Source organism: Sarcophilus harrisii, chromosome 4 (assembly GCF_902635505.1).
Source record: "Sarcophilus harrisii chromosome 4, mSarHar1.11, whole genome shotgun sequence".
NCBI classification, from domain to species: domain Eukaryota; kingdom Metazoa; phylum Chordata; class Mammalia; order Dasyuromorphia; family Dasyuridae; genus Sarcophilus; species Sarcophilus harrisii.
This window is the reverse complement of record NC_045429.1, coordinates 410404554-410692911: the sequence shown is the minus strand read 5'-3', so window position 1 is coordinate 410692911 and position 288358 is coordinate 410404554. Positions and strand designations below refer to the sequence as shown.

Below are 288358 nucleotides of genomic sequence, written 5' to 3'. Positions count from 1 at the left end.
ACAGGTATCATCCTTTATTTTGCATATGAAGAAACTAGAACACCAAAAAATTAGAATGGTTTACCAGGATCATATAACTAAGTGTCAGAGGCAGAATTCAAACTGAGGATTTTCTTACTCTTGGTTCAGTACTATGCATTCTATCACAATAAGTCCTGTTAATATTATATTTAATGTTATACATTACAATATATATACATTACCTCAGAGATTTAGGATATCTTCAGTGTAGTTATTCACTTGGCTGATTTAGATCATAAACCATCAACATACTAATGTGGCTTTCATTGACTATAGTTAAAAAAAAATCATCATAGGATAACTCACCAGATGATGGGGCTTTTGTGAATTAATGAGGCTCAATCTCCAGTAACAGGTTTACTGTCCATCATCAGGCTGATATTTAAAACCCAACTTTCTAGTAGTATTACCTTCAACTAAACAGTATCACTTCCACACTTGGATAGGACAGCAGAATGTAGGATTTCTATATAGAATTGTGTTTATAATTGCATTGTATTTTGAAAATTGTTTATCTATTGAGAATTGAGACATATGGTAAATCACTATTAATCAGAATATCCCATTTCTTATCCATGCCCAATTATTGAATACTGAATTTTATCTGTGTTGGAGGAGGTTTTATTCTTCACTCACCTGTTATATGACCTTCTTTTATACACAGGTCATATTTTAGCACTTTATACCTGGAGTGGATGGATGATTGCATCTGGTTCCCAAGATAAGACTGTGAGATTCTGGGACCTGCGGGTACCAAGCTGTGTTCGAGTTGTGGGCACAACATTCCATGGAACTGGTAGGTTTTTCTTTAACCTAACTAAATAATTATATATGATATCAGAATTTAAAAATTTTCTCTGAATTTTTTTATCCCTATTTTTAATGATTGGAAATATACAATTAATATTTTATGTTCCCATAGAACTTTAATTTTTTTCTAAATGGTTTCACATTTTTTGAGGGTCCCTTCCAGCTCTCAATGATTTCTTCCCTGACTCTGACATTTGTCTTCATGATAATTCTTTGAAATAAGTGAGTCTAGAAGTCCTACAGGAAGTCTTTCACAGAGCCAGCATTAACATAGATCTCTTGGTCCTTGCATTAATGTTTTTCTGCTGCCATCTCCTTTATATCTGAACAGATAGATCATTTACTGCATACTCGGGAGTCCCAGTTGTGCTTGAAGATTCAATTCTTGGGGAATCATCCCACTGTCCCCTCAAGACTCTATTTCTACCATCAACACTCAGCAAATTCTCCTTCATTCTCATCCATTCCAGTGTCTAATGGCTACTAACTACCCAGGTCCAAGGTCATTCTTCCTCCTTTTTCAAATGCCTGACATATAATTTTCCTCTCTAACACAATTCCCACTCTTATATGAGGATACTTCAACATATGTTGATATTCCCTTAAACCTTATAACCTTGAGTTCCTTTGTCTTCTTAACTCCATGACTTATTTTTCTATTCCAACTCAATTACATTCAGGAAATGATTGTAGCCTTGATTTTTCTATCACTAAAAAATGTTTCACTTCCATGATGAACTCTGAAACTCCTTGATCCAAACATATTGCTCCATTTTAAAAATAATCATATTCTCATTCTCTGTCTCTCTATTTCTCTCTGCCCTCTTTCCCTCTTTTTCTCTCTCATTCTTTCCTTCCTGAAACAATGAACATTACCTAACACTCCCTTATCCTGAGGAGAACCTTTACTAGACACTATCATTTTATATCTTGCTTCCATTTCTTACTCGAACTCCTTAAAATAGCTGTTTAGCTTGTTGCCTTCACTTCCTTTCTTCTCCCTCTCTCTGAAATCAACTAAACCTATTTTTAATCCTCACCATATCGCTTAATACATCTACTAGTTGGTACTTTACCCAACCATCTGCTCTGGCTTCACTTCTTTTTTTTTTTTAATTCCATTGACAGTTGGCAGGAGAATAATTAGATTTTTTTCTTTTTTTTGTCTCATTTTTTTTATTATAACTTTTTATTGACAGAACATATGCATGGGTAATTTTTTACAACATTATCCCTGGCACTCACTTCTGTTCTGACTTTTCCCTTCCTTCACTCCACCCCCTTCTCTAGATGGCAAGCAGTCTTATACATGTTAAATATGTTACAATATATCCTAGATACAATATATGTGTGCAAAACTGAACAATTCTCTTATTGCACAAGAAGAATTGGATTCAGAAGGTAAAAATAACCTGGAAAGAAAAAACAAAAATGCAAGTAGTCCACATTCATTTGCCAGTGTTCCTTCTCTCGGTGTAGCTGATTCTGTCCATCGTTGATCAATTGGAACTGAATTAGATCGTCTCTTTGTCGAAGAAATCCACTTCCATCAGAATACATCCTCATACAGTATTGTTAAACGTTTAAGTGTATAATGATCTCCTGGTTCTGCTCATTTCACTTAGTATCAGTTCATGTAAGTCTCTCCAAGCCTCTCTGTATTCATCCTGCTGATCATTTCTTACAGAACAATAATATTCCATAACATTCATATACCACAATTTACCCAACCATTCTCCAATTGATGGGCATCCATTCATTTTCCAGTTTTTAGCTACTACAAACAGAGCTGCCACAAACACTTTTGCACATACAGGTCCTTTTCTTTTCTTTAGTATCTCTTTGGGGTATAAGCCCAGTAGTAACACTGCTGAATCAAAGAGTATGCACAGTTTGATAACTTTTTGGGCATAATTCCAGATTGCTCTCCAGAATGATTGGATTCATTCACAGCTCCACCAACAATGCATCAGTGTCCCAGTTATCCCGCATCCCCTCCAACATTCATCATTATTTTTTCCTGTCATCTTTCTGGCTTCACTTCTTTATCTTCCCAATCTCCACCCTTTAGTTAACCAGTTCAACTCTGTTCTATTGGCTACTCTTAAATTCCTTGTTCCCCTTCTTACTACTTTCTGTAACCTGTGAAATCCCAACAGTGGATTACCCTAACCATTTGCCTCCTTTGTTCTGATTCATGTAGCTGAACAAAACTGATAGACGTCATATAACCATACTAATTGGGTATACTACAAATACATGTCATGTAGTTTCCACTGAGTGTCTCACCAGAGTAAGGCTGTTGCATTCACAGGTTGTTCAGGTGAGAGCTGATGGTGGCCTGACTAGGTTAGTGGATGTGTAAGAAGGGATTGATTTGAGGGATGCTATAGAAGTAGAAATGATAAGATTGGCAGACAATTGGATATATAAGGTGAAAGAGAGTAAGGAGTCAAAGGTGGCATAGCAAGGTTGTTAACCAGAGTGACTAGAAGGATGCTGATAATGTTGGCAAATAGAAGAGGTATAGATGACAATAGTGCTCAAATAGTAATGTTCTTTTGAATATGTTAATTTCGACATCTATATAGATCACTGATTCCAAAATGTTCAATAGGAACAGATATGAGATTAGAGTTCAGGAGAGAGACTGGAAATGGATATATAGATCTTGAAATAGTTTTAATAGAGATGATAATTAAATCCTTGGAAATTGATGTCACCAAGTCATTGTGTAGAGGGAGAAAAAGTGGTATGATGAGCCTTGGGGTACACCCACAGTTGGAAGGTAGGATATGGATAATGATATCAAGAAAGACAAACTGAGACAGGAGGAGAAGCAAGAGCAGCATCACATGGTACAATCAGGAGAGAGTATCCAGAAGCAAAAGGATAATCATTAATGTCAAAAGATAGAGGGGCCAAAAAAAAGATGAGGAATAAAAAATGGCCATTGTATTTCACAAATAAGAGATCACTCAGTCTCTCTCTCCAAAGTAACTAATGGTCTCTCTTTAATATTTTTTATTATTAATTAATTAATTTAAAAATTTAAATGATTTTTACATTTGTTTTTAAAACTTTGAGTTCCAGATTCTCTGCTTTCTTTCTCATCTCCTCCTCCAATGAGCAGACACATATGAAATTATGCAAAAAGTTTCCATAAAAGTCATATTGAGAAAGAAAACCTAGATCTATCCCCCCCTCTTTACAAACCCTCAAGAAAAATAAAGTTTTTTTAAAAAGTATATTTCAATTTGTATTCAGACACAATCAGGTCTTTTTTCTAGCTATCAGTTCTTCAGGATGCTCTTGAATCACTGTATTGCTGAGAATAGCAAAGTCATTTACAGCTGATCATCTCACAACATTGTTGTTACTTTATACATAGTACATTTCACTTTGCTTGAGTTCATGAGAACTTTTCCAGGTTTTTCTGAGAACATCCTGCTCATCATTTCTTACAGAAAAATAATGTTTCATCATAATCACATATCACAATTTATTCAGCCATTCCCCTATTGATGAGCATCCCCTCAATTTCCAGTTCTTTGCCCTGAGAAAAGAGCTGCTATAAATATTTTTGCATGTAATATTATGTACATTTTCCTGGTACTGGTATATTGTTAGATTAAATTATATGCATGGCTTTATCGCCCTTTGGGCATATTTTATATCTTTTGATCATTTATCAATTGGGGAATGGCTCTTTATTTTTTATAAACTTGACTCAATTCCCTATATATTTGAGAAGTGAGGCCTTCTTGTAATGGCAAGAAACTGGAAACTGAGGGCTGCCCATGAGTTGAAGAATGGCTGAATAAGTTATGGTATATAATGTTATTGTTCTATAAGAAACAATTAGCAGGATGATTTCAGAGATGCATGGAGAGACTTACGTGAACGGATACTGAGTGAAGTGAGTAGAACCAGGAGAACATTGTACATGGCAACAAGATTATATAATAATCAATTCTGACAGATGTGGCTCTTTTCAGCTATGAGGTCTTTTCAGGCTAATTCCAATGGTCTTGTGATGTAGAGAGCCATTTGCACTCAGAGAGAAGAGTGGGAACTGAGTGTGGATCACAGCATAGTATTTTCACTTTTTTTTTTTTGTTGTTGTTGTTTGTTTTTTGTTTTTCCTCATTTTCCCCCTTTTTGATCTCATTTTTCTTGTGCAGCATGATAATTGTGGAAATATATATAGAATAATTGCACATGTTTAACATATATTAAATTACTTGCTGTCTAGGGAAGGAAAGGGAAACGATTTGGAACACAAGGTTTTGTAAAGGTGTGAATGTTGAAATTATTTATGCATGTATTTTGAAAATAGCTTTAATAAAAAAATTTCAGACTGAGGAAAAAAAAAACAATTTGAGAAGGAAAAAAGAGAAATGAGGCTTTCGTCAGAGAAGCTTCCTACAAAATTCTTTTCATAGTTATTATTGCTAACTGCATTTTCCCCCTTTTTATTCGAATGAGCTCTTAATTGCATACTTTTTAAACTCTCTTTGGTGGTATCATTTTTATTGAAATGAATCTCACCAGAAGTTGGATAGTTGACATCCTGTTTGGTAAGTGTTAGGAGGTTCTCTCTTATATCTTAGACATGTCTTAGAAAGATAACAAACTTCTTTGTTATCAAAAGGTCGTTAAGTGTTGCTTCAGTACCATTACTACATGGCTTCACTAGTTCTGCTTTATGCCCCCTTGAAAGATAACTAACTTCTCATGTAGAACAGTTTCAAATATGTACTTTATAAAAAATTTTATATATATTTGGGCAGCTAGGTGGCACAGTGAATAGAGCACCAACCCTGAAGTCAGGAAGACCTGAGTTCAAATGTGGTCTCAGCTACTTAAGATTTCCTAGCTGTGTGAGCCTGGGCAAGTCACTTAATCCCAATTGCCTCAGCAAAATAAATAAATAAATACATGCATACATATATACATGCATACAGGTTTTTTTTTCTTTTTTTTTTTTCTGACTCAATGTCATAATCTTTTACACTTCAACTCCCTGACAAAGGTCAGGTTTGCCTTCTGTCTCTTCAGAGCCTTTTTTTTTTTTTTAATTCCCTCCCTCATTAAAGCCTGACTTCCAGGCTTAAAAGAAGAATATGTAATTGTACTTCATATTTTGGAGTATAAAGAAATCTTCCTTAACTTCCTTTATCTTATCATCTTGAAGATCACACTATCTCTGAAGAAATTGCCCTTTATTGTAATTTTTAGTCTTATGCTTAATAATTTATTGAGTTTATTGAGTTTATTCTCAAGAGAATTGAGTTTATTGAGCAAACAAAAAAAATCAGATCAAAAGGAATTTTAAAAATGAGAAAGGAATAAAAAAAAGTAACAACAACAAAGGAGAAAATACCATGTTTTGATCCTTTAGTTTTCATAGTTCTCTCTCTGGGTGTAGATGGCACTTTCCATCACAAATCTCTTGGAATTCCTTTAAATCACCTCATTGTTGAAAAGAGCCAAGTCCATCACAACTGATCATTACATAATTTTGTGCTTGCTGTGTATAATATTTTCTTGGTTCTGCTCACTTCACTCATATGCATCAGTTCATATAAATCCAGGCTTTTCTGAAAATCAGTCTGCTCATCATTTCTTATAGAACAATAGTATTCCATTACACTTATGTAACATAACTTATGCCGATCTAATAATTTTCTGATTCTTTGTCATTATAAAAAAAAAAAAACACTTCAGACATTTTTGCACATGTGCGTCCTATTTCCTCTTTTATGATTCTTTGGGATACAAACTCAATAGTGACACTTGAGCAGTTTTCTTTAAATATGATGTCCAACTTTTTGTTTTTGAATTTGATCATGATTTACGAGTCCAGTAATTAAATTACTTCTTCTTCACTGGTTTTCTGTGTCAATTTTTTTTTATATGTAGGATAATAAAGTTCTGTTTTAACCAGACTCTGTCCTTGACAATTCATCTGCAATCAGTTTTTGTATGTAGAGGGTTCAGAGTTCCCTTTACCAGTCAGAAAACCCTTTTCCTTTTAAGCAGTTAACAACCTATAACTTATAATAATTTGTGGAAAAAAATGAAATTTCACAATAAATTAAAACAGAAGAGTCATAATTAAGTTTAAGATTTTTGATTGATCAAACAGAACAATAATAATGTTAATGTTATTACGCTTTGGGAGAAAATATCTTTCTGATAGAGATCACTCCATCTTTAGCTGTTTTCCTTTAAATTTGGTCAGTAGTGAACAATGAAATATTTTTGTTAATTGGATTAAAAAATATTTCCACTCTTCATTTGGTTACTATAAGCAAAATTATATCTCATGGTTTCAAAGAATACCTCCTTAAAATTGATTATCTTTCTTGAAAGAAAAGAAAATCTTTGAATCAAGTGAGAACAAGAACTTCAGATTAGGACACTGTGAGAATATCATTTTTAAATATCTTAGTACACAATGACTTAGTGTTATATGTTTCCATAGACAGTAGATTTCTTTCTTATATATACTTGTAATTTTCAAGTCTTTTGACTTTTATAATATTTCTTATCATCTCATAGAATTATGGAGTTCGATTTGCTTCATTCTTTTTTTTTTTCCCCCCGAAGGAGCCTTGAGTAAAGTTTTTCACTTTCTGTCTGAGCTCTTTATTATCATTCCAATTTTTCCTCAGGAACTCTAATTTTATCTTTTATTTCTTCATTTCTTTCAGTTACTCTTGGAGTCCTTGTGGCCAAGCCATTCTTTTCTTTGAGGCTTTACTGTACTTAGAGACATGCTTATTGTCTTCTGCATTAACCTCTTGATGTGTTTTTAATGTGTAGTATTTCTTAATTTTATTCAGTGTTTTTTCTGTTTGCTAAACATCTTCAGTCTCAATTTCTGGATTGGGTCTAGAGCCAGGTTCTTCCTGCTGCTATAATCTTGAATGGATTGCACAGGTTTTGCTGCATTCTGTTCCTTCTCCTCTATATAGTGTGCAGTTCTTGGTGGGTTAGCTAACACTATATGTCCTTTCTAGTGCCAAAATCCATGGCTTCTAGTATAGTCTCTTAGTGGCCCTATTTGGATGCTAGCCTTTGACCTTTTTTGGTTTCTTTTTACTTGCATAATCCCCATAGGAGGGATTGATTTTATTTCTATCTGGGCCCCTAACGGGCTTCAGTTGGATGTTGGAAACTATGTTGATCTCAGACTTCTGTCCCAATATTGTTACCCAATGAATTTGCCTTGACTCAGGCTGTGGTTCACTTGCTGTGTTATATCGGAGAATGACTTTGTCCCCTACTCCTGCTCCAACAGGCTCGGGGGCCAAGATTCTGTTGTCTTCAGACTGTAGATCTGTAGTTTGATCTTGCTTCTGGTTCACTTCATAACTCAGTTATAAAAGGTTGTGCTGACTTTCCATCCCAGTGAAGCATCTCTGATCAGAGAACCTGCAGGCTTCAGGCTGTTTTCCCCAAGTTCACTCTGATTTCTGCCTCCCCTGGCATTACTCTTCTCTTGAGTGCCTATGGGTAACTTCAACTATTTGTCATATTGGGTAGGTCTGGACCAGTTGAAAGAGCTTATTGCTATTTCTCTTTAGAGTTCTTGATTATTTTTCCTTCTGGCACCTTTTCCATATTTGCAGTGTAGGCATTACCTTTCATGTTACCCTCTTAACCAAAAATCTTTCTTGTAATTGAACTTCATGTTCCCTGTGTATTCTACATTAGGGTTCTTAGACAACTTTTCCTTTTCTACTCCATTGTATTTGTTCCTTTTGTAAATTCAGAATGTCATGCTTGAGAACATCTCATCTCTCCTATGATGATATAGTAGTTGTGCTAAGTTTCTTAATATATTTGAGGCTCAGTTTTCTCATTTATACATGAGTATAACAATACTCTAGTGTTTAGTTTATTTTGTTGTAAGCGTTGAATTAAATAATATGGGTTAACATTTTTCATACTTGTGTACTCAAAGTTAAGAAAGTGATCAGAAACCTGGACTTGGAATCAGAAGTATCTGAATTTAAATTCAGCTTTAATCACTTACTAGCCATATAATCCTGGGCAAGTTACTTAACTTCTCTTTACCTCAGTTCCCTCATCTGTAAAATAATTGATTGGACACAATGATGTCTATGGTCTTTAATAGAAAATCTATGATCCTATAATTTTACTTTATAGACTTTTAAGTGCTTTATTAATATTGTGATAATTCAGTCATTCCGGTAATGTCCAACTCTGATTCCATTTGGGATTTTCTATGCAAAGATACTGAAGTGGTTTACCATTTCCTTCTCCAGCTCATTTTACAGTTGAGGAAACCGAGGAAAACAAAAAAGTATTAAGTGACTTGCCCAGGGTCACAAAACTATAAGTGTCTGAGGCCAGATTAAAACTGAGGAAGATATTTCTTATCCATTCACTGTGCTACCTAGATGTGATAATTATTATTTTTGCTTACTTCCCTGGATTGTGGTATGGAGAGTTTTGTAAATTTTAAAGTACTCTTTAAAAAGTATTTGTTATTTTTACAGTGAATTTGAGTTGGGTTTTAAAAAATGAAATAAATTTCTAATTTAAAAAAACTTACTTTATTTAGGCAGTGCAGTGGCATCAGTAGCTGTTGATCCTAGTGGTCGTCTCTTAGCTACTGGTCAGGAAGATTCTAGCTGTATGTTGTACGACATCAGAGGAGGACGAATGGTACAGAGTTATCATCCTCATTCCAGTGATGTTCGCTCTGTTAGATTCTCTCCTGGGGCTCACTATTTACTTACAGGATCTTATGATATGAAAATAAAAGTGACAGACTTACAAGGTAATTTATCTTAATCCTTCTGACTAGATTTATATATATGTTCTCTTTTGTATCTTTTAGATTGTCTTTTTACAGTTTTCTCCTCATAAATCTAGTATCCACGTTTTTCTAAAATATTTTAAAATTTGACTTATAACATATTAGCATATTATCAAAATTGTTTCAGTAAATTAGCCTAATAAACAATATTCTAACCTTTAATAATTGGAATGGTTGTTCCAATTTTTAATACAGAATTATTTGTTTAGTTAAATAGTTGAATTGGCCTTCACTTCAATGTTTTATTTCATTATGAGCTGAAGGATGCTAGAAGATTAAGAATATATTAATTCATCCTTTGCATTCTAATTTATTTCTATGTTGTTATATGCTTTGCACATAAGTACTTAATAAATGGTTTTGAATAAATTAGTTTTCTGTGATAGATCTACAATGAACAGTTTCTTTAATCCAATTGCATTGAATAATGCAAACATTATTGCACTATTGAACCATGTTGAACTGTTAAGCAATTTAACTCTGTTAATATTATTTAATTACAGTAACATAGGGTGGTATGTATTTTTATAGTGAATGAAAATATGTTAACGTTGCATTTATGTGGAGTTTGAATTAGTAAATAAGGAAATCTTATTCAGAAGTCTATAAAATTTATTCAGCTCATTTTAATACTTGTCGCTATTTTTTTTAGGGGACCTCACCAAGCAGCTTCCAATTATGGTGGTAGGGGAGCACAAGGACAAAGTGATTCAGTGCAGGTGGCACACAAAGGATCTTTCCTTTTTGTCATCATCAGCTGACAGAACTGTAACGCTTTGGACTTACAGTGGTTAGAATACACCTGTAGGAAACCTATGCAGATAAAGCACAGAGATTTAAGATGGCTGAAGTGGTTTTTTTTGTGTGTGGGGTTTTTTTTTTTGTTTGTTTGTTTGGTTTTTTTTTGTTGTTGTAGTTGTTGTTCTTAATTCAAACAAGCAGCGTCTGGATGGGAGAGGGATTTAGCAAGAGGAGCACTTATCACAGTTTATCTCATTGCTTAGGAGAGATGGGTGTTTAGTATTATTTTGTAGTGCTTTCAGGTCTTCCATGTGAACTTATGCTGCTGTGATCTATTGTAGTCTTGTTGCCAAAGTATGTTGGAAAAGCCCGTAAGTTGTCACTGTGCACTCAAAATTAAGGTTGATAATGTGTTTACATTTTAGTATTAAATGCATTCCTTGTTCTTTGCATAAATGACAGTTTTCTATATAAATTTAAATTGAACTATACTTTAATAAAATTCATATATGTACTTAGTTCCAGACAGATTAAACATAAACAGAAATGACTTTTGCCATTCTCACAGTTCCATTGTGTGCATCACTTATTTAGGGGTAAGATTTTTGTATGCCTCTCTAACGTTTCATGGTTGTTTTTAATATATAAGTATCACTATGGGACTAAAAGATGAATATACAACTGCTTCTTGGTTTGATTCATAATGAGATATAAGCCTTTTCTTTTAAACCAGGGAGATGATGATTATTTTGTTTTCTAATCTTTTTCAGAGTAAAAGGCAAAATACATTTGCTTCAAACATTTAATTTCTTTGTTTTTTTGAATGCAACTGTATACCTCCACTCTAAAATGTACTGTAGAAGAAGCAGATTATCAGCATTTATCTTATGCAGCAGTTGATGGTACAATCTACTGGCGAGCATTTTTCTCCTCTTCAATAAAACCATTAAAAACTTAACTATGGACTATAGCATGGCTTGAAATGCTATGTCTGCATGATAATTTAAAAATGGAAAATAATGATTTTGGTCCAAGAGCTTATTGGAGTTTTTTTTTTTCTTTGCAAGGTTTATGTAAAGCAGAATTACAGTTTTATTTCTAAAGAATTGTAGATCCTAATGTTATGTATTGTTATATTTTCATATTGTACAGTTATTTTCCGTTAAATTATGATAGGTTATTATTTATTTAAGATGCAGTTGAGCTTTGGTTCTGATAATTGCTAAACTGTCTGTGCACTGTAGCAAACATTTTTAACTATTGTATACAAGTGGAAAAGGGTATTAGAAGTGTAACTGTGCTATAATCTCAATAAAGACCTCTTGACACCTTAAAGAAGTCTGACTCACAATTATTATATTTTTCAGTTTTGTAATGTTTTTGTTTCTTAAATTGACTTGGAAGCAATATCATTTAATGGAGAATTCTGTTTTGTTAATTAGACAAAATTTCTAATTCTTCTGTTTTGTTTTTGTGGATGATATGAACCTGGGAGGTATAAATGCTATATTGGATGACAGGATTGGATTCCTAAAGAATCTCAATAATCTGAAATATTGAGCCAAATTGGGAATAAAGATGAAGTCCTGCTTTTAAATTTAAAAATAACTGTACAAAAACAATATTAGGGAAAAGTATTTATATAGTAGTTCATATGTGGAGATTTTAGCAGATGTGAAGGAGAACACTTAGTCCATCACACATATGCCACATGCCCTCAATTCCATATTCTTTCCAAAATTGTCAGTAATCATTAATTATCTGTTATCTGTTAGCTGCTGTTTTGGGGGTACAGAGAAAGGCAAAAACAGTTTTTCTTTCAAGGAGTTCACATTCTAATGGGGGAAAGGACATGCAAACAATTATGTCAAAACACATGAATATTATATATTATATATGATAAATTAGATGTTATCTTAAATGGGAAGGCACTTAGAATTAAGAGAATCAAGAAAGGCTTCTTGTAGAAGATGGCATTTTGTTGTTGTTTGTCCTTCATTCTCAAAGAGGATTATGACATCAGGGAGATGATGACATGCAAGTGAATTGGATTTAAGTGAGAGCTGTGCAAGGTCACCTGCCTCACTTTCTCCTCCAGAGCTATCTGGGCCCAGTGGCCAGAGAGAGATCAAAACAACTAGAGGTGGCCCTGGATGCTTTGGGAAAACTTGGCCATTTTAAACTAAGGTCTTTAACATTCTCAGTTTGACTAAGGCAATGTCCAACTAATGATTGAGGGTGGGTAAAAAATGAGTCTGAGAATAGCCTCTTTTACCTGGTCAAAAAAAAAAAAAAAAATCAGTCTGTATGGGTTTCTGACCAAAACAGGAACAAATGCTATTTACATTCACTCTTAGCCAATCAGAGCCCTAGCAATAACCAGGTGAGGCCTGGGACCTATTGACCAATCAGTGAAAAAAAGAAAAAGGAGAGCTGCACCTCTTGCCAAGAACTCTACAGACCCCTCTGTTGAAGCCAGAAAAAGATTTTTTGTTTGATATCTTGCAAGATTGTGTATCCAGAAACAGGCACACACGACGCACAAAACCACAACCTTTTATTTCCTGTCCCTAAAAGAATTTTCCTCCTTTGATTCTCCATTGATTGGGTACTGCAGATTACAGCCTATCAGGAACACCTAATTCCCCGCAACTGATTCCCCATACCGATTACACCTGATAGGGTGTTTCTTATTCTCATTTATGGTTTCCCTTTACAAATTTTGTTTCCTTTGATTCACTCCTAACCTTTAGGTTTCAGTTTCATTTCCCTAAGTTTCATAACTCTGTGGAAACTAAACCCTCATCCAAGGGAGGAAAGAGAAAGGGAGGGAGAGAGGGAGGGAAAGAGGGGAAGAAGGGAGAGAAGAGAAGAGACAGAGAAGGTCTTGGGTGGCGTTGGTAGAGGGCCTGAAGTACAGATTAAATTATTCTCTGTGGCAAACAGATAGGGTTTCAGTTCAACTCTATAATCCCACCTTCCATGGAGGTCTTGAGTAGCCCCACCTTGTGTCCAGACAGAAATCCAAATTATGTCAAACCCCTGAAGTTGAATTTCCCCCATAAATCTATCTATGACTGTCATCTTTGCTGAATCTTTGTTGGGGTGAGCCTGCCAAGGCACTCTGCCTTTTGTTGTCCTCTCTCACCCTCCCCTTGCCTCATGGTGTATCTCTCCTTTTTATAGCTAATTCCTTCTAAGGATTTAGTCAGTCAATGGAGTACTCCTACCTCATGACATATTCCTTTAATGGATTCTTCCAAATTCCTTTCATTGACAACTATCTCATTTACCATTCCTAGTGTCTATTGTAGCTCTTCATTTTTTCTGTAACCTAAATAAATCTACCTTTTGCCAAAGATAATGGCCGTTGTGAATCTATCACATAAATGAAGCCCAACATTGGTGGCTACATCAATTTCATTTGGTGCTGTAACTCAAATTCATGAGAGACGAGAATGGGGAAGGACAGAGAGGAAGAGAGGGAAAGAGGAAAAAAGGGAGGGAGAAAGGGAAGGAAGAAGGAAGAAAACTGAGGGATAAGGGAGGGCTGTACAAAATTACTACTCTCATTTTCTCCTGAACCATCTGGATCCTGTGGCAAGTTTTATAAATCAAGAGACTGGAAATGGAATTTTAGCTGAGACTTGAAAAAAGCCAAGGATGCCAGGAGTTGATGAGGAAGGGGGGGAATATTCTAGACATGGGAGTTGTGAGAGAATGGGGAAGACAGCCAGTGAAAATGTACAGAGTTAAGACATGGAGTATTTCACACCTTAGCTAATTTTTTTTAAAAGCTCATCACCCTGTCTAACTTCAGGATAATGATTTTTTTTTCCTCTCAAACTTATTTTTGCCATCCACTTCCTTGTAATATGGACATGGAAATGAAGCCATGCATCCTTGAAATAAATTAGAAAGAATGTAAGCTCATAGATGGAGGAGAGGGAGAAAATCTGGTGGGTGGGTGGGTGCAAAGAGAACTAGTTTGAGAATCAAGACTCAGAAAATTGGGATTTAAGTCCTATATCTAGCAATTATAACTATATATTATGATCTCAGGAAGTCACTTCACAGATCTTAAGAATTCCTGAGACAGCCTCTGTCAATAAATCTGCTTCAGGGGTAGATTCTGTAGTGGATGGAGTACTGGACTGGGAAACATAAACATCTAAATTCACAACTCACTTCTAAGATCCACTAGCAGTGGGACCCTGGACAAGTCATCTCAACCTCAGTTTCTTCCCATATAAAGTGAGGATAATTCCTATAAAATCTACCTCATCAGAGGTAGTGTAAGACTCAAATAAGAAAACATTAAGTACGTAAGACATTCTCTGTTCTCACTAGGCTTATATTTAATGGGGGAAAACAATACACAGAAAGGAAGTAGAGTAGGAAGGGGATAGTGTTGTGACAGACAAGAAATGGTTGAGACCCCTGGTTTTGGATAAGAGAAAAGTGTTGTTCAGTCATGTCCTATTCTTCATGACATCACTTGGGGGTTTTCTTGACAGAGATATTGTCATGATTTCTTATTCTCCAGCTCATTTTATAGATGAGAAAATTAAGCAACAGGATTAAATTAAGTGCTTTGTCCCAGGTTACCCAGCTAATAAGTGTCTGGGGCCAGAATGGAATTTAGGAAGATGAATGTTCCTGACTCCATGAAATATCTAGCTGCCTGAGAGAAGGTGAAACTTCACCTATTAGAATTTAGCATCTCAGGGGTAGAATTCGAGATTAGAGGGAAGGAAAAGGGAGAGAGGAGTGATAGATAGATTTGAAGATGGATGGATGGATGAAAGTGTGTGCATTCTGATCAAGAAAAGCCAGAAACTCGCATTCCATGAGCAAAGTATAAAATTCTACTAGGGAGGAAAATGGAAAGACCTAAGAAAAGTTGCTTTGCAAATTCTAAATTGCATAAAAGTCTGCAAACTTCGGTCTGTGCACTTCATGGAAAAACATTTTGATATGTTTCTGTTTCTAATCCTATGTATTTTATTTTATACATTTAAAAGTATTATTCTGAGAAGGGATCCATAGTTTCTCCATACTGATATCAGGAGTCAGGACACACAAAAAGTTGGATATGTTTGTCTAACCACCAAGTCACTTAGTCTCATTGGGACTCACTCCCAATGAGATGATTTGGGCCCTATGACTTTTAAAAGTTTCCTTTCAGCTGAACATTCTGGTTCTGACACGCTCTTTCAGCTTCCTCCAATGTCTGTCTTCCTATGTAAGGTAAAGAAACCAGATTGTTAGCTCATTCTACTCTGCATGTGCTGCTCTACCTGGTTTCTATGTACCCTCTGGCATCCCATTAATGCCCCTCTTTCCATCCATCTCTTGTGGGTGGTTCCTCTCCCTTCATTCCTTCCCCCATTTAATTTACATTAAATTTAAAGCTCCTTGGGAGCACAGGGCTGTCTTTTAAAAAATTTATTTGTTTATTTATTTAAAAATGTAAAAAAAATTTAAAAATTAGTTAAAAATTAACTAATTAATTATCGATTGCATTATAAAAACTTCCAAAGCCTTAGAAACTGATTAACACATGACTTTAATTCTACAGAATTAAGAATAAAAAGCGTCTAATCAAAAGACTCAGTATGCAGAATGGCATGATTTTGGACAGGATCGGTAAGTATGAGAAAGCGTTTTGATTATGCATATTTGTTAGTTAAGTAGGTGCTTAATAAATGTTTGGATGTTTTTCCGCTTGAGGGTGATGTGAGAGGAAGAGAAAAAATTCTTATTAAAATAATTTTTACTATTTTTATTTTATTATTATATCATTATTTTTATTTTAAATATTATTATTTTAATTATTAAATTTTTAAAAAGTATTTTATTATTAAAATAATTTTTACTAAAAAAAAAAAGGTTTTATAATAGATACTGGGCGCGCTCCTGTCAAATCGCAACAGGAAGGGATGCTTCTGACAGCAACAAGGAGTCTGAGGCGGGAGGGGAAGGTCGAACGCATCGATGCGACGGACCGCGCCCGCGCAGTGGGCGGACGGCTCCGCGCTCCTTTACGTCCTAGGTCTTGACGGCGCGTGGGACAAGGGCTCCGCCCCCTCCTAACCGTCAGTTTCCTGCGGTGACGCGGGCTGAGCTGGCTTTTGCTCCCGCGGTGTCTGGTTGGTTTTATTTGTGTCTCCCGCCTGGGCAGGTGTCGAGGAGGGGGGAGGGTGTCTGCGGGTGCTGCATGTTTTTGAGACGCAGGGGAGAAAGTGGCCGCGAGTCTGGGACACCTGGCGGGCATCCGCGCCCGGGCCCTCGGGGAACACCCAGTGGGGGAGAGGGAGATGTCTCTCCTCGGCGTCTCGTCCAGTGTGAGAGGGTCGGCGGGTTCCTCTCTGCGGTGAACTTGGTTCTTACGGAGCCCTCGCAGCCCCTCCCCTCCCCTTCGGCCTCAGTCCCGAGTCCGGCCGAGCCCCGAGCCTTGGACCCCCATCGCTCAGTCCTGGCCCTGCGGGGTCCCAGGCCGTAATTAAGAGAGCAGACGGAGAACAGCTCTCGAATCCGCGGCTCTCGGGGGCTCATTAAGGCGAGGAGGGACGAGAGAGCTTGGCTTGGCTGGACTGGGCCCGCACGGGGATCCCGGGGCATGGGGTTTGTTGTGACTCTGGGAGTAATTTGGGGCCGGAGAGCTGGAGGGAGAGGCCGGGCTCCCTTCCTTCCCCCCATCTCTTTCCTCATCGCTCTGAGATTCTTATGACCTAGCCGCCTAATTTTTTTGATCTTGATACACCTTATCCATGATTCATAAAACAACCCCCCCCCCAACAAATCCCTCTCAGATTCAGTAACATTGGTTTCTCGTCCTAGGAACTGGATGGCTACTTCACCTTTTGGTTTTCAGCATTTTCTTTGGTTATTTCCTCGTACCTGTAACACTCACCCTCCTCTGCCCAAACACATTGACCTCCCTGTCTTCCTTTTAAGTCCCAACCAAGACCCTCCCTCCCCCCCCTCCCTCCACGGAAAGCTTCCCCAGCTCCTCTTAATTATTTCCTATATATCTTGTAGCTTGCTTTGTGGTTACGCGTTTGCACTTGTCTTCCCCACAAGATTATAAGCGTCTTGAGGGCAGGGATTTGTTTTTGTTTTTTGCTTCCTATTTTGTATCTCCTGTACTTAGCGCAGTGCTAGATACATTGTAGCCAAGTGGTGTGCATTCTAACTGAGCTCCAGTTCATCTGTACTTATAAATGGGAAAAAGCCATTTCAATTGCTGGGTCTCAGCTTTCTTCTTCTTCAAAATAACATGCTTGGGTTAGATGACTTCCGAGATTTCATCTCTAAATTTATGAGCCTCGCGAGGTTATCTAATTCTCTCCACTTTTTATTTTTTTATATAAACCTTTCTATATTTTTTGTGCCTAATGTTTGTCATTTTTAATGACATATTGATTCAGAACAATTTGTTTAACTATTCCCTAGTCTTTAGATTTATAATTTTTTTAAAAAAAGAATACAAATAAAGTATCTGCGACTAGCATTGTATAGATATTGTTCTCCCCTTTTAATTAGGATATAGTCCTATATAATCATATAGGAGTTCTTTTTTTTTAAACTTGGACATTTAATTTATTTTTAATACATATTGTTTTATGAATCATGTTGGGAGAGAAAAATCAGAACAAAAGGGAAAAGCCATTGGAAAGAGGGGGAAAAAAAACAGAAAAAAAGAACACAGCATGTGTTGATTTACATTCAATCTCCATAGTGGATTTTTTTTTTCTGGATGCAGATGGCATTTTCTGTCCCATTTGGGATTGCTTTGGTCACTGAACCATTGAGAAGAACCAAGTCTTTTATAGTTGATCATAATATAGGAATTTCTTAAGCATGGACTATTTCTCAGAATAATGTTTTTAAATGTATAAAGTAAAATGTATAGGATAACTGAAGAAGCTAATTATGTTGAAATATCATTTATCAAAAAAAAAAATTAAAGAGCTCGGATTAAGAAACCATGCTGTCAGAGGATCATTGAATCAAAAAGTATAATTTTGGTTATGTTTTATTTATAGTAATTTTTTTTTTTACTTGGTGTAGTAGAAAAATCACTACCTTTCGAGCCAAAAGAGTATATGAATCCTAGCTCCATCTGACCACATCCTAGCTTTGGGTAAGTCATCAATCAGTTCCTCTGAACCTTCATGTTTTCTGTTCACATGAGGATAACTATACTGTCTTTTAAGTGGTTTATAAACCTCAAATACAGTGATGTAGCAAAATGTTCTCTAAGACCAGCATCAGTTTGGTGAGTTTCTGGGACTGGATGGCCATCAGGCTGTTCAAGGAGAGACTGACTGATAGTTATGTTAAATGGAGCTGGCAATAATTATATTGACTAGAAGTAGGATGGGGCCCTGTGAATTGGCTTCTGCTTTTCCATGAGAGAGTAAGGACTCTCTCAATAAATAAATGAAACGATGTATATTCATACATTAAATAAATAAGCCAGCCAGTTATGTGTAAGTTAAGATTTTAAAATTTTTGTTTTCTTGATCATTTTTAATGATTTAAAAATGTATATAGGACATTGATCCTACTGGAATTTATTATATGAAAGTATAAACTGTTAATCTAAATTTAGATTTCACCATGCTCCTATCCAACATTCCTTGTGTAATTTTTATTGAGTGATTTTTCTCCCTAATGTTTTATAATCTTGGTTTGATCAGCCATTAATATCTTATTTTCATTTGGTTATATTTCTGGTTTCTCTGGTTTCCTTGATCACTTTTATTTAATGCCAAATGTTTCAGGTAATTAATTTTTAATAGCTGTAGGGAAGGAAGGGAATTTGCATTTTTATATCACCCTGTGTTCTAGTCACTAGAGCTAAGTGCTTTTTACAGATAACCTCATTAATCCCCTTCTACAATTGAAGCAAACAAAGGTTAAATGACTTCCTCAGGGTAACACAGCTACTAAGCTACTAAGATGCTGGATTTGAGCTCAGGTCTTCTTAACTATTATTGCTCCATTTCTCTGCCCATTGTCATCTAGTTTGTCAGCAGTAAAGCTAATATCTACAAACAAAATTCTGATACTTAATTCTATTTAATCTATAAGGCTCTTTAAAAATCAGTTCTTCTGTTCTCAAAAATAGGAATTTTACCTTGGGATTACCATCACTCCTTTTCCCTTTCCTCTTTTCCTATCTTTATTTTCTACATTTTAAATTTTTTGCTTTTCCATTCATCTTTTATTCCTTTTAATCCCCCCATTGTTAATTAATTTTGTCATAGTTCTCTATTTTTAAGTGATGGTGAAGGCTTTTAAGTTGAGGGGGGAAATAACTAGTTATCTATTATAACAGGCAGTTAATCTCAAATCTCTAGTTTAGCTTCAATGATCTTTTGATTTATGTATTGTTATCCATAATTTCTTTGAGATCCTTTTTGCTTTTTAAATATTTTACTTTCCAATAGAAAGTTAAATTTTACTGTGAAACTTGGAATTAAAGCCACGTATGTTTTGAAATTTTAAAGTTTAACTTCTTTGGTTATTTGATATCTTTTATAGAAAAATCTGGTGATATTCTGATTGATGATTTTTGATACATGATTGCTATCTTTCTGGAAGTTTAAAGGATTATTTTCCTTCATCTGTTGTTTTTACATTTGATGAGGACATACCTAGGTGAGTTGTGTTTTAAGTTTCTTCTGGGAGAAATTTTGTAGAACATTTCTTAATTATATTTATATGCCATTTTGTTTATTATCAGTAGTTCTGAAAATTTTTTCCTTTTGATGTGAGGAACTTCATAATTCTGTGATTGCATTCGTTTAGTTTTGGGCCACCTGGAATTTTCTGAGCTGGCTTTTTTATTTGTTCTTTTGAGTTGGAAAAAGTAGGGTTCCCTTTTGTTTGCTTAATTTCTTTAAAAGTGTTATCCAATGAGGGTGTGTCTCACATATTTTTGTTGTTTCTTTTGCAAAATTTATTCATTTCCGTTCTAACCTTAACTGTTTCATGTGATCCTTTATGTAAATATACATACATATTTATATATGTGTGTGTATTCTTATAATATCTTTGGTACTCATTTTCTATCTTAGTTGCTTTTTATTTTTTTTTTTGCATGGTTTTAAAGATATTTTCCTTTTTGGAACTTTCTGTTGCTCTTTTTTGAGGAGTATTTGGTTTTTTAGGAATTTTTTAGGAAGCTTTTTGCTAAAATCTCACTCTTCTATTTTGATTTTTTTTCTTCCTTTAATTCTTCAGATTCTGTTAGATAACTTTATTCAGCTGTTAATTACTTGATTACTTTTGCAGTTCATTTGAATTTTAATGCTCTTATCAGAATTTCTTGCATCGTTTCTGATGCATCTCTGGATAATAGTAGTCACTTCATTTTCCCTAGCTTTGTATTCTCTGTAATTTTTTTAAATACTAGAATACATTGTCTTTTGGGTGAGCTTTGATTTTCACTAAAATTTTCTATCCGTTTTATTTCTTTTTGGTGATCTTGTTGCTACTTAAAAATTATTCATTTATATAAATATTATGTCTTCTTTCTATGGGGTCTCCTTCATTTTAAAAAAATGTCACAAATCTACACAGTCTACCAAGAAAAACAAATTCCCATGTCAGATAAAATAGGTGCACAGTGGATAAAGTACCAGACTTGGAGTCAGAAAATCCTCAGTTTAGATCTAGTCTCAGATACCTCAATTATTTCTTCATAAATTGGGAATAATAATAGCATCTAACCTCAAGTGTTATTGTAAGTATCAAATGAGATTATGTAAAAATGCTTTGCAATCTTTGATACATACTATATATTTTAAATATTATTATTGCTATTAATAATAAAAATATTTTTATGTCCAAAGATGCATGTCTCATTCTGGACTCCCAAGTCTGTCACCTCCCTAGGAGGAAGTGTGGCATGATTCATATTCATTCTTATGGACTTGCTTATCTTTGCATTACTCAGCCTTCTAACAGTTGCTTTTCTCTATAATGTTATTAGCATGGCGTATTAACTCTGCATGTATTCATAGACAGCTTCCCTGTTTGAAGCTGTGAGTTCTGTTATTTCCTACAGTATAATATTCCATTATATCTGCCATAACCTGTTTAGTCATTCTTCAGTAGGTGAGAACATCTTAGTTCTGTTTGGAGCAACTATAAAACAGCTGCTATAAATTTGTTTGTCTTTATAGGTTCCTTTCCTTTCTTTCTTTGATCTCTCTTAGGCATGGACCTCATTATATTTTTGGATTGAAGTATACATGTACAACTTAGCACTATAGAAAAGCTATTTCTTTAGGGAACTTTGTTTCCTTGTGACTACTTATTACATACTCTTCCCAGAAATACTCTTAACTTTGTAGATCTTAAGAAACTTACCACTTTTTCAACACCCTATTACTTGGGCGGCCTAGTATAAAACTTACAGGCAGGGAGGCTGGGTTCAAATTCTGCCATTTATATTTAGAAGATGCCCTGAGCAAATCACCATCCTGACCCTCAATTTCACCATTTGTATGTAACTCCTGGTCCTAAATTCCCACTTTGATTTCCTGTAGACTATCCTCGAGGCTACCCACCAATGCTTTTTGTCTTAGTATGCTCCTATTCAGAATTTATTCTGGGAAATCTCCAGATGTGATCAATGTATATTGTCTTGGTTTTCACAAATGTAGATCATAGCATGATCTCTGGCCATTTTAGTTTGAAAAGCACTGAAAGTAATAAATATATATCAATATGATAAAAAGAAACTCGAAAAATAGCACCCATAAACAAATCAAAAAACAAAAATTCATAGCCCATAAGCAACTATTTCTGAGTTCTACTTTTCCACAGGGTCCTAGAATTCTCCAGGTTTTTTATACACCAGTCTGTTGTTTGAAGCCCCTTTCTCTTTTCCTCTTTTCTAGAAGGATGAATTATTATGGAAACTTAACAAATAGATGCATTTCTGAAAGGAAGATATTGTTGATTTTATAATTTATAGTATGTTTATGAATTGTTTTGAAAGTAACTTAAGTGATTATTGTTTTGCTCTTTGTTACATTTAATTTATTTTGGTAATACATATACATTCATTTTTTTATATATTATGAATCATTTGGGGAGAGAAAAATCAGAACAAAAGGGAAAAAAACATGGGAAGAAAAAAAAAAGTGAACAAAGCATGTGTTGATTTACATTCAATATCCATAATTCTTTGTCTGGATGCAGATGGCATTTTCCATCCAAAGTTTATTGGGTACTATGTGATGACCAGTTCTGATGGACCTGGCCATCCTCAGCAAGGAGATCAACCAAATCATTTCCAATGGAGCAGTAATGAACTGAACCAGCTATGCCCAGAGAAAGAACTCTGGGTGATGACTAAAAACCATTACATTGAATTCCCAATCCCTATATTTATGCCCACCTGCATTTTTGATTTCCTTCACAAGCTAATTGTACAATATTTCAGAGTCTGATTCTTTTTGTACAGCAAAATAACGGTTTGGTCATGTATACTTATTGTGTATCTAATTTATATTTTAATATATTTAACATCTACTGGTCATCCTGCCATCTGGGGGAGGGGGTGGGGGAGTAAGAGGTGAAAAATTGGAACAAGAGGTTTGGCAATTGTTAATGCTGTAAAGTTACCCATACATATAACCTGTAAATAAAAGGCTATTAAACAAAATAAAATTAAAAAAAAAAAAGTTTATTGGGATTGCCTTGGATCACTGAACTACTGAGAAAGTACCAAGTCTGTCATAGTTGATCAGCACACAATCCTCCTATTAACTGTGTACAAAGTATTCCTGGTTCTGCTTGTTTCACTCAGCATCTGTTCATGTAAATCTTCTAGGCCTTTCTAAAATCAGTTTGTTCATCATTTTTTATAGAACGATAATATTCCATTATTTTCATATAAAATAACTTATTTAGCTATTCTCCAGTTAATGGGCATCTATTCATTTTCCAATTTCTTGCCACCACATAAAGAGTTGCTACAAACATTTTTGCATGTGTGGCTCCTTTCCTCTCCTTTATGATTTCTTTGGGCAACCGACTCAGTAATGACACTGCTGGATCAAAGGATATGCACAGTTTTCTAGCCCTTTGGGCATAGTTCCAAATTGCTCTCAAAGATGGAGCCAGAATCATTTCACAACCCTCAGTCTGTTAAATTTTAAGTTCTACTCTTAGGTTTTCTAAATTTTTTCACTTTTCCATTTAGAAGGGCTCTCAACATCGTTCTCTAATGAATTCTTGGGTCAATTTTTTTTTTTTACCAGTTAATTTTTAAAAAATCTATATCTATATTAATCTAACATTGGATATGCCTTTTCCATGTTCTTTAGTGAAATGAAATTTAAAAAAAGGTTTGAATCAGAAAGAATGAAACCATATTTTCTTTAATAAAATGATCTTTTTAAGTAATGCACGTGGATGTCTTAATTTTATCTAGGTTTTTCGTGATGCTGAATTCTTTGCTCTTATGTATGTTTCTGTTAATGGTTCCTGGTTATTATGCTCAAGATGATGAATGGATTGATCCCACAGATATGCTTAATTATGATGCTGCTTCTGGAACAATGAGGAAAGCTCCTCAGGTATGTTTTCATCTGTGTGTGTGTGTGTGTGAGAGTGTGTGAAAAAGAGGTTTTACATTATAAATATTCTGTATAGTAATTGATTATAAGAACACTGAATTGAGTATTATCTTTGTCTAGTAGGAGTTAGTTTTCTTTTTTGTTTTTGTATCCCTTGCATTTGTCAAAGATGCCTTATACAGATTAGATACTGAATAAAAGTTTATTGAATTGAATTAAGTTTTCAGTCATTAGTTTGCTCTTAATTAAAACTGAAGTAGTTATTTCTGGTCTTGAATGTAAAAATAAGCTCCCTTTTCAAAAATTATTTAATATTTCTTTCCCCCAATTACATGTTAAAATGATTTTTAACATTAATTTTTAAAGATTTTTGAGTTCCAAATTCTCTTTCCTCCACTTTTTTTTCTTCCCTTCTCACTGAGAAAGTAAGCTGTTTGATCTAGGTTATGTGTGTACAGTTATGCAAAATATGAAAATAAGTTTCTTAAACAGTAGACAGTAACATGATGTCAGCTTTGGGATATTTTATTATTCTTAACTTAATATTTGGGAGTAGAGATTATAAAATCCACTTATAAAATCATGTAGTTTAAACTTTGGACTTCATTAATTGAAAGCTTCTCAACATCCAAAGTTAGGAGCCATCTCAAAATGAAAAGGGATGCCTTATTAACAGTAGCTGATGTTTATTTTAATACTGTAAGGTTTACAAGGCACTTTGCTCACATCCCATCTGAACTTCTCACCAATGCTGTGAGGTATGTAGAAAATTGCTCTTGTTATGTAGTGAGTACCTCATCACTAGAAGTATTCCAAATAGAGACCAGATGTAATTTCTACCATAATTAAGAAGTTTGGACTAGAAGGTCCAACTCTGAGACACTGTGATTCTATTTTTTTTTTAAATTTATTTTTTATTATTATAGCTTTTTATTTACAAGATATATGCATGGGTAATTTTTCAGTATTGACAATTGCAAAATCTTTTGTTACAGTTTTTCCTCTCCTTCCCCCCACTTCCTCCCCCAGATGTCAGGTTGACCAATACATGTTAAATATGTCAAAGTGTATGTTAAATACAATATATGTATACATGTCCATACACTTATTTTGTTTATAAAAAGAATCGGACTTTGAAATAGTGTACAATTAGCCTGTGAAGGAAATCAAACATGGCAGGCGGACAAAAATAGAGGGATTGGGAATTCAATGTAGTGGTTCATACTCATTTCCCAGAGTTCTTTCTGGGTATAGCTGGTGTTCAGTTCATTATTGGTCTATTGGAACTGATTTGGTTCATCACATAGTTGAAGAGGGCCACATCCGTCAGAGTTGAATCATCATATGGTATTATTGTTGAAGTATACAATGATCTCCTGGTCCTGCTCATTACACTCAGCATCAGTTCGTGTAAGTTTCTCCAGGCTTTTCTGAAATTATCCTGTTGGTCATTTCTTACAGAACAATAATATTCCATAATATATTCATATACCACAATTTATTCAGCCATTCTCTAATTGATGGGCATCCACTCATTTTCCAGTTTCTGGCCACTACAAACAGGGCTGCCACAAACATTCTTGTGCATACAGGTCCCTTTCTCTTCTTTAAGAACTCTTTGGGATATAAGCCCAGTAGTTGCACTGCTGGATTAAAAGGTATGCATAGTTTGATAACTTTTTGAGCATAGTTCCAAATCGCTCTCCAGAATGGTTGGATGTATTCATAATTCCACCAACAACGTATCAACGTCCCAGTTTTCCCACATCCCCTCCAACATTCCGCATTATTTTTCCATCATTCTAGCCAATCTGACAGGTGTGTGACACTGTGATTCTAAAAAACTGAAATTTTTGTTTTGTTATAGGTGAACTATGGAAAACCAGAGGAAAAGGAAATAAGTCTTACGGATTCCAACTTGTCATGTGCTGATGAAATGTCAGAATGTTATAATAGACTTGATTCTTTAACTCATAAGGTTAGTCTTTCATTTAGAACTTCTTGTTAATGTGAAAGATTCCCTTTGTTTTCAGCATCTTATTTCTTCATCATTAATTAGGATGGGCATATTACTAGTTTTTATGAATGGATAATTCATCTTTGTTCTGAAACAAATGATGCAATTGAATTTGTCTTAGCTGACATTTAGTTGGTATTATGATCTTGTTATTTTTAAATCTCTTTATAAATTCACTAACCTTCATATGAGAATGTTAATGTTTAACTTATTTGATAATTTGAAAATTACCCTAAAATTTTGTTATATTAGTATCTTGAGTAAGAGGATATGTAGCAAATGGCTACATATTAATATATAACGTAATAACAACAAAAAAAGTATAACGGTCAGACCTGTAATTTCACTGCTGTAATGAAACTCTTTTCTCAGTTCATATTACTAATATGCACCATCACTTCTACTTAAGAGCCTTGGAGAATTACATATTGCATTGAAAGGTTACACGACTAGTTCTTAGGACATGCTGCCTTGATTCAAAGCCAAAAATTTAGAATTAAGGAAAAGGAAGGGAAAAAGGGACAATTGTAAAAAAAAAAACTTTTTAGGTTTAGATTTTATAGCTTTGAATCAAAAACTTTACAAAGAAAACTGATAAATACATTCAACCTAAAAACACCCACAATTTTCAGCTAGTGAGTTGGAAGCCAGGATGGAAATGGACTACCATTCCAGGAAATCTCTGGTCATGTATTTCAGTATTCATCTCTATGAGAGAGAGGTGTAAGAAATAGAGGCAGCTTGTGAGTCATTTGTTGAAAAATAGTCCTACTATATGTCAAATGTATGTTGCTCCTGCTCTTACTCTAGTAAGAAAAGCATTTCCAAAAGTTATGTTACATTACATAGATGATAGATTGGGGTGTGTACCTGAGGAGCAAATGTTAGGAACATGTCTACAAAAGACCATAGAAACACTAAGGAACTACAAATTGCATATAGCTCCAGAAAAAATTCAAAGGCATGCTCCTTTTTAATATTTAGGATATGAAATATATCCTAAAGTGATTATAGTACAAAATCTTTAAGAACAGAGAAGTTGAACACCTTAAATGACTTTTTTGTGACTATTTTTTAAACAATGGAGCCCTTACATTTCAGGGTGTTTGGAGTCCTCCAGAGTCTGACTTCAAACACTGAATAGCATTGTGAACTTGGGCAAGTTCCTTAACTTTGTTCAACTTCCTTTTCTTCTTTAAAATGGGGCTAAAATTATAACAACTCCTTCAAAAGAGTTGCACATGAGATAATGTATATAAAGTAAACAATATATACATATTAGCTATTATTGTTGTTAAAATTATTACATCTGCTGGATGCTTTTCATAATCTGCCCGAACTTTTAAAATAGATTCTGGTTGTTTAATCAGAAGCTGCCAGAAAGGAAATAAGCCAAAAAACCCCAGCCTCAAACCTGTCACTGCTGAGTTTGCTTTCTGTACTTTGATTTAATTTTTCCCTTTATATAAAAAAAAATCCTGACATTTATGGGATGGTATAGTTCATAAATATAAGCATGACAAATTATTTATCTTTACCTTTTATTTAACTTTACTTTTATTGGTTTGCTTGGTTAGAAACTTCATTATTTGTTACTATATTTTATTGACAAAAACTAATCTAAAGTTTATGTATCATTACAGATTAATGAGTGTGAAAAGAAAAAGAAGAAAGATTATGAAAGTCAGAGTAATCATGTTTTTAGGAGATATTTAAATAAGATTTTAATTGAAGCTGGAAAACTTGGACTTGTGAGTATTTGGTAATTGTTGCATTAGTCAATGTAAATTTTATTCTTGGTAAATTATAATGATATTAAAAAGATTACTTTCCTTGTAGTAAGGAAAGTCTGAAGAAGCAGAGACTGTCACATCTTTTCAATCTGTTGTGGATGAAAATTTTTCTTTTGTTTTTACTATTTAATCAATAAATCTAGGCATTCATTTTCCCCCTTATTTCATGTGGTTTTGTGCATTTTTGTCTTTTCGTGTATAAGAGAATAAATAGCTTGTTTGATAAAGTTAGGGTAGTATTTTGGATTGTTTTGATTTCAGATGACTACTGTTTTGATTTCAGATGACTTTTCTAAATAGATTTCAGTGGGATTCTAGTCTTCTTAATTTTACTTTTTCAACATTTTCTTGGTCATATTTAGTAAGTAATGTAATTATGTAGTTTTCAAAAAAGGAAAAAATCAGTTCTTTAAATAATATTTTCTTCCTGTTGCTTAATATGTTAGATAGATATTGCTGTTTAGAATCACTAATACAAATTAACAAGATATTAAAACCAAGCTATTGTGTAACATTAGCTTTTCTAAAATTTTTCATGTTAGGGGATCAAAAATCAAGATATTTAATACTATTGAGTATTATTTTAAATTGAATTTTTCATTAGAAGTTGACAAATGAATAAAGATAACAAGTTTTACACTGGCCAGCATTAGACATCAGTAATAATCATGGTGCTAAATTCAAAATTGAAAGGATCTTCTGATTAATGATAGTTATTACAAAAAAATTTTTATGAACTTAAATATTCCAAAAAAGGCATTTCTATTTACACGAACACCAGAAAATAATTCTATATTTTAAAACTGTTAAGTTTGTGCTTCCTTCCGAACTTCTCTTATTTTCTTGAATGCATTTTAAAAATTTAGTTTCCTGATTTTTTTTTGTTGTTGTCGGTATCACTATTGCTAATTCTCTTCCCTCTCTCACCAAAAGAGTAAGAAAGGGGAAAAAACAACTTTGTAGCAAATAAATGTAGTCTAGCAAACAAATACATACAATGTCTGTGTCCCAAATTCTGTCTCTGATAGATTTAAAACAAGCTTCATCCTAGGTCCTCTGAAAATAAGGGTTGGTACATGCTTTGATAAAGTTGTTTGTGTGTGTGTGTGTGTGTGTGTGTGTGTGTGTTTGTTTTGTGTTTTGTTTTGTTTTAACAGTGCTATCCTTGTACTAATTATTCTCCAGGTTCTCACTTTACTTTGTCACTCACTCTGCTTCCAGTTTGCAATAATCTCTCCTGTCATTATTGTGGTGCAGTAACATTCCATTCCATCATGATTTATTCAGCCGTTTCTTTCTTTTTTTTTTTCCTAAGAGGCAATTTGAGGCACCTTTTTAGAGGTTTGTCTTCTCTCCCTTCTTTTAATTGTTTGCTTGTGACATTCTGTTTTATTCTCCTCCCCCTTAACTTCTGAGTCTACCTTCCATCTACTCTGTATTTTTCTCATGTACCACTTTATGTTGTGTAAATTGTCTGCCCCACTGGAATATTAACTATTTGAGGGCAGACATTTTTGCTGCTTTTTATTTGTACTCCTGGTGTTTTAGCATAGTGCCTTTAGTAAACATTAATAAAATATTTATTGAGCTGTATGTCTCTGTATGCATATGTGTACATTTATACGCACACATAAATAAATATCCAGAGTATTTGGGGGGGGGGGCAATTCACTAGCAAGTGATCCAGAGATATGTGTGAGAAAATATTTGGTGTAGGAGGTAGCATTTGAGCTGAACTTTGATGGGAACTAAAAGACCTAAAAGTGAAAGGCAAAGGAGTACATTCTGAGCATAATAGCACAGTCTATGCTGTAATAGCACAACAAAGCCAGATTATAGAGGACAATATAGATAAGATGGGTACAAAAGTAATCAGTGAATATAGACCACTTTTTCTAAAAATTTGGCAGAAGAATTGAAGTGACAATATAAAATATGGAGGTCTTAAACTTGAACATAAAATATATAGAAATACCATAGGAAAATATTACCTCTAAATTTGCTTTGTTGTAAAATAAAACCTGTAAATATGCTAGAATTAATTTATAAGAGATTCTAAACATGACATATCTTCCAAATGTTTGTTATTAATATTTTAAATATAAAACTGTTGACAAAATTGCCCAATCCATTTTTGTGTTTTTGTGTTTTTTTGTTTTTGCTTCAGCCCAGTGAGGATAAAGGGGATGTGCGTTATGATGCTGAGATTATCCTTACAAAAGAGACATTATTAGAAATCCAGAAGTTTCTGAGTGGAGAAGACTGGAAATCAGGAGCCTTAGATGATGCTCTAAGTAATATCCTAATTAATTTTAAATTTCATAATTTCAAGACCTGGAAATGGAGTTTTGAGACAACCTTTGGTGTGGATCCATATGACGTATTCATGGTAAGATGAGTAAGGAATTTATTTCTTTACTTTTTATGATAAAAAACCAATTATCAACAAAATATTCAAATATATAAAAACAAAGATTCCAAACAGTTTTGTAACTATTATTGCATAATGCCATATTGCTTTCCAAAAAGACTACACCAATTCACAGCTATTATCCTGATGGACTTAGTATTGGTCTTGGAGTTGGGAAGACCTGAATTCAAATTTGGTCTCAGGCACTTAGCAGTTATGTGACCTTAGTTAGACAAGTCACTTAACTTCTTTTTGTCTCAGCTATAGGATGGGGATTATAATAATCCTCTTCCAGGATTATTGTAAGGATCAAATGAAATAATAATTGTTGATTGCTTAGCACAGTAACTGGCACACAGTATAAACACCACATAAATGCTAGGTACATAGTGACACTATATAAATGCTAACTGCTATCATCGTCATCATTACTTTGAAAAAGCTAGATGTTCTGTGAATTAGCAATTTACAGAAATCATATTCCAAAACTTGGAAATGGCTTTTGTGGGAAGGCTTAGAAGCTGAAGGTGGAATGTAAAGGGATTGGGGAAAATGGTGATGCCCTCAACAAAAATAGGCAAATAAGGATCAGAGGTTTGCTTATGGAGGAAGGTAATGAATTAAGTTTTGAATATAGCTGAGAAAATTGAGAATCAAAATTTTCCCATTCTCTTTGTTTCTGGCCTCTCTAGCCTTTCTCCTTGGCAAAGCCAGTTCCTCTGTCTGTGTACTTAATCTCATCTCCAGTATTCTCTAGCAGTTTACAACCTCAGGCTTTTCTTCCTACTATTTATTATATTTTCAATCCTTCTCTGACTGTTGGTTACTTTCTGACTGTCTTCATACATGCCCAAGTCTCTCCCCTCTTTAAAAAACTTGCAATAAATCTTACTATAGCTTGAAACTATCATCTTACTTATATCTCTTCTCTCACTTCCTTCTCAAAATTTTGTAGTCCAGTTTCTGATTTCACCTTTAAAGCTGCTTTCTCCAATTATCTTGTCAAATCTGACAGTCTTTCTCAACCCTTATCTTTCTTGGTCTCTCTGTTGCATTTGACACTGTTGACTCTACTCCCCTCATAGACACTTTGTCCTCTCTGTGTCTTCATAACATCATTCTCTTGGTTCTCCTTCTACCTGCCTCCTGACCATTCTGTCTTCCTTGCAAATGTTCCTCAGGGTTCTCTTTCTTCCATCTGTAGTCTCTCTTTCTGTAACATCATCAGCCACTATGGCTTCATCATCAGCCACTGTGGATTTAAATATTTCTCTGCCAGTGCCTAACAAATTGAGATATCCAGCCTCAAAGTCCTCTCTGAGTTTTAGCCCCATATTACCTTGTTTATTGGACACTATTATCTACAGGATATTTTAAACTGAATGACCCAGAAACATCTTAAACTCTGTGTGTCCCAAACCTAATTCATTCCATTCCACTCCCCCATCTTTTTTAGACTTCTTTTTTTCTATCAAAGGCACCATCCTTTTCTTTTCTCAGGTTCTTAATTTTAGCATTATCCCAAAGTATTCACTTTGCCTTACCTTATATATCCATTCTGTTGCCAAATTTTGCTATTTCTATTTTGACCTCATCTCTCCTGATCACTCCTCTTATGTAGCTGCCATCTTAGTTCAGGTCTTTATCTCTTTTTTCCTAGATTATCTCAACATCCTCCTAATTGGTCTTCCTTCCCCAATTCTCTTGCCTGTACAGTTCATCCTACACCCTGATGTCAAAGTAATAATCTTCGTTAAGTGAGAACTGCTTGTGTTTCTCTCCTACTCGTAAATTCCAATGACTATTGTTTCTAAGATAAAAATTTAAACTCTCTATTTAGTTTATAAATCCTTTTACAGTTTAGCTCAACCTTTCATTCCAACCTCATTGGACATTATTACCTACCCTGTATCCTGCAATCCAATTGTATTGTCCTTCTCATTCTTCTTCATACACTACATTTCCCATTTCTGTGTCTTTGTATTGATTGCCTTCCCTGCTTGGAATGTGCTTCATTTTCACTTATTAACCTCCAAGTCCTTTACTTCTCATCATAGCTCAAACTTGACTTTGAACTTTGAAGCCTTTCCTGCCTCGCCCAGCTGTTGAATCCCTCCCTTCCAAACTTCATTGAATTTAACTACTTTGTATTTGTTAACATTTGTTCACTTTAATATGTATATAAATCTATATATATACATATATATATATATATATATATATACACATATGTATATATGTGTATGCTTACTTAATCTTTCCTATTAGTAACCTCTTTGAGAATAGGGATTATTGTATTTTCTGCATTTGTATTCTTATTGCCTAGCATAGTTCTTGCTCATAGTAGGTACTTAATAATAAATGTGTGTTCATTGATTAACATATGTTGAGTTGAATGTTTGGGGGACAATGTCCAGGTGTGTATTTCAAGTAGGCAAGCAGTTTTTTTCATTTTGTAAACTATAAGATATTGGGCCTAGAGGAATCTTTCAATAATAGTGACTTCAATTTTCATTTCCTTTTTGTCTAGGTACTTCTGTGTTTGTTGTGCATTGTTATGTTAATAGCTACTGAATTATGGACATATATTCGTTGGTATACTCAGTTAAAACGTGTTTTATTCATCAGTTTTCTTATCAGTTTTGGATGGAATTGGATCTATTTATATAAGGTAATGTAGAATAATCATTTATTAAATGTTATTGACCTAATTTATTTTTTTTGTTTTGTTTTGTTTTTTGATTTTAACTGAGGCAATTGGGGTTAATTGCCCAAGGTCACATAGCTAGGAAGCCTGACGGCACATTTAAACTCAGGTCCTCCTGACTTTGAACTCAGGTCCTCCTGACTTCAGGGCTGGTGCTCTATCCTGCTGCCCTGACCTAATTGATTTTTTTCAGTTAATGTTTGAAACTTTCTCCTAATAAATGTGGTTCTCCCCCTTCTTCCCTTCCACCCCCCTCTTCTCCCCCCCTCCCTTGGCTTTGGTCTTTATCAAATGGATAACACTAGAAAAAGTCACATAGTGACCACAGTAATCACTGATCTTAAATCATAACTAAATTCAATTGAATAAAGTGAATTAAGTGAATTTTAAAAATAAATCAAGTGAAAAAAGAACAAATATTTCTGGTTTTGCTTTAGAAGTAATAGATCTCTTTTTCTTTAAATTTCTTTTGAAACATACTTTGGATTTATAATGATGGAATGAGTGTTTGAAATAAAATTGATTGCAACATGTTTGGAAGTTCACTTAATGGTGTCTTTATAATTAATAGTTAAAAACTTTCCTATCTATCTTTATTAGTTAGCCTTTGCAAAACATCAGGCTGAAGTTGCCAAATTGGAACCTTTAAACAATATTTGTGCTGAGAAGATGGACTGGGTTGGAGGCCTATTTGGTGAGACTCTCTTTCTCTTGAGTTTTTTAGAGATAAATGAATCATGGTCATTTTGTTGGAATTACTAAAAGTTAAAATCAGCTTTTTAAGTTTGTAATTTCTTTTGAGATTTAGAAGTGGCAATTCTCTAGAATTTTTCTTTGTTTCATGGGTTAATGAAAGAGATCCACCTTTCACAGTCCAAGCTGAAAATTGTTTCTCTGTGGATAGTGAAACCTTCCTGATATTCCTGTTTTAAATGATATTGTGCTGGTTCTAAGCCTTGAAACATTGCAGAGTCTTCTCTTTAACACTCAAAAGAGTTTGACTTGATTGTCCATGTAGGAAAAACCAGGAGGATGAGGAATGTCTTTTCAGATTATGCCATATATTTAGATGGAGAACATAGAGCTTGTTGATGGGTTTGTGTGTTTATTTGGTACAAGTAGATAATGAGTTGGGCCTGGAATTGAAAAGGGTGAGGGATAATAGATAGAGAGCTAGGATGCTCCCCTGATACTTTTGTGAAGTCAGGAGGGCAAGAAATGTTTCCAGTATATTTGGTGAACCTCATGTGTAGAACATATAGGAAGCATGAAAGAAGAGTTACCTATGCATAGGCAAGCATAGATAGACTGCATTTTTCATCATTGAAAATTCCCAAATGAGTGAGATCATGTACCTATTTGAGTATTTTAAACTGTCTATTTGTTATTTGAAATATCCTTCCTTACGCAAATATTTCTCACAGATATACATTTCCTTGCAATTACTTAATAGTTCCCACTAGTTCATCTCCTTTTTCTTATAGAACAACCAAATTGTACATTCTTATTTTTTTACTAAAGGGTAAGAAATTTCAATCTAAGTTCTTTGTAAGACTCAGTGAAAAGATGCGATTCTGGAGATAGTTTTCCTTAGCAAGTATTGATTTTATAATCATTGTAAAGCAAAGAAGCATACTCATGTAAGATATTTGTCAGTATCCTACAAGGTGCAAAGCCCAACACAAAAAGATTACCTTTTGATGTAAGGTTCTCCAAATGCTTCTGTTCATGAAAATGTATTCAAGCTAGAGCTGGTTCAAGTCCCCTCATTTTATAGATGAGCAGCCTGAGCATTACAGAGGCAAAATGATTTTTGCCAAGATTTCTTTGCTGGTAAGTGGGAAAGCCCAGTCAAATGCTGTTTCTACTCTGTCTCATTGGCAAGTAAAACAAGTGGCAGCAAATAGAAGCTGTCATCAATGTCGTTATTATATTGTACTCATTTCATCACATTGAGACCCATTAAGGTGTCATGGTAAAATCTATAGAAATGTGAAAGAGATAATTTTAACTGTTTAGTTTGAAAAAAAATCAAATTAGTGAAAAATAATTTACTCAAACTCTGACATATAGCTTGATAGGTGACGCATTAAGTTTGTCTATTAATATGTGTGTCTTAGTCCAGAATTGAATAAGAGGAGGACACTGAATTCAGTTGGAATACTTTAAGTGGTGGCGGGCTCTACCACACAAGCCAGTGTTTCTAGCATCATCTAGCATCAGCATTCTCCTGGTTATACACTTAGGCTGAAAATCATGGAACAACACTGCAAAGAATTCAGAATTTATGAATAAGCCAGATGGTAAAGGAAAGATTAATAATTAGTGTAAATAGGGTGCAACATATTGCTAACAGTGACTTGTCATTCACAAAATTGCATAGAAGAGTTAATCGTGGATATATTGATGGGAAGAGGAAGTGTCCAGTTGTGATGAACATGAGAAGCAACAGATAGAAATTCTGAGTGCTAGTTATATCAGTGCTCCTGAAATAATAATAAAAAAAAAAAAATCTAGAGAAAGGACTTCATTACGTTGAATATACCCTCACGTTGGATACCTTTGTATTGTCAGGAGAAAAGAAGGAAAGAGACTGTGGTCATTATCAGTGGAGAAGGAATGATCATAGAGGTGCTGTACCAAAGTATACAACATGTAAAATTGTGATGTGAAAAAGATTATACTATGAAAAAACATTCTTATAAATATACTATTTGTGTTGAAAGATTGATTAAAAATAGGAACGATTTAACTTTTGGGACTTTGTTAAAGGCAAATTAAAAATTTAATAGATGTTTCATGTTAAGGTATCCAAAGCTACTGTACTAGAAAAGTCTTGAAAAAGTAAATTTAATACAGCTCTTACTTCTATACAGAATGAATACAAAATTGTTTTCTTTTAAGGGAACTGCTATTTTTACTAGGTGGAACAGTAGATAAAAGTGCTGGACCTGAATCAGGAAGACTCATCTTCCTGAGTAAAAATGTAGCTGTGTGAACCTGGGCAAGTCATTTAACCCTGTTTGTCTTTGGTTCCTTCTCTATAAAATGAGTTAGAGAAGAAAATGGCTAATCACTCCAATGTCTTTGCCTGGAAAACCTCAAATAGGGTCACAAAGGGTTGTACATGACTGAAACAACATTCTTGTCTAAAATGAGCTATTTAGAAAAGTTAGTATGTGTTAATACCATGTATTCTTCATTTAGAATTCTATACATCCAATTTGATGGGGAAAAAAAAGCTTTTTTGCAAGTCCATTATTATTGCTAAAGCAGGACTTGTAGCTAGCATTCCATTGCCATAAAAGAAACTTGGTGCAGAGAGGTTGTGTGAAACCAGCCATTTTTGTCTCCTCCTACTCACCATGCTTTCTATAGTGTGTGCTTCCTGTACAGAAGGCTCTGGACTTTTCCTATGAAATTTGTGTCCCCTTCCTAACTAGTCTTTTGGATGAATTCTGGTTTGATCTAGCACACCTCTTGTTTATTGTCATTGCTGCTATTTGAAACATGCCCCTTTTCTCTTAAAAGTGTTCTTCCTTTTGTCTTAGTGATTACGTGTGTGCATTGTTCTTATTATTCCCTAGCCCTGGGGATTTATCATTGAGACTTCTGGATCATTTTTGGCTTAAGGAGTACCAAATCTTAGAACCCACTAAGTAAACAGGAAGAAACTAAGAAAAAAATTAGAAATATTGGGAAATTTGTTGAAAAATTATATACAGCTGAAGATGAGGGGAGAATAAAACAAAATGGAATAATTGAATATTGTGAAACTTGTTATTTTATTAAATTGAGTTTCTTTTTTCTCTTTTCTTTCTCTTAAATAGAATGGTTTAGAAGTTCATGGACGTTTCGAGATGATTCTTGCCAAAAGTACTATGAACTACTATTAGTTAACCCTATTTGGTTGGTTCCACCAACAAAGGTATAGAATATACTTTGTAAAAATTACTTTTTCAGGGCAGATCAAGCAAGAGTCCTTATATAGTCATCAAAGGTGTATTAAGTGTTTTAAAATCTTTTTCCCCCAAAAAGTTTTGACCTGCCTAAAGGCTACTCTAATTGCAAGTAACAAAATCATTTCATTTTGATGCTGGTTTGCATTGACAGTGATAGCAAAGGTCCCCTGAAGTGAGTACAAGAACACAGTGACTCTGGCTTATTCTGCTTACATTTGTCATTTGTCATCGGTAAGGAACGTAATATTTGTTGCTAATGAACATCTGTTGTTATAGGCATTGGCAGTTACTTTTACCAACTTTGTAACTGAGCCATTGAAGCATATTGGACAAGGAACTGGTGAATTTTTGAGAGCACTTATGAAGGAAATACCGCTATTACTTCATATTCCGGTGCTGGTCATCATGGCTCTGGCTGTATTGGTTAGTATATAACATTGTTGCTTTTTAACTTTTTTAAGCGTAAAAGCAATGCTAAAAATTTGTACTTGTCTTGTTTCCATAACAATATAATTTGATAAGTAATATCTAAGTAACTATTTGCATTTACATTTAAATTTTTTGTCTTAAAGGCAAGTAATTTTGTAGTTTGCTTTTTGAAGTTAGATATGAGTCCTGAAAACTTGGCAAACATACCATTTGAACTTGATAAATTAGTACAGATGAAATCATTGAACCAGTCAACAAGCATTTTTATGTTGCTGTGTGTCAGTTGCTGTGCTGGGTGCTTAGAGATAAGACGACAAAAATAAAGTTTTCTGTTCCTAGGAGTTTACAGTCTAGTTAAGGAAGTTAGTGTTGTGAATATGTACCCATATGTGTAGACAAAATAGACACAAGGTAATTTGATGGGGAAGATACTTGGAACTGAAGGGCAAGAGAGGCTTTGTGTAAAAAGTACTTGAACTAAGCCTTAAAATAAACTAGGGATCATGGGATGGTTGTTAAGAGGAAGAGCATTCCAGGAAGAAGGTAGAGCGAGTGCAAAGACAAGGAAAGGAGATGGAATCATGTGGGGGAAAGTAAAAAAGCCCATTTGACTGTGGGGTAGAGTAAAAGGAGGAAAGTGATGTTTAACAGGAGTAGGAAGTCAGGTTGGAGTCAGGTTGTGATGGATTTTAAATCCCAGAGAGTAGTTTTATTGGCTTCTTGAGGAAATAAGAATTTGAGTAAAAGAAGGATGCTTTAAGAAGATTCCTTTTAGCAGCTGCATGGAGGCTGAATTGTACTGGGCAATAGCTGGAGACTCAGAAACTGTTGCAATGATCTAAATGAGAAACAACGAGGATTTGACCTAGGATGGTGGCTGTGGGACTGGAAGGGGGTGGAAGAGAGAGGCAGGAGGAGCTATAGGACTTAGCAGCTCTGGTGAGAGATAGGAAAGAATAAAAGTGACACTGAGTTTGTGAACTCGGGATTAGGAGAATGTGGAGAAATCTGGCAGTTGGAAGAAGAAAGGACTGCTATTTGGACTATGTTGACTGAGATGCCTATGGGACATCCAAATGGGAATTAGGATCTTTTTCCTGTTGGTGGGCAGGGAGGAAGGACAAGGCCTTGTTTTATATACTGGGCTTTTTCCAGTCATGAAGTGCTTTCTGCATATTATATTTGCATATTATATTTGTCACATATGAAAGAATCAGCATCGTATATAGCTTTTTAGAGTTAGAAGGGTTAATCTATTAAAAGGTTAACACTGCAGTGAAACAGCATTTAAGACTTTTGGGACAGCCAACATATGGTATGTTTTCATAGAAGCCTCAGGTTCATTTTACACCTGCCTGGAGATATCTAGTCATGAGTTATGTATACATTTTGATATTCTCAAATTACACCTTGGGTGAGGACATGAGCTAAAAAGAGACATTTGTAAGGTCTTGAAAAAAGCCCCAGAATGTAGGGTTCTGGGCCACAGTTTATATCTCTATGTAATTAAAAAAAAATAATCTTAAATAGAAGTCAACCATAAATAAAACAGAAACGATTCATAAAACTTTTAACAAAATTTAAATTTCTAGCTTTCATTTTAAGTGCTAGAAGCTAGGTGGCACAGTGCTGGGCATGGAGTCAGCAAGATCTGAGGTCAAATGTTTCTTTAGACAAGTCCTAGCTCTGAGACCCCATGCAAGTTACTTGACATCAACTCTGTTTGCCTCAGTTTCCTCATCTTTACAATGGAGATAATATCCTTTCCTCATTAGGATGTTATGAGCATCAATGAGATGATAATTTTAAAGTGTATGGCACATAGTAAGACCTATATAAATTCTAGTTATCAACATTATTGTTTTCTAGTTCATTAAAACATTCTCTTAACGATAGAGTGATTTCATAGATTAAATCAATACCTCCCTTTTACTCCAAAGAATATAATTCTCAAAAATAAACTGCCATTTTAAGATGTTTATATCTATGCTTATCAAATTACTAAAAGTGCATGTGAATTTTATTGGCATCTTAAATCATACTTTAAATTTAATAATACTTAAATAATACTACTACATTTAAAATGAGAGGGTTTAGGCTGTATGTGTATGTGTTTATATGTATATACATATGTGTATGTGTATAAATATGTGATACAGATACATACATAATTTTGTAGTTGTAATTTATATTATTTATTTTGCTTATTAGGGTTTCTGCTATGGTGCAGGAAAATCAGTTGGTGGATTGCGGCATTTAAGAGACTCTGAAAGAGAACCTCGCCAGGCCCTACATCAAGGCAAAGGAAGAGCACAGGAAGGAATTGATTATAGGCAACATGGTGGAGCAGGTGATGCAGATCTCTGTTATCGGAGCCATGTTTGTCAGAAAGATCCAGGCCCTTATTACAAAACAGATGAGTGTAGAGGAGAGTTTTTGAGAGAGAGAGATGTTGGTTTAACTGGCAACAGGAGCCCTGAAGTACTACGGGCATTTGAAATACCAGATGGAAAGGCAGAAGAGCATCCCAAGGTGGTACCCTCTGTAAGTCAGCAACTAATTTTTTTTTTTTTTTGTATTGATTTATATTAGGTCTAAATCCTTCTAATAGAGCATTTGTGCATCTTTATAGTCAGCAGTAAAGTGATACCTTTTGTGCACTTTCTCCTCTTAATTTAAAAAGTCAGGCTAGTCTTCCAGAAAAGAGTACAAAGGTTGATAGTTGATATTGTTGAATATTGTATCAAGGTAAGTATTAGAGACTATATTTTTTTTTATAGTAACTTTTTATTGACAGAGACTATAATTAATGTGAAAATTCATTGAAATCTTAAAATTCTATTGAAAGCAAGCATTCTATTGAAAAGCAAGCAATTGAAAGTCATTAATATAAGCTCCACAAGTCCCAGGGAGTGTGTGTGGGTGGGTGTGTAGCAGGCTCAGGAGACTATTTGGAGAAAGGGCATGAGATGAAGGCAAAAAAGTCTTCTGGTTTTATATTAGTTTGACTGGAATATTACTCATTAACTATGGGGGGGAAATAAGATTAAAAATTTTTTATGAATCTCTTAGTGGCAGTTTGGAGGGGACAATTTACTTTTTTGGGGGATGGCTCTTTTTTTTTTTAACCTTTGTAAAATCTAAAATTTTTGGAACTTAAGGATAAGGGTTGGGGCGTTTGTGAAATATTTTTCCTTGGAGATCTTTAAAGTAGAAGTGCTTATTTGTTGATAAAAGGTAGCATATTTCAATTACATCTCAAATTTTTTCAACTATGACATTTTCTAATCCTCATACTAATAACTTAGAAATTAGTCACTAATATTGATAGTTTAATATGAAATTGTTAATTCCACTTAATAGTGACTTTATTTGGGAGAATTCTGCAACTATCAAGGTTTAATCTAGAGAATAGAGGCATTTGTTTTGACTAAACAGTATTAATTAGAATCTTATTTTTGACACAGAAGTGTATTCTGTAGCTCCAGTTCTATAACTATTAATCCTCCAAATTAAATTAATTTTAAAAACATTTAAGTGTGCATTTTACATTTCACAGCAGAAATCACTCATTTCGGATAAGAATCCAGAAGAGATTTGTGAAATCCCAGAAAACAGCAATGTGAAAGAAGGTAACAGTAAAACAAGCCATTCAGCAAAGCCATCCTGTGAGCAACAGACACCAGGGAGTCAGGAAGGCAAGCTTCCAGCAGATGAGGGTATGTTGAGAAACGAAGTCAGAAGCAGCCTCCCACAAGATGGGGCCCACAACCCATCCACTGTCATAGCTGGAAGTTGGGAAAAGAATCAAGAAGACAGCCAACCTAACTAAAAGGAAGAGGCAGCCATGGACAAATGTGAAATTGTGAGGTCTAGCATTATGTTTTCCCCTAGTATTTTTCTTAAGTATTATATATAATCTATTACTATTTGGGTATTTTTTGCAGAATTGCCAACAAGAGTGAAGTGAAGTTACTAGATCTAATAGTAAATAAGTTTGTAAAAGTGGGTTCTAAGTGGATGTAATGATTACATTTAGTTTCATTTTCTTCCCTTTAATATTCTGGCATTTTCATAATTACTCATTTTGGAGAAGGATCTCACCTCCCATTCTAAAATGGATGTTTAATTGATGTTTATTAACTAACCAGAACTAATGATGGTTTATTTAAAAACATCGCTAGTTCCGATTAGTTAATGAAAATAATAATTAGAGAATATTTTTAAAGAAATACTTTTATTAGTTTTCAGGAATATATAGGGAACAAAAAACTAATGGGTAATAGTATTGCCAAATAGATGCCCTCCTACTATATTGGCTTTAATGAACAACTGACAATACATTATATGCAAGTGGTTCTGTTAAAGTGGTCAAATGCTTGAACTGAGGAGTTTAATTTCTTAAATAGGACAAGCATTTTCAGATTAAAGTTTACTCTTAAATGCAGCTAAACTTATTTTCATCTTAGCTCTTGGAAGCATTATTTTCCAAGGCTATTCCACACTTTTTCAAATAAGCAGGCAAGTGGGACTTGAAGATCTAAGAGCTATTTGGCCACTCACTCTCCCAGACCAATAAGTTTATTATATTCTAGTTGTTCCTCTCCATTTGTTCCTTTACAATCAGGTCATCTTCTGATATGTTGTGAGAGCATAGTAAAATTGCCAGTGGAAAACCGAATAAACAAACTTGTCTATCATTGTAATTACTAGAGATTCAGGAGATGCTGGCCTAGAAATAATCTGAAATACAGTGTGTGAACTTTGGCAGAACTAATGATCTAAGTGTTGTCTTTTTTTGTTTACTACTTGTAAACTCTTGTGTTGAATGTTACTGAAGTGTGATCCAGATAAATGGGGACTTAACTGTATCATCTCTAATTTGCTTCACCAATTTTATTTTCATAGATGATACACCTTGTAGTCACAGTCTCACTTTACTAATTAGCGGAGTCTAAATTACTGGTACTGCAGGATACAAATGCACAAAAAAGTCTTTGACTCTGTCCTAAATTAATTTTAATTTTGTGCTTGGTTAAGATTTTTTTTTTAATACTAGTAGTGATTTCTCTTAAGCACATTTGTTTAGTATTTTCCAAATTTAAATATTCTCTTATTTAGGAAAACTTGGCATGCATTTAGTTGTCTCTGAGAGACATCGTGGAGTAGTGGAGAAAGAGCTGGTCCGAGCCAAGAAGACTTGAATTCAAAATCCGTTCTTGGCACACATGTGTGATCTAACAAGTTATCTAACTTTTCAGTGCTCTGGGTATCTTTCAAACACTAATTATAGAGAAGGCTTGGATCTTCATTGATAGAGAGGAGTTTCCTCTCTGGATTCCCTATACCTCCCTGGGTTTATCCCTTAGTTACCTTCTTTTTAAAGCATATTTATATGTTTGGGTTTGTATGTCTTTTTTTTCCCCACATAGATATTGTTAATATTTTATTTTATTCATGCTTTCCTTTAAATATTTGATCAAAGAAAAAAATCAAAACCCTAAGTTTGATTTTATTGTGTCTTGATTACAAACATAGGAACATATTCTTTATTTTTGTATAATGCCTAGTTAATGACATCTGATACATATTGATTTAAAATTTTTCACAACTTTTCAGGAAGACATCTAGGGGAAAAATATTGAGATGTACTTTGTTATAGACTTGTATCTGTGGAAGAGTTGAAAGGAGCAGGTAGTTCAATGATAGTTTCCTTATAAGCTTGGATTTTAGCTGATTGCACTATATTACTAAACCATTTAAAAAATGTTCCCCCTTATTTTTAGAGACTCATATCTCTGGGTATTATAAAGAGACAATTGTTGTTGCTGAATCTATGCATCCATGCAAGATTGATTTTGTAAAAAGAAGTTGAATATATCATTTCACTGTATAATTAGTTGGCAGGGAGAATTGAGGCTTGTGTCTTTTTGGCCACTATTTGTTTGCCATTATGTCTTCCTTTGTGGTTAAGTTATCTTGTGACAATTATGCTTCAGAAAAATCAGTGTGTGGGAGTAGGTTGAAGCTTTTTGAAACATTTTTAAGGAAGTACAGTTGATTTTACCATTTGTGAGAGTTATGTTCTCTAAAGTCCCCACAAATACTAAGTAAGCCATTGCTTGTAGGGGAAATTCAGGGATAGGTTCCCATGAACCTTTGGGTAGCATTTTTTAGCATTTTCTTTTGGATGTACTATAATGTTGATTCATTAACATTAAACTCACAGACAGCAGCACTATTTCATTGGTGCCTGAACAGACCTTATCTAAGACATGTACTCTCTCCAAAAGGCACTTCGCAGCCATCTTGCACCCTAAGAACATAAGGCAGCACTTCAGCACAATTTTGAGGACCATTTTAAACAGCAAATCATTAGCAAAAAACACAAAAAGGTGAAAAAAGTGATACTAAATAGACCAAGAAAAGAGTCTTGATTACAGTAGTATGAGACTGAAAGAAAATGGCCAAGAGTTGGCCTTGTTTAACTTTAGCTGAGGACATGGACATGTACAATGGGCAACTCCGATGCTTTATCACTTTGTGTATGACTGAAAACACCATGAATATTGATTTTAAGGTCAAGAGTTAATTTTATTGAGTAGATACATTTGTGAATATAGAATTAAGAATAATGAGGATCAGTGTAATGTTTATACATAAATATTATTATACATAATGTCTTTTAAAGAACCAAAATGTATGTATAATAAATTTTTATTTTTATATAAAGACTGAGGTGAAAAGTTTTGATTTATCACTTTTTTCCAAATTATACTCTATGTGAATTTTCATAAATTAGCAAATAAGACAGAAAACAAGATTTGGAGGAAGCATATACTTATGTAGCTGTGTGTCTCTGGGTTCATGTCACAATCTCTCTGTGCCTCAGTAAAAAAGGGAGCTGTGTTCCATAGTTCCTGTTGGATTATGTTGATAACAAAGAAATGTGGGTGATTTATGTGGGGTTATTTTATATCCTGCAACTTTGTTGAATTGTCTTGATAAGTATCTGTAGTTGACTCTAGAAATTCTAAATATTAAATCATACCATCTGCAAAAGGTGCTTATTTTGTTTCCTCTTTCCCTAGGCTTTCAGTTTCTCCCATTATTCCTATAGCTATCAGTCCTAGTATAATAGTGGATAATTGTATTGATAATTGACATTTTAATCTTCATTCCTAATCTTATTGGGAAGACTTCTTCTAGATTATTCCTATTACAAATAATGCTTGCTCTTACTTTTAGACAGCTCTTACTTATTTTAAGAAAAGCTCCAGGGGCAGCTAGTTGGTGTAATGGATAGAGCACCAGCCCTAAAGTCAGGAGGATCTGAGTTCAAATGTGATCATTTACTACTTCTTGGCTGTGTGACCTGAGACAAGTCACTGAACCCCAATTGCCTCAGCAAAAAAAAGAAAGAAAAAGCTCCATTTACTTCTGGGCTTTATAGTTTTTGTTTTGTTTTGTTTTTACCAGGAATGAATGTCATCTTTTGTTTTAAAAAACAAACAAAAAAACAAACTTTTTAAACCTATTAAATATTTTTAATGGATTTGTTATTAATCTGGTCAGTCATGCTTATGGTTTTCCTAATTTTAACCGGTCTTGTATTTCTGGTATAAATCCAGCTTGGCTATAGTTCATGATCTTTGCTATGATATATTGCTATAGTCTCTTTGCTAATATTTAAAACATTTGCATCAATATTCATTAGGGAAATTGGTCCATGGTTTTATTTTGACACTCTTCCTTTGATTTAGCTATTAAAACCATATTTGTATCATAATAACAGGAATTTTGTGGGTTCCCTCTTTTACCTAGTTTTTCCAAATCAATTATGTAGTATTAGAATTAATTGTTCTTTAAATATTAAATATTTACTTTTAGATCTGATTTTGGGGGGAGTTCATTTATGGATTTATTCAATTTCTTTTTCTAAGGTAGGGTTATTTAAGTATTCTATTTTCTGTTCTGTTCATTTGGACAATTGTAAATAATCACATTTTATTTGTCCATTTTACTGGCTTATATAGTTTGAAGAGTTCCTTAATTGCTTTTATTGTGAATTCACATTTTTAATTTTTTTGTACTGGTATTTGATTTTATTTTTCTTACTGAAATTAGCTAATGGCTTATCTGTTTTATTCTTTTCTACCTCAAGGGAAAAAAAAAGAACTTAGTAAATTTTTTTTAAACTTCCAATTTTGTTAATCTTCAATTTCAGGATTTCTTATTTTGGTGTTTTTAATTTGTTGAGATTGGGATTGAATTTGACGTTTTTAATTTGTTGGTTTTTTAGTTTTTATTAGTTTTGTGCTCATTTTATTGATTTGCTCTTTTCTGTTAATGAAAGAAATTAGAGATACACAGTGTCCCCCAGTTAACTCTTTTGGTGTATTGGTATTGCACAAATTTTGGTATGATATCTTGTCATTTTCTTTAATGTAATTGATTCCCTAATTGTTGGACCTACCCATTCTTTCAGGTTTAATTATTTAGATTCCACTTAATTTTTAATCTTTACCTTCAGTGCCCTATGTTGAATATAATTTTTATTGCATTATGGTTTGTTAGAATATATGGGAACCACCTGACAGTGGCTGCTGAAGATCCAATCCAGACCTGCAGAATGGATCTCCTTGTGTGAGAGGATGATACAAGGAGACTGAAAGGCAATTGCTGTTCTGTGGCCTCTCTCCTCTTCCCTCTGCCTCCAATTTATCTCATTCCCAGTCTGCAACACCTGTGTCAGCAAAGGCTGCACTGCAACTCCTTCAGATGTTATGATCCACAGCTATGGAGGATCAGAGAATTGACTTGCCTTTTAACAATGGTTTGGGGAAAAGATGCATTTTTCTACTTTTTTACATTTGTTTGTGAGGTTTTATGATCAGTTTTTATGCATGCCCCATATATACCTGAGAAAGATATGTATATTCTTTACTGTTCCCATTCATTATTCTCCAAATGTCCTAGCATGGCTGACTTTTCTAAAATTCTATTCAGGCCTTTCTTTTTTCTTTGGTTCAATTTATCTGGGTCTAAGGGCAGTTAGGTAGCATAGTGGCCTGGGCCTAGAGTCAGAAATAGCTGAGTTCAAATCTAGCCTCAGATATTTACTGGCTATGTTACCCTGGATAAGTCACTTTATCCTGTTTGCTTCAGTCTCCTAAACTGTAAAATTAAAATGAGCTGAGCTGGAGAAAGAAATGGCAAACACTTAAGTGTTTGCCAGAAAACCCCAAATAGAGATAGAATTGAATATGACCTAAACAATAAGTTGAAGTCTCTCACTATTATACTTTTACCTTTTCTTTCTTCTTATAATTTATTTGTTTTAACTTTTCTTTTCTGAGAATATGGATGTTATTCCATTTGGTGCATGGTTAATTAGGATTGATATTAATTCATATTTATGGTACTTTTGAGAACTCATTTAGGTCTGTTTTTTGCTTTTCCTAGGATCATGATTGCTATTGCTGCCACAGTGTGTATGTCACATATGACATTCTAGTGCCATGTGTTCCTTCCCAATGGCCCCTTCATATTACACAAACTCTTTGGTGTACCTCATTTATGAGTAATTTCCCCTTTCTTCCCCCCCCTCTGAATTCCTTCTCCCTTATTCCATTCTTAGAGATCATCCAGATTTAACAGGCCTTCTAATGAGATTTCTTCTAAGACTCCTGATAACCCATGGTTTTCTTATATTAAATTGTAACTTCAAGGAATGAGACTGTATATTTCCCCCCATGTCTAGAATGTTCTCCTTCCTTCCTTTTACCTCTCAGCTCATGTAGTGTTCTACAAATTTCAGCTGAAATCTTATCTTTTGCAAGAAGCATTTTTCTGTCTCCTTTAATCTTAGTGCCTTCCCTCTGATACTGTTCTCCATTTATCTTGTATGCAGCATGTTTATAGACCTGTTTCCTCTTCCACTATAATAGTGTGAGGTCCTTGAAAGCATTTTTTGTCTTTGTATCCCCCCCCCCCCCCCCATGCTTAACACAGTGCCTGATACATAGTAAGTCCTTAATAGACACTGGTTGATTAAATTAGGGTATGGTGATGGTGGAAGTGGAGAGAAAACAATATATGAGAGAAATGTTTTGAAGGTAGAAATCTTAAGACTTGGTAATAGATTGAATGTATGTGGTGACAGTTTGTGAACCTGAGTGACTGAAAGGATGGTAATCCATGTGCTTAGTAGTTCAAAAATAGTAAGGTTTTGGGGGGAAGGGAAAGATAATGATTCTATTTTGTGCCTGTTGAATTTGAGGTGTCTAACCTGGACATCTGGGATTCACGTATATAAGAGGAGCAGGTTAGATAACGGAGAAGGAAAAGAGTCCAGGACAGATATTTTTTGGGAACTCTCCTAGTTAGTGGGCATTCCAGATATGAAGATCTATCAGAGAGGATGGAGAAGTAGGAAGGAGAGAACACAAGGGAAAGGAGTATTAGAATGAACTATAATTAATTAAAAGGAGTACTAGAATATAGAAAAGAGACAGTGAAGACTACAAGTATAGTGCTTTCTCAATGTGCTTAGCCAAGAAAGGAGAGAATACCAGATTGATAGCTAGGTGACAATTGAATCAAATGAGGTTATACATATGTCTAGGTAGGAGACAAGGAACTAGTAGATAGGGAAAGAATGAATAGTGAAGAGATTGAAGTGGTTGATAGTGAGACATATGAGATCAAGGATGCATGTAAAGGCTACTTTTTCAATGAAGACCAAAATAAAGGAGATGGATGTGAGATGTATGAGTAGCATGAGATAAGCTTAGATAATTCTTGGCAGGGGATGAGGCTCTACATAGAGCAAGAAGAGACTACTGAATTTGACAACCTAAAAACCTCAGGTGATGAGACATGGTGTAATGGGTAAAAAAAAATGTCCTGGATTGATAAAAAGGGATAACTAACTATACTACCCAATAGGATTTTTGTAAACCTTAAAAGACCATATACATATCATCTACATAGCTCTGTAAGTTCTTTCCTGCAATTAAAACCTACTGATTCTAGTTCTCACCTTTGGAGCCAAGAAAAACTTAGTATTTCTTCCATAATAAAATAGTCCTTTTAGGATCTGAAGACTGAACATGAGCATACACAATCTTCGAAAATGGCGCTTAGATAATACACAGGAGTTTTCAGTAAAATCTGAATTTCATCAGAGGAGGTAAGTTGCAGTAATGTCAACAAATATGGAAAAAATGTCCCAAAACTTGATACGAGAGGAAAGTTTGTTTATTCCTTCAGCATTTTTCCTTTGTACCAGCTTTAAGACAAGTAAAGAAAATGGGGCAAACTAAAAGGAAAAAAAAAAATTCAAGATCTGTACAAAACATGTTTTTTTTTTTTTTTTTTTTACAAATGATCTTTTTACATCAAGTACCCTATCCTCCAATACAATCAAGTATAAAAAAGTACCATTGCTAATCATTAACATAAAAAAACCCATAAGAAGATAAATTCTTAATCTATAGCTTCCTATTTTACAAAAATACAGAGAAATTTCAGCAAATCCAAAAAAAAAAAAGTAAAGAAAACCTAAGCAGTGATCACATGCTTGATACTGCACCTTACAAATATACTAAAAGCACTATGTTCAAACATAATCAAGAGAAATGTTAATTCTTTATCACTGTACCATTAAAAATTATTTACATAATTCTAAAAAACCTCTTCAAGCTATATCTACCACAGTGATACAAATTTTCCCTTTAAGGTAAAGACAAATTTATTTTCCCGGCAGTAATTTCAGTAATATAGCATTAGTGGTTTCCTGATTTTCCTTCTGAATTTTCAAATTCCAACAAGGCACTGTTTTGCAAAAGGTTTTTCAGAACAAATTTGGTGTCTCTGCTCTGGTCTTGCTGTAGAAGAACTCTCTGTTCATCCATTCTTTTTGCCTGAGACCGTAAAATAAGGCTAAAAAAGTCCTCATCTGGTACCGTTGGTCCCTTGGTAGCAGCAGGTGGTGGAGCACATCTCTGATCATCTAATCTGGAGCCCTAAAGAAAAAGGAAAAGGGGATTAAAATGTTACCATTGTAAAGGAAAACCACAGTATACAAGCTATTAGATCACTGATAATTTAAGTTTTCCATATTTGGAAAAAATATTAAATATTTCCAAATATATTTGGAATCAGAAAAAATGAAAATATATGAATGTGGGAATAACTTGATCTCAATTCAGTCTATCAAATGCATGTGATTAATCATACCTGGGTACATAAAACAATCAGAATAAGAAAAGTTACATTGTCAATTCACTGTTGGTGAGAATGGGCTGCTGTTTTTTTCATACTAATAATGGAGGGTTTCTATTCATACTAACATTGTTATGATTGCCCCATAGCTTTTTTTTTGGATGGGTATGATGAACCACATAATCCTGCTAAAGATCAGTCTTAGTTTATAATTTTGTTTAGTCCCTGTTAACCAGCTCAGGAGCAAATAACTATTATGTTAAATCCTTCCGAACAAGCCCCCAAAGCTGTGAACTGAAGGGATCTGAATTAGCAGGCAGGCCTATGTTACTGTTAGGTCAGATCATTTTGAAAAGGGTTGAGCTGGGAACTGACATCTGAACATGCTACTAGTTCTCCAATATTTTAAAAGCAATTTAGACATAATAACTTGGATTTTAAATCCCTGGTGCTAATATTGTATAAAATTTATGTTAAAAATATTCACATAGGATAGCTTCATAATTTTCCGTTTTAAGTCTTACGTCACGACGTTGGCAAAAAACAAAAGATAGTGACAGCAGACGCGATATCTGAATGAGGAAGCAATACAGGAAAAGAGCAAGCAAAAGGCCAAGCTTCAAATCTGAATCTCTGCAACTTTTTTCTCATTTGTAAAATAAGTGATTTGGATCAGATTATCCTGAGGTTCCTTCTGGCTCTGAACCCATGATTCTACAATCTAACTTCTAACATTCAATGGGGTAGTCTAATGCAGTAACCTATAACTAAAACAATGCTCAAATCAAACCAGTTCTTTCTGATAATTAAACTGCAATATTTCTAGCATCAAGGGCTATGTGTATTGGGGGAAAAAAAAATTGACGTACTTGGCATTTTACAAGGATATCAAAGAAATCATCATCTGGCTCTTTGTTATCACTGGCGATCAAATGTCCAAGTACTGACTGATTTTTATTATTGTGAGTTAGGCGGAGCCCTGGCAGATTGCTAAAACTTGCCCGCTGGTCATCTAGACGACGGCTCTGTGAGCTAGCAAGCAGGTCCAAAAATTCATCCGTATGTGGGGAGACAACAGAAACAGACAGAGCTAGAAAGAAAAAGGACATGCAAACTGTTATCAGCATGAGAGGGTCAAAGATAACGTTCACTTCCCTCAAGAACATAATCCTCTCAAAATATTACTGGAGCCAAACCTGTTATCCCAGAGAACATCAGATGGAGGAAAAGGTGGGGCTAATTGGCCTAAATGTTGCATCACATTTGGCTTTGGAATGTAATAAAATATGCCAGCCACAGCACGGATTTCTTATTATGGGGAATGGACAAAAATAACACTCTACACCCACTGCAGAAGAAAGAAGGCCTGTGTGCAAACAACATTCCAAAATCTCTTCTGTCTTACTGTCTTTAACTGCCTTTTATGAAATCTTTAAGATCCAGCCAAACCAGCCTTACCATTCATTTACCACAAAACTTATGGTCTAGGTCTACCTTTATTCTATTTGTTTTCCCTCTCACCACTACTGTTGCCTTTTCCCTCTAATAAAATGTACACTGAAGGCAGGAGCCATTTCACTTTTGCCTTTGTATCCTTGGTACTTGTGCACAGTATGTGTGGTGGCAAAGGCTTTTGTAAGTGATTGTCCAGGAAAAGGTGAATTTAAGTTCTTTGGGATCTGTGCTGTGGAAGTGAAAGGCTAGAGGTATTAGATTCTAGTCTGTCTCAGACATAAAATTCTAGCAGAGAGATGCTGTTTCATGCTTATTGTAGTCCCAAGATCATTCTTCCCTGAAATGTAGCTTTAAAACCCTTTTATTGTCCTTGGTCTACTCCAAACACTGCAATAGTAAGACTGTGCTGTGCTCCTGGAGTCATCCTGCTCTTTGGTACTGTCTTAAATTTTAATTTTAGTTCTTGTTCTTGTGCATTGAGGGTCTCCTAAAACTGTTGCTGTTCCTTCTCATCAAACCTGCTGTTCTTTGTGTCTTCAGGACTTCTAAAATCTCAGTGCTCTTCCTACTTTTGCTAACCTCTAAAAACCACATTCCTTTTTTTTTTTTTACCACAATCAGATTCTAAAAACCACATTTCTCTTTTGTGGTGGAAATCAGAACAGCAGTTTGCATCACCATTTCCTTCGCCACCTTGGGTATCATTAAGACAAGTCAAAAAATTGTCAGGTGCTGTTTTGGTCGGAGAGGAAGCTTCAGCTTTGTCTACACCAGAGGTGTCACATACAGATCACAGAACCAAATGTTTAACAAGAAATAAAATATTGATAATGTCTTAATATGTAGCCTATACTGTCTCTATTTAAATCTGATATCACTGAACTCCCCAATACTACTAAATCGAGCATCTTAACCAGGCTAGTGAGCCATTTCTCAAATTCTTCATCTATTTCTTTTTTTTTTGTACATACGTCACTGACCTTAACAACTATTTCCACTCTTTATCTTCAAAACACAGTATCCTTTGGTGGATTCTGTTCTTTTAAAGAAGACATTCCCTTCTAGAACCACCAATCATGGAATTCCATCAGTTCTCAGAGATCTGATTGTGTCAGCCCATGGTTTCACTGCTGACCTTTCAAGAATTTTTGTTCCTTCTAAATAAGAATCCTTATCCCCAAGTGTCTAACCTTTTTATTGGTCTCCTTTCCTAAACCCAGTGGCACTGATGTGAGTGGAAACAGCTTAAATTACTTACATTTTCTCTTTGTTTTGGGGGGAGTGGAAGAAGTTGTGGTTGAAGTCGTATGGCAGTTCTTGTCCTTTAAGCAGCATCTCTGATCATCCATCCTGTTACTTTGAAATCGGCTCAGTAAGTCAAAGAATCCTTCATCTCCAATTGTATCAGCACTGATTTTCTGAAACATTAAGGGAAAAGCAAATTAACTTGAGAATTCAGTATTTTTAAAATGGGAACCCCAAGTCTCAAGACACCAAAGTGCAAAAGGTACCAAAAAATGTACCTTTACATTGCTGGGAGAACAAATCAAGTTGATACTATCAGTAGTAATAAAATAAAACATGTCATTTGTATTTCCACATCTTTTATAACAACATTCTATGTGAGAAATACCAACACTCAATTTGAACTATATAAATGCTAGCATAAAGGTCTACATCTCTAATTCAAAATCAGTTTTAAAATTAAGAACTGAATAGAATATAACTACTAAATTATTTTCAGAAAATTCTAGTCATTTAAGAACAAACTTTGCTATCCAGCTTATTTCCAACTCCTTATATGCACTAGAAGTGACAATGAAAATTCACGTTTTGAAGGTTTGTAAAACAGTTTACTTAGTTTATTTTTACTTAATTTCCATAAGAATAACTGTGGGTAGACGTTATTTTTACTCTCATTTTATAGGTGAGGAAATTGAAGATCAAATATTTAACTTACAAATTTTTTTATCCCTTTTCTGTATTTTTCTGATTACTGTTAGTGATGAAGAAAATGTTGATGATGTGATTATGTACAGACTGCAACCTAGCTTTTAACATACTCGTTGACTTATTCTGAAGTATTAGAGTATCTTCATTGACTCTGAAATATTAAATTATTACTTCATCAGTATGGTTTCTGGATAATAGATCTCCATTCCTTCTAGCAAATGGCATGCATGAGCAGCTATGCCCAAAAAAGTAAACTTAGCTAGGCTAGTTATGTCTTTATCACTGAGTAGGTGCTTAAAAACTTTATAGCCTTATAACTAGCCACAGCTAGTACTCTCCTGATGGCCTTGCGATTGAGGTGCAGGTGCAGAAGGCCAGACTTGGCTTTAGGAAGTCCTGGCCTTAGATCTTGTTCCTGACACTTGTAGTTGAATAACCAACTATTTACCAGCAAGTCACTCTCATCTTTAAAATAGAGATACTTGCAGAACCTACTTCACAGGGCAGTTGTAAAGCACTTTAAAGCCTTTATATAAATGTTGTAATTCAGTCACCTCCATACTACAAAATGAGAGCTGTGTAATAGGTAAAATTATTATACAAGTTCATAATAAAAAACTAGATTTAAAGTCAGATGATAAAATCTCATCATGTGACCAGAGTTTTTTCCCCTGATCTTGTTCTCAGTTCTGATCTGTAAAATGAGGGACTTAGAATAAAGGTTGTAAATCTATGATACTACTATGGTCTGTAAACCATTCACTTAAGGTAAGTAAAATGGCACAAGTCTCAAAAACAAAAGTTTCTAATCTCTGGACGGTAGGAAGATGGAATCACTGAACACTTCTCTATCCTGACTCTGGTAATTTATCTTCATGCCCTGGTCTCCTTCAAGTTACAATTCAAACCCCTCCTCCAGGAAGCCTTTCCCAATCCCTCTTAAGAATTCGAGTGACTTCTCACTACTAATTATTCATCCTGTATCTGTCTTTTTTGTTCTCAGTCATAAGTATGTTGTCTCACTCATTAGACTAAGCTGGATAAGAGAGTGTTTTCATATCTCTTGCACTTGGCATAGTGTCTGGCATACTACAGGTTCTTAATAAATGTGAGTTCTACCAGAACCCTTTAAGAAGCAGAATACCAAGAATAAAATAGTAATGATGAACTCTGTAATAGAACTCAATTGGAAGACTAGTAATGTTTTGAGAATTTGCTAAAAACTAAAAGCTTTTTCTCAAATAGCTATTACACAGCACCAGATTCCTGTGCACAGAGAGAATTCAATGTTTTCAGGATTAAACAGTAATCTGTCAAGATATTAATACTATGTTAATAGAGTACCCACTGCACCAAGAATTGGTAGGTAGGGACTCCTGCCAGAGCTGCTACAAGAGGCTGCATAGAAAATGCCTCCATAAGGATGACCAGGCAGGAAGGATAGGACTCGACAATGGGCGTGACTGAAAGGTCAGGTATTGCTAGCAGTGAAAGGACAGTGGGACCATGACCAGATCAAGGGCTAGAGGGACAGACTGAATCATGTGAATGATACTAAAGGAACAAATCGTAGTGAGCAGAAAAAAGAGCGAAGCTGGCCCCTAACAGCTGCTTTGGGGAGTGCCCTGCAGAGAAAGCAGTGGAAAGGGAGGAGGGAATTATAGGACCGTATGTTATAAGGATGAGAAAAATCAAAGGGCTGAAATGCTACAGAAAGGCCAAGGAAAAGCTCCTTGGAGATCACTACACCATGCTTTGCAAACTGTATAAGCTTTGACCAAAATTGTAGCCAGTGTTCTGGTGAGGAGCCAGACCGGTCCTCAGATAACAAATACCATGTCTTGGTAGAGACTTAAGTCTTTTTAAAAACAGACCCAGCATCAGCAACATGGGTATTAACAATGCATGTAATATAACACGCATGTAATAAAAGTGTTCCATACTTTTCTCTTATACTTTGTTAAAGCGGATCTTGCGGTGAGGAAGAACTGGGACATTGACACCTGTTAGGAATGTGACCAAAGGCAATTAATTATACCAAGTAACTTTCTAGGCCCTGCAGATCTGTACTGGTAGAGGAACTTTTCTCTGAGAACTAGACCAGTGAAATCACAGGTCCAGAATAAGGCCAAACCAAAAAAGATAGAAGTGAAGCTGACACACATTTTCATCCCTGCCCATAGGAAAAGTAATTATAAACATACCCTCTGAGAATTTGGAAGTCGGTGATCAATAGAATTACTAGCATCTTGCAGAACTTTAGTGGAAGAATTATTTTTGTACTTTTTCCCCTTTAGTCGGTTTACAAAAAGCAGCTTTGCAGATGGTTTGGCGATAAGAGGTTTCTGCTTAGCAAGAAGTTCACTATTCCAGTTCTGAACCTACAAAATTAAACACAGGTCAGAAGAAATGACAATCTTATAATTATGTTGAATCAAATCAATTTAGTTGACTGATTTTTAAGACAGTAGCCTAAAATGTGTGTTTAACCCTGGACTATATTAAATATATTATTAAATATAAACAGAGGTGACATAGTTTTGTATCTTCAAATTGTCTATCTCAAGAGGTTTTTGAACTACAATCAGGATTTAAAAAAAAAAAAAATCCTGACAGGATAGAATCTTGAATCTAGTATTCTGAAATGTAAGAGGGATAAATAACAGTGTAACAGTATAGCAGCCATGAGAGCCAAGGCAAATTTGGGATGAACAGCACCCATATCTCTGCCCTAATCTGAGGGCATCAGGAGCCCAGCCTCCAGTGTGGGGATGGAGAGCATTCAGAAAACAGTAATCAGGAAGATGAAGGGCCTTGAGTTTATGTCATAGGAGGATCAGTTGCTTAGCTTGGAGAAAAAACAAAGACATGAAAATATTTTCTAGTATATTTTAAGGTTTGTAATGTAGAAGATGGATTAGATTTGTGAGGATCAAATAATTGTAAAACACTTAGCACAGTGCCTGGCATACAATAAGTACTATAATAAATATTATTAGATTTATAAATTATAAATAAATTGATTTTATTATCAATAACAATCATCCTTTTTGATCTGCTGTATTTGACATTCAAATCAACACTTATTAACTAAGGCACTGTGCTAAGTGCTGGGACCACAAAGGCAAAAAGCCTCTGCTCTCACAAGAAGCTTCCAGTTTGATGGAAGGGACAACACACAATCTATGTGCAAATAAGACCAAGACAAACTTGGAGGAAACTTAAGTCAAAAAAATTTTTTTGATTGAGATTCCTCTCATCTAGTTCATTTCCTACCTGTCTCTGTGCTTTTTCAGTCTCTCTTCATATCATATTCCCTCCATATCACATCCACTAGAGTTGTTCTCCAAGGCTCTGTCCTGGGGGGCATCTTCTCTCCTTCTAGGCTTGCTTTCTTGGAAACTTCCTAAGCATTTAAGGGTTAAACCCTCCTCTCTATGTAGATGTCTCTCCCTTGCACTTCAATGCCACAGCACAAATCATCTACTGGGTACTACTGGATGTCCTGGAGATAATCTTGACCTCAGCAGCTCTAGAACTGAACTGGCTATCCTGCTAAATCCGCCCCCTTCCAACAATTCTCCTAGGATCTCAGGCTCAAAATCTGGGCATTTTCCTTACCTCTTCACTTTCCCTCACCCCATCTAATCAGTTGCCAAATTTTGCCACTTCTGCTTGCACGATCTCTTAAATCTCCCCCTTCTCTCTACCCATGCAACTACTATCTGGCTTGCTCACCTCTCCCCAAAATAGGCCAAGTTAACTTTCCTTACGTGCCGATCTGATGATACGATCCACCTATTACATGGATAATGGTCAACCAACCAAATAAGATTTGATTGAAATAATCTTCCTTGCCCCCACTTTTAAATTATTTTTTGATTATGAGCTGGCTAACTGGATAGGGATAGGAGAGGGATGTATTTGGAACAACCCTTTATAGTTCAGACATTTTTCCCACAATTATTTAACAACCTCTCCTAAGGTAAAAATACTCTTGTCAAAGTAAATGTAACTTAGGAAAGTTATAGGAAACTGTCTCTTTAAGATATACTATGAAAAGCCAAAAATTGTTACATTCCAAAAATGTAATTGTCTTTTGCTTATTATATAATCAGATGCTATTTGAATTTGACAATTCTTGAAGTCTTGGCAGCTATATCACTTAAGTTTTTTAGTTGACCAACTCCTTTATGAGAACAAACTACAAATTTACACAAGATAATTTTTTTTTGTCAATCCACTGAAATTACTCAAACTGAGAATTTACTTTATTAAGCACTGTCATTAACCAAAATTCTCAAAATTAAAAAAGATAAAAAATTTGCCAACCTTCTCTGGTGTTAACTTCATAAGTTCCATATTTTCCATACTGTGTCGGCGCCCTACCTTAGGACGTGTATCTTTGGAAGAAAAAATGTAAAATAAAAATAAACCAACCTGATTCCAGTAAAGTATTTCAAATTATAAATTCAGCACACCAGTTCTACTCACCTTCCAAAAATGATTTAGGTTCCAGAATGTCAGAAAGGAAATGTGTATGAAATAAAAACAGGCTAAACTCTTTATTCAATTGACAGGGGTTAGGAAGAATCATTTCCTATTCCAACTACCTACCTGCAAATAGACTGTTCACTTCCTCTAAAATGCTTTGATCTAGAGCGTTTATATTATGACTTGAAACTCCACTCTCTCAAATTTACTCTCTCATTTAGAAGGGCATCTTACAATAACTTAGTTTTTACATTATACAGAGTGTTTCTTAAAATGAGTTAGTGGTTTTAGTTTAGTTTTAATAACTAAGAAAAGCAAAAGAAATAAAATAAAGCCTTACTAAGTCAGGACTCCTTTTTGTGCTATTTTAATAAGATCTCACATTATGACAGTTGACTACCAGAAAACAAGCTAAAATGTTCAGACACTAGGGTCTCTATAATAACCTCTACTTCTCTCATTAATTTCTAAAGCCTTCTGCAGTCTTGCTTCTGACCTAATCATTCCACGAAACTATGAACGATCTCTTAGTTGTCTGATGACTTCTCAATTCTTATCCTTCCTGATCTTTCTGAAACAGATAACAAGGACATCAACTGTCCTTCCCAGGATTATCTTTCTTCAGGTTTTTGTGAAAGTATACTCTTGCTTCTTTTTCCGCCCATCTATCTGCTGCTTCATCCAACCATGAGTGCCTCCAAAGACTGTCCTGGGCTCTTTCCTCTTTTTCCTCTTTCACCTGAAAATTCCATTAGTTCTCAAGGGGTTAATGTCATCTCTATGCAGATGATTCCCAGATAGCTATGTCCAGTTCATAGTCTCTTCCCTGACCTCTAGTCACAAATAATCAGCTACATTTGGACGTGTTGTATCGAGATCTCCTGTTGGCTTTTCAAACTCAGTATGTCCAAAACAGAACTCTTACTTTTCCACCTAAATCCTTTCTTCCCAATTTTCCTATTACTGTTAATGGAAAGAGAAACACATTCTACATAATAGTAAAACTGGTTTACAGAAAATATGCACTTACCACAGAAGTTGTCAATTTCATTGTTTTCAGACAGCATTGAATTATTTGTGCTATAGCTGAGACCAAGCACCATTTGAAGATCCGAAAGATTCAGTCTGGCTGTTAACTCGCCACTTTTGTCCCCAATCTACAATCAACAAGTACTTCCAATTTTAGAATCATTACTGAAAGACTAGGAGTGTTAAAAGATTTAAGAATATTTTTTTGACTATGACAGATGAATAATTTGACAGAATTTCATCAGTAATCAAAATATACTTTCCACACTTATCTAAAAATATTATAATCATCTGAAGAATTATTAAAAAAGGAACAAAACTCTAGATAAGAAAATAAGTCCACTTCATAGCCCTGGATGAGGGGGATAAACATCCTCAGCTGCTGCATCTGGCCCGCGGGCTATGAAGTTTATTTAAAGGCCCACAAAACAAAAGTTTTTGTTTTTACTATAGTCTGGCCCTCCAACAGTCTGAGGGACAGTGAACTGGCCCCCTATTTAAAAAGTTTGAGGGCCCCTGCCTTAGAGGGTTAGAACCAGCCCATTCTGATGTCCCCTCAACCCATCTTCCCAAATAACAGTAACTTCATGATATTCATGGTCCAGAATTCTGAAACTCCTCTCTGACCACAACTTGCTCTATTGTTTCTCCAAAAACTAATCTTCAGTCTCATTGAGATTTTTCATCAATTCTGGTCTGTCACCTCTGCTCTGAGCTCACTTCTCTCTTGAAAAAACTTGACCCTATAGTTAATCAGATCCCCTCCTCCTGAATCCCTTGTCCTGTTGACACTAATGGTGTGCACTCCCAACCCTGACTCAACCTGCACTATGCCGCCCTTTTTCTGTATGAGGTTGCAGCAAGTCAAAGTCTAACTGGGTTAGTTTAGGGCTATCAAAACTTCATGTTCCCTAATCTCTCTCTTTTTTTTAAAATAACTTTTTATTGCCAGAACCCATGCCAGGGTAATTTTTACAACATTATCCCTTGCACTCACTTCTGTTCCAATTTTTCCCCTCCCTTCCTCCACCCCCTCCCCCAGATGGCAAGCAGTCCTATACATGTTAAATAGGTTACAGTAGATCTTAGATACAATATATGTGTGCACATCCGAACAGTTCTCTTGTTGCTCAGGGAGAATTGGATTTAAAAGGCATAAATAACCCAGGAAGGAGAACAAAAATGCAAGCAGTTTACATTCATTTCCTAGTGTTCTTTCTTTGGGTGTAGCTGCTTCTATCCAAACTTGATCAACTGAAACTGAGCTAGATCTTCTCTTTGTCGAAGGAATCCACTTCCATCAGAATACATCCTCATACAGTATCGTTGTTGAGGTATATAATGATCTCCTGGTTCTGCTCATTTCACTCAGCATCAGTTCATGTAAGTCTCACCAATCCTCTCTATTCATCCTGCTGGTCATTTCTTACAGAACAATAATATTCCATACATGTTCCCTAATCTCAACCAGGCCTTTGCTGGTGCATGACAATCTCTTCATCATTCCTAACTGGTGCCAGTTCCAAACATTGTTTTCAGACTACTTATATTACTTGGCAGATCTAAGTCCCACCTGGGCCATCACTCATTGCCTCAGTGCCCCAAAATTTGAATCCAGGTATTCCTGAGTTCAAGCCCAGATTCACACCATGATGCCTCTCAATTTTATCTATCTGTACATTTATATCCACAGATATAGATAGAAATACATTTCTATAGAATGTCTGAGTACAAGCTGCACATTGGCTAAATTTTTCTCTCCAATACAGTACAGATTCCTTTAGGGCAGGATTTTATTTTTGTTTCACCTATCTGAATTCTTGCATACCACAGCACTGAATAAAACATCCTTTGGATCACAGTGGATAAAGATATTGAGCCTAGCGAGGCTAAATGGTAAGAGGGCTAAGCCTGCAATCAGGAAGACTTATTAGTTCAAATCTAGCCTCAGATTCTGACTAGCTCCGTGATCCTGGGCAAGTCACTTCACCCTGTTGGCCTGATTTCCTCCTCTGTAAAAGAGCTGGAGAAGATCCTGACTAACCACGCCAGTCTCTTTACCAAGAAAATCCCCCACGGGGGTCACACAGTCAAACACAACCAAATGACTAAACAAAAAGACCCCAAGACTTGCTAGCAAGTGGAAGAGCCTGCCATCGTGTTCTTCCTACCATGCTGTTTTCTCTTCAGTGTTAACTTTAGCAGAGTGTAACATTCCAGGAATTAAGAATGCTTTAGGATTGGGCTAGATGAGAGAACAGCAGGTAAAACAATGCTTTTTTATATTTAAGGAATGGTATTCTTCATGTTATCTAAAAAAGTATTCAAAGCCTTCAAAAGTCTCAAATAAGTATTATATAATTAACAAAATGATCGGCAGTGCTGAAGAAATTTGGATAAGAGAATGAGGAAGAAATGTGTTCCTCTTCCCCATCCCAGCCTATTCCCCGGAGTCAATCAAAATAGCAGTTTCATAGGGAAGTTTCAGTTTCTTACTTCTCTTGAAATTTCCAAGTGCTTCTCAGCAAAATGCATGGCTTGATCATGATTTCCTAAGGCTGTGTAGGCATTTCCTAAACTCCAGCATGCTCTTCCTTCTCCAATTCTGCAACATAAGCCAAGCAAACATTTATGGTTCCAAAATGAAGTTTTCTAATATATGAGGTCAGGATTATCTGGCAGTACATAAAGAATTTTTTTGTTTTATTCTTTCAAGGAACACACTATAATCACATTTTACTAAAGTGTCAATAAACAAAGGAAACTGGAGCTCAAAGCTACATTTATTATAGAAGCAAATTTAAAATGAGCAATGATTCTAAAAATCATTAAAATAGAGACTTCTTAGCTAATTATATTTTACCAGAACTATAGCAAACAAGTTGATAATTTTTACCTATCATTCAGTTCTTGGGCTATAGTAAAGTGTTTCAGATGATAATCAATGGCCTTTTCATAGTCTTGAAGTAAAGTATAAGTGTTCCCAAGGCTATAACAAGATTGTGCTTCTACAGCTCTATCTTTCAGCTGCCGGGCCAATTGTAGTGTTTTCCTGAAATCAAGGAAAGTTAGTTATAAAATAATCATAATTCATTATACATCACAATAAAACTATAACTAAAAAATTCTGTGCTGCTAAAGATTTTTTTTTTAAATATACACAATAAAGATCATTAAATGAAGAGGTTAAGCAGAAAACCATAAAATAAACTAAAATGCTAAACTGAGACTACTGAATAACTATGAAAGCAATATTTTATGGCTGTCCCACAAAAATATGAAAAGTGTACTGATGTAAAAGATTGAGAAATTGCCAACAATTAATATATTTTTCAGTATTTACGTGGGGTTTTTTTGCCTTTACTTTGGTGACTTTTAGGAAGTTGTTGCTAGTTCATCTAGTTCAACTTGATTTTTGCCAAGATTAAAATGCTTAGCTAATTAAGACTAATATTTAAATTCATAATTTCTAATATGTGATAACACAAGCATATTTACACAAAAATATGGCCAAATTTCACAAGTCAAATGTGCCACCATCATTAGTATTCATGATGTTAGATTTAATCTTTAAAAAGTTCTTTGTTATAAAGTAAGTTTATTTCTCACTTATCAAAAATAATTATGAAATGTGACTGACTACATGATCCAAAGGAGATTTAAAAAAATAAGATCTCCTTCAAAAGAATCACCATTCAAAATAACAATCTAAGACACTTTTGGAATTCAAATTTTTCTTTTAAGTGGGCTGGAATCACCCAGAAAGGCCACTGGATTAGGAATAGATTTTAGTTACTAGTGGGCAGTAAGAGTGGAATAAAGAGAAGAAGAAATACTTTCATTGGAGGAAAAAGTGATAGGAAATTAGGGATGGCTGATTGATAGTACTTTTTATTCCTAACACTTCAAGAACTGAAAATAACTGCCCTATTTTGGACATGATCAAACTTGGAAGAAAAACTACATGTATACACATACATATAAATATTCTTCTATGAGTTGGTTCTGACATGAGGAAAGGAAGACACAGAAATTTAGGTAATGTAAAAATGAAAAAAAATGTAAAAACATTTAGATAATGTAAAAAAACCACATTTATTTGAAGAATACACGTACACACATGCGCGCGCATGCATGCCTGAGCCTCTTACTTCAGCATTTAAGTACCCTCTGTGAAATAGACATTTTGAAAGACATCATGGTCAATGATGAACATTGATATCTGAATAAACATAAAAGTCTATTCTTTATCTTAGAAAAATTTTAAAATTGAAAAATTAATAAGCTCTCAAACTATTCATTTGGTATTTGTACTAACTTGTAGTAATCTGCAGCAGTTTCAAATTCACTGAGGAATATATATGCATTTCCAAGGTTGCTATATGCTCTTCTTTCAGCAGCTTTATCTCCAAACTCTTTTGCAATCAAAAGGCGCTAAAACAGAAAATTCTAATTAGACATAAATGGTTTAGCCACCTTAAAACCCACAGTTATAAAATAGGAATAAACAGTTTGATTACAACTCAGGTGAGGGATATGTTTCAGGACCTTTCACCATCATACCTGCTCATGAGATACAACAGCATCTCTAAAGTTGCCAAGAAGATAATGAGTATTTCCAAGATTACCAAAGGCACGCCCTTGGGCTGCTCTGTCCCCTAAAGCAGTCACTATTGATAGATTTTCCCTAAAGGATAATAAAAATTATGAAGAAATACAATTGTAAATATTTGGTTTTGCTTTGAATTAAAATTTTAATTCTAATAAAAGTAATATATTAAAAGTAATCCACATTTTAAAAAAGCTAAGTACAAAAGAATGCTGCCTTATTTCTTTAGCTTTCTTTTCTGGCTAAAGAATTCTATAAAATTATGATTTACTTCACGTCTACAGATATGTAAATATATATGTGTGTATATATGTGTTAATGTATTCATTTAAGTATATTTGTGTGTGTGCATATAGATATATGTATATGTGATACATACACATGCTTAACTGTAGCTTGCTTGAGGGAGGTAGGGGAAGGAATGAAAGGGAAAAAAGAACAAAATAAAAAACATACAGGAAAGAACAAAAGAATAACCTAAAATATACAACAAAGCAAAGATGAACAATCATGAATACAGTATCTTTTATTTTTATCTATGCTTTCTTGAAATGGAAATTTATTGTTGCATATTTTGAATCTTCCTGATGTTTTGACAATGTTAATTTTCTAAAATTTTCCTTTTTGTCTTTTTCTATTTTGTTTTTTCTTATTTTGTATTTATTTTAAATAAATATCTTTTTAAAGACTATGATCTAATAACAAAAGTGTTAAAGATATAGAATATCCATAATTACATTAGGAATCTGACTTTTCAACAATGAAATAAAAGAAATAAGGGGAAATGTGAAAAATTACTACTACCACTACTATTATTTTTGTCAAAACTCCCTCCTTCCCCTTCCCCCCATTTCTTATAGCATGACATGCCTATCACCTTTAGCAAAAGTCTATTTTTCTGTGTGCTCAGATGGGGCTACTTTATATTAAAACCCAAGGCATTTTGAATATTTGCCAATAGATGGCACTGGTCTACTTTAAAGTTTCAGAGGAGGAAAAAAAAAACAGGGCATAGGACTTTTCTCATAATCTTTTCTGCCTGTTTAGTAGTTCTGCTCTTAAAGTTTTCGCCTATCTTCCAGAATCACCCAGGTCAATACCTACATATGATTCAGGGCTTAAGGAAGGTGACATGTGAGTAGTGATGAAGAAAAAAAAGAAAAAAGAAGAGGAGGAGGATACCATGGCTACTTACTCATAATAATCTGCTGCTTTCTGCAAAGCGGTTTTCACCTCTTCTGGAAATTCTCCTGGGTCATGAGAGCCAGGGTAGCTAAAACTTTTCCCTTTAGAGTGGTATACATTACCAAGATTATAAAGCGCTCTTGCTTCCCCAACCTAAATTGGGATGCCAACAAATTGATTACATTTAAAAATAATGAGCAGCTATTAAATTAAATATAATATATAAATATTCTTAACTTGTAAGTCATAAAAGAGTAAAACAAGTATTTATTTTCTCTTCCTCCTATTCCTTGAGAGAGAAAAAAATTTGTAACAAATATGCATAGTCAAGTAAAACAAATTTCCAAAATGGCCATGTTTAAGAGATGGGTAGTATGCATCAGGACCATGGAATCAGGATTAGTGATTGACTTGATTAAGTCTTTCAAAATACTTTTACTTCATAAAGTTATTACTATATAAATTGTACCCTTGATTGTGCTAACTTGACTGCATCAGTTCATATAAATCTTGCTAAGTGTCTCTAAAGTTAATCCTTGCATCGTTTTACAGCCCGATAGTATTCTATCATATTTATACACCTCAATTTGTTTAACTATTTCTCAAATGAAGGGCTCCTTGTTAGTTTTCAGGTTTTTTCCCTACAACAAAAGTTTCTGAAATATTTTTGTACATATGTATCTTTCCTCTCTTTTTTCAGCTCTTTGGGATAAGTTAAAGTCTAGTAACAGTTTTTCTAAAACAAAGTACATTGCAGAGTTTAGTGACTTTGGGGCCCTAATCCCAAAATGACCACCAATTCATAGATCCAGCAGTATATTAATGTACCTGTTTTCCTGAACCCCCTTCATCATTTGTTATTTTCCGGTTTTTGGTTAACTTTGCCGGTCTGATGAATGTGAATGAGGTACTCAGAGTTGTTTCAATTTGCATCTCTCTAACTATTAGTAATTTATTACGTTTTTTTAATATGGCACTTGTTAACTTGGATTTCTTTCTCAAAAAACTGCATGTTTGACTTATCAATTAGGGAATGAGCTAATTTTTCATAAATCTGTTAAAAATAGCTAAGGAAATTAATATTTTTAGCACTCATGGATCCTTTCAAATATTTTCTTTGCTATTAAATCAGCAATTTTTAGAACGTTAATCTTATCTGTCATCACACCCTATTTTCTTTACAGAGAAAGAAACTGGGGCTCAGATTAAATGTCTCATTCAAGGTCCTAGAGGTAATAAATGATAGCCAGGATTCAAAGCCAGAAAACGCTTACTGTACTGCAACCAATAATATTTCAATTTTACCTTATCCTCAAGTTCTCTGGAGATATCTAGGTGTCTCTGACAGCAAACAATAGCTTCATCAAAATTGCCAAGAACTTTTAAGGTGTTTCCCAGGTTACCACTGGCTTTAGCTTCACCTAACTGGTCTCCAATTGTCCTGAAATTATTGAAAAGTGTATCAAACTATTTCAAAAACAGTGCTTTCATTTATAAAATCTGTTTCTTTGAAATAAGAATAGAATCAAAGAATTTAGAGCAAAGTATTTTGCTTTTCAGAGGATAAGTATTCATACAATAAAAAAAAGTCAACATTTATTAAGTGCCTACTATGTGCAAGATATTGTGCTAAGCACTGGGGACATAAATGGGAGCAAAAGACAATTCTTGCCTTCAAGGAGCCTACAATATAATAGAGGAGACAGCATGCAAACAAGTATTTACAAAGCAAGCTATATATAAGCTAAATAGAAAATAATTAACAGAGGGAAAGTACTAGAATTAAGAAGGCTTAAGGAAGGCCTAGTAGAGGAGCTCCTGGAAAGGAAGGAGGGAGGAAACTCCTTCAACTAATGCAGGACTGCACCTTTTCTGAAATCTTTAGTCTTAGTTGCTCAGAGCACTTAGAGATTACAAAGATAACCTGTGTCACAGCACAGCCTTGAACCCAAGTCTTCCTGATCCCAAGGTCAGTTCTCTATTCCTTTTGGCATGCTGCCTCTATGTTTTTTAGTTAAATTTAATGTAAACCCATTTTTATAGAACTCAAGCAAAATAATGTTTTTGCTATAAAATGAAGCCTTAGATCTAGAACTCAATTCAACCCAACAAACATCATCAAGTATCTACTTGGTAGGCACTGGGAAAACAAAAGCAAAATAGATCTTGGTACCAATTGTGGACTATGACCACATCCTCCCAATTGGTTCCTCTGCCTCATACTCGGTATCCTTTCTAGTTCATTGTCCACACAGCTACCACAGGAAATTTAAGTGCAGGTTCTGACTTTATCATTCCCCTATCTCAAACGCTCGTCCCTAGGAAAAAAAATCCTTTGCCTTCTAAAGCCCTCACAATCTGACTCTAACTTCCTAATAATATATTACCATACTCCTCACACCAGTCTAGTTAAAGTATTCTTGTTATTCCTTACCCATGATACACTGCTTGCCATCTCTTGTACCCACCGTTCCTAACACCTGGAATTCCCTTCTTCCTTGCCTCTGTCTAGCAGAATCCATGACTTCTTTCATGATTCAGATTAAGCTCCACAATCTACATAAAACCTTTTCTGATCCCAAATTCTAGTGTTCTGCCTAAATGACCTTTATTTAGTTTGTATTTATTCCATATGTTATTTCTCTCTATATATTGTAAAGCTCCTTGAAGACAGAGATGGTTCCATTTTGACTCTATTCCCCTGTACCTAGAAGAGTGTCTGGCACCTATGTACTTGTACAAAGAAATAATTGCTGAAAGATTGTGTAGGAGACAAAACAGCAGGTACACCAGTAAGAAAATGCTGTTGTTTATTCTTTGTTTTCAAAGAGGATCAATGACATTGAGGGATGATATCTTATTTGTAAATTGGATTTATGGGAGATAGAGTTGACAAAGTCGTCAGCCTCACTTCCACAGTCACGGAAGTCCAGTGAAAAGACAAAGTCACCTGGTAAAGCCTGTGATGTGGCAGATGTCTTCAATATCTGACCAAGCTCTTAAATGCTCCATAGTGCCTGCCGAAGCCACCTTCATGGACTTTTGAAACAATCTGTTCTCACCTGCCATTCTTCTGGGGGACGTCTTTACATACTTGCAGGAGACACCCCTTAATTCACTGACAGTTATCCTCAATCTGGGTTAGCCTGTCTGGAAGATGGCTTTACCAAAATGTGGCTGCTGTACATACTAAGGCTTCTTGGAGCCACAAGTGGACACCAAAGATGGATGAGCAGCCTTGAAAAGGATTCAGCAAGACCTCACACCAGAAATGCTGGTCCTCACTGAGCACCCCATACACCCATAAAATTTAAACCATAAATATGAACTATATACAAAGTAATTTCAAGAGGGACAAAGGCTAATAACTTGGAGGACTAGGAAAGTTCTGTATGGAAAGTGATGCATTAACTAGATTCCGAAGGAGTCAAGGAAGATTCTGTTATCATCAGGATAAAGGCACAAAAATAAGAGTTGAAACACTTAAGTTGAGAAGAGAGTTAGCAGATCTATTTGAATGGAATGTCAAAGAGTGTGAAGGATAGAAATAATATTGAAAAGGTAGGAGGAAGCCAGACTGCAAAGGGTTAAATGTCAGGCAGAGAAAAACAATGTGAACTAAAATTAACTGTAGATACATTTTTAAAATGTTGGCAATGTTTTCTCAATCAAAGGCAACACAAGAAGAGCATATAAAAGTCTAAAGATATTACCTGGCCAGAGTTAAATCATGATGATGATACTCTAAAGCTTTGGCATAGTCATGCAAGTAGAAGTAGGCATTGCCCAGCTGACTATAAATAGCACTTAGTGTTTTTAAGTCTTCAGTTCCAACTTGAACTGCAGCTTCAAAAAATGACACTCCAGCACGGCAGTCTCCTGCTTTACAAAGTCGTTCTCCTTCCAAGGCCAGTTCCAGGCAAGAAGCTTCCATTCTATCAAAACAGAACAGACATTCACAAGATTACATTAGAAATGGAACAGTATTTTATTGAAAGTTAAAATGATGGAGTCAGACTTAGATAATCTTTACGGGGTTCCCTTTAGCTCTAAATTTTAGAATTTAGACTGTTAGAATTCTAACAATCTAAATGTAGAATACATGGTAGTGTTACAAAATCCCTCCCTGCTGTTACATATTTACACATTAGCATGACTTTCAAAAGCTTTTTATTTCTTCAATATGGTTACCCACCATAACTTGATCTTCAAACTCTAGGAAATGAAGTGAGCAAATACAAGATAATGACATACCAGGAAAATTTTTAGCAATGCAACTAAACATTAAGATAAAGTATTGAGAAAAAAAATAGTCAAGAGTTTTAGAAATATACTTATAACTCTTATTTCACTGAAACAAGGGTACAATGGGAGTTAAAAGAAGTTTTCTGATGACATAAATCAAGAGTCCAAATGATAGCAAAGAAAAAATTTAAAAGACAGACTTCAGTGCCTAAAGACTTCTCTACTTAGCTGGCTAAGTGTTGCTGGCTGGGATATGAAATCAGCAAAGAGCTAAACTGGCCCTTTAAAACTCTGATTTAAAGGGTCTGAACACTTTTCCTGCTATAGGTACATTTTATTAGAACCATCTAGCAGAAAAAACAGATGATCAGACAACCTTAGCTCAACAGAAAGAAACAGATTATCTCAAAGGCCAATCAATTACCAAAGGACATCCATAGTTGAACAATTGGTAGCAAGTAAAAATATTAGAGGTATCTCTAAACATACAGCTCTCCAGAATTTATGTAGATTAAGGTAGGTAGGTAGCTATCATAATGTATAGAGTGGCTTGAGTGACAGACCTAGAGAGAGGAAAACATTTGAAATGCATCCTTAGATACTTCCTAGCTCTGTGACCACAGACAAGTCACTTAATCACTGTCTATCTACCTCAGTTTTCTCAACAGTAAAATGAGGATAATAGCATCCACCTCACAGAATTTTCAGGATCAAATGAGATATTTCTAAAGTGCTTAGCGTAATGCCTGGCACATAGTATATATTTAATAAATGTTCATTCCTTTCTGTTCCTTGTTGCTTTCCTTCTCTTCAACCAAGACAAATCTTTCAAAATAGTTGTTGATATTCATAAATCAATAAAATTTCAAGCTTGGTCAGAAAAAAAATACATGGATTTGGATGAAGTTTCCAAGTAGTGTTCTGTTTTTTATTATAAATTTAAATTTATTGTGTGTAACTTTAAGATGAGTTAATAGGTCTTTTATGATAGATTAATTTCTCACAAATTGAAAACCAAAATCAATCCTTAACTCCTTACCTTAGGCTAATTTTTGTAATAACTAAACATTTCAATTTTAAATTTTTATGTATAAAATGATGGGTTTAAAAATGTTTTACACTATCAACAAAAGTTTTTCAGTAACTTCAGTATACACATACCTTAGGCAAGGTCTAAGTGTTACTTTATATGGAATTCTTCTCCACAATAAACAGTTACATTACAGTTGTGTTACAACTTACTCTCACTGTAGCTTCAATACTACAGTCAAGCTTAAACTACCAGAGTACAATAGGTAGTTGAAATGATCAATTTATGAATTTTTAATGCCGTTAAATATGTACACAATAAGTTATTTCATAGTTCCTCTGTTTCTGGAGAATTGTATTACTTCACTTGAAGATCAAGTACAAAGCAAAGTATATAATATAGCTGATGGTATAAAATTGGATAAGTTTTCTTTTATTTATCATAATTACTACTAAGAGTAATACAATTAACTTGTGTAGATCAAAGAAAGTAATTTTCTAAACATTCTAAATATAATGCTACTTGTCTTGACAGAAATGTTTCCCTTTTTTACATATGAGCCTATTAGTAATCTGTAATGAGTAATTTCAATCTTTGATTCATATTTTAAATCATATATTTAGTGTATGGAGATATACTAGTGTACTGAGATTTTATTCAAGAATCCTTTTTTTCTTTCCATGATTTTTATTGATATATTATTTTTGCAAATATACAATTGACCAAATACAAAAAAAAATCCACCAAAGAAAACAACAGCTTGAAATGCAGGAATAATCAAAAGAAAAAAAAAGGTAACTAAAGAAAATTATACATTAAAAATGGAACTGGGCAAATGGAAGCTAATGACTCAGACATCCAGAATCAATCAAACTAAAAATATGAAAAAATAAAAGAAATGTAAAATACCTCATTGGAGAAACAGCAGATCCAGGAAAGACAATTTAAAAATTATTGTTTACCTGAAAGCCACAACCAAAAAAAAGAACCTAGATAACATTCTTTAAGAGATCATCAAAGAAAACTGCCCTAATATACTAGAATCAGAAAGCAAAATAATCATTGTAAGAATCCATCTGGATCCACACAAGGAAAAACCCAAGAAACATTTGTTGCAAAACTCCAGAAAGACATAATGTTTTTGCATTACTTTCAATTTCAAATATATCCTTCTCAATAATCCCTTCTAAAACAACAACAAAAAATTAAGGTAAAAAATTTAGCAAAACTAAACAGAACACTAAGTAGAATTTGATGGTGTATATAGGTAAAGAAGGAAAAGATGACTTTTTTCAGTTCTTAAAAACTAGCTTCATTATTATAAATAATGTTCAATTTTTATTTTTTCTTTCCACTTATAATGTTTTTGTGATTACATATATTATTTTCCTGTTTCTATTTTATCTTGGCTCATATAAATTGGCATGCTTCAGCTTCAAACTAATATTCCATTGTATTTATGTGCCACACACATGTCTAAATCACCTATCAATGAATATTTGCTTTCTTTCTAGTTCTTTGCACTACAAAAAGTATTGTTAGAAATATTCTGGTGTTTATAAAACCCCTTTCTATTTTTTACTTCCTTGAGGCAAATGTCTAGCAGTAGGATCTCTGGCTTAAAGGATCTGGACATTTTAGTCATTTTCTTGGAATAATTCCATTGTTTTTTCAGAATGGCAGCCCCAATTCATAGTTCTACCAACAATGCATTATTGTGCCTGTCTGTCTTTCCATAACTCTGCCAAGATTATTTGGTCCTCTTTTAATATCAACTTTTACCCCTCTCTCCATATAGTCTTTGCCAGATTTTCATCCCTCTTGCCCTCTCTCCAGCATCTGACTCTCTTCCCTAGATATTAATAATAATGTTAATATCATTTATATAGTCCCAACTGCACAGTACTTACATTTGATCCTCATAACATTCCTGGGAGGTAGATGCTATTTTTATCCCCATTTTTGAGTTGAGGAAACTGGGACAAACACAATTCAAAGTGACTTTCCTAGACTCATATAAGTAGTAATTATGTGAGGCTGGATTTCAACTTGGATGTTCTCTATTCCAGATCCAGTGCACTAACTACTGGACCACTTCACTGCCTAGCCCTTTCCATAATACTGCTCCTTATCATGGTTTTGCTGTAGTTCTTTTCCCTCCCAGTCAGATCTTTGCAGTCTCCCAGGCAGGGTCAACATCCTTTTTGACTCCTTAACTTTCCCCCTTGGTATGAATATACTAAGGCTCTCTCCTGAGCTCTCTCTTCTATTTGTATATTCAGTGATCTTATTAGTTCCTATCCATTCAACTATCACCTCTAAATAGAACAAATTTATTCTTTGTCTCCCAAATCTTACAGATTCCACCTCTTTAATTATTTCTTGCATCTGTCTCATCTACTCATACTACCATATCTCTATTCCAGGCCCTCATCACTTCTTAGCTAAGCTATTTTCATGCCTTTACCTACTATACATGCCATATTCTCCCTCAAAACCTCCCCTAGCTCTCTATTACTTGAAGGACACAGATTAAATCTTTTATATCATAGACATCAAAATAATATTTTAAAGTTGTAAAACAAAATACAAAAGAAACCAAAGATTAGTGATAAACACACACACACTCACACTCCTTGGAATCTGACCAGAGATCCCCAGTTAATAACCCTACTGTTTGGCACTTTAACTATCTGGTTCAATTCGATTTTTCCAGGAAGATTACATATGACTTCATCTTTTCCTACTTGTTCTTCCACTTTTTTGCACAGATTGTTTCCAATATTTCCTCTTTCTTACTCTGAAGCTCAAAGATCACTTCTTTCAAGAGGCATTTCCTACTTTCCATAGTTCCATAGCTTAGGAAGGCAACCACAAATTCTTTGTTTATTAACTTTGTATCTACTTGTCTTTACTTATCAATGAATACATTCTATCCCTCAAACTAAATGTAAGCTCCCTGAGGGAGCGGTAACTAGTCAATCACATTTGTATCCCCTGCATCTGCCATGGTGTCTGGTACAAAACTGCTTAAAATACCTGAGTGATATCACGATTTTATTTTTTTTCTTAAAAGAATTGCAATGGGAATCAGATGGCCTAGATGTAAGCATTAGTATGTGCAACTATCTCTTTCTTTTGGTTTTAATTGCTCCATTTACAAAAGGAGGGAACTAAACTAAATAATCTAAGGAACCTTCTAGTTATGAATTCTCTAAGTAGACAAGGTAATGTGGTAGAACACATTAGATTTGGAGTCAGAACACCTAGGTTCAAATTCTAATGATGTTATTTCCTGCATGACTCAGACCAACCATAACTGCTCTCTGGTTCTCAATTTCTTTGTTTATGGAATGACAGGTTTGGACTATCCTATGAAAATAGACACTATGTTCTACAGGCAAGAAAACTTTCCACATAGAAAAACACATAAAGAATCCACATGCAGAATTTTATAGTTTCAAATAACTCAACTAATTTAAATGGTCTAATTTTTAGAATTTAGACTACGAGTTTTATATCACTAACATTGAAAACTGTGCAAAATGGCATATGAGCATTTCTGAAAGAAAAAGAAATCATCTTGGAAAGCATATTATACTATAAGAACTTAAAAGTACACTTTTACTGAATTCATATGACATATGAGTAAGAAATTTATAAGTCTTTTCTTTCTGATGTCATTTTTTCTTCCTTCCAAATAGGTACAAAATTTAATATTTTATAAATGTTTTCAAGTCCTTCATGTTACCTAATGGTCAAATAAGTAATTAAAATTTAAAATTATATGCTCAATGAATCAGAGAAATCACTCTAAAAAGGAAATGAGGAAATCAACCACAGGATCAGAATTAAGAGAAACTGAGAAAGGCTTTTGAGTACAAATCATAAAACATTTTATTTTTATTTAAGAGAATGACAATGATAAAACAATATACTAAAATTCATGGGATGCAAACAAAGCAGTATTTAGGGGAAATTTTACTTTATCTAAATGCTTGCACAAATAAAACAGAAAAAGAAATGAATTGAGTGAACAGCTAAAAAAAAAAAAAACTAATAAAAGAACAAATTAGAAACCCCCAATTCAACACCAAAATGAAAATCCTGAAAATCAAAAGAGACAGTAAGAAAATCACTGAACTACTTAAATAAAATTATGGGAGGGAAGAAAGAGGAACCATTGGTTAATTTGATTTTTAAAAAAGAAATCAAATTATCAATATCAAAAATGAAAATGGTGAATGTATCATCAATGAAGACGAAATTAAAGCAATTATTAGTTTTTTTGTTTAATTACATGCCAATAAATCTGACAATCTAAGCAAAATGGATGAATATTTACAAAACTATAAATTGCCCAGATTTACAGAAGAGGAAATAGAATACTTAAATAATCCCATTTTAGGGGGGAAAATGGAACAATATATTCATGAATCCCCTAAAAATAATCCCTAGGCCTACATGGATTTACAAATGAATTCTACCAAACTTTTATAGAACAATTAATCCCAATATTACACAAAACTATATGGAAAAACAAAAGAGACCTAACAAATTTCTTTTATGAGGTTAATACCTAAATCAGAAAGAGCAAAAACTGGGAAAGAAAACTATAAACCAATTTCCCTAATAAATATTGATGTAAAAATTTAAGTAAAATACTAGCAAAAAGACTTATCATAAATTAATGATTGACTAATAATTCCTATTTTTATTTTTGCTTTCTGAGTATGTATCTATTTCGTTTCTGGGGAGCTAAGTTTCATAGTGGCTAGAGTGCCAGGTTGGTGGTCAGAAAGACTCATATTACTAAGTTCAAATCTGACCTGAGACAATTATTAGCTGTGTGACCCTGTGCAAAATCAATTAACTTTGTTTTCCTCAATTTCCTCATCTGTAAAATTAACTAGAGAAGAAAATGTTAAGCCACTCAAGGAACTTTGCCAAGGAAAACCTCATATGGGGTCTTGAAGAATCAAACACAACTGAAATGACTCAACAATAACATTTTATTCTAAATTGTTTCTATTCCTTAAACTAAGAAATATGAACTATCTGTTATATTTAGTTATATTAATATTATTATACTAATGTAATAATATTATACTAATATTAAATAAAGACATTATTCTTTTGGGGGAAAAACACAAAAACAAACAAACTGACACCTTCCCTATGCTCACTTAGCACCTCTTTCCCTTAGCACTGCTCACCATGGGCTTGCCACAAAACCCTTAACCCTTTTCTCCCTTCTTTCTTCTCAGTGCTTTTCTTCTATATTTTGTTTTTAATATTTCTTGTTATCTAATGTAATCCCTGGCTTTATTTGATTCACTCCAATTTTCATTCTAATGTTGCCTGGATAAGGTTTTGTAACTCTTGTGCCAAGTAGTTAGCTGGGTTTCCAATTCTTTCTCTCATAGCTCCCATATCTTTTCTAATTTTTTCCTCAAGCTCTTTCATTTCATTTATATAAACATTCTTAAAACTTTTAAAAACTTTTGTTTCCTCTTATTATTGAAATACATGCCTTCAAATTAATGACTTACTGTGACTTTTCTAGAAACTCTAGTTAATTTTTGCCTATGCTTTGTTTTATCTGATGTTCTGCTTGTAGGTATTTTGGAGTTATTTTCTTCTTTTGGCTTGTTACCATAACAACTCTTTATGAAGGGACTCTTTATTTCTGTTCATTATTCCAGCTGACTTCCTGATTTTTATACTTGATGTTAGAGCTGGGGTCTGCAGCACTTTAGGAAAGAAGATCTAGACAGGTCCTAATACTGGTTTCTTGGGGTACTGATATGTTATTTCAGAATCTCAGGGGCAGATTAGGAACCTGCAAGCTTTCAATGCTCCTGAAGCCTGAAACAGAGCCAAGTCTTGCTGCACCCCCTGGTCTGAGCTCTACAAGTTCCTGACCTGTGTTTGGCTCTGAGCAACAAAAGACTTCTGTGAGACTCAGTTACTATCAGGCAGCTGGAGAGATCTGTTGGTACAGCGTGGCAGAAGTGTATGCTCCCTTTTGCTCTGGGATTTGCCATCAGAATGACATGCTGGGATTAAACCTTCTTTCCCCTTGGAGTCTGAGCCAAACAGCTGCTGCTTACTTCTGAACTTCTTTCTTTTTGGTACATGACCCAGAGACTCCCTAACCCTTTCAAGAATCAAAGATGAACAATAACAATAACAACAACAACCTGGGAATACCACCATCTACACAGATGCCTTCTCATTCTACACCATGTCTGTGACCTAGAACTCAGTAGTGGAAAACAAAGCTGCCATTCTGCAACTGTGCCCATCCCAGTATGACCAATATGAGCTTGTGGCTTCCTCTTGCCTTGATGCATGACCTTTCCCTGGGCACTTAATTGCTCCTCTTGTGGTAGTCTCCTAGCCCAACATTGTCCCTATTGTCCCTAAATCTCTCATCTATCTCCCTGAGTCAGTGTGCTAGAAAAATGATTTACTGTGACTTTTCTGGATTTCTCCAAAATTATTTAGTCTGGTGCATTTTCTTTTTCTGTTTGGAAGAGCTTTCTGGAAAGGTTCTCAGTTCTTCCTACATAATCCTTACATATTAGCTTTACCTCTCAAAGTAGCTTTTCAACTAATTATTGCCTACATGATCTCTCTCTTTCCTCAAAATTTCTTAAAGTACATTAATCTGATCTCAATGTTTACATTTCTGGAAAAGAATAGCTCCCGTCCCATTAGACTACAAATCACTATGAGCAAAGACTGGTTTTGTTTTGTCCGATTTTTTCAAATTTGCATCAGTGATACCTAGGAGAATGGGTTACACATAGTAAGTGCTTAGTAAAATGTCTGCTGAACTAGAAATTTCATGTATTATTAGATGCTCTACCAGATTAGCAAGGTGGCTGAGTGGACAGAATGCTGAACATGAGGTCAGTTAGATTTATCTTCATGAGTTCAAGTCAGGTTCAGTCAATTGTATGATCCTGGACAAGTCACATAACTTTGTTTGCCTCAGTTTCCTCACCTTTAAAATGATCTGGAGAAAAGAACAGCAAACCACTGCAGCATTCTTCCCAAGAAAACCCCAAATGGGGAGACAAAGAGTCAGACATAACTGAAACAACTGAACAACAACAACAAGATGCTCTAATAATGGATTGTACATGACTGTATTTGTATTAATAAAGGCTACCCCAGATTACAGGCCATACATTCAACATGCAATCTCTTTGAAAAGAGAAATATTTTATACATATATGTGTATATATATGGATATGTATATAGATGTATATTGATATGCTGAAATTAACATCAATTATCAAATATTTTCAGCTTTCATACAAGTGAAATTTGGAGATGAGAACAGGCTATGTCTATACCAAAGCAAAGCACAAGAGCAAGAAATTTTTTAAAAAAATCTACTGTTGGAAAACAAAGGAAATTTGTGATTATGTACAAATTTCTAATACCATAATCAAATGATATGCATATTTTACAAACAGAAAAGGCACTGAAACTGTAAACTACCTCAAAATGTGACTAGAATATATCAATGCCATCACAAATTATACTGTACTAATTTACGGATATTAAAAAAAATCTTTAAATATCCTTTCAGCAAATTTGCAAGTCTTTAATAGCTTCTTAATCTGAACAAGCTTCTCTTGGATTTCTCTTACTTGATTCAATTCCCTGGCCTTGGAATGTAGGTTTTGACTGATGTACAACAAATTGAACAAGGGTTGATGCCATATGTGTCCACAAGGTGCTTAGAAAATTTACTGAAATTTACTGGCATTTGCAGAAATCCTATTTCATAAGGATCTGGGTGGAGATGTAGGATTATGCATAATCATGGCAGCAGTCAGAGAACTACTTCCCCAGGTAATCACAATAGTGGGGTCTCTTAATGTATTTCTGTTCTATTGGTGTTCCATGATCAGCTCAGGAAAAGTTTTGGGTGGAGACCAATGAAATGCAATTCTATAGAAATTGCTTTTTTTGAAGATTAATTTTTCAGTTAAACATACAAAAAGAAATTATTTATTTTTAAAAATTAGGTTAGCCTTCTATTAAAGACTAGTTCTACCACAAAGTATCATTGATTAATGCATTACTATTTTAGATCACATGATTAAAAAGAAAAACACTAGCAATTAAAGTTGCCTAATGCTATTAGGATAGCTTTCTAATTGGAATTCTGCTTCAAATGTTAAGTCTTAAGAAGAATAAAACAGACTTGAAACCACTTAGTCAAATCACACATAAGATGCACATTCCCCCCCCTTCTGGGAAAAAGTCTTTGAAGAAATTCTATTTCATAGCTAGAAACATGGAAGTTATAAAACACCTTAAAAAGTCTTCTTTATAACTTTTTCATAGAACTAAACGATTTTAATACCCAAATTTATAATTAGCTTCTACTGATACATACTTATAAAAAAGCTATGATAAGCTGCAATAGCTTATTAAAGTTATTATTAATAAATCCATGATTTAACATTAGATACTAGTTATAAGTTAGATTACTTTTAAGTTTAAATTTGAAGGAATCTATTGTTTCAATAGTAAGATTTTGACTTACCTGTAACGAACATGAAAAGAATGATCTTCTCTCATGCTTATCAAAACACCACTTTCCTCCATTGGGTCACATTATCAGTAGAGAAAAATAAGAAATAAATTTGTGGTGTCCAGGTCAAGTCCTTTAATATGTAGATTTGTTTTCAGAACGTGGTCCGGTTAGTATATTAATGAGTTGGTGTTAATACATCCTAAGCTCCTGCTGTAATATTCTTCTTTATTAATAATGAAAGAAGGTCAATGTCAGAGACAGTTTAATGGTTCAGAAATGGATCCCCAATTCTTGCATCTGTGGCCCTTTCAGCTCCACTTCAGCTGCATTTCTGCAAAAGGAATACAAGATGCTTGGCTTGATGTCCCATTGTTAAACAACAACCTATAGTAAGCCTTAGCTGTGCATAAATATAGCTAGTTCTGAAGACTAGTGTCTCGTGAATCACTTAAGAGATCAGAATAAAAGGATTTAGCTGTAACCATGGGACTCTCTAAGTAGCCATCTGAGTGACAAATGTTTGTCTGAGAATAGTACTCTCACATAAGTAAATTTTGTCTGAATTGCAAGTATTTTATTCTTAGTCAGAAATAATTATATGTGGCTATGCTCCCAAGTGCATTAGAATGGTAGTTAAGAATCTAACACTTTTATACTAGATATTTTATATGATTATAAAAACAATGATGATTTAATAACTACTATAACATATTATTCTAAACCACTAAACTCTGCTATTATTATTTTACTTCATCATTGGAATTTTCCAACCTGTTAATGGTTTAGCATCCAAATATTTTCATTGCATTTTTGTTCATATAAAGGCAGAATGAAAATGGATCTCTGATCTGACTGATATGGCAAGTTGGCCACAGGGTGTCCCACCCAACTTGATGGTGACTTGTCTTGCTTTCTCATGACATCCTGAAGATACTGGTGGTATTCAAGAATGTCCAGTTTTCATATTTTAATCTCATCACATGAAAAGTCTACTTTTATTTGTTAGAACTTGTACAAAATGGCTGCTGCTCTTTTCTCTATCTTATCCTAGGATTAAAGAACTATATTCCACTCCAATTAAAGTACTTGATGTTGCTCTCAACCTCTAAGAAAGAAAAATGGGGTGGGGGAAAGGGTGTGTGGAGGGAATCTTTTGGTTTAAACAAATATAAGAAAAAGTTATGAAAAACAAAACCAGGTTAAGGGAACTTATCCCAGGAGATAACTAAAAGTTAGATAACTAAAAGTAAGGATGGTCAAACTGCATGTAATGACCTATCCAGCCCCTACAAAATCTCAGTTGTAAATGACTTCAGAGATCATCCAATTCACTCTATACTTGGAGGAAGAATCAACTCTATAGCATAGTTAACAAAGTCATCCAATTTTTTGCTAAATATCTTTAGTGATGGGAACTGCTACCTCCCAAAACATACTGGTTCCAAATCTTTACTCACTGTTTAATTCTTTTTTATTTTAAAAATGTTTTAAATTGATAATTCAAAGTTTAAAATTGATTCCTTAAATCGAACCTAAATTTGATTCTTTGACCCTTTCACTTATTAGCTGAGTCCTCATATAAAAAAGAACAGATCTATTTCCCCTTCCATATCAAATACTTAAAGACAACTATCATATGCTAGGAATCTTTTTTCTTGGTTAAACATTTCCATTTCCTTCAGCTCACAGTATGTGAATTCAAGTCCTTCACCAATATAAAAGGCAGTATGGATACAGTGGAAAAAGTTCAGAATCTGAAGTGAAAAGACCTGGGTTCAAAACCCAACAATGCTACTATATGATTTTGGGTAAGTCATTTAAGTTCACTAGATTCTCTCATTTATTTCATTTAAATTGCCTGAACATCTAACTAAATATATAGGAAATAGTAGCGCTTGATAAAGCTACAGAAAAGAGAAACTAATAATAGGGTGACATGATATGGTAGGAAAGCTAGATTTGGAGGGACCTGTGAGACTCTTGACAAGTGACCATTTTAAAGCTTCAGTTTTCTCATCCAAAAAATGAAAAGACTGGACTAGACTTCCATGGTTCTTTCTTACTTTTAAATAAATCTATGATTCTATAATACTAATACCAGCAAAGAATGCATCTGATGCTTGTCTAAATATCCTTTAAAAATTGGTTTCTGTATAGCAAAACATGTAATTAAAAGAAAAACCAGATTTGGAAAACATGACAAATAGGTATAAAAACTTGAAAACTAAAATATGTTCAGGAGTTATATGAAAAGTCATAGTGGTAATTCCCAGTCTACAATGGATAAATGGTCAAACATTAAAAATAAGGCAATTTTCAAGAGAAAACAAATTATTACTAATCTTTTTAAAAAAATGATTTACATCCCTAATAATCAGAGACACAAACTGAAATAACTTTCCAGTACCATCTTGTAACAAATAAGAATTAGAAACTCATATACTCTGGGGCAATAAAAAAATGAGACAGTGGTATTAGAGACCTTTAAGGTCCCTACCAGCTCTAAATCTATGATCCCATGATCCTGACTGCTCTCCTCCTTTGGAGATTTTCTAGCTTATCAACGTCCTTCTCCTCTCAACCAACGCTAAAAAATGAAAACGATGTCCCTGACAAGTCCTAAGTATTATATTAACACTTTGTTCTGGAAGCACTAGGGAGTCTAAGTTACTAAGTATCTTATTTTTAAAAATGTTTTACTGATGAATTTTTCTTTATCTTCTAGCTTCTTAATGATCATACCCTTTTTCATTGAAAATAGTACCCTCTCTTACAACAAAATAAGCAAATAAATCAACTCACTGGTTAGAAATGTTATAAAGGTAGAATCCACAGATCTGCCAACAGATGAGATGAGGAATAAAGAATGAAGGACGATACATAAAGTGTGAGACTAGGAGTACCATGGTGCTCTCAACATTAATAGAGAAATTCAGAACAGCATAAATTTTGGGAGGGAAAGATAATGATTTCCATTTTGAATATGTTGAGTTTAAGATGTTTTCAAAACATCTGGTTTTAGATGTTCAATAACATGAATTGAACATGAGAATCTAAAAGTTAAAAGTTGGATAAACAGATTTGAGAATTATCTGCAGAAAAATGATAACTGAAACCCTAAAATATAAAGGGCTGAAACTCTAAATATGCGCACTGGAATCAGACAACTAAGCACTTAAGGCAGACTGGACAATACTCTATTAGCATATGCTTGGAAAATGGCCTTTCCCACTATTCTGTGCTAGCTTGATCTTTTGATGTATACGGAGAATTGTAGGAGGGATTGGGGGTGGAGTAAGACAAGCCAGAGTCACTTTGGCTGCGGATGAGAAGGGAGGTTGTGGAGAGCTTGTTTCCATCCCCTTCACTTCTACCCCTAAAGACCAAGAATAAAGACCAAGGACTTTTGCTTATCCTGACTCCAGCTTATTCTAAGGCATCCAGGGTGATAACCCAGACTTCACAGTAAGAACTGATGAGATCACTATATGTAATAATACAGAGGGAGAAAGAGACCCAGGACAGAGTATTGGAGGAAATCTATGATTTGTGGGCATGACCTAGACAAATTTCTAGCAAAGGAGAGCAAGAAGGAGCAGTTGACACATAGGAGAAAGCAACGTCACAAAAACAAAGAAATTTAAACATATACAGAAGAATAGAATGACCATAGTTGGCCTAGAGGTCAAGAAGGATAAGGATTTAGAAAACACCAAAACATCCGGCAAGTAAAATATCATATGTAATTTTGCGGGCAGTTTAGGTGAAAGAGGAGATCAGAAGTCAGACAATTTTTTCAAAGAGAGGAAAAATAGTAAAAGAACCTATTGTAGATGGCTTGGGACAGGGGCAGCTAGGTGGTATAATGGATGGAACACCACCCCTGAAGTCAGGAAGACCTGAGTTCAAATCTGGCCTCAGTTACTTAATACTTCCTGGCTGTGTGACCCTGGGCAAGTCACTTAACCCCAATTGCATCAGCCAAAAAAAAAGAAAGGAAGAAAAAAAAAAAGATATGGGACAATAGTTCATCTATGAACTCAATTGATTTTTTGAAGATTTTGGAGACACTGACATGTCTGTAGGCAGAGGGAAAAAATTCAGTAAAGAGGAAGAAACTGAAGATCAGTGAAATGAGGAGTTTAACAAAGACCACCAATGAGAAAAGTGAGAAACTTATTAAGTAAAGATATCTAAGGAAGTATCAATATGCATGCTGAAGTTTCATAACTAGAGGGTAGGAAATAGGGAAGATACAAAGACTGAATGAGGTACTGAACTTGTTGAGGTCAAGAAATAACAGCTATCAGACTTTGCATTGGTTGACAACTATGAATGGGAGAACTTACTGAATGACAGAGGTAGAAGAACCTGGAAGTGACAATAGTAAAGTAGTAAAAATAGTAAAAGCAAGTAGTACTGAAACTTCCCTACTTCAACTACTGAGTCAGAAGATGAAAGTAAGTTTAATGCTGGAAAAGCCTCGAGGGAGAAATTGTATTACCAGGAAGCAAAGTCTCCCTCTAAAAGTGAGAACCTGAAGACAATGGCATAAAAAGTGTTTGACAAAGCAAGAGCCACATAGAAGGGGTAAGAAGATTTGGGGTGGGATAAGGTGAGAAACATGGGAATAAGGGAGTAGTTATTAGGAGTCAGAAAATGGAAGGAGAAGGGAGAGGTGGTCAGAATTACTGGGGTGGGGAAGGGATGATAAGAGTAGGAGTCTGTAAAGCAATAAGCAAAGAATTCACATAGGTTATCAGCATTCTTGGGGATCTGGCCTAAGAATTGAGTCTTTTCAGGGTACAGCTGGAGGGAGAGAGAATGGGATGGGATGCCAGAGGGAGGGAGAATAATACAACTGGTGTTTTCCTTAGTTCTAACTTGGTAGGCCAAGGAAGGTGACCTGTTGAAGGCATGATGGAATGATGTTGCCCTCCTTCCAATGGAGACAGGCTTGGTAGAAGAAACTCTAGTGATTCCAAGGCAGAATTTAGAGAATTTCACTCTTATATACCTGACTATTTCTGTCCAAGACAAGACCATTCCTTCAGTCTCTCAGGTCTATAAACTCAGTATCAATTCCTCATTCCACGGAACCAATTTTAACCTCTACATCTCTCAAAGTCAATTTCTTCTCTTTTCTCATAAAGCTTCCACATCAGGCCAAACTCTTGTCAATCTCTTCAACAGCCTTCCAAATGGTCTCCCTGCTGCAAGTCTTTCTCTATCCTAGTACCTAGCTTCTTAAACTGTGGGTTGTGAACTCATGTGGAGTTTTGTAACTGAATATGAAGGTTGCAAAATTATGATTTATTATCAGTAAATGTTAGATTTGAATACCTATTTTGTATACCGGTTGGTGTTTTTCTTCTTTAAAATATAAGAGTTCTCTCTGGGAGAAAGGTTTCTTGGGGAGGTTTTCTGGAGGCAACTTTAGTTTCAGTTAATCACTCCAAATACATCCAGGTGCTAAAACACTCCAAATACATCCAGGTGCTAAAAGTTCAGATCTTTTATTGTGTCCTTCAATATAGCCTGGTTAGCTCAGAGGCCTATCTCTCTGCTTAGTTCTAAGAGCTCTTGCAGTTTTGTCCTTGGCTTCTGCCTCTGCTTTCTTCAGCCTTCAACCAACACCAAGGTGGAAGATGCAATCAATCTCTCTTGCCTCCGAGAGAGGGCTTCTGGCTCTCAATCTCCCAGGGTGCTGAATCTCCGACCCCTGGGAATGTTCCCAAGTAAAAACTCTCGAGTGGCTCACTGAAGCTGTATTTATGCTGCTTCTTTGGGAGTGGGATTGTGGGATATCTCCCAGCGTGCTCTCTAACCCTAAGAGCTTCAAGGGAGGTGTGAATTCAGATATCTCATACTAAACCCTGAAATGTCCCAAACATGTGAACTCCAATGAGTACTTAAATACTTCTAGCTTATAAGAGCTTTCTAAAGGTGTGAACACAAGCATTATTATCTATCAGTTGTACTTTTACCTTGTTTCAAGTTCTGGCCCATAACATCTCCTCGTAGGATCAGATTAATCATACTGAACCATGCTAAATTAGATAATTGTTGTTTTTTTATCAACTCTAATGACTCAACAGTTTGTAAAGATTCCAACATATACCCATATACCTGGGGTCACATAAAAATTTCTCTGGTAAAAAAAAGGTTAAGAGTAGAAAAAGTGTAAGCCCTAGTCTAATCTACACACAGCTACTACTTAAGTTCAGACCTGATCAGATCATGTCCCTATTCGATAAAATATAGTGGGTCCCTACTGCCTCTAGGATAAAATATGAACTTCTTGGTTTAACTTTTAATGCCCTCCACAATCTGTCTCCAACCTTATTTCCAGCCTCACTGGATGTTATTCCATATTCTATGATCCACACAAACTGACCTTCTTTCTGTTTTTCACAAGGCATTTCTGTTCCTTTACTCTGGCTTGTACCAGTTGTGACTAGATCAGTTCCTCTTCTTAGAACAGAATCCCTCCTTTTAAGAGTTCAAGACTTCATCATCTTCTGCATGAAGTTTTTTCCTAACACTCCTTTTTCTTTACCCAGAATTCTGCAGGATTTTGTTAAACTCCTTTGACAAGCATATATGTTTGTTTTATGTCTCCTCCCAAAAGGGGAATTACATCCTCTGCCTACTTGTTTTTGTATAAACAATCCTTCAATGCACCTCTAACTTTTTTCATAAAACGCCTAGGATTTCCTTCAAAGCCGGGCTAAGGTGCCACCTCCCATGAGAGGCCTTTCTTGATCCTCCTTTTGAAATTACTTTGTATTGCTTCATAAATACTTGTATATGTATTGTTCTCCCCCTCAGTAAATTGTAAGGTTCTTGAGGACAGCGACTATTTTGTTTTATTCAAAATGCCCAGTGCACAGCACATAATAAGTGCTTAATATGTGCAATAAATATTCATAATTAAGAGTACTATTGAACAAAACTGTCCTTGGCATTGAATTTATCAAATACTATTGTATAATTTTAACATAGTTAAGGGAAAAGTTGCACTGGAGAATGCTTTTGAAAGACTGTCTGCTCTAAGGAAAATGTATTTTCTATACTCTCAGGCAACTGTGCCTGTGAGATCACAGGTTTAGAGCTAAGAGATCTTGAAGGTCAATTAGTCCACCCCCTTCATTTTACAAGTATATATATATATATATATATATATATATATATATATATATATACTCTTCTGTATACCCATAACAAAAAGAATATACTCTTCTTATAAAGATTTTATGGAGTTTTTTGTAGTCTTTGTCTATTTGAAATAACTTGAAAAATCAACCCTTGCTGTGAAAATTGTCTCTACTACAAAATTCTTTTGTATGTATTTTGAAAGTGTTCTTAAACTTGATCTAAGTATGAAATGCCATTCTGATCTCTTTACATAAGCATACTAAATGACTGATGTGGTAAAGTTCAAATGTAAAGATTCTGTTGTTCTCAATGATGAGAACAAAAATGGACTAAAAATGCTGATATTCTATTTCATTTTATTCCCGCAATTGCTTTCTGTGATTTTGTGAGACAATAATGCTAGTAATAAAGCACCAACCTCTTCAAAATAGTTAGCAAATTGATTCTGCAGTCTAAAACAGTGTTGACTTTCGGGGATAAGTCTTACTTTGTGGATAAATGATTCAAGAGCTAACTAAGGTGAGTTTCTGGTCTCTTCTGTCCTCTTCATTGAAAATGCTTTATTATGATTACAGCTCTCTAAGAAATTATGGTAATCAGAATTTATTTTTATTTTTTGTCAATTTCCCATTTCTGTTGAAACATTAATGCACTGCTGGTAGAATTGTAAACTGATCCAGTCATTCTGGAGAGCAATCTGAAACATGCCCAAAGGGCCATAAAATTGCATACCCTTTAATCCAAGAGTGTCCTTGGTCTGTATCCCAAACAGATTATAAAATCGAGAAAAGGATCCACATGTGCAAAAATGTTTGTAGCAGCTCTTTTTGTTGTGGCAAGGAATTGGAAATTGAATGCATGCTCATCAGCTGGGGAATGGCTGAATAAATTAAGGTATATGAACATAATGGAATACTATTGTTCTTTAAGAAATGATGAGCAAGCTGACTTTAGAAAAGTCTGGAAAGACTTACATGAACTAATACTGAGTGAAGTGAGCAGAACCAAGACAACACTGTACACAGTTAACAACAAGATTATGTGATTATCACCTATGATAGAATTAGCTCTTCTCAGCAATACAGTGATCTAAGACAATTCCAATAGACTTAGTATGGAAAATGCCATTTGCATCCAGAGAAAGAACTATGGAGACTGAATGCAAATTGAAGCATACTCTTTTCACTCTTTTTTTGGTTTGCTTTTGCTTTCTAGTGGTTTTTTCCTTTTTGTCCTAATTTTTCTCTCACAACATGTCTAATGTGGAAATATATTTAAAATAACTGTACATGTATAAGCGATATCAAATTGCTTAATTATCTTGGAGTAGGGGGAAGGGAAGGAGAAAAATTTGGAACTCAAAATCTTACAAAAATGAATTGGAAAAAAATAAAATATTAAGTAAAAAAAATCTCATTTCAATCAACAGATTGGCTAGATTGGTACAATTTTAAGTGCTTACAATTTCTTCTCATTTTTATCCTTCTCTGAATTAATATTCATTTTGACTTCTGCTCTAAATCAGCTGATTATCTGTTCACATTGACAGCAGATTCTGAAATAGCTCTCATATTAGTAAATAACCAGGAGATTTCTATCTCTTAAGATATAAACAATTTCCTCTATTGTAACGATGACCAATGTTCATCTTATCCAGTAACTTCTGACTCTTCTTAAATTAAGTATTCATGATACTTTAGTTAACCACAATATCATTTTTTAGTTTTAATGTTACTGTCTAAAATTTTTTAGTTCTCAGTAATTCAAACAATAAAAAACTCAAAGCAGAATTTTCTTCTTAGAGTCATACAATAAGGTACTCTAATACCTTTAAATGCTCTCTTAATCAAAGCCATATTGAATTACATTTAGCATTAAAACTATGCTAGATATATTTTACTAATTATGTGCTAATAGTCTAAAAATTCAGTTTTGCTTTAGTTGAGAATATATTATAAGAATAATTATAGAAGATACATCTAGGAGAAAGAAACGTCAAAGTCACAAAACAACATAAAAATGTCACCCTGGAGTAAACACAATATGAAAAGCATAAATGGCTTATATGGGACATCAATGAAAAACAGTTAATGCTGGACTATTTGGGCCATTATAAAATACTTATCCTGGAATAAGTATTTATTCCAGGGGGTTGATTTTGGAATGAGGACTTTAAGAAAGACTAGGAAGTCATAGAATTAGAGTTGGAAAGGATCTCATTGGTATAAATCAATTTTTGAAAATATGAAGTATGAATTACAGTTATCCAAAATCTGCATGAAGGTCTCTAGGAATTCACTACTTCCCAGAGAAGTCCAATTCATCTATAGATAGCTCACTTAACGATAGTGAACTGTCTATTAACTTACTCTCTCAAACAACTAAAGCTTTTTAATCTAGAGGAATATGAGAATTCATGGAAAGTACTTTGCAAATCTAAAAGCACTAGTTGTCCAGTTTATGAAAAAAAGAGCAGGATAGATTATATTGGGTAAACTGTGCAATGCTTTTGATGACCCCAAGCTTCTCCTGGAAGAAAAAGTATAATATATTACATGGTCATAAAACATGTAACATCACAATATCTAAAACTGTAGGTCCCCAAAGAATAACACAAATACATGGTGGGTGGGAACAAACCATGAAATACTATCGAGAAATAGTACACCAAAAGTGTCATAAAAAGACATCAAAAAAGAGAAGAGGCACAATCAAGCATTTTCTTTCCTATCAATACCAAAAGGAATTTATCCATTAAAATAAACTTACCTTTGAAATAGAAGAACTCGTTTATTTGAAATTTTTGATACTGCTGACTAACTTAAAAACTCTCCTTAGCTTTAGAGCTCCTCCATATATGTAGAGTAGCACAAACTATCCAATTTTGTGTCCAAATCCATCCCTTAACTTTCCTATTTCTGGAGAAAAAAACATAACCTATTCAAGACCCCAGGTTTGCCACATCAGTGTCACCCTCATCTCCTTATTCTTGCTCACCTCATAGATACAATCAAAATGCTCACATTTTTTCCCCCATGATTACTCTCCGACATCTCCTGTCCAATGACACTGTCACTACGTCCTTACTGCACATCAGCCCCTCTTCACTGCGGACCCAGGCTCTTGCCACAGCCTCTTGCTCTATTTCCCCTCAAATCATGGTATGTATACATACATACATACATATATATATATTTTTTATCTACACACTTAGGGACTGTTGACTAAACTTCTGGGCAGAGGCAGCTTTCACTTTTTTCTTTTTCCTCACACCTGGAATAGTGCCTAGAACATAGAAAGCACTTAATAAATGCTTGTTCATTGACTGGAATGAAGAGGAACTGATGCTGAATCTTGATTCTGCTATTTACTACCTGATTTGAAGAGTGAATCTGTTCTCTTTGAGCAATTGTTTTCCTTGTTTCAAGTTAGAGTGTCTTTCAGGAGTTGACTGTGTATTCTTGGTGGTTTCTTTTTCTTACCTAGATCTTAATCATTGAATAGCTGTTGACTCAGACAAACTGAGACCTGAAAAAAAATTTCAATTTAGAAAGGCCATAGGCATACTCTAGTGCATCCTCGGCCATTACCAGATATCTAAACTTTGCCTTGCCACTGATCTTCCATAACTATGTGAGTGAGACTAACCTTCTCCATCTCTGTATATTCTCTCCCCTGTAATCTCATTCACTCCAAAGCTTCAACTATCATCTTTTTGTAGATGACATCAGATCTCTTTATTACTGATTTCTTTTCTGAGTTCAAGATCCCAAATTGCAACTACCTAAACCAACATGAGCTTAAACCTGCTCCAAGTGACCAGCCCAGAGCCTTCGCCTTCCCACTTTTTGGTCCATTGAAGACACTTCAATCTTCACTTTTCCCATTATTTAATCTGTTATTAAAATCTTATTGATTCCATCTCCACAACATTTATTGAATCTGACATCATTCAAAAACAAACTCTCAAAACTTGCTTAAATTTATTTTTATCCCATTCTGATTTTTTTCTTTCTAATATGACTCCAAATAACACAAAGTTTCTATGTAGTAGAAACTTCTATGTAGTAGTTTGAGGAGACAGGAGAAGCACACATGAAGAATTAGAAAACAGAAAGGAACAGAATCAAATAGTTAAAAATATACCCTTTAAATAGGATGGCTGTTTATGACAATATTAAAAAGTGCTGGAATAAAGCATTATAAATTTGTTTTATTTTCTTAATAAACCAGATATCTTAACAGCATACTTATATTAGAGAGTTCTAAAATGCTGCAGAAACTAATTCTTAAATAGGGATAGTACTAATTTGACTTCCAATAAGCTAATAATATATTTTTGCTTTGAGAGACTTCAAACCAAATCTAACTACTGTGATTTAAGAACTTAAAAAATTAGTAATAATAACATGATAATGATGATACAGAAGAAAACAAATCTGTAATCTTTACAAAAGAATTTAAATGAGATTTAAAATTTTCCTTCATTTCAGAACCAGCAAAATACTACATGATCTTTTATTTTCAGTCATTTACATTTCTTCTTTTACTCTCTATAAAGCTAAAAAGTTTCCCAAAACATATACTATACTTGGATAAAGCACTATTAAAGTAAGAGATGAGTTTTTAAAAATATATATTTAAAAGGCATTCAGAGCTTTAGGTAAAGATATTTAATACTTCTAACCTTAATTTAGACATTATTAAATAATGTAAGGCATTATTAATAATTGAGGCATTATTAAATAATGTAAGAATGACAATATACATCAATCTACGTGAAAAAATATTTTTCACATGACTGAATGTGAAATTCAGCCTAAGTTTTCAGCAATCCCACATGAACTATAAAAACTACATTTAATGCTTTAAGCTTGCAAAGTACTTATGTATCTTATCTTCAAAACAATCCTGGAGGGAGGTTCTGTTCTTATCTCCACTTTCATGGGGACCAAATTTAGGCAAATAATTGTAAGTGACTTGCTGGCAAATGTCCCAGGCTAGTTTTGAACTCAGGCCTTCCTGAATCAGTTTTAGAATTCTATGCTTTTACATTCTATTCATTTAGATGGAACATATGATCTAAAGCCAGAATGATATATACAATTGTTAAGATATGTTCAGGGGTCTCCTGAGTTTTACTTTTCGAGTTGTCATGTTTTCCAGAAAAACTGGCCCCAGAATGCAAAAGGCCCTGAATATTTCAAGGACAAAACCCACTTCCAACCCTCTTTCTCTCCCCTCTCCACCCAACTGACATAATTTGTATTTGCATCCTAAGCTGGACTCCCTGTGTGCTCCTGAGAGTAAAGACAGGCACTGTTCAGTCTAAAGCTAGGACCCTAGTAGAAAAGCAGACCATCATATCTTCACAATCTTCTCAAGGGGAAAAAATACTGCTTCTGCCATTGCTTTGCTCCTCCCCTTGAGAAGGGTTCTGTCCTTTACCAATCTTTACTGTACCTTCCCCTTCTCCTCATGTCATGTCCCTTTGGGTGGAGATTTGTTTTTTCTCCTCCTTCCTTTGTCCTCCTGTTAGAAACATGCAAACTTCTATGTGGATTGTGAACTCTTTGGATTCCACGCATGTTCATTTCTCTTGTAATAAACCTAGTTTTCCAGTAAGTTTCCTGAAGTTGTGATTACCTATTGACACAGTATAGTAGAATAGGATCTAGATTTAAAGTCAAAGGACCTTGATCTGAATTCTGGTTCGTCTCAACCTGTGTAAACTTAGTAAAGCCCTCTCTCCTCTGAGTCTCAATTTTCTTATCTATAAAATGGGAGCACTGGATTAGGACAGTTCTTAACCAGAGCATATGGAGCTGCAAAGCATACTGGGATAGATTTCAATTTGTCCATGAATGAAAAAAATTTGTTTTGATAACTGTATTTCTATTTAATTTTTGATTTTGTACTTTATTTTATGCATCTTAAAATCATTAGTCTGGGAGAGAGTTCATAAGCTTCCCCAGTCAAACAAATATAGCATCAAACATAGTTGTACTAATAGTTGCCTCAAAATTACTTTCAAAGATTAAAAAATTACATTCAGCTTTCTTCTAAGAACAGGAGAATTTAAAATATAAATGATATTTATTTTAAATTTTACATAAGATTAATATTTCCTATCCATTCAGGAAATCTTCAACTAGCTCCTTGAAACTTACTAAACCAGCTCTTTGAAACTTTGAAGTAAAAAATGTATTTTCTAGTTAAAATACATTTCATATAGGTATACAGAAGTATTAACAAATCCAGTCTGGAGAAGAAATGCAACAAAGTTAAAAACTTAAGAGCATTCAATACTTTCTACCAATATGACTCATACTTACTTAATAAAAATGTCACCTCTTCCTAAGTGTTAACCCGATCAGCAAACAACATTTGATATTGTAAACAAATGTTTGTAAAGAAAAAATCCAGAATTCTTCCTCCAAATTCAAAAGCCACAAAAAGGAGAAAGGAATATTATATGTTTAGATCCTTTACCTGACTTCTTTATTATTCTGGAAAATGAAACTTTATATTACTGCCTGCCTAGTCGATGTGTTATTTACCACGAGGAAGCAAATGACTGAATTTAAAAAGACAAAATATTTTTTACACATATATAAATTTCATTTCATAGCACTTTACAATTTAAAAAGTGATTTTATACATCTTCTGTAGTAGAAAAATTTTTTTACTTGTAATGAAGAATGAGTAGAATTTTAAGGAGCAATTTATGAAGTCAAAATGTATGACTCAAAATTATTTCTTATTATCAATGTTAGTAAGCATTCTACTTAAATTCTTCACTTACCAAATATATGCCAGTGATTTTTAAAAATTGAAAAAAGTTAAGTTTTTCATTTATGTCTTATTTTTAAGCACACTGAATGAAAGTTGGCTTTTTCTCTCTCTGGCTTATATTGACACCATACCTATAACTGCAATCAGCTCAAAAATTGAATGTCAAACTAAATCTTCTATTAGAAATTCTGATTAGAAAATTACTGCAGAAAAGCTATCTGTAATTAGTGTTAAAATATATCCATGTTATATGCACATTTTATATGTACATAAATATATGTAACATAAAAATATATGCATAGATCATGTATATACACAAACTGATACCATCTCATGGATATCTTTTATGAGATCTATTCTACTTTTTCACAACATTGTGTCATTCAATAATTAATTTGCTATTCATGGAAAAAAATAAATGTGACAACTTAATACTATAAAAGTTCTTTAATTTATTATAATCATAGCAAATAATTACTGTTTTATTCAAAATAAGGTGTTTTCTTGTATGCTTTATTTACTTCTTTTTTTTTTTATTTAATAGCCTTTTATTTACAGGATATATATATATATATATGGGTAACTTTACAGCATTAACAATTGCCAAACCTCTTGTTCCAATTTTTCACCTCTTACCCCCCCCACCCCCTCCCCTAAATGGCAGGATGACCAGTAGATGTTAAATATATTAAAATATAACTTAGATGCACAATAAGTATACATGACCAAAACATTATTTTGCTGTACAAAAAGAATCAGACTCTGAATTATTGTACAATTAGCTTGTGAAGGAAATCAAAGATGCAGGTGTGCATAAATATAGGTATTGGTAATTCAATGTAATGGTTTTTAGTCATCTCCCAGAGTTCTTTTTCTGGGTATAGCTAGTTCAGTTCATTACTGCTCCATTAGAAATGATTTGGTTTGCTTTATTTACTTCATTGCACTTTATTCACTGCCTACTCTACTACCTTGGACATAGTATAAGCTCAAAAGACATGTTAATATCTTACTTGTATTACAGGGAGCAGCAGCAATGAACACTTCAAGCATTGGGAAGAGTATTCAAAACAGGATGACTTAACCATAATCAATCAATGAAGAGAATTTGGAAAGTATACTATCATCAATATTTATAGAGGTTGCCAGAGGAAAAATGAGAAAAATAAATGCCTTAAAAGACTTGAGACAATGAAGTCAATATTGCCACAAAAGATAAGAGGATAGTCACAGGATGTTTTAGATAATCCAGAGATCATTTAGGTCCACTCTTGTTTTATAGATGAAAAAACTGAGACCCAGAAAAGCAAAGTGATAAGACAGATGAAATCCTTACACCCAGTGGCTATCTCTGACCTGAACCTGGGTCTCCAGCTTTCCTAAACTGACAGGCAACATGCCAAGCCCAGGGCTTAAAGTCAAATTAAAGATCTATAAGGCCATGATTCTACCTCCTTTGAAATGATTCACAAGGGAATGCAATTTGTTTTGTTCAGCTTCTATATATCTATGTCTGAATTAACAGTGAAAAGGTTTCTTTCATTTAAATGTTCATGTGGTCCAGCAGTACCTGAGGGGAAAAAAATGCCTCTAACTAAAACACAAAGAATCAATCCAGGAAAAGAAAAAAAAGTCTCTAGGCTAACCTACAAAACTCCTATTTGGTTCATAAAGCTCTACATGCTTTAGAATCACACCTTTCCAGGCTCACATTGTATTGTACTGTTTCCCCTCCCTGGTGTTAAGCTTAAGGCAAAGTGACCCACTTGCTGCTGCTTCCTTCACACAATAGTTCAGTCTCCAGTGTGGCTGCTTTTGTACAGGTTATCTTCCACAATTAGAATGCAATTCCTCCAAAACTCAAGATTTGAAAAATCCCTTTCTTCATCATCCTGTCTCCCCCAGTTGCCTGATGTCCTCGCTTCTCAAGTTACTTTGTATTGATAGACACATGGTTCATGCGGTGTCTCCTACTGGCTAACAGTTAGTTAGTTCTCTTACCATCTTCATCTCCTGGCAAAATGCCTGGTACATGATAGGTGCTTTTGAACTGAAATAATGGGAAAACTGCATCCCACCTGACCAGTGATCTTTTTGCCTTCCCTGCGGGCTTGATTCTAGTCTCAACTTCTTAAAGTGAGTGGTGATGCCATATAGGGTCTCATAACAATGTGGGGGTCACAGAATTATGACATTATCAGCAAATGTTTGATCTGTATATATATATATATATATATATATATATATATATATTATATACCCAGGGTCACTTAAAATTTTCTCCAGCATAAAGTAGTCAGGAGAGAATGAGAAGTCCTATTCTAGATGACTACTCAAAGCTTTCTTAATAGTAAAAACACAATCAATATTCATCAGACTCAATCACCCTGTTTAACATTTTAAGTCACTTATCAGGTTTGAGAGCTTAGATTCAGTACTCTAATACAGTATTTCCAAATTCTGTTGGTATGGAAACTTCGTGTTTATTGTGTTTCAATTTTTTAAAATATTTTATTCTAAAAATGCAGATGAATTAAATTTTGCCCTAAGAAAATATATCCCCTCTGTGAAAAACTTAAAACAATTTAGCTTCAATTATTCTGTTAACTAATTTTTCCCTTTTAAAATATAAACAAGGTAATAAAGATCCAGTTAAGTCTTTATGTTGTATTAACCTAATGTTTTCATTTTGGGGGAAATAAATAAAGGATTTGCTACGTCTTGTGATAAAACAACAGGTTAGTGCGGAAATATTGTTTCTTGAAAAGCTAACCGAAGAAAATGATAAAAAGCATTGATATTTAAATTACACACGAGATAAGCTACTCAACTACTAGAATAGGTGCGAAAGACGAAGATTAAAGCGCACGGAGGCTGTTTTCACTGAGTGTTTTAATCTTGAGACACCAGCACTTCATCCACAACCAATTAAGCGCTTTCTGTGAATGCTATTTATTATATGCGGTGTCAAACTTGTATTTAAAAAGATAAAATTTCTCAAACCCTACTTCAGTGGGCGCGCAGCTCCCCGCGCGCGGCCGCCCTCCGGGTTTTGCTTGGGGGTCCGCAGCTGCGCCCGGCTCGGAGCTGCTGAGGCGGGGACGCGGGCCGGCGCGCGCCCCCCGTAAGTGCGGGGCTGACAAGGACGAGCCGAGCCCCTCGCAGGCCCGAACGCCGGCCCCATCCGCCGGGCTTGGGAAAAAGCTGCGGAGCCCCCGCCGCAAGTCCTCGCAGACCGCGGGCGCTCCTCGCCCTCCCCTCGCTCCCCCGCAGTGGGACTCACCTGCCTCCGTCCTCCTCTCCCTCCTCCGAGGAGCCCACGCCGGGAGCGGCCCGAAGCTGCCGCCGCCGCCGCCGAAGGTGCACCCGCTGCTGCTGCTGCTGCTGCTGCCGCGGCGGCGGGCTCCCCGCCAGACCGAGCGCGGCTGCCCCGCCCCCAGGCCGGGCCGCGGCGGCGCTCCGGGGGCCAGCACCGAGGCAGAGGCTGGCGCAGCGCCGGAGGCAGGCTCGCGCCCGCGCCCCCGCCCCCTGGCCCCCGCCAATCCCGTGGGCCAGAGCTCCGCTGGGCGTCCCTCCCCCGCCCCTCCCCCACACCCGCCGGGGGGGGGGCTCCCTCAGCGGCGCTGGTCGCGGGGGCCGCGTTCAACGCCTCAGCAGCCCGGTGCCCTCCCCGGTGCGGTGTGCGCCTGCGCGGCTGTGAGCTGTTCGCGTTCAAACTGGCACTGCCCCCGCGTCTTTCGGACTGGCCAATGGGAGGGTGCGTGGGCGGGATGCTCTCCCCCCCGCCCCCCCCCCGCTCTCTCCCACTCGCGTACTTGGGGACCTGCGCTGCGGACTTCTTTGTTTCCGGCCCGGGAGCCTAACTAGTCCTGATGAATGCGCGCTTGTTCCCCGGTTCTAGAGCCCTCCGGGAAGGCGGGGAGCGACTGGGCGAAGGCCCTTCTCGGAACGCCCTGTCCTGCCCAGGAGTGATCCGGGTCCCCGGGATAGTCCGAGCCCCCGGGATAGTCCGAGCCGGAAGGGGGCCGGTCACGGACACCGCTGCTTTCTTGCGGTCGCCTCTTGCAGGGCCCTCCCGTGTGCCTCGCTTCACACTGCCCAAAACAAGCGCTTCGCAATGAACGCGTGTGGGCAGCCTTGACTTAGAGGCGATCTCGTTACAGAGAGAGCCGGAAGTGGTCTGTGCAGCGCGGAGTCCAGCTAGCGTTTCATTGCCAGGCACGGGGCTGAGCAGGAGGGACGGAAAGAAGGCAAGAGAGCTTTCTCAGTCTGGCAGGAGGAACGACGTGCAAACCACTGTGTGAAAGCAAGCAATATCCCGCGCACAGGATGCGCGGGCGAGGAGGCGTTTTGGGAAAGTTTGCAAGCGGAGCCGCAGCCCGGTTTTCTGGCTTCTAAAGAGCTCGTTTGGCTCCAGCCTTTTCTGGATGGCAGTGTGGCTCAGGACCTAGAGGCAACAGCTTGGGACAACACACGGGCCAAAGAAAAGAAGAGGCTTCCTTCCATTTGTTTGCCTCTTCCTATCAAGAGATGTATTTTGCCACCCCTCGGAGAGTCGACTATTTCTAGTGCTTAACATAGTCTCCAAGGGCACAGGGGGCTGGATTTTATTGATGAAGGATCTCAAGGGTGAGGGGATTACTTTTAGTTTGGCATCTTCTCTTCGGTGGGAGTGCTGTCGAGCATGGAAGAGTTTAGGGACTTGCCCAGGTGTACCTGGAAGGACTTTTATGTATGACTTTTACAATTGAAATTGTGACTTGCCTAGGTAACCCAGTTATAAACAGGTTATTAAATGGAACTCATTATAACCCACCTATAATCAACATTGTACGAAGTATTATACGTGTATAAGACTGCTCAGGAATTAAGAATTTTCCTGATGACTATCAGTCCTGCTTAGGGGGCTTGCCTTCAGGATAGTGCTTGCTCAAACATTCTCATCTGAAAAATCGTTTTATGATGCCATTATCAGCCTTATGTCTGGGATTGCAAATGTTCTCCTTTAATAAGTCTTATCAAGCGAATCTAAATTGTTGTAATTTGAAGCCTTTTCTACCTTGGGAGTTAGACTCTAGCCGCTCAAGTTAGATGCCTCTAACCCCTCCCATAGTCTCATGTTCCATTAGCTGTTACCTTCTTGTAACCTTTGCATCAGGGAGACTTGTGGCATGAAGGGCCAGGTTATTATTTAGGTCTGTCCCACTTCAACTGGCTCAGGCATGTACTCTGCTGTATCCTGGCAATTACACTGCCATAGTGCACTATGGAGGAAAGTTATATTAATAATAAAATAGACAATGTAATACCAAGTAAATTGAGCAGTGATGAGAGTCCCAATTTCCCTGCCAAGATAGCCACAGTTTCTTACACATCCAAAAGGTTTTATTCATACAGAAAAACACCACTTATCTCATTGCCTTCTCACCAAGACACATGTGGTCTTTTCACTAGCTTCTCCTGCAAAAGGCACTCATAGATAATCAACTCCTGGTGACCATTATCCCAATTGTTTATCTTATGACTTATTTTCCTTAAAAATACTCAGATGTCCACAGATCCCACCTTTGATGCCTACTACCTGTGTGACTATGGGCAAGTTCCTGGGTCTCAATTTCCTGATCTGTAAAATAAAATGGCAGGGTTAGATGGACACAAGGGTTCCTTTCAACTTTTAATGTATGCTTCCAAAATCACTCAGATACTTTGGGAAGGGTCTCTAACCAAGAATTATCCCTCTTTTGGCCTAACATTTTCAACAAATCACTCAATAAACATTAAGTACCTACTATGTGCCAGGATTGGGGATACAAAAAGAGGCAAGAGAGCCCTTATCTTCAAAGAATTCCTCAATCTAAAGGGGGAGACAATAAGCAAACAAATATGAACAAACAAGGTAAATAGGAAGTAAATCGGGAAACATTTCCCATGAGATTTGACTGGTTGATCATTATCCTTTCATTTTCTATTAGACATCAGTCTATTGGAGTCAAGGTACAATGTGTGTGACTGGCTGGACAGACAACAGACTAAGAGCAAAAGACTAGTTCACATGAACAGTTGGAGTGGGGGTGTCTCAAAATTTGAGTATCTCATTTCTTTTGAGCTATTGTAACTTTGCTTTGTTCATAGAGCACAGTGTATGTTTTAGTACTGGGAAATCTTTTGCTGTCATCTTCCAGATTATGCAATTGCTAGAAGGGTCTTCTGAGAGACCTTCATAGTGTTTTTGTAAAACTTCTTTTGACTTCCATTTGACTACATGTGTGAGTTCTCTGTAAAACAGTTATTTAGTCAAACATTTGGCATTTGAACAATGTGGTTAGCCCATTAGAGCTGCCTCTCTGCGATAGAATTTTAATGCTCGGCAATTGAGCTCTAATAAAGACCTTGGTGTCCAGTACCCTATCTTGCCAGGTGATCTTCAGAGTTTTCCTAAAATAATTCAAAGAGAATTGATTCAGTTTCCTCTCATGACACTGATATACTCTCTAGGTACATAAAATAAGGTCAGCATAATAGCTCCGTAGACTTTCAGTTTAGTAGGCAGTCTGATACCTCTTTCTTTTCCATAGTTTCCTTTGAAGTCTCCCAAACACTGAGCTAGCTCTGGCCATAGATGTGTCGATCTCATCATCTATGTAAACATTTCTGGAAAGTATAGTTTCAAGGTAAATGTAAATGAACTTATCCACAGTATTCAGAATTCCTCCATTTGCTATAACTGATGAGTCCATGTATGGATGGTGTGGTACTGGCTTGGTGGAGAGCCTGTGTTTTCTTCATGTTAATTGTTAGGCCAAAACTTGTACAAGCAATAGAAAACTGATTCATACTTGTGCTGCATTGAGTACATAATCATCTGCACACACACACAAAATCAAGTACTAACTCTCCCTCCACTTTAGTTTTAGCTTATAGACTTTTCACATTAAATAGTTATATAATATAATATTATATAATATATGTAATATAATATAATATAACATAATATTATATAATATAAGTATAGTGGCTAATCTTTTATGCCATTTTAGTCCTTGTTGAAGGTGTCTGACAACATTGCTGAAAACAAGGTAAAAAAAAACATAGGAACAAGCACACTATCCTGCTTTATTCCACTGGTGACTTGGAAAAAGTGAAAGCATTGTTGGTTATCCAGATCCAGATTATCATGCAAGCATGCCATCATGAAACTGGCATAACCAACTTTTAAACATAATTTCCCACAAGTCCTCACAACTGACAATATAAAAGGCTTTGCTCAGTAGACCAATGTTTGTAAGACCTCTGTTCTACTCACAGCATTTGTCCTGAAGTTGTAAAGCAGCAAACATTGTAACCACCATTCATTTCTTGGCCCTTTCTGAAATCACAGCTGTTCTCTGGTAGATGACCATCTTCCAGGTAATCAGCTTAAGGAGGACGCTGGAAAGAATCTTGCCAGCAAGAACTAAGAGAGAAACTTTGTCATTGTCATGGGACAATCTATTATCTTTTTCTTTATAGAGATGAACAACAGAGACATCCTTGAATGCTTGGAAATAACCTTCTCTTGCCATATAACCCAGAAAATTTCTGTCAGCTTTTACATGAGCAATAGATCCCCTACCTTGTGAATCTCAACTGGAATAGAATCAGCACCAAGTGTTTTATCATAGCAGAGGAACCTAATGGCATTCAAAATCTATTCAGTTGGGATTGACTTCAACTTGATGTGTGTGGTCAATGGCTTCAGTATTATTTGATGATAGTCTGTGGAGAACATTATGGAAGTATTCACCACATCTCTCTGGGATCATATACTTATTAATCGATGTGGTTCCATCAGTACCCAGTAGTTGGGATAGATTGTAGGTCTTTAGCCCTTAAGTAGCCTGCAAGGCATCATAAAAGCTGTGTGGATTGTAACTATCGGTGTAAAATTTCATCTGCCTTCTTACCGAGTCAAGAATCCTGCATCTTTGTGCTTTGCTTACACTTTACTTTTGATGGGTTAAATGATGCTTTCTTAGGGATAATGAGATATCCTTCTGGTAAACCCTATGGAGTTCTCATTTTTTTGTTTCTGTCTTTTCCTTCATTTTCATCAAGCCAGTCTTGATGTTTGTGAGTGTTCTGACTCTGATGAGTAAATATGGCGCTGTGCACCAAATCTCTGATAACTACTCACTCCTTTTCTGCTTCAATGTTGCCAACCATGTGTTGGCTCAGCTTTTTTTCCAAGTAAGCAAGAAGCTTCCTGATTGAAGCTGCACTTATTCTGTTGACTAAGTCTTCTGGTAGTTGTCTTGCCTTGGAACCTTTGCTTTTGTTGCATTTGAATATTTAACTTGGAGAGGATAAGTCTATTATCAGTCCAGCACTTAACATGACACATTGCCTTCATCACTCTCACATCCTGTTTGGGATTCTATTTGGAATTTAAAGGAAGTCAGGCAATCAAGTAGATGGGAGAGTGAATAACATTCCAAAAATGGGAGACAGCTTAAGAAAACACTTAAAGCTGAGAAATGGAGTATCTTGTTGGTGAAAACAGCCAAGAAGCCAGTGTCACTGGATGGAAGAATATGTGTTGAGAATAAGGTGTAGGAAGATGACAGGAAAAAATAATGATGATTGTTGGAGGGGATGTGGGAAAACTGGGACATTGATGCATTGCTGGTGGAGTTGTGAACAAATCCAACCATTTTGGAGAGTAGTTTGGAACTATACTCAAAAAGTTATCAAACTGTGCATACCCTTTGATCCAGCAGTGTTACTCTGGGCTTATATCCCAAAGAGATTATAAAGAAGGGAAAGGGACCTGTATGTGCACGAATGTTTGTGGCAGCCCTTTTTGTAGTGGCTAGAAACTGGAAACTGAATGGATGTCCATCAGTTGGAGAATGGCTGAATAAATTGTGGTATATGAATATTATGGAATATTACTGTTCTGTAAGAAATGACCAACAGAATGATTTCAGAAAGGCCTGGAGAGACTTACACGAACTGATGCTGAGTGAAATGAGCAGGACCAGGAGATCATTATATACTTCAACAACAATACTATATGATGACCAGTTCTGATGGACCTGGCCATTCTCAGCAACGAGATCAACCAAATCATTTCCAATGGAGCAGTAATGAACTGAACCAACTATGCCCAGAGAAAGAACTTTGGGAGATAACTAAAAACCATTACATTGAATTCCCAATCCCTATATTTATGCCCACCTGCATTTTTGATTTCCTTCACAAGCTAATTGTACAGTATTTCAGAGTCTGATTCTTTTTATACAGCAAAATAATGTTTTGGTCATGTATACTTATTGTGTATCTAATTTATATTTTAATGTATTTAACATCTACTGGTCATCCTGCCATCTAGGGGAGGGGGTGGGGGGTAAGAGGTGAAAAATTGGAACAAGAGGTTTGGCAATTTTTAACGCTGTAAAGTTATCCATGCATATAACCTGTAAATAAAAGGCTATTAAATTAAAAAAAGAGAGAGAATAAGGTGTATGAAGACTGGAAAGGTAAAAGGGTCTAGATTATTTGAATGCCAGGCAGAGCATTTTGTATTTGGTCATGGAGGCAACTGGAACCATGTAGAGTAGTGACATGATCGGATCTGTGTTAGGAAAATCATTTGGGTGGCTGAATGGAGGATGGGTTGGAGTGGGGATGGACTTGAGATAGGCAGACCCACCACAGGTGTTTTGATAGGCCAGATGATGAGATAAGGAGCTGTACCACAGTGGTGGAGGTATTAGAGGAGAGAGAGAGATGGATATAAGATAGATATTTATACACATACATATACATATACATATATAATTTCCCTATAGTTTGTGTTATGGCAAAGTCCATGTACTTCCATGGCCCAACTCCCAGATTTGCTGTGGACAAGGCAATTATTCTTTAGTCTCAGATGAATTGGTGATGCTTTTACTAACTGCTTTGAAGGACTTCTCAATTGAAGGAATGGTGTTGTATGGTGCCTAATTGGTATCTGTAATGTGGCCTAAAAGCCTTAGACTAAAAGTACTATTTAGAAGTAAAGCATTATTATCTCTTGTACACATAATGCTACACTTCCTGCCTTTAGTTGTTGTTTAGAGTTAAGTAAATGCTGTTCCAGCAACTAGTAGGGTTCAGTGCCTGAGGTGATTACATTTATTTAGTGGGTGAAAAATGCTTACCTCACCTGAGTGTCTTGAGTCTTAATTAATTAATGTTTATACAACACATTGGCATGTTAACATAAAAGGATAAGTATAAAATATTAACCTCTTATTTACTTCCTGTGTTGTTTAAATGCTGACTGCCCTACTTCAGCTGCTGGGTTGAGGTAATGCATATTTTGAGATCTAATTGATTACTACTTGTAAATTGTTTTGTGATCCTTAGAAGAAAGGTACTAAGTCTTCATCTCCAGAATAAATGGGCTGTTTTGTCAGATAATTGGTTTAAACACACCACACACAAGCACATACACACATCCACAGATTTCAAACAGAACTTGAATTGACCACTTATAAGGGGGTGCAGTAAGTATAAGTTATGAGAATGACATCTAAAATCTTTCACCTGTCATTCTGTGATTTAGTGGCCTTGGCATTTAACAAATTAAATTCAACATTTATTGGATATCTACTATGTGTGAGGCAGTATATAGAAAATTGTGTCTCTTCCAGGCTTTCAAAATCTTGCCTATTCTATTCAATCTGTGTATAGTTTGTGCAACAGATGAAGAGAATATCCATAATGGTGAAAGAACCAAAGACTACCATACAAGGTTTGATTCAAGAAGATGGGAATGTTTAGCCTAGAGAAAAGAAAGATTAAAGGCATAATGGCCTTCTTCATTTAGTTGAAGGGTTACCATTAATTAGATTTGTTCTTCATGGCTCCAGAAAAAAAGAATAAGAATAGTGTTTGAAAATTACAAAGACACAAATTGATTCTCAATATAAAGAAAATCTTTCTAACAATTAAAGCTGTTCCCAACGACGTAACTCAAATACACTAAGACCCAAATAACAAAAGTATTATCTCCCCAATTCCTTTTACCAATCCTCAAATGCCATGAATTTAAGGATGTTTGAAAAGAGCATATTAAAAGGGACTATTATATTTCCTTAATTCTGAAAGCTATATTTTAATAAAATTCAAGATTCCAACTAATTCTTTTTTGAGGGTGGGGGGAGAAAGATAATCATGATTAAATGACTTGCCCCGAGTCATACAGCTAATAAATGTCTAAGGACAGATTTGAACTCAGGTCCTCCTGATTGCAGAATTGATGCTCTATTGTGTTATCTAGGGGTTCCTCATAGAATTCCTATTAAGCTTGTAGTTAACTAAAATCACAAGATCTTTTCAATACAAACTGAACACTAGCTATGTCTCCCCCATTTTGTACTTGTGCAATTGATTTTTTTTTTTTAACACTTTACATCTATGCCTACTGAAGTTTATCTTACTGGATTTAACCTAGTGTGCCATCTAGCTTGCTGAGGTCTTTTGGATTCTACCATTCAGGATATCTACTGCTCCTCCCAATTTTGAGTCAACTCCAAATTTGGTAAATATATCATTTAAATCTTTATCCAAGTCACTGCCAAATAGTAAAGACTTAGCACATGGTTAAGCATAAAATATGGAGTCCTACCAAGTTGATATCAAACATTTACTACTATTTGAGCCTACATCTAATTGTATTATTGCCATCCCACTCCCACCTCCATTTCTCTACTGCTTCCAAAATAAAAATATATGAGAGTCTAGGTAGTCTATCCCTTTCTCTTTCTCCTTTTTTCTCTTTTTCCCTCTTCCTCCCTCCCCATTAGTACAATAGATAGAAACACTGAAACAGGAGTCCAAATCCAGCTTTAGATATTTATTAGCCATGTAATTCTGGAAAAGTCACTTGATTACTTGTTTGCTTCAGCTTCCTTATTCATGAAATAGAGATAATAATAGCACCTATCTTTCAGTATTGTTATGAGAATCAAATGAGATTAATATTTGTAAAACTTTTCATGAAACTCAAAGAGCTATGGAAATGTTATTACATGTACATCCATATAAGTATAAAATACACATGTATAACATGTATGCACATGTGTATCTTTGTGTGTATATAAATGTTTCCCTGATCTACCATTTAGTAACCTTATCAAAAAAGAAAATAAACATCAGAATAAATTTCATCTGTCATGACCTTGATGAAGTCCTGCTGGGTCTTGTTTTTCCATAAACTCCTTTTTCTAAAAAACAAACAAACAAACAAAAAAACTTCTATTTCCAAACTTTTACTACATTTATTTGATAATTTTTACAAGAACTTCTCCAAAACTTGGAGGTGAGCTCATAGCAGACCTATGGTTTACTAACCATTCTCTTCCCTTTTTTGAAAATTGGTCCATTTTTCCCTTTTCCAGTCCTTTAGTATTTCTTTTGTTTTCCACTAGGATTTGGATATCTCTGACAAAACTGTTCAGTTCTATCATCAGCCTGTGCTTTGAGCACCTAACTGCGGTAGTTTATCTGGCCAAGACAACTGAGTTCAGTGAAGGTACACCACTAGATATATGTTTTCTTACTAGTTCTTTTCATTGGGTATCAACTTCCCATTAGCAATTTTTGTTCTGTCATTTCCAATGTCAAAGTCATTGTCCTTGGCCATGAAAACAGAAGCCACTTAAAAACTGAGTAACTGTCATCTTTCTGTTGCCAGTTATCAATATCCCATTGAACCCAAGCAGCAATCCTATCTTTTCTCTGAAAGTCTTAAAAGATGAAAATTTGAAGAACTTTCTTCAATATAGAACTTAACGCCTAACTCACCCCAGTCTTTTTGTTGTCCTCATCTTTTCTTGACAGCCTCAGAGTTCTTTCCAGGCTCTAGCTTTCATGACATTATTCTGAAAGATGTGCCATATTTGTATTCAGCTTCTGAATATATATATATATATATATATATATATATATATATATATATAATATAAGCAGGTGCCTTATATCATTTGATGAATTCCATATATTCCACATGGCTCTTTTTTGACATCTCTTGTTTTCTTACTCACAGGAATGATATTCAATCTTGATTCTAATAGATGTTAAATACACTTTTTTCTCTTTGGTAGAAAGGTGGAAGGCATAAACCCAAGTTATAGGATCATACATTAACTATTAAGCTAGAAGAGGCCCCAGAAGCCATTTAGTCCCATCTCCTTATTTTACAGATATTAGATTTGTTCCCACTGACATAATGAGTAAGTATCAGAGGCAACAAGATGGTATTGTGGATAGAAAGTCAGGATAGATCAAAATTCAAATCCAGCCTTGGATATTTACTAGCTATGGGAAACAAATTTCTTAGCCTCTTAATTTTCTCTACTATACATGAGGGTGATTATAGCAGCATTTACTTCCCAGTGTTGTTGTGAGTTTTATTAAAATAAGATATTTACAAAGTACTTTGGAAACTTTAAAGTTCTATATAAATTCTAGCTTTAAAAAAGTAAATTTTTTTGGATTCAGAAGCCTGTGCTCTTTCTACTGTGCCATGTTGCTACTATCACCCTGTTAAGACTTTTAAACTTAGATTTGCAAGATATCTGGTAGATATTTTTTTTAAACCAGCCTTTGTTATGTGTATTCCATCCCATTACAGGAAGTTGTGATCCATTTGTGGTATGGTCCATAAATCCAAATTCTGTCTTCAGACAACATCCTTTAACTATTGCCAGTTCAAATTTTTACTCCTGTTCTTCTTTACCTTTAAAAGGAAACGATGAACCAGACACAAACCTAAGACCCTATGACTTCAGTTTCTTTCCCAAGACAATGGAATCTTTGGAAATACTTTCTTGGTTCCTTCTGGCAGTATCATTTGTGACCACGTGAATCACCAAAGTTAGTGTTAGTAATCAGGCAGTTTGACAAGTCTTGGGAGGTTCTGTCATGCCGTGGATGTGTGCCTAGCAAGACAACAGATCTTTCATCATTTGAGGTTGATAAATAGCTGCCTCAGTATCCCAAACTATGAAACCACCAACCACCATTACTTTTCTCTTTTTCTTCCTGTAACCACCACTGGATTAAAGAAAGCTGGTGGAGAAATGGATAGTGCACTCCAGGATAGGCAGGAAGACCTGAGTTTAAATTTGATTGCACACACTAGCTGTGATCCTCTGCAAATTGTTAAGGTCTTTTTGCCTCAGTTTCTTCAACTATAAAATAATAGCACTTACTTCTCAGAGCTGTTATGAGAATTAAATGAAATAATACTTGGTAAAAGAAAAAAACCAAGAAAAAAAGCTTAGTACAGTGCCTGGTACATGATAGATTCTTTATAAATGCTTATTCCCTTACAGCATTTTAGAGATATACCCATATACCCAGAGAGATGCTCTTTCAATTGTAGGGTCTGTGGCTTTAGAATTTATCATTCTTTATAAGATAAGCAGTTACTTCCTACTTAGAAAGAACCTCAAATCTTTTTCTAAGTTTTAAGTATGCAGTTGTCATATTTTCCTTTCCCTTTTCCATCTGTATTTCTTCTGCTCTTTACCCTTTTAATAAAGATCAAATTTCTCTTCAATCACTTCAGATCCTGTCTCTCACCGTTTCTGCAGGGAAGTCCTACTTCTGGGTTTTGTTTTAAACATTTCATTGCTCCTGATAACCTAAAGAATGGAGAGGCATTCCAAAAATGTTTCATTTTCTGTTCTATAAGGGAGAACTACCTATAATTGGAACATAAGAGATAGCCCATCAGTTAGCTGGAAGAGAAATACATACATTGAAATTTAATTCAAGGCATTGCAAATTGTTCCCTGCTTTCTCTACTGATAGTGATTCAGTCTTGTTTCTTTGGTCTGATCATAAGTATTTACATCCCACCTCCAAAGCATCTCCTTAAGAATTTTACAATCTTTTGTCACCTTTTAACCTCTTGAGAACCACACCAGACTTCCCTTTGTCCCAGTAGCTTTTATACTTTGTCATACTTCCTTTAATTTTTCTCACTAACTTCTTGTTTTACAGGTTTCTTTTACCTACAATTTACTTTAACAATTTATTTTAATTAACCTTTCTTAGTTACCTTTTATGTTTTATTTGTCCTAGGGTCTGGGACAATAATAGATTTTTAGATATTTAATAATAGATATTTAATAAAGATTTTTGACTAACTGATTTATGAACTACTTTCTTGTCTTCTTTATTAAGTATATTCTATCCCTTAGTCTTGTTCTTTTTTGTGCAATCTCCCCCCCCCCCCATAAAGTCTGGAAGTAGATTCTAGATAATAAAGATTGTTTTCCTTCAAAATTTCCTCCTCTTATTTTTTCTCTAGATTCCTTTAACTGCTCTTCCTACCTTCAGTTTATCCCTCTTCAAATTCATCTTCCACAGAACTCTTATTTACTTATTACTGATGGCCAGATTTTATTTCCACCATCTGTGAGAGAAGGAAAAGAAAATGTAAACAACTTTATATCCTTCCAACTATGTCATCCTTCTTCATAAGCTAAGGTACCAGTTATGTCACAATTCTACTCAATCTTTCAATAACCTTCCCATTTTCCTACAAAATTTAAACTCTTGGCATTCATTCAATGTCCTTTACAAACTGGCTCCAAACTGCCTTTTCAACCCTCACACTGCTCTCTTTTTCATATTTTACATTCCAATCAAACTCAATCTCTTGTTTTAGTCCTGTTCCCAACCCCAATTTAAGTTCCTCCTTCTTTCAAGACCTACCCAAGTCAGGTGATAGCTCTTTCACAAAGCTTTTCTTCTTTTCCGTTTTATTTTTTTTTTAACTATTCTTAACTTTTTTTTTTTCAATTTTGAGTTCAAAAAACCCTTCCTTCCCCTACAAGGTGAGCAATTTGCTATATAGATTATATATGTGGAGTCATACAAAACATATTTCCATATTAGTCATGTTGCCAGAAAACAAACAAAAAACCAAGACAAAAAACTCCAAGAAAAATAAGGAAAGTTAAAAAAAAATCCTCAGACTTTACTTTTTATCATGTAAGTTTTCTCAGGTTTTTCTGAAACCATCTTATTTCTTATAGCATAACAGTCTTCATCACAATCATATACCATAGCTTGTTCAGCGTTTTCTGAATTGACAGGCATCTCTTCAATTTCCATTTCTTTGCCACCACAAAAAGAACTACTGCAAATATTTTTGTACATATAAAATTCTTTTCTTCTTATTTCAATCTCTTTGGAAGACAGACTTAGTAGCATTGTTGGGTCAAAGGGTATGTGTAGTTTTATATGCCTTTAGGTATAGTCCAAATTGTTTTCTAGAGTGATTGGATCAGTTCACAAACTTCACAACTCCCCCTACATTTTAGCGTCCCAGTTTTTCCACATCCTCTCCCAAACATTTGTCATTTTTCTTTTCCTTTCTGTCATATTTGCCAGTCTGGTATGTATGAGGTGTTACCTCCAACTTTGTTTGTTTTCCTTCTAAAGCAATTGAGGTTAAATGACTCACTCAGCTTAAAGTATTAAGTGTCTGAGGCTGGATTGGAACTTGGGTCCTCCTGACTTCAGGACTGGTCTATCTGCTGCACCATCTAGCTACCCCTTTCAGAGTTGTTTAATTTACATTTCCCTAATCAATAGAGATTTAGACCACTTTTTCAAATATCTATAAATAGCTTTGATTTTTTTTCTCCTGAAAATTACCTGTTCATATCCTTTGATTTATCAATTGAAATGGTTCTTAAATTAAAAAAAAATTTTTTTGACTCAATTCCCTCTATACTTGAAAAATAAAGTCTTTATCAGAGAAAAATGCTATAAAATCCCTTCCCCAATTTCTTGCCTTTCTTCTATTTTTAACTGCATTAAATTTGTTTATACAAAATCTTTTTAATTTAATATAATCAAAATTCCCTGTTTTATATTACATAATGTTCTTTATCTTTTGTTCAGTCATCTGACAAGTATACTATTCCTTGCTCTGCTAAATTGTTTACAATACCAGTTTTTATGTCTAAATCATGTAGCCAATTTGGTCTTGGTATATGGCATGAGATGATGGTCTCATACTAGGCATACCTAGTTTCTGCTAAAATGCTTTCCAGTATTTCCAACAATTTTTATCAAATAATGAGTTCTTATTTCAAAATATATACAAATTATCCATTTATTAAGTACAAGTTTAGAATAGTTACTTACTGATCTACTAGTATATTTCTTAGTACCAATTTGTTATAATGATTATCACTTTGTAATACAGTTTGAAATCTGTTATGACTATGCTACTTTCCTTCCTATTTTTTTCATTGATTCCTTGATAATCTTGATATTTTCTTCTTCCAGATGAACATTATTTTTTCTAGCTCTATAAAATAATTTCTGGTAGTATGATTGGTATGGCACTGAATGAGTAAATGAATTTAGATAGAATTGTCATTTTTATTATATTGGTTTGGCCTCATAAGCAATTAATATTTCTCCAGTTGTTTAGATCTTAATTATTTATTATCTTATTTGTTATTTGTGTGAAAATTGTTATGTAAGATGGGTTTGTCTTAGCAAGTAGATACCCAAATATTTTATCTTATCAGCAGTTATTTTGACTGGAATTTCTCTATCTTTTCCTGCTGGATTTTGTTGGTAACAAGTAGAAGTATAGGCAATGTGGGTTTATTTTATATGCTGCAATTTTGTTGAAGTTAATTGTTTCAAATAGTTTTTAGTTGTTTCTCTAGGATTAGAGAAACAGTATATCATCATTAGAGAAAAAGTATATCATCACATTATCTTCAAAGAATGATAGTTTTATTTTCCCATTGCCTATTCTAATTCCTTTAATTTCTTTTTCTTTTCTTAATGCTACGGTTAACATGTACAATGTTGAATAATAGTGGTGATAATGGGCATCCTTTATTTACAATTCTGCTATTGGGAAGACTTAGCTTATCCCCATTACAGATAGCTCTTGCTTTTAGGTTAAGGCAGATACTACTTATAATTTTAAGGAAAACTCCATTTATTCATATGCTGCCTAGTATTTTTTTAAAATAAGAATGAATGTTGTATTTTGTCAAAAGTTTTTTCTGCCCCTATTGAAATAATCATGTGAGTTTTTTTTGGTTTTGCTATTGCTATGGAGTGTTAAAAACACAGGAAAGCATAGGAATAAATGGATTTTCTCTTAAAATGATAAGTAGTATCATTACTACTTATAAAATGGTATAAGCAAAAGAGTTTAGAGATAAAAGTAGCAGTATATTTTTTTGACTTGGACCAGAAAGTAAAGGACTTTTAATAAAGAAATTCCTTCTATCAATGAATATCAGCAATTGTTCTGCAAATTATATATTTTTAGAACACTGCCTGGAACACTGAGAGGTTAATTTAATTATTCATAGTCACAGAACCAATATATGTCAGAGAGCAGACTTGATCAAGCTCCAGATCTTCTTGGCTTTGCATTTGTCTCTACCTCTAAAAGTGTCTATGTTGTTTTTCAGCAGTATATTATTTATATCATAATTCAGGTTAATAATTTTTAGCAGTTATAAGTATTACAATAAACCATTTACTAGGTGCCAAAAATTCACTAAGCATTCCATAAAACAGGAATGTCTACACACTAATTATACATATGCCTCCTGGCTAAATTTGGAAGAAGAAAACTATTTCAGATTCTTATAGTGTAAGGAAAATTATGGCTAAGGCTTGAGTTAAAATGTGCTTGCCTTAATGTTTCATGGAGAAACTCCTCTAATAAATGATTCTCATCAGTTCAGCAGAATTTTTTCCCTGGCTTTAAAAATAGAACAATGTAAATACATTTATAACAGCTGGTCACCAAATCCATGTATCTGCATGGAAGAAATACCTTTATTTCTTAGGCTGGCTATAAATAACACACCCATCTGGCTCTCTCTGAAGTACTGAACAAGTTTTTTGTGCCTTCCTTATGACATTAAAACAATGGCAAGTTGAAACCAATACTATATTCAAAGGTATATGGTTACAGTTAAAGAGACATTGCATTTGTAAGAAACTTACAATTCAGAGATAAGGTTATCAGGTCTGATTACATGAGAGTAATCAAATGTAGTCATTACAGAAGTAGCATAGATCATCTTACATTTGAAAATAGTTTAATCTAGAAAATTGAATGTGCAATACCTGGATACCACATCAGAGGATACCTGACTCCTGGATGTGGCCTAGAATGTGTGGTTTTACTGAACAGTCACTCTCTTCCCTGGGCAAGTAGAAGTCCTGAGATAAGAATGAAGAAAGGAAATGTAAACATAAAAACATAGTTCATTCAAGTGTTTGTGAATACTTCTAAATGCAGCAGGGATTCAGATCAAATCAGAAGTTAGTTGTGTGGTTGGAGTCTTCTGAGTGATTTTTCTTGTACTTGATAAAACCTGGAAGAAACAAGGAATCACCATGATTTTTGAAATCCTCTTTTTTTGTTCTGCTATTCACCTCTTCGCAGGGTTAAATGGCTTGCCCAGCATCACACAGCTAGTTTGAAGTCAAATTTGAACTCAAGAAGATAAGTCCTCCGATTCCACTCTGCCACCTATTGCCGTTCATCTTGACTTTTGTCTCTGGGCTTCCAATAAGAAAAGAGTGAGGATGACATCTTGGTGCCCCTCTGCCTCACTTAAACCCAATTCCCATGCAGGTCAAGACATCACCCATGATGTCATTGCTTCTCTTTGAAAATGAAGGATGAACAACAACCAGCTCTTCACAAATTGCCAATTGTGGAAGAAAAAAGATGGCTTATAATTAGAGAAGGTTCATCTTTTTCAAAAAGTCCAGCAAAAAGGTCAGTCTGTGACCTCTATAACCCATGTACAGTGATTGAGCTTCCAATTGCTGATAAAAGGTTTTCACCTATTTATCTCAGCTCTAATGAGGTCTAAGAATGAGAGAATGTGTAGTGTATAACTTTTAAGCTAGAAAGAAGCAAAGTAGGTTTGTGTATTAAAAGCTCCCCACTCTAGATTCTACCCTTTTTAGATGTCATAAGTCTATCAACAAAGATGACAGGGTCTGCATTGTTGGGTCATTATCTCCTGCTTTTCCCTGAATGTGGTTACAAAGGTAGGAAAGAGGAGTGTTGGAAATGAGACTCAGGACAAGAGAGTCCTTGTAGTGCAACCTGGACACTCTGGACAACCCCCAGGGGGTGGGGGGCAACAATACAGGCCTGATTTCTCCTCCTCCCTCTTGGTCATAGGGCTCTTCCTAAACTGAATGGAAAGCTGGTGTTCTAATTCAGAACCGATGGGGTTGGGGGTTGAGACTAGGACTGCTTGAAAGAAATGACCACAGTTATTATTTCAATGACAAGGTCAATCCCCTAATGTAAAACTTTATATTCTCACCCAATTGGCTTTATTGAGTTAAAAAAACAAAACCTTACCGATCACAAATTATTCAATGATACTCTTCAACTTTTAATTCTGAGACAAATTTGATTTTCTCTTCCACAGATAGTCCTAATTGATCCCATCAGATTTCTAATCAGCTTAACCATCTTCTTACACTGGAATAACCTCTCATCAGGATTCATTTTCTTACTCCAAAGGTTACACTAAATTTCAATGCCATAACAAAGTAAAGCACTTAAGGGAAAGTTGTCTACAAGGCTATCACTTTATCACATCTTTGGGGAATGTCCAGAGAGAAGTGTGTTTTATAAGATTGCTGGTGGCTTACGGCGAGAGAGATTTGTGAATTATTGCCAAGCACATAATAGCTAATGTATCTGCTGGAGCAGTCAGTATACCCAAAGGAGTTAGCTGATTTCAGTATAATCTACTGGATTTCTAGACAGGTTGTGTCCAGTTTTTAGATGGAATCTCTTTTGCTGATATTTTGAATTCCAAGGTTGAGCTAGCTATCAACTCGGAAGAGATGTTTCATTTCTTTCCAGATAACTGTAAAGAGTTCATTAAAGTGCTTAGAAATGTGAATGATTCAAGAAGAAAATGTGAAAAAAAAGGCAAAAAAAGAACTGTTTTTAAAAGTAAATGATGAAAGGAAACCTCTGATCCTGGCTTATCTAGACATCCTCTTACCCCTAGCCCTCCCTTCCATCCAACTAGGAGGGCATAGGAATAAATGATAGGTTTTTTTATTTGTTTAAATATGAATATTTTCTAAAATCTGAAAATGTTAAATTTGAATACTTAAGATGGTTGAAATCTTCCAGAAAATGGGTAGAGGACCTCCTCTACCAAGTAAGAAGTTTTTCAGTAAAGAGAATCAGTCTATAAAGACATGAGACATGATGAGTAAGCCTTGGGTTATATAGCCTGACATGTGAAAAATCTGACAAAAGGAAACTAGATCCACTTTGACATTGTCTGGCTTTTTATTTAAGAATTTAAAATTTTCATATTCAAGTATTTCATAGAGATTTAGTTTTATAATCAAATATGGTATTTGAAAAGAGAATTTTAATGTAGGTCTCATCTTCTTTCCATCAAACTACTTATGTTTTCCTCCTGTTCCCAAATAGAGGCATGTGTACTTTCACTGTTGTCCTTTGAATATTTTGACTGTGGAACTTTTGGTAAGGACAAAATAAAGCAATTCTGTGTGGGAGGACTGCTAGCTGTCCTAGCATTGAGTTGAAATTTACTCCGTCTGTGTCTCCTAAAACCTACAGAAAATTTGATTTTTTTTTTTTTGTCATTTAGCCTTCAGTTATAATCATATAGTCTTCAATTCAGTAGAATCAGTTAGTTTCTGACTCTACTTATCTAGATGGGCTTCATTTTAAAGTCAGTTATATTACTGAGAAGTTACAAATCAAACTTTTATAAGTAGAATAATTTGAAAATGTGCCAAGGGAGCTTCCCATTTAAAGAAAACCTGTGGTTTGTTTAGTCCTTCTGAAAAACAAAGCATCTTAAAAAAATAAAGCAACTAATAACTCTCTAATTTATCTGCTTTTTAAATTTGTTTTTTGTATGTTGGGTTTTCTTATATACCAAGTAACATTTGCATTAATATCTGCCTGGAGCACATTTGGTCAATTTTAATTATATTTAGTTTGTTTTTCTTCATTAGAGAGTTTTTTTTTAAGTTATAGCCTTTAACAGATCATTCAAATATTCAAATTCTCTTAGAGAATTCTAGAGATAAGAGAATATAAGAGCTTATCTAGCTCAACCCTATAATTGTAGAGATGAGGACAGTAAGACACAAGAAAATTGCCTGAGTTCCACAAGTCCCTTGATTGGTTGTGTCAGAACTGACTTTCAGAACCACTCTGCTCTTCCACCAGATAAACCAAAGTTATTATTGTACTATTTCTGAGAAGTAATGAGTGGATTTTGGAACTGGAAGGGACAAACAAAAAGGAAGTTTTTCAAAATTTTCAGTATTGAAGATAGATATAGAGCAAGGGGAGTGGATTGGGGTGGGGGGAGTGCTTCAACAACAGATTTATTTTGCAAACATTAACTACCCATTGAGTTCAAGATACTGCTAAGTCCTGGATAGGTACAAAGACAAGAATGAAACACATGAAAGTCACATGTCATGCTTTAGCGGAGGAATACACATGTGTGGGGTGTGTGTGTGTGTATGTGTGTGTGTGTGTGTGTGTGTACGTACTAGCCATTGAATGGCAAGAGAATTAGGGAAGACTTTTTAGAAGGAATGGCTTCTAAACTGATGGTCTAGAAAAGATGACAAGGATTTTGAAAGACATAGATAAAGAGAGAGGTAGGTGACAAGTAGATAGGATGGCTTGTGCAAATGTGCCAAGGAGGGAGATGGCATGTTGCATTCAGGAAACAGATGACCAGTAAATATGAGGAGCCGTCAGATCATGAGCAGGGGAATAATGTGGAATAACTTTGATAAGTTGGAGGTAGATTGTGGAAATTGAAGAATTTCAGGCTAGAAACCTCTTTGTATTTGAAAGGCAATTAAAGATATTTGAGCAGGGGAATAACATTGTCAGCTCTGTGCTTTAGAGTGACAGGTGTAGATGCTGCTTCAGCACATTCAGTACAGTAGGGATGACATTTTGGTCATAATTCTGTCCTTTTCTGGGCCCTCCTCATTCAGGGTGTAACAGGAGGAAACTATAACCAAAGAGAGTCCAGGACTGGCAACATGGACTCTAGTAGTGATTTCTAACTGAAATAAAAAGGGTCATATGACTTAAGTGTGGAAGGAAAATAAATGAGGATCAACTAAATTTAAAATTATTTACATTTGTTAAAATGCAAACAATTGTTTCATAATTTTTTTAAAAAATTTGTTTTGTTTATATTTGAAGATGAGTTTTTAAAATGCTTTGGGAAGTCATACTCTCAGAGAGTTTTTTCTTAAAATATGATGGCAAATATTTATAATTTTTTCCCTCTTCACTTAGAGGTAAGTGCCAGTCAAGATTCAAGGAAAGAAAATAAACCTGGAGTTTGGGAGTGGAGCAGAGAGAGTATTCTTATCTTTCTCATTCCATATTCATTTTATATATTTGATTGAGAGGTTAATATGGTATTGATAATACCACTGATAATAGATTAGTTTTTGTTAAGCTAATTGCCTCTCCAATGGCAAATGCACTTCTCTTTAAACAGATCCATTATTATTTTTTAAAACTTGTATTACTTTTATTTTTAAAATTATTGCCATTATTATTTATTACTTTTTATTTATTATTACTTTTGTTTTGACCTTGTTTGCAAAGATGTGCCTGGGATAGTTAGATATTACTGCATTCTGATGAATTTTAACTGTGAAGTTGTTTTTTCATGTCTCACAGAATAAGATTTATGCAATAAATTAAAGCATTCTATGAAAAAGATCAATGAAAATTGGAGGAAATCTAATTGCCATTAATCAAGACAGCAGGCAATACAGTGCAAAGAACAAATTGAACACTCATGGATGATTTGGATTTATCTGGAGATACAACTGATAAGGAGCAAGAGGACTTGCCTTATGATGGGGACCTGATCGAGAATACTGAACTGCTCCATTCCCACACTGAGATTTTTCCTTCAATAAAAGAAAAGTCTGAAGCTTTCCAACAGTCAGTCTTTTCAAATGCAGAAATGCCTCAAATAGACATTCCAAGATGTGCAAATGACACTTTCCTTGAAACTTCTGTAACTAAAAAGCACAGTGAAGAATGCTGCACTAGATATTTTGACATTCCAACTAATAACGAGGAGCCTTCCAACTCAAAAATTTCTGATATTTTACTCCACCATCTGTCCAAAAAAGGGTTCTCAAATGCCATCCAGCCTGTTGATTGTAAAACTTACCCTGAGGTATCAATTGAAACTTTTGATGAAACCATTTTTAAAAGCCTTATTCTTCATTGTAGTGCGAGTTCTTTATCAAGAGAAATAAACACAGATCTCTCTGACCAGCTTCTCCATAAAAGAAATGTTATGTGTAATCAGTCCAGTCAGAGACAACTCACTGAGAAGGAAAAGATATTTCATTTTGATTTTGAGGAGCCAGTGATTCCTGAAGACTACTTTCCAGGAGATCCGTATTTAATAACTGAAAACAGAAGCCCAAGTTATCTACAAACAATGTGCAGTGGGCAGACAGCCCAGAAATATTTGTTTGAAAGACTAAGCTCTGACAGTAGACTTAAATATGGCCAAGATCAAGTTCATGATCCTCTTCCTGATTTCTTTCAAGTCACTCCCCAAATCAGAATATCTAAACCTAATAGCCATCATAGATTGGCAACTGTTGTTCAACAGACCAATTCCTCTCCTAACTTGAATGAGAAATCAGCTGTGGTGCAAGGTGATTTAGAAAGCATGGCTATGAATTTTCTTGACAGAAAGCCTCAAGAAAATAAAGAAGAAACTATTGAGCTAACGCAATACTTACAGGTAAATGAAATATGATTCCAGGAGGTATTGCAATTGAAGCTTTCTCCAGTATGACTGGATCTGGTGGGAAGGTCCTAGGTGGGAGAGTGAGGAGATCCTTAGGCAAAGTCCAGATTTGACTACTGACATTGGGCACAGCCTCAAGCTAGAGACTTCACCTCTTTGGGCCTCAGTCTGTTCCTTTGCAGGTTGAAGGGGTTGGGTTAAATAGTTGCTTGGGGTGTTTTTGACTATTAGATGTTTTCTGAAAATCTGTTCTACCTCAATGGTTTTTTTCTACTTTGAAAAGCTCTCATTGGTGAGGAATGTCACTGTGATGCCAGTTAGCTCAGCTACAATAGCAAGATCACTGGATGTACAATCAGAAGACCCAAATTCAAAATCTGCTTATTACCTGTGTGATTTTGAGCAATCATTTCCTCTCTTTCGGCTTCAGTTTTCTCATCTGTAAAATGTGAGAGTTGGTCTAGGTAATCTCTAATATTTTTTTGACTGGAAATTTTATAATCACCTTAGCTCATATTATAGAATAATGTGTCTAGCCCAACATTTCTTGGCATATAACTCCTATCAATATTAATGGAAACATTTTTGCATTAAGTTCTGAATAATTTGCTCCAAATCTACAACTGTGCAAAGTAACTGTGTTAGCAGAGTAAACTTTGAAATACAATATTTTAAATGTTATTTAATGTCATTTTCTTCCCTCTCCTCACACAATTCTTTGTAAATAAAAGTCAATGACTGACCATGTTGAGGGCTAGAATCTCATTGATCATTTAAAGTTCAATACTAAGCTAAACATACTGCACATATAATTACAAGAGATAGATTTATTTGCTAGTAGACCTATATGATTTCTCTTTTAAACTCTCATTGTAATGCTTACTTGGCTCAATAATTCCATGTGTCTGATTGCCCTGTTTCTGAAAAGTGAATACAACACTTTTATTCAGAGATGATCAAGGAAGAAAACTCTCTCCACACTTGATCTCTATTCCAAAATTCTCTGCTTCAGCTAAGCTCATGACTGAGTTTGAGAAGAAAACCAATTATTCCAGCAGATGAAATGTTACTAATTCTGATGCTTCTCTAAGTGCTTCTGGGAGTTGGGTACCATGTCAAATAACATGATATATACTCAAGAAAACATCTGCAGGACATCAGGACTCTGATCAATGAAAAAACTAGCCTTGACTTTGTTGTTTGAGTCACAAGTTAATAATATGATTGACGCATTGGTTTTTCTGCCAGAAATGAAATAAGCAATAAGCTTGTTTTAGACAATAAAATTAACACTAATAATATCATTGATTTAAACCCATAAAAAATCTTAGAAGGCCTGTAATAGAGCCGGTATGAGTATTCAATTGTCTTCTATTAAGACAAACATTCAAAAGATCCAAAAAATATATAAAAACAATGCCACTCTTCTCATTAAATTTTGTTTTCTTTTGGGAAAATAAGGTTTTTCTCCATAAAACTGTTATTTATGTCAACATGTAATAGATCTGTGGGATAAAGGAGAGAATAGTTTTTGACTCCAAGATTCTGACCCCGCGCCTAGAAGGATAGTGAGGACTTCTTGCAGAAATAGAGAAGTTCAAAAGAGGGGTAGACTTGTGGGGGATGTCATAGGTTTTTAAAGTGGATCATAACTCATCCAGGACTGCTTAATCCTGTAGTACTTATTCTGTTGCACCGAAAACAGAAAATTGGTGATGGGACTCTTGCCCTTCATTAAGCACAAAATCTAATATCTGAAGGGGTACCTCTTGCAGCCACAAGATGATATGGCTGATGGTTATAGTGGATAGGGCTTTTCCCAATGGTATCTGATATTCATACCTGGTGCTATGGATTCCCATTAGGAGATTAAGTTATAAGTGCCCTGAGGGGAATTCAGTTCAGAAGTGAGGAGATTGGGAATTTAAATAGTAGAGAGAGGGAACAGAGTTGGAAGAGTCTTGGAGATTAAGGTAAAGGTGGTTGTTTTGGAGTCAAGCCCCATGATTGACCAACATTTGGGAGGTTGAAATATAATCCATCTTCTTAGCCTATGGTTGATTCTGTACACTCTAGAAATTATGCCAGGACCCTTGAGATTATGTTTGACTCTTGTTTTGCAAACTGCTGATTTAGAGGATCAGTTGAAAAAAAATATTCAAGAGATATTTTAGTAAAATAATTTAGAAAAATATGCATTTAAAATGCTAAAAGGAATAGAAAAAATGAATAAATTTTAAGGGTAAAAAAGAGAAACAAACAGGAAATTCAGTAAAGATACTCTGAGGTTCTTGAACTCATGGGAATTGAATAGTAACTGATTTCATAGTTTTTAATTAATATGAGATGCTATATATTATGTTTAGTTAAAAGGACAAACTATTGGAGCTGAATTATCCTCATTTTCTTTTTTAAAATAGCTCTTAGTTTTGTTTATTTAATAATTCTTTTTTGTTTTATTAATCTTTTCTTGGATTTTCAGAAATTTTTAGAATTTCTATTTTGGTATTAGTTGGATTTTTTTGAATATGTTGGTTTTTTAAAGACCATGAAATAAATCCAGTCCATGCTGAATATGGAGCCAGAGTTCTTGAATTTAAATCCTGGCTCTGTCATTTAACAACATTTTGATTTTGGGCCAGTCATTTTAGTCTGGACCAGTTTCTTCATCTCTAACATAAGGGTGTTGTAAAATTCCAAGGTCCCTTTCAACTCTATTTCCATAGATAGATGAATATCCCATATCTTCAACATCTAAATGAATTTTCATTTAGATTCCTCTAGTGTTATTTTAACACTTTTAAACACATTTAAAGTATTTTACTTTCCCTATGCCTCTGATGGTTCTCTCCTTGATTGTTTTCCACCAAAAATGTTCTTTTCCTCTAATTGTACAGGTAAATGGAGAACCTCTCCTGGATGTTTCAGAAAGAGCCTTTTCAGGTAGATGATTAAAAACTTCTTTTAGATATAATCTTTTTCATAGTATTACCAATGTCTGTAACTGTCACTATAGATTTCTTTTCACATGTCATTCTGACATGGACAATAATTGTAAATAATGGCTGATGTCTGCTTTTATTATATAGGATTAGCATCTGAGACAAATGTCTTAAAATTATCATCATCTACTAAAGAACAGCTGCCTTCAAGTCCCTCACAATTACTTACAAAGGCAGAAAGGTGTCAGGAGCTGTCGGAACAGACTAAGAACTTGAAAACTAAAGTAATGCTTGAAAACTCTTCATAATCCTGATTGCTGATAGAATAATAGGAATGTCTATATGGAAAACATGATACTTACAATTATGTGGGGGTTTTGTCATAGGTAGAAGAATTTTCTAAAAGAATAAGCCAAGATTTTACTCCTTTAGAAGATAATAAACAGGTAATAATTTGAAATCTCCATCTATTGTCTTTTCTGATTTCCTTCAACTCCTTCAACTCCCTGTCTTCTACATGAAGACTTTTCTAATCTCTCTTAATTCTAGAGCCTTTCCTTCTCTTAATTATTTCATAGTTATCCTGACTGTATATATATCTTGCTTATTTCTTCATTAGATTGTGAGCTCTTGTGGGCAGAGATTTTTTGTTTTTGCTCTTTATGTACTTCTAGAATTTAGGCAAGGCCTGACACATAGTAGATGCTCAATAAATGCTTTTTGACTGACTAATACAATTTAAAAAAACCAATTTGTTAATGAAGTCAATCCAATTTAACAGGTTTTAAAGCACCTACCATGTGCAAACATAGTGCTATGTACTAGAAATGCAAAGATGAAAATGAAGAGTCTACTTTCAAAGAGCTTATATTTTACTGGAATGATACAATACACACACAAATCAATATATACAAGGAAAACAGAAGAGGGAAAGAGAATAGCTGAAGGGATAACTCTCTGATTCCTATGGAAAACTCAGCAGTAACTGGGTCTTCAGATTTTATGAAAATTAACATGGTATCTCCAGTTATATTCTAATTATTAGGCCCTTTTGGGGAAATTTCATTAATATGGTTAACTGATGCTTTTGGGAGAAAGATGGGTTGCTAGCCTACTAAAATCCTTAGTCTGGCATTCATTTTAAATCCATCTGGTTCAGGAGTTTTTTCCTGCTTTTGGGAGTTCATTTATGTTTTTTCAATATATTTTTTCTAAAGTAGTTTTATTTGAGCATTCTATTTCTTGTTGTTAATCTGAGCAATTTAGATTTTTGTAAATGTTCATCCATTTTATTTAGATTGAGTCTTATTGGCATGTAGCTGGCAAAATAGCTCCTAATAATTGCTTTTATTTCTTCTTTATTGCTTGTGAATTCACCTTTTTAATTTTTGATACTGGTAATTTATTTCTTTTTCAAGCAAAGTAGCCATTGGGTATCTTTTTATTTTTCTTTTAATCATAAAACCAGCTTCTGCTTTTATTTATTAATTCATTTAAAAAACCCTTTCAGCTTTGTTAACCTCTTCTTTGATTTTCAAGATTTTTACTTTGGCATTTAATTTGGATTTAAAATTTGATATTTTTCTAGTGTTTTTTTTCAGTTGTACATCTTAATTCATTGATTGTAGAGGGCTGAAACTGTTGAGTTGATGCACTGATGTCAGGACTACCGAGCACTTGAGGCTAACTATGGATTGGACAATACTCTATGGGCATATGCTTGGAAAATGGTCTTTCCCACTATCCTGTGCTGACTCAATGATTGGTATATACAGAGGGTTGTAGGAGGGTCTAGGAGGTGGAGTAAGACTAGCCAGAGTCACTTTGGCCGCAGATGAGGGAGAAGGCGATTGCAGAGATTCTGCTTCCATCCTGTTCAGTCCTGCATCTAAAGACCAAGAATAAAAACTAAGGACTTTTGCTTATCCTGACTCCAGCTGATTCTGAGGTATCCTGGGTGCTAGCCTGGTCATCACAATTGATCTGCTTTTTCTTGCTTTTATGGATGTAAACATTTAGAGATACAGCTTTTCCTTCACAGTATCTCTTTGGCTATATCCAACAAATTTTACATTGTTGTCATTATCTTTAATGAAATTGTTTCAATGATTTGTTCTTTGACTCATTCTATAGAATTAAGTTTAGTTTCCAATTGATTTTTAATCTATGCTTCAAAAGCCCATTATCCAATGTAGTTTTTATTATATTATGGTCAGAAAAGATGTATTTATAATTTCTGTTTTTCTCACTATTTGTAAAGTTTTTATGTCCTTATGGTCTTTTATTTAGTGAAGGTACTATGTATATATAACAATACTGTGCACAAATAATTATACTGTTTTTTATTCCCATTCAATATTCTGCAGAAGGCTGTCATATATACCTTCTCTAACATCCTATTCATCTCCTTAATTTCCTTCTTGTTTATTTAATGATTAAATTTATCTAGGCATGAGAGGGATAAATTGAAATCCCCCAATATTATATTTTCACTATTTCCTTCTGTAACTCTTTTAAATTTTGCTTTAAGAATTCACATGTTGGAGCAGCTAGATGGTGCAGTGAATAGAATACTAGTCCTGCAGTCAGGAGGACCTGCGTTTAAATCTGACCTCAGACACTTATTACTTCCTAGCTGTGTGACTCTAGACAAGTCACTTACTCCCAATTGCCTCAGGAAAAAAAAAAGAATTCATATGTTATGTCATTTGGTATATTTTTGCTCAGAATTGATATTTCATGGCATGAGATGTCAAATTTGTGGCTTGTGGGCTACAAGCAGCCTTTTGAAACTCTCTAATGTGATCCAAGCCAAATGATAATGTAATTAGGAAATGCTGACAAAATAAATTAAAATGTAATGCAATGTAGATAATGTTAATTTGTAATTTTCTAAGCCATTATGTTTAACTCAAGGATCTAGTTCTATATGATTCTTACTGTACTGATATATGGTGCCTTTTAGCAAAGTGTAGTTTCCCTGTTTATCTCTTTTAATTAGATCTGTTTTTATTTTTGAGATTATGATTGCTGTCCTGCCTTTTTTTTTTTTACTTAAGTCAAAACACAATAGATTCTGATCCAGCTTGTTATTTTAAGTTTGTGTGTATTCTTTCATTTTAAGTATGTTTCTTTATAAAAAACATATTATTGGAATTAGTTTTCTAATCCATTTGTACTATCTTCCATTTTGTGGGTGAATTCATTCTATTAATATTCACAGCTATTATTGCTAACTATGTATTTTTCCTCATTTTATTCTGTTATACTTTTCCTTCTTTTTTGCCGTTTCCTCCTCAAGAGTGTTTTGCTTCTAACCACTGCTTCCCTTAATCTTCTTTCCCTCTTGTTTCCCCACCCTTTCTTTAACCCCTTTCCCTCCAACTTCCCTATTGGGTAAGATGAATTTCTGTGCCCAATAACGTGTATATGTAAGAAAATTTTCTCCATGTTTTTCTCTCGTTTCTTCCTTCTCCCAGAACATTCTTGTTCCCTATCTATTCATTCTTTTTTTGAGGTCACTGAAACACAATAAAATCATAGCCAGATTTTTCTGTCCACTTAGATTCCTTCTAAGACCTCTGATAATGATCATGTTTTTCTCATCTTACTAAAGTGTAAACTCAAAGAATGAGACTATATAGCATTAATCTTTATATCCATAATATTTTAAATTTTTATTCAATTGAAATACAAAATATTGTACAGCATCAGTTCTCATAATTTTGGTCTTTACATCTAAATGGTTGCACTCCTTTGGACTTCTTCATCATGCCTCAAGGAACTTTAACATCCAGCAAGATCTCATTGTTCTTGGTTCTCAAATGTTGTAAGTACTCTCTGCTCCTGGAACCCCTCTAAAAAGGGGGCTAAGTAGAGAAGTCCTCCAAAAGCCTCTATTTGTGGAGGGAATCAGAACCATCAATCTCTTAATTTCTTGCTCAGCTGCACTTCTTTTGGCCTACTTCATCATGCCTCCAAGCTGAGTACCTTCCCTTTTATTCCTAACCCCCTTCCCCACTAATTTTCATCTTTTGTATGTTGTCTTCTCCAAAAGTTTGTAAGCTCCTTGAACTCAAGGACTCTCTTTCCTCTTGGTATCTGTATTTCCAGCATTTTGCATAACCTAGCATATAGTAAGCCTTAATAAGTGTCTATGGATTGACTGGTCTCAAGATTCCTTTTCAAACCCAAAGAATTAATGATGAAGCATACTATTCACCTCCAGAGAAAGAACTGATATTTTAATAATATATAGTGAAGCATGCTATTTTTTAACCTTTTAAATTTTTTTTACTTTTGATTACATCTTCTTGTACAAAATTACTAATATGGAAATGTTTTACATTATTGTACATGTATATGTACAGCTGCCTGATTGCTTATTATCTCAGGGAGGGGGAAGTCAAGAAAAGGAAAGAGATAGAGATAGAATTTAGAACTCAAAACAAAATAAAAATGTTTAAAAAAAACAGGATGAAAATGAAAGACTCCTTTTCACTATTAAAAATTACTGAGGACCTCTTCCCTCAATATTTATGATGGCAAATATCTGTTGGATTTACTGTATTAGAAATTAAAACATCTTAGTATTATTATGAAAATAATTTTGACCTCAAAAGGGTCCCTGAAGCACACTATGAGAGCTGCTACTGTAGCACTTGCTGTTATTTTGAATTTTTGAACCTTAGGCCATTTGAGTTTTGAGGAATGGGAAATTAGGAAAACAAGAATGTGTAAAAATTTAAATTCATGTGATTGGACTTAATTACTACAGGTACTGGAGGAATTGCAGCGTTACCTTGATGTATTGGAGGAGAATTATTTGTCCACTAAAGAGAAGCATCAAGTTTTACAGAAATATCATAAAGATTCTACAGCAGTTGGAGAGTTTGATCCAGAAAGGTCAGATTTATTTAGAGGAAATGGATTCCACTGGATTACAGCATATCTGTTGACCTAATTTTTGGTCATTCCTCTGGTTTGGGATCAGAAAAATCTATCCTACCTGTAATTTTGGAAAACCTTCTTTGATTAAGATATACTCCTATGAATGGTGTATATATCATAAAAGAAAGCCTATTAAAGAAGCAATATTTCTTGCCAACTTTTAGTCTCTGCTTTACCTCATTTTGCAATATTTCATGACACTTAATTCTGAGTTAAACATAAGGAATAATACCTCATGTCTTTTACTAGGGGGGTAGAGGAAAGGATAAAAACTTAACTATTCTCCTCATTTTTGAATAATTGCAAAATCAGATTTTGGAGAATCTCTGCATCCTTCTCTTTTCTTACATTCCTTTCCTTCTTTTTTTAATATCTTATATATTACTTTTTTCTTTTTTCTTACTCTTCTCCTGGTCTCTTTTCTCCCCTTTTCTGTTCTCATTCACAACAAAGTCAAAAAGGAAGGGAAACCAATCACTGCCTAAAAGTTGAGCAACTAGTAAATTTAAAAACTTCAAGCCAAATAACTTTTTGGGAGTTTCAGCTGGCTTGAAAGACTTTCGCTTAAATGCATGTTGAATGTGAAACTGGCACTATCTACTATGCAATATCCTTCCACCAACATACAAAGAGAAACATGGGTTAGAACTAGAAGCTACAATTATATCCAAGGAACTTCCTGGTATATTCTAAAAGAAGTCATTCAGTAAGTTAAATTCTACATTCAACACTTGCATTAATAATTATTTTAACACAAAACTTCTTGGATATAAAAATAATTTCATTCTTAAAATTCAAGTACTAGCATCCCTAGGTATTTTCTTTTCTGGAGGTGCAATTTTAAGCCATAAAAATCAGTAAAATCTTGGATGCTATGCCACTGCTAGCTGGCTAAAAAGCAAGGGATTATATCCTGGCATTGATTGTTTCTTGGTTGCTTTTTAAATTGAAAACAAAACAAAACAAAAAACTTAAAGCATATATTTACAGCAATAATTAAATATCATTGAATAATCTATTTCTCTATGCATTCTCTATGAATCTCTTTCTCTAAGCAAAAAACTCTTAGCAGAAGAAAAGACTACAGATAATATAATGCCTTATTTATAACCTACTTATAACTAACCACATTCAGCACCAACATAAATCACAGGGTTTCCAGTGCAATTACAGCCCATGTATAAAAGAAGCTTTTACCAAAAAGAGAAAAAAAAAAAAGAGAGAGAAACAGAGCTCCCTAAATGGCTAAGCTAATGGTATGGCCCTTTAAGGAGAGTCCTGAACACAGTCTCCTTATATTCTTCCTCTGAAGCTGCTTTGACTAAAAAGTGGCCAATAGAACAGGAGGCTTTTAGTTTTGCAAAGTTCCATCAGCCTGTGGGCAGGGGAAGTCAGAGTATACTGAAAGAATTAAGTACATATCCTCCTCTTCCTCAAGATCAATTTGTATTTGTCCTATATGTTGTATACATTTTCCATCTGTAATCACATTCTTTCTCATATTTTTCTAGCATTTTATAGTAACCCAAGCATTTTCTAGTGCATCTGAGCCTGTCAATAGTCCTTTAAGGAGGTAGTAAATAAGTATTTATTAGACACCAACTATGTGCTAGGCTAAGTGCTGGGAATTCAAAGAAACATTAAAGAGGGTCCTTGCTCTCTTATTTTTAGAGCCTGGTGGGGTGATTGATTGCTTTCTCTTATCTGTTTCCATTAATCAATGCAAATGAAGAAATCAAAGATAACTCTGACTCAAATATGCATATTCTAGTAAAGTTTACTAAAAGATATTTGCAATTATAAATGACCATGGATGTTTCAGTGTGCAAAGGGATACTTCTCTGAAGCAGGGAGTACCCTCATCCTACATCATCTGCTAACCCAGTTATCATAAAGCATCACATGAGATCCATTTCACAGGATGTCATTAGCTAAGTTGCTTCCCAGTTTTCTTTTTATACAAAGAAAGACCTCTTTGATTTGAGTAGGGAAGGTTTAACTAGTTGCCTCACTTTCCGGGGATTTTAGCTAAGGCAATGATTGATGAAAAAAAAACAAAGTGTTATCTATCTGTTGCCTCAGCTTCCAAATCTATATTTTATGATAGTTCAGGACAATAATTGATTGAAGTGATAAAGGAAAAAGAAAAAGAAGGGAGGTGGCAGATTCTGGCTCATACCCCAAGACTGACCTTGAAAAGTTATCATCTTTTATAGAACTGGGATAAGAGTCTGCCTTCATATTCTTGGATTGGGAATGGGTGAGTGGGTAAGGTGTCTCTAAGCCATTTCTTATCTGTGTTTTACCAGAGGAATGGGGCAACAAATAGCAACAAAGATGCTATTATACTTGTTCATAGCTTGAATTTCTTGACTTCTGTCTGTAGAGTCTTCAGTTTTTAAAGTATAATCTTTATAGCGGCAAAGGAAATAAGGGAGTCTTCACTCAGAACTTTTTTCTGTATCTCACATATTGAGTCATTTATCATGAGATGGATTACTAGGCAAGTCTGGGTATATTGGAAATGCTTCCATTATAGATAAGAGACTATTTTACAAATGAGGAAACTGAGTCTTAGAGAGGTTAAATTTTAAATGATTTATTTAAGGGCACACAATAAATAACAGAAAGATTAAATCCCAGGATTTTCTGACTCCTATTTGGTATTCTTTCCTTTATTCACCATTCATATTCTATTCTCTTTTTAAAATTAATCTACCTTATTAAAGCCATTCCCTCCTCCTTTCATGTAAAAGATAATAATTTTGGACTGCACAATTACATTTGACTTTTATTTATCTTGCACTTGAGAGTAGAGTTATATCTCCTTCAATTTTATTTGTAATAGTTAATAACAGTAATCAAAAGGCAGAGTCCACTTATCTAAGTTAATAAATGGTTATCCTTCATAAATCACTTAACTCTGCTTCCATTTCCTCATCTGTAAAACGAACTGGAGACAGAAATGGCAAACCACTCCAGAATCTTTGGCTAGAAAATACTAAATGAGATCACAAAGGGTCAGATATGACTAAAACTACTCAAGAATAACAATTGCTCATAAAATAGGAATGTAAATAAGAATGTAAGCAGAATTGTGATTTTGACATTAAGTGTGTAATAAGTACAATACATACACATGGATATACATATATATATATAAATATATGTATATAAACATATAAATATGTGTTATTCACACATACATGTATATAGACATGTGTGTCTATACACATATAGAGAGTCTTGAAATTTGTGTTTTCATAATTATTTGATGTTTGAACTAAGATTATTCATTGCTATTATTAATGTCAGTAAGAACTAAAGTACTCTGTATCCAGAGAGAGAACTATGGAGAATGAATTTAAATCAACATATCCTATGTTCACTTTTTTCCCTTTTTCTTTTGTTTTTTTCTCACCCAACATGATTCATAAAGAAATGTGTATTTTTTAAAAATTAATGTACATATATAACCAGAAAAATAAAGAAAATAACAAAAAAGAAAACAAAAAGAAAAAAGAGCTAAGGTGCTTCAATTTCATACTTGAGAATTGTTTAGTCTTATATTTCATGTCAGATTCCCAAGTTAATTTAATATTTTCATGTTATGGATATTTGTAATAAAAGTGCAGTTTTAAGTTAACAAATTATTCATCAAAGAATGATAGGTCTTAAGATTTAATAAAAATGATTATTTAAAGAATCTGATCTAGCTCTCTACCTTCAGTTAGATAGAATATTATTATCCCCATTTTGAAAATTAAACAATTGCGATCCAAAAAGATTAAGCAACGTATTAGTAATGGTGGAAGCTGGAGTTAGGACTGGAGCCCCGATCTTTGCCACAGAATTACAAATAGGGCCCTAATGACAGAATGGTCTAATTTGTACTTTCTTTCTGCAGACATGTAACATTTGTATGAACTATGATAAAAACCTGGGTAATATTCATAAATTGCCTTTATTAATTAGTACTCAGTACAGACTGTAAGGTTATATCAGATTTAATTACATTATACAATGTAATATAAAATAGCACAATAATGTTTGTTTTCTTGTTTAGAAAAGTTGAAGGTGAAATCTTTAAGGTTGAAATGCTCCTTGAAAATGTCAAAGAAAAAATTGATGAAAGCACATCCAGTTCTTTTTTTGCTTGTTCCTCTGATACTCTGGATTTCTTGGATTTTGCATTATGTCCACTCCCAAATGAGGTAATCCAGAGATTAATTATACAATTTGCTACTAGGAAAATTATCTTTATATGTTGTAGGATCTTAATTCATGAAATTGTTAGAGTTTATTTTATTTCTTTATGATGACACCTTTGCTTTCAAATGTCCCGTGAATCATTTTGCCTAAAATGAAACCATTTTGGGATCTTGAAAATTTTTTTAAATGTTTGTCATCCCAAAGTCCATGGGTTGTCAAAACCATAGGGTACTAGCTAAGAAATAGAATGGTAGATTACTGTATTATGTTAAATATACATGACATAATAATCAATGACATTAATAATCTAGTGTTTGATAAACTCCAAAACTCCAGATTCTGGGGTAAGAACTTACTATTTTACAAAATTTGCTACTAAGTCAGAAACTTGGCATAGACCTTCATCTCATCCCCATATTAAAATAAGGTCAAAATGGATACATGATTTAGGCATAGAGGGTGTGTATAAGCAAATTAAGAAAACAAGAAATAGTTTACCTATCAGATCTTTGAAAAGGAAGGGATTTATGGCCAAAAAAAGAGCTAGAGAAGATTAAAGAAATAAAAAATGTACAACTTTGATCACATTAAATTAAAAAGTTTTTTGCACAAACAAAACCAATGCAGCCAAGATTAGAGGGGAAGCAGAAAGCTGGGAAAAAAAATTTTACATCTAGTGTTTCTGATAAAGGACTCATTTCTAAAATATATAAAGAACTGAGTCAAATTTATAAGAATACAAGTCATTCTCCAGTTAATAAATGGTCAAGGGATATGATATTTCAGATGAAAAAATCAAAATCATCTATTGTCATATAAAAATGCTCTAAACCACTATTTATTAGAAAAATACAATTAAAACAGCTCTGAAGTACCACTATACATCTCTCAGATTGGCAAAGATAACAGGAAAAGATAATGATAAATGATGAAAGGGATGTGGGAAAATTGGGAATTATGAAATGATTCAACCATTCTGGAGAACAGTTTGGAACTATGCCCAAAGGGATACAGAATTTTACATACTTTTTGATCCAGCAGTGTCACTACTGAGTCTGTATCCCCAAGAAATCATAAAAGAGAGGAAAGGACCCACATGTGCAAAAATGATTGTAACAGTTCCTTTTGTGCTGAAAAAGAATTGGAAAATGAGTAATTTGAGGAATGATTGAATAAGTTATGTTATAATAAAGTAATGTAATATTATTCTATAAAAAATGATGAACAGGCTGATTTTAGAAAGGCCTAGAAAGATTTACATGAACTGATTCTGATCAAAACAAGCAGGACCAGGAAAATATTGTACATAACAACAGCCAAGTTTGTGTGATGGTCAACTATGCCAAACTTGGTTCTTTTCAATAGTTCTATTAGCCATCCTAATAAACTTTGGATGGAAAACACTATCCATATCCAGAGAAAGAACTCTGGAGATTGACAGAAAATCAACACATACTGTGTTCATTTTTTTTCTCTTCTGTTTTTTTCCCCTCTTGTGGTTTTCCTTTTCTTCTGATTTTATTCACCCAACATGATCCATAAGGAAATGTGTAAAACATGTACATTTAAATGTTATTTTTACATGTAACTGGGGAAAATAAAAAAAATTTAAAAGCCCATGGATTTAGGATGACAAGTATGAAACCAAAGCCAGGTCATGTAGATAAAAAATCAATGAAAAAGCTATTTCTTCTCCCCTTCAAGAATCTATGTTTCCTTGTGGAAATTTCCTAGAAGAAACCATTTTATAGTAGAATCAAACTTAAAAAGGGGAAGATGGCATGTGGGCAGAGTAGACTCTCAGCTTTTCCACTAAGGAGACTCTGTCAGTGGCACTCTTTGTATATGCCAGTCCTAGTTACTGAAGGATGATCCTTTATCTTCTAAATAGACAGAGTCAGAGGGAAATGTAATTTCCCAAGAATATCCCTTTGATCTTTCATCCTTTCAGTTCTTTTCTCTGAGACATGTAGTCCTACATGAAAAAATGAAATGGAGAATTAAAGTGACTTAATTGCTTCAATTGCTTATTTCATCATTTCCTCCCACCCCTTTGCTTCAATTATCTGAGAAACTTAATCTAAATTGGAATTAGCAGTCTTGAGTCATCTGGATACTTCTTCAATGGCACTTCCTTCATGGGTACAGGTATCAACCTATCTGTTTCTTCTCATTTTGTGTGATTCTTGTCCATATTCTCTCATTAATTCTTCAGAAGGAACATACTCAGAATTCTAAAGGTCTTCCTCTGGGCTTCTTTACATTTTAAGGGTGCCAGTCTTTCAGATTATCCTTCTATTTTAATCTCAAGCCACTTTCTTTTTCTAAATTGACAAATGGTTTAAAGTCAGCATTTCTCTTTATATTTAACAATACAGTTTTGGACTGGAAATTTGCAAGTTGTGTGGTCTTAAGAATCATTGATTATTTCACTAAAAGTCCTAATTCTACAATGCTCTGATTGACTTCATTTTTTTTAGTTTTCCATATTTAAAGAGTCTATTGCACCAAAAACTAATAGTAATTTATTTTTGTTCAGGTCCCACCACAAAAAATTGGGCATGATCCTTCAGAAAAATCTGATCATGAAATAAAGCTTCTTGATCTTGAGAAACAAGATCAGGAAAACACTGTCATCCCTTTTCTCAAGGAAAAGGATAAGGATATTAATCAGAAAGAAGTCATTCCAGCAGAGATTCAGGAGACTCTCTCCCAAGATTACCTTTGTGAACTTTACCCACAGATGTGAGTATTTTGTTGTTCAGCTGCTTAAGAAGAGCTCAGATGGAAATCCATTTCTTCAAATAATATTTCCCTTGTATATAAGTGAAATATATATGTATATATGAAGTATATAAAATGAATGTCATAATCTGCCTGAGGCCATTTGTAACTTGAAAATGTCACAAAGAGAAACGGAATAAACATAACAATTAAATGTTATCAATTAACCTCCCAAGCATGTTCTGAAGATAAAATGAGATAATATTTGTAAAGTGCTTGTCACTTAATTGTTATGTGATCCTGAGCAAGTCTTTTTATCCTTATGAACCTCACTATCTGTCTTCCAGTGTTGAGAGGAAAACAATTTGAAACTTGAAAGGGAGCAGGAAGGGGAGTCAGGATTTTGGTCTGGAACTCAAGGCATCTCCTTCCTTCAAGGAGGGAAACTCTGACATCTTCTTTATCTGATGGGAATGAGAGTCTAATCCCCCCACCCAGTGAAATGAGCATCAGACCAGCCCCCTTATATTTCAAGAAAACTAGAGGTTTTAATGAAGAAGGGTTAAAGAGAGATTCCCAAGAATAAGCTCAACTTTCAGGGTCCATTAAGGACTAATCTTTGCTTTTTGGAGGAGCCAGCAATAACACAGTAATAAATGCTTTTCTATTAGTTATCTAGGGTTACCCAGGAGAGATGTTGCTTTTGATGAAGATGCTTCAAAGTATTCTTCTAAGGAAGAAGTTGTAACACTGACTCGACTGGAGACAAATCAGCTGGCAGTGAAGCTTTCAGCAGATTTCATGGTAGGAGACTGGTTAATGAAAAGATGTTCAATTGTTCTCAAGGATGAACTTGTTTTCATTCCTTTCTCTCCAAAGTGACTTTGTAACTACAACTGGTTTTGTGAAATGTAAATTTGAAGTTGTGGAGAAGGAACTCAGGGGTCACAGAATTATCATATCATAGTCTTATAGTTAGGAAGGACTTTGTAGGTCATTGAATTCATCTCTCTCATTTTACTTATGAGGAAAGATAAGCCCAAGGAATTGTTCAGTGTCTTGTTCAAGGCCACACATGTAGCAAGTGACAGGGCTGCTATTTGAATCAAGGTCATCTCATTTCAAATACATCACTCTTTCCACTATACCACAGTGCCTCAAATTCTTCCCTCCTGATCCTGCAAGAGATAGATAAATAAATGGATAGATAGATAGATAGATAGATATGAAGTGTTTAGGTTATGAGAGTAGCCTATAAAAGATTAAGAACATTCTGGCATCAGGAATGAAGACTTTAGAAAACAATAGGCAGGCTTGATGACTTGGGCCATCCATTGCTAAAAGCTTACTAACTGGAAATATTGAGAATAAAGTCCTCAGGTTTCTAATTAAATCACTCTTGGTAATAAAGGTCTAACCAAAAATAAGAAATGGAAAACAGAAATCACATAGAAACTGACAATAAGAATTTCATCCAAAAGTTTAAAAAATGTAAATGAATTACCTGAACAGGGTGACTAAAAGGTCCTAGAAAGCTTCTTAGATATCTTATTTATCAAATAGAAATAGATGATTATCAAAGGAACACTAGGTTAAAATAGACATTTGTTTGGATATTTTACAAAGAAGGATAAAGAATAAGGATTTCATCTGATAAAGAAATAGAGGCAGGCAGGAGTAAACCAGTTGAAAAAAGTTGGCAAGAAAGTCAACTAAGTAAAGTCATCCCAAGAGCATTCAAGGGTGAAAATGGAAGGAGGGTTGCAAACTGAAGACAAATGGAAGAGATTTACAAACACTATTTGAACAATATAGTCCCAGATGTACTAATGGAGGAGGAAGAAATGACATTAAAGAGAACTAAGACAGAAAAAGCATCTGAAATTGATAAAATCTATATAGAAGAGATAATGCTGGAGGGACTATGTTTGCAAGGGTGTCAAGGGACTGATACCCAAAGTGTCTAAAAAAGGGCAAGATAAAGAAGATGTTGAAGAAATCTTGAACTTTGTTAATTCAAAAAATAAAAAAAGGAGACAATTTAAAGATCAACTACCAACTTATACTCTTCCAAGTACACAACATTTTTATGAGTCATTTATATATGAATTGAGAATATCTTCAAGGAATTGGTAGGAAAACAAGCAGGCTTATTCAAAAGTAATATGTAATAATGGATAAAATATTTATCCTTTCATTATTGACTAAATGATGTAGTGATTAGAAAATCTCAATGTGTTTAGCATTTATTGATTATAAAGCATTTGATTAATTTAAAAATGGGCATTTTAACAGACTTTTACAAGGTATCTCCCACCCATGCATCAAACTAAAGAATCTATTTCAAGATTCTTTAGAAGATATAAGAACAGAAATACCCCTATTCAATGACCCTTTGATAAAAAAAAAAGGCATCAGATAAGTCATAAGACATGGAGATGTGTGTTCATTAAAAGGAGATCCAGCACAAAGTTCAGGTCAAAGAGGGATGCCTTTGGAATGTGTGGTCTTCCACATAGTGCTGTTTATAGTTAACATTGTCCTAATTGCATCAGTCCTAGAACTTTTCAGAGCCCCCTCTTAAGAGATGTCTAATCACTAAAAGGAGTTTGACCTATTCATCCACATAGAAAAGATCAAATAGAAAAAAGCCAATTAGTTTGTACAACAATGTGTGTGTTTAAGACAGATGGTATAGATAATACAGATGGATGGGGAATTGGACCTCAAAATAAATGGGAAATATGGGACAGAGGGAGAGGAGGACAGCATACTGGATTGCTTTCGGAAAATTACAAAACCTTTAATTACCTTAAGCTTTTCATGAAGCAAAGGCCTATCTTTTCTGTACTAAAATTTTACTGTTATCACTGTATAGTAGTAAAACATGGAACATTACTGTCTTCAAAAAGCATAAGTAAAATAAATATCACACAGAGGAAAACAGAAGGATGTAAACAGTACATAAAGAACAAAGAGTCATACAAATGAAAAGGAGTAAAGGATGTCATTAGAGAATTGTTTGATAGGAAAAGAAGATGAACAGTTAGTCATTTGGGAAGAGCAAGGAATGGCAAGTAGGTAATCAGAAGTCTCTTCTACCCTGGGGAGAAAGTGTCTTCTACCCATTTGGGAGAAAACAAGGAAGGCCTTTGGCACATTCTGTGGATCCTCCTCTGTATGGACGACATGGATAAGAATCACAAGATAGGAATGAATAGGCTGTTATCTCCATCTGAAGTATGGCTTTCTGGTCATCTCCCCAAAGACATGGCAGCTTACTATCACCACCCTCACTGTAGGAGAAATAATTAGAAGAGCCTTAGACTAATTGTGCTTCTTTTATCTTTCCCTAGATAGAATCTAAAGTCAGGAAAGCAAGTGGTCCGTAGAAAGTCCCAAGAAATAATCATGCCATGGGATATTTGGTCACCTTTGGTCACAGCATTTTGCTATACTCATGGTCAATATTTGGAAACAGACCCCGGCCTCATAAAATCATTTCAGATTTTACACCAGCATCTCTCATAGATGAGAAGAAGGTAGAGAAATTCTAAAGACAAAGCAGATAAAATCTTCCAAATTGAATAGGTTTTGATATTTGGGAGTTTAAATTTAAAGTGTGTACAAGTGAGCCCCAGTGACAAATATTTGGGAAAAATTGACTCTGACATGAGGATTAGGAGAAACTGAACATTTATATACTACATAGAAGTGTCATACCTATACATGATGAATACTTTATTTGAGAAAAGAGCTGAGAGATAGTAGACAACGAATAACATCATAATAAAAGGAAAATGTTTCTATTTTAACAAATACTATGTGACTTGTTACTCAAAGTGAGCATCACTGTTGAATTAGCCATCTCTGTATAGTCAGATCATTACTTTTTTAAAGAATAAAAATCAAATGAATACAAAGCTAGAAGAATGAAAAAGAGAGAAAGGTAAAGTATATTTTCCCATTCCTATAAAATTCTTATAAGAATAATTTACACATACATTGAAGATATCTTGGATGAAGATATTAGAAGGCACCTGACAGATTTTTACAAGAGATATTCTATTGCATACATATCTTTACCAGCTTACAACTGATGGAAAGAATGATAGATCTAGAACTAAAAGAAACCCCAAAGATTATCTAGTCCTATGTCCTTGTTTTCCAGATGAGGAAACTGAGGCCCAGGGAGGTTAAGTAACTTGTCTAAAGCTACCACTGGAGGGAGGGTTTGAACACATTTTCAGCTATTCCATTCAGCCATTTCTCTTTTTAATGTACCAGGCTTCCTTCCAAAGTATAGATAATACTAGATCTCACTGTGTTCATAATTTGCCAACTATAAATAAAATAAAACATTGCTTCAAGACCCCCTTGCAATAATTTATGTCCTATACAAGCTACCTCCCCAAATGATAGCATTTAACTATGTAATGTCATGTATAAAAAGATAATGGGGATTCTGGTATGTCCTCTTGATTATTTATGCCCCAAATGATCCTCATTATGGATGATATTGGACTAATTGCAACAATCCTAGGACACTGTAAAAGTTCCCAGATGACAGTCATAATTACTCAAAAAAATTTGGACAAAGGAAAAAAATCAAATGGATAAAGAATACCTATTATATAGATTGTGATGTGCCATTTCATAACAATTCTGTTAGTATCTCTACCTTGGACAGACACTGAAAGTAGACAATAATCTAATGGGGCCAGGATTTAACAGAAGATTGGATTTCCTTTGGGAAATTGCAAAGTTATTTTTAAAGATTCCATTTTTTAATGCCAATATTCTTCCAGTTACATGATGTTACATGACTGCAGGCAAAGGAGTGGTAAAGTCTCTGAAGAATTTAAATTGAGAATTACTCAAAAAGCCATGGAAAGGAAATGGTAGTCATGAACAAGCGGCAAACCATAACATACAAAGAATTTGATAGAAGTGGTTTAAAGGATGTCATCAAATAAACGTCAGTTAAAAAAAAAAGATGGATTGGTCATAAGGCACAAATGAGGGATAATCAACAACCAGTCTGTGTGCTCCATTAGTATTCTCATGAACTCAAGAGAATCTGAGAAAAGCCCCTAATATGTTGAATGGATACCCTGTAGTATCCATCCTCCCTGTGGAAGGGAGGACATGAGTAAAAGTTATACAGGATAGGCAGGCATGGATACCATAAGCTTTTAATAGAACTCAAACTCTTCTCATTAGAATGTGAACTCCTTGAGATCAGGCATTGATTTTGCCTTTCTTTGCATCTCCAATACTCAGCATTTAGTGGGCATTTAAAAAAATATTTGCTTTATTGATGAAAAGATAGTTATTACCATGTATTAGGAGGCAATATTGGCATTGAAAAAGTCATTGATCCATCTTTTGCTGTGTTAGTGAATTCTTGAGTTTGATTCTTTTAAATAAAAAATATTCATCACCTGGCAGCCAGAACTCTAGCAAAAAACGTTTTTGTGCTTAGCTTAGCTCTGACACAAAGCTTACAGTTAAAAAACGTAAGAGTTGGACAAACCCTATAAGAGTTTGTGGTCTGCTGGTTTGACTTTCAAGAACACAGGACCTCCCCTGGGTGCCCCCATGAAGCGTCAGAATTAAACTTGAGTGGAGATTCCTAACCTTGCTGAGACTTTTCCCCAAAAAAGTCAAATGCAGAGTTTCTAATACAAGAGAATCTTGTACTTGTAATGTAAAGTGGTAGATTTGACAATTTAAAACATAGCAAAACCTACCTGCCATATCTTTTTAGGCTGGAATGATTTGGAATTAAGACAGCATATTGGAATATATAGATGGTGCAATGGATAGAGAACTGGGCCTAGAATTAGGAACCTGAGTTCAAATCAGCCTCAGAACTTATTAGTTGTATGATTCTGGGCAAAACACAACCTTAATTTGACTCAGTTTCCTCTCCTGTAAAAATTTGACTCAGTTTCCTCTCCTGTAAAATGAGGATAGTAAACAGCACATACCTTCGCAGGGTTTTTGAAAGGATAAAATGAGATGATATCTGTAAACACATAGTACAAAGACTGCCACGTAGTAAACATGCTACAAATGCTTATTCTCTTTCCTTCCACATCCATTTTTCAGTAATTATAGACTATTTACTTAGCTTTATCGGTCTTGAACAAGTCACTTTACATTTCTGGGTCTCAGTTTCTTCAGCTGTAAAATTAGGGGGTTGTATTAGATGATCTTGAAGTTGCCTCCCAACTTCAAATCCCATGATCCTATGAATTCAAATGAGTCAGTGTTATTCAGAAAAAGAAAAAAAAAGCGTGAAGCAATGGGAATGAGTCAGTGTCCTTTAAACCAATGTATTTTGCTTTGGGGTACAGAGGGCCTTCTCTTCTCTGGAGTCTGACAATGATCCTGGAAGCTTGGAGTCCATTAAGCAATCTGTATTGAGGCAAGATTGGCACTCTGATCATGAACTCCCTGAAAGGTAAGGGCTTGGCCCATGAATCACCAAAAAGGAGAGAGTTGTGCAATAGCAAATATAATAAATCTAAAGGTGTCAAGCCTGAAGTTCTGTTCTCAATTCAGCCATTTGAACATAGGGCATTGAACATCATATTTCACATTTTCTTTCCCCATTTCTGTGAAACAAGGGTCAAGACACTGGCTGTTATTGAGATGATTCCCGAGAGAATATGGGACAGAGGCTGTAATTTTAAAATGAAAGGTTCTGTATTTCTAAGTTAAGGTTTTTCCTGTTGTCATTCTAGAAATATGTATTAGGGCAATCAAATTATTATAATGTGTGGGTTCATTTTTGTTTGTGTGGGTCTTCCATCAGGGAAGGCACACCTCCTCAAACCTAATTAATGATGCATCATAGATTAATACCAAAGTTTAACTTAATTGTCCAATGAAAGGTCAGGGATATGGCAGGTGACCAGGTTTGAAAAACTGAAGAATCCTGTTAGAAAACATTCCAACCCCGGAATGGGCTGCTGCTGTCACAAGCTTTGTACTGAGTTACTTCCTCTAACGAGTGGTGAGGTGATTATTGGGCTAAAAATAGACACATGTCATCTGGGGTGGTCCTTCATTCCCAGTCAACTTGACAGGAATCAGCTGAGCCCTACTTTTGAATATTAGTACTAATAATACTTATTCACTGAGTCACCCTATCTTTTAATTCAGTTTTAAGAAACCTGTTTAATTCAGATTTATTTGGAGATATTCTTTAACATCTATAAATATACTTTGGATTTTCTTTGATGTTTTAGTTTGCTATTCAGAGAACTATATGACTGTTTCTTTTCCAAATTCCTAGTTCCAAGCACACAGAGTATCCATTACTGAAGAAGGACCAGGATAAGGACAGAGATCTCAGGTTAGTTCTAATCTTTAAACTGAGTGTGTGTGTGTGTGTGTGTGTGTGTGTGTGTGTGTGTAGTGGGGGATGGGGATAGACATTAAAAGCTAAAAATCAAATTCAACAACCCAAAATATCATTTTGTTGGAAAGAAACCAAAATCTGTCACTTTGAATTACTAAATCTAACTTTTCAAAAACACATTTTGAATGAATATTCATTCATTCAGCAGGAGGTAACATTGAAAGTACCTTCCTACATTTACATTGAACCTTATTTCAACCATCCTGAAAAGATGGGACTTTAATGAATATATTTCTTTATTAAGCCAGAAGTAATAATGATAGTAGTTCCCATCACTATAATGTTTTAGGCTTTTCTCACAAAAACCCTGTGAGCTACTATGAACATTATTATCTTTTTTTTTTTTTTTTTTTTTTTTTTGCAAACAAGGTAACCAATGCTTTGGGAAATGAAATAATTTGCAGATAGTCATGAAATTATAAATGTTGAGACTAGAGACCAGAATCTGCCCTTCTCTCTACAGGCCATACATTTCTCCAAGATTTCCTTCTTCTGACTGAGGGCACTTCCATTCCTTTTTCCTTGGTTCATATCGTCAGTATCATCCCAGACTCTAACTCACCCTCATTCTCCACGTCCAATATTTCCAGATTTTGCTATTTATGCCTTCACATTGTCTCTTGAACATGACCCTCTTTTCTCCTCTCTCAGAGCTATCTCCTTGGTTTATCACTTCACATCTGAATCATTGCAGCAGCTGTCTGCTGCCACAAATCTCCCTGTTTGGGTCTCTCACTACTCCAGCCCATCCTCCATATTGCTGCCAATCAATAAACATTTCTTAAGTGACTACTCACCACGGTTTGTGCTAAGTACTGGGGACACAAAAAAGAGAAAATGATAGTCTCTGCCCTCAAAGGATTTAGAGTCTAAGGCCTCCCTTACATACAACAATACAAACAAATACATACAAAACAAGCTACAGACAGGATGAATGGGAAATAATTAAAAGAGGGAAGGCATTGGAATTAAAGATTGAGTTGCCAAAGTCATTTCCCTAACTATGTGACTTCCTTATGTACTGAACTCTAGGAACTTTTATCTCCGCTGGCATGAGATGTGAATTCCTGTGTTTGACTTTTAAAAGCAAAATCATCCTCATCATCACCATCACCACCACCGCACTCATTAGCATTAATTAGCTGACATTATTATAGCACTTTAGTGTTTGCAAAGCACTTTACAAATAGTATCTTATTTTATCTTCACAACAACTGTTTTATTATCTTCATTTTACAGCTGGGAAAACTGAGGCAGGTAGAGTCTTGCTCAATCTTATGACCAGTAAGTGTCTGAGACTGGGTGTAAACTCAGTTTTCCTAATTTCATGTCCACTGCTCTCTATGCCTTAAGGGATGCACAATCTGGCCCTAATCTGTCTTTCCAGCCTCATTGGACATTTCCATCCCATTTTGTTCTTTGAAATCCAGCCCAACTGGCTTTCTCTTGGTTTCTATATAATACTACCGCCTATTTCAAAACACTTCCTTCTTACCTCTGCTTCATCAGGTACATTTTTCTGCATGGGACCTTTTATGAAACTCCCCCCTCCCACTATCCACTCCCTGCTTCAGTTGCAAGTATCTTCCCTCCCAGACTATCTTATATTATATCTTATATATAACATATATCTTATATACATTACTTTCTAAATATTTGAATTTGTTCATTTGTATTTGTGGTGGACATATTTAATTGGGTATATGTACTTGTTGTCCTCCCCATTCAAATGTGGGTCCCTTGCCAGTGGGAATCATTTCTTTCTTTGTATTCATATTCCCAGTGCCAGGCACTGGGGTTGGCCATACAGTAAATGCTTAGTAAATACTAGATTAATTGTTTGATCCACTTCAAGTCTAGTATATTTCTACAGTCTGCCTTAGTAACCCATTCCGAAAAATTTGATTATTAAGGATGACAAATACTAATCATTAATAGCTCTCCACATTGGACTCCAATTTCTTATTACAAATTAAATTCTAATTTCTTATCGCTGTATTGCTGATACTCTTTTCTGTATTAATTAGTGAACATGTCTGGGAGGGATTACTTAACAATAGTCAAAATAGTTCTATAAGGATTATATCTTTATAGAGGTAGTCACTCAATTTATAAGGCTAAGGCATAAAAGTCATAAAAGATTATATTTGTCTGATAGAATATGGTCTAATGTGAACTATGCTGATGATGCTGTTTTCAAGACATTTGTAAGTTAATTTCTGGCTATAAACTAAACTCCATTATCCTCCATTATTTCTAAAATGAACTTGAATAATCAGAGAACACTATTCTTGACATTATAGTAGATAGTAAAGACTAGAAATTGATGTTGAAAAATCTCATTTTCCTAAGTAGGAAGATTATGTTTGATGTTAAAATGAAAAAGTCGGATTTTTGGCCCTGCCTTGTTTCAGAGAATGGAGAAAGAAAGAGAGGTTTTCTGATGATTTCTAAGTTGAGTGTTTCCCAGCCTTTTCTCCTTTAAGAAGAGTATGTTCAAATGCCCAAAAGGAAGGAGGTGGAGCCAGAGAATGAAGAACATGAAAACAAGTGACTCAGGAGGAAAGAATTTTCTGAGGGCAGAGAAAGGGTCTGGTATTGAACAGTAATTCTTCCTACAGGGAGGGGATTGCCCAAAGAATATGGCAAATGATGATCTATGTCAGCTTCATCTTACCTTATTATCCAACCTAATCAGGGAATTTTGTCCTCAGCCCCTTCACTTCCTGAGGCTTCCTCATTACCTCATCCCTTTTTCTTTATCATCTTATTTGGCAGAATAAAAAGGTGGGACTTGCATATGCCAAATGTGGTCTAGTGCCGTGAGACAAGGTCACTGTCTGTTTGTTTTCCTCAAAAGTTTTTCTTTATTATATAGAACATTAAGTGACTGGTGTGTAGGATGTTTGGGGGAGGGGAATGATTCTAGCATAAAAAAGAAAGGGAAAGGAAAAGAGAGGAATTGAGGGGGAAAGGAAAACATTTCTCTAAAAGATACTTATAGACTTAAAATAAAAAGAGGTTTGGGCCAGGTTGCAGGAGACCTAAGATGTCAGATTAATTGGCTGTCTTCAACTCCTTTTCTAAAGTCAGTTCTATAGTCCATCCCCAAACTGCTTGCCCCACAATCCATCCATTCTTTGTGCTTCCATAGTCAGTGCTTCACTCTAAAGGCAATCCAATCCAATCAATAAATTAATCAATTAACATATTTTTATTAAGTGCTTTCTATGTAGCAGACACTGGAGAGCCAAATGACAAAGAATGAAATAATTCCTATTTTCAAGAATTTTAAGTGCTAACAATAAGAAGACTATATATAAGTATGTACAGAATAAATAAATATCAAGAGAATAAATTCGAATAAGTATAGGGTTGTTAAGCACAAGGTAATCAGGGGAGGAAGGTCATTTGCAATTGGGAATCAGGAAAGACCTCATGTAGAAGGTAGTGTTTAAGTTAGGTGTTGAAGGGATTTTTCTCAGTTAAGGTAAGAACAATTCACAAAGGGGAATGGAAAAATCTGACAGTCTGATACCCCATGCTTAGACACCAAATGGTTAACAATCTAGTCTGCTCAGACAGGCCAAGGAACCACAGAAGGTCCCTAGGAAAGGCTGGGGATGGTGTGGAATGGGTGTACAGTCCCTTTGGATTGCATACAGGAGCTCTACATTTCTGGAGCTGAGTCAGATGTTGGACTAAGTACTATTCCTGGGAAACAGTTGGGGTGAGAACCAGACCTTATTAATTCTTTCATCTAGGACTGAGAGTGATACAGCAGTTACTTTTTCACATGTGATTTCTTCTACTGTCTAGTGCCCTCTAGTGGCTTTTTGAAATCATTAGTAAACACAATTCCCAAATCCTTGGAAATCCAGTTCTAACCTAATTTAAAAAAACACACTTTGTCATTATCTTTTTATTTTTACTAATGTCTATAGTTTGTAACCAATCTATGGTTCATGAGGGCCTGCATATTCTTGGTGGATCTGCCAATTCTTCAGTTTATACAAATTTAAATTCCTAAAAGTATATAAAATGAAAATCCTAATTTTAAAATTCTTGGTTTGTTTATAGTCTTCTCCTTCCTTCCTTTCCTTCCTTCCCTCCTTCTTTCCTTCCTTCCCTCCTTCCTCCTTCCTTCCTTCCTTCCTTCCTTCCTTCCTTCCTTCCTTCCTTCCTTCCTTCCTTCCTTCCTTCCTCCTTTCCCTCCTTCCTTCCTTCCTCCCTCCTTCCTTCTTCCTTCCTTCCTTCCTTCCTTCCTTCCTTCCTCCTTTCCCTCCTTCCTTCCTTCCTCCCTCCTTCCTTCCTTCCCTCCCTCCTTCCCTCCTTCCCTCCTTCCTTCCCTCCTTCCTTCCCTCCTTCCTTCCCTCCTTTCCTTCCTCCCCTCCTTCCTTCCCTCCTTCCTTCCCTCCTTCCTTCCTTCCTCCTTCCTTCCTTCCTCCTTTCCTTCCTCTCCTCCTTCCTTCCCTCCTTCCTCCCTTCCTCCCTTTCCTCCTTTCCTTCCTCCCCTCCTTCCTTCCTCCTTCCTCCTTTCCTCCCTTTCTTCCTTCCTTCCTTCCTTCCCTCCTTCCTCCCCCCTTCCTCCCACCTTCCTCCCCCCTTACTTCCCCTCTTCCTCCCCTCTTCCTTCCCTCCTTCCTCCCCTTCTTCCCTCCTTCCCTCCTTCATTCCTTCCTTCCTTCTCATCTTTCTTTTTTCTTTTCTTTCCTTCTTTCTTTCCTTTTCCTTCCTTTTTTCTGTGATGTTATTACCTCTGTGGAGTGTTGTAGAGGGTTTTAAATATATGACAAATATTGTTCTAGAAAGTCAAATTGCATGGTGTACAATTTCTTGTTGAATTATTAAATTGGGAGTAGAGTGGGAAGAAATACAAAAATTACTTTTTTCCTTTTCCACTTTTCCACAATGAAATGGAAAGCAAAACAGGCTATTTTTACAATTTGACCAATCCTTTTCCTCTGATAATTATGAACAGTGTACTAAAACCCTGTGGGTTTTTATCTATTTTTTTAGGAACCAAAAAAAGGAGAAAAAAAATGACTCCAGAAAGTCCAAATGCGGAAAGTTTTCAGTCATCATTCAAGAAAAAGCAATGAATCTTAATGTGTCTGACTCCACTTATTGTAAGTAGAAATTCCCCCAGCATAGTGATTTGTGCTTTTCTCAGAATGGTGAGACTCTTTTAAGACTTCATATGTTTTTGTTGTGTATTTCAGTTTTCTGGCTGTTCTGCTTTAAAATAACACTTACAGAGTAGAATGAGGCTTAGAGACACATATGTGCATTTAAAAATTATAAACCATCAAAGAGATTTACAAAAAAGAAGTAGAATCTGAACCTAAACCCTCAGCTATTGACAAAGCAGAGTCAGACACATGACATATAAGCAATGAAAATGCTTTGCTTCTCTTCCTTTTCTAGTTCCTTTGTTCTCCCCTCTTTTCCTCCATCTTAATAACACCTTATCATTCCATTCTATTGTCACAACAGCCTTAGGAGATAATACATTTACTCACCTAGCTGCCTTTGCTTTTCCTCTCCGTTTACCTCCTCTCTCCTTTGTTCCCTTTTGTTCTTCTCTTTTCTCTTCATTTCATTTCTTCTATAAATACAAGGTGCCCAAAAGTCTTAATGCAGCTTAAACTATACTAAGACTTTTGGAACACACTGTACCTAGTCAGTGTGTATATAAAACTACTTCTACTGATTTCAATCTGGCAATATATGTTTTAGGGGAAAATTTTTTTATGAAACTTTATTTAGAATCACTAAATGACACATCTCAGGGCTTCTCATTATTCAACAACTTTTAAAAATTCTTTCCATATTCGGTTTTTGTTGCTCAGTCATTTTAGTTGAGTCTGATTCTTTAAGATCCCATTTGGGATTTTCTGGGCCAGGATAGTAGAGGGCTTTGCCATTTCCTTCTCCAGCTCATTTTATAGATGAGGAAACTGAGGCAAACAAGAGTGACTTGCCCAGGGTCACTCAGCTAGTAAGTGTCTGAGACTAGGTCTTCCTGACTCTGCTGCACCATCTAGCATATTCTGTATTCTACTCTACATTCAGTAGATAATTCAAATGAGTAGGCTTTGGTTTGCTCCTTTCTGTACCATATAAGTCAGCTGATGGGTATTTTGCCTTAGTAAGATACAGTTGTAAAGTTTTTATCTCTGATGTTTAATTTTTAACTCTTACTATTAGGAAATCTCTTCCCAAAGCTTTAATATCAATCAAAAATTATGTCAGTGAGGATGTCAGTATAGTATGGTGGATAGAACAATTGGCTTTAGAGATACTGAGGCAGTTCAAATTCTGCCTCTGAGTTGGGAAAATAGCACACCTGAGCCTCAGATTTCCTATCCTCTGACCTCTGAGCCTCTGAGGCCCCTGTGTAACCCAGATTTTATTTTATACTTTTAAAGGTACAGATGCAGGAAATGGTGTATTTTCAGACTCCCGAGATACCTCAAAGCCTGATGAATGTTTAAGTTGTAGGAACAGACGCCACAAATCACGGAAAAAAGGTAAGATGGATTCAGTACTTCCGAAAATTAGGCTTTTGTGAGGGGCACAGGTTTGAGAACAGCCTAAAAGATGCTTCTTCATCTCCTGTTTTCAGAATTCCATTATAAATACAACTGCACGGGTCAGAATCCTTTAAACTTCAATGAATGTGATGGCTTTATCCGCTTCTGTTCTTTAAGCAGAAATAAAAGTTTTACTTCAGCTTGTGAGTACTGTGATGGCCTGAAAGGTTACCTTTTTTATATCAGTGAGCCTGACAAGAGAGATGAGGTGCTGAGAGATACATTTTACATCACAGAGAAACTGTTTCTCCTTGGAAAGCTTCCTCTTCCCTTTTAACTCCCTTCTAGTCCCATTCTCTGAGGATATTTATTGACTTTGGACTATATCTATCTGTTATGGACTCCAAACCCCAGGCTGACAGGAAATACTTTTTGGGCTTCTCTTGGGGTAGAGTGAAAGGAATGGCTAATGTGAAAATGCTTCCAAAAATTAAAAGCATAACACAAATGTAAGGCAGAATTTTACCATTATTGGGATTCCTGCTATCTTATTATCATTCCTTCATTGAAGTCCTGCTCTTTTGCCTCATCACGGGGTGGAAATGACCTGAATTCTTTAAGGCCTTGTCAATGGGGCGCTTACTTTGAGAAGTCTTACCAAGCCGGAGAGTATTTTGAGTTCAGACCTGGATGCAGACAATATGGAGGATCAGCCCACCTAAGTTGGGGAAATCTCATCACCAAATTGGAAACAGGATAATTAATGTATGGCCATAGAAACTCTTAGAGGTTATCGACTAAATCATGAAAGTTTCTCAATCTGTGTCAGTGAAGAGAGTATCCATGCTGGTAGAAATCACAGGTCCTAAAGGTATGGAGGTTTCATTCCTATCACGCTTAAGAGTATTGGAGGTTTTAAGAATGTCCTGAATTGATGGTATAAGTAAAGATAGACTTCACAATGAATCAAGAGTCAGAACAAACTTAAAGCCTATTGTGACAGGGCTTTTTTTTTTTTAATACAAAGGAAAAAGTATGTGGGAATGCCTTATTTTCAGTTTTCCAAAAATGTTGGGACATAGGGTCCCAATGGCTTTGGTTTTTTCGCTTGGGAAATTGTAATTGCCAAGTTTTAACTCGCCAAATCTTGTCATCTACATCCACCAAAACATGGGGCACTACTCTATGATCAGTTTGCCAACTGGCTCTAACCCCAAAGTTAATGCTTGTAGTATTGGTAATGATTTCTAATTTCAAATGATACTTTTGGTAGAATCCTATAGTCAGAAACACCACCAAGTGAATAACTTAATTTAGTTTAGGGGCTCTCAAACTTAGCCCATGATATTTGGATAATTGAATTTCAATATAATTTCAATTTCAATATAAAACCATTTATATTGTATTTTATATTGTGTAATTTATATTATTCTAAGAAAGAGTTCACAGCTTTCACTAGATTGCCAAGAGGTAGGGCAGGAAGAGTCCATGACATAAAAAAAGTTAAAAACCCTTCTTCTAGAGTATGTTCATTAGACTATTCCAGGGAGGAAAAAACTTAAATTAAATTTTAATCTCTCACTAATTATCATGACTGAACTGGGTGTATGACTTTTTGCTCAGTAGCTACGCACCAAAAATGGGATGAAAATCTTGCTGAACATCCGAAAAATCAACATTCAAAGAGATCTGAGAAAAACAAGCCTGGTGAGTCACCCATTCATCACTACTAAATGTAAAGGTCATTTAAGCAAGTCATTCCATTCTTAGCTGCAACTAAGTATTTTAAATATTTGTGGGGCTTTTTTCTGTTTTAGTAAAAATTTTTGATTTTGGGGCAGCTAGGTGGCACAGTGGATAGATCACCAGCCCTGAAATCAGGAGGACCTGAGTTCAAATGTGACCTCGGATACTTAATGCTTCCTAGCTGTGTGACCCTGGGCAAGTCACTTAATCCCAATTGTCTAAGTAAAAACAAACAAACAAAGTATTTGATTTGGATGACTTGCCTCAATTCAACTGACCTGGACCTTTTAAAATAGAACCTATTAGATTTATGGTCTTCTGTAGATGGATAAATACTTAATTATTTGAGAAAGTTGGATTTAGAGTCTGAGAAATAGAGTCCTTTTATCAAACATCCCTTCTTGACAAACAGATATTTGCAGGTTAAGCTGGATAATGAAATGTACCTGATATGGGATTTGCTGCTTGTAATAGAGCAGACATAGAACATGACCACCAGTAATTTATAAGGTGCTTTTTGTAGTAATGAGACAAATATTTTATTATACTCACTGGATGGGTATTATGGAATTTGAAGGGAGTTGCCTTAAGAAAAAGGAGGGAGAAGGAAGGGGAAAGGAGAGCTAAAAAATGGATCAAACAATAAAAGAGACAAAGGAAGAGAGAAAGAAGAAACTAAGAACTTCCCTCTTAAAGAAATGCTTGAATATTTCTTCCACTGATCTATGATTTTATCAAGTGAGCCTTCCCATCAGTGTAAATCTCTACCATCTTGTCTTCTAATCCTATGTGATTTTTAGCCATGATCCCCCATGTCCTTAACAGAGAATCTACTCAATGGTGGTCCTCTCCAAATTTTTACATTTCAAGGTCACAAAGAACCCTTAGTATCTGTAATCTGTACTTCTGGTCTGCCTTCTTTTCTAAGCACCCTTTTTTTTTTTTGGTGATTATCTTTTATGCTACTTCTTGTATGGAGAAAAACCTGCTTGGTTAGGCTGTAAATCCCCATAATTATTCTTCTCCAGGCTCAACTCAGGTTTTCTGACATGTCCTGGTTCTTCATTTTAGAAGCTCACATCAGACCCAGAATCCATACATTGAAAGTGCCCTCAGACCATAAATAGAAGGGCACCCCCAAGTCAGCCATGTCTCTTTTTTCTCCAGGTTTTTTCTGTCATGTCTATGAAAGCCTTGTATGTTTGCTTCCAATCTCAAACCCAACATTTTTGGTTTCTTTTCATATGTTATTTTCTTCCCAGTAGAATATCAGCTTCTTAAGGACAGGATTTGAGTTTCAGCTTATATTTGTATTCCTACCATTCAGAGCAGTGCTTGTCATATTATATACACTCAATACATGTTAGTTGACTGACAAGTAATTGCCAAAAAAAAAAAGACTGAAATATAAATCATATGGAGGGCAAAGTCAATTTTGCAGCAACTTGCACAGAATATGTCCAGTTTACACTTCTGTCATAGTAGTCTGGCATACATGCTAGATTTTGGGAAAGCAGATTTCAAGAGGTTAAAAGGAAAAAGAGGATCTCAAGTTCAAAAATTGTATGAGGAAAGTCTATCCAGGAGAGATGAAGGATGCTCAAGAATGAAATTTTGAATACATAAAAGGAAACAATTCTAGAAAAGAGAAAAAATTGAAGATGTCTGAAAAGACTGAAAGTTCTCAAAGAGAATTCACTAACCAACTTAGATGCTAAAAAGAAATGTGTACAAGTGGGAGTAAGGGCAGTTAACAAAGGATGAATATAAATGTAGCCTGTAAATATAGTGTCATTAATGCTAATGTTTAGAACGAGCTAGTGCTGGGGAGGGAAGGTAAGAACAACAAAGTAATGTTTTAAAAATTATATTTCTCAATATAATTTATATAATTATTATAATATAATAATAATATATATTATAATAATTTCTCTTAGAAAAGAAAACCAGATATTACAGAGCTTCTTGGAAGGGATGGAAAGATAAAAACTGGCAAGAAAAGACAAAGCTGTTCAATTCTCATTTTTGTTTCAGTTTTCTCTGTCAGAGAGAATTGGCTTTGCAATGAAAATGAACAAGACCTGAAATTTTATTGGTGTAGAGAATTACTGGGATTCAATATCTTCCCTGCAAATTTTTGTCTCAGAGAATGTCCTGAGGCGTGGAAAAATGAAGTAACTTGGCAAGGGTTATACAGGTAGTATGTGAACAGGGTCATACAGGTAGCATGTGAACAAAAGTGGCAAATAATTCTCAGGATAAGAGATACTTAATGAGACCAAAAAGACTATGGAATTTGAAAGGAACTTGGAACGACAATATTCTGTTCCTGAATCATTTAAAGAGAGATTAGAATGATTAGATCAGAGAGTATGGACTGCATGGCAATAATAATTTTTTTTTAAAAAATAGAAGAGAATAAGAAAGAATAGAAAAAGTTGAATCTGCAAGTCTCACCAAAGAAGCAAAAGAGAACAAACAATTATTTGGGAATATAGATATTCTGAAGTGAAGATAATCTAGAAGAAGAAAAGAAAAAACAATAACACTCAAAGCAAATATGCTTTCTATAAGCAAAACATCATGTTATTGAAGATTGGATGCATAGACAGTTTAAAGATAATGTCTCCCAGAAAAAATACAAATTGAAAAATCTTAATACCATAATGCAAGAAATAATACAAGAAAACTGCATAGAACTCCTGAATACTGGAAATGAAACACTAATTGAAAAATTCATGGATCACCTCCAGAAAAAAAATGAAACAAAACACCAAACAAATCCAAGGCTACAAACTTCAAGAAAAATAATAGTGGTTAAATTTACCAATTCAATTAAGAAACAAGTGACCAAGAAAAAGATCTTCAAATACAAAGGGGAGAAAATTCAAATAATACAAGACTATTTTGCACCCACCTGCAAGGGAATGAAACAGTGTATTCCAAAGAGTCTGAAGATCGATTAGTAATGCACAAGGAAGATTTTTATAGATTCAATTACAAAGTGCTTGTTAAAGAAATAAAGAACAACATAAATAGCTGGAGGAATGTTAAGTGTCAATATAATAAAAATGACAATACTGTCAAATTAATTTAAACTTTCTAAGCTATATCAATCAAATTAACAAAGACATACTTTACAGAACTTGATAAAATAATATCAAAATTCATTTGGAAAAACAAAATATTTTGAATATCTAGGAAAATGATGAAAAGGAGTATAAGAAATAGCACTTCCAGAACATAAACTATATTACAAAGTTTTGATTTTTGTTCATTCATTTCAATCGTGTCCAATTCTTCCTGACCTCATTTGGGTTTTTTTTTTTTTTTTTTGGTAAAGACAAGGGAATGATTTACCATTTCTTTCTCCAGCTAATTTGACATAAGAAACTGAAGCAAACAGGATTGTGTGACTTGCTCAGTCACACAACTAAAATCCTCCCATTATTCAGGCCTGGTGCTCTCCACTAAGCCACTCAGATGCCCTATATTATGAAGTTGCAGTTATCAAAGCCATCTAGTGTTGCCTTAAAAGCAGAGAAACAGATGAATGAAATAGACAAAACAAAAGATAATCAGAAAATGATAAAGAAAATCAGACAAAAGATAATCAGAATAATAATAATCAAGATAATAATCAGATAATTAAGAAAAAACAAAAGATAATCAGAAACTCGATAACCCAGTATCTAATAAAATTAGGAAAGATAAAATACTAGGAGGAAAAGTCTTTATTTGATTAAAAACTACAGGGAAAACTGGCAAAACTGAGGCAAAAATTAGGCTTAGATCAAAGCTTTACATCATTTTCAATGGATACTTGACCATCATAACATTAAAGATTATGCTAATTGAAAAATGAGAAGAGAAGCAGATTATATACCTCTCACAATTAGGGGGATGAGATATATTCTTAACCAAACAAGAGAGAGAAGCAATTACAACAGATGAAATAGATAACTTTAACTTGTTTTTAGTCATGTACAACTCTTTGTGACCCCATTTGAAGTTTTCTTGGCAAAGATATTGGGAATGATTTGTCATTTCTATCTCTAGCTTATTTTACAGATAAAAAAAAAAAAAATTGAGGCAAACAGGGTTAAGTGACTTGCCCTGGGTCACATATCTAATAAGTATCTAAAATAGGATTTGAACTCTATAGTGTTCTTGTTTGGTTTTCTGGGAGTCTTGGAGCAGTCTTCTTTTCAGTAATCACCATAAGAACAGTCCAAAAGTCTTTATAGTCTCCTTCTCGTGGCCTTCAGAGGGGACTTGATTTCAGCAGAGATTAAAATGCAGGAGGACAGGTCAGCCACCACAAGGCTGATGAAGATGGAAATGAATCTCTCTCCTTGGCTCCAAGAGCTTGAGCTCCCTGCTCCAATCCACTTGTCTTCTCTTGCTCTGTCTCTGAGCCTCTCAGTCCCCCAGGAGAGCCACCAGGAGCCTGATTGAAGGTGGAATGAATCTCATCCAGTCCTTGCTGGCTGTTATATACTCTACTATAATTACATTATCATAGGTGTGAATCTTGTGGAACTATATTAAGTACTAAGTACATGTACTGAACTAGAGAACTATTAAGCACCATGCTAAACTAACCATTATCTCATCAATTCCACTGAGTTAACACCCTGTGAGAATCCTTGTTTCAGAGTTCAGCGTTCTGGCCCATAACAGAACTCAGCTCTTCCTGACTCCAGGTCCAATGTTCTATCTTCTATCCATTGAGCCACCGAGCTGCCCTTAATCTTGCTTACATGAAATTGAAAAGCTTATGAAAAGACAAAAAGTCTAGGATTAAAAGGGAAAATGTCAAATGGGGGAGAAAATCTTTATATCAAATTTCTGTGATAATGCTTTAGTAGCTAAGATATTTAACCAATTAGTAAGTATATATGACTAATATCCATTCCTCCAATAGATATGTCAAAGGATATGCACAAACATAAAGGTCCTTTCCAATTCTCCAGTTCACTTACTCTGTGGTTAATTTACTTCCTATCAGGGTATTATGATTTCATTTTTATGTTGTTCACTGTATCTTAATAGATTCTGATTCTTCTTAAGTTATTCATGACATAAAAGTGAGAAGTTTCTGAAGTCTCCAAGCCTTTAGTTTCTCTCTTCTTATCATATTTTCCAACATAATTATCACCATTCTTTCTTATATTCACCTTCACACTGAAGATATCAAGCATTAAGTATATATTGAAAGATTTTATCAGCCAACTTATTTGAAGACTTCCTCTATGTTTTCATCCTGTGCAAGATATTGTATTTAAGTGGTAGTTAGCTTCATGACATTATTTCTGCTTATGCACATCACAAATATTACAAAATGTGCTGATCAAGTCTCCCATGAAAATACACTTCTCATTATTTTTGAGTGTGTGATAACGCCAACTCAGCCAACTCGTCCATTTGCCTCTCCTAAAAGGACCAGTGAGTCATCCTTCCACTTAGCTCCAGCTTCCTCATTTTCAAGTTTCATTTATCACAGAAATGTCAATACTGATATCATTTAGTTCTTCCAGTATCATGCTAATGATACTGGGACATTGGGTAAAGATCTCACTTTTATTGAGGTAGTATAGAAAAGGGGGGTGGGAATGCTGTTCTCAGCTCAAGTTTGACCTTCTGCAAAGGTTTCCTGTTCCCTATGTGAGGGATAGAAAATCTTATCCAAAAATGACTACTCAGAGACTTCTCAAAGTAAAAAGCAGCAAAGTCGTTTATTTAATAAATTCTCATGAAAATGAGCAATTTTACTGTGAGGAGGGAAAGAGAGAGATTTCATGGTAGAAGTGCTAAAGAACTAAGGAAAGATATACAGTTTTTATAGATTTTAGTCATAAAGGATTACATCATGGGTTGGGGAACATTAAAGGATAGGTGCCCCCTCCCCCTTTAATTGGATTTTATTTGTGCCTAAAACAGCAGATTCCCTGGTTCTGGGAGGCACCATACATCAGGCAAATAGTTGTCTAAACATTGATAACTTGAACAGGGATAAATGTCATCATTTTAGGTTAAATACATATATCTAAAATCTAAGTGAGTATTGGCTAATACTCAACATATTTATGCAGGTCACAGAGACCTAGAGAAATTAAAATACAGGAAAGGAATTTAAACATTCTTGGAAGTTCTTCACTTTATCTCTACTCCACACACCTACTACTGCTAGTCCCTTTCCTTTGAGATTACCTTTCATTGACACTGAATAACGCATCTTGTATGCATGTGATTATTTGCTTGTCGTGGCCCACATTAGAATATAATTTCCTAGAAGGCTGAGACCTTGTTTTTTATCTTTATATTCCCAGTGCTTAGCACAATACCTGACACATAGTAAGTACATTGGTCAAGATAATGAGGGGGACTATTTGCCTTTGCCAATCTTATTATTGCTGTTAGCTGAACCTGGAAGAATAGCATGATTTGCTGTTTTCTCTCTCCTTCTCCTGCCGGGGGGCTTCTGTATTGGAAATAAACTTACCCTATTTATCAAATGGGATCCTTCTGACAAGGAGTGGATGGAGAGGCTAAAGAGAGAAAGAAGATAGAGAGATGAAGGAAGAAGAGTGAAGGTAGGGTAGGGCCCAAGAAGACACAGCTGATGACTGGTCTTTTCAACTACTTACCTCATCTTTTTTCCTGTCCATGACTTCCCATATGTCTCTTGCTCAGTTCCTCCTTTCATTTCCCTTGGACTACTACAATAGCCTTCTAATTGTTCTTTCTATTTCCAGTCTCTCATCTCTCCCATCTCTCCTCAAAATAGTTAACAAAGTAATCTTCCTAAATTAATAAAATTCTGACCATGTCACTCTTTTGCTCAAGAAATCTCAATGACTCCCCACTGCCTCTATAATAAAACTCTCCAGAACTCTTCAAGGTCTGCCCAGTCTATTCTTTCACATCACTTTTCTTTTCTTTTTTTTAAGGTCATTTGCTTTTTTTTATTAAAGCTTTTTATTTTTCAAAATATATGCATGGACAATTCTTCAACATTAGCTCTTGCAAAACTCTGTGTTCCAATTTCCCCCCTTCCCCCATTGTAATGGGCTGAGGCTTCAGTTGATGCACTGAGGTCCCAAGCACGTGAGGCTAAATAGTAATTGGACTATACTCTATTAATATACATGCTTGGATAAAGAATGGCCCCCGCCCATTCTCCGTACAAGTCCTGATGTGTTGTATAGGAAATGAGGATTTTGGTGGGTGGAGGCAAAGAAAGACAGGAAGAGAGGCTGGGAGAGATTGGGCCTGGGTTCTATGCTGGTAGCTGCTGGTCGTGTAGCTGTTGGTCTAGCTAGCTTCTTGACTCAGCTGCACACATTGCTATCGCCCATTCTCTTCCACCTCTGATCTTTCTTCACTGAGAATAAAGACTGACGATTTTCCCCTAACCTGAATTCCTGACTCCGGCTGATTTTAAAATACACGGTCATAACACCCCATTCCCTCCCCTAGATGACAAGTAGTCCAATATATGTTAAACATGGTAGAAATACATGTTAAATCCAATATATACGTACATATTTATACAATTATCATGTTGCACAAGAAAAAAAGAGAAGCAAAACAAAATGCAAGCAAACAACAACAGAAAGAGAAAAAATGCTAGGTTGTAATCCACCCTCAATTCCCGCAATCCTCTCTCTCGGTGTAGATGGCTCTCTTCACCACTAAGCAATAGGAATTGGTTTGAATCATCTCATTGTTGAAGAAGGCCACGTCCATCAGAATCGATCATCATATAGTCTTATTGTTGTCGTGTATAATGATCTCCTGGTTCTGCTCATTTCACTCATCATCAGTTCATGTCAGTCTCTCCAGGCCTTTTTGAAATCATCCTGCTGGTCATGTCTTACAGAACAATAATATTCCATAACATTCTTATATCATAATTTATTCAGCCATTCTCCAATTGATGGGCATCCACTCAGTTTCCAGTTTCTGGCCACTACAAAAAGGGCTGCCACAAACATTTTTGTACCACATCACTTTTCTTTACAAAATTCTTCATTCCAGACAGATTTACTATTTTCTGAGTTTGACATTTCATTTCTTAAAGTTTCTTTTTTGGAGGCAATTATAATTAAATGACTCGCCCAGGGTTATGCAGCTATTAAGTGTCTAGTATTGGATTTGAACACAAGTTTTCCTGAATTCAGGACCTGTGCTCTATGCACTATGCCATATAGCTGCCCCTACTCTTTTCCTTTCTTGTTTTCTTCCACTTGCAGAGGCTGTCTTTTTGAATTTTTCCTCACTTCCACCTCTTAGAATTCTTACCTTTTTCCAAGAGCTAAACAAGGCTACTGTCTCTTACAGGAAGTCTTTTCTAGTCCCCTTAGTGTTCTTTCCCACCTCAAATTGTCTTGTATATTTCCCTTTCTCTGCCCCCCCCCCCATTAGAATGTAATCCACTTGAAAGCAGAGACTACTTCATTTTATCCATGTATCTCTAGCACCTAATACAGTGTCTTACACAAAGATGGTCCTTCCTTCTTTCTATCCCTTTCTATATTTTCTTCTGTGATTGCCCAACTCCCATTGTCTTGTGAACCAATGTAATTGTCATTGTTAGTGGTGGAGAAACTTTTTGAAAGTATTTCTTTCCAGAATTTAAACCTCAGGGAAAGCTTCTTATTGATTATTATTTATTATTGCGACTCTGAATCTAATCTCAGGCATTTTTTTCAGTCTGTTCCCAACAGAAGAAATACCAACCCCTGAGAATTACTACTAAATGCTCTCAAAGTCAAGATGAAATGATCCTTGCTGAGAAGTAAGTGATATTTTAGACTTACAATATCTGTAGGGATTGAATTCTTAGAGGATGAATTCTTAGAGTTTAGCCAAAAAAAGAATTATTGTGAACATCAGTGGTAAAAAAAGAAATTAAGAAGAAAACAGTTTATTGTATGGAAAACAGAAGAAACTAGAAACTTCTCAGATGTCTTTGGTTATCATTATGTGTTTTGGGTTATTTTACAAGGCAGTTGGGGTTAAGCGACTTGCCCAGGATCACACAGCTAGTAAGTGTTAAATGTCCAAAGGTGTATTTGAACTCAGGTCCTCCTGACTTCAAGGCCAGTGCTCTATCTACTAGCTGCCCCCTTTTGGCTATCATTAAAGAGGACATGGATAGCCTTTTTAAAGTTCGGAAATCTTTACTGTTTCAACAAGTTTAAAGAATTAGAAAATGGGACAAGGGACATCATTATTATTGTTATTTGTACAGCTTTGACACAAGAAGAAGCTTCTGCATAAGTAAGATGGGAGGTGAGCTTCTTGGATCAGAGACTGTCTTTTGTGTTCCCAGAATTTAGCACTAGTATATAGTCTGCACATAATTGTTGTTTGTCCTTCGTACTCATTTTCAAAGAGAATTATAGCATCAGGGAGGTGGTAGCATGATATATAAGTGAGGGAGAGCTGGGTAAGGCCACCTGCCTCACTTTTCCTTTCAGAGCTTTCTGTAATATATCATATAGATCAGGGCAACTGGAGATGGCCATAATAAACATTTGTTGACTGACTGACTGACTGGAAGACACTTTGCAGCCTGGAGCTGAGCCTACTTCAGTCTGTACTTTGCTATTAATTGTTGCTGTTCATTCGAATCCTACTCTTTGTGACCCCATGGATCATAGTGTCAGTGGGGGTTTTTTAGGCAAAGGTACTGGAATGGTTTGCCATTTCCTTTTCCAGTCTACCCAAGGCTTAATAGTTCCATGTTCCTGTGGACTTAAAACTGGTCTAAAGAATATGAAGATAAAGAGATAATATAGCTTATTTTCTTAATGATGGGGTGCGCCTTTCAGATAGTGCCTTTCTGACATGTGATAAAACTCATAAAAACTTTATTGAGCTAATGAACGAAGGAGAGAAGTAGTTCTCATTTGACAGCTAGATGGTGAAGTGAATAGAATCCAAGTTGGAAACACCTGAGTTTGAAATGGAAGAGCTGTGTGATTCTAAGCAAGTTCCTTAACTTCAGTTTTCTCTTCTATAAAATGGGGATTATATGAGCACTAAGATTGTCATTAGGATCAAATGAGTAAAGCACTTTGTGAACCTTTAAAGTGCTTTATATATGTTAGCTATTGCTTGAGATGAAAAGTACCATCTGCATCCAGAAAAAGAACTATGGAGACTGAGTGTGGATCAAAGTATAACATTTTTACCTCTTTTTTTGTTGTTTTTTGTTTGCGTGTTTTTTTCCTCTCATGTTTTTTTCCCCTTTTTGATCTTATTTTTCTTGTGCAGCAGAACGAATATGGAAATATGTTTAGAAGAACTGTACATGTTTAACTTATGTCAGATTTTTTGCTATCTTGGGGAGGGGGAGGAGGGAACAGAGGAAGAAAAAATTGGAATACAAGATTTTGCAAAGCTAAATGTTGAAAATTATCTTTGCTTGTATTTGGAAAAATAAAATACTCTTAAGAAATTATTAAAAATTAATGTTAGCTATTGGATAGAGGCATCTTAGGCAATAATACTTTTTCTTCCTTCTGTTGTTTAAATAAGAAACACTTCAGATGATGAGGATTTCAGGTTAGACAGGACTTACAGGTGGCGGGCCAGAGATAAGGAGTGGAGAGGGAAATACAGGGATAGGTAGATAGATCTTTGTACCTTCAATTCACATGCTGTGGGCAGCTGCCTGGGCCTGTTACATTTAGAGCCCAGCAATGGCAAGGGAGAGGTCCACCCAGAAAGTGTCAAGAGTCCTGGGGAATCCACTAACATAGAGGCATGTGAAGAGGTTTGTTTAATTACTAGTGCCAGCGTTTCTTTCCAACTCCCCCTGACTCTCAATCACTAGACTATATTAACCTGGGGTAACCATAGTTGGCAGGTTCTTTCTCTTAGTTTTGTAAATAGACAGTGGATGGAAGGGATCAACATGAATATTAAATGAAGACCTCTTTAGAATCTTAGAGGCAAGCAATCCTGGAGGAAAGTAAGTCTTCTTAGAAGCTCTGGGTTGGGATAAACCATAACAGAATTCAAAGGGCAAGAGAATCTGGGGAACCACTGGAGCACCTCACCAAGCTGGAAAGCAATAAGGGAGGGGGGTTGATTCTGGAGAGAAATTGATTTCAATGGTATCTGTCATGTGCATTTCTTTTCCAGAAGAAATCTTATGTCTTCCAAATCTTGCCCAGGCATCTGTGATCAAATTGCAAACTCTCCCCATTACCACTCATGTAGGATTTCTGGAAGCAAAACTCTGCACAGCATCCAAAACATCAAGAGAAATGATTCTGAGGTGAGGATTTTATGAGAACACCCAAGTGTCCTCCCAGCTCACTGCTTTTGTCCTTTAAGATCAGGGAAAATCAAACTTTTAATTTCTAGCCCAGTGTGTGAAGGGACAGAAAAGGCTCTGCTGCTTAGAACTGTTAACAAACCGGTGAATTTAAAGGGAAGTAAAATTGCTTGCAGCAATCAGTCACGTAGCTGTTGGGAGTTAGCCCTAAGCCAACTTTCCTTCAGGGATTTTGTCACATCCTAATGTACCTTTTTACCTCTGGGATATATCACTGGAAACTAGTGCTTCTTCATTACTACTACAGCCACAGTCATTCAAGCCATCAGCTCTTCTAGTTTCCTAAACTCTTCTTGCTTCGGTTTTGTTTGTTTGTTTGTTTGTTATTTTGTTTTTGTTTTTGGTGCTATCTAACCAATATACTATACCATTGCCTAGATATCTACATTATTCAGATCATGTCCCTCCTTTACTCAAAAACCTTCAATAGCTTCCCATTGTCTATCAAAATTAATAAAAACTCCTAATTCTTGGCAAGTAGATGGCACAATAGAGTGCTAGACCTGGAGTAAGGAAGTCAAGTTCAAACTTTGCCCTAATCAATTGTATGATGATAAGCAAGTTAATCGTTCTCTGCTTCAGTTTCTTTATCTGTAAAATGAAGATAAAAATAGCTAGTACTTGTCAGGATCATTGTAAAGGTAAACTGAAATAACATTTTAAAGTACTCTGCTTGTCCTGTGCCATACCAATCAAACTGCCAAAACATTATTTTATAAAACTAGAAAAAATAATAACAATTCATCTGGAAGAACATAACATCAAGAATATCAAGGGAATTAAAGAAAAAAATTACAAAAGATGGAGGCTTAGCAGTACCAAACCTAAAACTATATTATAAAGCAGCAGTCACCAAAACCATTTGGTACTGACTAAGAAATAAGAGTGGTGGATTAGTGGAATAGATTAGTTACATATGACACAATAATCAAGGCCTATAGAAATATATATAACATATATAAACTCCACCTTCTGGAATAAGAACTCACTATTTGACCAAAATTTTTGAGAAAACAGGAAAATAACTTGTCAGAAACTTGGCATAGATCTACATCTCACACCCCATACCAAATTAAGGTCAAAATGGATACGTGATTTGGGCATAAAGTTGACACCATAAACAAATTAGGAGAACGAGGGATAATTTATTATATCTTTGGAGAAGGGAGGCATTTATGATCAAAGAAGAATTAGAGAAATTATGAAAGGAACAATGAACAACTTTGATTACATTAAATTAAAAAGTTTTTGCACAAACAAACAAGCAGAAACAAGATTAAGAGGGAAATACAAAGCTAGGAAAAAATCTTTATAGCCAGTGTTTCTGATAAAGGTCTCATTTCCAAAATATATAAAGATGTATTGGACTACCTGCCATCTAGGGGAGGGAGTGGGGAGGAGGAGGGGAAAATTTGGAACAAAATGTTTTGCAAGGGTCAGTGTTGAAAAATTACTCATGCATATGTTTTGTAAATAAAAAAGTTTTAATAAAAAAAAAAGTAAGCAAGCACAGGAAACGTACAAATGTGTGTGTGTGTGTGTGTGTGTGTGTGTGTGTAAAGAACTGTGTCAAATTTATAAGAATACAAGTTATTCCCCAATTGATAAATGGTCAAAGATATGAACAGACAATTTTTAGATGATGAAATTAAAGCCATTTATAGTTATATGAAAAAATGCTTTTAAATCACTATTGAATAAAGAAATGCAAATTAAAACAACTATTAAGGTACCACCTCATACCTCTTAGATTGGCTATGACAGGAAAAGATAATGATAAATTTTGAAAGGGATGTGGGAAAACTGGACACTGATACATTGTTGGTGAAGTTGGTGTGAACTGATCCAACCATTCTGGAGAGCAATCTGGATCTATACCCAAAGGGCTATAAAACTTCTCTTTGATCCAGCAGTGCCATTACTGGCTCTATATCCCAAGGAAATCATAAAAGAGAGAAAAGGATCCACATGTGCAAAAATGTTTGTAGCAGCTCTTTTTGTGGTAGCAAAGAATTGGAAAATGAATAGATGCCCATCAATTAGGGAATGGCTGAGTAAGTTGTGGTACATGAAGATAATAGAATATTATTATTCTATAAAAATGATAAACAAGATGATTTTAGAGAAGCTTGGAAAGATTTACACGAACGATGCTGAGTGAACGAAGCAGAACCAGGAATACATTGTATACAACAATAGCAAGAATGTGAAATGATCAACTATGAAAGGCTTGGTTCTCACTGGTTCAGTGATCCAAAGCAATCCCAATAGACTTTGGACAGAAATGCCATCTGAGTGTGTCATTTAATTTTTTCAGAATCTCAGTTTCCTTTTCTACAAAGTGAGTCTGATAATATAATCTCCAGCAATAAATTCTATGATCCATTGTTGTATCCCCATGACTTTTCCCAAGGTCACCACTTGATAGCTGTTTATTGAACTGGAGGTTTTGTTGTTGGCATTTTCCTTGGCAATATGCTACATCTGTGTGGGGCTTTCAGATTCTCTAAATAAACTCTCTAGGAGCATTCCCACCAACTAGCTCTCTAACAACTTCTGATTATTCCAATAAAACCTGGAATTTTCTCATTACTAATGCTGTTCTCCAGGCTCATTTTCATATTTGTACTGTTCTCTACCAGACTTCTGAGTTTTATTATTTGGATATTTCCCTTTGACCTGCTTTTTAAACTTCTTTGAGGGCCCAACTCAGCCTGACCTCCTGGGTGCATGCTTATCAATAATGCCTCTGCCCAAACCTCCATCTATTAGCTCTGACAGTATATTCTATACTTGGCTGGTTTCCTTGGAAACCAAACTGCAGGCATAGAAACAGAACCAATTCACCCAAAACAAGCATTCATTCCAACTACATTTAAAACAAAGCATTTGAAAAAGGGTGTTGATGAAATATAATAGAAAAAAAATTGCTATATATTTAACCAAAACATCTGGATTTTCCTCATACAGATTTTAAATTCTGCTTTGGATTATGCCCTAAGGACTGCCATCACTTTAAAAGAAACGACGGAGCAAATGATCCAAGCCATTGCCAAGGACCTAGCCAAAGCTGAGGGTCGCAGAAACCGCCAGAAGTTCTAACTATAAGACAGCCAATATATTAAAAGGAAAAAAAAAGATGTAAAGTAAACCTTGTCTTCCTAAAAGGATATGTCACTTGCTGTTACTAAGTACCCAGTTTAGAAAGGAAACAGGGCTTCTAAGTGAGCTGCTTCTCAGCTAAGGGAAAGGAAAAAGAACTTGTTGGGGGAAGGGGGCGGAGAATATATGAATCTTCATCCTTTAAACAAAAATAGCTCATTTTACAAGTATTTACTGAAAATCAGTAATAGTGAGAAAGCTTATTTTTTTCTGTCAGGCAGGCAACACTCACATGAGAGTAAAACTTCTGGGAAATTGCCCGAATCGAGTATAAGTCATATTTTGTTTTCCTCATGTGTGTGTAACCTAACCTCACAAAACCATTCAATGCACAAATGAGCATCCACTCCAGAAAAAAAGTATTTTCTCTTCTTCAAAAAATACACAAGATGCAAAGAACTTGTAGGTGCCCTTGAATAATATAGAAACAGACATTCCAGAGACTTCCCCAGAACAAAAGGATGATTTGGAGGAAACTGAAAAAATACTACCCCTTACCCCGAGATATGCAGCTCCCCTAAATCTTGTGATAATAACAGGGCTGGCAGAGCTCAGATCTCTCTTCCTCACCCATTCCCCCCTCCTTCATATGCCTTTAGTCCTTCAGATACTAGACTATCCTTCCCTAATAAGTGAGTGGCCAAGGAAATTTCCTATGGAGCCAGTGCAAGATAGAACTCAGAATTTCTTGGTGTTTTGGAACTTTTCAAGCCTACTATAGGTGGGGGAAGTCAGGTTGGGGAAGGGACACTACTGGGAAAAGTTTCCCATAGAAGGTGGGATTTGAGCCAAAGCCAGGGAGACCATTCCAAACCTGGGGAACAATCAGAGAAAACACCTGGACATGGAGCATAGCTGGATGGAAGAGTACATAGAGGTCAGTAAGAAGTCTACAGAGGCCTTGAAGGGTTTTAAATACCAAAGATAGACTGTCTCAAAGATCTTAGTGAAGGTCTAAACCTGAGCTTAAATTTTATTCTGGAGATAGTAGGGAGCCATGAGAGTTAATTGAATGAAAAATGGAGTCACACAGCGCACATGTCCACTTAAGGACTTGAACCCAGATTTTCCTGGTTCCTCCCAGCCACTACACACATCCTTGGCTGGAGGATAACAGATTAATAGTTGGTTGAACCATAGTTCGTATGCCCTAAACAATTACGAATGGATGGATGTCAGTCAGAAAGGTGGCTTTACAAGGGGCATGCCCCGCCACAGAATTCCATCCCTGGTTCTGTTTTGTCTCACACTTTCAACAACTTGAAGATACACTTATTATATTTACAGATGATATTAAACTAAGTGGGAATATGTGATCACATGAATCTTAATGACAGGTAATTGCATCAAGGATCTAAAAGGTTCCCAAGAAGCTAGATTGCCGTCCCTCATATACCTAAGGTTATTTTGTAAGTACATGTGTGTACACCTGTCCATGTTTTACCTTTTTAGAATGTAAGCTATTTGAGGATTTTCTATTTTCTATCTTTATATTCTTGGACCCTTGGCACTATGCCTGGCACAGAGAGGCTTAAAGCATGTTTTTTTTTTTATTAGAAGGGCCAAACCCATTAACATAAAATTTAATAGTGTTAAGAATTTCTGCAGAAAGGTAAAAAACTTATTTGAAAGGTAAAAAACTCAGGATAAAGACCTGTCCAGATGGTATTCTGTACAAAGTAGGTTGTAGGCTCAATATTTCAGTGGGGTACAGCTGAAAAAAAAAAAGCTAATTCTTAAGCTAGCTTGCAACACTTTAAATATTTTTAGAGATTACAAAACATTTTCCTCACAACCCCAGTGCAACTTTTGACCTAATTTTACAAGTGGAGAAACTGAGGCGCAGAGATAAAGTTCTGGGGCTCAAAAATAGTAATTATTATACTATAGAAGAGAATATATAGTACCTATTATATGCCAGACACTGTGCTAAGCACTTTATAGATATTACCTCATTTGGTCTTCACAAGTCTGGGAGGTAGATGCTGTCATTACCTCCATTTTATAGTTAAGGAAACTGAAAGAAATAGAGATTAAGTGACTTGCTCAGGTTCACACAGATAGTGTTTTTTTTTAAAAGCTAGACTGAATTTAGATCTCTCTTGATTCAAGACCTTGTACTTTGATGACTGCCATTTCAGTACCTCACTGTACAGTCACAGTTCTACTGTAATCTTCCCCAGCTAGACCGCACTGCAATATGGATCAGTTTTGCACATGTCAAATTTCAGGAGGGACACTGTCAAACTAGAGTATGTACAGAGTATGACCACCAAATTTATGTGATGAAAGCTTAAGAAAATGGAAGCACTTTCTCTGGAGAACATAACTTATGTGCTTTTGTTTAATATCACATCAGAATCGATTCATACCCACACTCTCTGTCTATATATACCACCCCTAACTGCCCCAATAAAAGATACAGTTCTTGAGTTCATGTATCATTTTCCCATCTAGGGATGTAAACAGTTTGACCTTTAAATGTTTTTTACCTTTCTATGCTTCTCTTGAGTATTGTATTTGAAGATCAACATTTATTGTTTTTTCAGTGAAATTTCATTGAAGATTCATCTCCTATCCTGAGAGATGATGCTCAGTCTTGCTGAGTAGTCGATTCTAGGTTGTATCAATCCTTTGCCTTCTGGAATGGTATTCCAGGCTCTCCAATTCTTTTTTCCCCCTCCAATTCTTTATTATAGAAGCTGCCAGATCCTGGGTAATCAATCCTAACTGTTGCTCTTGATACTTGAATTATTATTTTTTTTTTTCTGGCAGCTTGCAGTATTTTTTCCTTGAGATTTTAGTTCTGGAGTTTTGCAATAATGATTCTTGGGGTTTTTCTTGTAGGATTGCTTTCCAGATGTGATTGATGCATTCTTACAATGACTATTTCCCGCCCCGCCCCCCCCGCCCCGATTCTAGTATATCAGAGCATTTTTCCTTGATGATCTCTTGAAGGATGCCATCTAGGCTCTTTTATTGATCATGGCCTTCAGGTAGACTAATAATTTCTTTTAGACTAATAATTCTTAAATTGTCTCTCTTGGATCTATTTTCTAGGATGGCTGTTTTTCCAATGAGATATTTCACATTTTCCTATATTTTTTCATTCTTTTTACTTTGTTCGATTGATTTTTGATAACTATTTATAGAGTCATTAGTTTACATTTGCCTGGTTCTAGTTTTTAATGTCTGATTTTCTTCAATTAGTTTTTGTGTCTCCCATTTGATTAATTATACTTTTCTTTTTTTTTTTTTTTTTTTTAATTTAATAGCCTTTTATTTACAGGATATATACATGGTAACTTTACAGCATTAACAATTGCCAAACCTCTTGTTCCAATTTTCACCTCTTACCCCCACCCCTCCCTAAATGGCAGGATGACCAGTAGATGTTAAATATATTAAAATATAACTTAGATACATAATAAGTATACATGACTAAAACATTATTTTGCTGTACAAAGAATCAGACTCTGAATTATTGTACAATTAGCTTGTGAAGAAATCAAAAATGCAGGTGTGCATAAATATAGGGATTAGAATTCAATGTAATGGTTTTAGTCATCCCCAAGTTCTTTTCTGGGTATAGCTGGTTCAGTTCATTACTGCTCCATTAGAAATGATTTGGTTGATCTTGTTGCTGAGGATGGCCTGATCCATCAGAACTGGTCATCATCTAGTATTGTTGTTGAAGTATATAATGATCTCCTGGTCCTGCTCATTTCACTCAGCATCAGTTCGATGTAAGTCTCTCAGGCCTTTCTGGAAATCATCCTGTTGGTCATTTCTTACAGAACAGTAATATTCCATAATTTTCATATACCACAATTTATTCAGCCATTCTCCAACTGATGGACATCCATTCAGTTTCAGTTTCTAAGCCACTACAAAAGGGCTGCCACAAACATTCGTGCACATACAGGTCCCTTTCCTTCTTTATAATCTCTTTGGGATATAATCCCAGTAGTAACACTGCTGGATCAAAGGGTATGCACAGTTTGATAACTTTTTGAGCATAGTTCCAAACTACTCTCAAAATGGTTGGATTCGTTCACAACTCCACCAACAATGAATCAATGTCCCAGTTTTCCCACATCCCTCCAACAATCATCATTATTTTTCCTGTCATTTTAGCCAATCATGACAGGTGTGTAGTAGTATCTTAGAGTTGTCTTAATTTGCATTTCTCTGATTAATAATGACTTGGAGCATCTTTTCATATGACTAGAAATAGTTTCAATTTCTTCATCTAGAGAATTGTCTGTTCATATCCTTTGACCATTTTCAATTGGAGAATGGCTTGATTTTTTATAAATTAGAGTTAATTCTCTATATATTTTGGAAATGAGGCCTTTATCAGAACCTTTGACTGTAAAAATATTTTCCAGTTTATTGCTTCCCTTCTAATCTTGTCTGCATTAGATTTGTTTGTACAAAAACTTTTCAGTTTGGTATAATCAAAATTTTCTATTTTGTGGTCAGTAATGATCTCTAGTTCTGCTTTGGTCATAAAGACCTTCCCCTTCCACAGGTCTGAGATGTAAACTATCCTATGTTCCTCTAATTTATTAATGATTTCATTCTTTATGCCTAGGTCATGAACCCATTTTGACCTTATCTTGGTGTCTGCGTTAAGTATGGATCAATGCCTAGTTTCTGCCATATTAGTTTCCAATTTTCCCAGCAATTTTTATCAAACAGTAAGTTCTTATCCCAAAAGCTGGGATCTTTGGGTTTGTCAAAGACTAGGTTGCTATATTTGTTGACTGTTTTATCCCTTGAACCTACTCTATTCCACTGATCAACTAATCTATTCCTTAGCCAATGCCAAATAGTTTTGGTAACTGCTGCTCTATAATATAATTTTAGATCTGGTACAGCTAAGCCACCATCATTTGATTTTTTTCATTAATTCCTTGAAATTCTTGACCTTTTGTTTTCCATATGAACTTTGTTGTTATTTTTTCTAGGTCATTAAAAAATAGTTTTTTAGAGTCTGATTGGTATAAGCTAAATAAATAGATTAGTTTAGGTAATATTGTCATCTTTATTATATTTGCTCGCCCTATCCAAGAGCATTTAATATTTTTCCAATTGGTTAGATCAGACTTAATTTGTGTGAAAAGTGGTCTGTAATTTTGCTCATAAAGTTTCTGATTTTCCCTTGGCAGATAGATTCCTAAATATTTTATATTATCAGTATTACTTTAAATGGAATTTCTCTTTGTAACTCTGACTGTTGGATTTTGTTAGTGATATATAAGAATGCTGATGACTTATGTGGGTTTATTTTATAACCAGCAACTTTGCTAAAGTTGTGGATTATTTCTAATAACTTTTTAGCAGAATCTCTGGGGTTCTCTAAGTATACCATCATGTCATCGGCAAAAGTGATAATTTGCTTCCTCATTGCCTATTCTTATTCCTTTAATCTCTTTCTCAGCTCTTATTGCTATAGCTAGCGTTTCTAATACAATATTAAATAATAGCTTAAGGTTGATAGTGGGCAACCTTATTTCCTCCAGATCTTATTGGGAATGGTTGCAGTTTGTCTCCATTACATATGATGCTTACTGATGGTTTTAAATAGATGCTGCTGATTATTTTAAGGAAAAGTCCATTTATTCCTATACTCTCAAGTGTTTTTAATAGGAATGGATGTTGGATTTTATCAAATGCTTTTTCTGCATCTATTAGGATGATCATATGGTTTTTGTTAATTTGGTTATTAACATGGCCAATTATATTGATAGTTTTCCTAATATTGAACCAGCCCTGCATTCCTGAGTATAAATCCTACTTGATCATAGTGTATTATCTTGGAGATGATTTTCTGTAGTCTTTTGCTAATATCTTATTTAAGATTTTAGCATCAATATTCATTAGGGAGATTGGTCTATAATTTTCTTTCTCTGTTTTCAGCCTACCTGGTTTAGGTATCAGTACCATGTCTGTGTCATAGAAGGAATTTGGTAGGACTCCTTCATTCCCTATTTTATCAAATAATTTATATAGCATTGGGGCCAATTGTTCTTTAAATGTTTGGTAAAATTCACATGTAAATCCATCTGGTCCTGGGGATTTTTTCTTAGGGAGTTGTTTAATTGCCTGTTCTATTTCTTTTTCTGAAATGGGACTATTCAAGCAATTACTTCCTCCTCTGTTAGTCTAGGAAGTCTATATTTTTGGAGGTAGTCATCCATTTCACTTAGGTTATCAAATTTATTGGCATAAAGTTGAGCAAAATAACTCCTTATTATTTCTCTAATTTCCTCTTCCTTGGTGGAAAGTTCTCCCTTTTCATTTTAAGACTACAAATTTCATTTCCTCCCTCCTTTTTCTAATCAGATTTACCAAAGGCTTATCTATTTTATTGGCTTTTTCATAGAACCAACTCTTAGTTTTATTAATTAGTTCAATAGATTTTTTACTTTCAATATTTTTAATTTCTCCTTTTAATTTTAGAATTTCCAATTTAGTATTTTGATTAGGGGTTTTAATTTGGTCTTTTTTAGTTTTTTAGTTGCAAGCCCAATTCATTAATCTTTTCTTTCTCTGTTTTATTCAAGTAAGCCTCTAAGGATATAAAATTCCCTCTTATTACCGCTTTGGCTGCATCCCACAAATTTTGGTATGATGTTTCATCATTGTCATTATCTGAGTGAAATTATTAATTGTATCTATAATTTGTTGCTTCACCCAATCATTCTTTAAGATGAGATTGTTTAGTTTCCAATTACTTTTGGTCTATTTCCCCTAATTTTTTGTTGAATGTAGTTTTATTGCATCATGATCTGAAAAGAAAGCATTTACTATTTCTGCTTTCTTGCATTTAATTTTAGAGGTCTTTATGTCCTAATATATGGTCAATTTTGAATAGGTTCCATGAACTGCTGAGAAGAAAGTATATTCCCTTCTATCTCCATTCAATTTTCTCCAAGATCCAACATACCTAATTTTTCTAATATTCTGTTTACTTCTTTAATTTCTTTCTTATTTGTTTTGTGGTTTGATTTGTCTAATTCTGAGGTGCAAGGTTGAGATCTCCTACTATTACAGTTTTGTTGTCTATTTCTTCTTGCAACTCTCTTAACTTCTCCTTTAGGAAGCTGAGTGCCATACCACTTGGTGCATATATGTTTAATATTGATATTGCTTCGTTGTTTATACTACCCTTTAGCAGGATGTAGTTTCCTTCCTTATCTCTTTTAATTAGATCAATTTTTACTTTTGCTTGATCTGAGATAAGGATGGCTACTCTTTTTTGACTCACCTGAAGCATAATAGATTTTGCTCCAACTTTTTACCTTTACTCTGTATGTATCCCCCACTTTAAATGTGTTTCTTGTGAACAACATATTGTAGGGTTCTGACTTTTGATCCAGTCTGCTATCTTGCCTCCTCTTTATGGGGGAGTTCATCCCATTCACATTACGGTTAGAATTACTAAATCTGTATTTCCTGCCATCCTAATAACCCCAGATTGTGCTTTACTTATTCTTGCCTCCCCAACCCTCTTTCCCCTTTTAAACTATGTACCCCTCTTGTATCCACGATACTTATCCTCTTTATAATCCTCCCTCCCCGCCTTTGAGTCTTTCTCCTTCCTTCCCTTATTACTCTTTTTCTTTTCCTTTTCCTCTCCCCGTTTTAATGGGAGAGAAATTTTTCTCTAAAACAAATGTCAATTATTTTTCCTTTGAGCCAACTCTGATGAGAGTAAGATTCACACAATGTTCCTCCCTCTCTAAATTCCCTCAGATATGATAAGTTTCCTTAGCCTCTTTGTGGGATGTGGTTTCCCTCTTTTTATCCCTCCTTCCACCTTATTCTGCCATCATCCCTTTTCCATATCTACTTCCTTTTTTATGTTATATCAGTACTATCAAATTTTACATGTATTTTTTTGTATATCCACAACAGAAATACAATTCTCAAGAGTTATTTTTACCTTTTCCTGCATCTCTTGAGTTCTATTCTTGGAGATCAAATTTTTTGTTTAATTCTGGTTTTTCTTCAGAAACAAATGGAATTCATTTGTTTCATTAAATGTCCATCTTCTTCCTGGAAGAAAATGCTCAGCTTAGCTGGGTAGTTTATTCTTGGCTGCATCCCAAGTTCTTGTGCCTTCGGAATATCATATTCCAGGCCCTTCTTTCCTTTAATGTAGAGGCAGCCAGATCTTGGGTGATCCTTATTGTGGCACCTACGGTATTTAAATGGTTTTTGGCTGCTTGTAAAATTTTTTCCTTTATCTGATAGTTCTGAAATTTTGCCACAATATTCCTTGGTGTTTTTATTTTAGGGTTTCTTTCAGAAGGTGTTCAGATGAATTCTTTCAATGCCTATTTTACCTTCTGATTCCTATTACATCTAGGCAGTTCTCTTTGATGATTTCTTGTAAAATAGTATCTAGGCTCTTTTTTTCATCATAGTTTTGGAAAGTCAATAATCCTCAAGATTATCTCTCCTAGATCTATTTTCAAGTCTGTCATTTTAGCAAGTAGATAATTCATGGTTTTCAGTTTGTCATTTTTTTGGTTTTGCTTGACTGATTCTTGCTGTCTCAATGCATCATTAGTTTCAATTTGTTCAGTTCTAATTTTTAAAAATTATTTTCTTCATTAGCTTTTTTACTTCTTTCTGTATATGTCAATTGAGTTTTTGAATGTATTGTTTTGGTCTGTGGAATTTTTTCCATTTCACTAATTTTTTTTTAGTGAGATTATTTTCTTTTTCAATTCAGATCCTACTTTCTTGCGTGTTCTTTGTCTTTTCAATTCCACGGATCCTACTTTCTAGTGAATTCTTTATTTTCAATTCCACAATTCTTACTTTCCTGTGATTTTTTTTTTCCAATTCACCAATTTGCACTTCCCGGAATTTTTAACTTTTCCAATTCGTATTTCAGGAAGTTGTTGCTCTCTTATAGGCTTCTCTTTCCTTTCCCCATTTATCTTCTAACTCTCTTTTGAGGACTTTTTAATGGTCTCTTCTATGAGAGAGCATCATGTAAAGGAGGACAGTCTGATGCATTTTTGCTGTTTGAGGTCTCTTCAGGTTTGCTTGACCTGCTCTTTTTCTGCATAGAAGCTGTCGATTGTTCTTTTCATCTTTTTATTCATGTTTTAAAGCCTTTAGGTAGGTCTCCTGAGCAAGGGGTTACCGGCTTTCTCTGCAGAGCAGGGAAAGATTTAAGCGATTTCCGGCTCCGGTATGCGGAGTGCTCTGGGTGAGGATTTCCTTCCCCAACAGGAAGCGGTTCAGCACTGGCCGAGTTATCAAAGCGGCTTAGTAGGGCTGAGTGGATTATCGATTGCCCTCGGCTAGGGACTTAAGTGGTGAAAGTGTCACCGCCCAGGCGGAGCCTCTTGTGGGACTGTGGTGTTAGCGGCTGAGCGCAGGACCGAACCGCCTGGAACTCTGCCCCAGTGTCTCTGCCCAATGCAAATCGGCCCTGGAAAGCTCTATGGCCCCAAGCCGAGCTCCCCACTGTGCAGATTGGAGGCTAACCGGGCTGCGTCCTCCTGCCGTGCAGGATCACAAGTGCCCAAGGAAAAGCCCCTTACTGCGGGTTGGGGCTGCGGCGCTTAGTGCTGAGATCTGTGCTTTCACCCTCGGTTTGAGACTCTCCTCGGAACCTAATTTCTCTCCCGTCTGCGCCCGATCTCCCCCTGGCCCCGTAACCAACCTTTTTGGCGAGACTGCAGATTTTTTCGGCCGGTGAGTTGTTCTACTTCTTATCTTTCCAGTTGTAGCAGTCAAGACTATTTTTGAGGCTCAATATAATATTGGTAACGAGGGTAAGAGAAGAGCTTAGAAAGTCGCGTGTGTCTTCTCCGCCATCTTGGCTCCGCCCCCGATTAATTATACTTTTCAAGATGTTGTTTTCATCAATGGATTTTTTTTTTGACCAATTGTATTTTTTAATTAATTTATTTCTTCAGTGATTTTTTTTTTTTTTTTTTTGCATTTGGCCAATTGTATTTTTAAGGAATTGTTTTCTTCAGTTAATTTTTGTCCTCCTTTTTTCAAGCTGCTACTCTCTCTTGCATACTCATTTCTTTTCCCAATTGTTCTTCTACTTTGCTTATTTGCCTTTTAAAATCCTTTCCAAGAAGCCTCTTTAGGCTTGAGACCAATTCCATATTACCCTTTGACATTTCCTTGTGGGCATTTTATCTTCTTCCGAATTGGTGCATTGATCTTCCCTGTTACCATGCCAGCTTTCTATGGTTAAGATTCTTTTCTGTTTCTTGCTCATTCCCCCCCCTCCCTTTCTTTATTTCTATTTTGTAACGTTTAAGGTCTTGGAGTGCAGTGGGTGCTGTTCCTAAGCTTCTTGTGTCTCTCTGACCCTTGGCTTTGAGCAGAGCAGCCCCTTGTGTTTGGTGTCTTGCTCACAGCAGGGGAGTAGCCTTCCTTACTATCTCCAAGGCAACAGCCCAGTTTCCCAGGCTGGCAATTTGCCTTCTGAGCTGGGACTGGAAGCTGTCCCATTAATCTCCTCTGCTACTAAGCCAGGACTGAGGTCTCAGTTTCTGATCTTCTGTGATTAAGACCATCTCACTGATTTTCTCAGAATCCATCTGAGCTGGGTTGACCATCCCTTTCACTCTAGTGAGATGGACATTTCTTGAAATCCTTCCACTCTCTCTTGAATTAGAGAATGGTTTAATTCTGTCAGAATCTGTTCAGGGACTTGTCTTCTTGTGGTTTTCCAAGAACATACTTATGCGATATGAGAATTGGGGAACATAAAGAAATTTCTTTAAATGTTTGAAGAAATGTTGCAAGGAAAAATGAGAAATTTCTAAAAATAGGATGCATTGCCATATGAAATAATGACAATAGACACTAGATGGTGCTGTAGGCAGAGTGCTAGCTAGGGAGTCAGGAAGTCCTAGCAAAGCCAGCTTCAGAAACTTTAACCAACTAGATGACTTTGGGCTCAGAAAGCATGTCTTGTCTTGTATTCCTCCCTCCTCCAGCTTGCAGAAGGCCTAAGAGATGCTTTTCTATTCTGAACCTGTTTCCTTTCCACTCTAAGGGACACTCTCCCTCCATTTTTCTTCCTTCCCAAAGTAAATAGTGAAATATTTGAGAAAATAATGTGGAATTTCAAGTCTTTCCAAATGATGATTATTGATTTTCTTGACAATATTTCCCTCCCCATGCAACAGAAACTAAGACAGCTCACACCAAATTTTGCTTTCAAAAACTATCTTGAACAAGTTGCAAGTGGACAATACATAAGGTTAAGTTATGGTTACTTTTTTGACCTCTGAGAAAATAGAAAACTACCAAGTGCAATGAATAAAGTGATTGATAAAGAATTTTTTTATTTTAGTAAATACTCAACATGTTTATGTCATTTAGTCAGCTGCTAAAGAATAAGCAAATTTGCGACAATTATAGAAATCTTTAAAATGATGTTTTGCAGAAGAAATGAAAATTAGGAGAGATTGCTGACAAATAAAAGAGGCTAAGGAGAAGGAGATAGTTATAAATATCAAAAAGGATTTTATCGGGCAAACTGCTGGCTCTTTCATTTTAGAAAAGTGGTGACCAATTAGGATAGTCACAAAGAATAAAAAGATATTTGAGAAAATAACATGCTACCTTCAGCATGGTGACTCATGGAACTTTTTCCTATTGTTACTGGTGATGCTAGCACTGATATTAGTGTCTGCAGAATAGTAAGCAGATTAAGTTTTCCCCATACGTAGAAGACAAATAACAAAATATAACACAGTATTGTGTACTTTTAAAAACTGTAAATATTTTCTAGTTGACAAATTTCCATGAAAGTTCCATGGTAAGTTCCTTGAAAATTCATGTGTTAATGCTTTGCTACATTACAGGCAGTGGCAATTAGATATTTTAAAATACTGTGTTTGTGTATTTAATGAAAAATAAGTCTTCTAGGGGCAGCTAGGTGGCGCAGTGGATAGAGCATCAGCCCTGAAGTCAGGAGGATCTGAGTTCAAATTTGACCTTAGAGACTTAACATTTCCTACCTGTATGACCCTGGAGAAGTCACTTAATCCCAATTGCCTCAGAAAAAAAAAAAAGAAAAAAAATCTTCTAAATGGTTTTCCTATATCAGATTTCTCCCCTCTCCAATTTTTTACATAGCTGCCAAAGTGATTTTTCTAAAATAAAGCTCCCACTATGCATTCTCCCCTGATCAATAACTTCAAGAGTTATCTTGTTACTTCTTGGATCAAATTACAAATGTCTTTTTGGCATAAATCCCAATCTACCTTCCTAGCCCAGCTCTATAATATTTGCCTTTATTTCCTGTGACCTTCCCAAATTAGCCCTTTTGTACCTTCTCTCCAGCAGTATGCCTGGGCTCTGCTTTTCCCGGATAATCATGACGTGCTCTCCTTCTTCCCCCTCCATCTGCTGGAAACCCAAGCTTCCCTTTGGGCTCAGTTCAAGCTCCGCTTCCAAGCAGCATCTTTCCTGACCCCCCTCAGCTGTTTTGTGTTTTCTTCCCTGCAAATTACCTTGTATTTATTTTGAATGTAGTCATATACAAAATAACAACTTTGTAAAAGATATTTATTTTGTAATAATGAATACTTGTATACATTTTTGTGCAAAGCATCCCTCTGGAAAGAATGGAAGCTCCTTGAGGGAAATGAGTTTTTTTTGTGATTTTATACCTTTGGCATTTAGCAGTGAATGGGACATAAGATACTCAATACACCGGGACCTCAGCACTTATTTGCTTCCAAACTTGTTCAATTTGGTATCTGACACATTTTGACAAGAAAAATGTGCTTCAGCATTGGATACCTCCTGTGCACTGGATCCCTGCTCTGCACTGGATACCTGCTGTACACTGGAGCCCTGTGTCTGCACTGGATACCTCCTGTGCACTGGATCCCTGCTCTGCACTGGATACCTGCTCTGATTGGATGCCTGCTGGGCACTGGTTGCCTGCTGTGCACTCACTGAGCCTGGTGCCTGTCTTGACTGAGCAGCTGGCCAGGTGCCACCAGCCTGGCTGCTACTGTCCTCAGCTGTGGGCAGCTGCTCCCCACCGGTGTGCAGGACTGTTAGCTTGAAGACCATATTTGCCGGGCAACTTCTGGAGCAGCTCCTGCAGGATGACCCGGCTGCAACATATAGTGTCCCAGAGCCCACACTGTAGTCCTCGAAGAGGCAAGGAATGCCTGGCATGCTCAGCAGAAGAACAGGAAGAGGATCAGAGGCCATGCCAGTGACAGCAGAGCAGGAGCTCAGGTGGGGTAGCGGTGGTGCAGGACCCAGGACTCCTGGCAGCCTGGAGCCATGGGCAGCAAACAGTGTGAGCCCACAGCTTCTGCCTCCATATCCAGGATACCCCCTTCCCATTGATACTTGGAGCAGTGCGGGGTGGAAGAAGACTTTGAAGGCTCCTCCCAGAAAGTGAGTTGGGTCAGGAAGGGTGGACTGTGACTGGGCTGGGCTGGCCCCACTTAGCCCTTTGGGTAACAGCTTGGGGAAAGGATGGTTAGGCTGAAGACTGGAGATGTATTCCTCATGGGAAAAATTCATTATTTGTCATTTTCATCATTTGTGCCTTCTGGAACCAATGAATGATGAGTACTGAGGTATCACTTTACTTGTCATTGGAGAAGAAATTTAAGGTTAAGGAAGAAACTTGAGGCTTTGAGACTTCTAGCTAAAACTCCTCCCTGTTCCCTCAAAAACCCATGGCTTTTTTAAAACCCCATCTACAAAAACAGGGGAAAAATGGTTGAACTGAACATATCTTGGTTTACAAATATCTTGGTAATGATTCCAAATAACTAATTTTAGAGCTAAGGACAATACACTTGTGAACAAACTTGAACACTTAAGTTTTTAGAGAATTTCATTTTTAGTCAATTAGCTTTAAGTGGTAATTGATAATGCAGTTAACCCTATTTTAATCCCAAAGCAGTTGATCCACAAAGATAACATGTTTCAAAGTAAAGGTTTATTTTGTTATTTTTCCATGATTATTTTCTCCTTCCTTGTCTGACTTAAACATACATGATTTTAAAATTGTGTACAACTTATTAACTTTAGAATTTTTCAGACAACTGAGATTTTTTCCTATAAGCCGATTCATTAATTTTATTCCAAATTTTAATCAAATGAGAAAATTGCATTCATAGGAAATCATATTACTACACAGACAAATTTACAGCATAATCTCTCCAACTTCTTATCTAGGCCTTTTAAAATTGTATTCCTTTCTCTTCAAAAACAAAATTTCAGCACGGATCACTCTTATCAACAAGTCATTAACATTAATAAGTAGTTATGAAAATTCACTGTCAAAAGTCCAACATTATTTCAAGGATGAAAAGTTTTCCATTTTAGAAAGTATTTCTATACTTTATCTGATCTCTATACCCAAGAGCAGCAATACTTTATTTTAGAAGCCCCTAAGAACCCGTCTAGGAAAGTTACTGAATACACTATATTTACATAATTTAAATTATATGACAGCAATGTTTCCTTAGTACATTTTAGTTGAAGGTTTATATAAGATTCTTCAAGCATAAAATCTCATTCGTCCTTAATAAAGGAGACTTTATCCTTGGGTTTGCTTAACATCTTTATATCATCCAACAGCTTTCTGGGTGTCAAAATATGAGTAGAACCTGGTGAGGAAAAAAAAGGAATTATTTTAAAACAGCAGGTATTGGCTGCCTTTCCAAAGTTATTGTAAAACTTCTATTTGAGGCCCAGAAAGTCCTGGATAATTTTACAATTATAAACTCTCTATATCCTCCCCTTCGAAAATTCGCATCCATCCTAATGTAAAAAAAAAAAAATCATCTTCTAAGAAGAATTACTAATAATCATTCATGTAAATGTTGCCCCTTCTTGGGTCTTAATCCTGAAGGGCAAAAGGTTGACCAACACTACATTCTGACAACAACAAAGAGGCTCATCAATGTTGGAGGGCGAGGCCTGAAAACTGCCACAATTGTCAGAGGCTGAAGTGGGCACTGCAATACAGGGCCAGGACACTGGTATGGTGAATCCTGTTCAGACACTCGCAGCAGTGATGCTTCCCTACTTCTTATTCCATTGGTTACTTTAAGTTCTATCTTTTCAGATGGATTCGCAGTTAAATTGCTTAAGCTAAAGTTTACCTAATTTAAATCAGATGCAGATCCACAGCCTCAAATAAAATTTCCACAGTGTATAGCATCAATTCCCCATCCATGTGGCCAAAGTGACTTCTTATTATCATGGATTATAAAACGGATACACAGTCAATGGAAAAGGACAAAAACAAACCTGGAATATTTTTCTGGTCAACAACTGGAGAAACTGGCATCCCAGATGGATACCCACTGACAGAGTGCTGGATCTGAAGTTAGGACTGAGTTCTAGTAACCAGCTGTGTTACTGTAATAAGCAAATCCTGTAATATCCCTGTGCTTCTGTGGCTAATCTCCATATGAACTGGCTAAACTTGATGACCCTTTCAAAGCTCTTCCAATTCTCGATCCTATAACTACTTATAATTCAAGAAAATCGACAGCCAATATTTTCACTGCTAAGTGTCCTTAACAAGATGCACTTCAAACCAATTTCTGTTTTTCTATAATAGTAATTTACTTAAAGAAAAAGTCTCACCAATAACAACTTCACAAGATTTGTGTGCCTGAGAAACTTCATAAGCACAGCGCATCTCAGAATATGTAATTCCTCCTATCACAAAGATAATCAGCTTTGAGCCATTCTTTCGATCCTCTAAATAATTAGTTCTGGGTTTCTGACGAGCGCTGAAAGAAAAAATAAAGCTATTTTTAGCTGTTCTAGAGCTATTTTTCTTTACACATTTCAAGGCCCATTATATATTCACATATTATACCAAATATTTTGCTCAAAATAAGCGTTACAGCCAATTTAATTAGAAAGATGAATTCTAGCTATGTTTTTTTTTTTTTTTCCCCCAAAGCTGTATGGACATCTCATTAACAACAAAGGCACAGATATGATGCTTATAAAACATGCAGATGGCAGGAAGCTAAGAAGAGGAAAGCACAGTATGGACAACAGTTTGGATCTAATATCTTGCCAGGTTACAAGGATAAGTTAGTAAGATGAAATTTAGTAGGAATAAATACAAAATATTTCACTTGGGCAAAAAAATAAAAATAAACTTTACAAGAACAGGAAGACATCCAGACAACACTTTCTGTGGAAAACATCTCAGAGTTTTAATGGACTATTATGTTTAGTGTGAGAAAAGAGTAAGCTATAATAGGCTGCATTAAGAGGGGCCCCTGTCCAGAAGAAGGGAAGGGAGGGCTTGTGGTGTTCTGTATCAGGCAATTTGAATACCGTTTTCAGTTCTGGAAATTGCATTTTAGGAAGGACAATGATAAGTGGAGTTTTTGTGGAGGACAGGGAACAAAGACTGCAAACTATGCCGAATAACTATAGGTTAAAGGACCTAGCATCTTTAGCATGGAGTTGGAAGTCTTGGTGGAGACAGGATAATTACCATCTAGCCTTAAAGTGCTGTCATAAAGAAGAAAAAGTAGGCTCATTCTATGTTGTCCAGAAAGCAAAATAAGCAGTGAACAGAATTTTTGGAAAATTTTCATCAATTTCCTAAAAACTAGAGCTATCCCCAAATGGGATGACTTGCTCTGAAAAATAATAGGAAGTCTTCCTATACATGAAAGCTTTAAGAAAAGGTTACTGGACTAATTTGTCAGGGGGCAGTCGAAAGGACTCTATTCAGGTACAGGCTTAGATAATGGGCAGATTCAAAGGATCTCGGATTTGATTACTGAGTTTCAATTTTGTGTCTCTCAGTTTGAACAGTTTACTTAGTCTCTGTGTATCTCAGATCTTTTGCTTGAAAACCAGACAGCTTTTACCTATGAGGGATAAATCATTTAGTGGTAATGGTCTGGAGGGCAGAGAGGACAGGGAGAGGACAATGCCTTTGGATTGTCTTAAGGCAGATGGTAAACTCTGGCCATCCTTAGATTGTAGAGATAGGACAGAGACCAAGCCTGAGGACACTTGGGGGATACCATTCATTCTGCAGCCATGCACTTTCCTATGTGTGTTGTCTCCTCTAATAAAAACATGGTACCCTTAAATTGGGGACTATCTGACATTTCTATTTGTATCCCCAGGACTACTCAGTACAATGCTTGGCACATAGTAAATATTTAACAAAGGCTTTTTAATTCTCTTTGTATTTCATATATATATATGAAAATTGTGATTTTCATCACAGTGATGAAGTAATAAAGTGATAAAGAAAAGTGATAAAGAAAAAAAAATATTGGGCTTGAAGTCAGCAAGGCCTAAATTAAAATCCAAACTCAGACATTAACTAGTAGTGTGACTCTGGGTAAATCTCAGTTTCAATTTCTTCATCTATCGTTCTTTGTTTTCAACAAGGAACAATGACATCACAGAGTAATGTCTTTAAGTGAGGCAGATTTGTGCAAAATCAACAACTGCACTCTTCCTTCCAGAGTCATCACAGTCCCGTGACAAGACAAATGTCAGGCAGCTGGTGATGGCCCAGGAGGCAGTGGATGATCTTGGTGTCTCTGATGTCTGCCTTAAATGCTCCATAGCACCTGCTGAAGCATCTTCATGACCATTGGAACACACATTCTCATCCGTCCAGTGCACCAGGGGAAGTCTTCACGTGCCTGGGACAGACATATTCTAACATACTACAGCCCAATAAGCTGTCTTGGCAGATGGGCCAAACCTCATCTGTAAAATGAGTTGTTATGAGTGTCTGGCACTACATATGTAAAGCACTTTGCAAACTAAAGCACTACATAAAAGCTAGCTGGATATTTTAAACAACATATTTTTCAAGTCTTTCAGGATGGGGGTGAATTTGTCCTTTATTGATCTCAAGAAAATGATGTAAAAGCGAATGGATTTGTAGAACAGATTACTGAACTGAAAGAACTTTTAGGGTCACTTTTAATGGCAGGGCTACATGATCAAATTTTTCCAATTTGGGAGTCTAATCTTTAATAACCTAATGCTATTTCCACCTATCACCTGAAGTATTGAGGAGAAAGATAAAGAGCAGAAATTCTGAAAAGATCAAATAAAAAATTAAGCACACATTTGTTTTTATACAAAATAAGCAAAAACATCACCATAGCTTATACTCTCTGACAGTTAAATTTCTAGAAATAGACTAAAATTTTTTCATCAAATAAAATTTAAGATTAATTGAAAATGATCTATTTTTTAAACATTATAGTGTTTCTTTTCAAGGAATATTGCATATATACATATATTGCATAGTAAAGAACAGAAGGATATTAAATCATCAGAGTTCTCATATGTCTTTTATAAAAAAGTATTTTTTGTGCTCTAAATCACTATTGATTAGAGAAATGCAAATTAAAAACAACTCTTGAGGTAATACCTCACACCTCTCAGACTGCCTAAGATGACAGGAAAAGCCAATGATAAATGCTGGAGGGAATGTGGGAAAACTGGGACACTAATGCATTGGTGGAGTTGTGAACTGGTCCAGCCATTCTGGAGAGCAATTTGGAACTATACCCAAAGCGTACAAACTATGCATACCCTTTGACTCAGCAGTGTCACTAGTAGGTCTATATCCCAAAGACATCATAAAGGAGAGGAAAGGATCCATATGCAAAAATATTTATAGCAGCTCTTTTTGTGGTGGCAAAGAATTGGAAAATGAATGGAAGTCCATTAATAATAACAGTTTGATTTCAGAAAAACCTGGAAAGACTTGCATGACCTGATGCTGAGTGAAGCAAGTAAAACCAGGAAAATGGCTAGATCATGTGATGATCAACTATGATAAATTTAGCTCTTCTCCACAATTCAGTGATCCAAGGCAATTCTAATAAACTTTGGATGGAAAATGCCATCCACATCCAAGGAGAGAATTATGGGGGAATGTGGATTGAAGTATTCTATTTTCATCTCTTTCCCTTTTATTTTTCTTTCTTTCTTGTGATTTTTCCCTTTTTGTTCTGATATTTCTTTCACAACATGATTCATATAGAAATATTTTAAAAATGGATGGATATGTAAAAACCCATTATCAGATTGCGTGCTACTTGGGGAAAGGCAAGATAAAGGAGAGGGGGGGAAAACAGAACTCAAAATCTTACAAAAATGAAAGTTGAAAACTATCTTCATATGTAATTGGAAAAATGATATACTATTAAAATAAAACTTTTTTAAAAGTGCATTTTTGGAAATTTGATTTTTGCTTCTGCATCTAAGAGTATGTTTTTACCTTACAGCTCCCGAGCCATTCCATACTGCAGGGCACTGGGAACAATAAGGCCATTCCTTTGACTCTAGCCTGTTATCAATGGCATCCTGTGAAAAAAAAAAAAAGTTAAGATTAATTTTAAATGAGCTCTCCTATTTCCCTTCAGAAAAAAATCATATTGTTGCTAATATCACTGTTAAGCATGTTTGGTTTTACAAACTCAGCATAAAGTGATTCTAGATGTAATTCAGTTTGGCCAACAGATTTTGTTAAAAGAATAAAGTCAAAGGACATGGTGAGAAAATAGGTAGATGATCCTGTAAGGGAATGGCTGAAAGAATCTTTAGAATTTTGAAAGAATGTTCAGCAAAGATGTAGCAGAAACACTAAAACTGTCTGAATATTTGGAAGCCTGTCACATGAAAGAGGAATGAGATTTGTTTTGAGCTGGCCCAGAGAACAGAAGTTTGAGTGATGGAACAAAGCTACAGAAGTGTGGATTTTGGGTGCACATAAGGAAAAACATTCCTTAACTAGCCAAAAAGATGATGTGCTGTATCAGGAAGTAATGAGCTCTTTCCCTCTCCACTCTCCCTACCCCATCAGTGGATGGTGGATATGTCAAGAGATATCTATTAAGGCAGAGATTGGATCAGATAACTTCTGAAATTCAACCCTCGAAATTCTGTGAATGAGACATGGAATGAACAGAAGGGAATACAGAGAATAAACAGAAGGCCTTGCTGAGAAAAAATGACTATCCAATTACTTTGCATAACCTCTGACTCTCAGAGAATGGACTAAGTCAAAGAGGTTTTGAAGCAAAGAGAAATGAGAGAACTCTAGGATAGACATTATACAGATTTAAGGATCTTTACTTACTCTTATTTATCTGTAGTTATAAATCTCTCTCCTTAAATCCCCAACTTCTCTCTTAGCAGATCATTCTGCCTTTTAGTTGGCAAAAAAGTTCAGGCCATCCAAATGAGCTCCTTCAAAACTTATCTTCTTTCTTGTGGTTTTCCCCTTTTGTTCTGATGATTCTTTTCTAACATTATTCAGACCTTAAAAACTTTATTTTTTCTATTTTTTTAAAATCTTCTTTTCCCCATATGCAGTGAAACTCCTAGGCAAAGTGGCCCTTCCTCCTACCAGCCAAATTTTTGACCTGATCTGTTCCCTTTTCTAAACCACCATGTGTGAAAAATTTTCTTTCCTTCCTACTCCTCCCTACAACTTCTCTTTTACTTTTTTCCTTTGTCCTGGGGTTTCAATCCCTTTTGCCCTTTGCCTCAGATTTTAAAAGACAAAACAGAAACCAAATAACAACCAAAGATTCTGGCCGCCACCCCCTCAAGCTATCATTCCTTTCTTTTCCCTCCTCACTACAATTTCCAGAAATTTAAAGCTACTGTTGCTGCTAATACTTACTTACATCATTTAACTCACAGTAATAGTAGAGTTAGAGTTGGAAGGACCCTTAAAAGTTATATAATTCAACTAACAATTATTTTGTAGAAGAGGAAACAGAGGTCCAAAGGGGTGAGGGCCCTGGAAAAGGCCTTCTTGTAGTAAGGGATAAGGTCAGGATTCAAACTCATCTTCTCACTCTGAATCTTGAAATCTTCCCATACTCAAATCCTTGCAAAGGATCCTTGGAAGCTGAATTTTCTTGGGAAATATTCTTAGGTGAAGGAGCATCTGCTATTATCAAATCTTTGATTACTGAGCAGAGGTCTGAGAGAACCATGTTCTTAGTAGCTCAAATTTACATATAGATTTATAACTTACAGAACAGTCAGAGCTCTACTGAAAACATCTTCCATGGGGAAATAGAGTTGGAGAATTTATACTTGGTACCTTTTTTAAAGTTCAATATTGCAATGAACATTTTTGACATTAAATTAAATAGCTTTAAATTTGATATATTATTTTCCATTTGTGTATGTGTGCGTAGGTTTTTTCCCAAGCAGTGGTATAAATTTATACCACAGATCTCCAAAAAACAAACAAAATAAGCCCCAACCATTTCCAAGGAGGTTCCCTTTAGTTCCCCCAAATACTTGCCTTATATTTGGGGGAAGAATGCCTCCCTTAATTCTGTAGTTCCTTAAGATCTGCAGGAACTCCGATGGCTTTGTATGTACAAACAAATCTAGCAAGGTTTCTGTCATATAGACTAGGCTAGGCTAATTTTTCTCCTAAAAGCTAACATACCTGTTTTCGAGAGTTGATTGGCCCATAGATCTAAAGCTTAAGCCACTGAAGGGGCCTCCTGATTCCTAAGAACACTCAGTGCCACTCAGACTTGTCCAATATCTCACTTCCATATGAGTTATTACAGCTGATCAGATATAAGGAAGGTCACATCTACCTAAATCAGTGCTGTATCTTTGTGGAACATATTTTTCATGTTATGGCTGAACAGCTTTACTTTTCTTCACTGTCAGATGATCTATAAATTTCTTATTTTGCTCCAGTTTCAAACCTAAAGTATAAGACGGGCCTATGTCAGGCTTGGTGTACAGCATCATGCTGACAGTAAACATAAAAAAGTATGACCCATAGACGGGCATTTCAAAGTAAAAAGATTGGTTTATTACCTCCATGATGTCCTTGATAAGAGGTGTCCATCGAGAGAGCTGAAAGGTTTCTTCTGCAGAGCGATCCTTTCTTAATGATTTGCCCTGTTGAGACTTAGATAAAGAGAAGAAAATTTAAAAACAGGAATTTTGAGTAATACTCTCTTAGTATAGTTTTCCAAAATGCTTATGTTAATTTGTAGCAAATTCTGCAGTTATGTCCTATAATTGTATACTCATTCATTCAATAAACATTTATTAAGTGCCAGGCGCTGTGCTTTACCATTATAATGTCATTTAATTCTCACAATAATATTAGCAGGTAAGTATTATTATTTATCCCTAATTTACAGATGAGAAAACTGAGGCCAACAGAAGTTAAGTGGCTTAAGTGACACAGCTAATAAGTATCTGAAGCCCAATTTGAAGTCAAGTCTGACTTTAAGCCTCATGCTCTATCCATTGTCACCCAATGGCCATATAATGCTTTATAGTTTATACAAAGCATTTGATATTCAAATACTAAATTGAATTTGTATTTTAAACATGTACATGCAAACACTATTCTCACAACCAATACTTAAGAATACAATGGGATACCAGAAGGAATCAATTGCTCCATATTGATCAGTTATAGCTTACAGAACATTTCAAATTCTTCTTAAAGCAAGAACAATGTTTACCTTCTTTTGGTTTCTGCCATTATTGCTATAGTTTATCATTCATCTGAATTCTTGGGATAATATGCCAAATCCCAATTCAAGGTAGTTGACAATTCATATTTCATCCTTAATTATGTTTGCAGTGTATATGAATAATGCCAGAAACAGCCTAGGCCACACTAAGGGCCACACATTCTATCTTGAAGGCTACATTCTGATCAATCTGTGTTGTGCTTTGAGGGCTATCATTGGCCTGCATTCCTGTAAGTAGGATCTATGCTTGAGAGCTACTGACAGCATTTTAAAATGGAAGGGCTACATGCCAGCTTTAGTCATTATCCACAATACTTAATTAACCAGATTTTATGATTAAGCAGATTTTCAGACTAATTTAAGATTAACTAGGAAAGCTTTGTTGAAGAGCTAATTAGATATGATTGACCTTGAGGAGGAAGCTTCCCTCTGGGCTCTCTTTCCTCATTTGTAGAGTGAGAAGGATGGACTATCTGACTTCTTTTAACTCCAAGAATCCATGATTCTGTAAGGGAGGCAGAACAGGTATCTCACTTCAACTCCTGGGATCTTAATTTCCTCCAGTGAAAAACAAGGGGGCTGAACCATGGCCTCTGAGGCCTGTCTGGCCCTTCTACCTCCATCTGCAGCTGGGGCTCACTTTATAGATGAGAAAACTGGAGGTCCAGAGAATTGTAAGTAATGCCCTCAGAGTCATGCTGCTAACCAAGTTGGGAACAGAACTTGGGATTTCTGATCAGGATTTCTCCCACTACCCTGCCTGTTTCTTATGAATATATTATTGAAATTAATATCAGAAATGTCTATTTTCAAAAACATAAGTCAAAAGAGGTAAATTCAATTTCTGCTACCTTATACAATATATAATAGGCTACCTTAGGCTACCTTATATTTATATCATGCTTTGTAGTTTCCAAAGTGCTCTGAAATAAATGGAAAGCCATTTGATCTTTACAAACAAATAGGCTTGTCAAGAATTCCCAGCCCAATATCATAAAAAGAAAACTGAGGCCTTGAGAAATTAGGTGATTTGCTCCAAGCCAAAAGCTAGTTAGTAATGTTGGAAACTCCAAATTATCCCTAAGCCAGTTCCATTCCTTTTCTGCTACAATCATGTATTTTGCCCTTTAATACTGAAAGTCTTACTGCTAAAAACAAAACACTTGCTTCTCTCATTCATTTAAAGTGTTCTGGGACTTTGAAGTTGAAAGGGAACATAGTTATCATCTCCTCTTACTTCCTCATTCTATAGATAAAGAAACTGCAACCAAAGAGAAGCAATTTCAAAATATAAACGGCAGGATTCAAACAGAGACAAAATCTAAGATTCATTATACAGCACTCCCTATTAGGCTATCTTCAATGGCCCAGATATGATAAGGCAGGAGAATTCCTGTCTCAGAAAGCCTGTCCAGGTATGCATCTGGGCATGGCCTGGCCTTGAAGGTATCTTTTCTTCACCAGAAAGTCCCTTTGTCTGCACAGGAGGAAGAATAGCAGCCTAGAGACCAAGGGGCTTTTAAGTCCCACTTGTGTAAGTAAGCTTTGACTAGTAGCCACTGCATTATTGTGGGCTTTAGTGTTTCCATCTGTTAAAACAGAGATAATGCTTCATTTACAAAATATTCATCTAAGATAAAGTGCAATAGATTTTGATGGAAAGAGTACAGATTTACTAAAATAACCAATTATGTTATTTATACAAATTTGAATCTCTGAAGAAAAAAAAGCTGAGACTAATTTCTGTGCTGTTTTATAATCAGAACCAGTCAATAAATGATCATTAAAATGACAATTTGGTTGGGACAATGCACCCTCCACCCTGGAAACAGAGCCCTAATTTAACAAAGAATTAATAGTAGAGTAATAGACTAGGAAAATGAGCAGAAAACAAAAAAGTTTCTGACCATCGAAAATTATTACGGTAACATAGAAGATCAAAACCATACTCAGAAGATGATAACAAAGTCAAAGTTCCCACATCCAAAGCCTCCAAGAAAAATAAGAATTGGGCTCAGGGCACAGAAGAACTCAAAAGGGACTTTGAAAATTAAATAAGACAAATAGAGGAAAAATTAGGGAAAGAATTGAGAGAGCTGCAAAAGGAAATACAAAAAGCTAAGGAGGAAAAGAATGTCTTAAAAAGCAAAATTGGCCAATTAGGAAAGGAGATACAAAAGCTCACTGAAGAAAATAATTCTTTAAAAACTAGAATTGAGCAAATGGAAGTTAATGACATCATGAGAAATCAAGATACAATAAAACAGAAAGTGAAAAATGAAAAAACAGAAAAAAAATGAGAAATATCTCGCTGGAAAACCAACTGACCTGGAAAATAGATCCAGGAAAGAGAATTTTAAAATTATTGGTCTACCTGAGAGTCATAATAAAAAAAAAAAAAGAATCTGGCCATCACCTTTTAAGAAAATATCAAGGAAAATTGTCCTGATATTCTAGAACCAGAGGATAAAACAAAAATTGCAAGAATCCCCTGATCACCTCCTAAAAGAGATCCCAAAATGAAAACACTCAGGAATATTACAGCCAAATTCAGGAACTCCTAGGTCAAGGAGAAAATATTTCAAGTACCTAGAAAGAAACAATTCAAGTATTGTGGAACCCCAGTCAGGATAACACAAGATTTAGCAGCTTCAGCTATACCCAAAGAAAGAACACTGGGAAATGAATGTAAACTGTTTGCATTTTTGTTTTTCTTCCTGGGTTATTTCTACCTTCTGAATTCAATTCTCCCTGCGCAACAAGAGAATTGTTCAGTTCTGCACACATATATTGTATCTAGGATATACCGTGACCTGTTTAACATGTATAAGTCTGCTTGCCATCTGGGGGAGGAGGTGGAGGGAGTGGGGGGAAATCGTAACAGAAGTGAGTGCAAGGGATAATGTTGTAAAAAATTACCCTGGCATGGGTTCTCTATCAACAAAAAGCTATTAAAAATAAAAAATAAAAAAAAAAATAAAGGACAGAGATTAATAGAGAAGATAAAAAAAAAAAAAGATTTAGCAGCTTCTACATGAAAGGACTGGAGGGCTTGGAATATGATATTTTGGAGAGCAATGGAGCTAGAATTGCAACCAAGAATCACCAACCTAGCAAAACTGAGTATAATTCTTCAGAGAAAAAAATCTTCACTCAATAAAAGAAGGTTTTGAAGCATTCGTGATAAAAATACCAGAGATGAATGGAAAATTTGATATTCAAATATAGGATTCTGGAAAAGCATAAGGAAGGCAATGGGGGAAATGCTATCACAAGAGATGCTGGCACATGATAGTGACAAAGAGCCCATACTCATAGTTCAAGGTATGCTTCAAAAGTGTCCCTCCATTGAAAATTTGTCAGTGTCTCATTTCAGATTTGGATATGGACTTTGAAACATAATTTATGGATTCTCAAATGATGCGGAAATCATCGTTTGTTTTCATACAAAATCATGTGGTTTAATAACTACATTGGAAATGACATAGCTATGAAAATTTATTTATTTTCACTTACACTGCATAATAACTTCTATGAACTATTATTAAAACAGAATAAATATTTTTCCTATAAAATAACAACTTATATGAACAAATACTGAAAGAATAATAAAAGTATAAAATAACAATAGGTATACATTATAAATCTTCTGGGAAATTACATTACATTTACTATGAAAATTAGGGGAAAATACAAGTAATAGATTAAAGCACAAGATACATAGTTAACACATATATACTTGTACAGCATATATAAAATATAAAATATACTCTTTCTTACTTGAGGGACAATAGGAACACCCAGGTAACTCCAGTTACGGATCATGTCACTGTCATTTTCTATCTTTACATTCTGGACCAATTTGTCCAAATTTTCTTGTGTAGTTCCTTGCAGAAAAAGAAAATTGTGAATGAAGAGGTCTAATTTCCAATGATTTTTTTTTTTTATCTACAAACATAATGAGGTCTTTCAAATCCTAAAAACAGTATCCTCATTATCTTTCTGGTTCATTCAACTAACCCTGTCTCCTTTATGCCTTCATTAAAAAACTTTAAAAACAAACCCCCAAACCATGAGTACCTGATGCTATTACATCTTCTGCTCCTTGCTCTACTTAAATTATGGTTCTGAAGGTCCCCAGTGACTTAATATCAAATCCAATGATTTTTTCCTAAGACTACTGTTTCTTGATCTCATCCCCTTCCCTACATACACAATACAGATGACCACTCTCTCCTTATGAATGCACTTGCAGATTCTCACTTCTGAGACTGGAGACTCTCCTAGATCTCTACCTTTTCTCCCACTTTCTTCTGTTTTCTTTGCTAGCTCTTTAAGAAGAGCCTCTTCTTGGGAAAGGGACCTGTATGCGCACAAATGTTTGTGGCAGCCCTCTTTGTAGTGGCTAGAAACTGGAAACTGAGTGGATGCCCATCAGTTGGAGAATGGCTGAATAAATTGTGGTATATGAATATTATGGAATATTATTGTTGTGTAAGAAATGACCAACAGGATGATTTCAGAAAGGCCTGGAGAGACTTACACGAACTGATGCTGAGTGAAATGAGCAGGACCAGGAGATCATTATATACTTCAACAACAATACTATATAATGACCAGTTCTGATGGACCTGGCCATCCTCAGCAATGAGATCAACCAAATCATTTCCAATGGAGCAGTAATGAACTGAACCAGCTACGCCCAGAGAAAGAACTCTGGGTGATGACTAAAAACCATTACATTGAATTCCCAATCCCTATATTTATGCCCACCTGCATTTTTTATTTCCTTTACAAGCTAATTGTACAACATTTCAGAGTCTGATTCTTTTTGTACAGCAAAATAACAGTTTGGTCATGTATACTTATTGTGTATCTAATTTATATTTTAATATATTTAACATCTACTGGTCATCCTGCCATCTGGGGGAGGGGGTGGGGGGTAAGAGGTGAAAAATTGGAACAAGAGGTTTGGCAATTGTTCATGCTGTAAAGTTACTCATACATATAACCTGTAAATAAAAGGCTATTAAATTTAAAAAAAAAAAAAAAAGAAGAGCCTCTTCTCTTTCCTCCAAACTTCACAGTCTCCTTGGTGAATCTTCATCCCTCTTTCACATATACTCTCTATATTCTATCGATTTCACCTTTGGAACATCCTTCTACAGTGCAGATCAACAACAGTTCTGCACATTCTTGTAACAGAGTTTTTTAAAGCACTGAAATGGCTAAATAATTTGCCCAGGATCACTTATTTTTTTTAACTTTAATAGCTTCCTATTCCTTTGAGAATCAATTCTCTTTTACAATCCTTTATACTTTACCCCAATATGTTTTTATCCAACCTCACTCTACCTTGCTCCCAAGTGCACTTTACGAGCTGGCCAAAACGACGTTCTCTTTGTTTATAACACATGACACTTCATCTCTCATTTTCCTGTCTTTGAACATACTTGGGATATGACTGCGCCTCATCTAGTCTTCTTTCATATAAAAGGACTTTAAAAGAGAATTGATTCTCAAAGAATAGTAAGTTTATTAACTGTCTTTCCTTTGTACTTCACATAACACTTTGTGTCATTTATTTATTTATATCATTTTATATTCTAGTTACTTATTTATGTGCCATATGAACATGCTTCTACCAGATTATAAATTCCATGAAGGCAGGACTCATGCTTTATCTACATTTTGTGTGTGCTTTGAGGTGTTCAACAAAATTTTACATACAGAATCATTTATCTAGAGTTCAAAGATATGTTGTGTCACTTTATTGTCTCTTTGCCTAGAATGACTCTTCCTTGCCCCTCAATATCTTTCCTATAAAAAATCTAGTCAATGTCCACATTCCAGCTGAAATTTCACATCCTTTATGAAACCTTTATTGAATTTTCTTTAAATAAATTAATTCTTATTTCTACTAAAATCCCATATAGTATAGTGTATCTTGTTTAAAGGCAAAAGTTACTTTTAACATGCCTTACTTCTTTTACTAGATTACAAGCTCCTTGAGGGAAGATCTGGGTCTCACTAATACTTGTGTTTCTTCCTCTCTCCCCTAGTGCCCAGTAAGATTCTAGAACATCCAAGTTGCTCAATAAATATTTGTTGGATCAAATTATATCCTACTTCAAATGACAGAGCTTGACTATTGTCCCTCTTGCTAGCGAGGCTAAGGTTGGTGGATCACTTGAGCCCTAGAGGTCCAAGCTACAACTGAGCTCACACTATCAGGCTGTCCACAGTCAGTCCAAGACCCTGCCACCCCCGACCCCCAAAGTCCCCAGCAGCTTCTGTGACATTTAGCAGTAGGGTCAGGCCTATGAGTAGATGTTGTGCTTCCAAGCTAGCCAAGACAGAGAGACTAGGCTCAAAAATCAAAATGAAAGAATAAAATGTGAACTAAAGTATTTCTTGACCTTGAAACATTAGGTTTTTTAATGAGATGATCCTTTAAACCTTTAAAACTCCATTTTTTCCAGTTTAATCCTACCATTTTATTCTTTACTCACTTGGTGATCTCATTATTTTTTATTTCTTTCAGATCTACCAACTCCAAATCTTATGTTTTTCTATTATATCATGCTGTTTCTTCATTTGCCTTTGTGTTTCTGATGGCCAACAGTAAGCCATGTCCTAACACCCTCTTTGAGATCTTTTACTCTAACATGCATTAAATCACTGCTTACACTTTGGAGTTAAACATTATATAAGACAACTGCAAAATTAAATGAAACTTCTGATACCATTCATACTGAAGATGTAAAGTAAGATGGCTCTTATTTTATCATAATTGTCATGGTTTTTGTTGAGTAGAACTGGAAGAAGCACTCGCATAGAATCTTTCACCTTCTGTCCTTCTGCATCCGTTCCAAGAGCCAGGTCCTTAATGAAAACAAAGTATCATTGATCTGTAACCAAAATTCATTTCTATAATTAAGAATCTTATCAAGAAATACTGACAAGATCTAACCAATTGGAAAAATATTAAATGCTCTTGGATTGGGCGAGCAAATATAATAAAGATGACAATACTACCTAAACTAAGATATCTATTTAGAACTATACCAATCAGACTCCCCAAAAACTATTTTAATGACCTAGAAAAAATAACAACAAAGTTTATACGGAAAAACAAAAGGTCAAGAATTTCAAAGGAATTAATGAAAAAAAATTCAGATGAAGGTGGCCTAGCTGTACCTGATCTAAAATTATATTATAAAGCAGTGGTTACCAAAACCATTTGGTATTGGCTAAGAAATAGACTAGTTGTTCAATGGAATAGGTTAGGTTCAAAGGACAAAACAGCCAATAATTTTAATAATCTAGTGTTTGATAAACCCAAAGATCCCAGCTTTTGGGATAAGAACTCACTGTTTGACAAAAATTGCTGGGAAAATTGGAAATTAGTATGGCAGAAACTAGGCATTGACCACACTTAACACCATACACCAAGATAAGGTTAAAATGGGTTCATTACCTAGGCATAAAGAATGAGATTATAAATAAACTGGAAGAGCATAGGATAGTTTACCTCTCAGACCTGTGGAAGAGGAAGGAATTTATGACCAAAGAAGAACTAGAGATCATTACTGATCACAAAATAGAAAAATTTGATTATATCAAATTGAAAAGTTTTTGTACAAACAAAACTAATGCAGACAAGATTAGAAGGGAAGCAATAAACTGGGAAAACATTTTTACAGCCAAAGGTTCTGACAAAGGCCTCATTTCCAGAATATATAGAGAATTGACTCTAATTTATAAGAAATCAAGCCATTCTCCAATTGATAAATAGTCAAAGGATATGAACAGACAATTCTCAGACAAAGAAACTGAAACTATTTCTAGCCATATAAAAAGATGCTCTGAGTCATTATTAATCAGAGAAATGCAAATTAAGACAACTCTGAGAAACTACTACACACCTGTCAGATTGGCTAGAATGACAGGGAAAGATAATGCGGAATGTTGGAGGGGATGTGGGAAAACAGGGACACTGATACATTTTTGGTGGAACTGTGAATACATCCAGCCATTGTGGAGAGCAATTTGGAATTATGCTCAAAAAGCTATCAAACTGTGCATACCTTTTGATCCAGCAGTGTTACTACTGGGCTTATATCCCAAAGAGATTTTAAAAAAGGGAAAGGGACCTGCATGTGCAAGAATGTTTGTGGCAGCTCTTTTGTAGTGGTCAGAAACTGGACACTGAGTGGATGCCCATCAATTGGAGAATGGCTGAATAAATTGTGGTATATGAATATTATGGAATATTATTGCTCTGTAAGAAATGACCAACAGGATGATTTCAGAAAGGCCTGGAGAGACTTACATGAACTGATACTGAGTGAAGAGAGTAGGACCAGAAGATTATTACTTACTTCAATAACAAATACTATATGATGATCAATTCTGATAGACGTGGCCCTCTTCAACAATGAGATGAACCAAATCAATTCCAATAGAGCAATAATGAACTGAACCAGCTACACCCAAGGAAAGAACTCTGGGAGATGACTATGAACCATTACATAGAATTCCCAATCCCTATATTTTTGTCCGACTGCATTTTTGATTTCCTTCACAGGCTAATAGTCCACTATTTCAAAGTCCAACTTTTTTAATACAGCAAAATAACTGTTTGGGCATGTATACTTATATTGTATTTAACTTATACTTTAACATATTTAACATGTATTGGTCAGCTTGCCATCTGGGGGAAGGGGTGGGGGGAAGGAGGGAAAAAGTTGGAACAAAAGAATTTGCAAGTGTCAATGGTGAAAAATTACCTATGCATATATTTGTAAATAAAAAGCTATAATTAAAAAAAAAAGGATTATTAAAAAAAAATTTTAAAAAGAAATATTGACAAAATTCTAATAGTGTAACTGCCATAAAGAAGTTAATGCTTTTGAATTGTTTTAAATGGAGTTTTATCTGTTTAAAAACTTGGTACAACAGGTTTACTGTGAAAAATGCAACTAGAGTCAAAAAGACAGACCAATAAATAGGGAATAACAACAAAGCAAATGAAATGTGGCAAAATGCAAAATTAAAGCTTGAGCCCAGGAGAAAGGTCATCTCTAATAACAGAGACCTGTTACTAAATAACACCAAGAATAAGAATAAATGTTATTTGTAGTAGCAGTCACAAGTCACCTGGCACCAGCTCTATCCTCCCAAAAAGATACCAAAAAGAGAGATGAATTTCAATCCTGAAGTCCAGTAAGAACTCAGATGTACCTGTTCCGTCTTGCACAGCTTTTCTATGTTTGGCTTGAATTTACTCATGCAATCTTCTGCCAAGTTAAGATGTACCACTTGCTATAAAAACAGAAGAAACAAACCTTAGTGAATATTTTTATACTCTCTCTGTGCAGATAATATATCACAAGAAGTCTGAGCTGGGCCCTGAGGCAAAGCCAATTTAGATTTAGAGCAGGCCAGAGCATTGAAGGAAGAACAGTAAAAATATTTCAGGAAAAAAGAAACATAATATAATTTGTATGAAGCCATGAAGAAAATAGCAAAGAGACCCTATGTGGAATGAAGAGTCTGGGGTGGGTACAATGGGAAATATTTCTATGTAAATACTGGTGTACCATTAAATCATCCACAATGGGCACTCTTCCTCCACAGCTATAGATTATAATCCATCCATATACAAAGGCAATTTGGACAATCTCTGACTACATGAAATTTACATTTTAGTTGGGGATATAAGGCTTCTATAAATAATATTTCAAAATAGAATATGCTTATCAAATTTGCAAGATTTGAACAGCTTACAATTGTGGGCTGAATTTAATGAAATAAAATTTAATAATGACAGATACAAAGTCCTGTATTTCAACTGCATAAAGGTGAGACTATGCCTTTTTAGCCATTATATTAACAAAGGATGTGATTGTTCTACTAAACTCCCCCTGACTGGAACCCAAATTTGAATACTGTATATTTTGGGCACTGTATTTTAAGGGAGATGTTGATAAGCTGGAGTAGGTCCAGAAAAGAACTCTCAGGCTGATAATAAAACTTGAAATCAGGTTATAACAAATGAAGGGAACTGGAAATATTTAGTTCTCAGAAAAGAAAATTCAGGCGGATCATGAATGTTGCTGTCCAGTCATGACCCTTTTGGGGGCTTTCTTAGCAAAAATATGTAAGTAATGAGCTTCTCTAGCTCATTTTATAGATGAGAAAACTAGGTTAAACATGTTTAAGTGACTTGATCAAGGTCAAACAGCTATAAATGTCTGAATCACATTTGTACTCAGGAAGAAGAGTCTTCCTATGCACTCTATGCACTGCACCAACCAGCTGCATTGATCATGACGATGATGGTAGCTAAAATATCTAAATAGTAATCATGTAGAAGGATAGAACTAGGATCTCTACTTACTTAGAACTTCTAAAAATCTGTCTCTAAGGGGCATAATAGTAGAAAAAAATTTGCATTTCTCTCATTTCTTGCAGAACAGGTAGGCAACTTGTAGCTATCAGTTCTAAAATCTCAGAATGCATGGTGTCACAGATATAAAAGTAGAAGGACTTTGGGGTGTTGTCGCTAACTACAGGCAGCTACTCTGGTACAGAGGAGAAACTGCCAAGCCTGGAGGCAAGAAGACCTGAATCTGAATCCAGCATCGAATACTGACAAGTCCCTTAACCTCTGACTGCTTCATTTCTTCAAGTGTAAAAAGGGAGTAATAACCACACTGAACTTCACAAGGTTGTTATAAAGCTCAAATGAGAAAGTATCTAAAAGCAGTCAGCACAATACTTGGTCCAGAGGCTTCTTGCTCCTCCTGCTTGCTCATTTTAAACTGAAGGAAGCAGAGACCAAGGAAGTGAAGCCCTCTAAAATTTTAAGGGATCACCTCAGGAGGTAGTGAATTCCATTGCTGTAAATTCTCCAAGTAGAAGCTCGACAATGAGTATCAAAAATGAAAGCATTCTCCTATGCTTCTTGGAACCTCTTAGAATCTTCTGCTTATTTCAACACTCAGCTCAAGCATTACCTTCAAGTCTTTCCTAATATCTTCTCAGGTGTTACATTCTGTCCCCAACCCCCTCCAATCACCTTGCATTTACTTAACCGTGTTCATGGGGCATCAGCTCATTAAGACATAAATTCCTTCAAAACAAGGACTTATTTGCTATTGTCTTTTATCTTCCTGATACCATTAACCTTGTATACAGAAAATACTTTATTAAGTATAATAATATACTATTATTAAGTATATTAACATTTATGGACATGAACTAAGTGGTGGTTTAGGTACAGTTGGATTAGATGACTTGTGAGGTCCCTGTTCACTCTAAGAAGCAACAATTTTACAAGCCTGGACAATCAGGGTAGATACATTGGGAGCAAGAGGAGATGGACAAAAGTCATAAGAAAAGATTCAAGCACTAGAAGGTCCTTGGACATCATCTAGAGCAGACCCTTCATTTTATAGATGAAGAAACTGAGGCACAAAATGGCTAAGTGATGTACCCAAAGCTATTCCATTACTTCAAAGTAACAGAAGACATTGTGAACATTTATTAGTCTACCTGCCATCTAGGGGAGAGGGTAGGGGGAAGGAGGGGAAAAATTGGAACAGAAGTATTGCAAGGGTCAATGCTGAAAAATTACCCATGCATATATCTTGTAAATAAAAAGCTTTAACAAAAAAGATAAAAAATAAAAATGAAATTAAGCAGGGTGAGAATGGAAGAAGATTAAGGGGATAAGAAATTATAGGATTGCACACCAAGGAAAGTAAGTGACTGACTATTCCATGCTGGAATAGGAGATGTGGAAAGGCAGAAGCTACATGATAAAAGGAGAATTTCAGAGTTCAGGAGATTACAAGTGTTAAACTCCCAAATGACAAGGCCTAAGGTGGAGGCCAATGGCAGTTGTTACACGAGTCAAACAGCTGGGAAAATTCTGTGTTAGAAGAGTCTTTCATATTTGCATGCTGAAGTTACCAAGAATGATTGTAAGAAATGAGGTAGACAAAAAGTCCAATGAATCAAGTACTAACATTACTAGAGGCAGACCTGGAAATCAAAACAGGGGAAGCAGTATAATGACAAAGCAAGAAGTCCAGAAGGCAAAGGGAAGCTGATCAACGTGGCAGAGCAATGGAGTAGAAATAGCAAAGGAGAGCAAGGAAACGAATGACAAAATGTCCTTTGGTGGCCCTGATGAAGGGTGAATATTAGAACAAATGAACAACTAGAGCCACTCAATATGGCATCTGTCACTCTCTTGCTATAATGCACAACAATGCTTACCTTAGTAATCTGCTTGCGGAAATGGGGCATCTTTTTCATTAGCTGGGTAAGAGCACTAAGAGATGTCTAGGGGAAAAGCAAATATTTCAAATTAAACTGTTTCCATTGGCTTTTTAAAAGAATGCTCTTTTATGAGAAAATCTAAATGTTTTGTGATTCTAAGGATTACTAAAATGAATTATGAATTGAAAGGTATCAGATACTTATCTGCAATTATTTCATGAATGTACCTTGAGTCTTTATGAAGTAGCAGCCAAATGGCAATAAAAATAAGATTTTAAAAAGTATTTTCACCCTTATTAATAATAAGTTAAAATACTCTCTAACCTTCCCTTCTGCTGCTTTCTTTGTTGATGAAATTTCTTTCATAAGCTTGGGGATTTCTCTGGGAGGGAGGTAAAGAGAGAAAAGAAAAAAAAAAAGGAGAAAGAAAGAATGCTTTATATGTCTAAGAAGTTTACTATTTAAAATATTTCTGAAGATAAAAAATTTTAATAAGTACTTATAATAAGAATACTAAATGTAATCACATACTCCAACACAACTGCGATATGCCGATGTCGAATTCGGACCCAAAGGTCATCATCTTCCTCAAGGATTGCCTCCTTCTCCTTTCCATTGGGTCCATCTGTTTTATATCTGTAAGTAAGAGTAATTATCTAAACTTATAACTTAAAAAGAATAAAATGGGATAGTTTGCATATCTGCTTATACACAAATATTTTAATAATTAAAGGAACTTTCTGAGAATTGCAAGTAATTCTTCAACTACTGTAGCTGGCTAAAGGGTACTTAATTAAATTCAGGGTAATATGTGCAATGGAAGCAGGTCTAAACAATCAATAAGGACCCAAGTATGAATCTTGCCTGGACACTTAATAAAATGTGAGATCATAATCAAGTATGCTCTCTGAGCCTCAGTTTCCTTATCTGTAAAATGGGAATAATAATAGCTGTAGTGCTTATCTCAAAGGATTGTTGAAAGGATTAAAGAAGAGACTGAAGTGTTTTATAAACCATCACCAACTATTGTTAAACTAAAAGCTATAAAATTAAGTACTTATTCCTATAAATATCATCTGTGTTGATATTCATAGACAAATTGGTGGACTGTTCCTGACGCTTTACAAAATTTATCAATTATTTTTCTGGTAGCTTATAATGCAACTATATAGCTTACTTAACAGCTTTTATCAAAAAACTCAAAAGTAATTTATAAAGTGATTAAGCAATTCTAACAATACTCTAAAGTGTATAATCCCGTTTTATAAGAATAAGCAATTATCAAGAGAGCTAGGCAAGAGGATTCCAAATTGTCCATTTCTAGTGTAACATTATATCTGATCCTAAAAAGATTTTGACCCCTGTTTCAAACACGTAGATGGTTAAGCCTTTTTCTAGGTAATTATCTGTGACCCCCTATATAAATGAAAGGGAAAAGCCTAGAGCTGGCTTATTCTGGGTTCTTTCACATCTAGAGAATTTACATCCTGCTAGCACCTCTAGGCAAATGAATTAGCTGAAGGCAGCAAAAACAGGAGAGTATTTCCAACTCCCTTCTCAGCCCAAACTAGTTGGTTGCTTTTTGAATGTTCTCTGGTTTCCTGATAATCTTGGATTTTGTCATATGCTATGGGATAACCACTTTCCTAACTTTGTAACTCACCAAGTCACTTATCCCTCTGAACCTCAGCTGTAAGTGTCCTATTCTTAAAGGTTTGTTAAGATTATGTATAAAAATGTATGTGAAATATTCTGCAAAATTAAGTCACTATATAAATGAATTGTATTTAGGTGCTTAAATCATTGTGCTTCCTCAGATTTCCTCATTCCTTTTTGCCTATTGTATAAACTAACTAATAAGTTTTTAAAGAATTTAAGCAACATAGGCAGTTTTTAGAAATCAAAAGAATAAAAAACAAGTACCTATTGTGCCAAGATGACTATTACATCTGAGATTTTTTCATATAAATATAACTTTAGAAATATGTATATCTAATAATTATATATTTTATACATATTTATACATGTAAAATATATATTTACATGTATAAAAGACTATTACTTAATGTTAGTGCCTGTACAATTTTTAGTAATATTCAAATACAAATAATGCATAAGAAAACTCACAGAAACCAGGATTTGACCAGAATGCAATAAAAAAATACAACAAAAAAGAGTTACTTTAAAAGTATTTTTAAAATGAAGTCTTTCAAAATCAAAGTCATATTTCTCATCTAAATTTAATGAGATAATACATGTGAAATACTTTATAAGTGGTAAAGTTTATAAAGTATATATGCAACTATAATATATAAAATACTAAACTCATTAAAATGATGAAATTATTTAAGAAAAATTTACTTATTTTCACTCTTGTTCTTTAACAGAAAAACTTAAGCTATAACTGAAAAAAACTTCAAAATGTATTAAATTATAAATACAGAAAGATCAAAATGATATGTAAACAAGATTGTCCATTTTTGGAAATGCTGTGATGTTTGTTCTTCATTTATGTTTTCATCTCATACTACCTCAGAGAAAATCTGTTTCATTAGCCTCTAAATTAAAAAATTATAATGCTTACTAGGAGAATAAAACTATATCTTCTAAGTAAACTTTCTATTCTATTTCTTTTTAGTTCAATTCTCTAAATTTATGGAATACATACAAAATTTGGACAGGCATATATATTTTTAACAGAAATTCTTAATCTAAACAAATAAAACTATTAAAATGCAAGCTGCTAAATGTGGTCTTAAAGTGGATACGGCTTAAAAGAACAAAACTCCAAAAATTTTCCAAAAGAAGTCATATTAACCCCCTTCAACTTATAATATCAAACTTAAGTTTTTGTTTCAAGTAAAAGGAATAAGAAAGAGAAAGGCAACTGTACCAAACAGAAAAATCTGAATAAATAAAATGAGATTTTCAATGATCACTGTTTGTACAAAATGATAAATACTTTACTCAGGAGAAAAATCTCTTCTATGTTTCATAGTTGTACATATTAAGGGTTTCCCACTTATACTTGCTTGTATGTATCATTCTCAATTGGTAGTAGATCATATGCCATTGCTTGGAAGGTTAGTTCATGAAGTACAGTGGACACTGGGTCAAAGCCACGATCAATTATTAAGAGTTGAGAATGAGTTTTACCCTGTAATAACAACATAAAATTATCTTAAGAAATAGCATTTGGGGGTGTGAATATACATTCAATATCTCAGGAAACAAAGTGTCCTTTTTATCTTGCTCTTCCCCAAGATCTCTAAAACTCTGAAGTCTCTTAATAGTTTCCCTTGAAAAAGATAAACCAAAAGGAAATATCCTATGGAAAAAATAGCAATCAGAGCAACAACATGACAAAAGCTTGATTTAAAATGGAAATTAAACCATTAAGGAATTTCAAAGCAACCCCAAAACTGAACACCTATCAGATAGATCTCTTTCCTTCTGTAAACACTGAACATACTATCACATTTCTAAATTCATTAGCTATGTGACCTTGGGCAAATCACTTAATCCTGTCATGATGGAAAAAAAAGAGTTTTCATTTCACCATCAGAATATGAGAGAGACAGCAGACACATAGAGAGAGACAGACAGAGAGAGAGATGAAAAAACTTTCAAGAATGTACAGTGGTAACTCAAACTGGGTTAAACAGGCATTGCTTTATTACTTCAAATATGTGACCATCTTTCTTATTTTATTCATTTAAAAATACATCAAATTATATTTGATTCCTTTAAAAAACAGACTATTAAAACACACATAAAAAGTCTATTTAATTTTTATTTTATACCTTTATTTGGCTTTTTTCATCAATCTTGTAGTAGTTTTCAAGTTTTTTTTCAACTAGTTCAGCAAGTTTTCTTGAATTATCTAAAGGTTTGCTGTAAAAATGGGAAAATGTTTAAACAAAATTTAAAATTTCCTTTACAAAACAAAATTATAACATTTTATAATATCTTAATGGTCAAATTAAAAATTATATGAAAAAGGCATCTTTCTAAGTCATTCTTGTGAGAAGAATAATGGATAGTAACGGACTGGGAGGCAGGAAGACCCAGGTTCCAATTTTTATCAATAATTTTTGGCTAGGTTTATCTTACAGAGTTGTGGAAATCACAAGAGTTAATAAATGAAAAAGCTAAATTAATGTTGTTATTATGGTGATGATTAAAAATCTGAAAAATCACTCTCTTATCAAACAAATTGTAAATATTCAGTCTAAATGTTTATTTTATACTCAAAGGTATAAATTTAAATTTTCAGATCCCAAGCTAAATTTTTCCAAGTATTTCTTCCCCCAATATTCCAGCCTCATAAATAACATGACCTTATTCTTGGGGCTTCTAAAGACTATGTTCTAGCCACACTCACCTGCTTGATGCTCTCCATAATATAATATTGCTTTATTCCATATTCCATCTCCAGGCATTTTGCATAAGTTTGCTCTCTCTCTCTAAAATGTTCTCTTCCTGACCACTCCTTTTTGGAATCCCTAACTATTGGTACTAGACAAAGTACATTCTAATACAACCCTGTCCAAATTCTGAATTTGCAGAGTTGGAATTAATAAGATTTCACCAAACTTGGTTCTTTATAACCTTTACGATAACAGACACTCGAGAAACTTTTACATATCTCAGCACAAACTTTCATCCTTCTATTTAAAAATAATCAAAATCAGTGGGACTTACTAAAACACATAACAAACCTTCCCTATAAGAAAAATTGCACAAATTTTTTGAGACCCCATATCGAATGTGAGTCAAAGTGTTTTTAGTAGTATTCATGCAAGCACAGTGCCTAGTGCACATATTGTCTTCAGAACCAAAGTTACAGTTAATTGTGCAATGTAATACAGGCAAGCACTGCCAAAAATACCTTGGATTCATTATGCATTTGATTTTAAATTAAGTTTTGGTCACTGAGTTCACAAACTTTTACTAATGCCAAATTTTTCGTGACCCCCACATTTAGCTATGTGACACCATTATGAGGTTGCAACTCCCAGTTTAAGAAGCTTTGGCCTAGACAGCTCAAATGAATTGCCCATAATTACATAGCTAGGACATGAGTCCATATTTTATTGGGTCTAAGTTTAGCTCTTTATCTATTGTACCATACTGTTTCTTAGTTAGGAAATAATTTTTAATTTTGTAGTTTAAATAGCAAATAAGTTAAATTACTTATAATGGTAAAAATGTCAGACACTCCCCACCTCTGAAAGCTAATCAAAATCTTTTTTCCATTTCAAAGGTTAAAGTCTATATATAATGTCTAATTCAAGCCATAAAGCTCAGCAATAAGTTTTAAATATTTTAAAATGTTTATAATGCAGTCAAATAATTCCAATTCTTTTAACTTAAATTCCTCATCTAGAAAATAAGAAGGCTGGACTAGATAATTTCTAAAATTCTTTACACAACTCTAAATCTGAGACCTTATGCAGTATAAATTTATGCTTTTAATTTCTGAGACTGAATTTACTTTAGGTAAACTATAATTACTTAGTTTGTATTTATTCAAACTAGAAAAATCACAACAGAAATTATGCTCTACTGCCCTTTTTAGATGTCAACAAGTAACAACACAACTTATAGATAATTATTATTTAGTATCTTACCTTTTATACCTGACTCCAGGATTTTCATCCAAAGTGGCACACACAGTAACTATCTGCTCAGCCATGGCTTCCATAATGCCATTTTTGCCATCTGCACTTCCTGTATCTGGACTGTAACAATAATAGAATGCATCGGGTACATCAAGAGTAAATACCTAAATAAGAAAAAATAAAATACGGCAATTTAGAAATTTAAATACATTTACACTAGTGGTTATCATTTAGATGAGGAAAATATATCAAGAAACATACATTAAAAAAAAAGAAAAACTCTCATGGCTAAATAAGCTCAGTTTCCTGATACAATTGTGTCTTTACCTCAATCATATCCCATTTTCTCTGTTATCTTGGTTCATCCTCTTTTCCTTTTCTTACTCTCCTTTCCTGATAGTCTACCTCTCTCCAAGTGTTGTCTCTTATACAGAATGTATTGCATGCTTTTCACTACCTGCATAATAAATGGAGGAATCTAAGGTAGTCAAACTAGTAAAGTGGCTAATATTAGGCAGAGAGAAATACACAGCAAAACCAAAATCTGGCCTCAGTTGTAAGCAATATATTAAAAAGTCTTAACCCACTATGGAAATTAATTACTCCATATATAGTCATTTAAAATCATTAGCTGATATTCTTTATTTGTTTAATATCCTTCAGTACTACATATAAAAAAGTATAAACAATGATATTACCAATAATTAATCCTTTAATCCAGTGTTTCCCAAAGTGTGATACGTGTACCCCCAGGGGTATGGGAAGAGTTTGGTGGGGGTACATGTTGCACCAGAGTTTAGTGGAGATATGCACTGCACCGTGCTTAGCTGTGCTTAATTCTATGTTCTCATGAGTCAAGTCAAGACAATCTCGTGAGGCATGAGAAGGTCCAGTGTGACAGGGCATAAATATACCACACTTCATTACAGAGACAACTTACTTCGTCAATAGTGGCTTCTCCAGGCGCCTGTGTATTTTTAGCTTTTGTGCAATTTTTCTTATAGGAAAAGTTTGTTATGTGTTTTAGTAAGTCCCACTGATTTTGATTATTTTTAAATAGAAGGATGAAATTGTTTGTGCTGAGATAACAGATCGTCATAATTTGGTTCCCTGGTTAATTTTAATCTGAGATGCGGCTCCACGTCCAATAGTCTGTTCCTTTTTTTCGACTTAATGTCTACAAATGCTGAAAAAGCAACTTCACATAAATATGAAGTTGGAAAAGGCAAGATATATTTCAGATTTTTTTCTGTTAAAACAGGATACACATGTTGCATTTGTAACCAGAATGATGTTAAAGTACACTCCTTATGTTTATTTTTCAAGAATCCGTCTGAAGCCAATTCCAACAATTGCTCTTCTTCCACATGCAACAAGCCTTCTGGCATAGATTCATATTTTATTATGAATAATTTTATTTTTCATTTATTATTATTTTGTGTATGTATCAAAAAAAGAAAAAATAAATATATTTTGATTGTTATTAAAATACATCCATTTTTTTTTTGACAAGGGGTACTCAGACTTACAAAAATTATAGAAGGGGTACACATGTCAAAAGTTTGGGAAACACTGCCTTAATCATTCAGAATAATTCATTTGCTTATTCATTCATAGATCAAAGCACTGTTCTAGGCACCTAACGAGAGAAAAAGGAATCACAGGGCAGGATTCTTGACTTCAAGACCAGGAAGATGTGATATTCATACATAAAGCAGGTATATAACTAGACAAAGAGCTATTTAATCAAATGTCTAAAGGACTAGTATAGACAAAGGTTAGGAGTTAGGGGTAAGAGGAAAAGAACATGGATCAGAATGGTCTAGAACCATTAATAGGCTCTGTAGAATTCATAAGATATGATTAGTCAGACATGAGAAGGAAGTCATCCCAGGTAGAAAAAATGATATGAGCAAGGGATAAAATGTGGAATGAAAAAAGTATGTTCTGAGAATGGTGAACAGATTGGGCTGACTGGAATGATTTTTTTTTTTCCTTAAGAAACAGGATATCAGTTCAGCTAGGTAAAGTGAAAATAGACTATGAAAGACTTTGAATTTGAGGTTCAGGAACTTAGATTTTATCCTGTAGGCCAGGAGAAGCATTTGAAATTCCTAAGGGTAGGAAATTATTACACTGATGTCTTGTTTTTGATAGGCTAATCTAATAGTACTTTATAGAAAGGACTGAAAGGCAGAGAAATTAAGAGACCAAAAACCAGCCATGTAGTGGGAATAGTTCAGAAAGTTCAGAAATGAGACCCTGAAGGGGAGAACTGGGGTTGTAACAGTGGAAATAAAAACAGAGGCATGTAAATAGCTGTTTGGAGTAGTGACCTAAAAGGAGACTGTGTCAAAAATGTCTTCAAAATTTCAAGCCTGGGGGTTAGGGAAACAATAGTTCCTTTTATGCAAACAGGGAAATTGGGAGAAATAGGAAAGGAGATGTGAGCTTGAGAAAAGACAATTATTAATTTGATTTTACATATGTTGAATGAAGAAAGCGTGTCTTATTCAAATAGACTCAGCATATTAATATTAAGTATTATCCAAATAGACTAAGTCTAGTCTGAATTAGTAAAATCTTACAGAATATTTTTTAAAGAAGTGTAGTTTTATTGCTTTGGAGTCTGTAAAATAATGTAAACTAGATAGGATACAAAACGTTTTCCAGTAGAAACTTATAGGGAAATTATTTTAATGAATAAATGAAATTGATTTATAATTAGCACTTGTTTATTAACAAGCAAATGAGTACTTCATATATCAATTTCATCATCTATCTCAATGTTTTTAGCTTTATTGAAATTAGCACAATTTCTACACTAGTGAGGTTAAAGTATTCATGCCTACTGCACTCTAGAATTTAACAACACAATGTGTTTCTGTTATATACAGGGAAACACATAGAAGTTAGTACTATGTGTAATTGAAAGAGACAGAAATGGTAAGGGGAAAAGATCAGTGAGGTATTGACATATACAAATTTAAATTTTTCCACATTAAAAACTTTTTGTCTAAATCCCTGAAATTATAGTGCAAAGGAACTGATTCTTGACTTCTGTGGAGTTCCTACATGGGAGGATTTACCATTAAATTAAAAGTTCTTTACAGTTGAAGCTGTAACTTCTTCTAGTCAAGCAGAGTGTTTTACAAAAAAGAGGACACTCAACAAGTGTAGTCTAATAAATTCTTTCCTACAGAATGACAAGAACTTTTTTTGCCATATGTCTTATGTTAATATAATTCTTCCTTCATATTTCAAATAGCTTACTAATATCTAATCAATTTTCTTCCAATGAATTTTTTAAAATAGCTCTTTATAAAAAGGACTTTATTTGTATAATTAAGGTGTTTTTCATGAGAAAGATTAATAAATTTTAAGAGGAAAACTTTAATATTTCAAAATTTGGTATATTATTTTGTAAGCAATAACTATTCAAGAAACACAGACAGTCCTCAATTAACTGTTCTAAAAGTCTCCACCAAAGTGGATCATAAAATATTCTCCCACAGAAACAATGTTTTATATATATGGTAGCTACATTCCTGGGACAATGCAAAAATATCTAACTTAAAATGTATATTTTCTCTTCCCTAAGATCTTGTACAACAAGTTGCAAATGAGGACTGGAGATTTATCTATATTTCAGAGAAAGAATATTTTTAAATCACTTGATTCAGCGCAGAAAGGGAAAGATGAAACTGGCTGTTTGTGAGCTAGAGAGAGTTCTAAAATATAGCAATGAAGAATATGAAAGTACAAATCAGGAAGTAGGAAAAAGCAACTTGGAGGTTTACCTTCCCTTTCTCTGCCAGTTCTGCTACCTCAGATCTAAAATCCTATACTCATTTTGGGGCAGCTGGGGGATGAGGTAGAAGAGGTGGCCCAAGATAAAAGCAAGAATGAAGTCCAAAGTAGAAGAAAGAGAGGAGGGTTCTGAAGTGGCTGCTGGCATATAAGAAACATTAATTACAAGTTTTATAAATCATGACTTCACATATATAAAAGCTGAAAGTGATTTGCAACAGAAATCAAATGTCAGGCTGTCAACCTGAGTCATTTTAAAATTTCTTCAAACCAGCTGGCACAGAGGGTGGAACCCTGAGCCTACTGCCAAGAAGATCTAAATTCAAATCTGACTTCAGTCACTTGAGTGACCCTGGGAAAGTCCCTTAATCTATTTGCCTCTGTGATAATAGCACCTATTTTCTAAAGTTGTGAAAATCAAATGAGATAATAATTAAAAATCACTTAACACAGTGCCTGGTCCACAGTAAGCACAGCATAAATGTTAACCATCATCCTCATCCTCATCCTCATCCTCACTATCATTTGCCACTTGTAGATTATAACAATGAGGCTTTGATTTAGCCTTCTATGAATGAAATGAATCTTCTTCTATTATCAAAATGCACCTTTTTGTTTAAATTCCACATTATTTTAAAAGTTCATCTGTACCTCTAATATTTATATAAAAAATCACTACAGTTGATTTTTGGAGAATATATTCTTCAAATTTCATATTTAAAAAAATAAAGAGAGGCAGTGTGGTTTGGTGAGTAAAGAACAACGTTATCTTAAGCATCAAAACTACTTGAATTCAAGTTTCACTTCTAATACCTATTGGTTGTGTGAAGTTGGGCAAATGACCTAATCTCAATGCTCCAGGAAACTAAGACTAAAAAAAAAAAAGATTCAAAGTTATAGAGACTGTGCTGATCTGATCTCCAATACTTGAAGAAGTTCCTCATATCAATGAAGTCATAAATCAAGTTTTTATTCCTAATCTCACATTTTAAAAAACTGAAATATTACTTATAAAACAATAAAATCTTGAAAGAGAAGTTTCTCTTCTAGGATGTTCCTAATTCCCTGAAATAGTGATTTTTCCTAACTCCAAGTCTCAACAACAAGGATTAAATTAAATTCTGCAAGAATCTAAAATCTAAAATCAAAACAAAACACCAACTCATCTATATAAGAGAGCCCATGGCAGAATAAAATAAAACTTATTATTAACACATTGTTAACAATTATTATTAAACAATTATTAACACTTAGCTCTGTCTACATATTAAATTACTATATGACTATTAACAAACAATTATGCCAAAAATTTAAGTGAGATTCTAGTTACAAAGATATTAATATTTATTCTTACATATAGACCTAGGTTCTTAATAAGAAATGCTTATTTAGAATATCATCTACAAAAATGACTGAAAATCACTAAAATTTCTTAAATGAGATTGAATGTGATCTAACCTTCATGGAAGCTGGTAACTGAAATGTAACCATCATTTTTCATGCTTAATACCTTGATCCAAATTAAATTTCATTCTTTTACCTTTGTATAGAGTATTATGTTTTAATCTCATTCAAATTCAAGTGTATGGACTTAATATTTTCACATATAAATTCATGAAATGAGTTCAAAAAAATCATTAAAAACTAAAGAAAATAAATATGGAAATCTTACTTGAGATTCAAGTGGAAAGAAAGATATATTTATCTCTTTACATCTTCTTATAGACTTAGAACAGGAAGACTTAATTTTATTAAACAGGCTGTCAGGGCAAACTGAAAGATAAAGATTAAAACACATAAACCATCTAATTTTTTCTACCAAATATTATTAATTCAATATGTTAAATCACTTTGATACTGGTAAAAGGTTTTTTTCTGCTCATATTCAAATTTTAAAAGACAAATCTCTGAAAGAAATAAGGTTTGAGTTTAGTTGTTCCAATCAAAAAGGTTGTGAAATAAATCCTAGTTTTTGCAAGTCCCATAACCATATGAAGAGATATTTCCTACAGTGGATAAAATAATCCACATGTTTCTATTTTCAGATTACACAGTAGTGCTTTACAACAAGTCCCAAAATAATGAATCTCTTTAAGGACAACTCTGTTGTTATTTAATGATTTACAAAAGGACAACTAACTGAATTATAAGAGTGTAACAATAAATGAAGTGTATGAATGCAAATAATTAAATGATTTGTTTGAATACAACTTTATGATGAGCTATATGAGTAGTCTAACAGAGTTCAAACTAACAATATGCAAAGATAAAATCAAGTGAATAGAATTTTTTATCTAGACTATGATATGAAGTTGGATGGCTAGGCATCCATTGGCCAGCCAATGAATTGGTATAAGTGCATATACCTTGAATAGACACTACAGATGGATGATAAATTGTAGTTGGCATTGACTAGCTCTCTACTTCTCTAGATTCATTTGCTGGATCTTTCTTTCATTTTATAATTTGTTGGAGAGGAGACAATGCTGGTCATATTTAACAACTTCTAAGTATAAAATTTTAAGTGTATGAACGGCAAATTAAACGCAACTTTACATATTAACATATATTTTCAAAAAAGTTTACTTACAATCAGTGAAGTATACATATGCTGCTTTATATTTGCCTTCTGATTTATTCGAGAAATCACGTAAAAAACAATCTACAGACTTAAAAAAAAAAAAAGCTTGATTAGGAATTGATTATGTTATTAAATACCAATGAAATGCTAATTTAATTTCTATTGTCTTGCTATATTGACATATATATAAAGAACCACTTACTGCATATATAGTAAGATAAGAAATTTTGCAGTTTACATGGTTTTCAGCAAAGCAACTTTACCATTTAGAGAAACTTTTTATTCAAATTTATACTTCTCATTTAAATCATAATGCCTGGAAACTAGGATATCCAAAGCATGAAATATAAAATTTCTAACTTTAAAATGACATAAGAATTCATGAACTGATGATTGTACTCATACCAGTAAGAACTAGGAATACTGTTAAACAGATGGCCAAAGACACAGGAAATAATTCTAAAGATTTTCCCAAGGAGTATGAGATTTCCATCCAAGAATATTTGTCATTTATGTAATAATACAATCTTAACAATTTTCTGTGTCATAGATATTGAAGAAATAAAAACAAATCAAAATTTCAGAAAATATTCCTTGATTACCTTTTACAAAAATCATTAATTTGGAAAAGCACTAATGCAAGGATTCTTAACCCTTAAGGGGTTCATGGACAGATTTCAGAAATTCCATTATTTGGATAGGGGGAAAAAAAAATCTATATTTCAATATAATTTGTTTCCTTTGTAGTTTTTTGCATTTTATTTCATTGATTTAAAAATATTATTCTGAAAAACAGTCCACAACTTTTACCAGACTACCAAAGAGATCCATGATATTATAAAGTTTAAAAAATTTGCATTCAGGATCTTTTGAAAAAGAAGTAGTAGAAGGCAAATATCTTTAACATTTAAAGGTGCTAATTTTCCACACTACTGAAATAGGATACCTGGAGCAACAGGTACCCATATCAGATGGCAGAAAGGTTCCTCTAATAAAATAAGCAAGTAAAGAATCAGAAAAATGAATGTTTTTAAGCTTCAAGATTAAGAAACCATCCACATTAATGATTAGAAAAATATGCACACCAAAACCCAAAACAAAATGAAATAAACAACAACAACAAAAAACACCCTTTAACACAAAAATGTTACTTTGCTTTTATTCAAAAATTGGAGGATCATCGCACCCTCCCCCCCAAAAGCAGAAAAGTAAATAAAGATATTAATTTACTAATAGATGGCTCCAATTATGCAAAAACAATGAGAAAAAAAAAAGAACATATTCAAAATCGGCAGAAAAACTGTACAGAGGTTGGGAGAGGGGAAAAATTTCTAAATATTTACTATTCCAGATAAATAAAACCTATTTAAAATATTTGTAGATTGTAGGAATTAAATTGTACTTTAATTTTTAAAGCTTAAAATTACTCTCAAAATATATTTATCAGCAATTCTGAGTTGATAAAAATGTTGTTAACTGGAGATCATAGATTCATAAGATTTAGAATTGTAAGGGACCTTAGAGACCGTCTAATTCAGTCCCTTCAATCTACGTATGAGAAAACCTTGAGTCTCAAAGAATTAAGTGAATTTTGTTGGGTTACACAGCTACTATGCGTCATGAGCAGGATTAGAATCTATTTCTTCCTGATAACAACCACTAAACCTCTATTTCTCTATAGTGTACTACCAAATTTTTTCATTGATCTAACGAATAAATATGTACATCTATATATAAACACAGATAGAAAATGGCACTATAATAAATTGCTAATAAAATGTTCCTAGAAAGCTAGGATTACAGTATTTCAAGAGCTCTTTCCAGTACCCAGTGGTTTTTTTTTTAATCACATCATTTGCATTTAATCAGAACTAATTCATAAAAATGTATTGAAATTTCATCAATACTGGCATCTTTCTGTGAAGAACTTTCCCTATCAACACAGATTAATAGCTGCTCTGCAACTGACAGTCCTAGAAAGCTGTTACAGGCACTGAGAGGTTAAGTGACTTACTTGCCCAAGATCACACAGATGAATGTGAGCACAGGTCTTGCTCAGTTCTTGACTCTGGGCTATTTTTCTGTTCACTATACCAGGTGTAACAGACATTAATATCTACTAAGAGATATTGGAGAATGGGCCAGGCCAGCCCTGTTTCACATCCCAGCTGGACCTCTGAGTTATTGGACAGAACCACCATGACTAACTCAGGAATCAGTAATTTCTCACCTGATAAAAATCACTGGAAATCTATGCCAGAGCCTCCTTCTCCTATTAGTGAGTTCCAGTTGGGGATCTCCATTTCTGAGGACACATGCTTCCTATGCTTCCCAGATGTGCTTTTATTTCCAAACTTTGCCACCACTCTTTTCAGCTTCTTCTGCTTTTCTTCCCCCATTAGAATATAAGTAAGCTCTTTCAAGGCAGGAACTGTTTTTCCCCCACCTTTGTATCCCCAGATCAGCAAAATGCCTTCACGTAATTTAAGAAACATTAGTGAATGTGCTCATTGCTAGCCAAGACTAGTTGCAATCTAGAGATCTATTTATTTAGATGTCTATAAGGGATTTTGATATAAAAAAGATGCTTAATAAAGGTTTGTTAAAATGAATGAGCTAGCAGCCCCTACTAAAGACATCAGTATTCTAAAAACAAACAAACAAAAATACCCCAAAAAATCCCCCAACTGATTAGACTGAAAACAAGTAGCTGCTATAAGCACTAAGTAAACCTGAAAGATAAATCAGAAAATACTGTGAAAAACAAAAATGACCAAAAAAAAAAATAGAAGCTGGCAAATTTCACTTACCAATATATTTGTATATGAATGTATATATGGGCATGTAATTCTCAACTCCCTACAATGAGCAGCAGAATTAATCATACATGCTCATCTCTTTTTCCCAAGACTACAAAAGAGACAAATCTGCTATTCAAGGGAAGAGGTAGCTGAGTGATTTGCTTTTAAAGTAACAAATAAAATCCTGGCTCAGGTTCAAAGCAAATGCAAAATAGAATATCAAAAAGATCAAAGATTCACAAAAATACTTCAGGTAACACTAAAGACAAAAAAAAGATAGCTTTTAGCTAAATTTCTACACAGAGGACAATTCATACTTTAACAGAATAAAAATAAGAAATTTTTTATTAAATTTTTTTACATATACTAGTAAATTTGACTTTCATTTTAAGGGGGAAAACATATAGCGAAGTCAACTAAAAAAAATTTCTACAACTCAGTAAAAATTTAACTTTTGAGATACACACAGAGAACCTCAGAGTTTGAAGTCATTTTCCTAAGTCTAAGATTACTCTTACTCCAGGACCAAGTATAAAGCCCTCTGTTTGACATTCAAAGCTCTTCACAATCTAGCCCCTTCCCCTGCACCTGTGTAGTAGACTAGATGTCTCCTTGCTCCACCTATCTCTTAGAATCACTGGATTCCTTCAGTCAGTCAGGTAGTCAGTCAACAAGCATGAATGAGGAACAACATGAGGCTCCATGTTACGTGCCATATATAAAGAAAAAGACACAGTCCCTGCCCTCAAGAAGCTCACATTCTAATGAGGGAGAAAACATGCATGTAATTATGTATATACAGGATGTGTGTGTGTATTTGTGCATGTACATGACAGGAAGTGCCTCTTATGGAGCAGTCTTGGAGGAGACCAGTGAAGCTGACAAAGTAGAAGAATAGCAAGAAGTTCAGGTAGCAGACTGAAAAGGACTGGAAGGGGAGAGAAGTCTAGAAAGACCAAGAAGGTTGGAAGAGGTGCTTTGTGTTTGATCCTAGAAGTAACAGGGAGCTTCTGGAGTTTACTGTCTGAAGTGACTGGGGGTAACAAGATAAGCCTAGAACCAAATCACTGGGGAGAGATCTGTGGCAAGGACAGCCACTACCAGGAGGCTCTGTCTGTGGTGATGAGGGCCTGCACCAGGCAGCTGGTGGTGTAAGAAGAGAAAAGAAGCTGGGAAAGTAGAAATGACAAGACCTCATGACAGGATATTTGGGATGAGTACAGTGAGAAGCCAAGATGTCACCAAGGTTGGGAACCTGCGGTTCGGAGAGGATGGAGGTGGGCTTCCAGTATAAGGAAATATGGGGAGACAAAAAGAATTTGGAAAGAAAGATACTGAATTTTGTTTTGGACATACTGAGTGTGAGATGCCAAGGGATGCCATCGGTACAAAAGGCAATTCATGATAAGAAACTTGAACCCAGGAAAGAGACTAGGGCTAGACATCTGGATCTGGGAATCTTCAATATAGAGATGACAATTGAACCAGTGAGAGCTGATAAGCTCACTAAATGGGATAAAGACAGAAGAAGAGCACTCCAAACCCAGCACCAACACTACTGTGGAAATAGTGTCGGAGGCTGGAGGCCTTTCCTGGTTCTTTAGCTGCTAGAGCCTTCCCTTCTATGATCTCCCATCATTATTCTGCATGTATATTGTACATATCTACTTATATACATGCTATCTCCCTCATAAGACTCTGAACTTCAAGTCAGGGACTGTTTTTGTCTTTCTTTGTATCCCCAGCACTTAGGATAGTGTCCGGCTTATAGTAAATACTTAATAATTGCTGACTGGTTCTTAGAAGTAATTTATCTAACTTACAGATTAACTAGAATTCACTCTATGACATCCCCAGAAAATGGTCATCTAGATTGTTTGACGGCAAACAAAACTGAGAAGATTTCATGACTAATTGAGGGTCATGTAGCAAATATTTGGATCAGGATCTGAATCGAAGACTTCTCACTCTAAATCTAATATTCTATCTATATACTATACAATGTTGCCTCCTAGCTTTGGGACTTTTGCAAATATGAGACAAATTCTGGCCATATTTTTGTTTATGTTGCTGATATATAAATGCTAAAAAGTATACTGTCAAAGACAAATCTTTGGGAATTCAACGAGAGAACCGTTCCAAATTTCATCAGAATCATTAATTGTTGTTTTGAGATTGAATGCCTCAACCAATAATCTATCTAACTATACAAATATCTGTTCTATATCTTTTAATATTTTCTACAAGAAGAGCATGAGAGAATTCATCCAATATTTAAATATCTATATCTGTAGCATTCCCTTAATCTAATAAGCCAATAACCCTGCAAAAAAAGAAACTTAAGTTGTTCTGCCATGGGCAATTTTTGATGATGCTTTCTTCTGATCACTTATTCTACTTCCTTATTAACCCATGCCTAATAATATCTTCTAGAATTCTGCCATGATTCAAAGCTGAACCAGCCTGTAGTAGGATGACTCTATTCTCTTCTTTTTGAAAACAGATATTCATCCCTCTCCAATCCCATAGCAGGTCTCCATGACCTTTCAAAGATCATTTCAATGCTATAAAACTGGAGCTTGATGACTTGAACTTATCAAAAAAGGTAGCTTAGTACTTTCTATTTCCTAATTGTCTTAGACAAATTTGTTAGGCTTTCTCCTCCTCCCCCTTTCTAATACAAAAATAATTTTCCTTAATAGAAAAGAAGAAAGTAAGAATTATATAGTCCCTGTCTTCTCAGCTTCAGTTATCCTCAGGTCTTTTCAACATTTGTTCATCCTTACCTTTAGAACTACTGATGTTATTCTTATAAGGATTATACCAAACTTTAAAATACATCCTCCATTATTAATCCTTGCTTCTATATTCTGTATGTTTTTTTAAAAATCTAAAGTAGTTGATGAATCTCCTGCACACCCACAAGTCCCTTTTTCTTTCTTGTCCAAATCATTTCTCTTTATATCTTCAAAATTCCATTCCCGAAACATCTAGAACTTTTAAAATCTACTCTAAAATCCAGTATGCCTATCAATTAATAATAACCAAGTATCTATTAAATGCTTAATATATGCCAAGCAGTTCTGGGGATACAAGTACTAAAAGCTTTTAATCCACTACTCAGCTCCCAGTGTTGAGTAGTTCTCTTTCTTTACTGTATGACATTCTTTCATGCTCCAACTTCCTGATGTATTGGATTATTTTCTGTTTCTTACTTAACCTTTTTTATTGGGAGAAGAGGGGGAGGTTGTTTTTACCTTCAACTTCTTCTTCCATTTTTAAAGGGCATTTTACCTCTCTGACAACATGAAGAAGTGTCCCTCAATCCCTTATTCCTTCTGTTTGAGGAGGCAGACTAACTTTCACTTTAAGGACAGTCTGTAGTAAACTGGCCATAATGGAAAAGACAAACAAAGAACACACTACTTAGAGAAGGGCAAAATCCTCCCTGTTCTACATATTTGCTGGAAGAGAAATCCTCAGACCTCTCTGTTCTTGATAAGCAATTCTGAAGGTCAACTCGAAGTTTTTTAGTGGCACATTTTAATGTTTCTGATAATCTTTCATTCCTTTCCACAAGCAAAACTATAAATATAATGGTATAATGGAAAAAGCACTAGATTTAGCATCAAAGGACATCAGTTCAAATCTTGTATCTGCTATTCATAAACTTTGTGATCTCTGTGACCAAATTACTTAGTTCTTTGAATCTGTTACTCATTTTACAGATAAGGTGATTAAATTAAATGATCTCTAAGGTCCATATAGTTATACATTTATGATCTTTTAAAGCTGAGAAAAAAAAAGTTAATTTCTGAAAAATTCAAAACACTAACCTTTGACGTTGGAGTGATAAAATAAAGTGCTTTCATTTGTCTGACGGGCTCGCGATTCTTATAAATATTTTCCACAACTAAAAAAAAAAAGAGAGAGAGAAATTTTCTATATATGCTTATGTCTGCATATTCAAAATCCTAAAAAAAAAATAAGCCTTATATTGTGCTTATTTTATAAAATTAGCACGTAGGATATAGTATGCTCACCACTTATATAACTCCCTTCAAAATGGTTTATCTCGTTTGATAAATGAGAGCTCTTAAAAACGTATGAGGAATATAACTAATGAACCATTAGTAGCATTATTCATTCAATAATCCTTAGATGAGACTGCCTCTTCATTATGAAGAAAAGTTAAGCAGAAGTAATTTAGGAACAAGAAAATGGCTTTACAAGACAATGGCTAAAATTGCTAAGCACATGCTGACTGACTGCATAAAATATGCCAAAATATGTAGCAAAATGGGGAGTCTGGGGATATGAAAGATAATAAAAGAACAATGGGGAGAAAGCACATTAACAGAAAAAAACTTTTAAAAAAGTTTTTAATTATAACATTTGGTAATGCTGTCTTGAGTAATGATTATGTATCTGAGCATCATTTCTAAAAAATTTTCTTTATGTATCATTAAATAGTTTAATACTTTAAAAACTGTTTAAAATAACACTTTAATATTGTTTCAGGAAATTTTTATGAAAACTTTACTAGAATTCAGTCAATACATGTTTTCATCAGTCATTCTACAATTCTTTGCCATTGATATCAACTAATGTAAATTTTTAAATGTTTAAATACTAAAAAAAAAGTTACAAGATTATTTCTTTTCAAAACCATGATAACTTTTAGACTAAAAAGTTTCACTTCCAAATTAGTATTGAAAAAGTTTTATGCTGAAATAAGAATACCACACCTTAAAAATATGTCACTGGCAAAAAGCCCAGAAACCCTAGCCATAATTAAACATTTAATCAAGCTGATAAGAAAGAAGGGCTATTGTTTGACTTCTCTTTTAAATGTGGATATCCGCTTCCCCTCTCCTCTCCTCACCAAGTCTGGAAAAGCAAAATACTAATGCAGTCTGTAGTTTATCTTGGATCCAACCTCTTAAAGTAAAATTGTGGCTAAAGTTACATTATGAGATGAAGAAAATTTTCAAAATGTACTGATAATTTAATTGGTTATTTATTCCCAATAATTTAATTATAAAATCCTATTTAAGTTCAATATTCAATATACTTATTTTGGAGAGCTTATTAGGTGTCTTTATTTTAATTTTATCATTGGGAATTTAAAGGGAAATGTTTTGATTTCTGCCTTTATGCTACATTCTTCTATTTGGTAAAGGATGAGTTACAAAACTACTATGAAATGCAGTGATAAGTATTAAGAAACACTCATGGAAATACCTGAAAACTGTTTTAGCTTACATTTTCCACTAACTATGTAAAATGAGTATTTTATTTATTAAATAATATAAATGAAAAATCATGGTTTCATATGTAACAACATAAGGAACAAACTATTTTCTAAGGAAAGTCTTAATACTATTTAAAAACTTTGATAAATGGCTGGGATGATGGAATAAAACCCTATTTTAAAGGGCAGTGAACAGGCTGAGAGGATAAATGACTTCTTTTTTTTTTCTTTTAATTTAATAGCCTTTTATTTACAGGTTATATGTATGGGTAACTTTACAGCATTGACAATTGCCAAACCTCTTGTTCCAATTTTTCCTCTCTTACCCCCCCCGCCCCCTCCCCCAGGTGGCAGGATGACCATTAGATGTTAAATATATTAAAATATAAATTAGATACACAATAAGTATACATGACCAAAACCAATATTTTGCTGTACAAATAGAATCAGACTCTGAAATATTGTACAACTAGCTTGTGAAGGAAATCAAAAATGCAGGTGGACAAAAATATAGGGATTGGGAATTCAATGTAATGGTTTTTAGTCATCTCCCAGAGTTTTTTCGCTGGGCATAGCTGGTTCAGTTCATTACTGCTCCATTGGAAATGATTTGGTTGATCTTGTTGCTGAGGATGGCCAGGTCCATCAGAACTGGTCATCATATAGTATTGTTGTTGAAGTATATAATGATCTCCTGGTCCTGCTCATTTCACTCAGCATCAGTTCATGTAAGTCTCTCCAGGCCTTTCTGAAATTATCCTGTTGGTCATTTCTTACACAACAATAATATTCCATAATATTCATATACCACAATTTATTCAGCCATTCTCCAACTGATGGACATCCACTCAGTTTCCAGTTTCTAGCCACTACAAAAAGGGCTGCCACAAACATTCGTGCACATACAGGTCCCTTTCCCTTCTTTATGATCTCTTTGGGATATAAGCCCAGTAGTAATACTGCTGGATCAAAGGGTATGCACAGTTTAATAGCTTTTTGAGCATAATTCCAGCTTGTTCTCCAGAATGGTTAGATGTATTCACAGTTCCACCAACAATGCATTAATGTCCCTGTTTTCCCCCATCCCCTCCAACATTCCGCATTATCTTTCCCTGCCATTCTAGCCAATCTGACAAGTATGTAGTGGTATCTCAGAGTTGTCTTAATTTGCGTTTCTCTAATTAATAATGACTTGGAGCATCTTTTCATATGGTTAGAAATAGTTTCAATTTCTTCATCTGAGAATTGTCTGTTCATATCCTTTGACCATTGGATAAATTATAGGGCTATTAAGTAACAGAGCTGGCATTAGAACCCAGATATTTTGAATTTTAATCAATTGCTCTGATGTTCATAGAAAGTTATGAGCTAAATGTTTAGTTTAAGTACTACAAAATTCTTTATAAATAAATAATATTTATTTTTCCAGTCAAAAAGAAACTACTATTATCAGGATTTCATATTAAGTAAAGTTTGCAGTAATATTATTGTTTTCAATACTGATTAGTCTTTATGAGAATATCATGTATAATTTGAGGGCTCACTACCTGGAAATGACATACTTCAATAGTGTTGAGTTCCATGACAAAGGTAGACTATTATGATTACTTCACTAGGATAACAAAAGATCTGAAGAGGACTAAATAATCTTACAATATTTAAAACAATATGGTAAAGATGACTACAAGTTATTAATCTTTATTTTCACCAAGAACAAAAGCTAAGAAGCTTAAAATAAAGCAAGAACAGAGTCTGAATTAGGATAGAATACCTAATAATGAGGGCTATTGGATATTCCAATATTTTTCAAGAAAGATTACAAAATTAAGATACTGTACAAGTATAGTTTTATCTGAATTAAGTAAATGTGATAATGCCTTATAATTCTTTGATGATTAATTATCTTTTACATTTTCATACATCATTTTATTTATTTGGTATATAAATGAATCGAAGCTTGAATTCCTGAAAAGCTTCTTAGCAATTTTAGCTGTCCAAAAGTAGAATGGACAAAAGCATATAGGATCTTCTTCTTTGGAGGTCTTCAAGCTGAATGGTTTGTCAAGTATGTTATCTTGGAGACTTTTTCTTACATCAACTCCTATAATTTGGCTCTATTGTTCCTTTTCAGATTTTTTTCACATTATTCTCCAAAATATACTTTAAGTTCTAAACAAATTGAACTACTAGCTGCTTCCTCAATTTGACAAACTATCTTTTGCCTTCATGCTTATAATAAGGTTGCTCTCCATGTCTGAAACATGGTCCCTTGCAATTGTTATCTTTAAGAATCCTTACCCTTTGTACCTCTGATTGGAAAATAGAGCTATACATTTCTCCACTTAAGGTGAGGAAACAGAACAGACATCTCCGCAAACATTTCTTCATTTTCCCACTTCTCTATATTCATTTTTAACTTCTTTGGGTCTCTGCCATCCCCCCATAAGGGGTATTTCCCTACTTCCTTTAACAGTTAGTTCAGATAGTACCACAAGAAGTGAAGCCTTTTCAGAAGCCCCTAATTGTTCTTTCCCCCTTCAAATGACCCCATATTATATTTATTTGTGCACATGTTGTAACCTTGGGAGCAAGTAATGAAATATCACAATACCCCCTTAGTATCCCCTCCAGTCCCCCCCACATTCTCACTTCCGCATACACCCCCACTCCCTCCCCACACCCATACTCACACCCTCCCACCCCACTGAACCCCTTCCTTATAACAAAGAAAAACATGTAAGCCAAACCAAAAGATAAAGACCTGAGTTTGACAATGCACTATTTCTTCAAGTAAAAAATTAAAATAGACACTACTGTACTTGTTCAATTTTGAGTATTAGCACAGATACAGAATTATATAAATATCAAATCTGATTATTGTTAATATGGTGAAAAACATGCCCTTCTTGATGATTATCAATCTCATAAAAACTTTCAAACTTTTGTAGTAAGACCCAGAAACCTCTCACATGTCTCCCAATAATCAAAGTGGATATCAACAATATTAGTGAATACTTACCAGTTATACCCTCTGCTAGAAGATCTGTCATTTTACAACATGATGCCAAAAGTTTAGTGGTAAATTCATCTAAAAGCATTATCTAAAAATAAAAATAAATTAAAAATTAAATAACTTATGACTCCTAATACAGGATCAAATATTTTCCATTAATCATATAAACAAAATTCATATAAACTTATAAAAGCAAGTTCTTCTATGAAATAGAATGGGCAATTACAATGCTGGAATGAAATTTATAGCGCTCTGAAAACTAGATTTCTCTATGCTCAACAATACAGGCTCTATATGAAACTGAATATATTTATATTTTTCCTATTCTATGATTCAAGACGACTTAAAAATGACCGTTTTTATTTCCTTACATTTCATATGTAAAAAAATCACAGCATTTTGTATATAATAAACACTTTTTAATTCATTCAAACATACATTTTTGCTTATGTTTGGCATTAAATTCCATTAAAAATATAATTGCCAGTTGCAGACACAGTATTGAAAAAACATGCAATTTTTACCTTCCATTCTCCTTCCTTCTTACAATCATCAAGTACTGTTGTTTTTATTTCTGAAAAGAAAAACATAAATTAAAGAATTCTATATTTTGTTAAAAAAAACTTATCATACAGGTACAACTTATATCACTGTCTGCTACCTTGGGGAGGAAGGAGGTAAAGGAGAAAGGGAGAAAAAAAATTAAAACTCAAAATCTTATAAAAATGAACATAAAAAACCACCTTTACTTATAATTGGAAAAAAATATACCATTAAAAATTTTAAAATATAGGGAAAAAATTACATATTTTCACAGTTAAAAACACTAAACTCACTTAAAAAGTGGTTCCCACAATATAGGAAATTGTTAGTGTAGTTTAAGAATGACTTTCTAAATGGATTATCAATTCACTTTATTTTTGGTTAAATTATACTTTCAAAGTTGTAATCTGTTACTAAAATAGTAAAACCAAAAGTAAGCAACTAAATCTGGAAAATACTTGTTAAACTATCACCTCATCCCATTTTCCAATTCTCAAAGTAAGAATATTTGCTTTAACAACAAGATTATGTGATGATCAACTGTGATGGACTTGGTTCTTTTTAAAAATGAAGTGATTCAAAATTAAAAAAAAAAAAAAAAAAAAGAAGTGATTCAGGCCAATTCCAATAGACTTGTGATGAAGAGAGCCATTTGCAGCTAGAAAGAGGACTATGGGGACTAAAAGTAGATCACAACATTGTATTTTCACCTTTTGTTGTTGTTATTGTTTGTTTTTTCTTTCTCTCTCTCTTTTTTTTTTCCTTTTTTTGATCTGGCTTTTCTTGTGCAGCATGAAAAATGTGGAAATACGTTTAGAAGAATTGTAAGTATTTAACTTATATTGGACTGCTTGCTGTCAAGGAGAAGGTAGGAAGAAAAGGAAAAAAATTTGGAATAAGGTTTTGCAAGGGTGAATGCTGAAAACTATCTTTGCAAGTATTTTGAAAAATAAAAAGCTATTATTAAAAAAAGAATATTTGTTCTAGCTAATACAGATGGAAACAAAGAAACTAATTCCAACAAATCTAAACTATTATAAAGTACATTTTCAATTATATCTTAGCCAAAACATCATTATAATTTTCAACTGACATTAGCATTTTAAAAGACATGCATTGTAACATTTGAGTTGGAAAAAGGCTACTGGGAAAAGATTGAACTGGGAGACTTGGGTTTTAATTTTAATTACTTTTTAATAGACAGTGAGAGATCTGAGACAGTTTCCTTATTTGTAAAATGACAATATCTTTCTATTCCCCAAGATTTTTGTGTGAATCAAATGTTTTGTTATGTTATATATTTTTTCCCACTTCACTCAAATCTTTATTATGATTAAAACCTGGATTCAAAAAATTATGATTGCCAGGTTTCCAATAGTAATGATGTATTTGGGTGATACTGGAGATATCAGGAGCCAGGTAGACTTAAAAATGTATGCTAAGATATAAATATAAATAAATGGCTGGGGACATACCCTCTATTAATTATTTAGAGGGTTAAAGTGGATATGTATTTAAATGGGAAGTCCAAAGCAGTAAGTACATAGTAGGGTATAGGGGAATTAAACCCAACTTTTATTATTTTTTTAAGAACTGCCTTGTTAGAATCCTTACAAAGTGATAAGTCAATTGCCTAATTTAGCATGGTACTTAGCAAATTCTCTAACTCACTAATGTATTTAAGTACTCATTGGAGTTCACACTTTTGGGAGATTCACAAGTAAGTATTCAGTATGAGATTCACAAGTCAGAGACCCACAATCCCATTCTCTTGGAGGAGGAGTCAACCTTTGAGTTCACACCTCTAAAAGACCATAAAAAGGAGCTGAGTTAGTGAACTCAGTTCAGTTCGGAAGATTGCCAGGAGTTGGAGTTGAGCTGGAGGAGACAAAGGACAAGCTGAGAGGCCTCTAAGAAAGCTACTCGGGCCCAAGGAAAGAGATGAGACTTGGAAGAAAATAAACGTTTGGATTTTATCAGCTGGCTGTATTTGGGGTGATTATTACTCTGAACTGAAACTAAAGCTGCCTCCAGAAAACCTCCCCAAGAAACCTGCTCCTAGAGAACCATTTTATATTATAAAAAAGAAGAGAACACCACACTGCCTAAATTCCAGGCAACTATTATGTTTATCTAATTATAGCTGACCACAAAACAGAGAAAACATCTATAAAATGACATATCTTTAAATGGAAAATAAACACACACACATATTTATATGGGGAGAGAGGGGAGCCCAGTACACAGAGGAAGAAAAAGAAAGAGTTAGAATTAACAGACGGTAATATAAGAGGCTGAAGAAAATAGTTAAGAGTGAGCTGCAAGTAGAAAGCATTTGCTTCCTTTATCTTATAGCAAGAATCTGTAATACAAGATTTATCTTATAGCAATTGTTGGGAAAACTGCTGCAACTGTTTCTGCTGCTGCTATGGAAACCAGAAAGACTTAAACTGTGTATGGTAATATGACAAGTAAAAGCCACAACTAGGTTTTATGAAAGCTAGATTAGGATATAAGTACAGCCTATTTCCAGATCAGTATGTTCCATATCTTTATTGTTTGACAATGTGGGATTGGGCATAAAAATGAATGAACAGAAATAAATAGGGTTGCATAGAATGAGTAGGCTTTGTGGTCTATGTTGGAACTCACAAATGGATACAAGCATAAGCATAGTTATATTTTTTATTTTGCTATAAGTTGGAAATTTTTGTGTTAATGTATATTGTCTCTATAGTTACTTTTATACTGTATATGGCACACTATATAATGCCATTCACAATTCAATAGTTGTGAAAAACATTCTAAAAATCCTATTGATTAGAGCAGCAAACTTCTAGATAAGGGGGCTCTTTCTGGTCCTTGTGAGAAAACACTTTTCCTGGTCAAGAGTCCCAAATCCTATTTTTAAACTATTTAGCCACCTGTTTGTTTACTTCCCTTATCTTTCTCTCCCTTTTCAAGACTCAATCTTCAACTTTAAAGGAATGAAAACACCGCTTATGTCCCCATTTTCTTTATCTTATCTAAGAAAACTGAATTGTTCTACTATGAAATTTATCAAACAACTATCACTGGTTTAGGTTACTAAAAACAAGTAAAGCTCATATGAAAGAATAGCCAATTGTGATGAGTTAAAGTTTCTCAAGGATGTAATGATTCAAAAGAAACATCTAAATGGGGGAGCAATATTTATGTTGTTATCGAAATGCTTTTTTTATTATATATAAACTTTAAAATATTTTTATATCTCTATCTTCTTTGAGATTCTTTTCAGTTTTTAAATATCCTTCTTTTTAATTTCACCCACAGTTACATATCATACCATACTCTTTTATAGATCTACAATTATCTTCTCTGATTTGTTATAAAGGGAGGTAATGAGCACCTATGGAATACCTACTATGTGTCTGGTATTATAGTAAGTACTTTATATATATATATTATCTCATTTGATACTCATAATAACTCTAGTAGGTAGGTATTTTTATAGCTGAGCAACCTGAAACTAATAGATTGTGACTTGCTCAGGTTCCCACAGCTGATCAGTGCCTAAGGGGGGGATCTATCCTGACCTGAGGCCCAGTACTCTATTCACTGAACTACCTAGCAGACTCTGAAAAAAAATCCCTTCTTTTCTGCTTTTCCCCCAAACACCTCCCCAGCTCCCACAACCCTTCTCTCACCTATTATAACTAGTCATTCCACACACATATACTGAGAACTGACTATGCTCATCTGAGGATGAGCGTTCCTGCCCTCCAGGAGGTAGGGGGAGAGACAGGACATTAATTCAAAACACATTAACTTATGTTGTGATGTCATGACAGATAAATGCCAAATGAGTGGGGTGTACAGAACACTACTGATGCCTGGGCATTCATGGAGGGAAAAGACCATTTCTAGCATGGGGGAACAAGGGAACTATTCACAGAAGGGAAAGAATCAAACCTGGCCTTTAGGGATTAGTAAAATTTGAAGAAGATAGAGGTAGGGAGAGAAGAAAGAAAGGAGAATATCCCTGAGATAGGTATTAACAAAAGCCAAAGGACAGAGTTGGAAATGTATATGGGGTAGCAAGGGGAAATGACTAGCCTAGTTTGGCTGGAGCTGAGAAGGAAGATTAGTTTGAAAAAATATGCCAAGAGTCTTTATTTAACAATTATGGACACATACCCCAAAAAAGGCAGAAACAAACAAACAAAAAAATCTCATATACACCAAAATGATAATATAATGATACATTTATTTTCTGTATAACTACAATATTTGAAATAATAGCTAGCATTTTATATAGTGCCTATAATGTGTCAGGTACAGTTTCAAGTGCTTTATAAATGTTATCTCATTTGAGTCTTCTAACAACTTTGGGTTGTTGCTATTATTATCCCCATTTTACAGATCAGGAAACTGAGGGAAACAGTTTAAGTGACGTGTCCAAGGTGATAGGGCTAGAAACTCCAGAAGACTGAAGTTGAACTCAGGTCTTCCATCTCCAGGGCCAGTGATCTATCCACTATGCCATCCAGCTGCCTTGATAAGACTGGTACCTTTACCCTCTCAATACAAACATGATCCAGGCTTGGTGATACATGTCCAGTTATCCTAAGTACCAGAGAAGCAGAAGCCAGTAGAAGTTCTGAGCTGAAGTGGACTAAACCAACTGGGAAATTAAGCCCTTTGGAGCAGAGGACCACTAGATTACTTATAGAGGGGGAGATCTGGCGAGATTGGAAACAGTAGTCAAAGTTTCCACGCAGTAATAATCCTACTAATGAATTAGGATTGTGGGAAGCCCCTAAACTTCCAGGTTAGATGAGAGACCCAGCCTTTAAATTAAAAACAAACAAACAAACAAAAAACCAAAAAACATTAACAACAAAAAACATGTAGTTCTATGTTAAATATGTTATAATGGGTTATTTGTCTTTTCAGAGAGTCTCAGAATCGGAAGGGAATTCAGTAGCATGACATTAGAAAGAGCATGGATTTAGACTTAAAGGACCTGTGTTGAAATCTCATGTGCTCAGCTGTGTGACCTTGGGCAAGTCATTTCACTTATCTGGGCCTTAGAGTTCTCTCTTTTGTAAAAGGGAGGATTTGGTCCACATGACTTCTGAGGTCTCTTCCAAGCTTTAAACTTTACCTAATCCAACCTATATTTCAACAAGAAACACAAATTCTAAAATTCTAGTGCATAGGCGCTGCTAATGGAGACAACTTCTCCTGTGGGAGAGAGCTCTTTGCTCCTTCAGCCTAAACATCACTACTTACTTCATCCTACCACTGTATGGAATGATCGTCAGCCTCCTTGTTACTCTTATTGACCCATTCAGGATCAATATCAATTCAGCTTATCAATACCCTTCAAGAAATGTGGGTGCTTATAACTTCACTGAATAGTACAGATGTGTTCTCATCAAGGAAGACAGAATACGAGGGATCTTTCCTTCTGATTCTTGGACATTACGCTCTTCTTAGCTTGAGTTGGTGGCTTTTTAAGTTGTTGCTTCATATTGGTGATTCATAGTGATAACAATAGCTACAATTATATAGTACCTTAAAGTTTGCCAACTATTGTACTCCCACATACAACTCCTTTGATTTTCATAATCACCCTGTGCTATTATTATCTCAGTTTAATAGAACAAAGTGAGGTGGAAAGGTTAAGTGCCTTGCTAAGTGTCTCAGACAGGATTTGAACTCGTATTTTTAACTGTCCAAGGCCAGCATTCTTAGTTGCTGTGCCATCTAGCTGATGCTGTGATGCACTAAAACCTTCAGAACTTTTTTACTAGTTGTGTCCCAATCTTAGAATTTGATATAAATTTCATTCTTTTAGATCTGGGTTGATCTAGTTGATCTAGTTTCTTGAGATCTTTTTTAATCCAGATATGAAACTTATCAGCTATCCCTACCTATGATCAAATATTTGTAAAATGCTCAACATAGCACATGGTACAAAATACGCACTTAATAAATACTGGTTCTTTTCTTTCAACCCCTTACATCTAACTTTTTGTCATCTACAATCTGAGCAGATATTCTATACCTTTATCCAAGAAAATGATTACTATCAGAAAAAGTTGATTCCACAAAAGTAAATGGCATACTAATAAGGAAATTATACCACTCAAAACATTGATTATTTAAAAATAATAGCTACAAAATAACAACTATATTGAAGACAAATGACTTTGAAAGACTTAAGAACTCTGAATAACACAATGATCAAATGCTCAGTCACAAATCTTCGAGGTCTTATGATGAAAATGTTATTCACATCCTGACAGAAAAGAAATGAACTCAGGTTACAGAGTAATATATACATTTTTTTGGACATCAGAAATGTGAGAATTAGCTTGATCATACATAAATGTACATAATTGTTACAATATTTTTATTTTTAGTTTTTTTCATGAGGGAGGGGTGATGGGAGAGAGACAAAAATATTAGGCTTTTTGTGAATTAAAAATTAAATTAAAAATAAAAATGTATATATAACATAGCTAGGCGGGATTTTTTTCAAAATATACTAAAAACAGTATAAATTATTCACTAGTTTCCCACAATAATGTTTTTAAAAATAAGTACTTATGGAAAACAGGAAAATTTGCTTCTATCAGTGAATTATAAAAAAGAACATTACTTTCCTTATCTTTTAAAAAAAAGGGATAGGAACAGGAAACTGCTAGAAAGTTGTAAATATTTGTACCTGTGCCTCATGAATCACCAGATAATTCCAACATTTAAGAAGTTTTTATTGATTTATTAATGTAGTAACTTTAAAAAATTAGAACACATGACATTTAGTATGAAGAAATACTTGTAAAATAGGTACTTTGTAAATAATTCATCTTTACTAAAAGATTATAACGTGGAAACACAAATATATAACCAAAACAAAATCCTTCTTAAGTAATGGCAGAAAAAAAGGAGTAGGTGAATATCAGCAAAGATTTCACCATTTGAGCTGAGTCTTGAAGGAAGTCAGAGAAATGAAGAGGAAGAGATAAGGATAGAGAATATTCTACATGTGGGGGGAACAGTCAGTGCAAAGGAAGAGAGATAGGAGATTCAGTGTCATGTTCAAGGAGTAACATGTAGGCCAGTGTAGGAATGGTTTAAAAATATAAAAGAAGAAATAGGAAAGGGGCTAGTTGTGAGAGACTTCAAATATCAATGGACTTTCTTTTATGTGTGATCCTAGTGGTAGCCGAAACTCAATGTAGCTTATTAACCAGAGTGTCACAGCATCTTAAAGATCACTTTTAGGAGCTAAGAGCAAGATGAATTGGAATGGGGAGAAGTCTGAAGGAGAGACCAGTTAGAAGGCTATTGCAATAGTGGAGGCAAAAGTTGACAGAAGTCTATGGTAAGACAGTGAATGAGAATGGAAAGAAAGGAAAATAAGCAAGAGAGTTCTGTGAGGAAAGAAATACCAAGATTTGACAACAAACTGTGGGATGGATGAGGAGTAAAGGAAGGAGGTGTCTGGGAGCTCGGGTGAACAAAGGGACGGCAGGAACAGAGAAGTCGGGTCTCTCACAATTCCCCTTGCCTCCTCTCACAAAGTCCCCTCTAACGCAGGTCCTCCGCACCTCTTCCTCATCACTATCAGAGCAGACTTCTGGTTTGTATCCCTTCCTTTCTCTAATCCACTGCCCCCGTAGCTGCCAAATGATTTTCCTAAAGTTTAGGTCTGGCCATATCACCCTCTTCTCAATAAGCTACAATATTCCCCTAATGCCTCCAAAGGGAAAAAAAAGTCATATCAATTCCACTGTTCGGCATTTAAACTTTTCATAACTGGTTACCAACTTTGCATTGTTTTTACATTTTACTTCCCCCTCTAGAAACTCTATAATTGTGTTCTGAGATATCTAGGTAGCAGGGGGCCTAGAATCTGGAAGACATGAGTTCAGATCTTACTTTCATACGTATTAGTGGTGTGATACTAGAAAAGTCACTGAAAGTCTATTTGCCTCAGTTTCCTCAATTGGAAAATGGGGACAGCACCTACCTTCAAGGGTTATTGTGAGGATCAATGAGATACTTGGAAAGCACTTAGTACAGTGCCTGGCACATAGTAAGTACTACATGAAACCTTATTGCCTTCTCACTTTCCTATTCAAACTGACCTGTTTGCTGTTTCTCAAATATAATACTGAATTTCCCATCTCTGTTCTTTGTATCACATCTGGGATACTCTTTCACTTCATCTTGACCTTAATATTTTTCCTGACTTTCTTCAAGACTCAGCTAAAAATCCCATCAAGGTGAAATGGTCTCTCCAGCCAGAGATGCCTTCCCTTTAGATGGCCCCTTTATTTACCCAGTATATATGTACTTAATAATTTATTGTTGTCTCCACCAGGTCCCTGAGGACAGGAACTGAGCTTGGATTTCCTTGGATTCTGAATTGGACAGTGGCTTGGGACACAATGCTTAATAAAGGCTGCCTACAAACATGTCCATGTCTTCCTCAATCTCAAAAATCCCTCACTTTGCTCCTTCACTTCTACTAGCTATTGTCATCTCTCCCTCTCTCTCTTTCTCTCCTCTCTTGCTCTGTCTCTGTTTCTTTCTCTCTCCGTGTGTGTGTGTGTATGTGTGTGTGTGTGTGTCTGTCTGTCTCTTTTCCCCCCATACGCAGCTAATCTGAGAAAAGTAATTTTTTCTCTTTGAGAAGGATCGCTCTTTGTTCTACTTCATTTTCTGAGTTTCTTCTTAACTCTCTTAAAGTCTGGCTTCAAAGCTCATAACTCAACTGACATTATGTTCTCTGAAGTTACCAATTATCTCTTAATTGCCACATCTATGTTTTTCCTCAATCTTCATTCTTCTTGACCTTCTGAAGCCTTTAACAATCAATTATCTTGTCCTTGATACTTTTTTCTCTCTAGGTTTCCTCATATCCAATAAGTTGCCAGATCTCTAGATCTCTCATGAATTTTCTTTTCTTTCTCATGATCACTACCTAAGTTCAGGTAATCTATCTATTACGCAGACTACTGCAATTTCCTTAAGTCTCTCCTTTTCCCAATCTATTCTCTTATCCAAATGTCAGTAATATTCTTAAAGCACGTCTGACCATGTCATTCCCCATCTTAATAAAATCCAATAGGATGTCTCTAATATTTCCAGGATCAAAGCTAACTCCTTAAAAAGCCAATCAGTTATTTACTTTTCAATCACATATAACTTAAAGGAAGAGCAGACAACTTTCCCCAGAAATTCAGTTGTGAAACTGGCTTACTTGCAGTTTCTTATACACAAAATGTTGTTTTTTGTTCTTATATCCAGAGTACACTCACTTTTTACTTCTGCCTTATAATTCCTAGAATGCTTCAAGTGTTCCCTTCTCCATCTCCTTCAGGAGACTTTTCTTGATTTGCTCAAAATGATACTGCTGATACTCTCCCCATCTCAAAATTTACTATTTATTTCCTCGAGGATAGATGACAGTTATTCACTGTCTTATTCAGACACTGAATTTGGCAAAATCGGGGAAACGATTTCAAATACTGCCTCTTATGTGACCCTGAGCAAAATCACTTAACTTTAGTTTTGTCAGTTGTAAAATGGGGATAATAGCATTCGGATCACAGGGTTTTTGAGACCAAATGAAATAACATATATAAAATGTTTTGAAAGCCTCGAAGTGCTATGTAAATATTACTTATTCTAAGATACAAATCTGGCATTTAAAGCCTGATAAAAATCTGGCTCCAACCTATTTTCCAGACTTATATCCTATGAATCCCTTCAACAATACATTCCAACCAATTTGGCTTGTTTCCTGACTTCACAGGCGTCTCCTTGGCCCTGTGACTTTGTTCAAGTTGTCTTCCATGTCAAGGATACTCTCCCTCATCTTTTTGGGTGAGGGAGCTTTCTAGGTTCAGTGTAGTTACCAGACTTTCCTTGAATCCTTTCCTCACCCTCCCAGTTTTATGTACTTTGCTCTCTATATGTACATATGTACACTGTACCACACTCCCCTTTTTGTGTTCTATTTTGTCTGGCACATAAATTTCTTAGAATGCACTATTATTATTATACCAGACCTCAAGTTACTTTCAATTCAACTAGGTCAACGGATAACAGCCCCTTCTCCCTACTTTAGTGGTGTTCCTTTTCCAACTTATCAGGCTTAGATGTGGGGCAACAATGTGAATGACCTCACTGGTGACACAGCAGCACATAAATGGCACATCAGCACAGGCCAGTCTAGGCAGTCAACAAGCATTTATTCATTAAGTACTTGTTGCTGCCTGGCACAGCTCAAAAGCTGAGGGTGGGGGAGTGTGGAGAGGGTGCAAAAGGGGAAGGAAGAGTTCTGCAGAGGCAGCAGCTAACAGGGCATGTCACTAGCTCAGCTTTAATCTTGGTGGAAACCAGTTTAATCTTCTCATCTCAGAAAAATATTTAGGAATAATCAAAAGTTTTTGATCATATGTATATATACACACAACAGACACACATGATAAATTTCCATGTGTATATGTAAGTGTAAATATATGTATATAATCTATATACAAATCTGTACATATACACAAGCAGCTATTGTTTTTTCACACAATATCTTCTCTGTAATTACATGTATTTACATATTTATGAGTATATCACAAAAATAGATATACATACACCTATATTTATATGCACATACATACACATTTATTTATGAATCTGTGTGAAACAGTCTTTTTTCTATTTCTTACTCCATCTCTTTGGAAACATATTGTGTACTCATGTATACACATATAAATATAATAGATACACATAAATGTAATATATGTATATAAATATGTGTATATATTAGTAAACAAACCATATATGCATGGTGCCTTGTGCATATTCACATGTGTGCAGTGCATGTGTAATTATAGGTATGCACTGATATATCAATCTACGCACATAAATGCACATATACATTTACTTATCTGTCTGTGCAAACCAGACAGACACTCTTTTCTCTGCACTTCACTGGGGCTCCTCAGATTCTATATGTGTATATACATGTTTACATATGTAAATATAATACATAAACATAAGTAAATAAACCACATATATATGTGTATATATATATATATATATATATATGTGTGTGTGTGTACATATATATACATGCACACATGCACATGTGTGCATATACACCTATATTACATATCTATGTATGGGCATATGTAAGTGTAATTATGAGTATACACTGACATACAAATCTATACACATACAACATATTTACTTGTCTGTCTGTGCAAACCAGCCAAACAAGTCTTTTCTCTGTTCCTCACTCCATTTCCTAGGAGCCTAAATGTGTGTGTGTGTGTGTGTGCATACACATATATATACATATAATATATAAATAGAATGCATACACATATAAATGTAACATAATATATAAATATAAGTAAACAAACCATGTATATGCACACGCATATGCACATGTATGCAGTGCTTATGTAAGTAATTATAGGGATAAATTGACATACACATACACACACATTTATTTGTCTGTCTGTACAAACCAGCCAAGCAGGTCTTCTCTCTGCACCTCACTGTCTCCTTGAAGCTTATAGATATGTGCATACATGTATACATATAAATGTAACATATTGTATATAAGCATAATATACAAATATAAGTAAATAACCAATGTATGCATGCACCCATATGTACATCATCGATACAGTGCACGTATGCAGTGCACCTATAAGTGATTATGTGCACACTGACACACTATGCACACACATACACATACATTTACTTATGCGTCTGTCAGTGCGAAGCAGCCACACAGGGCTTCTCTCTGCACCTCACTGTCTCCTTGTAGATTATAGATATGTGCATAAAAGTATACACATATAAATGTAACATTGTATATAAGCATAATATACAAATATAAGTAAATAACCAATGTATGCATGCACCCATATGTACATCATCGATACAGTGCATGTATGCAGTGCACATATAAATAATTATATATACACTGACACACTATGCACGCGCACACACACATTTACTCGTGCGTCTGTCAGTGCGAAGCAGCCACACGGGGCTTCTCTCTACACCTCACTGTCTCCTTGTAGCTTATAGATATGTACATATATGTATACATATAAATGTAACATATTGTATATAAGCATAATATACAAATATAAGTAAATAAGCCATGTATGCGTGTACACATAGATAGATACAGTGCACATATGCAGTGCACCTATAAGTGATTATATGCACACTGACACACTATGCACGCGCACACACACACATTTACTCGTGCGTCTGTCACTGCGAAGCAGCCACACGGGGCTTCTCTCTACACCTCACTGTCTCCTTGTAGCTTATAGATAAGTGCGTATAAGTATACATATACACATATAAATGTAACACATTGTATATAAGCATAATATACAAATATAAGTGAATAAGCCATGTATGCGTGCACACACCGATACAGTGCATGTATGCAGTGCACCTATAAGTGATTATGTGCACACTGACACACTATGCACGCGCACACACACATTTACTTGTGCGTCTGTCAGTGCGAAGCAGCCACACGGGGCTTTTCTCTACACCTCACTGTCTCCTTGTAGCTTATAGATATGTGCGTATACATATACACATATAAATGTAACATATTGTATATAAGCATAATATACAAATATAAGTAAATAAGCCATGTATGCGTGCACACATCGATACAGTGCACGTATGCAGTGCACCTATAAGTGATTATGTGCACACTGACACACTATGCACGCGCACACACACATTTACTTATGCGTCTGTCAGTGCGAAGCAGCCACACGGGGCTTCTCTCTACACCTCACTGTCTCCTTGTAGCTTATAGATATGTACATATATGTATACATATAAATGTAACATATTGTATATAAGCATAATATACAAATATAAGTAAATAAGCCATGTATGCGTGCACACACCGATACAGTGCGCGTATGCAGTGCACCTATAAGTGATTATGTGCACACTGACACACTATGCACGCACACACACATACATTTACTTATGCGTCTGTCAGTGCGAAGCAGCCACACGGGGCTTCTCTCTGCACCTCACTGTCTCCTTGTAGCTTATAGATAAGTGCGTATAAGTATACACATATAAATGTAACACACTGTATATAAGCATAATACACAAATATAAGTGAATAAGCCATGCATGCGTGCACACACCGATACAGTGCGCGTATGCAGTGCACCTATAAGTGATTATGTGCACACTGACACACTATGCACGCGCACACACACATTTACTTGTGCGTCTGCCAGCGCGAAGCTTCTCTCGGCCCCTCACTATGTCTCAGGTCCCAGGGCGCGCGCACACACACACAAACACACAGGTGGGGGCGCGCGCGCACACACCCGCACAGCACGGGAGGAGAGGTGGCCGGCCCGGGACAAAAAGCTTTTCCTGCTCGGGGAGCCCAGACCCGGGGCAACCTTCCCAGCGCGCCCCGCCCCGCCCCGCCCCGCCCGGCGGCCCCTGGGCCCCCGGCCGGACCCGCGGAGGCGGCGAGCCTGGCAGCCAGGCGCGAGAGGCGGGAGCCGGGGCAGGGGGCGGAGCGCTGGCCCGGTGGTGGCAGAGCCCCCGGGGGGAGGCCCGGGGCGCCGCCCGAGGCGTACGAGGGGCCGTGCCCAGAGGAGAGCGGGGGAAAGGGGAGGTCCCGAAGCAACAAGTAGCTCTCCCCACCCTGACCTGCCCGGGACGCGGACCAGAAGGAGGTCCGGGCGGCCTCCGCGGCACTCACTCTGCCACACGATGCTCTTCAGCCCCCGCTCCTCCGCTGGCGGCGCCATCTTCCTTCGCGAATCTCTGCGGGCCGCGGCCCCAACCTACCTCCGGTCCCGGGAAGGAACGGAGAACCGGACTGACTGACGGGAAAGCCCCGCCCCTCCGTTGGCGTCACTCGAGACCGCCCCGCCCCCATCCTCTCTGGCCCCGCCCCGCGACGTCATCGTGCCAGGAAGGGTTCCCCCCCCCCTCCGGGGCTAAGGCCCTGCCTTTTGGGTGGGGATCTCCGATGAGGGAGAGTGGAGCGCCCTCTAGAGGGAGGCGTTTTCCACCTGGAGCCTATTATCTTTTGACGCTTTATGAATCTACGCCTACAATAACAAGGATGAAGTACGTGAGCAGCGCCCTTTGCATCCTCATCTGATTGCTCAGCAGATGCTCCAAGTATCCCCCCATTTCACGGGCGAGGAAACGGGCTCCGAGTAGGACTGGAGGCCGCTTGGCCAGGCCCCCCACCTGCCGCATTCAGGAGCATCTCCCCCAGGAAACACCTGGGCCACGCAGCAAGGCCGCAGGCCGCTGGCTCTGCGGCTTCATCCCGCCCGGGGGCCGACCCGTGCTGCGCTGAAGGATGTGATTGGCGGAGTCACGGATTCCCCCGCCTTCGCAGCTCCCGCCCCTTCGCTTTACGGACAAAGCGGAGGCCCTGGGATGCTGAATGGCCTTCTCGCAGGCCTAAAGGGAGTGATGATAAAAACAGGATTCGAATCCAGGTCTTCTAACTGCAGCCGCCGCTCTTTCCCGCTGTCACTCGCAGTCTGCTCATGTTTCCAGGAGAAGCCTTTGCGGGCCGGCGGTTGGAGGGCTATGAGACTGACGCCAAGGAATGTTGAAGCAATGGGAAAACCCCTCAATTTGATGGTGTTTGTGGGGTGCTTATGTAATGCCAAAGTTCCCTTTTAATGGGGTGACCAGTTCCTCCAATTGTCCTAGTTCGTATTCTGCCTTAGGTTATGACCGTCCCCTCTTAATGGCTGAGGGGACCTTAAAGGTTTTGTAGACATTCCTTAATGTCATTAGAATATCAGTAAATAACCTCCTTCTATGGGGTTATCCCCACCTAGGTCTCTGCATTATGTCATTGTTCTTGTTATCCCATAAAAGGCTCGCTGTCCTGATACTCGGGGCTAGACCCTTGGAGATGATAGTCTCCTCTAGCCCTGGGATCCAGTGGTCCCGGTATTTCTCTCCATTTAATAAACTATTGAATTGGTCTTTAATCTCTGTCTTGCTCAGTTTCTTCGGCATTACACTTAAGAGAGAGGGATAGCAGTTGCATCTTGGCATAGCGAGCAGGGACTGAAGTCCAAATGCAACTGGCCTGGATGGGAATCCTGAGTCTGACACCTGCTAGCTCTGGGACTTGAAGCTTGCTCCTTCTCTCTGAGCCTCCCTTTCTTTCCCACCTAGAAAATAAGACTAAACTTGTTCATCTTGAAAGTCTTAAATGAACTCCTATTTGTAAAGCTCTTCAGCACAGAGTCTGGCAGGGAGTAGGCATTTAATAAATGCTTCCCTCTTCTTGCTCCCCAAACCCTGTGACCTTACCACAACTGGACTGAAAAGTTAGAGACCTGGATTCTATTTGAGGCCACAGGAAAGTTACCTTTACTCCCATAAACCCCAGTTTCTTCCAGGCGGGCCTGCTTCTGAACATCTTGGTCCATGCGGACAGTTTTGCCATAAGTGACCAGAAACACCTAGATTTTGCAAGTCTGCTTCAATCCTTCCCCTCAGCCCCACTCAGTGGTAGGTGAGTCTTGCTTTCAGCCCGCTAATTCTGTTTTGGGTACCAAGACTCAGTCTTCTTGGCCATCTGTGGCTCAGGTCAGTCTTAATGTCACCCACAGAAACAAGAGAAGAGCTGTGCTTAATTCAGATTAGAATCTTCCTTGCGCTTCCCTCCGACCATCATCATGCCTGTTTGTTATTTTTCTTTGGAGGACTAACTTTATTCATTTTGTGATGCTCTTCTCCGTAGGACTTTAGAGGTATCAAAAAACTTAGCTACTTATATGTGGAAAGAACATTGGACCTAAGAATCAGAAGTCCTGAATTCAAATCCCAACTCTCCTTTTTATTTCCTGTGTCATATTTTAGAAATCACATAATTTTTTATGGATCTCAATTTCTTCATCTGTAAAATGGGACAATTGAATTAAATAATATGTCTAACATCCCTTCTGAATCTAAATTCCTGTGATTCTATGGTTTGCTAAGGACCCAGCTTTATATCTTATAATCTCACTTTCACTGATTTGAATTTCTCTCTCTTGGGTCCTCTCTTTAGCTTTTTGTCTCCCCATTAAAATGCAAATTGCTGAGTGAGTCTATCAGAGAGTGGAGGAGCTACTAGTTCAGATTCTTTGGCAGTTATATAAGGGAAGGCAGAGGGGAGAGGGAAGGGGTGAATAGCTCATAGATTATGGTTGGACCAGGGAATTTCAGAATTCTTTGGTACATTTGTGGATAATGGCAAGGTCAAAAGTGTGACCATCTTGCTGTGTGGCTGAGGTGGGGTAGAGGTTTGTAAGTTGAGGAATTGAGTAGTTTGGATATTTAAGGGAGAAGTCCTTCATAAATTGAAGTCCACTTGAATCTCCTTCAAATACCCTAACCACTCAGTTCATCAACCTACAGAATGAAAATAGGAATTGAAAAGGCAAGAAAAATTGTAAACCAGGTGTCCAACTCTTCAGGGAAGGACACTGACTAGGGAGGTTTCTAGGCAACAACTACCAGGATTTTGATTGTGTGAAAGATATGAATAGCATAAAACTCAAAGGACCCAAGGTTGCTGATTGATAGAGGAAGGGGAAGAACCTGAAAATGGCAGTGGGGAGCAACATCCTTATGTTGAACAGGCTCCACTGAACCAGGGAGAATGAGTAAAAATGCAACCAATATAATCCAACCTCTGTCTAAATCTTAAAATTTTTTTCCAACTGGATGCTTAGAGGTATTGAACTCATGATTTTTTTCTCTAAAATAAACTTTCTAAAGCTTGAGATAAAGGAACTATGTTGACCTTAGTGGACATTTTATTGCCACCTAATCTTTAAATGAGCTAATTTTTAAGTGCTGTTAAAATTATGTCTTAACTTTTCATGACCCTGTGGACTTTAGCACTCCAAGTCTCTCCATGGTTTGGTTTGGCAAAAGATACTGAACTGGTTTACCATTTCCTTCTCCAATAGAGTGAGGAAGAATTTAAATGACTTGTCCAGGATCACAGAGCTAGAAAATTCTGAGGCCTGATTTTAACTCAGGTCCTACTGTGTCCCATTCACTGAGCCACCTAGCTGCCTCTGATTTTTGTTATAGTGTATTCAAATTATCCAAGTCATTGACTGATCAATAAAGGAGGTCAAATTTTCTTTGGTGTAGTGTAAATGACTATAATTTTCCATAACAACCACAATAATAGCTAACATGTGCCAGACTCTGTGCCACTCATTATAATAATATTTTTCTTATTTGATCCTCAAAACAGCTCTGGGAAATAAATGCTATTTTACAGAGAAGGAAACTGAGGCAAACAGAAATTAAGTGACTTGCCTAGGAACTCAGATCTTCCTGACTTTAGGACCAGCACTCTATCTACTGCTCTGCCTAGCTAAACCCTTCTCTCAATACATTTTGTTCTTTGTAATAATTTAAGCATCTTTCTGTTTTAATAAATACTTTTCCCTGCATAGGCCTACCTACTCTTACCAAAATTGCTTTGTAAGAAATACATCTTTTTTTTTTTTTTGTTACTTGCTCTGAGACAAGTAGCTAGGAGACAGGGGTGTGGAGTGTGTATGGGGGAACATATACATGTATATGTGTGCATACATATATGTCATTTATGGATTTGTGAGATATACCTGTCTACCATTGATGGTGGGTGTCACACTCTTGAATGAACAAATAAATTCTAGTTTACCTGTCTATATCTTATGCTGGTTGATTTGGACAAGGATCTTAAAAATTCTTGCAACAATTTATACTGGATAAAATGGAGATAATCTCAGAGGGAAGTTAGCACTAAGGGAGATCAGGAAAAGTTTATTGCAAAAGGTGGGATTTTATCTGAGAATAAGGTTAGGAAGTAGAGATGAGGAGAGAATCACTATATCACTAAGAGGAGGGAAGTAAGGTGCAAGAAGAATTGAAAGGTGGAAGGAAGGGCAACGTTATATAGAGTTTACAAAGGATTTTTATATTTGATGCTGGAGGTAATAGGAAGACACTAGGATTTATGGAATGGGGTTGGAATGGGCTGAATGGGCTTGGGATAGAAACTGTCATCCTGGGCTTTAAGAAAACCACTTTGGCAGCTGAGTGGAGAAGAGACTGGAGTAGGAGACACTTTATACAGAATATAGATATGAGACACACACCAAAGTGGTAGATGTGTCAAAGGAGAGATATCACAAAGGGAGGATCAACAAAACTTGACTGCAGATTGGATATGTGCGGGGGGATGAGAAAAAATGAGCTATGAGGCTGACATCTAAGTTTCAGCTTGGGTCACGAAAGATTGATGGTACTCTCAACAGTAACAGGAATACTTGAAAGAAGAGAGGGTTTTAGGGGAAGTTAATGAATACAGTTTTGAATATGTTGAATTTAAAATGTCTATAGGACATTCACTTTGAGATGCCCAAATAGCAGATGGAGATAGGATATTATAGGTCAAGAGAGAGAGGTCTGGGTTGGATAAATAGGTGAAATTATTTGCATAGAAATGATAATTGAATCCCTGGGTGCTGATGAGATCACCAACCAAGGCAGCATAGAGGAAGAAGAGAAAAGGACTTGAAATGGAAAAGCACCCCAAATGGGACCGTGAGAAACATAATCTTAAATCTTTGTAGTTAGAAGTCTATTAGTAATTTTTCACTCCCTAATGCAGATGGTATTTTTAACAACCCAGATGTACTGTCCTGACAAACCCAAGACCTTGACAACCTGATAAGCTTAAACAAATACTGCTTATTGCTGTCTGGGAATGACCCCCTTAGAGTGATAACTTTTTTTTTTGCCTCTTGTTTAGAATAGATATTCCTTTATTATGACAAATGTATCAAGAAACATTTTGATGTCTCTCTCTTCTTTCTATAAATATGTGGCCCTGAGCCCATTCATTACTGACCCCTTCCATCTTGGTGCTGGGGTTCAGTCACTAGCTAGCAATAAACGCTCTTAAAACTTCATTATTTTGGCTGCCCTGTTTTTCTCTCTCCTGGGCACTTCAGACTCAGAACAGAGACCTGATGGACTGAATCTCTAATGTCCCTAATCAAGCCAGATAATATCTTACAATTGCCTGGGATAGTGCCTGGCACATAATAGCAGGTGCTAAATAAATGTTTATTCCCTTCCTCCTTAATCATAGTTTTTGAGAGTGATGAAATCACTGTTGGATGGAAATCTAGCAAAAGAGACTGAGAAGGAATAATTAGAAGAAAAAACAGAAAAGGGCTGTGTCAGGAAAACCTAGAGAAAAAGAAAATATCAAAGATAAGAGTGATGAATTATGTTAGACTTTTGCTTCTTAGAATCCCTAATTTGCTTTAAGGCTGAGCCCAGATGCTACCTTCAAAGTGAAACCTTTCTTGTTCCTACCAAGTGTTAGAGCCTCTCCTCCCATCCCCAACCTATGTAGTATATTTTTTATGTATACTTACATATGTACCTATTTTTCCTCGGGGTAAACTATAAGCCAATTGAGGACAGGAATTGTTCCATTTTTATCATTATCTCTCTAACACAGTGTCTGTCACATAATAGTGCTTTGGGGTTGATAATACATATGTATTTATATAAGTAAATTGTTTGTGGGTATAGTAGATGTATATACTCAACTTCTCATAGTCCACAGATTGTAAAATTGTTACAATTGTTATTGTATAATTGTAACAACTGTATATTATTATAAGAACAAAAGGAAAATCATTCTTGTATTTTGTATTATTTTGTATGTTATCATCCTTAAAAAAAAAAAAAAAAAGACTGAACTGATGACAATCCTTATGTTGAGCAGGGTACAAATCCTTTCCAGCAGAGAATATATGAAGTGTGCCATCTGATTAACATCTGCATTCACTTTCAGAAAGACCTGCCACTGTTTGAGATACTGACTCTAAAGACCTTCCTTTTTGGAAAAATCTTTCCCCAAAAGGAGAAGATACATTCTTTATAGATTGGAAGTCCAGTCAGCTTCTGTGTTTTTGCCAGCAATGGACCCTTAAGAGGCCATGTTTGAATGAATCCTTAACACGTCTCTTCTACCTTCTGATTTTTATTCCTGTTGGCTTTTACTCCTAAATCTCCAGATTTTCTCCACCATACCACAATAGCCTCACTCTGAAATTTTTTTCTACTTCTAACCTCACTCTAGAAATATATTTTGTCCCTGTGGTCTCTTTCTCCCAGAATCTCCATTTCCCAGGCCAGCCATGTTTTCATTCTTCCATGTGCCATTCCTGACTCTCTCTCATACCCCCATGTAGGTACTTTCTCCTTCCCCTCTCCCACACCTTCTTTTTATGTATTGTCTTTCTCCATTAGATTGTAAGCTCCTTGAGAGCATGGTCTCTTGACCTCCAATATGCTTAGATTTGTATTCCCAGCTGCTTAAAGCAGCTTTTCACATGGTAAGCACATAATAAATGCTTAGTGACTTAACTGGACTCCCTGCTTGTGATAGTAAAGAACAGATGCTTAGAGAATCCATTCCATCTTTATGTCTCACCCAAAAAGTCACAGTATGGAAGAGTAAATTGGGGACAGTAAATTGTCTATAAATGGAACTTCAATTTTGATGGAAAAATTTGCATTCATGGACTTCACTGCAGCGCTTTGACTTGCAGGCAGATGTGCATTGGCATTTGTTGCTCAGGAAATCTTAGAGGGAAGTGAAGCTGAAGAAGATGGTGGGAATTCTGGATTTCACAATCCTGTAGGAAGTTAAGGAACACTTTATAATCCTTTGGCATGGTCCAAATCATAGAGTTCAAACTCAAATTTTGCATCTCAAGTTTATAGCACTAAGATATTCATGTTTACTATACTACCATTTATATGGAGTTCCTCATCCCAAACATCAAACATAACTTTCTCTGTGTGTCTGCCTTTCTCTCTCTCTCTGTATATGTGTACCTATACCTACACCCCCACAAAATGATGTTGAAAATGATGGAATGAGCTGCCTAATGTATATTGGAAGGTTGGGAGAAGTCCAATGCTGAAGGTTAGAAGTCCTTGTTCCATAGGTTGATAGTTTCCTCCCAATTGACTGTCTCTCTTGGGTTCTCTTCAAAGCTTCTTTCTATAGGGTATCATCTTGATCATATAAAATTGTTCAAGGACTTTATCTTACTAAAAGAAAGATAGAGTTGAAGATTCTTGCATAAAGAGGAAGGAACCGAATGTTGGTTCCCTCCACTGCCCTTTTTCTTTAACTTTCAGGTTTCTTAGAGATCATTTACAATTCTAAAATGAAACAGCACAAAGGCATTCTGCAAAAAAAGAATAGAATTTTTTAAAAATAGTCCATTTGTACACAAACTCCACAACTCCAATCCAAATTACTTACCTGCTTTACTGAATCCCTGTTTCCACCCAGAATTTGGTGCATTATTCTGCATTTCTCTTTCCTCTGAAAATCACTGAATAAAATACATAGAAAGTAAGGGTGTAGCAATTTTTAGCTAAAAACAATAGCTGTGTAGTGAGGTTTCTTTTTTAATCTTCTTTGAATCAGCATTTTTGGTTTAAAATACAGTTTTCATAGAACTCCATAGCAACTGAACAGAAATGGAGGCTAGAGAAAAATTCAGTCTTCCAGGAGGGACTGAGTCAGCAGAATATACTTTACCAGGGCTAATAGGACTTCCCTTTCTCCCTTCTTTCCAATCCATTTTCTTCCAAAGAATTCCTTATTTAGCTGATTTTGGAGAAGATAGATTAGGAAAAAGTGAATTTATGTTGTGGTGTCATACATAGCCAACATTTTTCCTGGCTGCATTCTTGACACTCTAGAATCAGGGCTCCTCAAACTTTTTAAATAGGGGGCCAGTTCACTGTCCCTCAGACTGTTAGAGGGCCAGACTATAGTAAAAACAAAAACTTTGTTTTGTGGGCCTTTAAATAAAGCAACTTCATAGCCCTGGATGGGGGGATAAACATCCTCAGCTGCTGCATCTGGCCTCAGGCGGTAATTTGAGGACCCCTGCTAGATTTTCTTTATCAAGCCTCATGGTAAAAACCTCTTCATGGGAATCCACTTTACTCCTGGACTTCTCATATTGGAAGTACCTTCAGCCCCAGTGGTCTCTCCCTTTGATTGCCTGGTTCCTTTCAGAATATCCATTTGAAGGAGGATGACCAGACTAATCACAGTTTTCATTCCTGATTCTCTGGACTTTCTCTATAATGCCTTTTCACCAGGTACTTTCATCTCTTCCACTCCTTTCTTGTCAGTTTCCTTTTATGTATTGTCTTCCTTCATTAAAATGTAAGCTCCTTGAGGGCAGGGACTGGCTATCTTTCTACTTATATGTGTGTATATAAACATAGGTATGTATATTTATATACAATTCATATATGATATTTTATATATAGGTATGTATACATATACCTATATATACACCTATATATACATCTATATCTTTATAGAGGGTATGTGATTTTAATGCATTATGGGAGCTCCACCAACTTAGATTACAATTTACCTATAATTTGTAGTCTTAAAGAGTTCACTAAGCCTCAGATTAAGTTATCTTAGTCACATAATTAACATCAAAGGCATGATTTGAACCTGCCTTCAAGTCCAGTGCTCCAGCCACTATATCATGTTGGTTATATCGATATAGACACACACATTTTAAAAATAATCCGTGGTAGGGACTTACCCATTCCTACTGAACTGCCAGAGCAGGTTACTGTAATAAATAAAAATGCATAAAAGTTAAATGGATACAAACACATTTAAATTGATGACATAAATCACTGAATAATTTTACTCTGAAGAACCTAATTTAATCAACAGAACAGGGAAATAAAAACAATGCATGAATCACAGAAATGAAGTAGATCAGCACCTAATGGGGGGAAGAGGACTAGACCCAGTTGTTCAAATTGTGTCCTTAAATTTGTGGGAATTTGTTTGTTTGGCCATTTATGTTATAACAGGAATTTTGTTTTTCCTTTTTTCTTCAAAAAGCGGGTGATGATAGTCGTGGTGTTTGAGGCTGAGGAGGAGAGAGAGTGGATTTTTGTTGACTGAAAAAATTGTACAGAAAATTGAAAAGCATTGCTTCATATGGATAGAGTTTTGGACCTGGAATCCCAAAAACTTATATTTAGATTCTACCTCTAATTTTTGTTAGAGGTGAAGTTATGAGCAAAGCACTTAAATTTCTTTAAACCAAGACAGGTAGTGTGGTATAATGGCAAAAGAGTGGGATACAGAGCTAATAACTAGGTTAAAGTTTCATCTCTAACTTATATGAGACACTGGGCTAGTAACAACCTCTCAATGCCCTGGTCAGCTCTCTAAAATGCAACTTGCTTGTGCAACATGATAAATGTGGAAATATGTTTAGAAGAACTATACATGTTTAACTTATATTGGATTGCTTGCTATTTAGGGGAAAGGGAATGTGAGGAGGGAGGGGAAAATATGGAACACAGAATTTTGCAAGATTGAATGTGAAACTCTTTTTGCATGCATTTTGAACAATAAAAAAAGTTATTCTACAAATTAAAAATAAATAAATAAAAGAAATGAAATACAAATTTCTAACCTGTATTGGGAGGAGGGAGTTTCCTTATTTGGAAATAAGTTCCAAATAAGTTTCCTTATTTGGAAGTCTCTTATATGAATGCAATTACACTTTCAGTGTTATAATTAACCAGAACCTAACCCCTATTACTTACTCATCAGGTAATTGTGAGGTTTACAAGCTAAATGCCTTTGCAAGTCTTAAAGTGCTTTATAAATATGAGTTACTATTATTCTAGTCTATCCATAATTTTCCAAATAGCAAATAAATTTATTGTCAAGGAATTCTGGTTTACAGGAATGACATGGGAGTGGTCTCAATTTACCTGAATATATTTTTTGGGGACAGAAGGTAAGTTTGGATCCCATTTCATCAACTGGGGACACCATGACTGTATATACATCCCCACAAGGTATCTCAGTGATATCACAGTAACTAAGTGCAGAAGTCGGGGTACAAGTGAAAACGCCTTTAGATCCATAAAGTTCTGCCCTGTAGTTTGCAGACCCTAAGGCGGCTCTCCAGCAGATCTGAATACCATTATTGCCCAGTCGATATAATTTCACCCCCAAAGGGCAACAGGCACCTGAAAGGCAAAGTCTATATCAAAATTCCCTTTTTTTTTTTTTTAAAGAAAACAAAAGTTCTCTGCTCATTTAACATCTACATGACTTTGACCAACTAAGATAAAATATCACTTCTGAAAAGTAGCCACTAGAGTAGAGTAGCTAAATCCCATGATAAGCTGTGTCTATGGCAGCATGATGTGGTCAAAAAAATCCCTGGCTTCGAATTGAGGGCATTTGTGTCTCAATCTTAATCAACTCAGCCATTTACTATCAAGGTGGAAGGAAAAGAGAAGGGAATAAGCATTTGTATTTAGCACCTACTATGTCCCAGACACTGTACTAAGGGCTTTACAATTATCTCACTTGATACCACACTGAGAGAAAGATGCTATTATTATCCCCATTTTACAGTTGAGGAAACTGACAAACAGAAGTCAAGTGGCAGGATCACACAATTAATAAGTGAATCTACTTAACTTCCACTTAAATTCAGTTCAATCCAATAACTGTTAAATGACTCCAATCTGCACTGTGTTAGGTTCTAGAAAGAGAAAGATAAAAACAAAACAGTCTCTGCTATCAAAGAGCTGATAGTTTACTGATGGGATAGAGGCATAAAGTTTCTATGTGAGTAAGTAAATACAAAGTAATACAGAATTATTTCAAGAGGAATAGTGCTAACAGCTGGGAAGAATAAGGAAAGGCCACATGTAGGAGGGAGCACCCAAGATGAGCTTTAAAAGAAGCTAGAGGTTTCATCAGGAGGCAATAAAAAGACTTTAATCTTCCTAAACCTGTTTCCTCATCTGAAAAATTAAGGGATTAGACTGGGTGACTCCTAAGGCTTCTTCTTTTTTTTATGTACTGCATGGACCTGAATATTATTAAAATATTTTCCCCTTCAGGATAAAAATATCTTGGAATTTCCAGGGCAATTTATTAATTTCCATCAGAATGCCTTTGAAGCTTTGGTCCCTAGGGTTAAAAATAATTGCAAACAAAAAAAAGGTAGACATTTTAGATGAAATTAATTCACAATGTAAGTGCACACAATAGAGATGTAGCATGCATTTATATCTGCATTAGATATACATAGATAGTTAAAGCAAAAGGATTTGTTCCCTCCCCTTTTATATGTATGTATGTATGTACATATATATGTTACTTATATATAATATATATACACACACATACACACATATACATACACATATACACATATAGTATATATACTTATATTTATACATGTTCTTTCCCTCTAATAGACCAAAAATTCCATGTAGCCAGGGATTGCTACATTTTTGGTTTTTGATCTCCAGTGCCTGGCATATAGTAGCCATAGAGTAAATGCTCATTCAATAAATGAACAGGTAAGCTCCCCACTGATTTAAATGATATTTACTGCCAGCTTGTAGCAAATACTTACTGGAAGAATAATCTTGGTAGGTGCAAAAAGCAGTCAATCCTGTAGTACTAATAGCTTTCAGAGCCACTGTATAATTGGTGCCACAGCTGATACATCCCAGGATGCAGTGATTTTGCAAAGTATGACATTTTGACCGTCCTTTGTGAGACTCTAAAATTATCACATAGGTTTGTGCCCCTGTCCCAATAGTCCAGCTTACATTGGTTACAGACTGGGTGATTTGAATTATTGTCAGGTCTGCTGGGCAACATGGCACTTCAAAATGAAACACAAAAAGATAATAACTTGATTTCATGTTCATTAAATTATTATCTTTAAATCTATTAGGAATTAAGTTCATGTTTTGTTATGTGTCTTAAACTAAAAACGTCCCAAACAGAATTCATTATTTCTCTCCTTGAACTTATCTTTTCCCTAGCTACCATATTTCTGTTGAGGACACCTCCATCTTTCCAGTCTCCTATGTTTGAAATTTCAGAATCTTCCTCAGTAATTCTGCTGCCTTAACCATACCCTTCCCAATCAATAAAAAATCAGTTGCCAAATCTTTTAGATTTTATCTTCCCAACATCTTTTGCATCTATCCCTTTATGTAGTTGCCCACCACATTGACACACACACACACACACACACACACACATACATATATGTATGTATGTTAATTTGGCTTAACCCATTATCATCCCTCTCTTGGATTACTGAAATAATCTCCTAATTAGTCTTTTGATTTTCAGTTTCTCCCCTTTCTAATTCATTATCTGTACAACAATCAACCTAATATTCCCTCAAAATGGATTTTCCCTTGCACAATTCCATTTCTAGGCCTCTTTTTCCTACACTGGTCCCAACTATTTTCCCACATTGATTTCACTTTACTTACATCCTTGATGTTCCATTTAATCTGGCATACTTGCTGTTCCTTACACATGACATCCTATTTCCTGCTTTCATAAATTTGGGTAGGCTATCTCCCATTCCTAGAATGTTCTACATCCATTTCTGTCTTTTAGAATTCCTAGAACCTTTCAAAGGTCAGTTCAGTTCTCTCTTGTTACTTTAAGCTTAGTCTAATTTCAGCAGTGCTAGTATTTTCCCTAACTTCATCCTGAAATTATTTTAATTTACTTTGTATGTATATTATATTTACTTAACTATTAACAAATCTTTTCCCAAAAATATGTAAACTCCCTGAGGATATGGACAGTTTTGTTTTTACCTGTGTATCTCTAGTAACTAGCACAATATTTCATACATTAATATGTTAATAAATGTTCATTGAATTGAATTATGTATCCTGAATTTTAAAATTGGGTAATGAATTTTTTCTTTTTCATCTCTTCAGATGTACTTATTTATCCATAGTAGTTATAGTTAAGAAAAGTAACATTTTCTGACAAAAGGACCTTTACCAAGTTTCCTGACTTCTTTGATTAATTAGACTTTATTTCATGTAACACCTTACAACTATATACATATATGTAACACCTAACAATTTACAAATATATAATGACACACACACATATATATATTACTCTTTCTTACTAAAAAAAAGTCAACAAATTATGCAGTTTATTATGATGATTTGAGATTATCTTAGCCATTTAAGATACTTATAGACATTATAAACATTTATAGAGAGTTCTCAGTTATTCAGGGATTTATAGAAGTTTTGATGTTTTCTCCTGATCCTTATTCTGTTGCTTTTTAAGATGTTTTATGACTATTTGACACTTCTAAAAATAAGATGAATGAGAGTAGGTCAGACAAATGGAAACTAGAATCCTCTCACTTTATTATTTGATAGTGTCTTGTAAAATGTGTGGGAAAGGAAAAGAGAATAATTATTGACTAAAATGGGTGGATGTTCACAATTAATTAGAGAAATACAAATTAAAACACCTCTGAGGTGCCACTATACACCTCTCAGATTTTTTAAGATGACAGGAAAAGATAAAGCTAAATGTTATCTATCTTTAACTAATTCATTGTTATTAGAGTTGTGAATTGATCCAACCATACTGGAGAGCAATTTGGAATTATGCCTAAAGGATTATCATATGATGCATACCCTCTGATCCAGCAGTGTTTCTACTGGGTCTGTATCCCAAAAAAAATCATAAAAAGGGGGAAAGAAACAACACATGCAAAAGTATTTGTAGCAGCCTTTTTTTGTAGTGGCAAGGAACTAGAAACTTAGATACCCAATATAGCTGAACAGCAGGATGATTTCAGAAAAGTCTGGAGAGACTTAGATGAACTGATGCTGAGTGAAGTGAGTTGAACCAAGAGAAACTGTACACAGAAACAAGATTATATGATTATCAACTCTGATGTATGGGACTCTGTTCAACAATGAGTAGATTCAGGCCAATCAATTCCAATAGAATTATCATGGAGAGAGCCATCTGCATCAAGAGAAAAGGCTGTGGGGACTGTGTAGATCACAACATTTTCACCTTTTTGTTGTTTGTTTGCTTTTTTTCTCTCTTTTTTTTCCCTTTTTGATCTGATTTTTCTTGTGCAGCATGATAAATGTGGAAATATATTTAGAAGAATTATACATGTTCAACCCTTATTAGATTACTTGCTGTCTAGGGGAAGGAGGTAGAGGGAAGGAAGAGAGAAAAATTTGGAACAAGAGGTCTTACAAGAGTGAATGTTGAAAACTATCTTTGCATGTATTTTGATTTTAAAATTTTGATTAAAAAATTTTAAATCGCATCAAAAAATAAAATAAAATAGGTGGATTTCAATTATACCTATATTCCTCTAATACCCATTAGTGTTGGTAAGAGTCTGTTGTATGCAATTTGTTTGCTAATTGAATTTACTACAAAAAAAAATTTAGGGCTCATGAAATGTTTTCTGAGTCTTATGCTCCATTTACTTATGCTCCATTTCCCACAGTTCATTCTTTTGCATGGTATTGAGAGTGGAAAATGATAACAGCAACACAAATCTTAAGAAAATCATGATCATTTCTACCAAATTCAACATTTAAATTGATTTTTGCTAACATACCTGTTTCTAAAGGCACACCGTAACTCGGCAAACTCTGTCCTGCTTCTGTTTGTGCCACAGCACTTATGGAGAAAATAGATCCACAGGGCAGGTCAGCTATTGTACAGAAGTCTCTGGAGCTTGTGCAGTGGTAGAGCCCAGCCTCCCCTTTGGCAGTTACTATATAAGTAGCTTCATGATTATTGGCATTCCAGTGCACATTAATGATAGGAAAAGTATCCTTGGTCACATTTTTTATTTCTGGACTGCAAGGAGCTGAGAGAGTTTGGGTTATTTTATTAACCAGCATATGACAAAACAGAGCTAGGAATTTTTCTGGGGAAAATACTACAAATTTCATCTAATACAAGTAACAATATATGTGAATCTAGACAGTACCATTATAAGATGGGTAATACTTGGGCAATGAGATTACATACAACTATTAAAATGTTAAACTTAAGAAGTATACTAGCTTGATCATTTAAAAATATCTTGGACCCTCTTCTCCCCCCTAAAAACCCCAACCTTTAGGTCACTTAAAAGCTTAAAGTTTTAGCTTTCATGGAATTAAAACTGAGTTAGGCAATTTATGAATGACATAGGAAGCTCTGAATGGCAATTATGTCAATTATTGAGAACACTTTTCACTTTCTATCATAGTCACAGTTTTTGTTATCTTTCTTTTATTTGCTTTTTTCCCTTTTTTTTTTCTCTTATGCCCTCTTTCTTCTTCTCTTCCCTTATTTGTCTTTTAGCACTTAACATAGGGCCTTGCAGTAGATCCTTAATAGAAGTTCATTAAATAAATGAATTTCTTTCCCTTTTCTCATCTCCTTACTAAGGCCTAGGTCTATCTCATAGAGATATTGGGAGCACCAAGTAAAATTATGTATGCAAATAATTTTGTAAATCTTAAATTTCTAGAAAAAAGTCAGTTGTCATCAATATCATCATTATTTTTATTAGTCCACTCAATGTCTTTGTTGTGGCATAGAAGTGACTCTGGGATCTCAAAGGCTATGCCAGCAATAGCACAAATTCTGTCCAATCCTACTAAGTTAGAAAGACCTTGCTCATCGTCAAACTATGTCTTCAGGTTACTATCCCATCTAAGTTCAGAGATACTCATCAATAAGATGACCATAAATTGATTAATATTTTTCCCACCAAACTCTCTTTTTTGTTTTTTTTCTTTCTTCCTTTTTTTCTTGCTGAGGCAATTGGGGTTAAGTGACTTGCCCAGGGTCACCCAGCTAGGAACCCACATAAACTCTCAAAAGCTGTCTATTGTCTTAAAAGAGATTTGAATTGACACTATAAAGTGTATACCCAAAGAGACAAAATCATAGATGCATGAAGTATCAAAATAATCATAACCACCACCATTATCGGCATTAGTAGGCATTACTTTGTACACAGACATTATTTTTTTTTAATTGCTGGTTCCTTTGCTAAAGGATGGATTTATATGGGTCAGTGAAGATCTGTCTTTGCTTTGAAACCATTTCAGGGTTTGGAATAAAAGCCATACTGTACCTGTTGTCACACATTGAGGAGCACAAGATGTATTGCTCCCCCTGATGTCACTGAAAGAATATACAGTGACATTGTACACAGTGTCACACTGCAAGGCAGAAAGAGTGCAAGCAGTAGCAGTGTCATTGCACTCAATCACATGACTCCTATCAACAGCTTTTGTTTCATACATTTCAGCACCACGGACAGGAGACCAGACAAGCTCAATTGTATCACTGGACACAAACACGGGGTTAATGTCACTAGGACAGCAAGGAGCTAAAGGGTATAAGCACAGAGAGTGACTGTTAGTAACATGAACAGTGACAGTCGGTTCAGTCATGAACAATAATGGTCAGTGTGAGACATGCTAGAATGGGTCTATGCTACTAAGAATCAAAAGATTTAGTTTATCTTTCTGTCTCTGCTATTGGGAACACCAAGTAAAATTATGTATGTAAATAATTTTGTAAACCTTAAATTTAAAAAAAAAAGTCAGTCGTCATTAATATCATCATTATTTTTATTAATTAACTCATTGCCTTTGTTGTGATATAGAAATGACTCTGGGATCTCAAAGGCTATGCCAGCAATAGCACAAATTCCGTCCAGTCCTACACAGTTAGAAATATCCTGCATAATAACTCACTGTCAGACTATGTGGTTTTTTGTTTTACCCTCCATAAAATGGAAATCAATAATATATCATAAATATCCAAAAAAAATCCAAGTGTCATTGGTCAGCTTTTATAAACCTGGTTTTCTGTGGCAGAGGGAATATTAATCTCCCTTTCTTTTTTTTAGGCCCATCATCCATTCCAAATGTCAAGACAGACAAAATTTTAAAAAAAGCTATTATTATGTAAATAGATTCTGGGAAAACCCTAAAGAACCTCACTGAAGATTTCTGGTAAAGATACGATTCTATGGCCTGTCCATGAAAGGTCCAGAATTTCCCTAATAAAACCCTTTCCCTTAATCTTTCCCAAATTTACTGACCCATCAAGGTCCAACTCAGAACTTATCTTCTTCATAAGACTATTCCTGATTGTTCCAACACATGTTGATTTCTTCCATGAATGACTACAGCCCTGATTCTTTTATTATGTTACTTCAATTCAACAAGTATCAGTTAAGTAACTTGTGTGCAAGCTATTGTGTTAAATACTATAGGTAACAAAGATGAATTATCCTTGCCTTTAAGAAATTTTTTAAGGGAAAGATGAAATTTTTGGACAAAAAGTCTATATAATATAGAAAGCAATCAGTAGAGAAGGAGACATATGATGTACGATGTGAGCTTTTCTGGTAGGAGGGACCAGGAAAGGTTTCAAGGAATGAATGGTATTTAAATATAGCATTGCAGGCTAGCCAGGATTTAATCATGGAAGATGTTGTTGGATGGGAAAGGTGCAAAAATAAATACCAAGACAGAGAAGGAAAGACCAAAGTATGTTTGGGGAGGAGCAGTAATTCGACTTTCTAAAGCATGTGGTGGAAGATGATACTTTAATAAAGCAATAAAGTTTTAATAAAGAGAGCCTAACCAGTAAGTCTGCCATGCTAAGAAGCTGCTGGAAGGAAGCATCAGAGATTCTAGCCATTACCAGAATAATAAGTGGGAAAAAAAGCATCTGAAGGAGCCATTAATGCCCAAGGATCCTGAGTTCTCTTAGCTGACTAGACATTGATTTTTTAAAAACTGGTGAATGGGAAAGCACTGGGAATTCCAACTTTGTCCTGAGGGAAATGACTGATGGAGAAGTTTGAATGTAAGCAATTTAGTTGTTTTCCTGGAACTCGAGGTTTGGGGATATACATATGGTATTGGTTTGGCTAGAGTTGCAGACCTACTGCATGCATGGGAAATATTTTGATATATTTAATTGTATTCCTTTTGTTTCTGTGGTTATAAATAAGAACAATATCAAAGAAACCATGTTTATGTGATCAATTCAACTCTTCTATGCTAAAGTGATTTTGTTGAAATACAGCCCAAAGAGAAGAATATAGAAATCCCAGTGGTTAAGAGCTGAGCCAAAAAACTAATTAGATAAATCAACACAGATCATACAACCTGGACTAACACAAGTCACTCAAAAAAGCTAGAGAATAGCAGGAGATTTCTGAGAACCATAAAAAATTAGGCGTTTTCCCTGTGGACCTTCTGATGTCAAGTGGCACATATTATTACTGAGGTGAATTGGAAATTTTCTGCACCCAATTCTTATTAATGAATCAGGCAAAGGGGGTAGCAGTAACACTGTCAAATTTTCCATTCTTTATTCAACTCCTTTGAGTAACACTAAGTGAATTCTGCAGGGGAATGAATGATTTGTGGTGTTCTCATGTCTGGTGAATCCTTACTCCCCTAGGTAGGTATCCCATGCTACTTACCTGTTGTGTAGTTGAACACATCACCCAGAGGGCTCTGCCCTGCTTCATTGTAGGCAAAGACACTAATGAAGTATGTGAAACCACAATCAGATGGAAAACTGCATTGAGTGAATGATGTGTTACAATGCACTTCCAAACCATCATCACTTTTCACAAAGGCCACATAGTAATCTCCAAGTTCAACGTCAGTCCATGATACAGACAGGTGGCCAGGATTGTCCTCTTGGATTGAGATGCTTCTGGGTGCACAAGCAACTAGAAAAACATTTAAAGGCAGAGAGATTTTATCTGCTTCTTTTATCAATTAAAGATAGCAATTGTTTGAGTTCTGTTACAGACCAGGTTTAATAAATTGCATTGTAAAAAAATGGGCAATAAATCAGTATTAGAAAAGATTCTTGAGGAACCAACAGATGAACTTCAGCCCTTATTATAATAAAATCCAATGAAGTGTTCAGATGTTTTTTCTTTGATGGAAGGGAGGTATTTCAAATATTACTTGAAATAAGCGGGACTTTTGGTAGGACCTAAAATCCATTTGATTAAAGAGCAATTTTCATAGCAACAACAGCATTAATTCAACAAACATTTATTAAATATTTAAGTGTTCAAGATGCTGGGGATGTGAGAATAGATAATATTAATAACCTGCAATTAAAGAGGTTATAATCCAATGGTAATAGTATATATGTGGGGGGCTGTGGGAGGAGAAATGATACGCAGGCTCAAATAACTATTTTGGGACAAAGAATAAGTGCAATGGAGAGTGATAAGTATGCACAAAAGAGATTTAAATAAAATAATTTGAGGAAAGATAGGAAGATAGGAAAGTCAAAGAAGGCTCCAAGAATCAGGAGGTGCCAGAGTCAGCTCTTGAAAGAAGGATTGGATTTCAACAGAAAGATGAAGTGGAGTCTTTTCAAGCAGGGAAATAAAGGCTTAAAGATAGGGGAGTTCAGGCTGAATAAGACTTCACCTTATCTACTTTAAAATGATTTCAATTGGAGACTAGAGTCAGGAAGACCTAAATTCAAATTTAGCCTCAGATACTTACTAGCTGTGTAACTCCATTTATCTTAATTTCCTCATCTGTAAAATTTGTGGGAGAAGAAAATGGCATATAAATGCCAAGAAAACCCCAAATAGGGTTATTAAGATTCTGAATCAGCTGGACAATAGCAACAAAGTGCTTTCCTTATAATATCAGGTGTCCCAAAAGTCTTAGTGCTGTTTTTAGTTTTAATAATAACTTAAAGATTTTTAGGTCCACTCTATTGAATCAAAATAAATCTTAGAGTTAAAAAGAACCTTCATGGACATGTAATTCAACTGATACCTGAACAAGAATTCTTTCTACAACATACGTGAGAGGTAGTCTAGCCTCTACTTGAAGACCTCTCATGAGGAGGAATCCTACTGGATGCAAATCATTACATTTTTAGCTGGCTGTAATTGTATTCTTAGTTCAAACCTCAATTTTTTTTTGGTAACTTCTACTCATTGCTCCTTGTTCTGACCTCTGGGACAAATCAGAGCAAATCTAAACCTTCTTCCAAATGACAACCTTTTGGATACTTGAACACAAGTGCCACAACTTTCTTTCTTCCCCCAAGTCTTCTCCAAGTAAAACATCTCTTGTTCTTTCAATTAATGCTCATGTTATATGAGCTTATGATTCTTCTTGAGATTAGTTGTTCTCCTCTGGACATTCTCCAGCTTAGTTTTTTAGTCTTATTTGATTTAATCTGTTATGTTGGATTTTGCCCATACCAAACATGGGACAAATCTACACCAGGTGTAAAGAAGAACGAAGTGAAATGGGTAACTATTTCATTGCTGTCATAATTTTTAAAGAAAATATATCTGTACAAAAAGTCTTTCTGATTTTCAGATAGCACAACAGGTAGCAACTGGTATGTTATATTTTCTATAGTTTCTGGAATAAAGGTTAGAAAGAAAGATACAATACTATCCCCAATGGACAGATAAGAGATCTAATATGATAAATGTTACTCAGTAGTAATCAGGAAAAGTGATATATTGTTTTTAATATCATGAGAAATTCTAGTAAATAATTCATAGCAAACCAATTGGAAATAGAAGTAGCTAATGTTTGTTATGTCTAGGTTTTAGTAATGCCTCATTATCCAACAACATCAGGGAATAAAAATCTGGAATGAATGAATTTTCAAAGAACCTGAAGTTTTGGCTTTTTTAAGTCCCCAGACTATTTTAATTCTAGCTTTTTTAAAAAAAGGATATGTCCTTTATTTATATTTACTTTCTACTTGTGCAACTTGTATAGAGAGCCTTCAAGAACTCAGGATCACTTACATGCCATTATGAAACATCAGAGCAGGCTTTGAGAATTCCTTTTTATTTGTACAATAAGTAATAAAACAATTTTTAAAAATAAAAATATAGAAATATTCCAATATGCACATATTTCCTAATAGTTAGGGCTATTCCAAAGTACAAGTTGCCTTGGAAGAGAGCAGGTTTTCCCTTCACTAGAAGTCTTCAAGCAAAAATCAGATCACTTATTGGGCCAGATATAGAAGGTATTTCTTTTCAGACCTTGAAGGTCCCCTACAACTTTGAAATTTTTTGATATAGGGAGCAGCTAGGTGGTGCAGTGGATAGAGCAGCACCCCTGAAGTCAGGAGGACCTGAGTTCAAATCTGATCTCAGACATTTAACATGGTCTAGCTGTGTGACCCTGGGCAAGTCACTCAATCCCAATTGTCTCGGGGGGGTGGGGAAGGAAGAGAAATATTTTGATGCAGAGACCACTTTTTAATTAGGAATTCATTCTCATAAATACCAGATATACGTAGCCTGGATTCTGTGGTAAGAAAAAACATTGTTTGTAGTATCTCAGGACATGAATTTAATACCATTTCTGATGGACGTGGCCCTCTTCAACAATGAGATGAACCAAATCAGTTCCAATAGAGCAGTAATGAATTGAACCAGCTACACCAGCGGAAGTACTCTGGGAGATGACTATGAACCATTACATTGAATTCCCAATCCCTATATTTTTGTCCACCTGCATTTTTGATTTCCTTCACAGGCTAATAGTATACTATTTCAAAGTCCGATTCTTTTTGCATAGCAAAATAACTGTTAGGACATGGATACTTAAATTGTATTTAATTTATATTTTAACATATTTAACATGTATTGATCAACCTGCCATCGGGGGGAGAGATTGGGGGGAAGGAGGGGAAAAACTGGAACAAAAGGTTTGGCAATTGTCAATGCTGTAAAATTACCCATGCATATATCTTGTAAATAAAAAGCTATTAAAAAAAAAAAAGAATGGGCTTCATTTTGTAAGGACAGCTCCCTATTTCATAAATTGCTTCTTTCAGTACACTCAAAAGGGCCTTGGCCCAAGGTTTTTGGAGAAATATTATTGTTACCTTGACCAATTCATCTCATGATAAATATGCCATATTTTACTTACCAGTCTTTAAGTTCACTGTTGCTGTTGAGTGACTAGAGCCAGCATCATTACTTGCTAAAATGGAAAGGGCATACTCCGTTCCACACTGGAGAGCAGAGATAGTGCAGGAATTAGACACAGTACTACAATTCAGTTTTGAAGTCTCACTGGAGGCCATCACAGTATAACTGAAAGCTCCTTCCGTTGGCATCCATGAAACTGTGGCCTTCTGAGTCCCACTATCAAAAGACACTTGGATGTCTGCTGGAGCATGAGGACCTAGAGTTTTTTTGGGGGGAATTGGGGTTTTTGAGAAACAATTTAACATGTTTCATATTCCATCAAAGAATCAAGGTAAGATTTGGTAGAATTTCAGATGTGATGGTACAGGCACTACTAGGAAGATGGAGGATAGTGCATCTCTTAGGCTTGGGGTTTTGAGTAATAGCAGATGACCACAATTAGTTTAACATAAATATACCAATCAAACCAGCTTACCTAAAGAGGCCTAAACTGTCCCTGGTCAGATACAGGTCAACGGTCCTGTGCTAATCAGTTGTGGAATCTGCCCTGTTATTATTTCTGAGTTTCTTCCCTGGATAAGATGGAGAGACTTAATCTTAAACAGTGGGTAACTAAGTGGAGCAGTGAGTAGAGGGTGGGTCTGATGTCAGGAACACTCATTTTTGTGAGTTTAAATCTGGCCTCAGACACGTCCTGGCTGTGGGACCCTGAACAAATCATTTAACCTCATTTTTACCTCAGTTTCCTCATCTGTAAAATAAGCTGCAGCAGGAACTGGCAAATCACTCTGGTATCTTTGCCAAGAAAACCCCAAATGGGGTCACAAAGAGTGGGAAATGACTGAAAATCAACATACACACACACACACACACACACACACACACACACACACATACATACAGGAATCAACTTTGAAGATCAACTCCCTCCACAAATCTCAGAATCTAGGTATTCCTGGAAATGAATTCCAGCAACATTCTACCTTGGTATGGGAGTTGGGGTAAGACACATAACTTCTAATTCCTCATTTGTAAAATGGATAGTATAGTACTTGCTATAATTACTTGCCAGGGTTGTTAAGAGCATCAAATTAAATGATGTTATTTTACAAACTGAAAGCATGGTATAAATGTAAGCTATTGTTGAATAATAGATTTAACTAATAGTAAAGTAAAAAAAAAGAAAGTAAAAGTAAAGAATACTCTTTAAACAAATCTAAAGATTACTTATGACTTCACACAGAGCTGAATTGAAGAAAAAAAGTATTAAGAATCTCTGTCAGCTGCTAAAAACTGGGACTCAGGTTTCCTGAGCCCTAACCCTGGTTCTGCTATTAACTAGAAGTCTACTCTTAGAAAAAAATGTTTCACCTCTCTGGAAGTCAAATTCCCTCATCTGTAAATCATGGGTACATTCTAAAATGTCTTCAGGATCCTATATTTATTGCTCTCATACCCAAAGATTATATGAATATTTCAGTATTTCTCCAGAGATGATATTGATGAAGATCCTAGTCTCATTCCTAGAACACCACAAGGAGTCACTTACAATTTTGACCCAGTAACTAATTTTCAATCAAAAGAATTTCATTTTTTAATTTTCCAGAAGGCAATCCCCCCCCAAACAAAACAAAACAAAACAAAACACACATGCCTTCTCTTTGTTTGGATGCTTTTAAAGCAAAACATAGTACAATCACTTTGCAATTGACAAAAGTCACTCTCATATGAACTATAAATGCACATGTATGATTTCTTAAAACTTTTTAGAGCTTTCAATAGCCTCAATTGTTCTACAGTAAAAATTATATAACTCATACATTTTCCCCCTGAGAATATGAAAAAAATAAAATGGTAAATAAAGAATAAACTACTTTAAAAACAACGTTTTATTAGATTCTCACCCTACTGTCCCCTCCAAATCTCTTATTCTGTATTAAAACATCTATATCTAATTATCTTTGTGTATCTACATTTATATAATGTACATATACATATACACACATATAATACATACAATACATATGTGTGTGCTACATATATGTATATATTCACATATCCATGTCATATGTGTGTGTGTACTGAATTTTAAGTTCACAATTACTGATGGCTTCCTAGAACAACATCAAGCTTTGCTATGTGGTATTGGATGGGTGATATATTTGAAAAAATTATAAACGGGATTGGTGATAGGCCACATCTATTCAGAACAACCTTTTTATCACATTCAATAATTATTTTAACACCTATAAGAAAGCTCCAAGAATATTGAGTATGTGATCATAAATGTCAATAGATCTCATATGAGAACTATTGAACTATGAATAGGTCTAATTCTCCTAAAACAGAGGTACCCTTTAAGGGCTTTTTGAGCATGACTAGTGTACATAAAATGGAGGCCCCTGCACTCCTTATAATATGGGTTGAAGTAGCTTTCGGTGATTATAAAATTCCTGAGTCCCAAGGATAAAGATCCCTGTTTGGTCACAGCATGGGCACTATGAAGTGTAGGGGTGAGAAGGGAAGGATTTTCCTTCCCATGTTCTCTTTTTTATCCCTCTGAGAAATCATCCTCCTGTTTTAAATGACTGAGACTGTGTTGTATAGAAATTGATCTAAGCTATAAATTTAATCTTCCCCTCCCTAGTAACTGAGGTGGTACAAGGGAAAAGAGGAAGAAGATTATGTCTCTCACATATTGAGGGAATAACTTTTTTATATTTGTAATTAGATTCTTTGAAGCAAATATTTCTGCTAATTTGACTGTTAGTAGCTAAGGAAACTCTACTTGGGGGAACATTTATCACTAAAGATTGAAGCCATGTTCAGAGAACCTAGACCTCCCTATCCCAATTCCCTTAAGGGTACTGGGAACTCTGGGATTAGGGTGAAATATAACCTACTTGGCCGTCAGGTGATGGGGACCAGTGTTCTGTGTTACATGTGAGCAGCCATATTCTCTTTTACTAGTTCTTAAAAGTTATCAGTTACATTATGCTGAGCTAAATGATGTTTTTTTAAAAGGGCTTACTTGTTCTCTGATTGTAAGTAGAATCATCTCCAGGAATCCCATTAGCATTCCAGGCATATGCCTTTATGGTATAGAGCGTTCCTGCATCTAAACTGGTGAAGGTCAAAGAGGTGTTGGTGGTATTCTCTTTCCACAGTCTACCCAAGCCATTAGAACGCATGATGGACACGGAGAATCCGACCGCCATGGATACAGCTTCCCATTGCACCAGGATTGAGTCAGAACTAGGAGAACTCACATCTAAGACAGGGGCAGCCAAGACTGAAAAGGTAGAAAATAATTCACTTCCTTTGACACTTACATATGCAAATTGCTTCAGAAAAACCAAAGGTACCATAATACAAACTTAAAACCAAAAAAAGCAAGTAAATGTGGGATGATCATTTACATTGCCAAAGAATTCTTTGCTTTACAAAAAGATTCATAGGAGGGTTTTTTCCAAATAGTAACTCCCCCACTATGTCTAGGTGTTTGTTTACAGATTATTGACTACTCACTGAGATTTTGGTAGGAGAGAAATTATAAGTATTAGAAACCACTGACAGTTATAGATGAATCAGAAATGAAAACTGAAGGATCTTTGGAATTTGTAGGATAGCACAATGGAAAGAGCACCAGTCTAGGATTCAGGAAAACTCATCTTCCAATCTGTCCTCAGATACTTACTCAGATATGTGTGACTCTGGGTAAGTCACTTGCACATGTTTACCTCAATTTTCTCATCTGTAAAATGAGCTGGAGAAGAAAATGACAAAGTGCTCCAATATCTTGGCTAAGAAAATCTCAAATGGGGTCAGAGTTGGACATGATTGAAAAATGACTGAACAACACCGATGGAATTCAAACATAAGTCAGTGGGAAAATATATTTGAGTTAGACACAACTTCTCAAAAACTCTCATTCCATATCAAGATGCCTTTGTATACATTTATATTTAAGAATTAATGTTGCCACACAAAGCCAAATAAGAGTAAATCTTGGTAGGTGATTCAATATATGTCAAACTGTTATAAAATCCCACCCAACTAGGCTGTAATTTATCAGTGGTTTTTGGGAATATGAACAAGTAGGAAGAGTCACTGATTTCACTAGACAAAAAGACCTTCTGGCGTGGCAAGTGATTTTGCCAGATGAAGAAGATAGTAATTTTTGATTTGGTAAATAAGTGTCAGGAGGTTATGGGAGTCAGAGAAAGTTTAAGTGACCTGTACTAAGGTCATAATGCTTTGTATCAGAAGTAGGACTGGACCTGAGGTCTTCCTGGTACCAACTAAAAATATTTCCCTAATTTAAGCAGACTAATACTTCTCAAGAAAGCCCTTCTATCCCATAATGACCAAATTTTAAGTAATCACATATGACATTTAAATTACATTTTTTTCTCCCAAATAGATCCAACTTCACAAGCAGTATTGTTTTTCATAATTCTGAACACCAGATCTCAAAAATTCATTCTATGTCAAATTTTAGTGCATATTGGCAAAAACCAATTTCCAAGCAAGCTCACGTTCTTTCCTTTATTTGTCACCCAGGTATTGATAATTACCTGTCTTTGCCTTCTTGGGAGCTGATGCCTGGCTTCTCCCTCCAGTGTTGACTGATCTGATGGTGATTTTGTACATGGTAGCTGCCTTCAGGCCTGACACTGTGCCTGGTGAGTTGGTGACTATTGTTTCAATGAAGGATTCTCCATCTTGGGCTGTGAGGAGATAACTAGTAGCTCCAGGTACAGGTGCCCATTCCACAGTAATGCTATTGCTAAGTTTGGAATAAGCCTGATCAATAATGGGTATTTCTGGAGCTAAAAACAAAACAAAATCAATAGTCAAATATCATATTAGTAAGGACATAGACAATAACCACCTCCCACATCCTTTTTGCCTTTCAAATACATGTATTCTCATTATATTTTTAACAAGTTGTCCTCACCAACTGGGTGATGTAGTAAATGGAGCACTGGGCTTGGAATCAAAAGGATCTGAGTTCAAATTTAATCTAGCTATATGACCCTGGGAATGACTGTTGACCTTTGTCTGCCTCAGTTTTCTCAACTATAAAATGGAGATAATAATACCCACTACCCAAGATTGTTGCAAAGAGCAAATGAAATATTTGTATTGTTTGGCACACAGTAGAAACCCAATACCTTTTTTAAAAGATTGGTTGCAATAATTTCTTTTTTTTAAACATGGTAAAAAAAATATGTGTAAATCCAATATAGGCATACATATTTATTCAATTACCTTGCTGCACAAGAAAAATCAGATCAAAAAGGGAAAAAATGAGAAAGAAAATAAAATTCAAGCAAATAACAAAAAAAGTGAAAATGTTATGTTGTGATCCACACTCAGTTCCCATAATCCTCTCTGTGGGTATAGATGGCTCTCTTCACCACAAGATCATTGGAACTGGCCTGAATCATCTCATTGTTGGAAAGAGTGACGTCCTTTAGAATTGATAGTGGTATAAACTTGCTCTTACCAAATACAATGGTCTCCTGGTTCTGCTCATTTCACTTAGCATCAGTTCATGTAAGTCTCTCCAGCCTTCTCTGAAATCATCCTGCTAATGGTTTCTTACAGAACAATAATATCCCATTACATTCATATACCCTAATTTATTCAACCATTCTCCAACTGATGGGCATCCACTCAGTTTCTAATTTCTTGCCACTACAAACAGGGCTGCCACAAACATTTTGGCACATACAGGTCCTTTCCAGCCTTTAAGATCTCTTTGGGATATAAGCCCAATAGATACACTGCTGGGTCAAAGGGTATGGACAGTTTGATAACCCTTTGAGCATAGTTCCAAATTGCTCTCCAGAATAGTTGGATCAGTTCACAGTTCCACCAACAATATATTAGTATCCCCATTTTCCCATGTCCCCTCAAACAGTCATCATTATCTTTTCCTGTCATCTTAGCCAAACTGAGAGGTGTGTAGTGGTACCTCAGAGTTGTCTTAATTTGCATTTCTCTGATTAATAATGATTTAGAACACTTTTTCATATGACTAGAAATGGTTTTAATTTCTTCATCTGTTGGAACAAGAGGTTTGGCAATTGTTAATGCTGTAAAGTTACCCATGTATATATCCTGTAAATAAAAGGCTATTAAATTAAAAAAAAAATTTCTTCATCTGAAAATTGTCTACTTATATCCTTTGACTATTGATCAATTGATGGCTTGAATTCTTATAAATTTGATTCAATTTTCTATATATTTTAGAAATGAGGCCTTTATCAGAACGCTTGAATGTAAAAATGTTTTCCCAATTTATTGCTTCCATTCCAATCTTGTCTGCATTAGTTTTGTTTGTACAAAAACTTTTTAACTTAATATAATCAAAATTATCTATTTTGTGTTCAATAATGAACTCCAGTTCTTCTTTGGTCACAAATTCCTTCCTTCTCCACAGATCGAGAAATGAACTACCCTATGTTCTTCTAATTTACTTATAATATTATTCTTGATGTCTAGATCATGAACCCATTTTGACTTTATCTTGGTATACGGTGTTAGGTGTGGGTCAATGCCTAGTTTCTGCCATACTAGTTTCCAATTTTCCCAGCAATTTTTGTCAAATAGTGAGTTCTTATCCCCAAAACTGGGTTCTTTGGGTTTGTGAAATACTGGATTACTATAGTTATTAACTACCCAATACATTCTTGTTCCCTTCTCCTTTCCCTTTTCCCATTTTTTTTTCTGCTCTTGGCCATTATCCTATCTTCTTCTTATCAGAATCCTGGACTTTGAACCTGGGTCCCTTTGGTCTCATAGGTAAGCTTTAATATGCCAAGATCCAGGCCTCTGAGTCACTTCTAAGCCAACTCAACACACTGAAAATAAGGACTTACCCCATTCCTTTTCCCCTTTGTACATTGTCTCCTATTAGAATGTAAGCTCCTTGGGGACAAGGACTGTCTTTCTTGCTTATTCTAATATCCCCAGTGCAAATACAGTGCTTTGCATTGAACAAGCCCTTAATAAATGTTTTATCTATCCATCCATCTCTTAGATGAAAGACAGAGGAAAAAAAGAGGCAAAATGATTTACACAAAGACATCTGGAAAGTACAAAGTAAAGGAAGAATTAGAACTGAGAGTTGTTGACAATCATTTGGAGTAGTGGGGAGGGAAGAAGGGAGTATGAGAAATTTTCCCTTTGAAAAGGATTTAAATGACTTGAAAAGTAAGGAGGAGACCAAGAGAAAGATGAGATCAACAGTGGCCTTCTGCCTGTGGGAAGTCTGCCTGGAGCCAGCTACCTTGGGAACTGAGCTGATTGGCTTTGTGGTAAACCCATTGGAACATTCTGCCTCTAACTTAAAATCATGGATTTTTAGAGTTGATATTATATAGTCCAACACTGTCATTTTATAGGAAGGGAAATCAGTGAGTCTTTCAAAATAAAAGTTTCTTCCTTATCCCACACTTTATTGTAGTGCCTTTTCATCTACTTATATGAGTGACTCACCCATGCAAAAAAAAGAGAATTTTTTAAAACTCCAAATTCTTCTGTTTCTGGTCACAAACAACCATTTATTTCTGTACAATGGCCTAGGGATTTGGCAGCTACTCAAGAATAATAGTTCTACAAAGATGAACAATATACCCACTGTGTGATAGCCAAGCATTCTTTCAACATTATTCAGGTATGCTTCTTTCTTGCCATCTATTAAAATTTTATGACAGTGATTCTGTTGTCAGAGAAGGAAGCACTGCCCTGAAGGCACCATAATGTAGTAGGGAATATACTCTTTGTCAGAGACTTGGGAGGGATGGGGGCCCATACTGGCTTAGTTACTTCATAGCTGTGTGATTTTGGACAAGTCCATGAAGCATTCTGGATTTCAGTTAACTTATCCCTTATAGTAGGGAAAAGTTCAGAATTGGAGGCAGAAACTTGAGTTCAAGTAAAACACATAGGATTATAAAGGAAACTGAAATATTTATCGAAATATATTTTTTAAAGTTCATGCAACCTAGTTACAAACCTCTGTAGGAAGTCTTTCTTGATCTTCCTAGTTGCTCATATAGTTTCCCTCTTTGAATTATCTTGTCTTTACCTGTTTACACACTCTATCCTCCAAGAGAAGGTAAACTCCTTGACAGGAAAGGGTTCATTTTTTCTAACACAGTACCCTGAATATAATATTTTCTTAATAAATGCTTGTTGGATTGAATTGGAGAAGAGGATACAGGAAGAGTGTAAAAAAAAAAAACCTGCAGAAAAATCAAAGATGAGGCCTTTGGCCTAATCTTAGTATTTCCTGTTTCCTTCATTCCTCTCAAGAGAACTTGTTCTCCCAGTTCCAAAGGACCCAAGATGAAAAATGCCATCCACCTCCAGAGAAAGAACTGATGGAATCTGAATGCAGATAGAGGCATATAATTTTTCACTTTATTTTTTAGTGGGGTTTTTTTCTTTTGATCTGTATCTTCTTTCACAACATGACTAAAATGGAATTATGTTTTGCATGACTACACATGTATAATCTATATAAAATTGCTTACCATCTCAGGGAATGGGTAAGGGAGAGAATTTGGAACTCAAAAAATTCTTTTCAAATGATTGTTACAAATTGTCTTTACATGTAATTGGGGAAAATATTTTTTTTCCTTAAAAAAAAAAAGAGAACTTGCTCTCCAATGAACCAGCCCAATCATGGCATATTTGGAATGGCTATAAGCTCTATATAAAATTTTTGAACCACTAAGGAGCAGAATATTTGACTTTGAGGGCAACAACTAACCTCAAGCCTTACCCAAAAGCAGAATGAGCAGCTGGCTACATGGTATGATTTGAGGTCTTCCCCTCTTCCCTATAAATATCTCCCGTATAAGCCCACAATAGTTACTATTTTAGGTTAAAGCAATAAAAGCTACTGTGGATGTTATTTTGGAGGGCTGACACATTAAGCCACTATAATTCATTAAGTCCTTATTGAATGAGTTTCAGATTAGCTAGTTACCTAGTTACCTAGCAGAGTCATGTAAGAACAGTACATGGGTTAAGTCATTTTTAATAGGATATTAAGGGCAAAAAGAGGTTGCAGTGAAGACTTTTGAACTTCAGAATATATGGCTTCTCAGGAATCTCACAACTGGGATTTCTAACTGTCAGGTACAACTGAAAGGATAATCAGTCAACAATCATTAGCATCAATCCTGAATATAATTCTAGGCACTGGATTTACAGTTACCTTCAAGGAACTTGCAAGAGAATGGAAGCTGGTGTGAGATGCATATGATTGCAGATATGTAAGCACAGGGTAGATAACAAATTACAAATATAACATAATGAGAGTTAAGGAGGCTCAACAACTGGAGGAATCAAGAAAAGCTTCTTGGAGGTGGCATTTGATCTGAGCTTTAAGGGCATCTGGTGATTCCAAGAGCTGAAGATGAGGAGGAAAACATGATGACATTAATAATATTAAGAAAAAAAGTTGTAATATTAGCATTTCTATAGTGCTTTATTATTCATAAAGCACTTTCTCACACAGTATCTTATTTGATGAGAATGACATCTCTTTGAGGTTGGTGAGATGAGAACTATTATTTCCATTTTGCAGAACTCAGAGAGCACAAATTTTTGGTAAAGTCATGATTAAATGGTGGCCCTGAGACTTGAATCAAAGCCATTAGATGTGTCCAGGACTATTTAAGCTATGCCATGGATGACTACCAAAAAACTAGGTTTACTTCACAACTTGCTTAAAGAACTAGCTCTGAATAGCTCTAACAAAAAGAGAAAATGTATGCTTCTGAATAGTTATTATCATTTCATGGATGAAGATAAATCAAGTAACATACTAAAAGTTACAGATTTGGAAGATTCACTATTCCTTCAGAGCAGATTTGACCATGTTGTGCTCCTTCATCAACAGATTCCCTATTACTATTCTATCCCTATTCTATGATCCAAAATAAATCTTCCAGGCACACAGCTGCTGCTTAATAAGCATTCTCTGACTGATTATCCTCTTACTTTGTTTAGTCCACTCACAAGATTTTTTAAAAGTAATATTTTTCCTCAATTACATGTAAAACCAGCTTTTAACATATTTTTCTCCCAAAGATCAAGTTCCAAATCTAGATTTAAAAACCCCCCAAGGATTATTAAGTATATAGACACTCTACAAATATTATCTATTTGATCCTCACTACTACTTTAGGAAGTAGATGCTATTATTATCTCCATTTTACAGATGAGGAAATTGAGGCAGGCAACAATTCAGTGACTTGCCTGGAGTCACATAAGAAGTGTCTGAGGAAATATTTGAACTCAGACCTACCTGATTCCAGGTTCAAGGCAAATGTTTCTTATATATCTTATGATGCTATTCTTCACTAATATTTAATGTTTTTAGATAATCATTTAACTTTAATTTGTTCTATATTCAGTTTTCAGTGAAACTAATCCACCCAATTTAAAGTGACAAACAAAAAATTATGATTCTAGTGATGAGATCTATTGATCTGATTTTAACTAGGACAGACTATGAAGTCCCCAATCAGGAAAACAAACTCCCATTTCCATAGTAATAACAGAACATATGACTGGTGTAAGTAACCCGAACTAACCTGTTAATTGCATTGTCAGTGCTTCAGCCAGCAGCATCCCATTTTTATCGAGGGCATCCACTTTAATGGTATGGATGGTGTTAGGTTTAAGGGAGGCAATTGTGCCTAGGAGTGTAGCATCATTAAAAAGGGCAAATATCGAAGGGCCTACCATGTTGACAGGAGTGACTATGGCCTTGTAAGACACAGCACCTGAAATCTTGGCCCACCTCAGATTAATGCTCGTGGAAGTCACATCACAAATAGAGATAGTGAAATCTGCTAAAAGGCCAATAGATCCTCCAGTTAGCTTCCCATTACCTGTAAATAAACTCTAGGTTTACTTAGAATTTCTTGAATGAAGATTAATTCACATATAGGCAAGAGTTAGTGAGGAAGGCTAATTACTAGAACTATCTTAGTATATTAGTAGGAGTAAGAAAAGGAACCAGGTTGGCTTAAAGACAGCATTCCTAGAAACCTTCAAATCATCAATGGGACCCAAGAGAAAAAGGTAAAGAAAATAGGCAATTTATAAAGAACCATGAGTAACTGGAGTTCATTTTGTTGTCTAGCTCTAAACTCTTTCCTGTCCCTTTGGTAAGTTTTTAAAGTATGTGTCCACTCTCCCACTTAGGTACTGAGCTTCTGGTGGAATGGTATGACCCAGGTTTATGTGTAGATTATAATATAATTTTTGACTCATATACTTTAATGTGATTACCTATAAAGTCATTAATTCTTTGCCTTATTGTAAAATAAATGGTTATGTTTATTATTTTAATCTCATTATTGTGAGGACTTGGTTGTATAAATACAAATGCATTGATGAGGGCTCAAGAGCTAGAGTGCTTATTAAAGAAGTACATTTCCCCACAAGAGGTTTGCTCTTAGGATCTTGAGAGAATTTTAATGGTGGGGTCTTCTTTGGGAATTCAGATCTGTGAAGGTAAGTTGGTGTGAACAAGCCAACTCAGAAAATGAGTATCGACTCATTACAAAGTGGATGGCCATCCAGTGTTCCCTTTAAGAGTAAACAGAAGGTTGAAAATATTATTCAAGTAATATATTTCCTCAAAAACATAATGGAACAAACAGAATTCAATGATTCCATGAGACAACAAGAAATATTTGAACAAAGTCAAAAGATTGAAAAGGATAGAAGAAAATGTAAAGTACTTACTATGAATAACAATTGACCTGGAAAACTGATTAAGGAAAGATAATTTAAAAACCATCAGACTATGGAAACCATAAAAAAAAATCTAGATGCTATCTATACTAAAAAAAAAAAAAAAAAAAAAAAAAAAAAAAAACCAAAAACAAAACAGCTGCAACCTTAAAACAATACTGCTTAGATTGATTAGAACCAGAAGTATAAAGGAAAATAGAAAGAATCCACTGATCATATCTTTAAAGAAACCCCAAACTAAGAAACTTTTATTTGTCAAAGCCAAAATTCAGGGCTTAAACTAATAATTAAGATGTCCAAGGAACCAGGAAGGATCAAACAAGACTTAGCAGCAACTATTATAAAAAGAGAAAATCTTAGAATACAATATTTTAAAAGGTGAAATATGAGGAATTACAATTTATCCTGCAAAACAGAGTATAATCTTACAGAGGAAAAGATGAATTTTAAAAATAGAATAAAGAATTTCCAACCATTCCTAATAATATCAGAGTATAATTAAAATTTTGAAATGCAAACATATGATTCAAGAGAAATGAGAAAAGCAATTGGAAGAAATTAAATAATGTTGAGAGACTTATATTTTATGTAAGATCATTTGAAGAGATGTATTTCTTTAGAATTCTAATGTCTTCAAGGGTAACGGGAATTTAAGTAAGATAAACACGGGATCTAGTTTTGTTATTATTATTATTATTGGTCTAATGGGATGAAAGAAAAAAAGAAGGGAAAGGAATATATAAGAGAAGAAATGAGGAATAAATAAGGGAGAGGAACTCATTATTGATAAAAGGTAGGGTAGAAGGAATAATTATCTCATGATGTTACTCCAATATAAACCAGATAAAGGAAAGTTGGACACACACACACACACACACACACACACACACACACACACACAGAGTTTGGTACAGAAAAATACATTATACTCACATGGAAAGAAACAAGTTGGAACTAGAAAAGGGAAGAGAGGTTAAAGTGATAAATAAAAACACGGAGGAAATAGTCACAAGAAAAACAAATTTTATCTTTGGAAGAATGATCATAAAGGCTTTAAGGTTTACAAAGATGTATAGTGTGTGTACACATATATAATACACACATGTGTATTATATATGTGTATACACATTATACATATATATAGTAAGAATTGAAGTAAAGAATTTAATTATCAATACATATCATTCTTGATGCAACTAGGTGATAGTGACTAGTATGCTGACTTTGGAGTATGGAAGATAAATTAAAATTCTACCTTCAACTCTTACTAGCTGGATGACCGTGGGTATGTCATTTAACCATCCTCAGTTTCCTCATCTATGAAATGGAGCTAGTAACCTCATAGTATTGTTGTGAAGATCAAATATGTATATGTCTATATGTGTGTGAGTATGTGCATATATGTGGCTTAGAATTGTAGAATTTTAGAATTAGAAGATCATCTAGTTCAATTCCTTGCTTTTGGAAAAAAAACAGATGGTAAAACTAAGATTATCTAAGAAAGAGAATGATTTATTTTTTTTTTTATTTATGTTTCCCAGAGTTAAAAATTCTCTTCAGGGGAGAGTTCAGACAAAATAAAAAATTAGACCTTTAGTAAGAAATCAAAACTAAAAAAATTTTATAGCATCATTTATTAAGGTAGCAAAAAAACTGAACAAAGTAAGTCCCCATCTTTTGAGGAATGATTAAATAAATTATGGTCAATGAATGTAATGCAATATTATTGTATCCTAACAATGAATATATGGATTTAAAGAAATATAGGAAGACCCATGTGAATTGATACAAATCAAGGAAAACAGAAGCAAAGAACAATATACTATGATTTCAATAGTACAAATGAAAACAACATTAGAAGTCATCAGAATTCATATCAAATGCATTGTCTGATCTTGGTTTCAGAAGATCTCAAGTAATGAAATATATTTTTCTCCTGATAATAATAAAGTCATAGACCATAAAGTTATAAAAAAGCAGGTAGGTGGTACAACAGATAGAGCATGTGATTTAGAATCAGGAAAACCTGATTTTAAATCCTCCCTCAGCCACTAGTACTTGTGTGATCTTGGGCAAGTCTCTAATCACTTTGTACTTCAGTTTCCTCATTTGTGAAATTGGGGATAATAAGAGCACATACATCTTAGGACTTTTATGAGGATCAAATGCGTTAACATATAAAACACTTTGCAAACTTTAAAGCACCATATAAAACGCTAGCTATTATTAAATATAGACTATTGCATATCCTGAAAGATGTTATGATGAAAGATGTTATTTTGATCAATTGTGCTTTTTTACTGTTACATGGGACAGAACTATGGGGAATGAGGTTTCCAAGAACTAATAGTTGTATTTTTAAGAAACATTAATTATTTTAATTTCTAGTTAGAGTAAAATTTCTAATTTATTCTTCTGGCTTTCCCCCAAGTGATTAAAAAAAATCTTAAACCCTAGTTTCTTAGTCAATTATGAATGAGGCAACAATGTACTTCTTTTCATCGAAAAATAAATTAGTTAATAACATGACAATGATTAACATCTCCACTGACTTTTAGGATTAATGCCATCATTTTGGGAACTGATAAAATGGATTTTTGCCTTAAATTGTTCATATTTACTGTTCATATTTATATGAACTAAACTAAATAAACTAAACTAAACTGTTCATATTTACTTGCAGATAAAGAAATAACTAATTCTATGTTACTTCAGAAATGGCATTACTAAGGATACTTCATTTGGACAGATCTTGTTACATTTATTTGTTAATTTATCTTACCAGTTGTTGAATTCATATCCTGATATAATTTGAATGCTTCAGAGCAGTCCATAAAGAAAACAATGGAAATTAAAATCAATATATAGGGAGACCAACTCTGCTTTTTAGAGAGTTTTACCTGAATTTGATGAAGCAACCTGAAAAAAGAAAACTAGATCACAACCACAAAGAAAACTGTCATTTGGGAGGGAAATATCAACTGCAACTTGAGACAATACAAATGACTTGATATATATTTACATACTATACATCCTGAATCAATGTAATACATTTATTTGCATAAACTGGTTTGCTACTATTGGATTCATTGACAAAATAATCACAAGGTGAAGGGGACCTTGCTGAGTAGATCACATTACTATTTCTCATATCTCTGTGAATCTGTCTATTGACTCAGAAGCTATCAATGGTTACTGACAGATTTTTTAAAAAAATTCTTGGTTTTAAAGATAAAATGATAATGTTTTCTCTTAGTGTATTTGTATCATTTAGAGCATTAAAAAAAAACAACTAACAATACTGTAAGATCTTAGATCTCTAAAGAGTTCTAATTATGTTTTTAAAAAATTAATGTCAAATATTTCTTTACCACAAAAATAGTTGCAACAAGAAATTAATTGAACTTACCACTTTAAAACAGATGAGAATGACTCTAATTAATGACATCCACTTCACAGATGCACTAACCATTCTGCTAGATGCTGACTGATTTTTATTAGTAAAGAGGTAAAAAGAAAGCAAATAGTGCTGTAGAAACCAAGATACCTGTAGTCTAACTGTGATGCTGGCAATAGACACTGGAACATAGTTCCACCTCTCCAGTTTTGATTTGATCATTGTATTTAGGGGAGGGGAGGATGGTAAAAAAGAAAAAAGTGAAAAAGACAACTATCCAACCAAGAATCTCAGATTACTTAGGGTTCAAGTAAGTCTTTATTTCTAAATTTATGCTTTAGTGAAGATATCTACAGTTCTTTATAATTGACTTTACAAAAAGAAGGTCTTTCCCTGTTAGACTACAAACTCCTCCCTCAGACCTCAGATAGCACTTTGCAGGGTGGTGGAATGAAAGGAGTACTAAATTTGGAAAAATATGTTCAAATCTTGGCTCTGATACTTACTAGTGTAATTGTAGTTAACTTTGTAAGCCTAAACCTGTGAGGATGACAATACTTGTATACTTATCTTACATGGCGCTGTTGTGGGGAAAGAGTATATCTTTAGTTACAATTAAATAAGTTAGTTATAGTTTATACAATATTGTGAGTTTTTCTTCAGTAATGTTATAAAATTGTCTTTCACAAATTCCTATTCTAATGTATTATGGCATAAAGATGACTTGAGTCATATACCACATGACCCTAATCTATCTTTTCAACTTCTCAACAACCCAATAGAATAAGCACACAGCTATTTTGGTTTATTGTTTAGCCATCATCTTCTTTAACACAATCATTATTTCTATTATTTATTGTTTGACAATTTGTAATTTAGAATTTCATTGTCAACCCTCCATTTAAGTTTATGTCTTTTTGTATATTCCCCTGAAAAAATTATTTTTATAGTATTATGACATAAAAATAATGTGTTCACCATTTCCGTCTTTTTTCAAATATTTGTGATATTTCTATGTCCTAATCAATGATTTATTTTTGTATAAGTTACATGTGATGCTGAGAAATATGTATATTCCTTAGCAGTCTCACTTAAAAGATGCCATAAATCATTAAGACCTATTTTTCTCAGCAAATTATTCAATTTTCTATTTTCTGTTTTGTTTCTCTTTTTGTTAGATTTGTCTAAAACTAAGAGAACAATGAAATTTCCCGGCTCATATCACTGTCCATTATCTTCCTGTAATTTAGTTAATGTTTCTTCTTGAATTTAGATAGTATTTGGAGCATATAAGTTTAACATTGCTATTGATTTATTATCTATGGGTTTTCTTATTTAAGTCTTTTTATGTTGTCAATATTTGTTTTTGTTTTGTCTTATAAAATTATTGCAACTTCTGCTTTTTTTACTCATTTGATGCATAGTAAATTTTGTCTCAGCCTCTCATTTTTATTCTAGGTATGTTTTTATTTTTTATGTGTGTTATGTGTTTATAAGCAACATGTATACCATTTTGGTTTTTCTATTCAATCTGTCAATCTTTTTTGGGGGAGGAGGGTCGTTTATTACATCTACACGTAAGGTTATAAGAGTTAGGATTAATTTTTCTTCTATTTCTAACTTGGGTTGGTTTTTAGGTCTTTTTTAGGGGGGATTAATATTATTTTCCTCCTTTCTTCTGAAAAGACAGAACTCTGTCTCTTCAGTTATTTTAGTTTTCTACTATAAGGCAACCTTATTCCCATAAACATTTTTTCCCCTCATTCTCAAGCCCTCTCCCTAGTTTTTTGTTACTCTTTTCCTAGTTTTGAAGTTTTGCTTAACTTGTTGGGTTTTTTATAAAAATTTCTTCCTTTTGCCTAATTTCTAATTATCCCTCTCTTTTTTCTTAGTCAAGTAAAATCCTTCCCTTTAACTTGTTTTGTTTGTTAATTTTTAAATTTAATTTTCTGAGCCGTGTGTGTGTGTGTGTGTGTGTGTGTAGGCAATTGGGATTAAGTGATATCGAGTCAATAAGTGTTAAGTGTGTGAGACTGGATTTGAATTCAGGTCCTCCTAACTTCAGGGCCAATACTTTATCCACTTCAACATCTAGCTGTCCTCTGAGCTGTTAAAAAAAGATTTCTTTCTCTCATTCTCTTCTTTATCTTCCCTTTCATTCTATTTTAGACTTTTATTCTTTGACTCATGGCCTTTATACTTCTGTTGGCTCTTTATTCATTATGGAATAAAATGGTCAACAATACTCCCAAGTGCAGCCTGAACCAGATTAAAATGTAATTGGGAAATATTTAACAAAATAAATAAAAACGCAATGAAACATAGATGATATTATATTTTAAAACTAAGTCAATATGTGACCTGCAGGAATACTTACATCCAAGTTAGTGGCCATGTTTCTATTTGAGTTTGACATCTAGTTGCAGAGCTGGAATTGGCCATTTGGGTTGGCACTTAGGAGAGAATTGAGGACTAGATAGACCTGGAGTCATTTCCATAGAAATGATAGTTGAATGCATGAGACTGATGAAATCACTGAGAGAAATAGAACATATAGAAAAAAGAAGGCTGAAAACAGAGCTTTGGGACATACACATACTAGGAAGATAAAACGTTTTGGCTACTAAAGGATTCTTTGAAAAAGCAGATTGGAGGAAGAGGGTAGAACAATGATGTGAAATGAAAAATTTAAGGGAGTTAAAGGAACTGATTAGTGACATAAGCAAGAGGAAGAAAACGTTCAAAGAGCCATAGTATAGCATAAAGGAAATCACTAAAATATTTTAGAATGCAAATCAATATAAGATGACTCATCTTAAATCTAGAAATCTAATGACAAAAAATATTACCTTTCTCTTAGTGGAGTTGGCTAGTGGAATAGTGGTGGGCGAGAATTAAGGAATGAGAGAAATGCTGTGAGACATGGTCAATAGATTTTTTGCTTAACTCTTTTTTTGTTATAATGGATAGTTCTGTGGAGGAGATAATTACTGGAAAATGATTGACATTTCTAAAAAACAAAATTTGTGGGGTTTTTTTTAAAGAAGAAACTAATAAAGGAGATAGGGAAGGATAAATTTAAAAAATAAGACAACTAGTATAGTGGAAACTTTTAGGATGCCATTGGGAAGATGAGAAGTCTAAAATCCTCTAGACTTCAGAAATTTACAAAGTAGACCAAGTTCCTTCAGCTAATCTGAATATACTTCCTGTGCAAAGTCACAGTTGGTAATTCTCCAAAGCCTACAATTGAGAGCTTGATTAAGACATGTTCTTCCTTTTTTTTTTTTTTTGCTAAGGCAATTGGGGTTAAGTGACTTGCCCAGGGTCACACAGATAGGAAGTATTAAGTGTCTAACATCACATCTGAACTCAGGCCCTCCTGACTTCAGGGCTTGTACTCCCTTTCTTAAGGTATTAAGGAGTATATAGCATATTATCACTTACTTTAGGGAGAGTAGGGTAATTAATCTACTGGAAGGAGTTATTGAGTCAGTAAATTAATTTTTAAACCATTATACCTTTTTTCTATATAGAAAAAAGGTATAATGGTTTAAAAGAGTGGAAAGATAGTATGGGACCAGATTGTGAAGGAAATCCAAGTAGATATTATATTTTATCTTAAAGGGAATAGGAAGTCATTGGAATTTATTGAGTAGAGCAGCAATATGATCAGATTTTCATTTAAGGAAAATAGTTTAGCCAGCTGTATGTGGGGAAACAGATTGGAATGGGAAGAGACTTGAACAGAGAGAACAATTAGGAGACTATTAAGATGGTGTCTATGTAAGAACTCCATAGGAGAGATCTTGTTGAGTTAACAATGGCAAGATTTGGGAACTGACTGAATATACCTGGCTAGAAGGAGTTAGGATTTGAATAAAATGCCAAATTAGGGCTTTAGGAGACTGAAAGAATGGAAGTACCTTCAACAGAAATAGAGAAGTTCAAGGAAAGGGTAAAAGATAAGAGTCCTGATTTGGACACATTTGACTTTGAGATATCACGGTTAAAGTACTGCCCCAAATTATACAGTTAATAAAATATACTTGAATCCAGGTCTCTTCTGTCCCCATGTTCAACAGTTTTTGCCTTACACCATCCTGCCTCCTTTAGGCAAAAGTTAAAGACTGAGAAAATGACAAAATGGTCACTATGTATTTTTTAAAAATCCACCATATTCAATGAGCCCTTTACATACACCGTGAGGTTTGTGACCTTTACTATTAACAAAGCATTCGTGAATAGGATGGACCACTGGCACGGAGATTATGTTACAAGTATATTTTTCTCTCTGAATTGGCCTATTGATTCCGAGGCCTGATTCATCAGTTGCTGACAGATACTCTCTGTTCTAAAGGAAAATAATAAAGATGATATTTCCTTTTCTCAGTATATTAAATCTAGCTAAAATAAAACCTATCCTTATAAAATCATTTTACAGATACTTTAAAAGCCCCAATTTGTTTAGTTATTGCCCAATTCATTGGTATCTGCTTTCTTTCGAATTGTTTGCTACTATAAAAAAATGCTTGGTATTTCTAAGGAGTGATAAGGGAAGAACTAGGAGTAAGGTGGGGAATGGTTTAAGTAGTACATGCCTGCCTTACTTCAGAAAGGTGGGGATATTGGAGCTAGAAAAAGATTATTTCTAGGGAACACAGATTAAATCATAAAAGTAAAGTCTAAGACATGAAGCAAATGCCTACCACATGTCGTGTCAAAATCAGAACAGTAATTTCACAATATTAAGAATCTCTAAATTTGTTCTCTTGCAGGCTATTAAATGCCTTAAAAAGGCATTTGACTTTTTAAAAAGGGAAAATCTTTACTGAAATCCTACTGTTTTGTTAATTTCCTCTATAATCCACAAAGTTTCCATCCTTAGCCTTGGAGCCACATTGTATTATTCTGCATGAGACATTAAGTATGGAACATCAGAACTATGTATTCAAAAGACTATGATATATGAAATATATACCTTAATTAAATTAATAAAAATATTTATGTCTGCCAAAAGTATTCTCTTCCCAGTAGAACCTGTAGAAAAAAATGAATAAAATGATAAAGACCAAGGGGCAAATAGATGGTACAATGCATATAGTCTAGCCCTGGACTCAGAAGGACCTGAGTTCATTTCTAGCCTCAGACACTTATTAGCTATATGATCCTAGATAAGTCACTTAACTCTCATCCTCTTTTGAGAGAGAGTAAGCAAATAATGTCCATCTTTCTTGAAGTCAGAACACATAGAAATAAACATACTAGAGAGGTATAGCATACCAGAATAAGAGGAAGATTTGGGAATCAAGAGACCCTATTTGAATCCTGATTTGCCACTTACTAGAGATATGCCCATGGGCAAGCCACTTCAATTATTTTTTTAAGGAATTAATTTTTTTTAGTGAGCTTTTGTTACCTCCTTTTCCAATCGGCCAATTTTGCTTTTTAAGGCATTCTTCTCATTAGCTTTTTGTATTTTCTTTTGTACTGATCTCAATTCATTCCCTAATTTCTCCCCCTCCCTCTGCCTCTGTCTCTCTCTCTTACTTGATTTTCAAAGTCCTTTTTAGCTTTTCCATGGACTGAGACCAATTCTTATTTTTCTCGAAAGCTTTGGATATAGGAGCTTTGATTTTATCATCATCTCTGTGTGTATTTTGATTTTCCTTGTCACCATAATAACTTTCAATGGTTAGAAACATTTTTTTGTTTTCTGTTCATTTTCCTAGCCTATTACTCTGCTTTTAACTTTTTGTTAAAGTAGTGCTCTGTTTCCAGGGCAATTTGTGCAGCTGTTTTCAGAGATGCTTTTAGGAATCTGACCATAAGCACTCCTTGCTGCCCTGAAACTGTCAGGTGTGTCCCTACCTTACCTTACTGTAGTTCTGAGATCTAGTGTACTGGCCAGAACTGGGGTTCCACTGACTGAGGATGCACCTTGACTGAGCACTAGACTCGCATCTTTTTGCTATGGACCCTTTCCACTGAACCTGGTGTCCCCAGACTGAGAGGTCCAGAAGCCTCAGAACTGCTGTTGATTCAGAGATTGGGGCTGAGCTGGGGTTAGGTCTGGGACTAAGCCAGGACTTCTGCCCTGCACTGGGACTGCACATTGAACTTCCACCATGGTATCACAGATGTTTTCTGCTGAGCTTCCAAGTTGGCTGGAAAATGCTCATTCCATTTTTTGAGTGTTATGATGCTCTAAAATTTGTTTAGAAATATTAAAAGAATTTGGAGCAGTTCGGGGGAAGAGTTTCCCCAGTGGAACTGTGGCTGCAGAATATACAAGGACATGGCTATTGGGATCAGTGTAGAGATTGTGAAAAGAAAGCCAAAGATCACATGTCTAATATACTTTTGATGAATAATCAGCTCAAGGAATGCCCCCTTTGCACTAAGGCTTCTCATACATTATTATTAGAATGATTCCAATTTCCAATCAACCTAATTGTAAGGAATTCTAGGTGGGGTACTATTTTTTCATTCTAAATTTTACTTACAAAATAACAATTAAGTTTGACACACAGCATTTAAATGTTTTTTCTTATACACCTTTCTCATTTTTAGAATTCATAAGTGCTCATCCTTTACCATGAACTTTTAATAAATATTCAAATTAATGAAATATCTGTCTTGTGTCTTGCTGATCATCCACTCCTGTTGGGAGAAAGGATCCTTATTTAATTAGTAACTTTTCTTGTGGGCTTTGGAAGTAATCATGGTATAAAAGATGTATAAAACCTCTCTATAAAATATGCTTTTACATAAAGTTTCCCAGAATGGCAGTTTTAAAATTAAACATTTGCACAACTAAATTATAATTTCCAAGGCTGTGAACTGTACCTTATACAGATTAAGAGATTATCTCTGAATTATAATGCAGCCAGAAGAGAAGCAGATCTGTTTTTAGAAGACAAAATAAAGGATTGTGGAGAATGTAAAGTCTGAAGACATATGGATGCCATTTTCATATTAATTTTTCTGAGTCATTCCAAGAGCAATGGCATATTACAAACAAGCACTGCCTTAAAATTTTTGAAAAAATATTTAAAATAAAACCTTTTTCAAAAGATGGAAAAAAAAGAGAAAAAAAAATTTTTTCTTGAGTTCAAAGGGGGAACTGGAATGCTGCTTTCTTCAGGCAAAAACTCATTTTTTCATTTTCCTCTCAGGATATTTTTTAAGACTTTTTTTTGACACTGTTTGAATCTAAGGCAGAAAACTCAATAAAACACTAGCTGTTTTTCTCTGCACCTACTTAGACTTTGTAAATCTAGCACAGATGTTATATAGGTTACTCTTGTTCCCTACCAGCATGATAAAAATGTTGTTAGCATGATCACAAAGTTCTTTCAGTCAACATTCCACATGTTCATCTCTCAAGTTCCTGGCAATGGCTCATATCCTCTCCACCCCATAGAAGTACACTGACATGATCACCTGGACATCTATGGATAGCTTGGCAGTGAACTCACCAATGGTAGCTTTACTTTCCAAAATGAACCCATTGCATAAATGAAGCACAGTTCTTCTCAAGCTAAGAGTCTCTAATTAGTATAACATTAAACAGGTAAATGAATTTTTTGTTTTGGAATTCTATGGTTTTAGCATTTCCAACTGTACCTTCTCAAATGCTTTAAAAATTATATTGCATATTTGTATCTATAGGAAAAAAAATCTTACTCTAAGGTGTAAAGAGATTTACATGAATTGATGCTAAGTAAAATGAGCAGAACCAGATTATCGTACATGGCAATAGCAATATTATACAATGATCAACTCTGATGAATGTGCCTCTCTTCAACAATGAGATGATTCAGACCATTTCCAATGGTCTTATGATCAGGGGAGGCATCTACACCCAGGGAGAGGACTATGGGAACTGAGTGCGCTTCACAACATAGCATTTCACTTTTTGTTGTTTGCTTGCATTTTATTTTCTTAATCATTTTTTTCTGGTTTGATTTGATTTTTCTTGTATAGGAAGATAATTGTATATATGTATGCATATAGTAGATTTAACATATATTTCTACCATATTTAATATATATTGGACTATTTGCCATCTAGGGGAGGGAGATAGGAGAAGAGAGAGAAAACTGGAACACAAGGTTTTCCAAGGGTTAATGTTGCAGAATCATCTATGCATGTTTTGAAAACTAAAAAGCTTGGACTTCCGGCCAAGATGGTGGAGAGGACCCACACATCTATTTAAGCTCCATCTTTGCTCTCAGAATACTTTATTTCATGACAAGGCCTCAGAATTAGTGCTTGACTAAAAAAACCCACAAATAATTACCAACAGAAGGTATCCTTGAAATTCGCCAGAAAAGGTCTGTTTTTGCTCGTGGGTGGGGATGGTTAGATCAGGTGCAGACTGAAGGCAGGCAGTGAGAACACAGCAGCTCACACTGAGCAGACCTGAAGGGGGTGGAGTGTGATCTCAGTTGTTTCTGTGGGGAGAACTTTATCACAGTGTGGCTACTTTGCCCTGGCACCAAGCCAGTAGATCAGCAGAGAAACTATAAATACAGGGGGTAAAGACTATCACCCCAAATAGCTAGGGTCTCTCAGGACATGGCTACACCCACCCAACACTTGGAGCGTCTCAGAGTGCAAATACTCAGAGGCAGCCATTGCTATCCTACCAGTGTCTCACAGCTGCCCCCTGCAGTCTGTAGAGGAAGCTCGATAATACTATCCAGCCTGCCCCCATACCCCCAAGAAAAGCAGACTGCATTTGTTGGTTTTTTTTTTTTTTTGTTAGTTTGTTTTCTTTGCTTCGTCTTTGACAAAATGAGCAAAAAATTAAAATGGACTCTAACTATTGATAGCTTTTCTATGGATAGAGAGTAGACTTTAAATCCTTAGGAGACTAAAAATAAACTGTCTCCAGATGAATCCCCAAAGGGGGATATGGTCTGATCCTCAACACACAAGACTCTCACAGAAGAAATTAAAAAGGCTTTCACAAGAGAGCTAGAAGAAAAATGGGAAAAGGAAAGGGAAGCTTGGCAAGAGAGTATAGAGAAGTCATCCCACTCATTTAAAGACAAGAGTGGATAAAGAAATTAAATCCTTGGAAAACAGAATTAGTGAATTAGAAAAGATAAACAACTCCAAAGAAAATAGAATTGGTGAATTGGAAAAAGAAAATAGCTGTCTAAAAAATAAAATTGGCAAAATGGAAAAAACTTCCAAAGAACAAAACAACTCACTTAAAAACTCAATTGGAGAATTAGAAAAAGAAATGAAAAAGTAAATGAAGAAAATAATTCATTAAAAATCAGAATTGAACAAATGAAATTGAATGACTCAAGGAGACACCAAGAATCAGTCAAGCAAAACCAAAAAAATGAAACAATGGAAAAAAATGTCAAATGCCTTCTTGGGAAAACAACAGACCTGGAAAATAGACCTAGGAGAGACAATCTGAGAATTATTGAACTCCCTGAAAAATATGATGAAAAAAAGAGCCTGGACACTATTTTCCAGGAAATTATCAAAGAGACCTGCCCAGATGTTGGACATTGAAAGAATTCATCAATCACCTACTGAAAGGGACCCTAAAATCAAAACTCCAAGAAATATTGTGGCTAAATTCCAGAACTATCAGATGAAGGAAAAAATACTACAAGCTGTTAGAAAAAATCATTTCAAATATAGAGGAACCACAATAAGGATTACTCACAACATCCACATTAAAGGATCAAAGGACCTGGAATGTGATATTCTGAAAGGCTAAGGAACTTGGTATGCAGCCAAAAATAACTTACACAACCAAAATGAGCATTTTTTTCCAGGGAAGAAGATGGACATTCAACGAAATAAGTTAATTTCATCTATTTCTGATGAAAAAAACAAAAAAAAACAAAACAGAACTAAACACAAAGTTTAATCTCCAAATATAGGACTCAAGAGAAACCTAAAAAGGTAAAAAGAAATCTTGGGAACTATATTTTTGTTATAAAGATTATATAAAGAACACATGTATATTTTGTTCTAGAAACTAGAGGTGGAAAGGAAATTGTACCTGGAAAAGGTAAAGTGGGAGCACTACACCTCACGAAGAGGCAAAGGAAATCTGTTATATCCAAGAGAAAGAAGAGAAGAGGATGAACATAGTGTGTATCTTACTCTCATCAGAATTGGCTTAAAGAGAAAAATATTAGACATATTCGATTTATGGTGAAACTTCTCCCACCTCATTGAAAAGTGGGAGGGGAAAAGTGAAAAGGGAAGGAGTAACCTAAACGGAAGGGAATATAAAAATTGTGAGGAAAGGGAATAATATAGGGGGAGGAGGAGAGGGGAGGCATACTAAAAAGGGAGGGCTGTGAGAAGCAAGTGGTGCTCACAAATTTAATACTGGGGAGAGGGGGAAGGGGGAAGGAAAGGAGAAAAGCATAAGCAGGGGTTAACAAGGTGGCAAGTAATACAGAATTAGTAATTTTAACCATAAATGTGAATGAGGTAAACTCCCCCATAAAGAGGAAGTGGTTAGCAGACTGGATTAAAAAGCCAGAATCCTACAATATGTTGTTTACAGGAAACACACCTGAAGCAGGGTGATACATACAGAGTAAAGTTAAAGGTTGGAGCAGAATCTATTATGCTTCAGGTAAAGTCAGAAAAGCAGGGGTAGCCATCCTCATCTCAGATCAAGCAAAAGCAAAGACTGATCTAATTAAGAGAGATAAGGAAGGAAACTATATCTTGCTAAAGGGTAGAGAGATAATGAAGCAATATCAATATTAAACATATATGCACCAAGTGGCATAGCATCTAAATTCTTAAAAGAGAAATTAAGAGAGCTGCAAGAAGAAATAGACAGTGGAAGATCTCAACCTTGCACTCTCAGAATTAGATAAATCAAACCACAAAATAAATAAGAAAGAAGTCAAACAGGTAAATAGAATACTAGAAAAGTTAGATATGATAGATCTTTGGAGAAAACTAAATGGAGACAGAAATGAGTACACTTTCTTCTCAGCAGTTCATGAAACCCATACAAAAATTGACCATATATTAGGACATAAAAACCTCAAATTCAAATGCAATAAGGCAGAAATAGTAAATGCAACCTTTTCAGACCATGATGTAATGAAAATTACATTCAATAAAAAGCCGGGGGAAAATAGAACAAAAAATAATTGGAAACTAAATAATCTCATACTAAAGAATGATTGGGTGAAACAGCAAATCATAGACATAATTAATAATTTCACCCAAGAAAATGACAATAATGAGATGTCATACCAAAATATGTGGGATGCAGTCAAAGTGGTAATAAGGGGAAATTTTATATTTCTAGAGGCCTACTTGCATAAAATAGAGAAAGAGGTCAATGAATTGGGCTTGCAACTAAAAATGCTAGAAAAGGAACAAATTAAAAACCCTCAGTCAAACACTAAACTTGAAATTCTAAAAATAAAAGGAGAGATTAGTAAAAAACAACAACAGCAACAAACTTTTGAATTAATAAAACTAAGAGTTGGTTCTATGAAAAAACCAACAAAATAGGTAAACTCTTAGTAAATCTGAATAAAAAAAGGAAAGAGGAAAATCAAGTCTTAAAAATGAAAAGGGAGAACTTGCCACTAATGAAGAGGAAATTAGAGCAATAATTAGGAGTTACTTTGCCTAACTTTATGCTAATAAATTCAATAACTTAAATGAAATGGAAGATTACCTTCAAAAATATAGTTTGACCAGATTAACAGAGAAGGAAGTAAATTTGTTAAATAGTCCCATCTTAGAAAAAGAAATAGAACAACCTATTAATTAACTCCCTAAGAAAAAATTCCCAGGACCAGATGGATTTATATGTGAATTCTTCCAAATATTTAAAGAACAATTAGCCCCAATGCTATATAAACTATTTGAAAAAAAAATAGGGATTGAAGGAGTCCTGCCAAATTCCTTTTATGACACAGACATGGTACTAATACCTAAATCAGGTAGATTGAAAACAGAGAAAGAAAATTATAGACCAATCTCCCTAATGAATATTGATGCTAAAATCTTAAATAAGATATTAGCAAAAAGACTACAGAAAATCATTCCCAGGATAATACAGCATGATCAAGTAAGATTTATAACAGGAATGCAAGGCTGGTTCAATATTAGGAAAACTATCAGTATAACTGGTCATATTAATAACCAAATTAACAAAAACCATATGATCATCTCAATAGATACAGAAAAAGCATTTGATAAAAATCCAACATCCATTCCTATTAAAAACACTTGAGAATATAGGAATAAATGGACTTTTCCTTAAAATAATCAGTAGCATCTATTTAAAACCATCAGTAAGCATAATATGTAATGGGGATAAACTGCAACCATTCCCAATAAGATCAGCAGTGAAACAAGGTTGCCCACTACGACTGTTACTATTCAATATTGTATTAGAAATGCTAGCTTTGTCAATAAGAGTTGAGAAAGAGATTAAAGGAATTAGAGCAGGCAATGAGGAAAAATTAGAGAACCCCTAATTCTACTAACCCCTATTCTACTAAAAAGTTATTAGAAATAATCCACACTTTTAGCAAAGTTGCAGGATACAAAATAAACCCACATAAGTCATCAGCATTCTTATATATCACTAACAAAATCCAACAGTCAGAGTTACAAAGTGAAATTGCATTTAAAGTAACTACTGATAGTATACAATACTTAGGAATCTATCTGCCAAGGGAAAATCAGAAATTTTATGAGCAAAACTACAAAACACTTTCCACACAAATAAAGTCTGATCTAACCAATTGGAAAAATATTAAATGCTCTTGGATAGGGCGAGCAAATATAATAAAGACGACAATACTACCTAAACTAATCTATTTGTTTAGTGCTATACCAATCAGACTCCCAAAAATCTATTTTAATGACCTAGAAAAAATAACAACAAAGTTCATATGGAAAAACAAAAGGTCAAGAATTTCAAGGGAATTAATGAAAAAAAAAATCAAATGAAGATGGCCTAGCTATACTAGAGCTAAAATTATATTATAAAACAGAGGTTACCAAAACCATTTGGTATTGGCTAAGAAACAGACTAGTTGATCAGTGGAATAGGTTAGTTTCAAAGGACAAACAGTCAATAACCTTAATACTGTAGTGTTTGACAAACCCCACAACCCCAGCTTTTGGGATAAGAACTCACTGTTTGACAAAAAATTCCTGGGAAAATTGGAAACTAGTATGGCAAAAACTAGGCATTGACCCACACTTAACACCATACACCAAGATAAGGTCAAAATGGGTTCATGACCTAGGCATAATGAATGAGATGACAAATAAATTAGAGGAACACAGGATCATTTACCTCTCAGACCTGTGGAAGAGGAAGGAATTTATGACCAAAGAAGAACTAGAGATCACTATTGACTACAAAATAGAAAATTTTGATTATATCAAATTGAAGTTTTTATACAAAAAAACTAATGCAGACAAGATTAGAAAGGAAGCAATAAACTGGGAAAATATTTTTGCAGTCAAAGTTCTGGTAAAGGCCTTATTTCCAAAATATATAGAGAATTGACTCTAATTTATAAAAAATCAAGCCATTCTCCAATTGATAAATCATCAAAGGATATGAACAGACAATTCTCAGACGAAGAAATTGAAACTATATCTAGCCATATCAAAAATTATTATAATAATCTTTATATTATATAATATAAAAAGTCATTATTAATCAGAGAAATGCAAATTAAGACAACTCTGAGATACCACTACACACCTGTCAGACTGGCTACAATGACAGGGAAAAATAATGTGGAATGTTGGAAGGGATGTGGGAAAACACGGACACTGATACATTGTCGATGGAATTGTGAATAAATCCAGCCATTCTGGAGAGCAATTTGGAGTTATGCTCAAAAAGTTATCAAACTGGGCCTACCCTTTGACTCAGCAGTGTTACTACTGGGCTTATATCCCAAAGAGATCTTAAAGAAGGGAAAGGGACCTGTATGTGCATGAATGTTTGTGGCAGCCCTCTTTGTAGTGGCCAGAAACTGGAAACTGAGTAGATGCCCATCAATTGGAGAATGGCTGAATAAATTGTAGCATATGAATAATATGGAATATTATTGTTCAGTAAGAAACAACCAACCAGATGATTTCAGAAAGACCTGGAGAGACTTACAAGAACTGATGCTGAGTGAAATGAGCAGGACAAGGAGATCATTATATACTTCAACAACAATACTGTATGATGGACCTGGCCATCTTCAGCAATGAGATGAACCAAATCAGTTCTAATGGAGCAGTAATGAACTGAACTAGCTACACCCAGCAAAAGAACTCTGGGAGATGACTAAGAATCGTTACATCAAATTCCCAATCCCTATATTTTTGCCCACCTGAATTTTTTATTTCTTTCACAGGCTAAGTGTATAATATTTCGGAGTCCAATTCTTTTTGCACAGCAAAATAATGGTTTGGACATGTATACCTATTTTGTATTTAATTTATACTCTAATATATTTAACATGTATTGGTCATCCTGCTATCTAGTAGAGGGGGTGGGGAGGAGGGGAAAAATTGCAACAAAAAGTTTGGCAATTGTCAATGCTGTAAAATTACTCATGCATTTAACTTGTAAATAAAAAGCTATTAAAATAAAAAAAAAGAAAACAGAGAAAGAAATTTATAGACCAATCTCCCTAATGAATATTGATGCTAAAATTTTAAATAAAATGTTAACAAAAAAGATTACAGAAAATCATCCCCAGGATAATACACTATGACCAAGTAGGATTTATACCAGGAATGCAGGGCTGGTTTAATATTATGAAAACTATTAGCATAATTGACTATAGCAATAACCAAATTAACAAAAACCATATGATCATCTCAATAGATGCAGAAAAAACATTTGATAAAATCCAACATCCATTCCTAATAAAAACACTTGAGAGTATAGGAATAAATGGACTTTTCCTTAAAATAGTCAGGAGCATATATTTAAAACCATTAGTAAGCGTCATATGTAATGGGGATAAACTAGAACCATTCCCAGTGAGATCAAGAGTGAAACAAGGTTGCCCACTATCACCATTATTGTTCAATATTGTATTAGAAACGCTAGCCTTGGCAATAAGAGTCAAGAAAGTGATTAAAGGAATTAGAGTAGGTAATAAGGAAACCAAATTATCACTCTTTGCAGATGATATGATATACTTAGAGAACCCCAGAGATTCCACTAAAAAGCTATTAGAAATAATTCATAACTTTAGCAAAGTTACATGATATAAGATAAATCCACATAAATCCTCAGCATTTTTCTACATCACCAACAAAATCCAACAGCAAGAGATACAAAGAGAAATTCCATTCAAAATAACTGTAGATAGCATAAAATATTTGGGAATCTATCTACCAAAGGAAAGTCAGGAATTATATGAGCAAAATCACAAAACATTTTCCACACAAATAAATTCAGATTTAAGTAATTGGAAAAATATTAAGTGCTTTTGTATAGGCCGAGCGAATATAATAAAGATGACAATACTCCCTAAACTAATCTATTCATTTAGTGCTATACCAGACTCCCAAGAAACTATTTTAATGACCTAGAAAAAATAACAAAATTCATATGGAAGAACAAAAGGATAAGAATTTCAAGGGAATTAATGAAAAAAAAATCAAATGAAGGTGGCCTACCTGTACCTGAGCTAAAACTATATTATAAAGCAGTAGTCACCAAAACCATTTGGTATTGGCTAAGAAATAGATTAGTTGATCAGTGGAATATGTTAGGTTCACAGGATAAAATAGTCATTATAGCAATCTAGTGTTTGACAAACCCAAGGATCCCAAATTTTAGGATAAGAATTCATTATTTGACAAAAACTGCTGGGAAAACTGGAAATTAGTATGGCAGAAATTAGGCATGGACCCACACTTAATATTGTACAGCAAGATAAGATCAAAATGGGTCCATGATTTAGGCATAAAGAACAAGATTATAAATAAATTAGATTAATATAGGATATTTTACCTCTCAGACTTGTGGAGGAGGAAGGAATTTGTGACCAAAGAAGAACCAGAGATCATTATTAATTACAAAATAAAACATTTTGATTATATCAAATTAAAAAGCCTTTGTACAAACAAAACTAATGCAAACTAGATTAGAAGGGAAGCAATAAACTGGGAAAACACTTTTACAGTTAAAGGTTGTGATAAAGGCCTCATTTCCAAAATATAGAATTGACTCTAATTTATAAGAATCAAGCCATTCTCTAACTGATAAATGGTCAAAGGATATGAACAGACATATATTCAAATGATGAAATTGAAACTATTTCTATTCTTATGAGTGTTCCAATACACTATTGATCAGAGAAATGCAAATTAAGACAACTATGAGATACCACTACACACCTGTCAAATTGGCTGACTGGAAAAAATAATTTTGGAGGGGATGCGGGAAAACTGGGACATTGATGGATTGTTGGTGGAGTTGTGAATGAATCCAACCATTCTGGAGAGCAATCTGGAATTATGCCCAAAAAGTTATCAAACTGTATATACCCTTTGATTCAGCAGTGTTACTACTGGGCTTATATCCTAAAGAAATACTAAAAAAGGGAAAGGGACCTATTTGTGTCAAAATGTTTGTGGCAGCCCTTTGTGTAGTGGCTAG

The 288358-nt window shown here is 35.1% G+C and overlaps 7 protein-coding genes and 1 long non-coding RNA gene across 20 annotated transcripts in view; 3 read left to right on the top strand and 5 right to left on the bottom strand.

Moving 5' to 3' along the window:
* The window catches only part of WDR47 (WD repeat domain 47), a 74763-nt gene extending 62999 nt beyond the window's left edge, over nt 1–11764 (top strand). For all 6 annotated transcript variants that reach the window (XM_023503418.2, XM_031967199.1, XM_031967198.1 and 3 more), the window contains exons 13-15: nt 686–817; nt 9431–9649; nt 10341–11764. In XM_023503418.2, coding sequence (XP_023359186.1) covers nt 686–817; nt 9431–9649; nt 10341–10483 — 494 coding nt within the window. In that variant the 3' untranslated portion in view covers nt 10484–11764. The remainder of the gene's footprint in view (nt 1–685; nt 818–9430; nt 9650–10340) is intronic.
* A 4711-nt stretch (nt 11765–16475) lies between these two features.
* On the top strand, nt 16476–93373 carry CLCC1 (chloride channel CLIC like 1). Of its 4 annotated transcripts, XR_004234001.1 has the most exons (15): nt 16476–16581; nt 18506–18578; nt 19985–20101; nt 23892–24036; nt 25904–26014; nt 27697–27804; nt 30014–30235; nt 32787–32927; nt 33564–33657; nt 36794–36891; nt 37202–37348; nt 39566–39898; nt 40914–41219; nt 79828–79953; nt 93123–93373. XR_004234001.1 is itself a non-coding variant. In XM_031967196.1 (14 exons), the coding sequence occupies exons 4-13, from the start codon at nt 23902–23904 to the stop codon at nt 41184–41186; spliced, it is 1662 nt and encodes a 553-aa protein (XP_031823056.1). In that variant the 5' UTR covers nt 16476–16581; nt 18506–18578; nt 19985–20101; nt 23892–23901; the 3' UTR covers nt 41187–41219; nt 93123–93373. The 4 variants fall into 4 exon arrangements, 3 of the variants coding, with proteins under 3 accessions (XP_031823056.1, XP_031823057.1, XP_031823055.1); XM_031967196.1 differs by lacking the exon at nt 79828–79953; XM_031967197.1 differs by lacking the exons at nt 79828–79953; nt 93123–93373 and having other exon boundaries at nt 40917–44088.
* On the bottom strand, nt 48599–95682 carry GPSM2 (G protein signaling modulator 2). Its single transcript, XM_031967194.1, has 15 exons — nt 95382–95682; nt 78155–78476; nt 68021–68242; nt 65613–65748; nt 64318–64460; nt 63077–63200; nt 62832–62947; nt 61410–61565; nt 61010–61118; nt 58515–58641; nt 57323–57393; nt 55195–55371; nt 52296–52455; nt 50452–50672; nt 48599–49383 (listed from the first exon to the last, which is right to left on the bottom strand). Exons 2-15 carry the CDS (start codon nt 78214–78216, stop codon nt 49144–49146), a joined length of 2064 nt encoding a protein of 687 aa, XP_031823054.1. The 5' UTR covers nt 78217–78476; nt 95382–95682; the 3' UTR covers nt 48599–49143.
* Nucleotides 95683–106426: 10744 nt separating this feature from the next.
* LOC116423744 lies at nt 106427–111757 on the bottom strand. The gene is made up of 3 exons (XR_004234264.1): nt 111266–111757; nt 107471–107552; nt 106427–106836 (listed from the first exon to the last, which is right to left on the bottom strand). It is a non-coding gene; the product is annotated as an uncharacterized LOC116423744 (long non-coding RNA).
* A 4139-nt stretch (nt 111758–115896) lies between these two features.
* On the top strand, nt 115897–162059 carry AKNAD1 (AKNA domain containing 1). 5 transcript variants are annotated; one of them, XM_031967190.1, is made up of 17 exons: nt 115897–116985; nt 119889–119934; nt 120081–120217; nt 120320–120379; nt 124711–124838; nt 128950–129097; nt 131635–131840; nt 132491–132623; nt 138182–138288; nt 139126–139185; nt 144271–144380; nt 145683–145784; nt 145880–145990; nt 147414–147494; nt 156252–156336; nt 158694–158829; nt 161860–162059. In XM_031967190.1, exons 1-17 carry the CDS (start codon nt 116014–116016, stop codon nt 161989–161991), a joined length of 2754 nt encoding a protein of 917 aa, XP_031823050.1. In that variant the 5' UTR covers nt 115897–116013; the 3' UTR covers nt 161992–162059. The 5 variants fall into 5 exon arrangements, with proteins under 5 accessions (XP_031823050.1, XP_031823051.1, XP_023359198.1 ...); XM_031967191.1 differs by having other exon boundaries at nt 147411–147494; nt 158697–158829; XM_023503430.2 differs by having other exon boundaries at nt 147411–147494.
* A 12253-nt stretch (nt 162060–174312) lies between these two features.
* On the bottom strand, nt 174313–175855 carry LOC116423402. The gene is made up of 2 exons (XM_031967189.1): nt 174971–175855; nt 174313–174897 (listed from the first exon to the last, which is right to left on the bottom strand). The coding sequence occupies exons 1-2, from the start codon at nt 175603–175605 to the stop codon at nt 174807–174809; spliced, it is 726 nt and encodes a 241-aa protein (XP_031823049.1). The 5' UTR covers nt 175606–175855; the 3' UTR covers nt 174313–174806.
* A 157-nt stretch (nt 175856–176012) lies between these two features.
* Nucleotides 176013–234449, bottom strand: STXBP3 (syntaxin binding protein 3). The gene is made up of 19 exons (XM_003769726.4): nt 234299–234449; nt 220497–220546; nt 219979–220060; nt 215542–215618; nt 208914–208992; nt 207996–208096; nt 202523–202677; nt 200693–200783; nt 199922–200046; nt 197421–197525; nt 197214–197271; nt 196887–196952; nt 193842–193922; nt 191342–191480; nt 188376–188482; nt 183922–184014; nt 181340–181425; nt 177691–177839; nt 176013–176702 (listed from the first exon to the last, which is right to left on the bottom strand). The coding sequence occupies exons 1-19, from the start codon at nt 234345–234347 to the stop codon at nt 176608–176610; spliced, it is 1788 nt and encodes a 595-aa protein (XP_003769774.1). The 5' UTR covers nt 234348–234449; the 3' UTR covers nt 176013–176607.
* Nucleotides 234450–241932: 7483 nt separating this feature from the next.
* On the bottom strand, nt 241933–267278 carry FNDC7 (fibronectin type III domain containing 7). The gene is given in 11 exon segments (XM_031968704.1): nt 241933–242000; nt 243246–243275; nt 244444–244704; nt 246114–246368; nt 249135–249389; nt 250653–250910; nt 253029–253283; nt 256501–256758; nt 259534–259794; nt 261080–261334; nt 267125–267278. Coding segments are annotated over 11 exon segments (2310 nt in total).
* Between the last annotated feature and the right edge of the window lie 21080 nt (nt 267279–288358).

Coding starts and splice junctions, on each gene's coding strand:
- CLCC1 (XM_031967196.1), top strand. CDS start 23,902: ATGCTGAATTCTTTGCTCTTATGTATGTTTCTGTTAATGGTTCCTGGT. Junction 24,037..25,903: donor CAATGAGGAAAGCTCCTCAG/GTATGTTTTCAT, acceptor GTTTTGTTATAG/GTGAACTATGGAAAACCAGA. Junction 32,928..33,563: donor ATTGGATCTATTTATATAAG/GTAATGTAGAAT, acceptor TATCTTTATTAG/TTAGCCTTTGCAAAACATCA.
- GPSM2 (XM_031967194.1), bottom strand. CDS start 78,216: ATGGAGGAAAGTGGTGTTTTGATAAGCATGAGAGAAGATCATTCTTTT. Junction 61,566..62,831: donor ACTGCTGCAGATTACTACAA/GTTAGTACAAAT, acceptor CCTTGATTTCAG/GAAAACACTACAATTGGCCC. Junction 52,456..55,194: donor GACTTCCAAATTCTCAGAGG/GTATGTTTATAA, acceptor TTAATGTTTCAG/AAAATCAGTGCTGATACAAT.
- AKNAD1 (XM_023503430.2), top strand. CDS start 116,014: ATGGATGATTTGGATTTATCTGGAGATACAACTGATAAGGAGCAAGAG. Junction 124,839..128,949: donor GGAGAGTTTGATCCAGAAAG/GTCAGATTTATT, acceptor TTTCTTGTTTAG/AAAAGTTGAAGGTGAAATCT. Junction 145,991..147,410: donor TAAAAGTTTTACTTCAGCTT/GTGAGTACTGTG, acceptor CTTTTTGCTCAG/TAGCTACGCACCAAAAATGG.
- LOC116423402 (XM_031967189.1), bottom strand. CDS start 175,605: ATGAATTTTTCCCATGAGGAATACATCTCCAGTCTTCAGCCTAACCAT. Junction 174,898..174,970: donor CAGGCATCCAATCAGAGCAG/GTATCCAGTGCA, acceptor AGTGTACAGCAG/GTATCCAGTGCAGAGCAGGG.
- STXBP3 (XM_003769726.4), bottom strand. CDS start 234,347: ATGGCGCCGCCAGCGGAGGAGCGGGGGCTGAAGAGCATCGTGTGGCAG. Junction 220,547..234,298: donor GAAGAGCATCGTGTGGCAGA/GTGAGTGCCGCG, acceptor TTTTCTTTTCAG/AAATAAAAACAACAGTACTT. Junction 193,923..196,886: donor TCCGCAAGCAGATTACTAAG/GTAAGCATTGTT, acceptor CTGTTTTTATAG/CAAGTGGTACATCTTAACTT.